The 288358-nt window shown below is 41.2% G+C and overlaps 1 protein-coding gene and 1 long non-coding RNA gene across 10 annotated transcripts; one reads left to right on the top strand and one right to left on the bottom strand.

Moving 5' to 3' along the window:
• Positions 1–128529: 128529 nt before the first annotated feature.
• LOC143982168 (uncharacterized) lies at positions 128530–171773 on the bottom strand. The gene is made up of 2 exons (XR_013274409.1): positions 171495–171773; positions 128530–128726 (listed from the first exon to the last, which is right to left on the bottom strand). It is a non-coding gene; the product is annotated as an uncharacterized LOC143982168 (long non-coding RNA).
• ELN (elastin) lies at positions 167638–285283 on the top strand. Of its 9 annotated transcripts, XM_077480641.1 has the most exons (45): positions 167638–167783; positions 198776–198847; positions 199295–199351; positions 203245–203277; positions 203816–204031; positions 204850–204891; positions 207169–207216; positions 209693–209740; positions 211599–211646; positions 214629–214721; positions 215157–215198; positions 215755–215805; positions 217945–217983; positions 220535–220564; positions 221325–221387; positions 222613–222663; positions 226581–226652; positions 227871–227900; positions 231896–231967; positions 237679–237717; positions 242248–242310; positions 244627–244683; positions 247685–247834; positions 247933–247968; positions 252351–252473; positions 254732–254761; positions 254999–255031; positions 257301–257327; positions 260256–260291; positions 261642–261677; positions 264464–264502; positions 264601–264633; positions 265916–266062; positions 268345–268377; positions 269086–269274; positions 272052–272162; positions 273332–273379; positions 273970–274155; positions 276356–276388; positions 276481–276714; positions 278321–278347; positions 279070–279126; positions 280033–280059; positions 280152–280181; positions 283497–285283. In XM_077480641.1, exons 1-45 carry the CDS (start codon positions 167705–167707, stop codon positions 283544–283546), a joined length of 3060 nt encoding a protein of 1019 aa, XP_077336767.1. In that variant the 5' UTR covers positions 167638–167704; the 3' UTR covers positions 283547–285283. The 9 variants fall into 9 exon arrangements, with proteins under 9 accessions (XP_077336767.1, XP_077336771.1, XP_077336770.1 ...); XM_077480645.1 differs by lacking the exon at positions 207169–207216; XM_077480644.1 differs by lacking the exon at positions 209693–209740.
• The last annotated feature ends 3075 nt before the right edge of the window (positions 285284–288358 follow it).

The following is a 288358-nucleotide window of genomic DNA, read 5'->3' as shown; positions in this document are numbered from 1 at the left end:
GGTACCAAGAGCAACAAGCTGTTACACATCGGAAATTTTCATGAAGTAGAAAATAGGAACCACTGACCAAAGAGGACATTTGGAAATTTCTGGGGCTAATAATTCTTCAGGGAGTGGTGGGGAAACCCCTGCAGAAGTGGTATTGGACAACCAATAAATTACTTAACATTCCATTCTTTGGCACGGTCATGTCAGAGTACAAATTTTCCCTGATAATGAAGTATTTGCACTTTGAAAACAATGAAAAATTTGATGAAACTACTCATCCAGCACCAAAACTCAAGGAATTTTGGGAAGTATATCAAATGATTCTGAAGAATTTCCAACAGAGCTATGTGCCAGAGACATCAGCATAACTGGTTTCATTTGGAATTCTGTCCTATACACTGAGAAAGGAACCAAATTCGACCCAAAATACAGTAATTATGGAATGGCAATATCTTCTGTTCTTTCACTGATTGAGCTATTGCTAAATCATGGCTATTGTGTAACTACAGACAACTTCTCACACACATCTCCTGAACTTTATGAGTTCCTTCTGCAGAACAAAATGGATGCCTATGGAAATGTTAGGGCTAACCGGTGTGACATGCCACCAATCTTTGGAAATAAGAAGCTCAAGACTGGAAAAATGGTTGCCTGGTGGAAAAACCAAAACAATGGCACTGCGATGGCGTGACAAAAAATATGTCTGTCTAATGAGTACAATCCATAAATACTTCCACTGTCATGGTGCACATAAAAGCATCATGAAGCCACAGGTAGTGATAGACTACAACAACACCATGGGAGGTGTTGACAGAGCCGACTAAGCAATGCCGGAATGCCTGACTGGTCGTCACTTCATGGACTACATCCTACCAACTGAAAAAAAGTCAGCACCCACAAGAATGTGTCTGGTTTGATGCTAAAAGTGTGATGACAGTGGAAAGAAAATCCAAAAGGAAACCAGGTTCCATTGCCCTGATTGTGACGTCAGACTTTGTGCAGTTCCATGTTTCAAAATTTATCATACTCGGGATGTTTACTTATTTAAAGAAGGAAGGGATTCCGGCACTCCGAATATTGTAATGTCTTAGTAGAATGGTGCAATAATAGCTTTAGTAGCACATCTAGATCAATTTGTATTTTTTTATTAAAAAAAAGAGGAGACAGCCACCCTCAGAGGGTGTCCATAGCCTCTGTTAGCAAGCAATAAGAAGAAAGGGGGGTTGGAGGTGTCAACTCTAATGACACTGTCATATAATTACATGTTAGTGTAATACATACACTGACTGGTTGAGTTTAAAGGCTATATAGCGGTGTCCATTGTGTGGAAGCTCCACGCTAACCACCCTGGAACGCGGAAGCGGAAGTGACGTCAGCAGTGCACGGCAAGCATCCAGACACAATCTTCATTCTGTGTCTGGATGCTTGCTGCGCACTGCTGATGTCACTGCCGCTTGGGCGTTCCAGGGGAGTTAGCGTGGAGCTTCCACACAATGGACACTGCGGTATAGCCTTTAAACTAGGATTAAACATCTCCAGAGCCGAAGGATTGCACCTCAGCACCAGCACACCTTACAACAGGGGTGCCCAACCTTTTGAAGAGCCACGTCAGCGACTTGGTAACCAGTCGCGGGCCACAATGAGTACAGGGGACACAAGTCCATTTACATCTGCCACTCCATAGACGTGAATGGAGGGTCCCATTGAGTCATAAAAAATTGTGGAAAAGGGGCCTAAGGCTGCTTTCACACTGATGCACCGCTGCTTACCCACACTGCGGATGTAGAGCTGTGCGTCTGTGGCTTTCCTGGGTTTGCTGCACTTTGCCATAGACTTCTATTATATCATGCAGGTGTGGTACACTTTCTGAAAGCCCACCAAACCTGCAGGCAATAACAGAAGTCTGTGGCTCAGTGCAGGTAACCCGCAGGTAAGCTGCGCTGCACCTGCAGGTCAGTTTAAAATCAGCTCAGTTTAAAAATCAGCTCAGTAACCACTGCAGAACAAATATGCCCAAATATACACTGTCATTTTAGTAATAAACTTACCTTTTATAACAGTCTTCCATTCAGGTATCGCCGGCTGTTGCTGTCCCAGGCAGGGTGCATTTGGTATTACTCAACCTGTGACAGGAGGCAGCGCTTTACAAGAAGCATCGGCTTATGCAGCTCTTCTCTGCAGTCGCTTGCTTCATCTACCGCCAGCTTCATCTACCACCGGCAGAACTCTGATGCTCTAGGATGGCAACCTGTGATCTGTGCTTGCCAACCTGCTATCCCAAAACAGGAGGTCGCGGGCCACATCAGAGGGCTCCGCGGGCCACTGGTTGGGCACCCCCGCCTTAGGACATCTCAACCCTTGATGGACACCGCCACCCTGTGAACCAGTAAGTGTATGTATTACACTAACATGTAATTATATGACAGTGTCATTAGAGTTGGCGCCTCCAACCCCCCTTCCTTCTTGTTTACTTTAACAATATGACTAGTAATATTGCACCCTTGTTTGGACAAAAAAAAATTCAGTGTTTTGATTATATTATTGACTTAAATGTATTGAATACAATGTATTATTATTATATTATTATTTGTTATTATTTATAGTTATTTATTATATTATCATTCATGATTTTGTGTTTCAAACTTTATCATACCCGGGATGTCCACTAGACTCTGGTTTGGACAGATTTAAGTGAGTTATTCCTTAAGACCCATACACTCTACCAGATTTTCTGCTGATTTTTTCCTTTAGATTTACCAAAACCATATAATATGAGGTCAAACCATAGGAGTTTCAATTTGTATGCAATCACGCAGGCCCTTGTACTACATGGTTACATGGTAAATCTGAAGGAAAAAATCATCAGAAAATCTTATAGTGTGTATGGGGCTTAAGAATTACAGGCCTACAATATAAAATGACATATTTCCATGCAAAACAATTGTACCGCTGTCAGCATCAAAAATCTGACATAAACATACCGCCAGGGAGGTTAGTACTATTTGTTTTCATTTTAACTTTTTTCATTGTTTTCCTTTTTTTTCCAAATGTATTTTTTTTTATGGATAATTTTTTCTATTCTGGGTTTCAGGACAACAAACTTTTATATCCTTGCACCATTACTTTCTGATGGGTGTGAGCACAGTGGCAAAAGTGACCTAAGAAACCTGCTTGGCACTGTGGGAGGAATTACAATGCCATTATAACTCACCTAACGGAAGCGATATGGGATGAACTTGCTGATACATTTTGGGAGAAGACTCAGTTTCCCAAATGAATAGGAGCCCTGGGCAGAAAACACGTTCAAGTGAAAATGCCAGCCAACTCTGGTTCATGCTTCTTTCAGTTATAATAAATGTTTTTCCATAGTACTTGTGGGATTAATGGATGCTTACCTGCACTTCATATGCATTAAAGTGGGAGCCTACAGAAGTCAGAGGATGCAGGGATCTTCCAAGAGTCAGTAATTAACTATTTACCTCACACCGATGAAAAATACACAACTTTGCTGCAAGGGAAGAAAACCACAAAAAGTAACTTTATTCAAAGGAAAATCTATTTTGTTTTATGAAGCACTAAGAACATTCAAAGGTAACTGGTATCAAGAGAAAATAAAGTAGATAAATTTATCTTGACAGGCCGAACTACTATCTGAAAAAAGAAAAAAGAAATAAAAATCAGCAAACCGATTTCTAATTTTCATAACTTGAAAGGTAGAGTGCAGGTCCATGAACTTAATACTCTGCGCAGGGTTTGGGGGTGCAGGTTCAGTGTAGACTCTCACTTTGTCAATTAGAAAGTTATGTAGCATGCAGCAGGCCAACATTACTTTTATAGCAAGAAAGGAAGGGTAAACCCTGGAAGTCGCACATCTATGGTATCCTACTGCAATGAATGGAGTGGCAACCTCAGTTTGGACTCCAGTCAGGCCACGCCCCCAATGTCTTACACTCTGCCCCCAGAGGTTAGTTATGGGGATCATCATGACTAAGCTCTGGGGCGGAGTGAAATGTTAGGGGGCATGGCCTAGTCAGAGTCCAGGCTGAGGTTGCCACTCCATTCATTGCAGTAGGACACCATAGATGTGCGACTTCCAGGGGTTACTCTTCCTTTCTTGAACCTTTTCAGGAGCCAGGATGGACTCCATCCCCTGTCAGCAGTCTAGCAGCAGCTGCAGATGTACTGTCCACATACCCCCTCCTTATCACGCCTGAGCAGCCCACACACTTTTCCTAGATTACTTTTATAGCGTTCTCCACATCCAATTTAATGGCAAAAAAGAGTACATGCATACTCTGCAACTCGTCAGACATTGCTTTGTTTATAGTTGAATATTTTTTGCTTGTAACTAAGTCTATGCCCAAAAGAAGGCTGCATTGGCTTTCCTGCTAATCCAAAGGCTATGCCCTTCGTATAGCAAGGACATTATTCAACTTTGATCAAAGCTGCACATCCCTTAGCTGCATAAGCTGTTTTTTTGGTAAAGGTGAACTAATCCTTTAACCACCTCCCACCTGGCCAATGCACATATACGGCCGGATGGGAGCCGCCTCCTTCTGACTGGACATTCAGGAACGGGCTTCAGAAGGAGGGGGATCGCGCACGCGCATGCCCGCTCAGTGGCGCGATCCCGTTGCGCTCGTGTCACCCGGACACGGCGCATCTTGGATCAGCAGGAGGAATCTGTGATTGGCCCTCCTGATCACAGGATGGCCGTGTCCAATCACAGCCATCATGTGATTAAAACAAACAGCTGGTTTCTAGGCAATCGGCTCTCCTCTCCTCACACGGGAGTCGTCGCTAAGGAGAGGAGGGCAGATCGCTGCAGCCGGCTGGTGATCAGTGAGTATGAGCTGTTTTTACAGCTTTTTACTCACTGATCACTAGTCTAGTGTCACCACACAGTGTAAACACACATGTCCCCACACATGTCCCCAAAACACACATGTCCCCAAATAATAAAAAGACATGTCCCCAAATAAAAAAACATATGTCCCACTAAAATCACATGTCCCAATGATTATCTGCATATATATGTACATGATCATTTGCGTACATATGTCTGTGATCACACAAACCAATTATTATACACTTAACGGATTTTTTTTTACCAAAAACATGTAGCAGAATGCATTTTGGCTTAAGTTTATGACAACATTTGATTTTATTGGATTTCTTTTAAAATAGAAAAAAGAAAATATTGTTTTTTTTCCAAATTTCCGCCTTTTTTGCGCTTATATCGCAAAAAATAAAAAACGGAGTCTTGAATAAATACCACCAAAATAAAGCTCTATTTGATAAAATTTTCATTTGGGTACAGCATAGCAATGAAAATAGGTCACATTTAAATGAATCTCTTCTTGCAAAACCACGTCCCGTGGAATGTTTTTAATGTCATGAATGGCTGTTTTTAATGAAGTGAAACATAAGTTAGTTTGGAATAAAACAAGTTATAGCCACTTTAGTACTTAACATTTCTAAATGCACGGAACTTTGACAACACGTACAGTACATATATATACCCAGGCCAGCAGGACAGAAAAAACCTTGTGGTATCCTTTTCATATGCCCAAGAGGGTTAAGGCAGTGCTTGAAAATAATGGTGGCCACACAAAATATTGGTACTTTGGGCCCAATTTGGACATTTTCACTTAGGGGTGTACTCACTTTTGTTGCCAGTGGTTTAGACATTAACCCTTTCCCGCCGAGCGTACGCAGATATGCGTATTCGGCTTCCGGGGGTTATACCGGGATGATGCCCGCACCTGTAGGCATGATCCCGGTACCGTTTTTGCAGCGGGCGATTGGCTATCCAGGCATAACAACCGATGCGGCTAAAAGCCGCTCGGCTGTTATGCCGGAGGAGCAGGAGGGGACGTCCCCCCCTCCCGCCGCCTCTCGCCGCTGTTACCGGTGCTCCCGCTCGATCGGGAGCACCGATCAGTGATCCGACGCCTCCAGCTGCTGCGGAGGAACTGGAACGAAGCCGTAATCGGCTTCGTTCCAGTCTCCTCATCGTAAACACGGAAGCGACGTCATGACGTCACTTCCCGTTTACTCGGCTGTCAATGGCGCCGGTTTTAAAAAAATATCCGGTATTCAGAATCGCTGTTTTCGGCGATCTGAATACATTGAAGTGTAAAGGAGGGGTGGGGGGTCTTTTAGACCCCCGATCCCTCCATAAAGAGGACCTGTCACCACCTATTACTGTCACAAGGGATGTTTACATTCCTTGTGACAGCAATAAAAGTGATCAATTTTTTTTTTTTAAACAATTTAGTCATTTTAAAATAAATAAAATAAATCAAAAAATAAAAAAATTTTTTTTAAAGCGCCCACCGTCCCCGGGAGCTTGCGAAGCAAAGAAAACGCATACGGAAGTCGCGCCCGTGTATGTAAACGGTGTTCAAATCACACATGTGAGGTATCGCCGCGATCGTCAGAGCGAGAGCAATAATTCTAGCACTAGACCTCCTCTGTAACGCTAACCTGGTAACCGTAAAACATTTTTAAAGCGTCGCCTATTGAGATTTTTAGGTACTGTACTTTGTCGCCAATCTACAAGTGCGCGCAATTATAAAGTGTGACATGTTGGGTATCTATTTACTCGGCGTAACATTATCTTTCACATTACGCAAAAAATTGGGCGAATTTTACTGTTTTTTTTTTTTTATTCAAGAAAGTGTCCCTTTTCCCAAAAAGTTGCGTTGAAAACACCACTGCGCAAATACCGTGTGACATAAAATATTGCAACAATCGCCGTTTTATTCTCTAGAGTCTCTGCTAAAAAAATATATATAATGTTTGGGGGTTCCAAGTAATTTTCTAGCAAAAAATATGGATTTTAACTTGTAAACACCAAATTCCAAAAATAGGCTTAGTCATGAAAGGGTTAATAGCTGTGTGTTGAGTTATTTTGAGGGGGCAGCAAATTTACACTGTTATACAAGCTGTAGACTCACTACATTTCATTGTAGTAAAATGGAATTTCTTCACTGTTGTCACATAAAGAAAAAGATATAATAAAAGATAAAGAAAAGATATAATAAAATATTTACAAAAATGGGAGGGGTGTACTCACTTTTGTGAGATACTGTATCTGCAAATAAAATTAAATCAGAACTTCACTCCCGACCCCTCCCCAATCCCCACCCTTTCTTCCCCATCACATCTTACCTGTTATGCTGAGTTCTCTTCAATAACATGCTCACTTGCCCTGCAATTCCAGTGCTGTCCTGTCCAGCTCCACCCTCTGGTCACTGTCTGTATTGTCTCCTGCAGCCTCCTGAGGTATGTGAAGGGGATTTCCCAGAAGGTTGTGAGAACAGAACTCATCATTCTTGATTAGGCAAGTATGGCAACGCAGTGTCAGGGACACCAGAAAAAAAAACAAATATACAAGGAATAGCCACTGGGAGGGGTGGGGCAGGGGGCAGGGACAGGGACTTAACTATGTTGTATACTCTACATATACCGTGTAAAGTGACTGGTCTCAGGTAATATGCAGAGATTAAATAAATCCTCCTACATAAGTTCTACCTGTTTATCTGCAGACTTTTCTACATCTTTTCAAAGTGAAGAATTTATAAAGCTTGTCTGAGCAGTCAGAAAAAAGGGAAGGCGAGCTGAAATTACACTCTGCACAACCCAGTGTGGAGAGCTCTGAGAACTGATGAGAGGTATCCACATCACATCGCTCTAGATGAGATAAATACCTAATGTATATGTGTATAATTAGGCTTCTAGTAGAAGGCACATATGTACAAAGTGTTGGGATTATACATAAATATACATTGTAATTACAGACAGGAGACGTATAGAAAAATGTTGAAACATTAGAACATTGAGTCATTGAAGTATTGAAACATTAAAATATTAAGGCATTAAAAACCCTTAAAAACTATTAGAAGCTAAAAAAAAATATTTTAGAAGTATTACTAAAAAATACTTGAAAAGTATTAGAGCAGTGAACTATTAAAACCATAAGCCATTAGCTCTACTTGCTATAGTCGGTTCACTAAAATGCAGTTTAAAATTTAAAATTCAAAATTGATGGGCACTAATAGGCTGCACTGATTGGCACTGATGAGGTGGCATTTATGGGCACTGATAGGAAAAGAGGAAAGAGAGAGAGACACCGGAAGTGACGTCTGAGCTCACCACTCGTTTTATGTATTCACAGCCATTTATTTGTGCTCCAAAATGTGAGTACCCTGCTGCTACTACTAAATAAATAAATGTAAGTACAAAATTACTACACTATCAAGTATCGTTTTTATGCTCTGTGAGGTATACCCGCCCTGGGATATCACGTTTGGGGATGCAAGGAGACCCTTATCATTACTGTGATTACGCTGTAACCTTACAGCTGTAAGGTAAGGGGATACCCATTCACCCACCGAACGGAGGGAAGGAAAGGATTGCTACACCTCTATGTTTGCATGATCCATAAAGCACCAACTCTCAATCTTGGAATGATTCGTTTTTGAAGGTCGCACTTGCAGAATTTGCACATCCATCCTTATGGACTGTTTACTCTGAGGCCGCGTACACACGGGCGGACTGTTCGCCCAACTTTGTCCGCTGAACAGTGTTTCAGCGGACAGTCCGCTCGTGTGTGGGCGTTCAGCGGACAGTTTCAGCGGACAGTTTGACGAACAAAGTTTTTCGGAAATTCCGTAAAACTGTCCGCTGAAACTTTGTTTGAGCGGACAGTCCGCCCGTGTGTAGGCTTGTTCGTCAAACTAAGTTCCGCGCATGCTCAGAAAGGATTTACACGCCGAAAGTTATAATGCAGTGTATAGGACGTTGTATTTTTCGTCCCGTCGTACGTGCCGTTCACGTCATCGCGCACGGTTTCAGCAAACTGTTCGTTCGTCGTGTGTGGCCATGTCCGCCCATGCTAATTTTGAGCGGACTGTTTGCCGAAACTGTTTGACGGACAAAGTTGGGCGAACAGTCCGCCCGTGTGTACGCGGCCTCATGATTATTTAGAGCACTGGCACTTTATTCTTTGATATTTTGATGCTTGCAGTGTTTGCACAATGAATCATATGGATTGCACAGTTAAAGTGGAAGTAAACCCACTTTTTTAACTTTTACCTACAGGAAAGCCTATAATAAGGCTTACCTGTAGGTAAAAAAAATATCTCCTAAACCTGTACGGTTTAGGAGATATTCCCCTCGGTATGCGCCGCTGACTGCAGCGGCGCATGCGCACAAGGGGGTTCTCTCCGCGAAAATCCGGCAGCGCTCGTCCGGCCGGATTTAAATCTCCCGCGCGCATGCGCGGGAGTGACGATATCGCGGCTCCGGCCACTCACAGCGCCGGAGCCGCGATACCCGGAAGAGACGCCGAGGGAGCATGTCGGCTTCCTCGGCGTGGATCGGGCGAGATGTCGGGGCCTCGTTCTAAGGTAAGTATTTCATAATGAGCTAGTATGCGGTGCATACTAGCTCATTATGCCTTTTGCTTTGCAGGTTTTAAAAAAAAAAAAAAAAAAATGCGGGTTTACTACCGCTTTAATGAATTCATGCTTATTGGCTGCTATATATTTTTATGTGTTTTTCATAATACCTGCACAAATAAGTTTGGCACTTGGCACTTTCTTGTTGTTGGTTATTTTATATATACGTTTTCTTGCAATATTTGCACAAATAAGTTTTGGCACTTGGCACTTTCCTTGCAATGTTGGGGTATCACATAATTATACACTAGACAGGATAGAAAGCTTTATGGTACATAACTACCTAGTCCCTACTTTGTTTTGATTATTGTTTGGCACAATTTTGTTAAAGCACGCATGTTTTATAGTGACATTTAACATGAATGCTGGATTGAAGAGGTGGTCATTAATACAGTGTATTTGCAATATAAGTTCATTTATATATCTCTATTTATTTATTTCTTCTTTCATCCCACTGGTTGGCTACCCATTCTTGTATTCCCCTTATCTGTTTTCTATTTTCATTTCTCTCCCTTACTCTCTCTCCCTATATACTGCGCGGCACTACCACACATAGATAACAATTTATGGGCACTGATTAGGTGGCACTGAGGAGTAGGCACTAATATTCTGCACTTATGGGCACTGATAGGTGGCACTGATGAGCACTGATAGGCGGCACTGATGAATGGCGCTGGTAGGCATTGATAGGTGACACTGGTAGGCACTGATAGGTAGCACTGGTGGGCACTGAAAGGCAGCATGGATAAGTGGCACTGATGGGCACTGATGAGCGGCACTAATGGGCACTGATGGGCATTAATGGGTGGCACTGGTGGGCATTGATGGGCATCACTAATAGGCAGTACTGAAAGCCAGTACTGACTGGCATCACTAATGGGCACTGATTTCTGGCTGTGATGGGCACTGATTGTTGGCACTGGTGGGCATTGATTGCTAGTATTGGTTGGCACTGGTTGCTGTCACTGGTTGGCACTGGTGATCAGCTTTCCTTGCCACATACTCTGTCAGTGTGAGGTGAGGAGGGCAGATTACTGGCAGTTCCTTGCAAACATGTAACCGGCTGTGATTTAACACAGACGATCACATGATTAAAGAGCGTGTCAGCGGCACTTTACAGAGATCGAACTCGCGCCATGTCCTAGCAACACGATGCAACAGAAATTTCTGCGCGCCCCTTAGGGCATGCAGGAGCGGCCGTTCAGTGCGCCGTCATATGACGTCCACCCAGAACAAGAGCTGCACCATCCACCGTCATTTGACGGTAGGTGGGCTGAAAGTGGTTAAACAGCGCAGTGCTTGTGCCGTCTAATCTGCACCTCTCTAAGCTGTAAAAAATCTGGCTGATCCTGCCTGTTTTTGTGTCCCCCAATGTGTACTGACCACGGTAATCATGGCTGCTGATCCCTGATTACTGTGGTCAGTTTACATGCCTTCGTAAAGAACAGCCAGCTCCTTTGTTCTATTAATCTCTCCTACACTACAGTGGTTTGAAAAAGTGTTTGCCCCCTTCCTCATTTCCTGTTCCTTTGCATGTTTGTCACACTTAAGTGTTTTGGAACATCAAACCAATTTAAACAATAGTCAAGGACAACACAAGTAAACACAAAATGCAATTTGTAAATGAAGGTGTTTATTATTAAAGGTGAAAAAAAATCCAAACCATCATGGCCCTGTGTGAAAAAGTGATTGCCCCCCTTGTTAAAACATACTATAACTGTGGTTGTCCACACCTGAGTTCAATTCCTCTAGCCACACCCAGGCCTGATTGTTGCCACACCTGTTCACAATCAAGGCATCACTTAAATAGGAGCTGCTTGACACAGTAAGGTCCACCAGAAGATCCTTAAAAGCTACACATCATGCCGAGACCCAAAGAAATTCAGGAACAATTGAGAAAGAAAGTAATTGAGATCTATCAGTCTGGAAAGGGTTATAAAGCCATTTCCAAAGCTTTGGGAATCCAGCGAACCACAGTGAGAGCCATTATCCACAAATGGCGAAGACATGGAACAGTGGTGAACCTTCCCAGGAGTGGCCGGCCGCCCAAAATTACCCCAAGAGCACAGCGACAACTCATCCAAGAGGTCACAAAAGACCCCACAACAACGTCCAAGGAACTGCAGGCCTCAATTGCCTCAGTTAAGGTCAGCGTTCATGCCTCCACCATCAGGAAAAGACTGGGCAAAAATGGCCTGCATGGCAGAGTTCCAAGGAGAAAACCACTGCTGAGCAAAAAGAACATCAAAGCTCGTCTCAATTTCTCCACAACACATCTTGATGATCCCCAAGACTTTTGGGACAACATTCTGTGGACCGATGAGACAAAAGTGAAACTCTTTGGAAGGTGTGTGTCCAAGTATATCTGGCGTAGAAGGAACACTGCATTTCATAAAAAGAACATTATACCAACAGTAAAATATGGTGGTGGTAGTGTGATGGTCTGGGGCTGTTTTGCTGCTTCAGGACCTGGAAGACTTGCCGTGATAAAAGGAACTATGAATTCTGCTGTCTACCAAGAGATCCTGAAGGAGAATGTCCGACCATCTGTTCGTGTACTCAAGCTGAAACGAACTTGGGTTCTGCAGCAGGACAATGATCCTAAACACACCAGCAAGTCCACCACCGAATGGCTGAAGAAAAACAAAATGAAGACTTTGGAGTGGCCTAGCCAAAGTCCTCACCTGAATCCTATTGAGATGTTGTGGTATGACCTTAAAAAGGCCATTCATGCTCAAAAACCCTCTAATGTAACTGAATTAGGACAATTCTGCAAAGATGAGTGGGCCAAAATTCCTCCAGGACGCTGTAAAAGCCTCATTGCACGTTATCACAAACGCTTGGTTGCAGTTGTTGCTGCTAAGGGTGGCCCAACCAGTTATTAGGTTTAGGGGGCAATCACTTTTTCACACAGGGCCATGATGGTTTGGATTTTTTTTCACCTTTAATAATACACACCTTCATTTACAAATTGCATTTTGTGTTTACTTGTGTTGTCCTTGACTATTGTTTAAATTGGTTTGATGTTCCGAAACACTTAAGTGTGACAAACATGCAAAGGAACAGGAAATGAGGAAGGGGGCAAACACTTTTTCACACCACTGTATGTACATGTTCTTTTAAAACAATGTCTGTAAATACCTTATCTTTGATCTCTTCTGGCTGGTCATGTGACCTCCCCGGGATGGACTGAATGGCCAGCACAGCAGTCACGTGACCTCCCCGGCTGACATCAGAGAGGATCTTGGCCCCTCCCACTGTAGCCTGTAGATTGGAGGAATAGAGTGTCCGGGGGTCACATGACCAGCCAGAAGAGATCAAAGATAAGCTATTTACAGGCAGTGTTTTAAAAAAGAAATTACACAGTGTAGAAGAGGTTATTTAAACTGAGAAGCTGGCTGTAATTGTTCATTACCTTTGCAACCACTTTAATTGAACAAGTTGAAGTTAAAATCCGATTGGCTATCATGCACAGCTGCCCCAGATTTTTCAGTCTCTGGTTTTAGTAAATCAAGCACATGTGTTATTCCTTGAATCTAGGTGTGCTTTGAGTATTTCATTCACATCTGTGCAGTAATTCAGTGTGAAACATCACTGCTGTGCAAGAGCTTACTGTAAAAAAGACCAGTCACTGCTGTTCTGCCTCTTCTTGTGCATGGTGACTGGTCTTCTCTTTGCCCCCTCCTGTAGTTTTCTGCAGGCAGCCTGTAGTGGGTGGAACCTGATGGGACCCCCTCAGCTCTGTCCTCTGTGCAGGCTATATACAGCATAGTAATGGTGTCACAGCTATTTTTAAGGTAATATTTGGGTTTGCAAATGGTGCACTCAAAATGGATTTATATCTTTTGTGGTTTTTGAGGAATATATTTGAATGAAAGTTTTTGTGACCAGAGTTCAGCTTTAATGTATATACAAATGAAAGACCTTAGTTAGAAGCAAATATGTGAAACAAAAGTATATTAAAAGCGGTAATTTTGGGATAGCTGTCAATCAATATATGGCATGACCATGAGTGATAGTGATCAGTACTTTTAAGTGACGTACCTGGTGTACAAATTGCTCAGATAGTGCTATGAGTCTTTGCTGTTTATAAATGATCCTTTTACCAGTGTGCTCATTTATACAAAGGAAAGGCCAATGATGAAAGTCTCTTAGCTGCACAACACCTTGTATTCGTTAACGTTTCAATGCATTTAATGAAGATGATGTACAGTCTTCCAGAGATCTGTCTTTACAAAAGATGAAACAACTGTCTAGGCATTTTCTGTCTGTGCACTTTTAACCTACATTCTTTTTGAGTAATAGGCTATACATACAGGCATTACATTATTACTATTATGGTCACTGCTAATGTTCAAAGAAATATAGTATAAGTGACTTGAAATTATGCATGCAGCAAAATAGTATTAGACACTAAGCTACATTAAAATAATTACAAATCCAGTAGACAAATTGCAAAACGCAAGAAATTATAAAGATTAATTGTAAGTCTTGTGACCTTCCTTTAGAAAAAAAAAAAAGCCAAAATATATGCTGTTCTTTAACATGCCTACTGTATATGTCTTGCTTTGACTTTCTGTAAGGGTAGACAGTTTGCCGGCCCTGAAGTGGCAACAGCAGTGATAATGCTGATGAGCATTATTGCCTATACATAAAAGTCTGGTTAGGCATGATTGAATGTACTAGAAAAAGGTTCTCCTTCTTCTGTACTAACTTTTGACTTTATGCTACGAGGAGACACGAGATGGCTGCCAGACATTCAGGTATAACCCAATTAACAAACATGCCTTTGTTAACATGTATGCATAGATCAAATGGACACATATTTTAATAGCTAAAGAATACATAGAGAGAAGAATGCCCTGACATTTCCAGGCACCTTACTCATCCTGAGTGAAACAAGAAAATCCAACCAGGGGTGGAATGACAACTCATGGGACCCCCGGGCAATAGGAGATTATGGGGCCCCCAGGCAATCCGAGATTATGGGGTCACACAGTATACGCACACAGTATACAATCACACAGTATACACACACATGTACACACAATATACACAGACATGTTTCTATTGGCTGAGAAGGTACTGGAGAGGTGGGGCAGCTATAATCTCAGGATTTTTAGACCAAAAGGATGTCGGTAAGGAACATTTCAGAGACAGATCTAAAAAAAACACAGATTTTTACATACTGTTCCTGGTTTTACTGAGGCTGGCAACCCTGATGGGGCCCTCTTGTGGCTCGGGGCCCTCGGGCAGTGCCCGAGTGGCCCAATGGTCAGTCTGCCCCTGAATCCAACCCATCTGGTAAATTGGCAAGAATTTCACCACTGAGAGTGTGCTTCTATCCTTAGACTTGATATGGGTCATTGTCATATCTATTGGTGCCATTACATTGGCTGACCTGAAACATAGATTAGGCTATGGAATGGGCCTCGGCCATTTAACCACTGCAGATTGTAAAAACACAAAAAGATGCTACCAAAGATATGACAATTTTCTGTAGAAAAAATTGTTGAACTACAGTAAGCAGATAATGTCAAAAATGTTTTAGTCATCGAGACACAAAATGTTCTACAGAGACACAATTTGATATAAAATAGTAATAGTAATACTTTACAAACTCATTCATCATAAAATCTTTAGTTTGACTAATGTAGCATAAACACCTAGGCCCCTTTCACGTAGGGTGGACGAATGACAGGTCGGTGTTTGCTTAGGTCCGCCTGAAAAACTGACAAACTTATCTCATCAGACCCTTCATGTGCAAGGAGCCTTACAGTTTTTTTAATTGATGCATTCCAAGCAACCTTGTAAACATTACTCAGGACATATTTTGATTGATATTTATACTTAATACTTAAAGAGCTTTCTATTTACCACCTTTGGCTCGAGATCACACAGCGTCACTCCTACTGACTTCCAGATAAGGGCACCTGCACCTTGAGTACTTTAAAATACACAGTGCATTAAGGATAGTGTAGACTTCAACAGCCGTCAATTACTCACTTGAAGGAGGATTGAGGGGGAGCAGGGGAGTGGCTTGCCACTGGGATTGATATCATTTTGTGGACAAAGGGGGACTCTTCTGTAGTATCAGCCAGGAGTATGCATGCAAAGTGGATCCATGAGACTTTGTAAGTGGACAAAGTCAACCAAGAACAGAAAGCAAGGAAGTAGGCATGTGGAGAGAATAAATTAAAAGCAACATGACACTTAAAAAGTAGAAAAAAGGAGTGGGTTGCGCTACAAAAAATAACTGAACTAAAAAAATTAAAAAAATATACCCATGTGAAACAACTCACAAAAAAGTTTGAACTTAGTGGTGTATTTGTCGCATGCCAGAAAGGGATTAGAATGCGACAAAAAAGGACTATCTAAGAAAGATAGAAAATACTAAGTCAGTGAAAATAGCAGATACTTCTTAGTGTGGTTATACAAAGAATACCCTTAATAGGAGTGAATAATTCAATAAATGTGGAATAATGCAAGCAAAAACTCTGCTAACAAAACCCAAACGTATAAAAAGAATATATTACACCAATGATACCTAAAGATTGAAATCGTATTGGGTCTCAGAAAGTGTATGTGATGAAAATAAAAAATACCTTAAGTAATATTCATATAAGGTGAACCTGCAAAAAAACAATATAACATCCAAAAATCTGTTGTCTTAAAACAATAATGAAACAATGTGACATCCAATGGTCCGTTATCTCATAACATTAGTGAAACATGAATATGGAAATTGTTTGAGAACGTAATGAGAATGGAACAATGTTCAAAAAGTCCATATACAGTCTCTATTTGCAAGGTTTCCCACAGTGAAGTAGTGACAGTAGAAATATCCAACACGAACGTGACTTGTGCTCAGCCTCCACCAATGATATTATTGCCGCTTACCAGAAACGAATGGTTCCTTATTACAGAGAACCATATAAAGCAGTTGACTGATTCCCCAGTCCAGGGTCTACACGGATGAAATGTAAGGGACTTCAGAGCCCGCTCGTCTCTCGATACACTCCCGTTCGTGGATTTACATAAAAGGCAATGAGACTCACAATAGTGTAAAACCCAAATATAACTTTAATCGAACGTAAGAGACAAAATGCGCACTTACAGAAATGAAGATTAAAACGATCGTTACAGCAAAACCGAGCCGGCCGGTCTCGGTTAGCGCCCGTTACACCGAAAACATACAACACGAGATGGTGGCGTCAGGACGTCGCTCCTCCTCCCTACGCGTTTCGTCACGATAGGACGTGGTCACGGGGTACGGGCGGCGTCCTGACGCACCGCTTATATAATACAAACATTAAACCATGCCTCGGTTTGACCCCGAGGCCGAGACAGAAAACGCCATATTGGTTTAGGGAAATTAACAATGACTAGTGCTGCCAGAAGCGGCCACCACATGAATTACATGGATTTAGCACGCCAAGGTTAGGGAAAAATAAATAAAATATAAGTTGAGACTCCATAATTCTACTGAAGAGAATGTAACCCAAAATATACATTTAATAAAAGATATAAAAATATAAAGATAATTTTTGCCCATAGATATATGGCAAAAACAAAATTACTATAGTATAAATGTGGCCGCCCCGGGAAGGATTTCATAAGGAAAAACCCAAAGGGGGCAACATTTAAACTAAATACAACAAGTGAGCAGATAATTTAACCACATGTGTATTCTGCTCAATTCCAAGGGCCAAACCATACCTGTACAGCTCTTATAAAACAGTTTTGAGCTACAAACAACTCTAATGCCCATGTAGAAAAAATAATAAATAAAAAATAAAATATAAAAAAGAGAAAAATTATTTGTATGTATTACATCCATAATTACGTCCTAGTCACGGAACCATAAATATATGTATAGACAATACTAACGTACATAACATCAGGATATAAAGACCTGAAAGGGCCCCTTAAATAAATTTGGCCACATAAAAATATCCAACCTGAAAATCAGACTGTAAATATATCTTATATTGAATAAGTGGCCATAACAAAATTAAAATTAAGTTGCACTATGTCAGTAATTACAACAAGGTAAACTGGACGATAAACCAAATTCCGCCCGAGGGCTAAGAACTATATGCAACATAGAGCCATACATGACTCCCAAAATTGATACCTAAGTTCAAAAATTCAAAAAACAAAAATATAAAAATTAAATTGGAATGACGGAATCATCTTTAATAAACAGGGGGGGGTAAAAAGGTACACAATATTTAAGAGTTGTCAATAAAACAATTGACGTCGACATCAATATTTAACCCAAAAGGGGTGTAGCTCTTTAATTTGTGTACCCAGGCCATCTCCAACCTGGAGATACTACGGACCAAGCAACTACCTCTCCAGTTTGGCCTGTATTTGTCTATGCCAAGAAAAAGAGTATCTGAAGGATCCCTATTATGAACAGATAGATAATGCTTGGAGACTGAATGTTTAGTAAACCCTTTCCTGATGTTGCTTATGTGCTCATTAATCCGGACCTGAAGAGGTCTTTTGGTCCGGCCCACATATTGTAGGCCGCACGGACATTGGAGCAAATAAACAACACCTGTAGTGGAACAGGTGATAAAGGAATCTATAGAGAAAGTTTTGGAGGTACAGGTAGACGAAAAACTAGTAGTTCTTCTCGTAGTACATTTGTTAAGCTGGCACACCTGACATCTTCTACATTGATAGTACCCCTTTAGCTCCGAGAACAGATTTGTTTTCTCCCTCGGGGGGTTTACAACGTTAGGGGCCAGTTTGTCTCTAAGGTTAGGTACACCTTTAAAGACAACCTTTGGTTTGTCAGGTAAGATGGCACCTAAAACCCTATCATTCTTTAAGATGTGCCAATATTTATTCATAATGTTCTTTACGCTAAAATGTTGGCGCGAGAAGGTAGTAATAAAAGGACATCTGTAAGAACCAACATCCCCCTGATTGTTCTTTCTGGCCTCCAATAAGTCTCCACGGTTGGTGCCAATAACCTGGCCTAAAGCGTCCTTAAGGAATTCAGGACTATACCCCTTATCCAGAAACCTCTTAGTGAGGACATCCGCTTGTGTCAAAAAGGTACTATCCTCTGAACAATTGCATTTAATTCTGAGGTATTGGCTTTTTGGAACTGAGTTAAGCCATGATTTGTGATGGCAGCTGTCTCGGGGTATGTAAGCATTTCTGTCTGTAGGTTTAAAGTAGGTGGAGGTGATAAACCTATCTTCTTTAGCAGAAATGACCAGATCCAAAAAATGAATTTGTTCTAAACTCGCTTCATAACTGAAATGTATCCCTCTGTCATTAGTATTCAAGAAGTCCATATACTCAGAGAGGGCAGGTAGGTCACCATCCCAAAGGAGGAGGACGTCATCTATATATCGAACCCAGAGGATAACCTCTGACCTGGGTTCAGCATAGATGACGTCCTCCTCCCACTTGGCCATGAAGAGGTTAGCCAAGCTGGGGGCATATTTAGCCCCCATTGCAACTCCCTTATCCTGACGATAAAAATGTCCGTCAAACCAAAAAAAATTATGTGTTGCTGCATAATTTAAAAGAACCATAATAAAATCAATCTGCTCCTGTGGGAGATTAGACCCCCTTTCAAGGAAACAACGAACAGCCTCTAGACCCAGATTATGAGGTATCACGGTGTAAAGTGAGGTGACGTCGGCTGTTACCAGCCACATCCCTACTTTTGGTTTATACTGAGACAAAAGATTAATGACATCCCTTGTATCCTTCAAATAGGAAGGAATAGAGCGTACTAGGGGTTGGAGATAAAAATCAATGTACTTGCCCACCCGGGACGTAACTGAGTCAATTCCACTCACGATAGGGCGACCCGGGGGGCAAGAAACATTTTTATGTATCTTTGGTAAGTAATACATAATCGGTACTCTAGGAGCACGAGGCACCAAAAAAGCTTTTTCCTTCCTATTTAAAATCGAATTGGCAAAACCCATACTAACAATATATTCCAACTCCTTCCTGTACTTTTCGTTGGGATTATAATGTAGTGGAGTATAAGTGGTGGTGTCCCCTAAAATGCGACGCATCTCTATCAAATAGTCATCCTTATTTAAAACGACAATCCCCCCTCCCTTGTCAGCTGGACGGATGACTAAGTTATGATTGGTACAGAGGGATTCAATGCCCTTGTCTATGCTCTCCTTGTTTTTCACCTGTCGAACCCGCATAGCCTCTAGATCTCTAAGAGCAAGATCCCTGAACACCTTTAGAGATGGAGCCAATTGTCCTGGCGGGTTGAATGTAGAAGCATTCGCGAGGCCAGAATGAGTAAAGGTAGATAATAGGGCTCTAGGTGGATTATATAAATTAGAGGCCATGTACCGCTGTACATTGAGTTTGCGTACATATTTTTGCAAATCCATGTAAGTTTGAAATTTGTTAATGTTATGAACAGGGGCAAATTTTAAGCCCCTATCCAAAACATCCACTTCCAAACTTGTTAATACATGGGAACTTAGATTAAAAATACCTGTGCCCGCTATGTCCTTGCTCTTTTTGGACTTCCTGCGCCTCCCCCCTCTAGTTCCTCTCGGAGCTCGACTATTCTTTTTACTCCTTGACCGGTTTTGGGAAAACCCCAATTTTGTTGTGGGTATACCATGGTATTTCTGGGATCCTGATGACCCACCTGTTCAAAACCGGAATGCCCACTATTAATGTGGGCATTGTTTTGTGGTCCCAAAGGAGGGTCGCAGAAACCCTCGTTAGAATCCACATGATCTCTCAATGGAAAATACTGGTTATATACTGGAATGTTGTAATCCGGTACCAAATTACTATCATAATGGATTACCCGTTGGTCACCAAAGTGACCGGATGGGCCATAGTTATAAACAGAAGACTGTGTTGGACCATAACCCTGATCAGAAGGATAGTTATGCCCTGATACAAAGTTATCCGCATACCTCAAATTGGGGTTGGAGACTTGTCCCCTAGGGGTACCTTGACTCCGCCCCCGACCTCGATTGTGTTGGGGACCCCTCGGTTGACCTTGTCCGAAAGGTCTACCTATCGGAGCCCCGTTATAGGGACCTGTTGGCCCCCTATTTTGATTGTAGTAAAAAGGGGGACCTCCTCCTCCTCTACCAGTGTTAGAAGAAGAAGAAGGGCGAGCCCCTCTTCCCCTCTGATTGGATGGTCGTGTAACACCATTTGGGGAGCTATTTTGGCCCCCCCCTGGAACAATTGGAAGATAAGGTGGACCCAAATATTGATTAGCCCCAAGGTTGGAACCAGATGGTGCTACTTCCATAGCGACATTGGTACCGTCCCCCTTTTCCGCCAATAGTTTCTTTTGCCATTCGAAAACCAATAACGACTCGTAGTCGCCCAAATCTCTATTATATTTCTTTTTCTTTTTGATTTTTTGATCCTTTTCTTCCTTTTCTAAAATCTTAAGTAGATTTTTAGATCTCTCTATATATTCCTCTCCAGCACTAAATGGAGTCAATTTATCCTTGATGGATTTGATCTCATCATCCAATCTAGTTAATTTGAATTGCTTCCTATCGATCAAAAATCTAAGTAAATTAACACCTGCTTCGTTAAAATACTTGTACCAACCCTCAAGGTCGGTTTCCCCTTTCTGGGGGCTCACCTCCCAACGCAAACTGCGTGGTACCATATGATTTTTTATATATGTCTCCAAAAAGACTATGTCCCATTTGGTGTGTATTTCTGAAACAATCAAATTTTTCAGTCTCACAAATAAACCACCCAAATCATTATCACCATTTTTGAAAGGTTCAAAAACGCCATCGGAGTCAAAGACTCTCGTGGCTCTAAATTCAAAAACGTCCATGTGATCCCTTTAGGGAAAAACAAAAACAGCAGCAGCAATCAGTATAAGAACAGTAATGGAAAACAGAGGAACGCCGCGCTTGACAAAAGAAATTAAACAAAAAACTAAAAAAAGGAGCAGCAACCCAAATGTTATACTACATTTGGCATAAGAGAAAAAAGGAGTGGGTTGCGCTACAAAAAATAACTGAACTAAAAAAATTAAAAAAATATACCCATGTGAAACAACTCACAAAAAAGTTTGAACTTAGTGGTGTATTTGTCGCATGCCAGAAAGGGATTAGAATGCGACAAAAAAGGACTATCTAATAAAGATAGAAAATACTAAGTCAGCCTCAGGCTGAGCACAAGTCACGTTCGTGTTGGATATTTCTACTGTCACTACTTCACTGTGGGAAACCTTGCAAATAGAGACTGTATATGGACTTTTTGAACATTGTTCCATTCTCATTACGTTCTCAAACAATTTCCATATTCATGTTTCACTAATGTTATGAGATAACGGACCATTGGATGTCACATTGTTTCATTATTGTTTTAAGACAACAGATTTTTGGATGTTATATTGTTTTTTTGCAGGTTCACCTTATATGAATATTACTTAAGGTATTTTTTATTTTCATCACATACACTTTCTGAGACCCAATACGATTTCAATCTTTAGGTATCATTGGTGTAATATATTCTTTTTATACGTTTGGGTTTTGTTAGCAGAGTTTTTGCTTGCATTATTCCACATTTATTGGATTATTCACTCCTATTAAGGGTATTCTTTGTATAACCACACTAAGAAGTATCTGCTATTTTCACTGACTTAGTATTTTCTATCTTTATTAGATAGTCCTTTTTTGTCGCATTCTAATCCCTTTCTGGCATGCGACAAATACACCACTAAGTTCAAACTTTTTTGTGAGTTGTTTCACATGGGTATATTTTTTTAATTTTTTTAGTTCAGTTATTTTTTGTAGCGCAACCCACTCCTTTTTTCTCTTATGCCAAATGTAGTATAACATTTGGGTTGCTGCTCCTTTTTTTAGTTTTTTGTTTAATTTCTTTTGTCAAGCGCGGCGTTCCTCTGTTTTCCATTACTGTTCTTATACTGATTGCTGCTGCTGTTTTTGTTTTTCCCTAAAGGGATCACATGGACGTTTTTGAATTTAGAGCCACGAGAGTCTTTGACTCCGATGGCGTTTTTGAACCTTTCAAAAATGGTGATAATGATTTGGGTGGTTTATTTGTGAGACTGAAAAATGTGATTGTTTCAGAAATACACACCAAATGGGACATAGTCTTTTTGGAGACATATATAAAAAATCATATGGTACCACGCAGTTTGCGTTGGGAGGTGAGCCCCCAGAAAGGGGAAACCGACCTTGAGGGTTGGTACAAGTATTTTAACGAAGCAGGTGTTAATTTACTTAGATTTTTGATCGATAGGAAGCAATTCAAATTAACTAGATTGGATGATGAGATCAAATCCATCAAGGATAAATTGACTCCATTTAGTGCTGGAGAGGAATATATAGAGAGATCTAAAAATCTACTTAAGATTTTAGAAAAGGAAGAAAAGGATCAAAAAATCAAAAAGAAAAAGAAATATAATAGAGATTTGGGCGACTACGAGTCGTTATTGGTTTTCGAATGGCAAAAGAAACTATTGGCGGAAAAGGGGGACGGTACCAATGTCGCTATGGAAGTAGCACCATCTGGTTCCAACCTTGGGGCTAATCAATATTTGGGTCCACCTTATCTTCCAATTGTTCCAGGGGGGGGCCAAAATAGCTCCCCAAATGGTGTTACACGACCATCCAATCAGAGGGGAAGAGGGGCTCGCCCTTCTTCTTCTTCTAACACTGGTAGAGGAGGAGGAGGTCCCCCTTTTTACTACAATCAAAATAGGGGGCCAACAGGTCCCTATAACGGGGCTCCGATGGGTAGACCTTTCGGACAAGGTCAACCGAGGGGTCCCCAACGCAATCGAGGTCGGGGGCGGAGTCAAGGTACCCCTAGGGGACAAGTCTCCAACCCCAATTTGAGGTATGCGGATAACTTTGTATCAGGGCATAACTATCCTTCTGATCAGGGTTATGGTCCAACACAGTCTTCTGTTTATAACTATGGCCCATCCGGTCACTTTGGTGACCAACGGGTAATCCATTATGATAGTAATTTGGTACCGGATTACAACATTCCAGTATATAACCAGTATTTTCCATTGAGAGATCATGTGGATTCTAACGAGGGTTTCTGCGACCCTCCTTTGGGACCACAAAACAATGCCCACATTAATAGTGGGCATTCCGGTTTTGAACAGGTGGGTCATCAGGATCCCAGAAATACCATGGTATACCCACAACAAAATTGGGGTTTTCCCAAAACCGGTCAAGGAGTAAAAAGAATAGTCGAGCTCCGAGAGGAACTAGAGGGGGGAGGCGCAGGAAGTCCAAAAAGAGCAAGGACATAGCGGGCACAGGTATTTTTAATCTAAGTTCCCATGTATTAACAAGTTTGGAAGTGGATGTTTTGGATAGGGGCTTAAAATTTGCCCCTGTTCATAACATTAACAAATTTCAAACTTACATGGATTTGCAAAAATATGTACGCAAACTCAATGTACAGCGGTACATGGCCTCTAATTTATATAATCCACCTAGAGCCCTATTATCTACCTTTACTCATTCTGGCCTCGCGAATGCTTCTACATTCAACCCGCCAGGACAATTAGCTCCATCTCTAAAGGTGTTCAGGGATCTTGCTCTTAGAGATCTAGAGGCTATGCGGGTTCGACAGGTGAAAAACAAGGAGAGCATAGACAAGGGCATTGAATCCCTCTGTACCAATCATAACTTAGTCATCCGTCCAGCTGACAAGGGAGGGGGGATTGTCGTTTTAAATAAGGATGACTATTTGATAGAGATGCGTCGCATTTTAGGGGACACCACCACTTATACTCCACTACATTATAATCCCAACGAAAAGTACAGGAAGGAGTTGGAATATATTGTTAGTATGGGTTTTGCCAATTCGATTTTAAATAGGAAGGAAAAAGCTTTTTTGGTGCCTCGTGCTCCTAGAGTACCGATTATGTATTACTTACCAAAGATACATAAAAATGTTTCTTGCCCCCCGGGTCGCCCTATCATGAGTGGAATTGACTCAGTTACGTCCCGGGTGGGCAAGTACATTGATTTTTATCTCCAACCCCTAGTACGCTCTATTCCTTCCTATTTGAAGGATACAAGGGATGTCATTAATCTTTTGTCTCAGTATAAACCAAAAGTAGGGATGTGGCTGGTAACAGCCGACGTCACCTCACTTTACACCGTGATACCTCATAATCTGGGTCTAGAGGCTGTTCGTTGTTTCCTTGAAAGGGGGTCTAATCTCCCACAGGAGCAGATTGATTTTATTATGGTTCTTTTAAATTATGCAGCAACACATAATTTTTTTTGGTTTGACGGACATTTTTATCGTCAGGATAAGGGAGTTGCAATGGGGGCTAAATATGCCCCCAGCTTGGCTAACCTCTTCATGGCCAAGTGGGAGGAGGACGTCATCTATGCTGAACCCAGGTCAGAGGTTATCCTCTGGGTTCGATATATAGATGACGTCCTCCTCCTTTGGGATGGTGACCTACCTGCCCTCTCTGAGTATATGGACTTCTTGAATACTAATGACAGAGGGATACATTTCAGTTATGAAGCGAGTTTAGAACAAATTCATTTTTTGGATCTGGTCATTTCTGCTAAAGAAGATAGGTTTATCACCTCCACCTACTTTAAACCTACAGACAGAAATGCTTACATACCCCGAGACAGCTGCCATCACAAATCATGGCTTAACTCAGTTCCAAAAAGCCAATACCTCAGAATTAAACGCAATTGTTCAGAGGATAGTACCTTTTTGACACAAGCGGATGTCCTCACTAAGAGGTTTCTGGATAAGGGGTATAGTCCTGAATTCCTTAAGGACGCTTTAGGCCAGGTTATTGGCACCAACCGTGGAGACTTATTGGAGGCCAGAAAGAACAATCAGGGGGATGTTGGTTCTTACAGATGTCCTTTTATTACTACCTTCTCGCTCCAACATTTTAGCGTAAAGAACATTATGAATAAATATTGGCACATCTTAAAGAATGATAGGGTTTTAGGTGCCATCTTTCCTGACAAACCAAAGGTTGTCTTTAAAGGTGTACCTAACCTTAGAGACAAACTGGCCCCTAACGTTGTAAACCCCCCGAGGGAGAAAACAAATCTGTTCTCGGAGCTAAAGGGGTACTATCAATGTAGAAGATGTCAGGTGTGCCAGCTTAACAAATGTACTACGAGAAGAACTACTAGTTTTTCGTCTACCTGTACCTCCAAAACTTTCTCTATAGATTCCTTTATCACCTGTTCCACTACAGGTGTTGTTTATTTGCTCCAATGTCCGTGCGGCCTACAATATGTGGGCCGGACCAAAAGACCTCTTCAGGTCCGGATTAATGAGCACATAAGCAACATCAGGAAAGGGTTTACTAAACATTCAGTCTCCAAGCATTATCTATCTGTTCATAATAGGGATCCTTCAGATACTCTTTTTCTTGGCATAGACAAATACAGGCCAAACTGGAGAGGTAGTTGCTTGGTCCGTAGTATCTCCAGGTTGGAGATGGCCTGGGTACACAAATTAAAGAGCTACACCCCTTTTGGGTTAAATATTGATGTCGACGTCAATTGTTTTATTGACAACTCTTAAATATTGTGTACCTTTTTACCCCCCCTGTTTATTAAAGATGATTCCGTCATTCCAATTTAATTTTTATATTTTTGTTTTTTGAATTTTTGAACTTAGGTATCAATTTTGGGAGTCATGTATGGCTCTATGTTGCATATAGTTCTTAGCCCTCGGGCGGAATTTGGTTTATCGTCCAGTTTACCTTGTTGTAATTACTGACATAGTGCAACTTAATTTTAATTTTGTTATGGCCACTTATTCAATATAAGATATATTTACAGTCTGATTTTCAGGTTGGATATTTTTATGTGGCCAAATTTATTTAAGGGGCCCTTTCAGGTCTTTATATCCTGATGTTATGTACGTTAGTATTGTCTATACATATATTTATGGTTCCGTGACTAGGACGTAATTATGGATGTAATACATACAAATAATTTTTCTCTTTTTTATATTTTATTTTTTATTTATTATTTTTTCTACATGGGCATTAGAGTTGTTTGTAGCTCAAAACTGTTTTATAAGAGCTGTACAGGTATGGTTTGGCCCTTGGAATTGAGCAGAATACACATGTGGTTAAATTATCTGCTCACTTGTTGTATTTAGTTTAAATGTTGCCCCCTTTGGGTTTTTCCTTATGAAATCCTTCCCGGGGCGGCCACATTTATACTATAGTAATTTTGTTTTTGCCATATATCTATGGGCAAAAATTATCTTTATATTTTTATATCTTTTATTAAATGTATATTTTGGGTTACATTCTCTTCAGTAGAATTATGGAGTCTCAACTTATATTTTATTTATTTTTCCCTAACCTTGGCGTGCTAAATCCATGTAATTCATGTGGTGGCCGCTTCTGGCAGCACTAGTCATTGTTAATTTCCCTAAACCAATATGGCGTTTTCTGTCTCGGCCTCGGGGTCAAACCGAGGCATGGTTTAATGTTTGTATTATATAAGCGGTGCGTCAGGACGCCGCCCGTACCCCGTGACCACGTCCTATCGTGACGAAACGCGTAGGGAGGAGGAGCGACGTCCTGACGCCACCATCTCGTGTTGTATGTTTTCGGTGTAACGGGCGCTAACCGAGACCGGCCGGCTCGGTTTTGCTGTAACGATCGTTTTAATCTTCATTTCTGTAAGTGCGCATTTTGTCTCTTACGTTCGATTAAAGTTATGTTTGGGTTTTACACTATTGTGAGTCTCATTGCCTTTTATGTAAATCCACGAACGGGAGTGTATCGAGAGACGAGCTGGCTCTGAAGTCCCTTACATTTCATCCGTGTAGACCCTGGACTGGGGAATCAGTCAACTGCTTTATATGGTTCTCTGTAATAAGGAACCATTCGTTTCTGGTAAGCGGCAATAATATCATTGGTGGAGGCTGAGCACAAGTCACGTTCGTGTTGGATATTTCTACTGTCACTACTTCACTGTGGGAAACCTTGCAAATAGAGACTGTATATGGACTTTTTGAACATTGTTCCATTCTCATTACGTTCTCAAACAATTTCCATATTCATGTTTCACTAATGTTATGAGATAACGGACCATTGGATGTCACATTGTTTCATTATTGTTTTAAGACAACAGATTTTTGGATGTTATATTGTTTTTTTGCAGGTTCACCTTATATGAATATTACTTAAGGTATTTTTTATTTTCATCACATACACTTTCTGAGACCCAATACGATTTCAATCTTTAGGTATCATTGGTGTAATATATTCTTTTTATACGTTTGGGTTTTGTTAGCAGAGTTTTTGCTTGCATTATTCCACATTTATTGGATTATTCACTCCTATTAAGGGTATTCTTTGTATAACCACACTAAGAAGTATCTGCTATTTTCACTGACTTAGTATTTTCTATCTTTATTAGATAGTCCTTTTTTGTCGCATTCTAATCCCTTTCTGGCATGCGACAAATACACCACTAAGTTCAAACTTTTTTGTGAGTTGTTTCACATGGGTATATTTTTTTAATTTTTTTAGTTCAGTTATTTTTTGTAGCGCAACCCACTCCTTTTTTCTCTTATGCCAAATGTAGTATAACATTTGGGTTGCTGCTCCTTTTTTTAGTTTTTTGTTTAATTTCTTTTGTCAAGCGCGGCGTTCCTCTGTTTTCCATTACTTAAAAAGTAGACATGCAAAAATAGGTAAATGTGTTTTTTTTTTATTTCAATAAATTTTTATTAATTTATAAAGGATATACAAAGGCAAGTGGTACAGGACATGTTGACTTTTACAATTGTAATTAACAGTCAATGCAATAGAGGGAGGGAAGAGGGGAGAGGGAAAGAAAGGGTGAAAAAGAAACGGATAAGTAGGTGGTTACATAAACAATAATGCAAATACTGGTTACTACACAGGATATATCTTATCAGGGTTAAGATCTAGTTCACAGAATTCTTATATTTGTTGGTCCAAATTTTCCATTGCTTATCAAATAGATCGCACTTCAATGTATTTATGGCAAGAGCACGCTCTATAGTGTGGTGTTGGTTCACTCTTCTAATCAGGTCAGAGATGTTTACCGTCATGGCAGTTTTCCAATGTTGTAATATCATGGATCTAGCAGAAAGAAGGATGTTGGAAATAACAATCCGCATATCATGCGGAAATTGTTCAATACCCATATGTAAAATTCCTAGGGATGGATTGGGGCGAGTGACAATACCCGTGAGCGATGTTATAAGTTGGAAAACTTGATTCCAGTAACTAACCAAGTTGGGACACTCCCAAAACATGTGCAGTAGATGTCCTAGCGGTCCACAATTTCTCCAACATGTATTTTGGGCAGATGGAGAAAATGTTGCCAGTCTACACGGTGTGTATTGCCACCTGTTAATTATTCTAATAGTCATTGCCCAATGATTAATAGAACGGGAGGCTTTTTGGATTTCTCGAAATGTGGTTGTCCACTGATCATCTGTAAATTATTTCCCTAAATCCGCCTCCCATTTAGCAATCGGTTTTGTTTTCACAAAAGATTGTTTAGCATGTAGAAGGGAGTAAAAAAGCAAAATGCCTTTCCTGGTGGGGCGTTCTCGAGTTAAGAAGTTCCATGCACTAGATGGCATTGTTATAATAGGGGGAGGGTTACGTTTTAGAAAATGTGCCACTTGAATACATGTAAACTGGTACTTGTTGGGGAGATTGTATTGAGCCATAATCTGTGTGCTGGAAAGAGCTGTACCATTAGACAATAGGTCTTGGATGGTATGTATACCGTGGTTGGGGAACTGTTTTAGGGACGGCATAGGGATTTTATGCTCGAGCAGGCTAAGCGGAAATTTGTATTCCACAGCATTTTGAGAGTTATGGGTATGATGTATGAAGAACCGCCATGCTTGTAGGGAGGCTATAAGGGTGGGAGCCATGGAATGGAGAGTCCAGGGTTTCCAGACATCACTCGCGAGCAATGCCACTAGATCTGGTATTGGGGCTATATGCCTTTCCAGCTCAACCCAAGGTGGTGAATCTATAGTTTTGAACCAGTGTTGGAGTTGGTCCAGTCTAGATGCCCACAAATAATCAGAAACATCAATCAGTCCTATTAGGTTATGCGGAATCAGGTTGCTAGGAGAGCAGCGAGCTTTTTTACCATTCCATATGAATTTCCACAGAGTAGTAGACAAGGTCTTAAGGAAATGGGTTGGGATAGGTATAGGTATGGATCTGAACATATACAATATGAGAGGGAGAACTAACATCTTACATGCTGCCAATCTACCCATCCAGGATAATTCGGTCTTGGCTATACATATGAGCGTTTCATCTATCTTTAGAAGCAATGACTTAATATTGACGGAGACTAGAGTTTTCGTGGAATTAGTAATTTTTATACCTAAGTAGGGTATGCCATCTTCTTTCCATACATATGGAAGTGTGGTTTGAAGTTGGAGTTTGATACGTTTGTCAATTCCTAAATCTAGAATCAATGATTTGGCGAAATTAACTTTATAGTACGAAATCTCACCAACGTTTTTTAAAGTTTCATGGACTAAGGGGAGAGATCTGGACGGGTTTGTCAGCATCAGTACAACGTCATCGGCAAACAGGTTAATAACGTGGTTACGAGATCCTAACACGTGTCCAGTAATATCGGCCTGGGATCTAATGGCCTCCGCCAGAGGCTCTATCATAAGGTTAAAAATGGTTGGAGATAATGGACACCCCTGACGAGTGCCATTAGAAATAGGGAAAGGTGTAGAAAGCATTCCAGCTGTTAAGACTTGGGCGGATGGATTGGAATATAAAGCCAACATTGCGTTAGAGATAAGACCTTGAAAGCCAAATTTTTGTAGAACTTCCTTCATATAACACCACTCCACCCTATCAAACGCCTTCTCTGCGTCTATGGAGAGCAGCAGAGAAGGAGTTTTAGTTAAATTAGCATAATGAACAATGTCAATAATACGTCTTGTAGCATCAGAAGTTTGTCTCCCCCTGATGAAGCCCAGCTGGTCGCTTTTAATTAAGGAAGGCATAAACTCTGACAGTCTAAGGGCGATAAGTTTGGCGTAGATCTTTATATCCGTGTTCAGGAGAGAAATAGGTCTAAAATTACTAGGGGTAGTGGGATCTTTGCCAGGTTTGGGTATAGTGGTCACGTATGCTTTTAACATTTCATTTGGAAAGGATGCTGAGTGTGCTGCCTGTGTGAACATCTTTTGGAGATATGTGGAAAGAATAGTGGAAAAGGTTTTAAAATATTCATTATTTAGTCCATCAGGACCTGAGGATTTCCCATGAGGGAGTGAAGTAATGACTGATGTTATTTCATGGTTTGTGAACAGTGAATTCAGCAATTCAAGCTGTGATTCGGAGAGTTTAGGGAGATCTAAATCTTTGAGGAAATGCTGTATTTTGGGAACAGTGGGTTGAGGAGTGTGGGGGTCGGTGTTAAGGTTGTAAAGCTCACTATAATATTGTGCAAATTGGTTTGCGATTTCTTGAGGATTGATTACTTTATGAAGGGATGTAGGGTGTATCAGGTGGGAAATCCTAGTTTTGGTGCGTATTGCTCTAATCCTATTGGCAAGATATTTACCTGCTCTATTCGCACAGGCATAGGTACGTAACTTCAAGCGTCTAAGGTAGAAATCATCGTTTTGGGCCAAGTGATCTCTCAATTTTTCTCTAAGAGAGGTTATTTGGGTAGTCCGCTGGTGAGAGGGAGATGCTTTGTTGAGGGTTTCTAAATTGTGGATATCGGAAGTAATGGAGTCTATGGTTGCAGTATACTTCTTTTTAGCTCTAGCTCCTAGCTGGATAAGGATGCCTCTAATAAACGCTTTGTGGGCGTTCCAGAGTGTGAAGGGACTCTCTACTGAATGTTCATTTTGTTGGAAATATGTTTTAAGGTTTTGAGAAATCAGTTCTTTGGTATCGGGGTCCTGTAGTAATCTAACACTGCAGCGCCAGATGGGTGATGAGGGAGAGACACCCTTCTCATGAATAGAAAGTGATATGGCAGAATGGTCAGACCACGTAATATCATGTATCTCAGGGGATGAAACATTTTGTAAGGTCCATTGATCTGATAAAAAAAAGTCTATTCTGGAATAAGACCCATGTACATGGGAGAAGAAGGTAAAGTCTTTCTCGTTGCCATGTGTGCATCGCCAGACGTCGTACAGTTTTTCAGAGTGCAGGACCGTATTTAGGCAGGTGTTGTTGTTGCGTTTAACATTAGAAGTGTCAAGTTGTGGGTCGACAATGAGGTTAAAATCGCCACAAATAATGAGACTACCGTATTGGATAGGTTGTATTTTATGGAGTATTCTATTCAAAAACCTAATCTGTCGGGTGTTTGGAGCATATAAAGATACAATGGTGTACGGTTTAGAATTAATATCACCCTGAAGAATAATATAGCGACCATTGTCGGCTGTGATGTATTTCTTGAGATGGAAGGAGACCGTGTCACGGATGGCAAGAAGGACACCTCCGCTTTTTTTATTCGGGTTATTTGCCAGGAATATATGTGGGTAGTTTTTATGTGTACATTTGGGATGGTTGTCCTGTTGAAAATGAGTTTCCTGTACACATAAAATATCCGCCTTTAGTTTCTGAGCTTCTGTCCACAGCGAGTAGCGTTTCACAGGGTGGTTGAGGCCTTTGGCATTAATGGAAACAAAGGTAATGGTCATTTTTCAGGTAAGAAAAAAAAGATGTGTAAGTGTACTCACAGAATCCTTCGAGAATTATTAGAGTCATCTGAGCTCCATGAGATTGACAGAAGAGATGCCGCTATGGTATTTAGAGATGTAGTAGAACAGGGGATGAAGAGTCCATCACGTGTAGGTCCAGTGCTAATGGAACAAAGGGTGTAACCACAAAAATAAACAATAACGTATAGAATAATAAAAATAGAATCATATAAGCGATCCATATGCAAACAAAGCTGCAAAAATGACAAATGTCAGGGGTAAGAACAAGGAAAGATGAAGAAATCCTTGTGCCCAGGGAGAGAACATATTTGTCAACGGTGTGTGATTATTCACTGCCATCAGTGACATTTTTGGGGGCTCTTCTGTGTGAAACTACTTGCCACTCATCCGGAATAGGGCGTAGTTGTGTTGCAGGTGGTTCCAGAGGGTTTTGTTGTGGAAGTATGCCCCATTGTCGCAGGAGTGCGATACCTTCAGCTAAAGTAGTAACTGTGTGCGTGGTACCATCATGTGAGATGGACAATTTTGCTGGGTAACGCCATTTATGTGGTATATTGTGGTTGCGTAAGGCCTTAGTGATGGTTGCTAAGTTTCGGCGCAATTGCAGAGTATGTCTTGATAGGTCAGGGAGGAGGATCAATTCAGCATATTGAGATATGTTGTTGCCTCGAGTACGAAACGCAGTCATAATTTGTTCCTTGATATGATAGTAATGCATCTTGAGCAAAACATCCCAAGGGGTACCTTCAGGTAGAAATGCTGGCTTGGGGATTCTGTGAATCCTGTCAATGGTCAGTTCCTGAGGAGATAATGTGGGGATAATGGTGGAAAATAGCGTGTGTACATACTGCATTAATTGGTTTGGAGGTATGGCTTCAGGAATACCTCTGATTTTAATATTGCACCTCCTAGAGCGGTCCTCAAGGTCTGCTACTTTACTGTTTAGCCATGTTATTTCTTCATCATGGGATTTGTGGGCCTCTACTAAAGTATTGAAGGAAGTTGTGCATTCCCCCATGTTACGTTCCATTTGGTCCACTCTATTACCTAGGGCCAATACTTCTCTATGGCAGTTAGTGATTTCTACAGTGAGGTCAGCTTGTATGGAGTCTTTGAGTGACATAAGCATCTCCTTAAGGACCGTATCTGAGACCGGTCGATCGGATGTGGGGTAGGCCGCAATCAGGTCGGATGCCGGTGGATGTATAGCGTGGCCTATGGGAGCGGATCCGCTTACCTCCATGTCCGCTCGGTTTACCTCAGGAGAAGATATCCGTTGCCTTTGTTTGGCTGGGCTTCTAGTCGTGGGGCTATTCGTTCCCGAGGAGGAATCGCTGAGGGAAGTCATTCGGAGGTGAGATTGTTGCGAGGCCTGCTCTTGAGTTTCAGTCACGCACGAACCGGCGCCATTTTGTGTGATTCCGTGCGCCTTGAAAAGGTTCGGAAGTTTCCGCGGCGGTTGTTGACTCTTTCTATTTTTTGGCATCTTCGGTAGAAGCGAAGGTGTCTACCCTGCGTTATAGATAGGTTTATGTGGAAATATGTCACCAATGGAGTCGTTATAGAGTTGTTCTCTCCGGTGGTTGAACGGAGCTCTCAGCTCAAGCGTCCATCTTAGCGCTCGGTCGCCACGCCCCGGTAAATGTGTTTTTTTCATTAGAATTTATTAAACTTTAAAGGGTAACTCGACTCTTGTGGGGGAAAAAAATAGCAAATAACAAAAATAATGATATAGCATATACAATTGTGTCATATTGTAAGTGAATATCATTAAAAATCACTTTTCCCTTTCAATCTGCAGCTCTGTAATTTTCTGTAAAGTGGAATGCAATATGGCTACCTGGAGGTGTTCTGTACACCCCACCCTTCCAGAAACATAATTTCATGCTTGTGTGATTGGCTCGCTGATTTTTCCAGAAGTCTACACTAAGATACAAGTCATATTTAAGTCATCTACTGCCACAAAAATTTCATTTTTGGTGAGATACTCCCAATAGGAAATCATGTCTAAAAGGATGCAGATCCTGCAATTTTCCTCATTAGAGCCCTGCAGGGGAAGCAGCTGATTGATAATTAAGAACCCACTCCCCTTAGATTCACTTTCCACACAGACAAACACACAGGGATTTCTTCAGAATAACAAAAGGTAGGAATCTACAACAAAGTTTGTTAAAATCCTTGTAATGTACATCGATTACTAAGAGGGGAATGTTTTTTTTCTTAACATTGGAATTACTCTTTAAGCACAAAACATTTCAATAAGTGGGTGAAAAAAGGGTCAGTTCGAGAAATAAAACATCCCAAATAATGTTTTTTGCCCATTTATTAATGGAAATGTGGCCTCATTGTGCCTTCTAAAGTGACTCTTCCGAACTTATTTAGAAGACCTATGGCTCAAGGAAAGCCCAGGGGCCCTCTTAGGTAATTATCGATCACACAGATTCCTGGTGCAAGTATTCCCACACTCTGTGTCATCGATTTGGGTGACCAATGATGATGAGCTTCACTGGCCAATAAGAAGAATAAGAAATGAATTGTGGGAAGATAAACTGGAAATTAACTGAATTCTGTATTTATTTCCAAAGGAGGGAAGGCAGACAATAGTTTTTTGTCATAAATCAGACACTGAGAATTATTCTATGTCTGAGAATTGGTAATAAAAATGTGTTGTGTCAGTGGCAACTTTCCAAGCAAAAGGAGTAACCACACACAGCTCCTAACATTGCATACGTATAACACTGCTTGGATAGCGTAAGAGTATATAATGTTTTATACATTTATTGTCCTATGGGATAACTGTATGAAGCATCAAAATATTACAATTTTAAATAATTGCTAACATTTTAGATTATATTGGAATTTTGCATGATTATTTCATATAAAATAATTTAGATATAATATAGCCTTTAAATGGTCTTCTGGTTTATATTATATAGGGGTATATTTATAAAGTATGAATGATTGATCATTTTTACACTGCAGAAAGCGAAAAATTAGCCATGTTTATAAAACATAATTGTAGTCTTCAGTCATTTGTAAGTTTGCATGATTAAGTTACATTTGTCACTGTTGCTCAAGGGAACATTATATTTATAATGGTTAGTATTAGATTATTTGCCTGCACCAATTGTATAATTGTATTGGAAACATAACTCACTTTCTTTATCTACTACCAGGAAACGTTATAACTCTGCTGAACACAAAGCGTACATCAATACTGAAGTTAAATATTTAATTTGTTACCATCCACGTAACTCAATTTAGAGTTAGCAAGACTATTAATCTTAAATCCTATCCAAATCCAAAAACAATATTTTATGTATATCGGCTTACCAATCCTTAAATGTAGTGGGGGAATTAGATTTATCTATTTTTTTTTTTTACTTTATTGTCTCCTGATGATCTGGCCAGTAACACAGTTCCTTTCTTGAGGTGGCTACAGTCATTATTTCACTGCATCTATGGAGGAGCAACATAGCCTCCCTTGGAAAGCAACATTGTTAGATGTGTTAGATGGACTGGTAAATTTAAAGTGGATGTAAACCCCCACATATACCCAGTGAAGTGAACAGCCTCAGATGATACATAGAGATGAAACAAATCTCCCTACATACGTTTTACATGTATATCTGCTGTCTTCAGCTTTATATATTCTTTAGAAAGTTCACATCATGTTACAGATTGTCTCTTCCTGTTCAGCACTGCAGTGTGAAGTCTGGGCATACAGCCAAGACAGCCAAGACAGCTGATTGGGGGAAATGCACACACCCCCTCCTCCACATAGGCAGAGACTACAGTGGTGTGAAAAAGTGTTTGCCCCCTTCCTCATTTCCTGTTCCTTTGCATGTTTGTCACACTTAAGTGTTTCGGAACATCAAACCAATTTAAACAATAGTCAAGGACAACACAAGTAAACACAAAATGCAATTTGTAAATGAAGGTGTTTATTATTAAAGGTGAAAAAAAATCCAAACCATCATGGTCCTGTGTGAAAAAGTGATTGCCCCCTAAACCTAATAACTGGTTGGGCCACCCTTAGCAGCAACAACTGCAACCAAGCGTTTGCGATAACGTGCAATGAGGCTTTTACAGCGTCCTGGAGGAATTTTGGCCCACTCATCTTTGCAGAATTGTCCTAATTCAGTTACATTAGAGGGTTTTCGAGCATGAACGGCCTTTTTAAGGTCATACCACAACATCTCAAAAGGATTCAGGTCAGGACTTTGGCTAGGCCACTCCAAAGTCTTCATTTTGTTTTTCTTCAGCCATTCGGTGGTGGACTTGCTGGTGTGTTTAGGATCATTGTCCTGCTGCAGAACCCAAGTTCGTTTCAGCTTGAGTACACGAACAGATGGTCGGACATTCTCCTTCAGGATCTCTTGGTAGACAGCAGAATTCATAGTTCCTTTTATCACGGCAAGTCTTCCAGGTCCTGAAGCAGCAAAACAGCCCCAGACCATCACACTACCACCACCATATTTTACTGTTGGTATAATGTTCTTTTTATGAAATGCAGTGTTCCTTCTACGCCAGATATACTTGGACACACACCTTCCAAAGAGTTCCACTTTTGTCTCATCGGTCCACAGAATGTTGTCCCAAAAGTCTTGGGGATCATCAAGATGTGTTGTGGAGAAATTGAGACGAGCTTTGATGTTCTTTTTGCTCAGCAGTGGTTTTCTCCTTGGAACTCTGCCATGCAGGCCATTTTTGCCCAGTCTTTTCCTGATGGTGGAGGCATGAACGCTGACCTTAACTGAGGCAAGTGAGGCCTGCAGTTCCTTGGACGTTGTTGTGGGATCTTTTGTGACCTCTTGGATGAGTCGACGCTGCGCTCTTGGGGTAATTTTGGGCGGCCGGCCACTCCTGGGAAGGTTCACCACTGTTCCATGTCTTCGCCATTTGTGGATAATGGCTCTCACTGTGGTTCGCTGGATTCCCAAAGCTTTGGAAATGGCTTTATAACCCTTTCCAGACTGATAGATCTCAATTACTTTCTTTCTCAATTGTTCCTGAATTTCTTTGGGTCTCGGCATGATGTGTAGCTTTTAAGGATCTTCTGGTGGACCTTACTGTGTCAAGCAGCTCCTATTTAAGTGATGCCTTGATTGTGAACAGGTGTGGCAATAATCAGACCTGGGTGTGGCTACAGAAATTGAACTCAGGTGTGGACAACCACAGTTATAGTATGTTTTAACAAGGGGGGCAATCACTTTTTCACACAGGGCCATGATGGTTTGGATTTTTTTTCACCTTTAATAATAAACACCTTCATTTACAAATTGCATTTTGTGTTTACTTGTGTTGTCCTTGACTATTGTTTAAATTGGTTTGATGTTCCGAAACACTTAAGTGTGACAAACATGCAAAGGAACAGGAAATGAGGAAGGGGGCAAACACTTTTTCACACCACTGTATTTAAAGCAACCTCCCCAACACAAAATTCATGCTGGTTTTATCTCAGTTAACAGAGAGTTTGTCAGAAGTTTTCATGCTGATAACAGAAGAACGGAGCATGAGAAAGCCATGGGACTTAGTGTTTTGAAGAGAGATAAGAAAACACTGCAGATATATGTGCCCAGCTCAAATTTCATGAATCGGGTTTACATTCACTTTAACCGGTGTCCCGGCAATCATGTCATGGAGCCCCAGAAAGGGGGGAGATGCCTATGTAAACAAGGCATTTCCCTGTTCTACCTAGTGACATGACAGAGATCACTGCTCCCTGTCACCAGTAGCAGTGATCGCTGTCATGTGAGTTATAGCCCACCCCCCACAGTTAGAATCACTCCCTAGGACACACGTATCCCCTTCATCGCCCCCTAGTGTTTAACCCCTTTCCTGCCAGTATCATTTCTACAGTAATCGGTGCATTTTTATAGCACTGATCACTGTATAAATGACAATGGTCCCAAAACAGTGTTAAAAGTGTCTGATGTGTCCGCCATAATGTCACAGTCATGATAAAAATTGCAGATCACCGCCATTACTAATAAAAAAATAAAATAAACATGCCTTAAAACAATCCCCTATTTTGTAGACGCGATAACTTGCGCAAACCAATCAATATACGCTTATTGCAATTTTTTTACCAAAAAATATGTAGGAGAATACATATCGGCCTAAACTGAGGGAAAAAAACGTTTTTTTTATATATTTTTGGGGGATATTATATTATAGCAAAAAGTAAAAAATATAGCTTTTTTTTCAAAATTGTTGCTAAAAGTAAAAAAAACGCAGAGGTGATCAAATACCACCAAAAGAAAGCTCTATTTGTGGGAAAAATAAGATATCAATTTTGTTTTGGTGCAACGTCACACGACCCGCAATTGTCAGTTAAAGTGACGCAGTGCCGAATCGCAAAAAGTGCTCTGGTCAGGAAGGGGGTAAAACCTTCCAGGGCTGAAGCGGTTAAACAGACTTTTTATAAATGACTAACAAATTAAAGCCTACCTCCAGCTGATAGTTTTTAATCAGTTGCAGAAACAGCCTTTTTGGATAAAGGTTTTAATTTAATTAAAAGGATAAAAGCTGACTGTTGTAAACAACCCTGTCAGTGTTAAATCGTTTTTCTCAACCTTTCAACTGCCACATTTGCTAGACAGCTTGGCCTGTAAAGAAAGAAAAATAACAGACTTACTGGCAGGATCAACTGATGAAAAAAAATATGTTATGACAGAATGGACAAAACAAAGACTGCTGTGTTAATGCTTTTTACAGACTGGATCATATACTGTATGTAATTTTTAATTTGTGTATATTCCCACTTTAAGCCTATGTTAACAGAATGATACAGTATATATCTTTTCTTGAAAAGTTCCTCCACAGGGTTTTTTGGAAAAGGATAACCTAATACTTTATATATTATCTGAAAAGTACTTCAAATTTGTTTAACTCTATGACAATCCCTGAAAAGTATTTTCTACTCTCGATCGTGCTAAATACGTCCTGTAGAGCAATGTATGTGTTATTTCCTCCCCCTTAATATTCATACTGGATTAAGCAGATGTCTAATTTTTTTTTACAGTCCTTATCTTCTAATATATCCTCAAATAGGTTACAGTATACAGTTTATGAATGGTATAATGGATAGGACCAGATGTTGTGATGGGTACATGACTGATCTAAGTAATTAACTATGTTTGCCCTTTCTGTTCTAGTTCTATAAGGAGAAAACAATGGACAGACTAAAATATTATGTGTTCGGCTCATTACAATTTTTTTCTGGGTTTAGGTAAATCAATAAATAATATTTAGGTGTCATACAGCTGCTTCATTTTGAGTAGAATTACATAACAATCAGTTTTTTTTCAGTGAATTTATGAAGGTATTGGGCAAATAGGTTGACATATTAATGTCATGCACAATCAATGGTCTGTGTGCTTTAGTTTATACAAAGAAATGAAACAGCTTGGCACAGGTTCTCCACTGCCTCTTTTTCAGCACTGTTTTGGTTCCTGGGAGCTGCCACATTTGCAAGATATAATTGATGGTATTGCTAACTTGTTGTTGAGCTAATTGACAGCTAAGCCACTTCCCCAACCATTCTGTACTCCTGGCCTCCAAATCCAACTGCCAACCACCCAGTCAGGGTACACTTTCCAGTAGAAGGTCTCTAATAAGGATGCCATGAAGTAATGTGTGGGATGTTTACACTGATAAAGTCAAATTATGTGCCATAACGAGTAGGGGGTGTTGCCCTGATGAAGTCATGTGTCGTGACGTAACATGTAGGGCATTACCGGAGTGGAAGTGATGTTGGAAGCCTGTATATTACGTTGTATCTGCATATACCAAGTGTTTTTCATCAAATTGAAAGAGTTACTATTTTTTAAATATAAAATATATTGTATAAAATATTGTGATTTTAAAGTTACTACAAAATGGGAGGTCACTTTACTTCAATAAATGCTGCATAGTTGACAGAGCCTTAACGGGACCATAACAAGGGAATATCTTGACACCTCTAAACGCATTAGAAAGACCTGGAACTAGACCAGGACTGGTGGAACATCGCCCTAAGCACCAATAGGATTAGTGGAACATTACCCTGAGATTCTTAGTAATTAAAAGCGCATTTGATTACCCATTAAGTTGAGAGTTCTGTGAACACAGAGGTGTTACAAGGAGGAAAAACACACCACAAAGTTCCCCATCAGTATAGGCACACCTCCTTAGCGCAGACCCCCATCAGTAAAGACCCCCTTAGTGCAGACCTCCTCCCCATCAGTATAAACCCCTTAGTGCAGGCCCCCTCCATCAGTATAGACCCCCTCAGTGAAGACTCCTGCATTAGTATATACCCCCTTAGTGCAGACCTCCCCCCATCAGTATAGACCTTCTTAATGCAGACCCCCTCCATCAGTATAAACACCCCCCTCAAATGCAGACCCCCCATTGGCATAAACACCCCCCCAATGCAGACCCCCCTATCAGTATAAACAGTTGTTTTTTTGCAGTCGGTTTTTCACAGAGTAGCCCTGATCCTCCGCATCATTGGATTTGATTGACCAATGGCTGTGCTGCTATCAATATATCCAATCAGGAAAAAGAGAAAGAGACCAGGTTCTGCTGAGAAAAACAGGGGCACTGGGGGGCTGCAGCATGACAGAAGGTTTTTCACCTTAATACATAGAATGCATTAAGGTGAAAAATCCACGAGGGTTTACAACCCCTTTAATACAGATTTACCGTATTTGCCGGCGTATAAGACGACCCGGCATATAAGACGACCCCCTAAAAACCTGCACAGTTAAAATGTTTTGCTCGTACTCACCGTTTAAGACGACCCCCCATTCCGAGGCTTCCGACGCTTCATATCCCTCTTCCTCGTTCTTGCTGGAGCCATTTCCTTCTTCCTTCTTGCTGGTGCTGGAGCCAATCACGGCGAGCAATGTATTCTATTAATGAATACAAAGCCTGCTGGGATTGGCGGAGGCTGTTACATCATCAGCCCGCGCCTCACTCTCAAAGCCAATCGGAGCAGGCTACTGTGTGTAGCCTGCTCGGATTGGCAGAGATTGCTACTCCAATCCGAGCAGGCTCTGTATTCATTTGAATACATCGCTCACTGGGATTGGTTCAGTGGTATATACTGTATGTAGCCGAAGCTACATACAGTATTACCGGACATCTAGAAGGCATCCCAGCAGCTGACCCGGCGTATAAGAGGACCCCTCCTTTTTGCTCAGTTTTTTTAAGTGTAAAAGGTCGTCTTATACGCCGGAAAATACGGTACCAACCTCTATTAATAAACTGGAACAGGAGATCATGCTGACAAAAAGAGACAATTATCTCAGGGACACCCAGGATTATGAGTAAGGCACAGGGTATGTCAGCAACAGATCAGGAAAGCCACGTTCAATCTTAAGAAACAAGAAAGGACACAAGCAAAATAATTAGAGACATGTGAACTTTAGATCTCCAGATGTATCGGATAGCCAATCTGAGTTTTTAGATGCAACTGATGGGAAATCGTCAACTACTTCCAGGAGCTCTGTTTCCTTGGTTTTCACTAAGGACACTTTCACCAATGTACTCCAAGAAAAACAGTCTGCAACATTGGGCCCCAAACATACAAAAAAGGCGGGGGAGCAAAAAGAACCACATTTCCATGGCAAGCGAGGAACAGGAAAGGCTGATGCCGGTGAAAAACATTATAAATTTTTCTAATGTCTCCCTGACACCCTCCAAAATTTATTTTCTTTCTAAAGGATTGTCATTTACACCCCATACACACTTTGATATCTTTTCAACTTTATTGGATGTGAACCGATTTATTCAAAATATTTTGTTGAGAAAGCATTTTTTTATTGAGACTGAGCCAGCTTCAGTCTCTCAGGAGTACTATTTGTATGAATCGGATGGCTCTAAAACGTTTCATTTTCTGGACCTCTGAGCAAAGTCCATTCTTAAGAGACTGCAAGCTGATTCTTCTGGTGGAATATATGGTGTGGAAAGGGATGATACATATAAAGGTAATAAATATTTTTATCCCATCAATACAATAAGCTCACCAGTTGAAATGTTTCAACAACTGATGGAGAGGGATCTCCTTGATGAATTGAATAGTAAATCTGTCACAAAATCCAGCCCTGTTAGAAATAACCTAAATAAATCTGAAAGGGAAGCCCTCACACATCTGAAAATGAGGAAAGATATACAGTGGTGTGAAAAAGTGTTTGCCCCCTTCCTCATTTCCTGTTCCTTTGCATGTTTGTCACACTTAAGTGTTTCGGAACATCAAACCAATTTAAACAATAGTCAAGGACAACACAAGTAAACACAAAATGCAATTTGTAAATGAAGGTGTTTATTATTAAAGGTGAAAAAAAATCCAAACCATCATGGCCCTGTGTGAAAAAGTGATTGCCCCCTAAACCTAATAACTGGTTGGGCCACCCTTAGCAGCAACAACTGCAACCAAGTGTTTGCGATAACGTGCAATGAGGCTTTTACAGCGTCCTGGAGGAATTTTGGCCCACTCATCTTTGCAGAATTGTCCTAATTCAGTTACATTAGAGGGTTTTCGAGCATGAACGGCCTTTTTAAGGTCATACCACAACATCTCAATAGGATTCAGGTCAGGACTTTGGCTAGGCCACTCCAAAGTCTTCATTTTGTTTTTCTTCAGCCATTCGGTGGCGGACTTGCTGGTGTGTTTAGGATCATTGTCCTGCTGCAGAACCCAAGTTCGTTTCAGCTTGAGTACACGAACAGATGGTCGGACATTCTCCTTCAGGATCTCTTGGTAGACAGCAGAATTCATAGTTCCTTTTATCACGGCAAGTCTTCCAGGTCCTGAAGCAGCAAAACAGCCCCAGACCATCACACTACCACCACCATATTTTACTGTTGGTATAATGTTCTTTTTATGAAATGCAGTGTTCCTTCTACGCCAGATATACTTGGACACACACCTTCCAAAGAGTTCCACTTTTGTCTCATCGGTCCACAGAATGTTGTCCCAAAAGTCTTGGGGATCATCAAGATGTGTTGTGGAGAAATTGAGACGAGCTTTGATGTTCTTTTTGCTCAGCAGTGGTTTTCTCCTTGGAACTCTGCCATGGAGGCCATTTTTGCCCAGTCTTTTCCTGATGGTGGAGGCATGAACGCTGACCTTAACTGAGGCAAGTGAGGCCTGCAGTTCCTTGGATGTTGTTGTGGGGTCTTTTGTGACCTCTTGGATGAGTCGTCGCTGCGCTCTTGGGGTAATTTTGGGCGGCCGGCCACTCCTGGGAAGGTTCACCACTGTTCCATGTCTTCGCCATTTGTGGATAATGGCTCTCACTGTGGTTCGCTGGATTCCCAAAGCTTTGGAAATGGCTTTATAACCCTTTCCAGACTGATAGATCTCAATTACTTTCTTTCTCAATTGTTCCTGAATTTCTTTGGGTCTCGGCATGATGTGTAGCTTTTAAGGATCTTCTGGTGGACCTTACTGTGTCAAGCAGCTCCTATTTAAGTGATGCCTTGATTGTGAACAGGTGTGGCAATAATCAGGCCTGGGTGTGGCTATAGAAATTGAACTCAGGTGTGGACAACCACAGTTATAGTATGTTTTAACAAGGGGGGCAATCACTTTTTCACACAGGGCCATGATGGTTTGGATTTTTTTTCACCTTTAATAATAAACACCTTCATTTACAAATTGCATTTTGTGTTTACTTGTGTTGTCCTTGACTATTGTTTAAATTGGTTTGATGTTCCGAAACACTTAAGTGTGACAAACATGCAAAGGAACAGGAAATGAGGAAGGGGGCAAACACTTTTTCACACCACTGTAGTAATACGGGAAACAAATAAGGGTGGAGCGGTGGTAATCCTCTATTCTGAGGAATATAGGGTGGAGGCCATGCGACAGTTGAGTGTCTACATACCGTGGCTTAAAGCCAGATTCCACCAAAATATTTCAACAACAATTGCCTCAACATCTAGATATGGGCAAAGAGATGGGGTTATTAACATCGAAGGTAGCTGGTTCCCTGATGGTTTTTCAGTTACTCCGTTTTTTCACCACTTACCTAAAGTCCATAAGGATGAGATCCCTATCAAGCGACAACAGATTGCTGCAGGCATCGGCTCCCTGCTTGAGAAACTTGGAGTATGGGTGAATCCCTGCAATGCTTGGTCAAAAGGCTTCCAGAATATATTAGGGATACTTCTACAGTTCTATTACACACAAATGACATCCAGTGGCAGGAGACTTTTGTCTGGGCCACTTTGGACGTCAAGTCCCTTTACTCATGTATTTCACATGACTTGGCACTTGAGGCTCTCCATTTTCACCTGCACAGCTATAGTACATATAGTGCAGAGCTAAAGGAATTTTTGGTTCTGTCTGTTTCATTTTTGTTACAACATAATTATTTTATTTTTGATTAAGTGCATTATTTGCAGTGCAGGGGAGCCTCTACTGGAGCCAATTTTCACCTTCCCTGGTCAATTTATACATAGGTTGGTGGGAGGGACTGTTCTTGTTTTCCCATTGCAATTCCTGTACAGAAGCCATCAAATGGTATGGCTGTCACCCCACACACATGATCTGATCGATTCCTGTAGGTGAATTCATTGGAGCATGGTGCAATTGCTCCAGTGCTGACAGCTTCAAAAAGGAATGAAACATTATTGCTTCCAGACTTAGAGAGAGGATACTAGGACTGCCATATTAATATAGGTATTGCTATAGCCTCTAAAAGGAGTAGAAATTCACTGCTCAATAAACAATTGCTAATAAACATCAGCATAATGGTAATAACCTAGTCACTTTTGTAACCTAATTTTCTCAGAATTATAGCCCAATTAAGAGAATCATATCTAAAACCTGCCCTCAATGCTGATGAAGCTTTGATTCCTGTCCTTTCGAATGGATGCAGGTTTTTCAGCAGGCGTGCTGGAACATTTGGATACATTCTATCCCCAGTTTATTTCAGTCATCAAACTCTAACTATACTTGGTTAAACATGTATGGCTCCTTTAAATGTGGTTTAAAAACATGCCACTATTGCAATAAACATGACAGGAATAATAAGTCTGCTATCTCTTGTTCTACAGGCAAGGAGCTCAACATTCGTGGCTTCATCAACTGCAGTACAAAATATGTAGAGTATATGGTAGAATGTACCATGTGTGCCCTACAGTACGTGTGGTATACATCTAGAGCCCTTAGGGTTAGAATAAGCAAACACTACAAGGGCGCATCATACTCCAGTGACAAAAATCTGTCAAACGTTTTTAAACATTTTAAGTATGTCCATGCAGGGAACATGGACTCTTTTATTTCCGAAGGTCTTGAGAGGGTTAAAAAATGTCCTCGAGGAGGGGATCCCCACAAAAGACTCCTAGAGAGGGAAGTCTGGTGGATTTTCTCCTTGAATACTAGAATTCCCTTTGGCATGAATTCCAGATGGGATATAGATTTCTTTTTGAAGTAATCTTCTATAGCCATAGTTTTCCGAGAATGTTTTAGTTTGAGGCATTTTTGTATCACAGAGGAATGTTGTTTAGATAATAAGATAATATAATGTTTTCTAGATGGGTGAAAACATTTCACATTTTTTGATACTACCATTCCCCAGAATGGGTCATATACCATGTGATTACTATCTAGTCCTGCTTTTTTTCTTTATCCACTGATTAGACTTAATTTTATGTAATTGATTTATTGTTTTATTACAGTATCCACCCTCAAATGAGGTATGTAGTGCCTATATATGTTTGTTTTTCCTTTGTAAAAATATACTGTAATCAAGGCTTTGTGCCAAATCGTGTAAGCTGTTTTTATCCTCCTATATGTAGCAATAAAGATTATTCATTTTACTGGATTCTGCAGTTTCTGGCTATCTTTTCTTCTGAATACTGTGTATTACACATTCCTGACCCCTACCCATTCCTGACCCCTGTGCATTACTCACTCCTGACTCTTGACCACTACCCACCCCTGACCTCTGTGCATCAACCATTACTATGCATTACTCACTCCTGACTCCTTTAAGATTATGGGATCAGGAATGGGTAATGCACAAGGGTCAGAAGTGGGTAATGCACAGATTTTAGATTTCAACAGTGAGGAACACAGAGATTACAGGGGTCAGGAGTGGGTTATAAACAGGGTGTGGCATGGGTGCCATGTTGATTTTGGGGTTACGAGTGGGTAATGCATGAAATTACAGGGACCAGGAGTAGGTAATATACAGGGGACAGGAAAGGGTAGAACACAGGTTTTAGGGGTCAAAAGTAGGAAACATCCAGGGATCTGGTGTGGGTAACACACAAGTGTCAGGAGAGGGTAACACGCAGCTGCTAGGAATGGTAGCACACAGGTGTCAGCAGTGGGCAACACACAGGGTCCAGGAGTGGTAATGTACAGGGGTAAGGAGTAGTACAGGAAATCACATTCAGGTAAATGTGCAGCTCTTTTAAGAACCCACAATTGATACATTCAGGTGAATGTGTGCGGGCATACTCTATGTGAAAGTTATGTTAAATACTTTTTGTTCGAGGGTCTGGTACTTTCCAGGAATGCAACGCTCCCTTCTGGAAAAGTAACTTTAGAGTGTAGCTCTTTTAAGAACCCACAATTGATACATTCAGGTGAATGTGTGCGGGCATACTCTATGTGAAAGTTGTGTTAAATACTTTTTGTTCGAGGGTCTGGTACTTGCCAGGAATGCAACACTCCCCTCTGGAAAAGTAACTTTAGAGTGCAGCTCTTTGAAGACCCCACAATTGATAAAGTAGTGGAGATCCACAAAAAGATCATGAAGAAGGAGCCAATCAGATGCTCTGAAACACGTCTTGTCTAATAGACGTCACTTCCAGCCCATGTGGTTCACGTTGGCTTCGGGCACACTTCCGGTGACATCACCTACGAGTCCAGCATCCTACGCTGATATACTCCAACACAGCCTTCTCTCCTGGTTTCTGATCATGCTGTTTCCCTCTGCTGGACAGACGAGACAGACAAAAACACCTACTGAAAACCTGATCATCCAAGGACCACCCCCAAGCTGGACTCTTTCACACACATGATGGGTTTTTAACTTTTACCTCTAGTTATGCCCCGTACACACGGTCGGATTTTCCGCTGGAAAATATTCGATGGGAGCTTTTTTGTTGGAAATTCCGACTGTGTGTAGGCTCCATCAGACATTTTCCATCTGTAGTCACACAAAATTTGAGATCTGGATCTGAAATTTTTCAACAGCAAAAATCCGTTCTGGGAAATTCTGATCATGTTTACACAATTCCAACGCACAAAGTTCCACGCATGCTCGGAAACAAGCAGAAGAGTCACACTGGCTATTGAACTTCATTTTTCTCGGCTTGTTGTACGTGTATTACGTCACCACATTCTTGGCGTATGCAATTTCCGACCAACTTTGAGTGACCGTGTGTATGTAAGACAAGTTTGAGCCAACATCCGTCAGAAAAAAAACATGGATTGTAAGCATACATGTTTTTAATCCTTTGGCGAATTAAAAGTCTTAATGCTGCTGCACTTAGAGGCACCTTCTTTTTTATCCTGTTTCTTTTAGAGTTGTTGCTTTACACTTGAAATGCTGCCTCAGTTACCTACACAGACATCCATCAGCCAGAACTATATTCACCCTTTAAGGATATTTTCTTTGGTCAGTTACGGCTATCCAGATGTGCCCTTCTTTCTTTTATCCTAGAGCAACCTTAACCACCTATGAAAAAATAATTAATGGGGTGTGCGCAGTGCTGTCAGAAGCAGTTGGGCTTGTGCTGTTAGTAGTGGGTGAGTAGTCGTTGGGATCAGAAGTGTGTTGGCGACCAGTGTTTTTTGTTTTTTTCAGTGTGTCAGCCGGTGTCAGGCATCACGATTGACCATAGCACCATAGTACAGTAAAAAAATCTGCCCAGCCCAAGGCCTTCAGCAATAAGGTGAAGATGCACTATAAATAAGTGTCAGAAAATTGTAAGAATTCCTAATCTGTATACTTGTTTGAGGTCATTGACTCAAGAAGTGTTGAAGCGTTGAACCCATAGTAAACATAAAAAAAAAGAGTTCAGCAACGATTGCCTACATAATTCTATCAAGTCAAATGCACTTTAAGGATTTTGATGTATTTTGCAATTTTTGATTTATCATGAGCATGCATATTAGGCCTCATGCACATAGCTGCTCCTAAACTGATGATTTTCAGGCTTTTGCCATTTTTTGCCTAAGCCCCTGAACACACCTCAATAAAAGTCTATGTTTCCATGAACACATTTTAGGAGAGTTTAGGAGCAGAAGAGTTTAGACGTAGACAAAGCTCCTTCTCCTTAAAGAAGAAGAATTGCATTCAGGAGAAGAGCTTTTGCACATAAAAAGGCCAAATGTGACTAAATGTGGCTAAACATGCCTAAGCACTAGGTGTGTTTAGCACTTGAGCATTTATTCATTTCAATGGCCAGAATAAATACACATTTTGACCAATTAAATAAATGCTGAATGCTGCTAAACTCACAAAAATGGCTTAGGTGAGTTTTTAATGCTGATTTCCTCCTGTCAGTGTGTTTGAGGCCTTATAATAAGACTGTTACCTGAACCATTGGCTTTCATATATTACCCTTTGCTCAAGTAATCCCTATTTTCTCAAAGATATTTGGTCAAGTTTCTATAAATTTTGTTTAGGCTAACCCTAAATTTAAAGTGGTGTTGTCATTTAAAAAAAACATTTAAATCAGCAGCTACAAATACTGCAGCAGCTGACTTTTAATAATCGGACACTTACTTGTCCCAGGGTCCAGCGATACGGGGGGATCGAAGCCGACATTGTAACTGTGGGTGCCTGGCTGTGGCTTCACAGCCGGGCACCCACTGTGCATGCGCGAGCAGCGCTGCGCATCGTGATTGGCCGCGCAATCATCTGGGACCTGTCACGTGTCCCAGATGATTGACAAGAGGGAGGGGGCAGAGCTGAGCCCTTCCTGCACTGAGGGGGAGTGATGTCACGAGCCCAGGCACTGAACGAGGCAAACTACGAGGGACCCCCTAGCAACAGCCAAAAAAAAAATCCATATTTTTTTTTTTTTTTAGGAACATTCATGAATTATTTTTTTTTGGGTGCAACTCCACTTTATCTAATAACTATCTGATCTGCTTATATTGGGTATATATAGAGATGGAATCCATTAAAAAAAAACGTGAATGGCGAATAAAAAATAATATATTATTTTGGGTTAAATACAAGTGATAAAATGAGTAAATATTTGCATACATATACAAAAACATGACTACTTTAATACCGTATATACTCACAATACATACATGTAAATACACATGTTTAGTTCAGTTAGATTATATGCATGCTGCATAGTCAAGGCTAATGGAGAAAAGAAGAAAAGTAGCAAGCAAGAAATATATAATTTCCTCCAATGATTGTTTCCTCCTAGGATTACAGTATTACTTTTCAATATCAATGGAAACTAAATTGACTACTTACTGCCTGAGCAGAGTGGTGGGCACTAGGCAGAGTGGGGGTAATTAATTGTCTGAGACAAATTCTGTCAACTGGTGCCATTCCCTATAGCAACCAATTAGCTTCTACATTTTATTAGTTTTCCACATAGCTCAAAAAACGTACATTTTGAAGCCAATTGACTACGTTGTTTAGACACTTTTTATTAATTCCCCCTAGCAGACCCTAAGAATTCTTTTCAAACTAACATAACATATGCCACCCAAGAGTACATTTTTTGGGGGCAGGTAGGTCATTACTGATCCAATTTAAAAAAAAAGTTACTGTAACCAATATAACAATTGATAGTGAATTGTTATTGTTTTTTAAAGGCTCGCTCTTTCCAAATGAAACTTTGTCCATTTTATGTGTATTCATAACCTTTAATTTTATTTAAATTTTTTATTTATTTTTTTAAAACCTTTAATTTTATATAAAATAAAAAATATATATATTTATATAAAATAAAAAAATATAAAATAATTAAAAGTTTAGAAGTTTTTTTATTTTAAAGCAGAACTAAAGTATGCAGTACTTACCTCTGCTCCAATGGTCTTGTGCCAACAAGGTCCCTTGCCAATGCCCCTCTTCCTGGTGTCTTTCAGGTGTTGGCCTTTGGCTGTCTTGATTGGCCATTGTATGATGACGTAATGTATCTTCCACACATGTGCAGGAATTCAGTCATCCCAGCACACAGGCACTGCACAAAATAAACTAAGCTAAGTGTACATTTTAAAGATGACAACAAGCAGACAGCTAAGTTTATTCTATTGCAGAAGATACATTGCTTGTATTTTCTACAAGGAGTCTGCTTGCTCGCATTTTTTTTTAAAATTTAGACTTTAGTTTAAAATGATTGTAAACTAATGATTTTTTTTCAAAATAGCAAAAATGTCATACTTACATGCTCTCTGCAGTTGTTTTGAACAGATCAGCCCTGATTCTCCTCTTCTCGGGTCCCCCGCTGGCATTTCTGGCCTCTTCCCCCTAATGCCCTCATAACAAGCTGCTTGCAATGCAGGCAATCATGTGAGCTTACTTCCAAGCCGGTGTTCTGGCAGATAGTGTCCTGCCATCATATAGTGTCCGCCCCGTGCTGCGCATGTGCAGTACGGGGCCTACGAAGCTTCGGAAAATCTCCGAAGATGAACGTGGTCCTCGGCTGTGTGTGCTGTGTACTGCACAAGCGCAGTACACAGCGGACACTATCCGATGGGGGACCATATTTGATAGGACACCGGCTCTGGGTGTTCGCAGACACACAGAGTGTGACTCGGCCCCACCCCCCACACTGGCCGTGATTGACCTCAGCCAATGGCTCCCACTGCTGTGTTTGAGCCTACAAGGAGGGAGAGAGCAGAGAGAGAAGCTGCTCATGTGCACATTGCTGGATCAAGATTGGGCTCAGATACGTATTGGGGGTGGGAGCTGGGTGAGTGAGAGAACTGCATATTTAAGGTTTTTTTTACCTTAACGCAGAGAAAAACCTTCAGCCTTTAGAACCACCTAACTTAACCACATGAACTGTATTTTTTTTTAATATCTGTTGTTGATTATAAATCCCTGAATCATTTTAAAGTCTGTGTTATGCCATGCATGGTATTCCAAAAAAAAAAAAAGTAAAATGTAATTTTAATTATTTAAATGCATGTGCTATTATATAATTTTAGCATAATTGTGAACTACAGCTGTAACATGAAGATCTAATCTAAGAGGGTAGATATATGCTATTTACCATATTTCCTGTAAATCCTTAATTCCTTGTGGATATTATGAACATTGTGAAAGAATGTACAATAAATCTATGATCTGGTATTAGGTGACAGGGGATAGTCACTCGTTGACATCACCTCAGTATAATGTACTCAATGAAAACACAATACTGTAGGAGTTACCAATAGGGATAAGGTTTAGGTTTGCACCTACCATGGATTTTTGTCAAATCCTGAGGAATCAAAATTCTTGCTAGTAGCAGATTTACTGTATGTGCAAATTCACCCAGGTGAATTTCTTTTCAGCTATAATGCACTGTGTGGCCTTTGAACCATGGCCAACAGAGTTAAAAGGGTCAATAAGGTTTTTTTTGTAAACGCTAACTCCTTCACTATAAAAGAGAAGGTTCAGAGCAGCCATAGTGTCCATATGTTGAAGGCTACTGCAGGAGGAAATAGTTAGGACAATTAGGAAACTTTGCTCTTCGGCAGTCACTCCCTTCTTACCCACCTCCCCCCTCCTTTCCTTTTGATCCTTTTTTCATTTTTATCACTGGGGCCCTTTTGTTTTTAGTTTGTGGTTGATTTAACTTTTTCACTATCACTTTTTCACTATCACCACTGTATGCCCTATGATAGTGGCAGCAGGGGGTTTTACACTCACTCCCAGTTTTTTGAGAAAAGCGATCAGGTGACTGTAAAGCCACCCAATTGCTTTCCTTGACCACCGAAGTCTGCCCTCTTCCACAGCCAGGGTTAAAGCTTGAGAGCGATCTGGGCTCCATTACCTTCAGTGCAAGACAGATAAAATATTAAATGGCCAATAGATTAATATTTTATACCACATAGGGCATTATTTGTCCTCAATGTGATTTTAATAAAGTTTAAGTGAAAGTACCAAAAAAATTAAAAAAGCCAAAGTTACACCCAAGCACATAACCTTCCCCAAACAAAATTTTAGCCTACCCTGCCCCCACGTATGCATACACATGAACATAAGTGCACTTGCCGGGGTGCCTGTGTGTATATATCGTGCCTGCATGTTATATATCCTTTTATATGTTGGAGTGAGAGCAATATTCCTAGTGCCATTATTCAAATTTAAATTTGAACTGATGTCCTATAGGTAGGACCTCATAACGTGTCACCTATAAAAAATATAGGTACAGAAGTTGGTTGTTGTTCTCTGGCTCAAACGCGTTTAAAGCTTGACATATGGGGCATCTATTTAACTGGTATAACCTCATATTTTATAGTTTAGTGCAATGATCAGTGATGTGTGCCAGGTCATCTGGGTTTTTTTTCATTGAGTTATTGGACAGCAGGCATTGTGATTGATACTGGATTTATGAGTGACATTTTTGTGGGATTTTTAATTTATTAATAAAGGACTTGTCAAACATTTGGGTGTTATTTTTTTTTAAATGAATGAGTAGATGTATTTATGCCATGATATGTACATATGACCTGGTATTGTTCAGCAGGGTGGTGCCCATTCAACTGAAATTTAAAGCTGAAATTGAGCTAAAATTCTGTGGCTGATCAGATTATCCCATATTTATAGATCATGTTACAAGCAGTGTAATCAATGAAAGAACTTTTTTCAATAGACGACAAGGAAGGGCATGTCCCCATCATGACTAAGGCATAGCAGAGGTAGTGCCTAATCTGCTACAGGTCCACGAACCCCAACTGCCAATTATAACTAAAATGATAAGACCGACATAATTTTGGATTGAAAATGTTTATTAACAATAAACAACATATAAACATTCCTTAGAACAGAAATATAATAACAATAATGACCAAGGTTGCCGGTCCTTGGAGGCACTACTGAGCCAACAACACAATTTGTATCTGCAAAACCCCTTAAAGGTTCTCAGACACAGCACACTGGCTCGAGGACAATACCAAATTTCCCGCTGGCAACTCACTTTCCACGAATTCCAGGTAACTGGGATTTAGCAGAAGACAGGTCCTTACTCTGATATTACACAGTGAAATCTGGACGCCTCCAAGGACCCTAACCGCCATACCTCTACAACAACCAGCAAGTCCACCATCCAGAGGGTGGGAGGGTGGGTAGTTTCCTCGTCATCCATTGCCTCGAAGTGCCCTCAGAATTTTTCGACCCCCACTTCAACATTGTTGTTGCCACTCTCTAGTCATTACTTCTACCAATCAATGCATCTGCCACTTCTACTAACTCCTGACCATGTTGCTTATTTACTCTCTGATTCCTGGACTACCCTGCTAGCCCAGTCAAGCTCTTCTCTTATATATTTTTTTGCTTTAAGCCTATTTGTCCATCTTTACTGATGTTCCGCCTGAAGGACAACAAGGGCTCTTTGAACAATCTTATGCAGGGGGCCATGGATTTCTGGTAAGCCTGTAATTTGCTGTGGTTATGTGGAGGTGGCATGGAGAGCTCATTGGAAGATTTTTATAGCATTGCACCTTTCTATATGGTGAACTTTTATATGGACTTAGTCTATTTACTGATACTCTTTTTACTTTATGCTCATGTTGTTTATATGTCCTAAAACCATTGAAAGATAACACATTTTCTTTTTCATTTTCTTTTGTTTGTTTGATTAGCGCTACGCTTAATTCTATCTGTTTAAAGGATTTATATGGGATAATAAATAGTGTGTTAGGTACTTTTCACTATAGTTTTTATTTCCCACTAGTAACCATAAGTATGGCCCAATTTTCTTTGTTCTGTCTGAAGCTATTGACCATTGCAGCCCAGGAATTTCAGAGAACTGCTAAAGGACAGGGCATCCCTGCAGTGAAAGTTTCTCCAAGATCCAACTGCCTGCATAACATGGGACATCCTTCATTACTAGTAAGCAATGTGACTAAATCTGTAGAGATACTTTTACTACCTAAACTTCATCTTTAAGCTACCTATTTAACAAAGTAGGGCCAATTTAGTCAGGAGACGACCAACCTACCAGCATGTTTTTGGAGTGTGGGAGGAAACCCACTGACGCACAAGGAGAACATGCAAACTCCATGCATGTACTGTAGTATCCTGGTTGGGATTCAAAGCAAGGAACCCCAGCATTGCATGACAAAAGTGCTAACCACTAAGCCACCATGCTGCCCTATACAGTATATAGAAATCATTCCTTCTAGAGCTTTCAGAAGTGTGTATCGTAGGGATATATTTCCTAATAATGTATTTTTGTCATACTGAGGAGACGCAATTCTATAAAATATATTTTTTTTCTCTCCTGTTACTCATAGTTGGCAACAGTTAACTTCAGGGCTGATTTTTAGGTAGTGATATGTAATGTTTTGGTATCTGGAGACATGCAGGTACTTGTTTTTTTGCCCAGTATGATTCCTTCATGAGGTAATCTGTTAAGTGCTGTTAGTTGTTTGGAGTGTTATGTAAGCCTCTAGGACTGTCAATAGCATTTTTCTATGTGTGGCAAAGTGTGGTTTGGAGGGGAGCAGGTCTGCGGCTTCTCCTGTGGTTGCGGTAAAAAGAGTCTCTATGCTCAGAGGAGTCATTAGTGGTTTGTGGATTTGGCAGGAGTTTCATTAGGTTACATGAACCTTTTCTTGCCAGAAAGTTGAAGAATCCTGCTGCAGCATAATCAAATCCTTGAACAAATCATATTAGCACAAAGCCATATTGATCTCATAATCTAACAACCTGAAATAATAATAAGTGAATCTCTGCTATTCCGTTTTGTGGTCAGAATAGCTATATCATGAACCAAACAAGCATGTTTATGATATATATATATATATATATATATATATATATATATATATATATATATATATATATATATATATTTTTTTTTTTTTTTTTTTTTTATATATATATATATACACATCGTATTTATCGGCGTATAACACGCACCCCAAGTTTAGGAGGGAATTTAAAAGAAAAAACCTTTAGGAGGGAAGTTTAAGGAAAAAAAATTACATTTAAATGCCCATCAATGCAGCCTTGTCAGTGTCATTTGCAGCCTTGCTTTGCAGCCTCGTCAGTCATTTGCAGCCTTCCATTGCAGCCTTGTCAGTCATTTGCAGCCTTCCATTGCAGCATTGTCAATCATTTGCAGCCTTGTCAGTCATTTGCAGTCTTGTCAGTGTCTTTGCCGTTTAAAAATGGCGCCACCGAGATACAGAGCAGATGTCCTGTGTATCTTGGCAGCGCTCGGTAGTTCTCGGCCGGTCTCGGCGGCTTTACGGCCAAGTGTGGCTGCAAATAGCCAAGAACAGACGAAAATAGCCGAAAACAGCTAAAGATAGCCGAGAACGGCCGAATGCAGCCCACAAATAGCCGACAACGGCCGAAAATAGCCGAGAACAGCTGAAGATAGCCGAGAACGGCCGAATGCTGCCAAAAATACCCGGAAGCCGCAGAGAACAGCAAGAAAGGGTTATAAACAGCTGGGGATCGGCGTATAACACGTACCCCCGGGGAAAAAAGTGTTTGTTATTGTCACGTACCTTCTAGTAGCGAGCCCGGATTGCGGAGAGAGGCCTCCCTTACGACTCCCACTACCGGTTTCCTGGCAATGTAACAGGGAACACAGGAGTAAGGAGGGGTACAGGTGCCTGGCAGGATCAACAGATGGGTAGGATGGGTAGGTGAAGTTCAGTGGAGCAGGTAATCACAGTGAATGGATCAGCAGGTAGTTTATAGTAGATAACACAGTTCAATGGAGCAGGTAACTTGGTGATAAGCAGTGCAGGGAAGTAGGCCACTTGTAGCAGGTGAACAGTGCAATATACACAAGTACTTGCAGCAGATAAACAGTTCAATATGAGCAGGCACTTGCAGCAGGTGAACAGTTCAATAAGACAGGTGACTTGAAGCAGATGAACAGTGCAATATGACAAGTGGCTTGAAGCAGACAAACAGCGCAATATAAGCAGGTACTTGCAGCAGATAAGCAGTTCAATATGAGCAGGCACTTACAGCAGGTGAACAGTTCAATACAAGCAGGTTACTTGCAGCAGATGACACAGTTCAGTATAAGCAGGTTACTTGCAGCAGATGACACAGTTCAGTATAAGCAGGTTACTTGCAGCAGATGACACAGTTCAGTATAAGCAGGTTACTTGCAGCAGATGACACAGTTCAGTATAAGCAGGTTCACCTTTAGCAGACGGATGGTCAAAGCAAGCCGGATCGGATATCAGACAGGAACGAAGTACAAGGGAACAGGCAGGAGAATTGTCACAACAAGCCGGGGTCGGGTGCAGGCGGATAGCAGATGGGTCACAGGCAGGCCGGGACAAACAGGAACAAACAATACGGATCAGGTCTCACAGGTATAACGCTGTAGAGCAGACAGCAAAGACTATTGGCAAGAGGCTAGTTTAAATAGGCCGTTTGGCGCCAACACAGATGCACGCACGCGACCGTGCACGTGCCCGCGCACGCGCACCTGTGTGCGAACGTAAGGGCGTTCGTACAATCGTGCGTACCCGCGACGATCGTAAATCAGAAGACCTGGAGGACAATCTCTTCATGCGATTTTCATGACATTGCCCCCTCCCAAGGGGCAGCCTCCGGATGCCCTTTCGGGCAAACTTTTCCGGATGGGCCCTTTTAAAGGATTGAATCAAGTTTTTCGCATGAATGTTGTCCTCGGGCTCCCAGGAGTTCTCTTCAGGGCCATATCCTTTCCATTTGATTGAGAACTGGTTCTGGTTTCCTCTTCTTCTGAATTTTAGGATGGCTTCTATTTCAAATTCTTCTTCACCATCAACCAAGATCGGATCAGGTGGTTTTTCAGTTAGGAAATGGATTGGGGGTGAAAGGTTTCAATAAGGATACATGGAATACCGGATGAACCTTTAGTGAGTCTGGAAGTTCTAGTTCAAAAGCAACTTCGTTAATCTTCCTTTTGACTGTGAAAGGTCCTAAAAACTTGGGACCTAGTTTCCTTGAAGGACACGCCATCTTCAAGTTTACTGTGGATAGCCACACCAAATCACCAGGTACCAGTACTAACTCCCCTCGTCTCTTCTTGTCAAAGGTTGCCTTGTTGTGCTCTTGAGTTCTAGTCATTGTTTCTTGCAGAAGTTTGTTGTTGGTTGAAAAAAAGCTCATCTTTTCCTGGACCGCTGGTACTGAACATTCAGGAAGGGAGTTGGGTAAAAATGAAGGGTGGAAGCCATAATTGGCAAAAAAGGGTGTCTGTTTGGTGGCGGAATGGAGAGAATTATTATACGCAAATTCAGCTACTGGAAGCAGGGATATCCAATCATCTTGTGCAAAAGAGGAAAAACAGCGTAAATATTGTTCGAGAGTTTGGTTCATCCTCTCAGTCTGCCCATTGGACTGAGGATGATAGGCGGATGAGAAAGATAGCTCAATATTCAAGGCCTTGCAGAGGGACTTCCAGAATCGAGAGGTGAACTGTACTCCTCGATCCGAAACTATATTGGCTGGTACCCCATGGAGCCTAATTATTTCCTTGATAAACACTTGTGCAGTTTCAGAGGCTGAAGGGGTACCCTTCATGGGAATAAAATGTGCCATCTTTGACAGACGATCGACCACCACAAAGATAGTGGTATGATCGTCTGCCGGAGGCAATTCAACAATGAAGTCTAGAGACAGCATTTTCCATGGCCTGTCCGGAACAGACAACGGTTTAAGGAGGCCCCAGGCCTTAGTTTTACAGTTCTTACTTCTAATGCACGTAGTGCAGGTGTTCACGTATTTCCTGCAATCCTCCCATAACTGAGGCCACCAAAAAGTACACTGTACCAAATCAATGGTTCTAGTGATACCAAAATGTCCGGCGAGTGCGTGGTAATGACAAAGCTCTAGAACAGATACCCGCAGAGTTTCGGGGATGTAGATCTTGTCTTTATACCACAGTAACCCACCTCTGGTTTGTAGTTCTGGTTCTGAAAAAGGTCTTTGTCCCATGGAGGCTTGTCTAAGCCGGGAGAGAAGATCTTCCTGAAGCAGAAGGAAATTCCCAGGAGCAAGAATGGTATCTGGAGGAGAATTTTCCTGGGACTTGTGGAACATCCGTGACAAGGCATCTGGTTTTATATTCTTAGACCCTGGGCGATACGTCACATGGAAAGAGAACCGGGAGAAGAAGAGTGCCCACCTGGCTTGTCTTGGTTTTAGTCTTTTTGCAGATCTTAAGTACTCCAGGTTTTTGTGATCGGTAAATATTAGAATAGGATGAGAAGTTCCTTCCAACAAATACCGCCATTCTTCTAATGCAGATTTAATCGCCAACAGCTCCCGGTCTCCAACATCGTAATTTTTCTCGGCTGCTGATAACTTACGCGAAAAGAAAGCCACAGGATGAAGCAGGGCCTTAGTTCCTTGTCTTTGGGATAATATAGCTCCTACGGCGATTTCGGATGCATCCACTTCTAAAACAAATGGCAGGGAGGAATCTGGATGTCTTAAAATAGGAGCGGAGGTGAAAAGTCCCTTGAGAGTCTCGAATGCTTTTTGAGCTTCAGAGGTCCAATGAAAACTGGTTCCTTGTCTAGTTAGTTGTGTGATGGGTGCAACAATAGCTGAGAAACCTTTAATAAATTTGCGATAGAAGTTGGCGAATCCAATAAAACGTTGGATTCCTTTCCTGTCTACAGGAGTCGGCCAGTCCAAAATCGCAGCAATCTTCTGGGGGTCCATTTTTATACCCTTACTAGAGATGATCAGCCCCAAGAATGGTATACTTTCCTGTTCGAACAAACACTTGTCTGCTTTTGCATATAGTCTGTGTTGGCGGAGCCGACCCAACACGCTTTTGACGTGCTTGCGATGGGCTTCAAGGGAGGAAGAAAAAAATCAAAATATCATCTAAGTAAACGACAGCGAATAAGTCCAGAAAGTCCCGGAGCACATCATTGATAAAGTATTGGAAAGTGGCGGGGGCATTACACAAACCGAAGGGCATCACCAAATACTCGAAGTGTCCGAATCGGGTACGGAAAGCAGTCTTCCACTCATCTCCGGCCTTGATACGGATCAAGTTGTAAGCCCCGCGGAGATCGAGTTTAGTGAACACCGTAGCAATTCCCAGTCTTTGGAATAACTCTGGAAATAGAGGGAGAGGGTACCGGTTCTTTATAGTGATGTTGTTTAATTCACGGTAGTCCACGCAGGGTCGGAGAGTGTGGTCCTTTTTCTCGACAAAGAAAATACCTGCACCTGCTGGGGACGTAGACGGGCGAATGAACCCCTTCTTTAAATTTTCTTCGAGGTATTCTTTGAGTTTCTCCTGCTCTACCTCTGTTAAGGGGAAAACCCTTCCAAACGGAATTTTGGCTCCAGGAAGTAACTCAATGGGGCAGTCATAAGCTCGGTGGGGCGGGAGCACCTCTGCCTTTTGTTTACTGAACACGTCCAGAAATTCATGGTAGACTTTGGGAATGGCTTGACGTAAATCGATCTCTGAGTCAATAGATAATAAAGTTGCTGGTCTCAGAGAACCGGATGAACCACAGAACTTCTGGCAATAAGGTGAAGAAAAGGTAATTTCTCCTGTAGCCCAATTTATGGTTGGATTGTGGGCCTGTAGCCAGGGATAATGTCCATCCGGAGAAGTTCTCGATGCGAACCAGAGATAACAGTAGGTAGAGGTGCAGTTTCTCGAGTTACAGGACCAGATTTAATAGCGGAGCCATCGGCCAAATGAATAGAGAGTCCACGGGTCTTAGGTAGGAGAGGAATCTGATGTTGGGCAGCAAAGGATGAATCCATAAAACAGCTGCATGCCCCGGAATCAATAATGGCGGATGTCTGTAAAGTCTTTCCTGGGAACTGAAAGGAGACAGAAATGATAAGGTGAGATGAAAACTTTATTAAAGAGTCTGGGAGATCAGGAGGCATGGATGGACACTTACGAAGTTTAATAGGACAGTTCCTGACGTAATGTCCAGATTCCCCGCAATAGAGACATAAATTGTTATTCTGCCGACGTTGACGTTCTTCGGGGGTAAGAGATGGCCGCAAGACTCCAAGTTGCATAGGCTCAGGTGTGTCAGACGTGGGTCGGGCGACAGGTGCTGGATGTAAATGGCTTGGGGCCTTTGGAAGCATCCAGGTTGGACGAGAGAAACCAGTGGCCCTCTCAGCTCTCCTCTCTCTCAGACGACGATCGATCTGTATCGCCAAGTCAATTAGTGCGTTTAAGGTCTGTGGAACACCGACTCTAGCAAGCTCATCCTTCAAAGAATCAGAGAGTCCCATGCGGAACTGATGACGAAGGGCAGCATCATTCCAGTTCGTATCCACGCCCCATCGCCTGAACTCGGCCACATAATCTTCCACCGCCCTTCGTCCCTGCTGGAGGGTCCGCAAGGTGGTTTCTGCAGTTGCTGAAAGTTGGGGATCTTCGTATAATTGAGCCATTGCATCAAAAAAGGTAGTAAGGTTAGCCAACGCTGCGTCCTTGTGTTCTAACAGGCGGTGGGCCCAGGTCTGGGGGTCTCCAGAGAGTAAAGATACCACAAAACCCACCTTGGTAGCCTCTAAAGAGAAGGTCCGTGGTTAGAGGGCGAAATATAATTCGCAGGAGTTGCAGAAGGCCCTGAAGCCACTGCGATTCCCAGAAAATCGCTCGGGTGTGGGAACTTTAGGTTTTGGTGGTAACATCACAACTGTAGGTGTTGGACCTGCTTCAGCTGAAGAAACTGATGGTTGAGGGGCCCCCAAGGATCCGGAGGGGTTGGAAAGAGCAATTACCCGTTCTTCCAGCCGGGTGTAGCCTTGTTGAAGGCCCTTAACTGCCTCAGACAGTCCTGCCAGGTGTTGACAAAGTTCTTCCATGGCGGAGGCTCCCCGCTCGGGCTCAGACATTGGCTGTCTGCTACTGTCGCGTACCTTCTAGTAGCGAGCCCAGATTGTGGAGAGAGGCCTCCCTTACGACTCCCACTACCGGTTTCCTGGCAATGTAACAGGGAACACAGGAGTAAGGAGGGGTACAGGTGCCTGGCAGGATCAACAGATGGGTAGGATGGGTAGGTGAAGTTCAGTGGAGCAGGTAATCACAGTGAATGGATCAGCAGGTAGTTTATAGCAGATAACACAGTTCAATGGAGCAGGTAACTTGGTGATAAGCAGTGCAGGGAAGCAGGCCACTTGTAGCAGGTGAACAGTGCAATATACACAAGTACTTGCAGCAGATAAACAGTTCAATATGAGCAGGCACTTGCAGCAGGTGAACAGTTCAATAAGACAGGTGACTTGAAGCAGATGAACAGTGCAACATGACAAGTGGCTTGAAGCAGACAAACAGCGCAATATAAGCAGGTACTTGCAGCAGATAAGCAGTTCAATATGAGCAGGCACTTACAGCAGGTGAACAGTTCAATACAAGCAGGTTACTTGCAGCAGATGACACAGTTCAGTATAAGCAGGTTACTTGCAGCAGATGACACAGTTCAGTATAAGCAGGTTACTTGCAGCAGATGACACAGTTCAGTATAAGCAGGTTCACCTTTAGCAGACGGATGGTCAAAGCAAGCCGGATCGGATATCAGACAGGAACGAAGTACAAGGGAACAGGCAGGAGAATTGTCACAACAAGCCGGGGTCGGGTGCAGGAAGGTAGCCGATGGGTCACAGGCAGGCCGGGACAAACAGGAACAAACAATACGGATCAGGTCTCACAGGTATAACGCTGTAGAGCAGACAGCAAAGACTATTGGCAAGAGGCTAGTTTAAATAGGCCGTTTGGCGCCAACACGGACGCACGCACGCGACCGCGCACGTGCCTGCGCACGCGCACCTGTGTACGAACATAAGGGGGTTCGTACGATCGTGCGTACCCGCGACGATCGTAAATCAGAAGACCTGGGGGACAATCTCTTCATGCGATTTTCATGACAGTTATACACCGATAAATATGGTATATATATATATATATATTTATATATATACATATATATATATATATATAGAGAGAGAGAGAGGGGGAGGGGGAGAGGGAGGGGGAGGGGGGGAGAGAGGGGGGAGAGAGAGGGATAAATATATATACCTACACACACTATATTACCAAAAGTATTGGGGGCCTGACTTTACACGCATATGACCTAAGAGGTGACCCAGTCTTAGGCTGTAGGGCTCAATACTGTATTGAGTTGGCCCAACTTTTGCTGGTATACCAGCTTCAACTCTTCTGGGAAGGCTGTACACAAGGTTTAGGAGTGTGTCTATGGGAATGTTTGACCATTCTTCCAGAAACGCATTTTTGAGGTCAGGCATTGGTATGGATGAGAAAGCCTGGCTCGGCGGTCTCCGCTCTAACCATTCCAAAGGTGTTCTATTGGCTTGAGGTCAGGACTCTGTGTAGGCCAGTCAAGTTCCTCCAGCCCAAATGCACTCAGGTCTTTATGGACCTTGCTTTGTGAATTTTGTTGATGAATTACATGGAAAACTGCGAGCTAGGCCTTCTCATCCACATTAGTGCCTGACCTCACAAATGTGCTTCTGGAAGAATGATATACTAACCAGACCAAAACAGAGCAAATAAGAGAAGTTCATTGTTTGCTTTTGCATACACTTCAAAGTAGTTTTAAAAGCCAAAGGTTTTTTTTTCATCTTAATGCATTGTATGCATTAAGGTGAATGGCCTTCTGTATGCATTGGCCCCCCTCAGCCCCCTAATATTTACCGGAGCCCCATCAAGATCCAGAAATGTTACACAAGAGTCTCGGCTGTCCGGGACTCTCCCTCCTCATTGGCTGAGAGAGCAGGGGGCGCCATTGGCCCCCGCTGCTGTCATTCAAAGTCAGTGAGCCAATGAGGTGAGAGAGGGGGTGGGGCTGAGGCATGGCTCTGTGTCTGAATAGAAACACAGAGCAGTGGCTCGGCTCGGGTGCATCCATAGCAAGCAGCTTGCTGTGGGGGCACTCAACAGAAGGGAAGGGCCAGGAGCTCTGAACCGCGGGGCCAGGAGCAGGGAACTGAGAAAAGGAGGATCTGGGCTGGTCTGTGTAAAACTACTGCACAGAGCAGGTAAGTATAACATGTTTGTTGTTTTTAAACAAAAAAAAAACAAGACTTTAACCACACATCGGCACAATGACACGGCTGTGTAAATGGGTGTACAGGTACATCCCCTTTAAATTGCGGCATTGTGGGCACACCTGCCGCGTACTCCATGACCATGCCCGCGGGTCCCATTAACTTGTTGTCCGACGGGGGCCCACGTTTGTGTCACAGAGTGGCAGAACGGGGAGATGCCTTTGTAAACAAGGCATTTCCTTGTTCTGCCTAACAACATGACAGAGATCTACTGCTCCTTGTCATCAGGAGTGGTAATCTCTGTCATGTTCTAGTGAGGCAATCCTCCCACACAGTTAGAATCACTCCCTAGGACACACTTAACCCCTTGATCGCTCTCTAGTGTTTAACCTCTTCCCTACCAGTGCCATTTACACTGTAATCAGCGCATTTTTTTTTAACTTCAAATTTTATTATGAAAGGAAAAGTCAGAAGAAAGGTACATAGCCAAATGGGCATACCCTGGCAGTAAACTTGGCGAGGAAGTAAGGTACATACAGATACAGGTATGCAGGTATGGTGTACAATACAGTAACATGTCAAAATGTTATCAGGATACACGACTTTATAGGGAGGGGAGGTTTGCAATGGGGAGGAGTGAGGATATATAAGAGTACAAATAAAAAGCAGGTATAACCTGAGTTCGACTTGCACGCTCGATATAGGCAATAACTGAGTGGAGGAGAAATATCAGAAAAGAAATGCATGGGTAAGTTTAGTATAGGTACATTGGGTTTACTCTGAGTACAGGTAACATTAACCCTTGGGAACAGATAGAAAATAAATATGATAGCCAGGGAAGTTCAGTGTAGTGGGCTACTCCTGGGGTCCGCTATCCAAAGTTTCCAGGCATTCAGGAATTTATCAGTTGTAAGGTTAGCTTTAGCAAAGGCGTATTCCAATCGAAAGTGGGCATTTAGCAATATCAGGACTTGTTTCAGGGTCAGGGAATGTACCGATTTCCAATTTTTTGCAATAGCTAGCCGGGCAGCAATAAGGATGTGGGTCATTAGGGCGTGTAGGTGGTACGGCCACGAGAGGACAGATATACCTAGTAGTAAGTCGGTGGGCGAGAGCGGGATAGTTATTCTACAAGTGTGATGCATTAGGTTTTTAATTTTTTTCCAGAATGGTTGTATATGAGGGCAACCCCACCAAATATGTAGTAATGTACCTCTGTCACCGCAGTTCCTCCAGCAGTTAGGCGAGGAAGAGGGAAAGATTTTAGCCAGTCTGGTCGGGGTGTAGTACCAGCCGTGGTAAAGTTTCATCAGAGATTCCCAATGGGAGATGCAGTGAGAGAAGTGTGTAGGAGCATTCAGAGCTTTCTGCCATGTTTCTGGTGGGACAGCGTGTTGCAGTTTGGATGACCAGTATTCGGTGCGTGCAGGATCGACTTCAGGGTCTGGTGAAGTGAGTATTCTGTAGATGAGAGAAATGCCTCCTTTCTTTTGAGTTTTATTCCCAAAGAACTGTATTAGGGGATCCTTGAGTGGGTTCTTGGTGGAAAGAGGGAGATTTGCTAGGATGGATCTGATCCGGAGATATAAGAATGTTGTGGAGGGGACATGAAATTTGTGTTGTAATTGGGAGAAAGATAGGAGAGTTGTGGAGGAAAATAATGCGCTTACATTAGTAATCCCAGCTGCAACCCAGTCCCCGATGGGGAGATCAGGGGAGAAGACTTGGAGGGCTTCTAGGGGGACCAGTGGGAGGAGTGCCAGGGAGATTTGATCAGTGTTGTGAAAGTATGTTTGCCATACTCTAAGGGATGCGTTAATTGAGTCAAGTGGGTAACGAGATGGTTTAAAGCGCAACCAGATAGCTGTCAAAATTTTCGCTGGGTCCGTCGTTAAGATAGCGAGTTCTATTTGTTTCCAGGTAGGTTGTAGGTCTGAGGACCACCACGTTTTGAGTTGGTCTAGTAAGACAGCTCGGTAATATGCTTTGAGATTAGGGGCCCCAAGCTACCAAAGCGAGTGGGTGTCAGGAGGATATTATTTCTAATCCTCGGGTGTTTGTGCTGCCAAATAAAAGCATTGAGTATCCCCTGGAGCTTTTTAACATGGGCTTGAAGGGGCGGGAGGGGGATGGAACGAAAGAAGTAAAGGATATGGGGGAGTAGATACATTTTGGTTTGGGCAATTCTGCCTGCCCAGGAAGCCGGTGTGGTCAATAGGTCTTTGGAGAGGTGGTTGAGTTTGCCCAGTAGGATTTCAAGATTGGATCTTACTAATATGTTGCTGGGGTATGTCAGTTGTACACCTAAATACGGGAGGAAAGAGTTGGTGGCCCACGTGAAAGAGGTCTTTGCTGAAATCTGGGACACGGTATGTGGGTCTAGGCCAAGGTTTAGCATTAGGGATTTGGAATGGTTGACTTTGTACATTGAAACAGCACTGAAGGAGTCCAATGTACGTTGAACCGCAGGGAGTGAGGTAAGTGGGTCTGTGAGGGCAATAATGACATCGCCGGCGTAGAGGCCAATTTTGTGTTCTGTGTCTGCTACCGTAATGCCTTTGATTTGGGGGTTCTGTCTGATAGTCTGAGCTAAGGGCTCCATTACCAGGGCAAATATCAGTGGGGACAAGGGGCATCCTTGCCGTGTGCCATTGGTGATTTGGAAAGGGTTCGATATTATGCCCGAGGTCCATACGCGTGCACTAGGGTGTGTATACAATCCCAGAACGGCTGACAGGAAGGTGCCTGAAATCCCCACCTTACGGAGGACTGCCTCCATATATGGCCAGGAGACTCTATCGAACGCCTTCTCTGCGTCCAGAGAGAGGAAGAGAGAAGGCGTTCACTTACATTCGACCCACTGAATCAGGTCGATAAACCGTCTGGTTCCGTCTGCTGTCTGTCTTCCTGGGACGAAGCCCACTTGGTCTCGATGTATTAGGTCCGGGAGTATTATGGCCAATCGTTGGGCGAGAAGTTTGGCATAAAGTTTGGTGTCAGTGTTAAGGAGTGATATGGGACGGTAGTTTGCTGGGCTATCAGGAGGTTTCCCTGGTTTGGGGATAGTAACTACAAGTGCTTCTAGGGATTCCTTGGGGATCTGTCCAGTGGTCGCGAATTGATTATAGGTTTTGCAGAGATAGGGTACGATGATATCAGCATATCTCTTATAGTACTCGTTGGTGATGCCATCTGGGCCCGGGGCTTTATGTAGGGGAAGCTTCTTAATGAGTGTGTGGATAAGGAGTCTAGTTGTTCAGGGGTGATAGTAGGGAGCGATATGGACGCCAGGAAACTAGCTATATCGGCTTGGGAAGGTTGGGGGGAGGGGTCGGTGGCATTGAGGTTGTAGAGAGTATGATAGAAGCTGCTAAATTCGTTGGCAATATCGAGGGGATTAGTAATGCGTGTCTTATTGGAGGTTGTCAGAAAGGAGATCTTTTTGTTAGTCAGTTGTCGTTTCAGTTGTTTGGCCATAAATGCGGTCGGTTTGTTTGCTGAGGAATATGATTGTAGCTTAAGGCGTTTTATATAGTATTCAAATTTCATATGAAGGTGTTCGCTAAGTTTAGACCTAAGATTTTTTAAGTCCGCGTAGATCGTGTCTGAAGGGGAGGATTTGTTAATGGCTTCCAAGGTTCGAAATTTGCTGGAGCATGGAGGCCGTCGTGGCTGCACGAGCCTTTTTTTGCTGCGCTCCCAGCTTGATAAAAAGGCCGCGTAGGCAGGCTTTATGGGCATTCCAGATAACAGCGTGGTCATCAACAGAATTTTCATTAGATTGGAAGTAGGAGAGGATTTCTGATTGTATTTGGGAGGCAAGGTTAGGGTCATTAAGGAGGCATGAGTTTAATCTCCAGAGAGTGTGTCTGGGTGACTGTGATAGTGGGGCTAGTTTGACAGTGACAAGGGTGTGGTCGGACCACGAGATAGTACCTATACTTGAATTAGATATTGACTGTAATAAGTGTTTATCTGTGATAATCAGGTCTATTCTGGAATAGGACTGATGGGGGGGAAGGTGTAATCTCTTTCTGAGCCGTGCGTACACCTCCATGAGTCATAAAGGTCTTCGCGGGCAAGCATAGCTGCCAGGGCAGAGGGTTTATGCTTGGTGTGGGAAGTTGAGTCCAGTGCGGGGTCAGAGAGACTGTTGAAGTCTCCACACATGATTAATGGTGACGATCTGTAAGGGGCTAGTCTGGACATGAGGGTGGTAAAGAATTTCTTTTGTGCGGCATGAGGAGCATATACATTGACAATGGTTAGAGGACGGGTATTGACTGTGGCCGATAGAATTATATATCTCCCCTCTGCATCCTTCTCGAAATGGTGTAGCTCAAAGTCAACCGAGGCGCTGACAGCTACCATCACCCCCCTTTGTTTCCGTGAGGCATTCGCGAAGAAGGTGTAAGGGTAGCGTTTGTTAGAACATTTGGGGGGGTCAGTCTGTGGGAAATGAGTCTCTTGAACACAGAGGATGTCAGAGCGGAGATTATACGCCTCTCTCGAGAGGAGGCTGCGTTTAAATGGGGAGTTTAGTCCCTTGGCATTAATAGTGGAGATTGTGAGGGCCATGCCTACCGGGAGGACAATGGAAAAGGGAGGCTCAGAAAGAGATTACTGTAGCAAACACAAATAAAAAAAAAAAGGCGATACAGTAATTGTCAAATGCGTTCTGTGAAAACAAGGTATGCAAACCTATAACAAAAAAAAAAAAAACAGGTGAACACAAAACAAGAGATCAGGGGTGTTAAGGGGGTAAACCGTAACAGTACGGGTATCTGTTCGTGTGCCTAGCACACTCTAACCTGGGGGGTGTAAAGAGGAAGGGTGCACCAATAAACAAACAATAACGTCGTTTAAGTTCAAAGAAACTAAAGCAAACAGTGGTAAGTACATATACTTGCAAAGGTCAGTCCGTCCGTAGCGGGGAGATCCTAGTTCGGGCCGGGGTGTACTGCGGAGCTAGGTTTCGCGTTCTCTTCGCGAGGTTGTGTCCTTTCCAGCAGGGAGCGAAGAAATATGCTCATTAGTGCGGCCGGCGTCTCTCGGGGGCAGCGGGAGGAAGCCCCAGTTGGTTAACTTCTTATATCCATCTTTGGGGTTGAGGATGGGAATCACTTGCTGTTGGTAGTTCACCAGAAGTTTCGTGGGGAAACCCCACCTGTAGGCGATCTTCTTTTGTTGCAGGATGGATGTGACTGGAGAGAAAGCTCTGCGTAGTTCCATCGTCGCTGGGGAGAGGTCCGTGATTAGCTTGACATTGTTGTAGGGGGAAGGTAGAGACTTTGACAGTCTGGTAGTGGCAAGGATTTGCTCCTTAATATGAAAGAAATGGATTCGGGCTAGAATGTCTCTGGGGACGTCATCAGGCAGGTGAGCGGGTTTAGAAATCCTGTGGGCCCGGTCAATTAAAATGTCAGTGCTACTCAAGTGAGGCACCAGTGCGGTGAATAGTTGCTGAAGGTATGGAATAATGTCCGGTGGCTTGATGGATTCCGGAATCCCTCTGAATTTAATATTATTGCGCCTGGCGCGGTCTTCCAAGTCCGCCATTTTTAACTTTAGGCGATGAATTTCTGCGGAGTGATGGTCATGTCCAACAGCTCATTGTGAGCTTTGGAGTAGTCTTGTAACCTCTCCTCTATGGTGTCTGTTCTCTCTTCCAGACAATCCACTCTGTCGTGTATCTGGGACATCGAGAATTGCAATTCTCTGTGGAGATCCTTCTGAAGGGTGAGCAGCTTGGTTTTTAGCATGGCTTCAGATACTGGATTGTCTGATACTGGGACTGCTGCAAGAGAAGGGGTCTGGTCTGCATTTTGTCCACCAGCTACAACTGCAGACCAAAGCTGCTTTTTTGCATGTGGTTCCTTGCCTGGGGATTGTGCAGGGGATGAGGCTAATCTCTTACCTCTATCTGAGTGAGGTGTACCCTGCGGCATAGGTAGCGGTGGTAGGGTGTTCATCTCAGCCCCTTGGAGAGTGGAGCTTTCCTCTTCTGCGCGCTGAGGACGCGGTTGCCCGGAGGAGCGTTGAGGGCTGGGGGAGGACCTGCGAGAGCTCTCTGAGCCGGCGCCATCTTGGGCCTCCTGCATGGCGGCGGACGAATAGTAGTGAGTGAGGCGGTGCGGCGCAGGGGGTTTCTGTCATTTCTTCGACATGCCCCGGAGTCCGGATGTGTTTCCCAGTCAAGGCTGTATGCCTATTCGGGGTGTGCGGTAGCTGTGAGTAGCTCGTCTTCCCGCTATGGAACGGAGCTGCTGACTCAGGTGGCCATCTCGATCAGGGGCTAGCCAGGCCCCCGGGTTGTTTTTGGTTCACCCCCTACACCCTGTGGAGCTGTGGCAATGGTAGCTGTGAAAGACTGGGTGTAGCAGGGTGTAGCAAGATGGCCACCAGGCTCCAGTGTAGGCCGAAGCCAGGGCCTTGCCCGGAGAGTTCTGCCAGAGAGGATTGTTGCCCGGTGCAGTAGGATAGGGGTAGCAATGAACCAGTCCTCAGAAACCTTCGGGGTTATCTCAGCAAGGAATTCTACTGACGATGTGGGGAGAGGGGGAGAGAATAGGAGGGGAGCAGGCAGACGAAAGTTCAATTATCCCCACAGGGGACTCACCAGGCCAGAGGGGTGCGGGGCTGGGGATCCCAGGAGCCTTCTGCGTGCAGCGGGTGTAGCGAATCGGCGGCTGAGAATGCTTCTTCCGGGATGCCCGGACCCGCCGCCGGACAGCTCCGTAGGAAAGTCCGGGGATTTTGGAGGCCTAGTAGGCCGCAAGATGGCGTCCGGCAAGGCGGCCCCCAGCGGCCGGACGGACTGAATCCTGTGGTTCCCGAGCGGAGAAAATCGTTTAAAAGCTTCCAGACTCGTGAAGAGGTGTCCGAGGAGCAGAGTGAGGTAGTTTGTGGGCACCTAGGGCAGTCTGGAGCAGAGGATGGCTTCAGATCGTTGGAGGCCTGGCGGAGCTCTGCTGAAAAGCGTCCGTCCTCGGTTCCGGCCGGCCACGCCCCCCGTAATCAGCGCATTTTTATAGCACTGATCGCTGTATAAATGACATTAGTCCAAAAATAGTTGCAAAAGTGTCCGATGTGTCCGACATAATGTCGCAGTCACCATAAAAATTACAGATCTCTACCATTACTAATAAAAAAATAATAATAATAAAAATGCCATAATTCTATCCCCTATTTATGTAGACGCTATAACTTTTGCGCAAACCAATCAATATACGCTTATTGGGATTTTTTTTTACCAAAAATATGTAGAAGAATACATATCAGCCTAAACAGAGAAAGAAATTTGTTTTTTTTATATCTTTTTTGGGGATATTTATTATAGCAAAAAGTTAATAAAAAATTGTCGGTCTTTTTTTGTTTATAGCGTAAAAAATAAAAACCGCAGAGGTGATCAAATACCACCAAAAGAAAGCTCTATTTGTGGGGAAAAAAAGTCAATTTTGTTTGGGTGCAACATCGCATGACCGCACAATTTTCAGTTAAAGTGATGCAGTGCCGTTTCTCAAAAACTGCTCTGGTCAAGAAGGGAGTAAATCCTTCCGGGGCTGAAGTGGTTAATATCGCTTTAATATCGCTTTAAAGCTGAACTAGAATAAAATGTGCAGAGATTTTTGACAGAAGAGACTATGGGGTCTAGTTATAAAAAAAATCACTTTCTGAACGTCTCAACGTAAATTAAAGCATAACAAACAATACCCATAATGTAATGTACCGTATTTATGGGCGTATAACACGCACCCCAAGTTTAGGAGGGAATTTTAAGGAAAAAAACTTTTAGGAGGGAAATTTAAGGAAAAAAACCTTACATTTAAATGCCCATCAACGCAGCCTTATCAGTGTCCATCTGAAGCCTTGTCAGCGTCATTTGCAGCCTTGTCATGTAACCTGTCCATCATTGTAGCCTTGTCATTGCAGCCTTGTCCATCATGGCACCGCCGAGATGTCCTTCGTATCTCGGTGGCGTCCGGAAGTTCTCGGCGGCTTTCGGCCGTCTCGGCCGCCTCGGCCGTACTTGGCAGCTTTCGGCCGCCTCGACCGTACTCGGAGGCTTTTCGGCCGCCTCGGCCGTACTCGGCAGCTTTCGGCCGCCTCAGCCGTACTCAGAGGCTTTTCGGCTGCCTCGACTGTACTCGGCAGCTTTCGGCCGCTTCGGCTGTACTCGGAGGCTTTCGGCCGCTCTCGCCGCTTCTCGACAGCTTTCGGCCGCCTCGACCGTACTCGGAGGCTTTTCAGCCGCCTCGGCCGTACTCGGCAGCTTTCGGCCGCCTCAGCCGTACTCAGAGGCTTTTCGGCTGCCTCGACCGTACTCGGCAGCTTTCGGCCGCTTCGGCTGTACTCGGAGGCTTTCGGCCGCTCTCGCCGCTTCTCTGTGGTTTTTGGCCGCCCCGGCTGTACTCAGAGGCTTTTGGCCGCCTCGGCCGTACTCGGAGGCTTTCGGCCACTCTCAAAAACCGCAGATAAAGGCCGAAGGCGGGCAAAAGCAGTGAGAAGGGCCGAAGGCGGGTGAAAGCCGCCCAGAGCCCGAAAATCGCAAGGAAAGCGCGGCGGAGCGGCGTATAACACGCACCCGTGATTTCCCCCTGATTTTAAGGGGAAAAAGTGCGTGTTATACGCCGATAAATACGGTAATATTTGTATTATAGCTTTTTTGTTATGTGAAGTAAGATTCCGTCATAAGATAAATATCACTATAAGAACATTCAACCATAAGAGTTAAAAGCCTTTTTTTCCCCTCTGTTTTCACCTGCTGATCTGGTAACACACATCCTGTATTAGTGTCTCTACTCTGGATAAATGAGCACAGGGGGCACATTTGGACAGTAGCATTGTCAGTCTGGGGGGAGGGGAGTTTTAGATTTAAATAGACTAACAAATGTAAGCCAAACCCCAGTTAACACTTTCTAAGAAGTTGCACCAAACTGTTTTTTTTTTCTTTTGGGATAAGGGTTTTACATAAATAAATAAAGCTGTTCATTGTAAGACCCCCCTCCCACCTATACACACACACACACATACACACACTTATACTTACCTTGACATGACTCACTTACCACTCCTTACTCCATCACATCCGGTGCTAAAATCACTGGTGCCTGCAACTATGGGGAGCGGTGATGATGTCAGTGATATAACTCCCATGTTAGATTGTTTACTAGACCTGAGTACTTTTACAGGAAAGTAGGTCACATGCTCCCCCATATGCAAAAGCATTGTGTATTGTTGCGAGCCACAAACAATGACTGAAGCACACATGGCTTAAAGCAGGGTTCCACCCTAAAGTGGAACTTCCGCTGATCGGAACCCTCCCCCCCCCGGTGTCACAATTGGCACCTTTCAGGGGGGAGGGGGGTTGAGATACCTGCCAAAGACAGGTATTTACACCCACTTCCGGGCATAGACTCCCGTGGGAGTCTATGCCTCTTCCTGTCCTGCCGCGCTGTCTGCTGGGACACACACGGGTCCCAGAGACAGCGCGGACAATTCCTATTGCGCTACGCGACTCACACATGCGCAGTAGGGAACCGGGAAGTGAAGCCGATTCGCTTCACTTCCTGATTCCCTCACCTAGAATGGTGGCGGCAGCAGCCGAGAGCTGAGCGATCGATCGGCCTCGGATGCCGGCATCGCTGGACCCCGGGACAGGTGAGTGTCCATTTATTAAAAGTCAACAGCTGTAGTATTTATAGCTGCTGGCTTTTAATATTTTTTTCCCCAGTACAGTCCCGCTTTAAGGCCCGTACACACTATCAAAAAATCATACGGAAAACACTGCTATTGAAGCAAACATCCGATAATCTGATTTCTAGTACAGCTTTCTTTTTTTTTTTTTTTTAAACAGCACAAGTTTATTGAACAACTCAGTTATAACCAGGCATTACAGTAGGTACAGACATTAGCCTCTTCATAGGTGACGGACAGTAATACATCTTACATTAAGGAAAGTTCCTGACAATGATAATATAGACTCCAACACAGCTCACTCCACACATGTATGTAAATTTTCCACCCACCTATCCCATATTTTGTGGTATTTGGCTGGACACCCACGATGTCTATATACCAGTTTAATCAAGGGTAGCTTACTATTAATGACCATAACCCATTCCCGCATGGTAGGCATGGTTGGACGCATCCAGTATTTAGCCACTAGCTTTCGTGCAGTAAACAGCGTAGAGTGCAAAAATGTAGCCAAGTATTTATCAACAGAGGTATCAGGAAATATGCTAAGTAGGCAACTCTTAGGGTCAAGTTGAAGGGGTGAACCCATGTGGTCATGTAGAAACTTGACAATCTGCCCCCAGTACTCCTGGACCAATGGGCATTGCCAGAGAAGATGGTAGAAAGTACCAGTCATACAAGAGCATCTGGGACACTTCGGGTCATAGTCAGGATGATTCTTAGCTATCCGGATAGGGGTGAAATAGGACTTGTGCATCACATAGTACTGCGTTAGTCGGTCAGGTAGGTTAAGCGAAGCCTGTTTAATGTTCTCAAGGGAATCCTCCCATTCCTCCCCATCAAAGGGACCTATATCCTCTTCCCATCTCAACCTAGCCCGTTCAGTGATTTGCGCCACCAAGCGGGCCCGGAGTAGGCTGTATAGAGACGAGATCTATTTACGCCTGTTCGTCTCCCATAATTACATCTGTCAAAGCCAACTACTGTACATTCGGGAAGTCCTGAGTAAATTGCGCACGGAGCGCATGTCGCAATTGCAAGTAGCGAAAGTGCATATGAGGGGGTATGTTAAATTCCACTTGTAGGGAGGGAAAATCCCTTACGCCCATAGGAGTCACCACCTGGTGCAGATAAAGTATCCCCCTAGAAGCCCACAAGTCTACATCTGGTAAGCCAAATAACTCACGAAGTAGGGGGTTGCGCCATAACGGTGTACGTGAGTGGTGATAGTCAGCTCCCAGTAATCTAAGGGCTAGCTTCCAAATACTTCGGTGGTGTGGCAGGATCCGGGACCGGGCATCCCTAACCCCACCACCCCAAAAAATCATCTGAAGGGGAGTATCAACAAGGGATTCAGCCCTCCCGCCCACCAAGGCCTGGTATCTGTGACTATCCGCTCTATGGAGGTGATAAAAATGGAAAATCTGGGCTGCTATGTAGTATGTGTGGAAATCAGGGAGAGCCAATCCCCCCATAGAGGTCGGGTTTTTAAGTGTGTTCCATGCCAACTTATGTCTAGATGGGCCCCAGATAAAGGTGTTTAAGACACTGTCTAATGTTTTAAAGAACGCCACAGGGACCATGACAGGGGAATGCCAAAGTACATAAAAGAGTTTCGGCAGGAGGATCATTTTAGTAATATTGATCCGTCCCATAACCCCAATGGGGAGACGGGACCATGCCTTAGTCTTCTCCCGCACATACAGAAGCAGTGGTTCAAGATTGAGATGAATATACTCCCTAGGCTCCCTCGTAACCTGCACTCCCAGATACTGGATGGAGGATACCCTGGAGAGCGGGAGAGAAGCTGCACCCCAGTCCGGGGGGAACAAGTCAATGGGTAGAACCTGTGACTTGGTCCAATTAATACGCAGACCGGAATAACCACCAAACTCCTCTATGACACCCAGGGCAGCTCCCAACGACTGACCCGAGTCCTCTAAATACAGTAAAGTATCATCCGCATACATACTCACCGATTCCACCAGAGAGCCGCGTCGGAGGCCTACTACAGCCGGGTGTGCCCGAAGTGCAGCAGCCAACGGTTCTGCCGCCAAAGCAGGTGTGCCACGGCCCAACTGAAAGGGGTCCGACACCCATCCATTAACCGCTACTCTAGCCATTGGGCGATAGTATAGGAGAGTAATCCATTTAACAAAATTGGGGCCAAACCCAAATTTACCCAAGCATTCCCAAAGATAATTCCACTCAATGGAATCAAACGCCTTAGCGGCATCCAATGACACCACCACCCTCGAGCCTACTCTGTCATGCTCAGCCTGGATATTCATATACAACCGATATTAATGATTTTATTTTTTCCCCGGGCATAAATCCCGTTTGATCAGGGTGAATAAGTGATAGGATGACGCCACTCAAACGGGTGGCAAGTACTTTAGCCAAAATTTTAATATCTGCTTGGAGCAGCGAGATGGGGCGGTAGGAATCCGGGGAGTGGGGAACCTTTCCTGGCTTGGGTATCACTATAATAACTGCCTGCCTTAGAGTAGCAGGTAGGGACTCGGAGTCAAATATGTGTGTATATAATCTCAACAATTCTGGCACTAGTATCTCAGAGTAGTGGGCATAGAAATCCAGAGGAATACCATCCAGTCCAGGGGCCTTAGCCGTTGCAAGGGATGCCACCGCTAGCCTAATCTCATCTGCCGATATCGGGGCCTCAAGAGACTCAACCTGAGCCTCGGACAGGTGGGGAAGAGAGACATCTCGGAGGTATGCCCCAGTCTCAGTCCTTCGGCCTATGTACCTGCGACTCATAGAGGGCAGCATAGTAAGCACGAAACATGGTGGCCACTGTTGGCGGATCAGTCACCTCCTCACCCCCATTGTCAGTCAACGAAACCACCACCGGGGGCTTGGAGTCCCGATGCGCCAAGTAGGCCAGCAACTTTCCCGCCCTCTCTCCCTGCCCAAACACCCGTTGCTTAACAAAAAACAACTTCTGCTTAGCCTGTTCAGTGTGGAGGTGATCTACTAGCCTTGTGTGGTGTCTTAATATCTGGGCCTTAGCAGGTGTGGGGTCAGTGGTGAAGTCAGTGGTCACCGAGTCCAGCTCCCGTAGGGCATTAGATAGCAAAGTCTTGGAGGTACTCTTCAACCAGTTAATCCGGTGTGTTAAACTGGAGCGTACATGCAGTTTAAAAGCCTCCCAGGTACAATCAACCGGAGCCGTTCCCTGATTAGTAGTAAAGAAAAACCCCCATTCATCCCCTAAGTCTTCGCTGTCACTCAAGGCGGTTAACCAGAAGGGGTGAAGCCACCATGGTTTCGGTCCAGTAGGCCGGGTCAAGGAAAAAGTTGCCCAGCAAGGGGCGTGGTCTGACAATGATCTAGCATAATAGCCCGTGTCTACTAGCCTGGGTAACAACTGGGCAGACACAGCAATATAATCTATGCGTGACATGATGGAGTGAGTTGCAGAGAAACAGGAGTAAACACGTTTAGCCTGATATTTAAATCGCCATAAATCTGTAAGAGAGAATTCCTGAAACGTGCAACCTAGGCCAGTATCCCCCTGTGGATGGTCCCCTCGAGTAGAGCTCATTCTATCCACCCCTGGATTCAAAACCATATTAAAATCTCCCAGCCAAATTGCTGGGACATTAGGGTGTTGAGCCATAAAAAATAATCCCTCTGTAATTAGTCTATGATCGTAGGGCGGGGGTACATAATAGGCGAGAATAATGTACTGTTCTCCGTGCAATAAGCAGTGTATAAATATATATCTGCCCTGTGGGTCTGTCTGTAAAGAAACCAAGGAAAACTGTGCCATTTTAGATATCAATACAGACACCCCGCGAGAATAGGACGTATGGGTAGGCCCATCCAATCCACGGGCGACGCAAAGCTATTTGCAATCTCCCAGTTACATGCGTCTCCACCAGAACTGTGATATCCGCTCTATAAGTTTTAAGACACCCAAACACTGCCGTCCTCTTAATTTTATCCCGAATTCCCCTGACATTCCACGTCAGTAACTTCAGGGTACCCATTGCATGGTCTCAGCCAATATCACAAGGAGAAAAATAGTACCCATACCACCCGTCAAAACAGTATCCATTCCCATATTTATCAGAGTAGACATGAAAAAGAGACATTTGTCTGTTCCATAACCAAATAAAGCTTGTGTCATAAACTAAGCATAGAACATAACATACTATAACATAACAACTACAACCCATCCCCATCCTCCCTGCTCTCAGCCACCCCAACTTGGCTGGAGTTCCCTTCCCAAAACAAACCATATAACACTAGGCAATGTCAGTAACAATAAGCCACGGGGGTGGACTTTGCCAGGTATGCACCCAGTGACAAGACCAAGTCTTCTACCGTCATAACCTGGCTTGTAGGCCGGAGCCGGACCATGCGTCCATTTCCCACCCCACTCCCATTGGTGCGGTGCCCAGTTCAGCAGCGGGACATAGCAGTCCAGTAAAGGGCACGTATCAGGAGAGAGTCAAAGTTCTGCAGTCCCATGCAGCAAGTCCAGATGACCCGCGACCCCCCCACCCACCCAGGGAAAGGGCCCAATAAAGCCCGCCAAGCGGGCCCCCCAAACTAACAGGGAGGGGGAAGGGGTACTGTGTATCGAACCAGGGGGATGCCCGCAGAGCGTGGCCATAGGCAGCAGCAAATGTTCAGTCCACAAGAGTAACGGCCATCCATGATAGAGAGGGGGAACAGAAGTATCTATTCAGGGACTGAGGATAGTGAACCACGCATAGGCAGTCCAACAGCGATCTGCTTGCACACGGGCAAACAGAAAGGGTGGAGCAGATAGAGTACTCACAAATCCTCCAACGATTTTAGTCTCGAGGTGGCCGATTTCGAGCCGCGTCTCTCTGGTCCAACCAGGATACCGCCATCTCAGGATCTTCAAAAAAGTAGGCCCTATCTTCCCCCACAACGCGGAGTCTGGCCGGGTACAACATGGCGTATTTGAGGTGATGTGCCCTGAGGCGCCTCTTGACTTCCACGAATCTGGAATGACGTTTTTGAACTTCTGCGGAGAAGTCGGGAAACACCGATATATGTCCGTTCTGAAACGGGATGTTGCCTTTTTCTCGAGTAAGGCGAAGGATGGCATCTCTATCTCTGTAATTTAGCAGCTTAGCAATGCACGTGCGAGGAGGTGCCCCCTCCGGCGGCGGGCGGGCAGGCATTCTGTGGGCCCTTTCAATAATAAAGGAGGTAGAGAACGCCTCCCTACCATAGGCCTTAATCGGGAGAGATTCCAAAAATGTCGCCGGGTCAGCCCCCTCGGAGCCTTCCGGTAGGCCGATAAATCGGAGGTTAGATCTGCGGGCCCTATTCTCAAGGTCGTCCTGTTTCTGGGCCAGCTGCTGGAGTTGCCTTTGACAATCCTCCAGGGCATGCTGCAGAGGGAACAGGACATCTTCGGCCTGACTGATCCGGGTTTCAGTTTCCTTCACTCTGTCACGCAGTTTAGCCATGTCCTGTCGGATAAGTGAGACGTCCACCTTAACCTCCTCAAGCTTAGTTGTCAGTGTAGCCTGGCAGGTAGAAATCACCTCAAGCACCTTCACCATGTCTGAGGTAGCAGGTTCTGCAGCCGGAGTGGACTGTCCGCCATGGTGGCCCTCATGGTCCCGCCGGAATTTTTCAAGAGATGCCGCCGCTGCAGACTGCTTCTTCGTCAGAGACATCGTCCCAAGGTATACACGAGAAAGTAGCAGGTATTACACCGGTAAAATCGTGGGTAAAACAGTCAGTGGGCACCCAGGATTACTACAGGAGATCGCGGTAGGAGCGGAGCTTAGGTCACAAGCGTCCTACTCCATTGCTGTCCAGGCCACGCCCCCTAGTACAGCTTTCAAGAGCCGATCCCAACAATTCATGCAAAATGATCCAATGGGACAAGCACAAAAAATGTTCTCGTACGATACCAGACTGTACAATTTTAGTTTAATCAGTACAGTTTTCGTCCAAAATACAATGCAGATTCTATACAACACATTGCATCACTTCTTATTCTGTTTATGAGAATTTTTTAATTTTTGTAACTTTAGTAACCTCTACATTTCCGATGTGAAACTAGCATGCAAAGAAAAAGATGATCATTCATCTGATAATCTCATTGTGTTAACCAGGCATTAGACGGTCTATAAGTATTAGTGATCATTCTCCACAAGCTTGTGAAAATTAGCTGTACGGCAAATAGAAAGAAATCAGATGCTCGTCTCTGAGATTTTTTACTCTTTTTTTATAATTAAAATAATAGTAGAAATCTAGTTAGTTCACACAAAAAAAGACTTTGTTATGTTTAAAATGTTTTGAATTTTTGTTAAATTTGTCCAAGTTTGTGTAATATTTTATAATAATTTACAATAAAATTTGAATTAACAAAAATGTTTTAAATTGAAATCAATTGCCACTAAAGACAATATACTGGGCTTTTTCTGTAAAAAGAAATGAACCATAATTAATATCACAGGATGTCCTAACTTTTTAACAATTAAATGAAGGGAACTTGTCTTCTTGATGCCCTCCATTCTGACTATGAATGTAACATGCACCAATTTTACATCACATAAAACATTGGCTGTAATATTAACCCTAACTCTGATGTATGATTTGGTTTCGAGACATGAGCTCAGCATCTTGGGATGGGGTTGGCAATAACTAAACTGAATAACTATAACTAAAACACATCTATTCTGCCCAGCGTCACATCTGACCAACATTGCTTCTAATTCCCCGTCTGGCACTCGCTGCCCATTTGCTCATTCTACTTTTTTTATTCCCTGTGATCACTCGCACTGAAAAAGGGTTTGAAGTCATTTTATTGAGGCTATTCCAGATATAGCACAGGACTATAACATTTTTGTTTTAAAATATCAGTATTATTGTCTTGTTTTAAGCAGAAAATTATAATAGAAAAAAACTCAACAACTCATTGCCATTGCCACTTACAAACCGCAATGGATTATGGAAACTTAATTTCAAAACCAATAATGAACAACAAATGTCCCCAAGTTGTTACTAACCCATTTCAAACAATAAAGCAAACCATAACTATGCACAAAATATGACATTTAAACTGTAAAGAGAGTACCTAACATCCAAAATGTAATATTTTACCCTTAACCTACTCCTAAATTAAGCTTGTGACTTTGACCAACACTTAGCCCTTGCATCAAAACAACTCCTAAACTGATGACTTAATATTTTAACAGAATTAATAATCAAATGAATGATCAGACAGAGAGTAACTGTGACTTGGAGTTTACTAAACAGGTCCAAAGTTAGAAGCAATAATGCAAAAATGTCAGAAATATAACTGTCACATTGGTCACATTGGTTGTGCTCTCAACTAAACTGTTAAACCATCCAATGGCTGGTGTCATAACTGATCACATGTGTAACAACATGGCAGTTGAAGATTAAACAGAGGTCAAGATGGCAGCTTCCTTGGCTGAAAAATGATAGGAGGGTTTACTTCCACTTTAAGCTGGCAAGGAGCATGCCATACACTGCAGAATAACATAAAACAGATTGTGAAAGCTGCACAAACATGGAGCCTTCAAAGCATTTGCTAGATTTGCTAATTATAGTTGTTTATTGATTTCTACTGTGCAATATTTATTCATTAAATATACAGAACAAGCTTCATTTCTTAACCACTTTCAGACCGGACCATTTTGCTGGTAAATGACCAGAGGTCTTTTTACAATTTGGCACTGCGCTGCTTTAACCGGTAATTGCGCGGTCATGCAATGTTGTACCCAAACAAAATTTGCGTCCTTTTCTTCCCACAAATAGAGCTTTCTTTTGATGGTATTTGATTGCCTCTGCGATTTTTATTTTTTGCGATATAAACGTAAAAAGACCGCAAATTTTGAAAAAAAATGATATTTTCTACTTTTTGTTATTAGAAAAATCCAATAAACTCAATTTTAGTCATACATTTAGGCCAAAATGTATTCAGCCACATGTCTTTGGTAAAAAAAAAGTCAATAATTGTATATTTATTGGTTTGCGCAAAAGTTGTCACATCTACAAACTAAGGTACGTTTTCTGGAATTTACGCAGCTTTTAGTTTACGACTGCCTATCTCATTTCTTGAGGTGCTAAAATGGCAGGGCAGTACAAAACCCCCCCAAATGACCCCATTTTGGAAAGTAGACCCCCTAAGGAAATTGATAAGTGGCATGTTGAGCCCATTGAATATTTTATTTTTTTGCCTCAAGCGATTGAATAATGACAAAAAAAAATGTTTTTATTTTTTTTTACACAAAGTTGTCACTAAATGATATATTGCTCACGCATGCCATGGGCATATGTGAAATGACACCCCAAAATAAATTCTGCTGCTTCTCCTGAGTACGGGGATACCACATATGTGGGACTTTTTGGGAGCCTAGCTGCGTACGGGGCCCCGAAAACCAAGCACCGCCTTCAGGCTTTCTAAGGGCGTAAATTTTTGATTTCACTTCTCACTACCTATTACAGTTTTGAAGGCCATAAAATGCCAAGATGGCACAAAACCCCCACAAATGACCCCATTTTAGAAAGTAGACACCCCAAGCTATTTGCTGAGAGGCATGTTGAGTCCATGGAATATTTTATATTTTGCCACAAGTTGCGGAAAAATTACAAACTTTAATTTTTTTTTATTTTTTTTTCACAAAGTTGTCACTAAATGATATATTGCTCACACATGCTATTGGCATATGTGAAATGACACCCCAAAATAAATTCTGCTGCTTCTCCTGAGTATGAGGATACCACATGTGTGGGATTTTTTGGGAGCTTAGCCGTGTACGGGGCCCCCGAAAACCAAGAACCGCCTTCAGGTTTTCTAAGGGCGTAAATATTTGACTTCACTCCTCACTACCTATTACAGTTTTGAAGGCCATAAAATGCCAAGATGGCACAAAACCCCCACAAATGACCCCATTTTAGAAAGTAGACACCCCAAGCTATGTGCTGAGAGGCATGTTGAGTCCATGGAATATTTTATATTTTGCCACAAGTTGCGGGAAAATTACAAACTTTTTTTTTTTTTTTTTTCACAAAGTTGTCACTAAATGATATATTGCTCACGCATGCCATGGGCATATGTGAAATGACACCCCAAAATAAATTCTGCTGCTTCTCCTGAGTACGGGGATACCACATATGTGGGACTTTTTGGGAGCCTAGCCGCGTACGGGGCCCCGAAAACCAAGCACCGCCTTCAGGCTTTCTAAGGGCGTTACAGTTTTAAAGGCCATAAAATGCCAAGATGGCACAAACCCCCCCCAAATGACCCCATTTTGGAAAGTAGACACCCCTAAATTTAGGGGTACACTAGTGAGACTAGGTAATAAATGGCGGGTGCCCTGAAACTATAAAAAAAATAACTAACCAACCAGCGTCACCTGTAACAGTTATATGGTGATCACTGGTGAAAGGGTTAACTAGGGGGCAATCAGGGGGCTTTATGCGGTAGTATATGGGGGTCCCTGGCGCTATAAAAAGCTGCGGCGAACCTAAATACCTACCTGCCTAACTAGCGTCACCTGTGACACTAATACAGCGATCAGAAAAATTATCGCTTATTAGGCTGGGTTCACACTGGAGCGATGTGGGAACGCCACGAATGCGCGGCGGGTTCCCGCATCGCATGCCTCCCGGCGGCAGTTCACACTGCCCTATGCGAACTGCTGGGAGGGTCAGTGAAATGTTAATGACACCCCCAGATCAGTTCGCATATCGCAGTGCGATCTGCAAACTCGGATCGCATGGTGTGAACACCCATGCGATCCGATTCTGCTGCGGACCAAAAAAAGGGTCCCGTGCGAGTTTGCGGCGGGTGCGGCGGGTGCGACACGAATTCAGCCATACTATCTGTATGGCTGAACTCGAATCGCACAGAGATCGGATGTGATTTGCACTGCAGTGCGGTGCGAATCACATCCGTTCTCATAAACCGCTGCAATGTGAACCCAGCCTTAGTGACACTGGCGACGGGGGGTGATCACGGGGTTAAACCTTTATTGGGGGGGTTAGGGGGGTACCTTAGAACTAAAGGGGGCTAACCCTAACTGCCCTAATAGTTATTACAGTCACAAATGACACCCGCTGGGTGATCAGGGGGTTAAACCTTTATTAGGTAATAAATGGCGGGTGCCCTGAAACTATTAAAAAATAACTAACCAACCAGCGTCACCTGTAACAGTTATATGGTGATCACTGGTGAAAGGGTTAACTAGGGGGCAATCAGGGGGCTTTATGCGGTAGTATATGGGGGTCCCTGGCGCTATAAAAAGCTGCAGCGAACCTAAATACCTACCTGCCTAACTAGCGTCACCTGTGACACTAATACAGCGATCAGAAAAACGATCGCTTATTAGGCTGGGTTCACACTGGAGTGATGCGGGAACGCCACAAATCCGCGGCGGGTTCCCGCATCGCATGCCTCCCGGCGGCAGTTCACACTGCCCTATGCGAACTGCTGGGAGTGTCAGTGAAATGTTAATGACACCCCCAGATCAGTTCGCATATCGCAGTGCGATCTGCAAACTCGGATCGCATGGTGTGAACACCCATGCGATCCGATTCTGCTGCGGACCAAAAAAAGGGTCCCGTGCGAATTTGCGGCAGGTGCGGCGGGTGCGGCGAATGGCTGAACTCGAATCGCACAGAGATCGGATGTGATTTGCACTGCAGTGCGGTGCGAATCACATTCGTTCTCATAAACCGCTGCAATGTGAACCCAGCCTTAGTGACACTGGCGACGGGGGGTGATCACGGGGTTAAACCTTTATTGGGGGGTTAGGGGGGTACATTAGAACTAAAGGGGGCTAACCCTAACTGCCCTAACAGTTATTACAGTAACAAATGACACCAATGCAAAAAAAAAAAAAAAAAAAAAATGACATTGGTGTCACTGTGACTGGGGGGCAGGGGTAATTGGGGGGGTGATCGGGGGGGGGGGTGTGAGTGTGCCTGGCATGTTCTACTGTGTAGTGTCGTGTTGGTGCAACTCACCGATCCTCTCTCCTCGGTGTCGGAACGAAAAATACCGACACGGAGGAGAGATTACATCACTTCCTCTCCTGTGTTTACATTACAGGAGAGGAAGTGATGTCACGGAGCATTTTCATTCGTCGGGAGCGATCGCGAGGGGGTGGCCATGAATGAATGGCCGTCCCCTCGTCCGGGATCGCTCCCGAACGAATGCCGACCGCCGCGGGCACCGGCAGGGATGTACATGTACGCCAATATGCCTGCCCGTGCCATTCTGTCGACGTACATCGTCGTGCGGCGGTCGGCAAGTGGTTAAACACCTCAAATTGTTAAATTAAATAACATGCTTTGTCAGAGACACAAGCATTTTTAACCACTTCCCACCCAGCCAATGTACATATATACGGCCGGGTGGGAGCCGCCTCCTTCTGACTGGACGTTCAGGAACATCCATCAGAAGGAGGGAGATCGCGTGAGCGCGTGCCCGCGCAGCGGCGTGATCCCGATGCGCTCATGTCACCCGGACATGGCGCATCTCGGATCGGCAGGAGGGCTCTGCGATTGGCCCTCCTGATCACATGATGGCCGTGTCTAATCACAGCCGTCATGTGATGTAAACAAACAGCCCGTTGCTAGGCAATCGGCTCTCCTCTCCTCACGTGGCAGTCGTCGCTGAGGAGAGGAGAGCAGATCGCTGCAGCCGGCTGGTGATCAGTGAGTATGAGCTGTTTTTACAGCTTTTTACTCACTGATCACTAGTCCAGTAATACACACATGTCCCCACACATGTCCCCAAAACACATGTCCCCAAAACACACATGTCTCCAAATAATAAACATGTCCCCAATTAGACATGTCCCCCACATATGTCCCACTAAAATCACATGTCCCAATGGTTATCTGCACACATATGTCCGTGATCACCTGCACACATATGTACATGATCATTTGCGTACATATGTCCGTGATCACACAAACCAATTATTATACACTTAACAGAATTTTTTTTACCAAAAACATGTAGCAGAATACATTTTGGCTTAAATGTATGACAAAATTTGATTTAATTGTATTTCTTTTAAAATAGAAAGAAGAAAATATAGTTTTTTTCCAAATTTCCGCTTTTTTTGCGCTTATATCACAAAAAATAAAAAACGGAGTCATGAATAAATACCACCAAAATAAAGCTCTATTTGTGTGAACAAAATTATAAAAATTTCATTTGGGTACAGTGCAGCATGACCGCGCAATTGTCATTGAAAGTGCGAGAGCGATGAAAGCATAAAATTGGGCTGGGAAGGAAGGGGGTGAAAGTGCCTGATATTGTAGTGGTTAAATGACCATTCTAACAATTGCTAGAAACAGGGACACAGTTATACAAAGACACTAGGGATGAGCTTAAAGAGGGAGTCCACCTAAAAAAAAAATGACTAAAAGCCAGCAGCTACAAATACTGCAGCTGCTGACTTTTAATAAATGGACACTTACCTGTCCTGGAGTCCAGCGATGTCGGCAGCCGATGCCGAGCAATCGCTCGGCTCTAGGGTGCTGCCGGCACCATTCTCGATGAGGGAATCAGGAAGCGAAGCATATCGGCTTCACTTCCCGATTCCCTACTGCACATGAGCAAGTCGTGCAGCACAATGAGAATGGTCTGTGCTGTCTCTGGGACCCGTGTGTGTCCCAGCAGACAGTGCGGCGGGACAGGAAGAGGCATAGATTCCCATGGGAAGTGGGTGCAAATACCTGTCTTAGACAGGTATCTGCACCCCCCTCCCCCATGAAAGGTGTCAAATGTGACACCGAAGGGAGGATGGTTCCGAAAAGGGGAGGTTCAATTTTTGTGTGAACCTCCGCTTTAAGTGTGTTTGGATCGTAGTCTGAACCCACATGAGCAAGCCCTCCAGGAAGTTGTCACTATACTGAGACAATCATCTGCCGCTGTGCTTCTGGAAAAATTATATAGTTCATTGTTAGCTTTTGCATACATTTTAAAGTGCTTTTAAAAGCCAAAGGTTTTTTATTTCAATGCATTGTAGGCATTACCACTTCAGCCCCGGAAGATTTGGCTGCTGAATGACTGAGCCATTTTTTGCGATTCGGCACTGGGTACATTTAACTGACAATTGCGTGGACGTGCGATGATGCACCAAAACAAAATACCATCCTTTTTTTCCCCACAAATAGAGCTTTCTTTTTGGTGGTATTTGATCGCCTCTGCGTTTTTTATTTTTTGCGCTATAAACAAAAAAAGAGCGACAATTTAAAAAAAAAAATTATATTTTTTTCTCATTTTAGGCTGATATGTATTCTTCTACATATTTTTGGTTAAAAAAACACAATAAGCATATATTGATTGGTTTGCGCAAAAGTTATAGCATTTACAAAATAGGGGATAGCTTTATAGCATTTTTATTATTATTATTTTTTTTTACTAGTAATGGCGGCGATCTGTAATTTTTATTGGGACTGTGACATTATGGTGCACACATTGGAATTTTTTGACACATTTTTGGGACCATTGGCATTTATATAGCAATCAGTGCTATAAAAATGCACTGATTACTGTATAAATGTCACTGCTAGGGAAAAGGGTTAACATTAGGGGCCGATCAAGGGGTTAACTGTGTTCCCTAGTGTGTGTTTCTAACTGAAGGGGGAGGGGACTGACTAGGGGATGGGACGGATCGTGGTTCCTAGCTAATAGGACACACGATCTGTCACTCCTGACAGAACTTCTGTCAGAACACTCGTTCCTGTTCTGTCTCTCCTGCTCACGATTGCTCATGGCTGGCGGTCATCGCAATCATTGGCCACGAGCACCGGCACCCCCGTTGTGCAGCGGGTGCACAGGCCTGCTATCCTGATCCTGCTATCCCGGTCCTGCTATCCCAATCCTGCGAGCCGACGTATAGCTACAATGATTCATGGGATCGTGCCGACCTGCCGCTGTAAAATTATGGCGGCTGGTCGGCAAGCAGTTAAGATGAAGGGCCTTCTGTGTGCCACACTAATTCTTATCTAAGCCCCATCTCGATCCAGCAATGTTGCACAAGAGTCTCGGCTCTCAGGGACTCTCCCTCCTCATTGGCTGAGACAGCAGGGGATGCCATTGGCTCCCGCTGCTGTTAATCAAAGTCAGTGAGCTAATGAGTAGAGAGATGGGGTGGGGCTGAGGCAAGGCTCTGTGTCCGAATAGAAACACAGAGCAATGGCTCGGGTGCACCCATAGCAAGCTGCTTGCTGTGGGGGCACTCAACAGGAGGGAAGGGCCAGGAGCCCGGCTAGGGAACAGAGAAGGGGAGGATCTGGGCTGGTCCGTGCAAAACCACCACACAGAGCATGTGAGTATAACATGCTTGTTATTTTAAACAAAAAAAATAAGACTTTAATATCACTTTAAAGCAGAACTAAAATAAAAGTTGTAGAGTTTTTGGCAGAAGAGACTATGGGGTCTAGTTGTAAACAATTCACTTTGTGAATGTCTCAACGTAAAAGAAAGGGTAACAAATAATACCCATAATGTTTGTAATATGTGTATTATAGCTTTTTTGTTGCCTTTTTTTGCTATGTGAATATAACATTCAGTCCTAAAAGAAAAAGCGCTATAAGAACATTCAACCATAAGAGTTAAAGGTTTTTTTTCACCTGTTTTCACCTGCTGATCTGGTAACGCGCATCCTGTATTAGTGTCTTCACTCTGGATAAATGAGCACATGGTGCACATTTGGACAGTAGCATGGTGAGTCTGGGGGGAGGGGAGTGTTAGATGTACTAGCAGATTTAAATAGACTAACAAATTTAAGCCAAACCCCAGTTAACACTTTATAAGCAGGGAGGTAGGTCACATGCTCCCCCATATGCAAAAGCATTGTATATTGTGGCCAGCTGCAAAAGAGGAAGGAACAGCAGGGGAGTACTGTCAAGATGAATATAATTAGATTGAGGGAGTCACTTTTCATTTTTCCCCGCATGGACCCTAGAGGCAGCATAGGAGAGCTCTACCCAATGACTGAAGCACACATGGCTTAAGACCCGTACACACGATCAGAAAATCATACGGAAAACACTGCTTTCTAAGCATTCATACAATAATCTGGTTGTTAGTACAGCTTTCGAGAGCCGATCCCAACAATTCATGTAAAATTATCCAATGGGACAAGCACAAAAATGTTCTCATACGATACCAGACTGTACGATTTTCATTTAATCAGTACAGTTTTTATCCAAAAATACAATACAGATTCAATACAACACATTACATCACTTTTTATTCTGTTTGAGAAAATTTTTTGTATCTTTAGTAACCTCTATATTTTTTTCACCGAGACTAGCATGCAAAGAAACGGATGATCATTCGTCTGATAATCTCATTGTGTGTACCAGGCATTCGACTGTCTATAAGTAGGGATGAGCCGAACACCCCCTGGTTCAGTTCACGGCAGAACATGCGAACGGACCAAAAGTTCACAAGAACATTCGAACACCGTTAGGCCGCGTACACACGGGCGGACTGTTCGCCCAACCCCTCGCTGAACAGTGTTTGGGCGGACAGTCCGCCCGTGTGTGGGCTTTCAGCGGACAGTTTCAGCGGACAGTTGGACGGACAAAGTCTTTCGGAAATTCCGAAAAACTGTCCGCTGAAACTGTGTTTGAGCGAACAGTCCGCCCGTGTGTGGGCCTGTCCGCTGTACTTTCGAAATGAGCGGACTGTTCCCGCTCGGAAAGTCCGCCCATTTCGAGCGTGTACAGGTAGGCGGGGCCCGCGAAGGAGACGTCGCGGGCTCCGCCGCCTGGAATGGGCTTAAAGGGTAACCCCAACGCCGAAAAAAATCGGCGTGGGGGTTCCCCCAAAGTCCACACCAGACCCTTGTCCGAGCACGCTACCCGGCCGGCCAGGAAAGGGGGGCGAGCGAGCGCGCCCCCCCTCCTGAGCCGTACCAGGCCGCGTGCCCTCAACATGGGGGGTGCCTTGGGGAAGGGGGGGCCGCGCGGCCCCCCCACCCCAAAGCACCTTGTCCCCATGTTGATGAGGACAAGGGCCTCTTCCCGACAACCCTGGCCGTTGGTTGTCGGGGTCTGCGGGCGGGGGGCTTATCGGAATCCGGGAGCCCCCTTTAAGAAGGGGGCCCCCGGATACCGGCCCCCCACCCTATGTGAATGAGTATGGGGTACAATGTACCCCTACCCATTCACCTGTAAAATAAAGTACAAAAAAAAACACAACACAGGGAAAAAATATTTTATTGCACAGCTCCGGGGGGTCTTCCGTCTTCGGGGGTCTTCTCGCCGGACTCCTCCGCTATGTGTGTGTAGCTCTTTTACTAGCGGAGGAGTCCGGCTTTCTTCCTCCCCGCCGCCGGCCTCTTCTCCCGACTTCGGGGGTCTTGTCCCCCTCTTCGGTTCTTCTGCCGGGCCACCGCGCCTTCTTGTAGCTCTTTTACAGGCGGTGGCCCGGTCTTCTGTCGCCGCTGCCTTCCGTTCTTCTGTCGCCGCCTTCGGTTCTTCTGCCGGGCCACCGCGCCTTCTTGTAGCTCTTTTACAGGCGGTGGCCCGGTCTTCTGTCGCCGCTGTCGTCGCCGCCGCCTTCCGTTCTTGTTCTTCTTCTTGTTCTTCTTCTTCTCCTGGAGATGTTGACTCGACGAGCTCTCCGGCCGGAATGCCAGAGCCGCGCTGTGCGGTCACTTATATAGTGACAATGGGGCGGTGTCACATGGTATATGTCACATGGGTTGGTCACATGGGTTGATGTCACATGGGGACTATGACATCGTAAGGGGGCGGGGTCACCATGTGACCAACCCATGTGACATATACCATGTGACACCGCCCCATTGTCACTATATAAGTGGCAGCGGAGCGTGTCCCTGGCATTCCGGCCGGAGAGCTCGTCGAGTCAACATCTCCAGGAGAAGAAGAAGAAGAACAAGAAGAAGAACAAGAACGGAAGGCGGCGGCGGCGACGACAGCGGCGACAGAAGACCGGGCCACCGCCTGTAAAAGAGCTACAAGAAGGCGCGGTGGCCCGGCAGAAGAACCGAAGAGGGGGACAAGACTTCCGAAGTCGGGAGAAGAGGCCGGCGGCGGGGAGGAAGAAAGCCGGACTCCTCCGCTAGTAAAAGAGCTACACACACATAGCGGAGGAGTCCGGCGAGAAGACCCCCGAAGACGGAAGACCCCCGGAGCTGTGCAATAAACTATTTTATCTTGTGTGTTGTGTTTTTTTTGTACTTTATTTTACAGGTGAATGGGTAGGGGTACATTGTACCCCATACTCATTCACATAGGGTGGGGGGCCGGTATCCGGGGGCCCCCTTCTTAAAGGGGGCTCCCGGATTCCGATAAGCCCCCCGCCCGCAGACCCCGACAACCAATGGCCAGGGTTGTCGGGAAGAGGCCCTTGTCCTCATCAACATGGGGACAAGGTGCTTTGGCGTGGGGGGGCCGCGCGGCCCCCCCTTCCCCAAGGCACCCCCCCATGTTGAGGGCACGCGGCCTGGTACGGCTCAGGAGGGGGGGCGCGCTCGCTCGCCCCCCTTTCCTGGCCGGCCGGGTAGCGTGCTCGGACAAGGGTCTGGTGTGGACTTTGGGGGAACCCCCACGCCGATTTTTTTCGGCGTTGGGGTTCCCCTTTAAGCCCATTCCAGGCGGCGGAGCCCGCGACGTCTCCTTCGCGGGCCCCGCCTACCTGTACACGCGCTCGAAATGGGCGGATTTGCCTCCTCCTTACGTGGGCGAGTCAGTTCATTTCAAAAGTTGAGCGAACTGTTTGCCCAACCTTGTTCGTCAAACAGTCCGCTCGTGTGTGGGCAAGTCCGCTCATGCAAATTTTGAGCGGACTGTTTGCCGAAACTGTTTGACGAACAAGGTTGGGCAAACAGTCCGTGCGTGTGTACGCGGCCTTAAAGTTTATGGGACCCGAACGTGAAAAATCAAAAGTGCGAATTTTAAAGGCTAATATGCAAGTTATTGTCCTAAAAAGTGTTTGAGGACCTGGGTCCTGCTCCAGGGAACATGTATCAATCCAAGAAAAATTAAAAAAAATTTTTTTTTTGGGGAGCAGTGATTTTAATAATGCTTAAAGTGAAAAAATAAAAATGAACTATTCCTTTAAATATAGTACCTGGGGGGTGACTATAGTATGCCTGCAAAGTGGCATGTTTTTCCCGTGTTTAGAATAGTCCCTTCACAAAATGACATTTCTAAAGGAATAAAAGTAATTTAAAACTGCTTGCTGCTGTAATGTAATGTCGGGTCCCAGCAAAATGGATGAAAATTATTGAGAAAAACGGCATGGGTACCCCCCCACCCCATTACCAGGCCCTTTGGGTCTTGTATGAATATTAAGGGGAACCCTGCACCCAAATTAAAAAAAGAAAAGGCGTGGGGCCCCCAGGCCCTATATACTCTGAACAGCAGTATACAGGCGGTCCAAACAAGACAGGGACTGTAGGTTTGTTCTTGAGTTGTATTTGGAACAGGTACATTTTGTAAGTGTAGCTCCAGCCAAAAAATTATTTTTTAAGCTTTTTGGATAACATAGGGAAGGGTTATAAGGGTTGCTCTTTGTGCCCTTATTCAGAAGATTTCACTTCACTTTCTGTTCCAATAACAATTGGATTTTGAAAATTTGCGGTGATTAGGGAAACAAGGATTGGTGATAAAGCATCAGTAGAGACACCTTTTTCCCATATTAACTCTTACAGGAGAGAATTTCCCTTCCTAGGGGTAGATTTCCTCTCACTTACTGTTGTCTCCCTCTGTTTGTAAGTAGGAGTAATTTGTAAGTTGGATGTTTTAAAATAGGGGACCGCCTGTATATACTATACGGCCTGCCCTATATACTCTGCAGAAAATTAGGCCTTAGGTGTTAGTGATACCAGAACACTGTAAGCCCTCACAGTTACTCTTGGTGGGCTCTGGAACGAGCCCTGCTGTGAAATATTACAACAAGAATTGTAATTACATGCCCCTGTTGAACAGGGGCAGAAAAATTGAGCATTTAAAGGTGGTGGGATGGTGGGGCCACAACACTGTGAGTCCTCACGGTTACTCTTGGTGGGCACAGGAACAGGCCCTGCTGTGAAATATTCGATCAAAAATTGTAATTACACGCCCCTGTTAAACAGGGGCAGAAAAATTGGGTCTTAGGCAATGGTGGTGGTGTCACAACACTGTAACCCCTCACAGATTCTTTTGTTGAGCGCAGGAACGAGCCCTGCTGTGCAATATTACAGCAAATATTGTAATTACATGCCCCTGTTAAACAGGGGCAGAGAAATTGGGCCTTAGGTGGTGGTGGTGCTGGTGGCACAGCACAGCACTGTAAAGCCTCACAGATACTCTTGTTGAGCGCAGGAACAGGCCCTGCTGTGAAATATTAGAGCAAATATTGTAATTACATGCCCCTGTTAAACAGGAGCAGAAAAATTGGGTCTTAGGCACTGGTGGTGGTGCCACAACACTGGAACCCCTCAGAGATACAATTTTTGAGCACAGGAATGAGCCCTGCTGTGAAAAATATTAGAGCAAATATTGTAATTACATGACCCCCATTAAACAGGGGCAGAAAAATTGGGTCTTAGGCAGGTGTGGTAGTGCCACAACACTGTAACCCCTCACAGATTCTGTTGTTGAGTGCAGGAACGAGCCCTGCTATCAAATATTAGAGCAAATATTGTAATTACATGCCCCTGTTAAACAGGGGCGGCAAAATTGGGCCTTAGGAACTGGTGGCGGTGCCCTGAAACAAACATTTTCTTAGAAGCTATCAACATAGAGGAGGAATAGGATAGTCACTCAGCATAACAGGATAGTCATTCAGCATAGACAGTCTTCAAGGGATCTCACATTCATAGAAAAAATAATTGGTTACATCAGCATTAGGTGATTGGTAGCTGGTGATCCAAGACTGAGTCATTTTTATGAAGGTGAGCCGATCAACTGAGTCTGTGGACAGGCGCACTCTGTGATCGGTTACAAAGCCTCCAGCAGCACTGAATGTGCGTTCAGAAATAATGCTGGATGCAGGACAGGCCAGTAGCTAAATTGCATATTGTGCAAGCTCTGGCCAGTGATCCATCCTCAAGAACCAGTAATCCAGTGGATTTTTGGTTGGAAAGGTCTCCAAGTCTGATCTTGCCCCTATGTTTCCTGCACCATGTAAATCAGATGATGGCAATGGTTTGAACTGATCAGACCTTGGGGCTGTGGACTAAAGAATTGTCTGAACGCATCGGTCAGACGGCCACCTTCTCCATCGCTCCTTCTGTGACTGACCGAAGCCTCAGCAAAACGTTGTCCAAGAGGACCAGGAAATTATGACCTCCCAAGCTCTGGAAACTCATTGCACAAACCTTTCTGCAAGGCCTCCCGAAGATGTTTCACCCTCTGTTCCCTCTGCGAAGGCTGGATAATTTCTGCAACCTTACCCTTGTAACGTGGATCAAAAAGGGTTGGCAACCAGTAATGATCCTTCTCCTTGATACCACAAATCTGAGGGTTCTTTTGCAGGCTTTGCAGGATCAGAGAGGCCATGCAGTGAAGGTTTGCTAAGGCATTCGATTCGGAGTTCTCTGGGTCCCTAAGGATAACATGATCCACAGCCACCTCCTCCCAGCCACGCACAAGTGGGGACTGAAAACGATCTGCTGCTGATGCTGAGTGCTAGGCTCCACCTCCATGCTGACACAATCCTCCTCCTCTTCCTGTGTGATCGGCGGGCCTGCAGGAATACTGTCTGGATAAAGGGGGGCTCTTACTCCATCTGTTCTGCCTCAAGTGCCCTGTCTATTATTACATGAAACGTGTGCTCCAACAGGAAGACAAGAGGGACAGTATCACTGATGCATGCACTGTCACTGCTCACCATCCTCGTGGCCTCCTCAAATGGTGACAGGACAGTGCATGCATCCTTGATCAGTAGTCACTGGCATTGGTGAAAAAAAGACAAGCTCCACTGACCCTGTGCGGGTGCCATACTCACACAGGAACTCATTGATGGCCCTCTGCTTCATGTGCAGCCGCTGCAGCATTGCCAATGTTGAGTTCCACCTAGTAGGCATATCACAAATGAGGCGGGTTCTTGGGCAGGTTCCATTCCTTTTGAAGGTCAGTTCGCCGAGCACTGCCATTATATGACCAGTGGAAATGCTTACAGACTTTCCTGGCTTGCCTCAGGAGATCCTGTAAGCCCAGGTACCTGCAAAAGAACCGCTGCACCACCAAATTAAGGACATAACCAAACAGGGAACATGGGCCAAGTGTCCCTGTCGGAGGGTGGAGAGGAGGTTGGTGCCATTGTCGCAAACCACCATTCCTGGCTGAAGCTGGCGTGGCATCAACCACCTCTGAGTCTGCCCCTGCAGAGCTGACAGAATCTCTGTCCCAGTGTGTCTCCTGTCCCCTAAGCAGACCAATTCAAGCACTGCATGGCATCTTTTTTCCTGAGTGCTTGCGTAGCCCCTTGAACGCCTACAGAGCACCACTGGTTCAGAGGACAAATCTGCAGAGGAAGAGGCCATAGAGGAAGAAGAAGAGGAGGGAGTGGAGGAGAGAGGTGTGGAAGAATCACCACTAATAGAATTTTGGAGGCATGGGGGCGGAACAAGCTCCAACAATTCTGCACCCTGTCCTGCATCCTTCCGAGCTGCCAGCAGAGTTACCCAGTGCGCCGTGAAAGAAAGGTAACGTCCCTGTCCATGCCTGCTGGACCCTAAATCAGCAGTAACATGCACCTTACCACTGACCGCCCTGTCCATTGAGGCCAAGACATTGCCATCCACATCCCGGTAGAGAGCCGGAATGGCCTTCTGTGAAAAGAAATGCCGTTTGGGAACCTGCCACTGAGGTACTGCACATTCGACAAATTCACGAAAGGGGGCAGAGTCTACCAGCTGAAATGGCAGCAGTTGGAGTGCTATCAATTTAGCCAAGCTAATATTCAACTGCTGAGCATGTGGATGGCTGGGACTGAATTTCTTTCGATGGCTTAGAAACTGGGGTAGGGAAATTGTCTTGCTACAATTGGATGTTGGTATAGCAATAGCAGATTGCCCGCAAGTACTTGGTACACCTAATTCTACACCTTCATTCTTCTCAGTACAGGTTTCTGAGAGGACTGAAGGTATAGTGGGGTTGGAGATCCCAGCGGACGAGGAGCAAGGGGAGGTCCACCTTGTTCTGTGGTGTGAGTCTTTTAAGTACTGTTGCCAATAGACTGCATGGGAGGTCGACATATTGCTGGTCAAGCATGTGGTGCCCAAGCGGTTACTGTTTTGGCCACACTTGATATGCTTCAGACTTATGTTGCAAACAGCAATGGTGCGATCTGCTGCACACGTATCAAAAAAGGCCCACACCAAAGAACTTTTCAAAATACACAGGGAGTCAGCAATGCCCTGCACATGCGGAGCTCTGCGGTGTGATTCATTCGAGTTGTCGCCCTTATGCTGCCCCTGGAGGGCATGCTGCCTCCTTGGAGATGTGCCATCTCCTCCTCCTCCTAATCATCCCCTCCCTCCTCGTCCCTGGAGCAAACCTGGAAGTATGCTGCAGCTGGGGGAACATGACTGCTAATTTCTTGTCATTCTTGGGCACCCCATCTCTCTCGGCTCATGTTACTGCCTTCCTCAACCTGGGTACCATCATCGGAGCCTTCAAAATGCTGTGCATCCTCCTGCAGCATGTACCCAACACTGTGGTCGAACAGTTCAGGGGACTTCTCCATGCATGATGGTGGGGCTAGGGAAGGAGTGAATGATGACATTAAGCCAATGGAATAGGCAGCTTTGGCAGCTGCATTAGCAGGCAAACTACTCTGAGCCTGGGTGACAGAGGATGAGGAGGATGAGGATGGCTTAGTTATCCACTCTACCAGGGGAGGGCTGGCAGCCTTAGGCTTGGGGGGCAAGTCCAGTCAAGTGGCCCATTGACACCTTGCCAACCAGCCGCTGTCGTTATACGGCGGCAGATTGGCTCCCCTGCTAAGTGGTGATGCCGGAGCTGATGCATGTGGCTGCGATATCCGCCGGCAACCCATGATTGCTCCTGAGAGAGCCAGTCAATGTAAACAGACAGATCCCCGTTCTGACAGGGGAGTTAGAGAGAGATCTGCTGTTCCTAGTGATCAGGAACAGCGATCTCTCTCTACTCCCAATCAGTACACCCCCCACAGTTAGAAACACCTCCCAGGGAACACAATTGACCCCTTGATCGCCCCCTAGTGTTAACCCTTTCCCATCTAGTTATATTTATACAGTAGTCAGTGGCTATTTTTAGCACTGATCACTGTATAAATGTCAATGGTCCCAAAAAAAGTGTCAAAAGTGTCCGATCTGCCCACTAAATACCGCTGATCACAGCCATTACTAGAAAAAAAATGCCATAAATATATCCCCTATTTTGTAGATGCTATAAGTTTTTCGAAAATAAATCAATATATGCTTATTGCAATTTATTTTGTTACCAAAAACATGTAGAATAAATATTGGCCTAAACAGGAGTCTCCAAAATTTCACACAAAGGGCCAGTTTACTGTCCTTCAGGGCTAGGGGGGGGCCGGACGGCGGTCAGTGTGAGTAGAAAACTGATGAAGAAATGTATTTTTTGGGGATATTTATTATAGCAAAAAGTAAAAAAAAAACATTTATTTTTCAAAATTGTCGCTCTTTTTTTGTTTATAGCACAAAAATAAAGACCGCAGAGGTGATCAAATACCAACAAAAGAAAGCTCTATTTGTGGGGGAAAAAGGCATACATTTTATTTGGGTACAGTGTCACACCACCGCACAATTGTCAGTTAAAGAGAGGCAGTGCTGTATTGCAAAAAATGGCCTGGTCAGGAAGTTACTAAATCCTTCAGGGGCTGAAGTGGTTAAACCACAGAATCAGCTCACCATCACCAGTGCCCATCAATTCAGTCTCACCAGTGCAGCCTGATCAGTGCTATCTCACCAGTGCAGACAGTGCTCATCAGTGAAGCCTGATCAGTGCCCATCAGTGAAGCCTGATCAGTGCCGTCTCACCAGTGCAGACAGTGCCCAGGCATCAGTGCAGCCTGATCAGTGCCAATCAATGCAGCCTCACCAGTAAAGACAGTGCCCATCAGTGCAGCCTGATCAGTGCCCATCAGTGCTACCTCACCAGTGCAGACAGTGACCAGGCATCAGTGCAGCCTGATCAGTGCTAACTCACCAGTGCAGACAGTGCCCAGGCATTAGTGCAGCTTGATCAGTGCCCATCAATGCAGCCTAACCAGTGCAGTGCCCATCATCAGTGCAGCTTGATTAGTACCCATCATTGCAGCCTGGACTGTGCCTGTCAGTACAGCCTGATCAGTGCTGTCTCACCAGTGCTTACAGTGCCCAGGCATCAGTGCAACCTGATCAGTGCCCATCAATGCAGCCTCACCAGTGCAGACAGTGCCCGTCAGTGCAGACAGTGACCAGGTATCAGTGCATCCTGATCAGTGCAGCCTCACCGGTGCAGACTGTACATATTAGTGCAGCCTGATCATTGCCGCCTCATCAGTGCAGACAGTGCCCAGGCACCAGTGCAGCCTGATCAGTGCTGATCAATGCAGCCTCACCAGTGAAGTGACCATCATCAGTGCAGCTTGATCAATGCAGCCTCACCAGTGCAGACAGCGCCCAGGCATCAGTGCAGCAGAATCAGTGCCCATCAAAGCAGGATCACCAGTGCAGTGCCCATCATCAGTGCAGTTTAAATGCCCATCAACAGTGCAGTTTAAATGCCCATCATCAGTGCAGTTTGATAAGTGCCCATCATCAGTGCAATTTAAATGCCCATCATCAGTGCAGTTTGATAAGTGCCCATCATCAGTGCAGTTTAAATGCCCATCCTCGGTGCAGTCTGATAAGTGCCCATCAATTCAGCCTCACCAGTGCAGTGCCCATCATCAGTGCAGGTTGATCAGTGCCCATGGAATGTGGGGGGGGGGTCAGCTGGGGGTGTGTCTGGGTCTATCTCACAGCCAGGTCCTTGCCTTGCACGGTCTCTTCGAGGTGGGGTGAAGAATCTGTCACCTCTTCTCTGCCACTCCTCAATCCAGAGCTCGGCCCCAGTCCACAACCGATCAGGTCACGTGTGACGTGACGCACCTTCTCCCCTGGCATGTCATATGCCCTGACGACTGCCTCTGAGACTCCTGGGAGGTGGGAGTTGTAGTTTGCTGCATTGCCGTGTTCCTCCCACCACCAGGAACTCGAGCGCGGCCGGACTAAAACTCCCAGAGTGCAGTGCAGAAGGTGCCATACAGCCAATCGGCGGCCGCTGTTCTGTCATAAGGTTCAGAATTTGATAAGTTGGAATTTATGACAGAGCACTGCCACGGCCGTTTTAATGTCAAGGTAGGCGGCCTGGGGGGAAATTTCCACCCTGCCCCCCGGTCCAGCCCACCCCTGCACTCTACCAACTCTTCTGCATGTTGTGGATCAACACAGTCAGCTGCCGAAAAAAAGGACATGGCCACATGCTGAGGATGCACCATGTCCACGACCAGCACTGTTGTCTGTAGACACAGAGCCTGCTTGCCCTCTTTTAGTGGCCTGTGAGCGTCTGCCTCTCCTTGGTGGCCTTCCAGATATGCTGTAAAATTTTATTCGCAAAACACCACCTGAAAGTGTATTTGAAAACGTATACCAGGAATGGCCTGCAGTCAGATATAGGCTTGACTAGACTAGAATGCAGTGGATATATATATATGTAGGAGACTGTATATATATATTTAATGCACTGCAGATCACTGAATCACCTGCCTGCCTGCCTGAAAGCATATTTAAAAATGTACACCAGGAATGGCCTGTAGTCAGATATAGGCTTGGCTAGACAAGCATGCAGTGGATATATATGCAGGAGATTGTATATATATTTTATGCACTGCAGATCACTGAATCGCCTGCCTGCCTGAAAGTATATTTGAAAACGAATACCAGGAATGGCCTGCAGTCAGACATAGTTAAACTGTATGCAGTGGATATATATATATATATATATATATATATATATATATATATATATATATATATATTTATATATATATATATATTAAATACACTGCAGCTAACTGAATCACCTGTCTGCCTGAAGTATATTAGAAACAGTACACCAGGAGCAGACTGCAGTCAGATACAGTGTATATATATATATATATATATATATATATATATACAAGTCTGGATGTATATTTATACTAAATACACTGCAGCTAACTGAATCCCCTGCCTGCTCAATCTAAATGAAATGACACTTCCTCTCGGTCAATGCCAGCAACACACTACACAGGGCTGACATGCAGGCGGCCTTATATAGTGTGGGGCATGGACTTAACCCCCTGAACCATAATTGGCCAAAAGCACCCTGCCTTTGGCCAGTTATGGCTCTCTTTGCTGATGGCACTGTGCTTGGCCAAGGCATGAGGGTTATAGTGCATGCTTGGCCAATCATCAGATAGCAATGCACTGCGATGTCACAGTGCATTATGGGGCGTGCCTTGCCACACAAATTTGGAGCGAACACCCCATAATGTTCGTATTTCGACAAACGATCGAACAGCCAATGTTAAAGTTGAACTCATGTTCGACCCGAACATAAAGCTCATCCCTATCTATAAGTATTAGTGATCATTCTCCATAAGCTTGTTAACTAGAATTTTAGCTGTACTGCAAATAAAAAAGCAATCAGATGCTTGTCTCCATTTTTGACTCTTTTTATAAGAAAAGTAATGGTAGAAATCTAGTAAGTTCACACAGAAACAGACTTTGTTATGTATAAAATGTTGTAAATTGAAACCAATTGCCAGTAAAGACAATATATTAGGCTTTTTCTGGAAAAAAAATTAGCCATAATTAATATCACAGGCTGTCCTGACGTTTTGTCGATTAAATGAAGGGAACTTGTCTTCTTGATGCCCTCCATTCTGACTATGAATTTAACATGCACCCATTTTACATCACATAAAACATTGGCTGTAAAATTAACCCTAGCTCTGATGTATGATTTGGTTTCGAGACATGAGCTCAACATCTTGGGATAGGGTTGGCAATAACTAAACTGAATAACTATAACTAAAACAGAAAAGCGTCACATCTGACCAACATTGCTTCCAATTCCCCGTCTGGCACTCGCTGCCCATTCGCTCATTCTACTTTTTTTTTTCCCTACGATGACTCGAACTGAAAAAGGGTTTGAAGTAATTTATTGAGGCTATTCCAGATTTAGCACAGGACAATAACATTTTATTTTTAAATATCAGTATTATTGTCTTGTTGTTTTATAAAATTATAATAGCAAAACAACTCGTTGCCATTGCCACTTACAAACCGCAATGGATTATGGAAACTTAATTTCAACACCAATAATGAACAACAAATGTCCCCAAGTTGTTACTAACCCATTCCAAACAACAAAGCAAATCATAACTATGCAAAATTATGACAAAATATGACATTTAAAATTGAATAAGAACCTCCAAAATGTAATAGTTTACCTTTAATCTACTAATCTACCCCTAAATTAAGCTCTTAACTGGACCCCAACACAAAATATAACTCCTAAACTGATGGCTTAACATTTTAACAGAATAAAAAATTAACTGAATGACCAGACAGAGAGTAACTGTGACTTGCAGTTTAGTAAACAGGTCCAAAGTTAGAAGCAATAATGCAAAAAAAGGTTTAGGTTGGCAAGGAGCATGCATACACTGCAGATTAACATAAAACAGATTGTGAAAGCTGCACAAACATGAAGCCGTTACAGCAATGTGGCTCAATCCAGGCTGCATAGCATAGTCCCTATAAGGCGGTTTAAGACTCTACCACAACAGAAAGTCTAGCTGAGGATCACTATTTCAATAAAACAGTTTAGGATACAAACAGCTATTTTTTATTGTTCTTATAAACAGCATCCATTTAAGTGAAGTTCAAGGTGTCTCTGGTAACACAGGTGAGAAGCTGGAGGGATCCAAGAATAAATGGCCACCCCTTGATCTTAACAATTAACCCTTACCCTAACACATAACTCATAAAATTATGCTTTAACAATTAATTGTTTTCTCCAACATCCCTAACACTAAAACAGACCCTAATATTTTACCTTCACCCAAATCCCTGAAACCAACTTTAACTTATCCTAGCCCTATCGCTGAAATAACCTCTGCAGTGCCATTCTTACCTTTTTTGTGACTTGAGCTTCTGCGCTGGAATTAAATAACATCTCAGCAAAATCTAGCAGTACCAATACTCCAGCAGTGTGTTGCAAGAATGAGCAAGTATGCACACCTACTAGCTAATCATAAATGTGGAAGCCTACGTATGTTCAACTGTGTGTAGCGATAATACACACCAAACGTATGGAAATGTCTTACCAGCAGAAGATGGTATGTGTGGAATATCTATTGCTGCTCCAAAACAGCGCTCAAAATGTTTGTGTAGCCACCTTGCCTTAAGCAAACTCTCTTCCTCAAGGCTCTGACCTGGGGAGGGTGCATGTGCTGGAGCTGCTTCTTTAGGCCTGTCTGCCTGAAGGGCCCTGGATGTGCTTACTCCTGGAGCTGAGGTTTGTGACTGTTCCTTCCTGGATACAGGATTAAGTCCCAGAGGATGATGCTACTGGAGGTGTCTGTAGGGCTTTTATGCTGGAATTTCGTGTGTAGGAGTTGGTTGACTCTCCTGGAGAAAAATAATGTTGTTGCTACTGGTCTGCTAGAGAATTCTAACACAGGAGTGTCGGTCTTCACTCAAAGGTCCTGTAACTGTGCAGTGATGTGTAAAGTACTGAAGCTCTGCTTTAATCTGAAGCATTTCCAACAATAACCCTGTCTACGATGAACTGTTAGTAATAAAATCCCTTTTTGTTTCATCTAAAAGTGACTGGTGCCCACCTGGCTACATGTCCTACAATGTCTAAGTGATCTACCCTGAGGTAAAATGTCAATCCATCCTTCATTTCTTGCACACCTCAAATTGTTGAATTAAATAACATGCTTTGTCAGAGAAACAAGCATTTTTAAATTACCATGCTAACACTTGCTAGAAGGAGGGACATAGTTATACCAAGACCAATAATGAACAACAAATGCCCCCAGGTTGCTACTAACCCATTCCAAACCATAAAGCAAATCATAACCATGCAAAAAATATAATATTTAAACTGTAATAAGTACCTAACCTCCAAAATGTAATAATTTACTCTTGTTCTGGTTTCACAGCTAATTGACAAAGTAGTTGTTCAGCGTTTCAGTCAGTTTTTGATCAGGATCAGGTCAGGACTGCATCAGTATCAGGTCAGGTTTACATCAGGATCAGGTCAGGATTTTATCTTGTTCACAATGGCATCTGCAAATCAGATGCGTTCCCATAGAAGATACTGTGCTTGCAATTCACACTGCAATTTCCAGAAAATGCACACTTTTTTTGGGCAATGCGGAGTGCGAATGCAACGCACATACGTGAACCAGCCTCATTCAAATTAACCGTACTTGTACGTCAGCAGAATGGCACGGCTGGGCAAAGTAACGTACCCGTACGGTATTTTGAATTTCCCGCCGCGTGCGCGTGCCTGCAGCGAGCTCCATGACCATGACTCGATGTCCTACGGGAGACCACGATCGTGTCACGGAGCTGAAGAACGGGGAGATGCTGATGTAAACACAGCATCTTCCCGTTCTGCCTAGTGACAGGACACTGATCGTCTGCTCCTTGTCATTGGGAGCAGCGATCAGTGTCGTGTCACTGCTAGCCCATCCCCCCACAGTTAACCCCTCCCCCACCCCCTAGTGGTTAACCCCTTCACTGCCAGTGACATTTTTACAGTAATAAATGCAATTTTATATAATGCCAATATATATAATTATATATAATGCCAATGGTCCAAACTTGTCCAATGTGTCCGCCATAATGTCACAGTCATGTTAAAAATTGCTAATCGCCGCCATTACTAGTAAAAAAAATAATTATTAATAAAAATGCCATAAAACTATCCCCTATTTTGTAGACGCTATAACTTTTGCGCAAACCAATCAATAAACACTTATTGCAATTTTTTTTTACCAAAAATATGTTGAAGAATATGTATTGGCCTAAACTGCGGGAAAAAAATTTTTTAAATATTTTTTTCAAAATTGTCGCACTTTTTTGGTTTATAGTGCAAAAAATAAAAACGGCAGAGGTGATCAAATACCACCAAAAGAAAGCTCTATTTGTGGGAAAAAAAGGACGTCAATTTTGTTTGGGAGCCACGTCGCATGACTGCGCAATTGTCAGTTAAAATGACGCAGCGCCGAATCGCAAAAAGTGCTCTGCTAGCAAAATGGTCCGCGGCTTAAATGGTTAAAATATCATGCGAATTGGATGCGGCGTAAGCCTACTCTGGAGCCTATACCTACTCCATTTTAACCCTTTTTTGGTCGCTAGCGGGGGGTTAAAAGCACCCCGCTAGCATCCAAAAACCTCAGCGAAAACGACAGTAAAGAAAACTTTGCCGCCGACACCCCAATGTGAAAGCAGCCTAAGGTAAGTTTACTTGTGGAGGAAACAAATAAAACAAAAGTTAACATGCACTACACTTCAGACACAAATATAGAGTTTTTTGCTGGTATTAGCTACAGACAGTAAGGGGGAGATTAAGAGCCCTTTCACACTGAGGCGCTTGAAAACCGCCCATAAAATGCTGAACGCTGTTTCAGCGCTTTTGTGGTGCTTTACAGGAGCTTTTCAAGCACTTTTGAGGCCTTAGTTGTGCGCTTTTTAGAAGGTCACATGACTCAAAAACGACTTTGAGAACCATTTTCAAGTGCTTTTGTAGTGATTTTCAGGCGTTTTTAAGGCACTTCTCGTTCATTTCAATGGAGAGGGGCGCTTTTGAGGAATTTTTTTAGCACTCCAAACAGTCTCCAAAGATGCTGCTTGCAGGAGATTTTTTACCTCCCACCAGTGCACTGCCCCAGTGTGAAAGTGTTAATTGATTTAAATTGAAATAGTTTTTCGTGAGCTTTTCAGGTGATTTTTTAGCACCAAAGCGCTTGAAAAGTGCCTCAGTGTGAAAGAGCTCTAAGGCCCCTTTTACACTGGGGAGCTTTGCAGGCGCTACAACGCTAAAAATAGCACCTGTGAAGCGTCCTGAAATAGCCGCTGCTGTGTCTTTAGTGTGAAAGCCCAAGAGCTTTCACATTGGAACGGTGTGCTTGCAGGACGGGAAAAAAACTCCTGCAAGCAATATCTTTGGAGTGGTGAAGGAGCGGTGTATACACTGCTCCTGCCCATTGAGATCAATGGGGCATCGCGGCTATACCGCCGGCAAAGCGCCGCTGTAGCAGCGCTTTGCCGGTGGTTTTAACCCTTTTCCGGCCACTAGCAGGGGTTTAAAATGCCCTGCTAGTGGCGATGCCGCTCCTGCCCCAGTGTGAAAGGGGCCTTACTAAAACTGGGGAAAACAGAATCTGGTGCAGCTGGGCATAGTAATCAATCAGCTTCTAGGTGTTATTAGCAAAGATTAATTGAACAAGCTGAAGTTAGATGCTGATTGGTTACTATGCCCAACTGCACCAGATTCTGTGTGCACCAATTGTAGTAAAACTCTCCCTAAAAGTCATAATCGGCACAATATACATTAGACTCAATTCACAATTCAGACTAAAACACCAGGATAGGTATACCTATTTTTTTAAGTGATAGTTCTGTTAAGATTTGTTCAATGAGCCATTACAATCGCAAGACAAAATTCTAGAGCATTACCTTTGTTCAAGCTTGGTGAATGACGTTATAGGATTGGCCAGGTCTCAGAATGCAGTAGTTCTTTGCTGCATTGCACAATGTAAAGCTTACAATCCACATTCTGATGACGTCTAGTGTTGCCATGCTTTATCTGAGTGTTCAACTCACAGGCCAAAGATGGCAAAAACCCCCAAACCCAAATTTGAACGCCATCAAAGTTATTGGTGATAGAATTCAGGAATAAACAGCATGGGGTTCCCCTTAGTATTTCAACCAGATCCTTATCCATATAGCCTGAATGGTCAGGAGAGGAGGGGCAGATAAAGTTTGGCCCCCTTCCAGTACCATACCAGGTCACATACCTTTCAGCATTTGGGGGGTACCTTGCAGAGTAAGGGCATGGCAAAGTACTGGCATCATAACAGGAAGTTTAGCTGTGCTTGGCCCTCCAGACTGAGCAGTGCTGGATATCCAGTGCATGTACAATGAAACAAGCATCCAAGCTCTTATATAGACAGTGGAACTCAGGACCTTACAGGTACTTACAACACCAGAGGAAGAAACCATTTGTATAGAGGCTATATAGTGCTGGCAGAACCAAGCTGGATCTAGATCCATATACAGAAAAACATCATACTAGTAAAACTAGAATGAGTGGGTAAGTCTGTACAGCTACTGTATATCCAATGACTGACATAACCTCTACTCTGCTCCTGCTAGCAAGTAACAATGGGATTCAGCTTTAACTCAGCACTAGAGATTTTTGAATTACTGAACCAGGTTTGAGATCCACTGCAGGTAGAGATAAAAACAAATGTCTACTCATGGCTACTGATCTCAATCCTACTGAGCTAAGAAAGTATGGCCTCTGACCGTCTCCTATACAATCCGGGGGACCTCTCTACAGCAAGAACTTTGTGCAGCTCAAACAACTACACAGTGTGGCCTGATTTACAGGAATTATGCCTTCAACAAGGAGTAGAGAATACATATTTTATCTGCTCGCTATTAGAAATCAGCCCCCTGTGTAGTAGCCAAGGAATTTGGAAAATCACAATCATGAACTAACATGTCTATATGTATTTATTATTTACAGAAAAAGTAAAGCATCTGGACAATCTGGCAATAATTTGGGGTATAAGGCAAAGTTGAACTACTCAAGATTGTTGATATATGTGTGAAAGTTCACTTGCTGTAATTGTTTAGAAAGAAAAATATAAAACCTAATGAAATGTCCACAATTGTACCGTGCCAACTAACACTGAGTGTTATCAGAGAAGTATGGGTGCTGCCATTGCTTGTCACCTTCTGAAAATTCTATATACCAATCTGTATACAAGCTACTCTCAATGTACTTCACATGGATAAATGGTTGATCTCTCATACAAACAGCCTCTCTCCTTAGACTTTCCTCCTCTCCTAAGTACTCGTTTCCAGTGTCATGTAATTACAAACACAGCAGATAAATTGCTTTCTGTTTTTTTCAAATGTATTAAAAAAAAACACTTAAAAAGAGGACACTTACAAGATAAAAAACAAACACTTGCATGTGTGTATAAAGAGCTTCTGCTCATTCACCACCATGGCTGTGTGACGTCACCGGCTCGGTTCCTGCCCTCTACACGCATATTGACCTTTGATTGGTCTTCATCGACAAATTTTTATCTTGTAAGTGTCCTCTTTTTGAGAAGGGTTTTTTAATCAATTTGAAAAAACAGACAGCGCTATGTCTGCTGTGTTTGTAATTACATGACACTGGAAACGAGTACTTAGGAGAGGAGGAGAGTCTAAGGAGAGAGGTTGTTTGTATGAGAGATCAACCACTGATCTGTGTGAAGCACATTGAGAGTAGCTGGAACTACAAGAGGGCAGAAGGTGAACAGCTGATCCATAATAGAAGGGAGAGATCATTGAAAAGTCAAAGACAAGGCGTTATGTGTGAGGTGTGGAGGTGCACAAGTATACAGTGTTGAAAGAAAAGCTCGGCGGTGATAGAATATCCAGGGCTTTTTTCAGTGGGAACGCGGGGGAATGCAGTTCCGGCACCTCCAGCACTGACTTTATGTAATGACAAGAAAAGCTGAGGTGTGTTGCCAGGTCTATTGATTGGGGTAACTATTCTGGTTGGAGGGGGTCTATTTTTGCAGGGGGGTCTATTGTTGCTGAGGAGGTCTAATGTTGCTGGTGGGGGACCTATTGTTGCTGAGGGTTGGTCTTATATTGCTGGGGGGATCAGATGTTGCTGGGAGAGATCTACTGTTAAGGCAAGGATCTATTGTTATTGGCTGATAGAGAGTCTATTGATGCTGGCTATGGGGAGATCTGTTGTTGCTGCCGATAGTCTATTGTTAGTAGAGGGGAAATGTTGTTGCGTATGATCCATTGTTGTTAGGGGGGGTCTATTGTTCCTGGCTGCAGGAGATCCATTTTACTGCTTTTCTTGCTATCATTACCAAATTCCATACAAATTACTGAGCACCACAAAATGATATGTTGTATTCTTTAAAAGGTGCAGTACTGGGAGGTGGGTAGGGGGTGTTAACAAGGAATAGGGCTTGGAGATGGGTAGGGGCAGAGACAAGGGGTGACTTGGAACCTATAGTTCTTGCACCTATTCTTGGAGAAAAAAAGCCCTGAGAATATCACAGAAAATCACAGCAATCAGGAATTGTGTTTATAATAAGGACTTTTTATTATTATTATTAATTGTATTATTTGCACAAGTGGTTTAGAGTTACCATTATATTAGAGCTGTACTATATATGCTTATATACACAATTTTATTCAAAGTGAAGGGGACCCACTTAGAGTGTACAGCAGCTGCGATATTTGATTACATATACGGAGTTATACTATTTTTGCACTTAGCACTTTAGTAAGAATTAGGCTGATTGTCATACACATATAATATCAATCTGAATACGTTTACATTCACACGGGGGTTCATGTATGACCAGTGGAGGCCACTGGTAAGAATCTGTAGATTTTTGCCCGCTACTGTAAATCAAATCAACAGCAGGTGTCACTGCTGTTTGCATGTAACCATTGCAAGGAGGGGCACAGGGGGATCGGAGCTGCAAAAAGGGAAGGGGGTCAGATTGTAGAGGGGGGTGATCAGAGCAGCAGGGGAGGGTTACTGGAACTGATCACCCCGTGGCTCCCCCTGCAGCAGTTGAAAGTCAATGAGAGGGAGAGGAGACGTCCTCATTCTACTGCATTATCAGCATCCCTGACTCTAACTTGCTCTCCTGGGTTTATTATGCTGAATAAACCTCCTTAGGCAGCCCATAGATAAGTCACCTTTTTCATTAAACCAGTGGGTTGAACGGAAAAAAAATGACTTAATTCCTCTATCCATTCTCCCCAATGAGTTATTGTATTCTGACAGTGGGGAGGCTTCTCCGCCATCAAAATACACTAATCGGTGCTGCAGAGTGCTGCACAGAGGTCAGGACTGGACAGGGACAGAAATTTAGCCCTGGACTTCATCCAGACTGGCCCACTTTAATTTTGCAAACACACACAAAAACTGTATCCTGTAGGATATGAGTGACGTCATCACGACCCGACTATCCACACAGCAGGAGCACGGAAACCCATAAGGTATTTTGCTGAAAATATTTCTATGCACTTATTTTTTGCACATTTCAAAGTTTTTATTAAATATTAATTTACACTTTTGATGAACTTTTAGCTAAGTTGGATTTTGCATATTGTTTGAATTATTATTTGCATCGAATGGATTTTTGATATTATTTTAGCACCACATCCTTTGCTATATTTTCAGTGGCTCTGCATTATTTGGCTGTGCCAGGCCGACTGGTTACCTGGATGGGTTCCTACAGCACTGTCATCCTACGGCCTTCCTCGTCTGCTCCATGGACCTCTCTGCCTGCTGCTCTCAGGACTAGTGATGGCCGAACGGTTCGCCCGGCGGTCGTTTCGCGGCGAATTTCCGACATTCGCGGTCCGCACGTTCGAACGCCTTTTTCCGTCGTTCGCCGCGGCGGACTTACGTGTTTAATGTATACAAGAACTTTAACCTTTGGTGACACGTTTATCATGTGATACAGGACAGCCAATTGAGACATGACAGCACATGGACACTTGTACATTCCCCCTAACCTATAAATACACCCGATCCGGTGGCCATTTTACATTCTTTCTTCTGTTAAGATAGGGACAGGTTCCTGTGTGGAGTAGGGAGAGATAAACCACTAGCTATTTGGTACACAAAAGTTCTTTTCAGGACTGGTATAGGTGTTAGGTGTTGATAGGTTTGCTGTGCTGCTGATTCTTGCAGCAGCCTGAGTGTCTTTTGTTAGTTTAGAGAAAGGGAAAGGACGGTGTATGCTACAGGGACAGCCAGATTAGTCTTTCATCATCATCATCATCATCATCATCATTAGCTGTTACTATCAAGGTCCACAAAAGAGCTGTTCCAGTAACCACTAATCGTTCTCTTTTTTTGCCAATTTGTATAGGGACAGGAAGGAAGCAGTGTTGTCAGGCAGTGAGGGTAATTTTAAAGACTTGCTGTTATTATTAGTTCCACAAAGGTTCTTTTCAGGACTGGTATCAGTGGTACAGTAATAGGCTTGTACATGTATAATATTCTTTCTTCCAAATATAGAAAGGATATTATACTTGACTGCTGCCCTTCTGCTGCAGTCTGCTAAACATTCACAACTCACTTGTTCCACAAAAGTTCTTATAAGGACTGGTAACTTGGTATAGGGTGCTACGGTACATAGGCTTGAGTGCGGTACAGTCTGCTGTTCTGTAAGGACCGCTATCGGTCCACAATAGATAGGGTTGACGTGCACCACTGCTGACCGCTGCCCTATACTGCAGCAGTCCTTCAGCGGTATAGGGACTGACGTACAGTCTGCTAATCACTAACACACAACCTGCTTGTTCCACAAAAGTTCTTATAAGGACTGGTAACTTGGTATAGGGTGCTACGGTACATAGGCTTGAGTGCGGTACAGTCTGCTGTTCTGTAAGGACCGCTATCGGTCCACAATAGATAGGGTTGACGTGCACCACTGCTGACCGCTGCCCTATACTGCAGCAGTCCTTCAGCGGTATAGGGACTGACGTACAGTCTGCTAAACACTAATACACAACCTGCTTGGTCCACAAAAGTTCTTATAAGGACTGGTAACTTGGTATAGGGTGCTACGGTACATAGGCTTGAGTGCGGTACAGTCTGCTGTTCTGTAAGGACCGCTATCGGTCCACAATAGATAGGGTTGACGTGCACCACTGCTGACCGCTGCCCTATACTGCAGCAGTCCTTCAGCGGTATAGGGACTGACGTACAGTCTGCTAAACACTAATACACAACCTGCTTGGTCCACAAAAGTTCTTATAAGGACTGGTAACTTGGTATAGGGTGCTACGGTACATAGGCTTGAGTGCGGTACAGTCTGCTGTTCTGTAAGGACCGCTATCGGTCCACAATAGATAGGGTTGACGTGCACCACTGCTGACCGCTGCCCTATACTGCAGCAGTCCTTCAGCGGTATAGGGACTGACGTACAGTCTGCTAATCACTAACACACAACCTGCTTGTTCCACAAAAGTTCTTATAAGGACTGGTAACTTGGTATAGGGTGCTACGGTACATAGGCTTGAGTGCGGTACAGTCTGCTGTTCTGTAAGGACCGCTATCGGTCCACAATAGATAGGGTTGACGTGCACCACTGCTGACCGCTGCCCTATACTGCAGCAGTCCTTCAGCGGTATAGGGACTGACGTACAGTCTGCTAAACACTAATACACAACCTGCTTGGTCCACAAAAGTTCTTATAAGGACTGGTAACTTGGTATAGGGTGCTACGGTACATAGGCTTGAGTGCGGTACAGTCTGCTGTTCTGTAAGGACCGCTATCGGTCCACAATAGATAGGGTTGACGTGCACCACTGCTGACCGCTGCCCTATACTGCAGCAGTCCTTCAGCGGTATAGGGACTGACGTACAGTCTGCTAAACACTAATACACAACCTGCTTGGTCCACAAAAGTTCTTATAAGGACTGGTAACTTGGTATAGGGTGCTACGGTACATAGGCTTGAGTGCGGTACAGTCTGCTGTTCTGTAAGGACCGCTATCGGTCCACAATAGATAGGGTTGACGTGCACCACTGCTGACCGCTGCCCTATACTGCAGCAGTCCTTCAGCGGTATAGGGACTGACGTACAGTCTGCTAATCACTAACACACAACCTGCTTGTTCCACAAAAGTTCTTATAAGGACTGGTAACTTGGTATAGGGTGCTACGGTACATAGGCTTGAGTGCGGTACAGTCTGCTGTTCTGTAAGGACCGCTATCGGTCCACAATAGATAGGGTTGACGTGCACCACTGCTGACCGCTGCCCTATACTGCAGCAGTCCTTCAGCGGTATAGGGACTGACGTACAGTCTGCTAAACACTAATACACAACCTGCTTGGTCCACAAAAGTTCTTATAAGGACTGGTAACTTGGTATAGGGTGCTACGGTACATAGGCTTGAGTGCGGTACAGTCTGCTGTTCTGTAAGGACCGCTATCGGTCCACAATAGATAGGGTTGACGTGCACCACTGCTGACCGCTGCCCTATACTGCAGCAGTCCTTCAGCGGTATAGGGACTGACGTACAGTCTGCTAAACACTAATACACAACCTGCTTGGTCCACAAAAGTTCTTATAAGGACTGGTAACTTGGTATAGGGTGCTACGGTACATAGGCTTGAGTGCGGTACAGTCTGCTGTTCTGTAAGGACCGCTATCGGTCCACAATAGATAGGGTTGACGTGCACCACTGCTGACCGCTGCCCTATACTGCAGCAGTCCTTCAGCGGTATAGGGACTGACGTACAGTCTGCTAATCACTAACACACAACCTGCTTGTTCCACAAAAGTTCTTATAAGGACTGGTAACTTGGTATAGGGTGCTACGGTACATAGGCTTGAGTGCGGTACAGTCTGCTGTTCTGTAAGGACCGCTATCGGTCCACAATAGATAGGGTTGACGTGCACCACTGCTGACCGCTGCCCTATACTGCAGCAGTCCTTCAGCGGTATAGGGACTGACGTACAGTCTGCTAAACACTAACACACAACCTGCTTGGTCCACAAAAGTTCTTATAAGGACTGGTAACTTGGTATAGGGTGCTACGGTACATAGGCTTGAGTGCGGTACAGTCTGCTGTTCTGTAAGGACCGCTATCGGTCCACAATAGATAGGGTTGACGTGCACCACTGCTGACCGCTGCCCTATACTGCAGCAGTCCTTCAGCGGTATAGGGACTGACGTACAGTCTGCTAAACACTAATACACAACCTGCTTGGTCCACAAAAGTTCTTATAAGGACTGGTAACTTGGTATAGGGTGCTACGGTACATAGGCTTGAGTGCGGTACAGTCTGCTGTTCTGTAAGGACCGCTATCGGTCCACAATAGATAGGGTTGACGTGCACCACTGCTGACCGCTGCCCTATACTGCAGCAGTCCTTCAGCGGTATAGGGACTGACGTACAGTCTGCTAATCACTAACACACAACCTGCTTGTTCCACAAAAGTTCTTATAAGGACTGGTAACTTGGTATAGGGTGCTACGGTACATAGGCTTGAGTGCGGTACAGTCTGCTGTTCTGTAAGGACCGCTATCGGTCCACAATAGATAGGGTTGACGTGCACCACTGCTGACCGCTGCCCTATACTGCAGCAGTCCTTCAGCGGTATAGGGACTGACGTACAGTCTGCTAAACACTAATACACAACCTGCTTGGTCCACAAAAGTTCTTATAAGGACTGGTAACTTGGTATAGGGTGCTACGGTACATAGGCTTGAGTGCGGTACAGTCTGCTGTTCTGTAAGGACCGCTATCGGTCCACAATAGATAGGGTTGACGTGCACCACTGCTGACCGCTGCCCTATACTGCAGCAGTCCTTCAGCGGTATAGGGACTGACGTACAGTCTGCTAAACACTAATACACAACCTGCTTGGTCCACAAAAGTTCTTATAAGGACTGGTAACTTGGTATAGGGTGCTACGGTACATAGGCTTGAGTGCGGTACAGTCTGCTGTTCTGTAAGGACCGCTATAGGTCCACAATAGATAGGGTTGACGTGCACCACTGCTGACCGCTCACCTATACTGCAGCAGTCCTTCAGCGGTATAGGGACTAAGAGTTTTGTCACAGGGTCATTTAAAAAATGACATGCAGAGGAAGAGGCAGGCCCTTCCGCAGGGGTGGTAGGGGTAGGGCAGGAGCAACAGGCTTGAGCCAAAGTGGGAAGTTGCAGAAGGTGCGTTCAATTACTTTAAAGGATGCACCAGACTTGGTTGAGTGGCTCGCTCAGCCTTACTCTTCTGCACCCTCCTCATCCTCTCGATCTGCACCCTCTTCTTCACTCTCTGCTATGTGCACCCCCAAAGACACTACCACCAACAACACGACCACCACCACCACCACCACATACCTTCCGCTTGAGTCACTGGAATTATTTTCCGATCCATATCAAGAGGACATTTCTGATGCGCAGCCACTCTTGGTATTGGATCAGGAAGAGGAGGTAGCAACAAGCGCTACTCAGCAGTCTGACGCCAGTACCCAGATCAGCCCAAGGAGGAGGTTGGTCCCCGGTGTTGCTGCCTACTCCGAGATCTCTACTTATAGCGGTGGGGAAGGTGACGTTGATGATGACGTGTCTAGTGATGTCACGTGGGTGCCCACAAGAGAGGAAGAGGAGGGGAGTTCAGAGGGAGATATGGACCAGCAGATAGGGAGGAGAAGCAGCAATGACTTACATTGCACAGCAGGGACAAAGCAGACTGCAAATGTATCAGGAGCGAGTCATCGACCATGTACGGTCACATCTGGCGCTCCCAGGACACCGGCACATGGCTCCGCAGTGTGGGCTTTTTTTAACGTGTCCGCTGCTGACAATAGCGTTGCCATCTGCAATCTTTGCAGTCAACGCGTTAGTCGCGGTAAGCCCAATACTCACCTAGGGACGACCGCCTTAAGAAGGCACATGAGCAGCCATCACCGAGCCCAGTGGGAGCAACGGAACACACAAAGCCACACTGCAGGCTCTCACCGTCCAGCCTCGTCTTCTACTTCTCCTTCTCCTCTCTCCTCACAATTGTCCTCCACTCCACCTTCCATCACGCCAAGCTCACATTTTTCTGCAAAAAGGCAGGCTTCCGTGGGCCTAATGTTTGAGCGTAAAAAAATGATGACGCCGGATAACCCTCTTGCCCAACGGTTGGCGGCTGGCTTGTCAGAACTCATAGCCCGCCAACTACTGCCATATAAACTGGTGGACTCGGAGGCCTTTCGCAAATTTGTGGCCATTGGAACACCACAATGGAAGGTCCCAGGAAGGAAGTATTTCTCAGAGAAGGGCATCCCAGAGCTATATGGCCATGTTCAGCGGCAAGTGAATGTATCTCTGGCACACAGTGTCGGTGCCAAGATACATCTGACCACAGACACGTGGTCTAGCAAACACGGGCAGGGAAGGTATATCAGTTTTACTGCCCACTGGGTGAACCTTCTGACGGCCGTCAAGCATGTAACCCGTGGCACCCGTGTAGATTTGGTTTTACCGCCACGGATTGCATGCAGGCCTGACTCTTCTTCTCCTCCTCCTACTCCATCCTCCTCCCTCTCCTCCTCAGCTGCCTCCTCCTTTTCCGCTGCTAGCGTCTCTTCCACTGCACCGCCCAAGCTCCCCAGAACCTATTCCACATGCCAGGTGAGACGTTGCCATGCCGTGCTGCGTCTGTTGTGCCTGGAAGCAAAGAGCCACACTGGCCCGGCACTCCTTTCAGCTTTGCGTTCACAGGCAGATGAGTGGCTAACACCGCTCAATTTGACAGTTGGTAAAGTGGTGTGTGACAACGGTGCCAATCTGCTTAGCGCATTGAAACAGGGCAAAATCACGCACGTGCCGTGCATGGCACACGTCTTAAACTTGGTCGTGCAGCGATTCCTTGTCAAATACCCTGGGGTCCAGGACATCTTGCGGCAGGCAAGGAAAATCTCGGCCCATTTCAGAAGATCTTACACGGCCATGGCTCGCCTTGCTGACATTCAGCGGCGACACCATCTGCCGGTCAGACGTCTTATTTGCGATTGCCCGACGCGATGGAACTCAACCTTCTATATGCTTGATAGGCTGCTCCAGCAGAAACGTGCAGTTAACGTCTACCTGTATGAACTCTGCGAAAGAAACGGTTCTGGGGAGCTGGGTTTTTTTTCACCGCGCCAGTGGCTGCTCATGCGCGACACATGCAGACTTCTGCGGCCATTTGAGGAGATCACCAAACTGGTCAGTCGCAGCCATGGCGCCATCAGTGACATGGTACCTTATGCCTTCTTTCTGGAGCGTGCATTGCGTCGTGTCATTGATCAGGCTGTGGAGGAGCAGGAGCGGGAAGATGAGGAAGTCGCAATGCTGGATGAATTCCCAGGGGGGGCTACTCTATCTGAGACAAGTCAACAACAGGAGTCTGATGAGGAGTCAGAGGAGGATGGTGCCGGGGCGGATGAGCAGGAGCAAGAAGAGCATGCTTTAAACCTTTCTGGGATCCCTGTTGTGCGAGGATGGGGAGAGGAGAATGAAGAGGACGACATTATCCTGGATGATGAGCAGGAGCCAGGCCACCACACCGCTTCCACTTTAGTGCAAATGGGGGCCTTCATGCTCCAGTGTTTTAATAGGGACCCCCGTATAAAAAGCATGAGGGTCAAGGACCAGTACTGGGTGGCAACGTACTTAGACCCCCGGTACAAACACAAAATGGCGGAAATGTTACCGCCGTCGCAGAGGGCTGTCAGAATGCAGCACTTCCAGGCCTTGCTTCGAGAAATGCTGCATTCTGCTTTTGCGTGCGCTGGCAGAGGAGCAATTCCCACTCCCAGAGAAGGATTTGCGGGTACCAATCCAACAGCGCCTGCAAGAAGAGGCCGGTTTGAAGATGTGTTGGTGACTTCGGATATGAGGTCATTCTTTCAGCCGACCCATCGACAGGTGTCATCCGGATCCAGCATCAGGGAACGCCTAGACCGTCAGGTGTCCGACTACATTGGGTTAACGGCCGATGTGGACGCTCTGAGGAGTGATGAACCCCTAGACTACTGGGTGGGCAGGCTTGACCTCTGGCCAGAGCTTGCCCAATTTGCAATCGAACTGTTGGCTTGCCCCTCATCCAGTGTCCTGTCCGAAAGGACGTTCAGCGCAGCAGGGGGGATTGTGACCGATAAGCGTACTCGCCTAGCTCACCACAGTGTTAACTACCTCACATTTCTAAAAATGAATGAGGCATGGATCTCGGAGGAATTCAACACATGTGATCAGTAGACCATGTATATGTCTATAAACAATTTTTGGAATCAAGCACACAGACCTTCTTAATTCATTTGGCTCACTTCCCTGACCCAAAAAAGCACACCGTACTATATGCCCCTACCCTCCTCTTTGAAGAGGTTGAGCGGTGTCATATTTCTACTGGGGCTGCTTATTATGAGGGGTTCCCACCATCCCTGTGCTGTGCTGACTTCCTCCTGGGTGTTCTTATTATGAGGGGCTCCCACCATCCCTGTGCTGTGCTGACTTCCTCCTGGGGGTTCTTATTATGAGGGGATCACACCATCCCTGTGCTGTGCTGACTTCCTCCTGGGGCTGCTTACGGTGCTGCTGTCAGCGCTGTATGTCACGGAGCTGCTGTCAGCGCTGTATGTCACGGAGCTGCTGTCAGCGCTGTATGTCACGGAGCTGCTGTCAGCGCTGTATGTCACGGAGCTGCTGTCAGCGCTGTATGTCACGGAGCTGCTGTCAGCGCTGTATGTCACGGAGCTGCTGTCAGCGCTGTATGTCACGGAGCTGCTGTCAGCGCTGTATGTCACGGAGCTGCTGTCAGCGCTGTATGTCACGGAGCTGCTGTCAGCGCTGTATGTCACGGAGCTGCTGTCAGCGCTGTATGTCACGGTGCTGCTGTCAGCGCTGTATGTCACGGAGCTGCTGTCAGCGCTGTATGTCACGGAGCTGCTGTCAGTGCTGTATGTCACGGAGCTGCTGTCAGCGCTGTATGTCACGGAGCTGCTGTCAGCGCTGTATGTCACGGAGCTGCTGTCAGCGCTGTATGTCACGGTGCTGCTGTCAGCGCTGTATGTCACGGAGCTGCTGTCAGCGCTGTATGTCACGGAGCTGCTGTCAGCGCTGTATGTCACGGAGCTGCTGTCAGCGCTGTATGTCACGGAGCTGCTGTCAGCGCTGTATGTCACGGAGCTGCTGTCAGCGCTGTATGTCACGGTGCTGATGTCAGTGCTCTGTATTACGGTGCTGCTGTCAGTGCTCTGTATCTCCTGCACCCTCTTGTTTGCCTACCCTGGTCCCTGACCTTCCCTCTCCTCCATTGCCTTCATTAGCTCCATAGTCCTGAATTGTCAGAACAATTTCCCAAATAAAAAAAAAATGCTTGTAGTTATCGATCCCAAATTCACCTCATACATGTATTATGCTATTGTCCAGGTGGTGGGACTACGTGCTACCCCCTAATAATTACCCCGTGGCCGCAAATTCGACCTAAAGGTTTGCGAAATTCGCCTCCCATTGAAGTCAATGGAGCCCGCGGCGAACGGTCGTTTTCGCGAACGTTTGTGTCCGTTCGCGTTTCGCGTTCGCGAAACGTCCCGTCGGAAGTTCGTCCATCACTACTCAGGACTTCACACAGTTTGTTCCAGCTCATTTAAACTCACAGCAACCGTTACCGTGGAGGCCGCCGGAGATAGCCAAGTTTTTCCAGATGAAGTCGAAGGTCTGTCAGAGAGGAGGGTGGCTGGGAAAGTCGAGCGGTGACGGAAAAGGATGAGCGCGGGCGGAGGTGGCCGAAGATGTGTGCAGTGTCGGGAAAGAGAGGAAGTACACCGTGCTGAGTCAAGCAGTACAGTGGTGCTCAAATGAATGGCTGCGCAAGTCACACAGCCATTAATTTGACAGGCTGTCTGTCATTGAAACAGGCCCATTGAGCCATCGGCCCACCATGCCTGTCAGGGGTTGATTCATAGATTGACTACTGTACAACCTCCCTGTGACCACAAATGGATTGAAATTCAGCCAGTCCCTTTAGACACTCCAAACTAACTGCTGCATAATGTCATTCACCCCACAAGGAGTCAAGGATGCCACCCTGAAGTTTGAAATGCATAGCCCACCAGATCACCTAGGAAACCTTCTTATTTACCAAGGAACAAGGGGTTGCTACATTTTATTTCCTTCATTTTGGTTAGTTAAATCCCAAGTTCAGGAAACTTGGGATTTAAAAAAATTATCCTACAAATTATCCCTTGTAGTAGGTTCAAATTTCCCTGAGTTGGGCTTTAAATATGCATTTAAAAGAATAATTATATCTGTTCGATAGGTGCAAAAAATACCTGCTGATCCTGCCAGAAGTCCTTATTCTATAACTTCCTGTGCTCTCTGCCTCTTAAAGTGGTTGTAAAGGCTGAAAGTTTTTTATTCATTCTAGGCGTGAAGGTAAAAAAAAAGAATCCGATCTCGATCCAAAGATGTGCACGAGAGCAGAAGCTCTCCCAGGTCTCTCCCTCCTCACTGGTTGAGACACAGCAGTGGGGTGTCACTGTCTCCAGCTGCTAACAATCACAGTCAGTGAGGAGGGAGCAGGAGGCAGGGCCGAGCCATACTCTGTATGTCTTCAGGGCATTCGGCCATGTTCGTTACTTTTTTTTGTTTTAATGCTTGAGCCTTTACAAACAGTTTAACATTTATAATGTTCCCAGTTATCTCTGTAGAGCACAGAAAACTCTTTCCCATGTTATGGAAATGTGTAGAGGGGAGGTGTTCTGTAGTCCTAACACATTTCCTGTACTAAGGTGACAACCCTGCTTCTCCATGGACACATTATAGTGACTGTGTCATCCTACAACAGTCATTATGATCCTGGCAAGATTAACAGGTGCAAACAAATGAAAAATGGCCTGGAATGGAAAGAAAACGAATGCAGCCATCACAATTAAGAAAGGTAAGCTGCAATCTATTACATATGTACATTTTTGTTGTTGGTTACACTTCTTTCACTTTATCTTTATTGAAAAAGAAGACAAAACAATACTTATACATTGCATACAGTATGACACAAAAGTTAAATCACCAGTTTTATCAAGTTTTCCAAAACGCCAGATTAAGAGACATCACCCGATGGCGTGCGTCCTCGTGAAGTCATTGGCTAAAGAGAACAAACTTGAAACCACTGCAGATAGAATGAATTGAAGGGTTACACTTCAAAGCAACACAAGGAGCAGTGCAAAGTGAAATACCTCATAGTGAAGTGAAATATTAATGTTGATTGGTTGCTTTGAGATACATCATTTTGTACATTGGTATTTGCCCTTTTGAATCCTGTATATGTTGTTATGTTGTTCAAATGACTTTTAAATGCTTACTGTACATCTGACACTTACACTACTTGTCAAATGTCATATGTTAGCTACATGAATGAATGCTATGTTTTCAGCTGTGATTAGTCACTGCACATTCCCAATCAAAGTCGCGATGTATACTGTAGGCTATTTTGATGTGCTTTCCACATACAAATGATGTAAAAGCAATTTTGCTTATAAAATGCTGTCACTGCATAAGTCAACAGTACAGAAAAAGTATTTCTTTCAGGTAAAAAGCCTGCTCAGTGTACAACATTACAGATGCAACAGCCTTCTACAGAGTTCAGCGCTCCTCCATTCTCATGAAGTTCCATTACCAGTTGAACAGCTGACTTTGACTCTGCATTCTATCAAACCCACGGCACCAATTATCTGAAGAAATGTTTGTGACCCTGCTCATCTTTTTTACGTTGTACTGTCTGTATCTCGGAGTCTCACACTAAAAAGCACACAGCTGCACATCCCTGTTCCTCTTGCACAGCTGTTTGCCACTCTGCCCATCATTAAACTTTCTTGACAATTTCTTGGAATGCTAAAAACCTAATTTACATTTTTATCATCAGCTCAATCAGGTGTTGGAAGAGTTAACAATGTTCTTAGATTGAGTTATGTTTTTTAAGGAATACACAGAGCGACTGTCTGCAACTGGAACAAGATTTCCTAATCAAAATTCTTTTTACAATCCAAATGTTTCTGTTAGCACGTCATTCCCCTAACCTCATTAAATTGGGTACATTTAAGTGGATTTTTGGGTTATGAAATCCATTTTCAAAAGACAGTATTAACCCCTCCCAACTAAAGAGGCCAATGGAGAATTCCTCCCCTGCAAAGTATTGAATTATGAGATTCGCTGTGATACCCCAGGATTGAGATCAGGCAATGCTCTAGAGCTTCATATGGAGACCATCACATATTCTTTGTCACAGACAGTTGTCAGCATTACTCTTCCCAATTGAAGGGGGCTGCCAGAGTGAGCATCAGATGGGTGTAAGCCCTGTCACATGACTAGACATCAGACCAGCTGAGTTATGTCACATGACTAGGCATCAACAATTGTGTCTATGGCACGCCTAGATGCATATGTGCTGACTCATAGTCTAACTGTAAATGTGTGAAATTAAACTAGCGGCCCTAGAGATAGGATGTATATACAGTATCTCACAAAAGTGAGTACACCCTTCACATTTTATTAAATATTTTATTATATCTTTTCATGTGACAACACTGAAGAAATTACACTTTGCTACAATGTATAGTAGTGAGTGTACAGCTTATACAATAGTATAAATTTGCTGTCCCCTCAAAATAACTCCACACACAGCTATTAATGTCTAAACTGCTTGCAACAAAAATGAGTACACTCCCTAAGTGAAAATGTCCAAATTGGGCCCAAAGTGTTGATATGTTGTGTGGCCACCATTATTTTCTAACACTGCCTTAACCCTCTTGGGCATGGAGTTCACCAGAGCTTCACAGGTTGCCACTGGAGTTCTCTTCCACTCCTCCATGACGACATCATAGAGCTGGTGAATGTTAGAGACGTTGCGCTCCTCCACCTTCCATTTGGGGATGCCCCACAGATGTTCAATAGGGTTTAGGTCTGGAGACATGCTTGGCCAGTCCATCAACATTACCCTCAGCTTCTTTAGCAATGCAGTGGTCTTCCTGGAGGTGTGTTTAGGGTTGTTACCATGTTAGAATACTGCCCTGGGGCCCAGCTTCTGAAGGGAGGGGATCGTGCCCTGCTTCAATATGTCACATGTCATAGTACATGTTGGCATTCATGGTTCCCTCAATGAACTGTAGCTCCCCAGTGCTGGCAGCACTCATGCAGCCCCAGACCATCACTCCCACCACCATGCTTGACTATAGGCAAAAAACACTTGTCTTTGTACTCATCACCTGGTAGCTGCCAAACACGCTTGACACCATCTGAACCAAATGAGTTTATCTTGTTCTCACCAGAACACAGGTTCCAGTAATCCATGTCCTTAGTCTGTTTGTCTTCAGCAAACTGTTTGCAGGCTTTCTTGTGCATCATATTTAGAAGAGGCTTCCTTCTGGGACAACAGCCATGCAGACCAATTTGATGCAGTGTGCGGTGTATGGTCTGAGCACTGACAGGCTGACCCCCCCACCCCTTCAACCTCTGCAGCAATGCTGGCAGCACTCATAAGTCTATTTCTCAAAGATAACCTCTGGATGTGACCCCGAGCGCGTGCACTCAACTCCTGTTAAACCGTTGTATGGTCTTGGCCACTGCGCTACAGCTCAGTTTCAGGGTCTTGGAAATCTTCTTGTAGCCTAGGCCATCTTTATGGCCTAGACAGCTGAGCATGGGATGTGTCCTATGCCTATATACTTTTGCTACTAAGTGTCCCTCGTTCCCATCTCAAAATGTTGGGAGAGATGATTTTCCCTGGGTTGTAAAAGGATTAAAAGCAAAAGGGAGGAAGGGAAGAGTTGGTGGTAAAAAGTCTGAGCAATCCTGAGCTACGTGATCAAACAGAGGGGATGGGAGGAGCCATTTTCTACTTCAGCCGTGCAGGAACCGCTTGTGTGCACAGTGAGTTGCACAAAAGCTACAATGGCTGCTGCACATGACAGCTATTCTGCTCCAAAGTAAGGAAAATGTCTAAATTGTTAGGTCCTGCTTCCTCGCTGCCCTAGAGCAAGTGTCCAGAGAGGTAATTGTCGATGCAGGGATTCAGCTAATGCCTTGTGGGAAGTTGGCTTTTTACATCACCTAAGGATTTGAGACACTGAAGGTGATCTGCAGTTAGTACTAGGTTTTCTTCCTCCATGCATCCCTGGAGCAGGTGTCAAAGCTGTGGAGACTTGTTAATAGAAGTAGTTCCTAAATCTTTACTAGCGTAGGTGATGCAAGTGGACTGGATGCAAGGATTTGCCACAGTGAAAGTGCCAGTTCCTGCTGACACTGAGGCAAGTGTGCCCTAGCCAGTCACCTCTGATCCAGATCTGCCTGTACCTTTAGCACCAGTGGTCCCAAATACTGAAACATCTGTACCTGTTACTGCTGCTGAGGACACTGCAGTTATAACTACCAAGGGTGGCGTCTCCAAGGAGGGTTTTCAGTTATCACCTCCAGTCAGCTGCTGTGATTATTATTATTATATTAAAGGATTTATATAGCACCAACAGTTCTTGTATTGTTTTAAAATATAAAGGGAGACAATATAGCAATGATACAATCAGGGTTGGACTGACCATTTGGGCACTCGGGCACTGCCCGAGGGCCCCATGCTACTAAGGGGCCCCATCAGGGTTGCCAGCCTCAATAAAACCAGGGACAGTATGTAAAAATCAGTGTTTTTTTTTCAAATCCCAAGATTATAGCTTCCCTGCCTCTCCAGTACCTTTTCAGTGTGTGTGTGTGTGTGTGTGTGTGTGTGTGTGTGTATATATTGTGTGTCTGTGTGTGTACCCTGTGTGGCCCCATAATCTATTGTCCAGGGGCCCCATAATCTTCTTCTATTGCCCGGGGGCCCCATAATCTCCTATTGCCCAGGGGCTCCATGAGTTGTCAGTCCGCCTCTGGATACAATTCAATACAAAAGTGTTAGGAGGGCCCTGCTTCTGAGTTTACAATCTAATAGGGAGGGCCTAGGGCAGGGATATACAATTAGCAGACCTCCAGCTGTTGCAAACTACAAGTCCCATCATGCCTCTGCCTCTGGGTGTCATGCCTGTGGTTACTAGAGACTTGCTATGCCTCATGGGACTTAAAGGTCCGCTAATTGCATATCCCTGGCCTAGTGGAACAAAAGGTAATAACTGTGAGGAATGGACTGATGGGAGAAATAGAAGATGTGGTTATTAGCTGCAAGCAGGATAAGAAGAGATGAGTTTCCAGGAATCATCTAAATGTGGACAGAGTAGGAGATCGCCAGAAAGATTGGACAGATATGAGTAGGGAGTTCCAGAGGACGGCATACATAGCCAATAGAATACATAGCGACCCCTAGAGAGAGCAGGAGATCTTGGGAGGAGCGGAGAGGATGGTTTGGGTGATATTTGGAGACAAGATTGGTGATGTAGTTTGGTGCAGAGTTGTAAATGGCTTTGTATGTTTCATTTATTCTGTGGCCGCATCAGGAGTCAGTCACCCCTAGAAACTAGAAGAACTGGGTCTACAGCAACTGATAAAGACTCCCACACATGGGTCAGGACACACCCTGGACCTCATTTTCAAACAGAACATCGACGTCAACATACTCGACAACATAACTCTGCCATGGACGGATCATCACGCCATCAAATTCAAAATCACTACCAACATCACCAACGCAAAACGGAAACCTGTAACAACGCACTGGACCAGATCGCATAAAAAACTGTACTCCGAAGCCTTCAAAACCACTCTGTCCAAAAAAATATCTACAATAACCTTAAACCACTCTACGGAGGAAACACTCAACTCCCTGAACAAGGCATTACTGCAATCAGCAGACTCGGTAGCACCAAAACGCAGGGCTCTCATCAGGAAGAAAAATGCTGGATGGTTTAATAGCTCCCTCTCCGTACTAAAGCAAGAACGCAGAAGAGCTGAAAGAACATGGAGAAGAAATCCCACCGAGGAAAACCTATTTAACTACAAAGGTCTGACAGAGAATTATCGGAAAGCAATCTTCAAAGCCAAAAAGGACCACTTCTCATATACAATCTCAACGGCCGCAAACCAACCACGGGAACTGTTTAAACTGGTTAATCAATCAATGAATCCGGTGTGCCTAGAACCCCCAGAAAGCGAATCCCAGGATTACTGTGACAAACTGTCGGATTTTTTCATCGATAAAGTCAAAACCATCAGGGAAACAATTTGTCAAAAGAAAACATCCAACCTCAGCCAGCAAATACATAAAGAGGATGTCCGCACCAACATACCGCAACCGCCAAAATTTTCACTATCCCCAATTACTGTAGACACCGCAAAAAACATCATTAATAAACTGCGTGACAGTACCTCACCTATTGACATCATCCCCACAAAACTACTGAAAGAATGCTCCGACATCTTGGCTCCAACCATAACCCACCTCATAAACCGATCATTCCACGAAGGGATTGTTCCCAGCATCCTCAAACAAGGCATCGTCAAACCTCTACTCAAGAAACCAAACCTGGACCCTCAGGATCCAAACAACCGTAGGCCAATTACAAGCCTCAACACCATTTCTAAGATCATGGAGAAAGCTGTAGTACATCAGCTACAACTTCACCTGGATACTCACAAACTCCTGGACCCGCTGCAATCAGGCTTCCGCCCGGGTCATGGAACAGAAACAGCTCTCCTCAAGATTTGGGATGACGCCCTCGAAGCGGCAGATGACGGAGAGCCGTGTCTCCTCGTACTGCTAGACCTAAGTGCAGCGTTTGATACAGTAGATCACAATACTCTACTCGTCCGCCTCACAGAAGTAGCCGGAGTCCAAGACATAGATCTCCAATGGTTCGCGTCCCTCCTAGGAAATCGGTCACAGACAGTGAAACTAGGAAAATTCCTCTCCGAAACTCGGGCAGTCACCTGCGGAGTCCCTCAAGGCTCTCCGTTGTCACCCGTTCTCTTCAACATTTACATTCGCCCACTCCTTCAAATCATCAGATGCTCAGATCTCTGCTTCCACTCTTACGCTGACGACACGCAACTTTATTTCCGGATCAATGGAAAAAAAGATCACCAACAACAACTTGAAAACTGCCTCAAATCAATAGAGGACTGGATGACCACCAACTCCCTCCAGCTGAACCAATCAAAGACAGAGCTTCTTATCTTACACCCAAATCATAAGCCCGCAACCAAAACCTCCTGGTCTCCACCAACCGTCTTTGGGCAGACTATCTCCCCAAAGACCAAAGCGAAGAGTCTCGGGGTTATTTTAGACGCACAAATGTCAATGGATGCGCAAATAGGAGCAGTAGTCAGTCGATCTCACCATCTGCTGCACATGCTTCGCAGACTCATCCCTTTTATCCCAAAGAATGACAAAGCAGTGGTAGTTGGAACAATCATTAATTCACGACTGGACTACGCAAACTCGCTTTACATAGGATTACCACAATATCAACTTGCGCGATTACAACTGATCCAAAACACAGCGGCAAGGCTGATAACAGGAAAAAAACCCTGGGAATCCATTTCTCCTTCACTGAGGAGCTTACATTGGCTAACCGTAAAAAATCGGATCACGTTCAAGACCCTTTGCCTCACCCACAAATGCGTGCATGGAGAAGCTCCGCAATACCTAATGGAGAAAATAAATCATTACACACCAAACCGCAGTCTTCGATCAGCCAACAAAAACCTCCTCCTCGTGCCCAAAGCCCGGTATAAATCCAAGGGGGATCGGAGATTCGCTGTCCAAGGGCCTCGGCTATGGAATGCTCTACCAATCAACATCCGCCTGGAAGAAAATCACCTGGCTTTTAGGAAAAAACTCAAGACCTTCCTCTTTTAGCAGATGATCAAAGCTCGCCACAGCGCCTAGAGGCGATTCAGTTCGCATTGTGCGCTATATAAGTATTTCATTCATTCATTCATTCACCCCTATGTACCAGTCCAGATGTGGCCTACAGAATCTGACTTTAACATCCCTTTAATCCAGCTTTCCAGTTCAACCAAGGGGTCAGTGTCTATGGGCAGGTGGTTGTCTAAATGGTTGTCTAAAGTTAAAGAGAAAATAAACCTTCCTGTATAATTTGTACCTATAGGTAAGCCTAGAATAGGGCTTACCTATAGGTACTGTAAATATCTCCTAAACGTGCACCATTTAGGAGATATTTACTGTATACTGCGCCGATGATGTCATCAGCATATGCACTCTGAAGGAACGTCCGCCCATGCCTTTTCTTCAGAAGCAGGCTATCCACGAATTCCTGAAAATCACTGCCACCGAAAAAGCTTCTATCTCGCTGAATGATCATTTTAACAGTTGCTTGATCTCATGGTGATACAGTCCTCACATTTATGCATTTATTGCTTTAGACACCTCAGCAGGCCAGTTAAAAAGAAGCATATTACTACCCTTGAACAGATGGATGGTACTGTTTATCTGCCTGACTGAGTATTACTGGTGAGTTGAATCCAGGGAGGATTCTATGCCACTGCCAAAAGGGACTCAGCCACTGTTTGTTCAAGTTGTTGCTGTGATGTCTGGCACCAATGTGGACTGTTAGCTTGTTCAAGGAAATTCACGCAGGACTTTCTCTTCTGTACCAGCAAGATAGTTCAAGTTTGAAACTGTTTACTTATGCCTTGTTTCCACTGAGCCGATCGATTCTGTTCGGTTCGGTACGGTACGGTACGCTATTTTGATTGTTTCCATTATGAAAGCGGCCCATACAACCGAACCATACCACACCATTCAGGGTCCTGCTTCATATGCGGGGCCATAGAAAATGGTACGGTACTGTTAGGGAGAAGCTACTGGCATCACACAATACATTCCACTTATTGGCAGATAGAAAAAACGTCAATGCTCATGTCAAAGGCATTTTTTCGAAACCCCTATGGCCCCCAGTGGTCCGACTTGCAGTGGAAATGCTCACCTGAATAGGCCGGACCATTCTAAACCTTCCAAACTGTACCAGCCTGAACCGTTTCACTCAGTGGAAATGAGGCATAAGTGAGTTAGTTAGGCAGGTAGGCTGTGCTCCCTGAAGATGCCTACGTGAGAAAGTCTCTGCCTGCTGCTGGAGAAGAAACATTTTTGAACTCATTTGTTCTTCTGCTACTACAAGACATGAGAATGCCAGTCTAATGTGAGCCTTGAGTCCTTAATGTCAATTGGGGTTTGCAATGTGATGTACTTTTGGGAGATTGTGTCACTCTCAAGGGAGTGGGGCCATCAACTTTGTTTATATGCTCCTGTTGTAGTTCTGTTTCCTCTACAGGTGGAAAGAACCTACACGCAAGAAAGAGTTTTAATATTTGTTGTGTGCTACTGCGTTGTTTCTTTATTTATTTTTTCTTGAACTTGTAAAAAATGTCTCTCCTCTTTTTTTTCCGCTTCCCATCCCAATGTCATTGCAGATGCTCACTCTCAGCCATGAGCGTATGGTGCACTCTATGATGTAGTCTATATCGGTGGGGGTGAGTGTAGCCACACTGCTGTAAGCAAAAGTGCCTCTAAGTTTAGCCTGCGTGAATGCAGACAGCCAATGCTAATTTATAGTCTATGGCTTATTCAGCTTCCCCTAAGCTCTGCCTGGCTGTCAGCACAGAAGTGTCAGATTTGACTTAAAGGTCCTTTCCTGTGCTGTTACATGTGAAGTACCAGAGTTCTGCTTTAACCTGGAGCATCTGTAACTCTAGCCCTCTCTCCCATGTACTGTGAATAATAAAAAAAATTTGTTTCACTTAAAGTGGAAGTAAATCCATCCGTAAAACTGTTTAATTTCCGGCAAGTGCCGGAAATTTAACACTCTCATTGGTTGTGCTCTCAACCAAACTGTCAAACCTTCCAATGGCTGGTGTCATAACTGATAACATGTGCAGCATCAGGGCAGTTGTAAATTAAATAGAGGCAAAGATGGCATCTTCCTTGGCTGAAAACGATAGGGGGGTTTACTTACACTTTAAAAGTAACTGGTGCCCATCTGTTCATATGTTCCATTGTTGTCTACATGATCTACAACCTGAAGTGACCCTGTCTTTGCAAGTACCGCCATGTCTCCAGTGTTCAGGGAGGTGCTACATTGGTAAAGATATCCCTGCACAATGTGTCATTCCTCACTGTGATTTCTGCCATTAGCATTCTTTGCTATTGTAGCGCACCCACTAAGGAGCTGCAAGTGTAAAGGGATCCCCTACCCTGCACAGGCAGGCACACCACATCTTCACAGCACACTTGAGTCAAAGAACAGACCTGTGCTTTGTTTTATGTTATTGAGTGGAAAAACTTGGATAGGGATTGGGGTACTATGGGGTACTATGGGATGCTCACTTGACTTTCAGCAAAGAACTCTTCAGGGACACAACTATTTACAGTCCATATGTCCTCTTCTTCTCTGCCTCCTGCACAAATCTTAATTGCATTTCTACAATTTCCAGGACCAGCTGGCACTGTTGGATGAGCTTACAAAAAGGATCGATAGGTAGTTACAGGCAGGGACTATGGGCCCCTTGTTTGTGTAGCAAAGTCCTAGTGCCCATGTGTCCTTCTGTGGCTACTGATCCCAGCACCACCTCCCCAGGTACTGTCAGCCCACCTGTAAAGAAGTAGAGTAAGATTAAGTGGGACTATACATGTACCCTGTAGGGTTTAATTAATACACAAATCAAGGAGTTTAGAAGGAAACAATTTGTATTTTAGCATATATGCATGTTAAGAAAACATTTAATAGTTCATGGCTAAAAACACCGTAACAGTAGTGCTGTCCAGGCTGTTGTTATTCCTGGCTGAGAAATCCGATGAGTCGGCCTACGCATTTTGCGGGATGACCACCTTCATCAGGGCCTTGGATTGTCCTTAAATTACTATATCTATTACAAAGATAACACATAGACATATTGTTAGAAAACAGCAATCTTTTTCAAATTAAGAATGCTGGTTATTAAGACCAAAGAAAATACATATATATTAGTAATGATTGCTGATATCACATTTTAATTACAATTGCAATTTTTAACAATTTAATTAATCTATCTAATATGCCTTAACCACTTCAATACAGAGCATTTTCACCCCCTTCCTGCCCATGCCAATTTTCAGTTTTCAGCGCTGTAACATTTTGAATGACAACTGTGTGGTCATGCAACACTGTCCCCAAATGAAAAATAAAAATAAAATTTTTCTAATTTTTTTTCCCCCACAAATAGAGCTGTCTTTTGGTGGTAATTAAAACAATATTTTGTACTTTTTGCTATAATAAATATCCCAACTTAAAAAAAAGAAAATAAATAAAATGTTCCTTAGTTTAGACCGATATGTATTCTTTCACATACTTGTGGCAAAACAAAATCACAATAAGCGTATATTGATTGTTTTGCACAAAAGTTATAATGTCTACAAAATAGGGGATAGATGTATAGGATTTTTATTATTATTATTTTTTTTTACTAGTAATGGCAGTGATCTGCAATTTTTATCATGACTGTGACATTGCGGTGGACATAGCGGGCAGTTTTGACACTATTTTGGGACCATTCCCATTTATACAGCGATCAGTGCTATAAAAATGCACTGATTACTGTATAAATGTCACTGGCAGGGAAGGGGTTACCACTAGGGGCCAATCAAGGGGTTAAATGTGTTACCTAGGGAGTGATTCTAACTGTAGGTGAATGGGACTGACTAGAGGAGGAGACAAATCAGTGTTCCTATATACTAGGAACACACAATCTGTCTCTTCTCCCCTAACAGAATGTGGATCTGTGTGTTTACACACACAGATCCACGTTTCTGCTCTGTAACGAGTGAGCGCGAGTGCCCGGCAGACATCGAGGATGCCAGCCATGCGCATCCGCTCCTCAATGACGTAACGCGAGCCCTTCTATCGCCGGGAGGCCAAGGACGTTATATGACGCCCACCAAAGATGGGAGATCCCATCTGCGGACGTCATATGACAATGGCCGGGTAGGGAAGTTGTTAAAGCAACCTGTTTTATGCACTGCAGAAACACATGGGTGAGGGAAAAGAACAAGAGGAGGAAGAAGAGAAGAATAATCACTTCACCTGTAAAAATCTAATTGTGGCCAGATTGATGGAGGTTGGCTGCAGCTGCCCCCTTCTCCAGCCCTCCTGGCTAATTTTCCGCAGTCCTCCCAGACTGACTCTGCATCCATCCCAGACTCCTCTCCCAGTCCTCTCAGGCCTGCTTCTCAGTCCTCTCTGACTGTAACACTCAGGGCCGCTGATAGAAATCATGGGGCCCCGTACAGCCTACCTGACGGGGCCCCCTTCAGCTCCACCCTGTTTTCTCCCCTGGTCCCTCCTCCAGCCCCACCCCTCCCCAGATGGTCAGAGACTGCAGATATAGTACAGGAGATGGTCAGAGACTGCAGACATTCCACAGGAGATGGTCAGAGACTTTAGACATGGTACAGGAGATGATCAGAGACTGCAGACATACTACAGGAGATGATCAGAGACTGCAGACATTCCACAGGAGATGATCAGAGACTGCAGACATACCACAGGAGATGGTCAGAGACTGCAGACATAGTACAGGAGATGATCAGAGACTGTAGACATAGTAGAGGAGATGGTCAGAGACTGGATACATAGTACAGGAGATGATCAGAGACTGCAGACATAGTACAGGAGAGGGTCAGAGACTGCAGACATAGTACAGGAGATGGTCAGAGACTGCATACATACTATAGGAGATGATCAGAGACTGCAGAGATAGTACAGGAGATGATCGGAGACTGCAGACATAGTACAGGAGATGATCAGAGACTGCAGACATGGTACAGGAGATGATCAGAGACTGCAGACATGGTACAGGAGATGATCAGAGACTGCAGACATGGTACAGGAGATGATCAGAGACTGCAGACATGGTACAGGAGAGGGTCAGAGACTGCAGACATAGTACAGGAGATGATCAGAGACTGCAGACATAGTACAGGAGATGATCAGAGACTGCAGACATGGTACAGAAGATGATCAGAGACTGCAGACATGGTACAGGAGATGATCAGAGACTGCAGACATGGTACAGGAGATGATCAGAGACTGCAGACATGGTACAGGAGATGATCAGAGACTGCAGACATGGTACAGGAGATGATCAGAGACTGCAGACATAGTACAGGAGATGATCAGAGACTGCAGACATAGTACAGGAGACAGTTAGGGATTGCAGACATAGTACAGGAGATGATCAGAGACTGCATACATAATACAGGAGATGATCAGAGACTGCAGACATAGTACAGGAGATGATCAGAGACTGCATACATAATACAGGAGATGATCAGAGACTGCAGACATGGTACAGGAGATGATCAGAGACTGTAGACATGGTACAGGAGATGATCAGAGACTGCAGACATACCACAGGAGATGGTCAGAGACTGCAGACATAGTACAGGAGATGATCAGAGACTGTAGACATAGTAGAGGAGATGGTCAGAGACTGGATACATAGTACAGGAGATGATCAGAGACTGCAGACATAGTACAGGAGAGGGTCAGAGACTGCAGACATAGTACAGGAGATGGTCAGAGACTGCATACATACTATAGGAGATGATCAGAGACTGCAGAGATAGTACAGGAGATGATCGGAGACTGCAGACATAGTACAGGAGATGATCAGAGACTGCAGACATGGTACAGGAGATGATCAGAGACTGCAGACATGGTACAGGAGATGATCAGAGACTGCAGACATGGTACAGGAGATGATCAGAGACTGCAGACATGGTACAGGAGAGGGTCAGAGACTGCAGACATAGTACAGGAGATGATCAGAGACTGCAGACATAGTACAGGAGATGATCAGAGACTGCAGACATGGTACAGAAGATGATCAGAGACTGCAGACATGGTACAGGAGATGATCAGAGACTGCAGACATGGTACAGGAGATGATCAGAGACTGCAGACATGGTACAGGAGATGATCAGAGACTGCAGACATGGTACAGGAGATGATCAGAGACTGCAGACATAGTACAGGAGATGATCAGAGACTGCAGACATAGTACAGGAGACAGTTAGGGATTGCAGACATAGTACAGGAGATGATCAGAGACTGCATACATAATACAGGAGATGATCAGAGACTGCAGACATGGTACAGGAGATGATCAGAGACTGCAGACATGGTACAGGAGATGATCAGAGACTGCAGACATGGTACAGGAGATGATCAGAGACTGCAGACATGGTACAGGAGATGATCAGAGACTGCAGACATGGTACAGGAGATGATCAGAGACTGCAGACATGGTACAGGAGATGGTTAGGGATCACAGACATGATTGATTCAGGAGATGGTCAGAGACTCCGTTTATGGCTGAACCCAGTGTACAAGTATATAGTATCACAGGGCTGATCCACTCTATTTAAACCACCTCTGCAAGATCAAGTCAGTGATTTTCCTTTGAAAGTACAACCAAGTGACAGAAGACAGCTTCACATACAATTTCCAAAATACTAGTTTTCTTACAAACAGTGAACTGGTCAGGATTACTGAGGACAGTAACCAGTTAATGGGTCTGTGAAGCTTCTAGCCTGATTTAGAAGTAAATCCTTCTCCAAAAAAGAATTAAAATATCAAACAATCTGTGCAGCACACACAGAGCTCTGGCTAAATAGTTGATTATAAGCTGAAATGGTTAAAAGCTGCTACAGAGTCTTCCAGGAATCTTATCAGTGTGATCAGACAATGTGCAGGTCAGGTTAGGCAGATAAAAAAAAAAAGTAACCAGCAAGACAAGAGGGAGGGGAGGCTGAACGATAACCTGTACACTGGCTAATCCCACGGAAGACACTGCAGCCAGCCAGTTACGTGTAACTGTGCTCCAGACGATCCTGTTTCCTGCAGAACTTGTATTGCTGTAGTCATACCTCCTTGTGTCTCCCTCCTGGCTCTCCCCCATTCAGCCCCACTCCAGCATTGTTTACAGTTAAAGGTGAGCGGGCTGAAGAAGGGGAGGGCTACACTTTTTTTTTTTTTAATTAGTTACTATGCATTCTTTCATCCCTGTTTATATTGCCTGGGCCCCCCCCCCCTGGTGGCCAGGCCCGGTACAACAGGGCCAGTCTTACTGGCTTATCAGCGGCCCTGGTAACACTCACCAGCCCACCTGTCTGTCTTCCTCCCTGGAGACTTGCCTGGCAGTGTTCTCCTGCTGTCCTTCTCCTGCTCCCATGCCACCAGTCAGGACACCCCCATGTGTCATGAAGAGGGTCCCTTTCGCAGCCAAGCCCAGGCCTGAGGTCACCCCCCTCCCCCAAGCAGACCAGGGGGCCACCATCAGCATAAAACTCCATCTCCAGCTTCCACCCAAACTCCACTGCCCCAGCTGGGCTGACCCAGAGTATTTGAGAGCGCCTGCCCCCTGACAACCAATCTTTTGTGGATTGGTCAGGGCCCTCAGAATACTTCAGACAGCTCCTCCTCAACTCCACTCCCATTCTTCTGGAAGTTTCCAGCAAGTTCCAGATGTAGGGGAAGGTCTCAAAGATGCTGCCTGTGAGTCATCCAGCCCCCTCCCCCCCCCCCCCCGAGTCACTCACCAGACCCACATTAGCAAACACAGGCTTGGCTGCCAGCCAAGCCTAACAATTTACCAGCACTACACCCACAAATCCTACTCTAGCACACTAGAGGCTGCTATTCTATGAAATAGCACAACCCACTAGCCACATTATTTTGCTAGTCATAGCTTAAAAAGTCCATCATTCATTTAATGTTGCTGAACTAAACTTAGAATTGAAGAGTAGGCACTACCAAGTCCTAGACTGCATGCATGATTTGTAATAAAGTGGCTGTAGGCTCTGGTGGGAACCCTGAAAAATTAGCACCTTATAGTGTACAACATAGTACAGGAGGCAATTTATTGGGGTGGTAATTTCCTGAAAGTTCAATTTTTGTACATTACAGGTGCCCAGGGTCCGGGGTGCACACAGGTACTGCCAGCTACATTTTTATAAATCTGTGGTAGTTGTACAATTCAGGAACTGATGGTGGCAACACATCAGTTTTCAGGTTAGTTTAGTAACTTTAAAATAAAATATAAGTATGGGATTTAAAAAAGAAAAACCATGTGGGCGTGCTTAGTGTGCTGAAGGGCAGGTTTTTTGGTCTTGATAAAGCCAAAATCCGCCCTGAAACTCATCCAAATTCACACCGATACTGTGGCAAATCTGCTCTGCTAGCTAGCTAAATATGCCCTGCAAATCACTGAACACCCACCCATCAATACCAAAAAACCCTTCAGCACACTAAACACACCCTGCAAGGTTCCAGGCATAATAGCAGAATAACATTCCATTTGCAGCACTGCCCATCAATAGATAAAATACCACCATTCACTAGAATAAACATTCCCCGCAAGCGCAAGGCACAATATGACAATAACATTGTCATGTTGGCTGTTGTGGATGATGATCCGTACATGCGCCGTAACGCCGTCACAACCACTGATCAAAAAACAGCCGTTCTGCCTTTCTGTACTGTGCATGCGCATTGCGGCTCAGGCACTTTTCAATAGAGGTCACTGATTGACAGAACATAGACTTTGCCCTGAGAACTGAGTGATCAAAGACTGCCAATCGCTCAGTTCTCAGCATTCTGTGAGCAGAGAGTCAGGGACTGTCAGTCTCCACATGTCTGCTCTGGCCCTCCAGCGCTCACTGGAGTGCTGGACTGTAGAGGGGGCTGGAGGGGCTGCTCAGGCTCTCAGTGGATCGCTGAGAGGCTGAGCCAGCTGTCGATACAGGCTTCTAGGCAGATCCTGATCATATGTTTGGAATCTTTTCAGAGCCTGGACGGGTTCTGTGACATCAGCTGACAGCGGGCTTCAGCCTGCTGTTGGCTGAAAAATTATTACAGGGCTGCAGAATGAACTGCACTCATGTGATCCATAGTAGAAGTATAGCCAAAATAGCTTTGGCTATACTTCTCTTTTAATGACCGGTTTACATTAGACTGGAATCTTTTCAGTTCTGAGCCAAAGAAGTCATGGCAATTTAACTAAAAGTTACACCTGCACCATTTCCAGCCATACAGAACACAATGCCTAGTCACACAGAGCTATGGCCACCCACGAAGAATGCAACAAGATAACAACGCAACCATTAATCCAGATCTGTGATCCTGACAAATGCAGAACTTTACAGAAGATGCAGTGTGTCAATGATGCCCAACGCTGGACAGGCAATGACAGTGAAATTGTAGTTTGGTCAGCACCTGGGGTTTGTTATAACATTTATAATTTTGATGAAAATGACAAGTATTATTATTATTATTATTATTGATTTATATAGCGCCAACAGTTTACGCAGCGCTTTACAATGTATAGGGGAGACAACACAATTACAGAACAATACAAAAGGTACAGGAGTATAGAGTAGAGAGTTTTTTTTTTCAAATTGCACTTACTGTTAAAAGTCTGCTTTTATAATGAATGCATATAATAAAATTAACTTGTATATTAATTATATTAATGTGCTCAGACAGTACAGTTCCATTTTGGCTTCCTATCTTCAGAGACTGACAGCTGTAATCAGGTGTAAAAAAAAATGATGAATATCACCATTTACTGTATGTTTGCATTGCAAGATTTAGCCTTTTCCCTTCTATATAGACACAGTCACTTCATGGACAGGAGAAAGAAAGCAGCTGCAGAGCAAGACTCCCTCTACATTTCAAACATGCACACTGCTCTTTCCTAAGTCAGCTCTAGCTATATTCTGTTCCCTAAATTACAATCCTAGATGTGGAACACACTAATATTTAAAGGCTACATAACGCACTGTGAGATATGAACATGTTTATTATTATTATAGACGATTTATATAGCGCCAAATTGTTGGTTCAGTGCTTTACAACGTGAGGATCGGCAGTACAGTTACAATACAATTCAATACAGGAGGAATCAGAGAGCCCTGCTTGTTAGAGCTTACAATCTATGAGGGTCAAGTGAAACAAAAGGTAATAACTGTGGGGGGGGGGGGAGATAATGTAGAACAAAAAAATAAGTTGTTAAGTGTGGGCAATATAGACTTCTCTGAAAATAAAAGTTTTCAGGGATTGCATGAAAAAGGATAGAGTAGGAGATAGTCGGACAGATTGGGGTAGGGAATTCCAAAGTGTGGGAGAGACTCGAAAGAAGTCCTTGAGGCAAGCATAGGATGAGGTGACAAGGGAACTTGACAACAGGAGGTTTTGGAAGGTACAAAGAGAATGATTTGGTTGGTATTTTTAGACTAGGCTAGTGATGTCGATGGGGGCTAAGTTGTGAGTGGCTTTGTAAGTCATTGTTAGTTTTTTTATATTTTTTTTTATTGGGAGAGGATAGCCAATGGAGGGATTGGCAGAGAGGGGTAACAGACACTGAGCGGTTTGTAAGGTGTATGAGTCTAGTAGTAGCATTAATGATGGAGTGAATAGGGGATAGCCTATTTAAAGTTAAGCCAATGAGGAGGGAGTTGCAGTAGTCCAGGCGAGAGATGACCAGGGTGTGGATTAGGAGCTTTTTTGTGTCATGGGTTAGGAAGGGACGTAGTTTGAAGATGTTGCGGAGATTGAGGCAGCAAGCTTTGGAAAGTGATTTGATGAGGGGCTGAAAGGAGAGTTCAGAGTCCAGGATTACACCTAGCACCCTGGCACGAAGGGATGAATTGATGGTTGTGCCATTGATCTTGAAAGAGAACGCAGGGGCAGGGGCACGTGTGGGAGGAAATATTATGACCTTGGTTTTGGACAGGTTGTGTTTGAGGAAGTGGTGTGACATCCAGACTGATATGTCAGTCAGTAAATTAGTGATGATCGAGGAGACTGATGTTGTGAGCTGAAGGGTAAAGAGATAGATTTGGGTGTCGTCAACGTAGAAAGGATGTTGAAAGCCATGGGAGGCTATCAGCTGACCCAGCGAGGAGGTGCAGATTGAGAATAGGAGAGGTTCAAGAACAGAACCTTGAGGGAGCCCGATAGAGAAAGGAAGAAGAGAAGAGGAGGTAGAATTGTAAGTGATACTGAAGGTGCGGTGGGATAGGTAGAATGAGAGCCAGCAAAGAAAACAATCACGGAGACCAAAGCAGTAAAGTTTTTTGAGGGAGCAGTCAAATAAAAGCTGATCATTGTTAGCTCCCCTGTCAGTGTTACATGGTTTGTCTCATCCCTCTAACATCTACATCTGCAGGACAGAGGGCAGGCTCACCCGGTGAAAACAAAGGTAAGAAAACAAATGTAGCCATCACATCTAATATCTGGTAAGTTGATATATAGTAAGATAAATGTTTGCTTTTGGGTTTAATATTGTTTTAATTTTAAGGCCCCTTTCACACGGGACGGATCAGTAATGATCCGCTTGCTCAGCGGGGATCGCTCCGTTGTCCCCGCTGAGCCAGCAGATAACAGGGCGGTCCCGTCAGCTCTCCGCTCTCCTCTATGGGGGATCGGATAAACACGGACCGTCTGTCCGTGTTCATCCGATCCGCTCTGCAGACAGAAAAATAGGATTTTCCTCCGTCTGCAGAATCGGACAATAGCGGAGGCGGATGATAGCGGGTGTCTGCGGATGTTCATCCACAGACACCCGCTATCCCATAGGGGTGCATGTATGTCCGTATTTCATCCGCAAACGGATGGATGAAATACGGACATAACGTCCGCATGTGTAAAAGGGGCCTAACTATCTACTCCATTGATCAATTACTACAAAGCTCTAATATGTATATTGTTCATGTAGCACTGACTGAAGGAGCGGCTGATTTAATTGGGCTTACCATTGCCTTCTTCACCTCTTCTATATCTAGGGGTTTCCTGAGGTAGATGGCCCAAGAACTGTAGAGACTGACGCCAGATCCGCTTAAGAGATTTTTATTTGCAATGGAATAAACAAAACACAGTCTCTCAAAGTAGGGTTAGAGGGTTTTCGGTATGAAAGTCCAGGTACTCTTAAACTAAATCGAACAGACAAAAGAGTCTCTCACATTAGGATAATGTGCCGATATAAAACAAAGTCTCTGCCACAGACTTGCTGTAAAACACTTGAATGAAGTCTCTGCCACAGACTTGTTGTAGAACACTTGAATAGAACTGAAAGATGTAGATAACTCAGAGAACCCTCATATGGTACCAGTATCTTGCAGCCCATCCGGCGATACCACACGACACTAGATTCGCTTGGGGTCTTCCAACTTAGCCTCCAGGATCCTGCTGAGAAGCCAACCCTTGCGTGGCCTTCTCCCGAAGAGTCCTCCCCTGGATGCTTTCACAGTTGCTGGGCCTCTCTACAAACTGAGACGGCACTGGACCACCTTAGAATCCTTCTTTTAGTTACTTTGCCTCGGGCTAGCTAGCCCAAGACTTGGAGTCGGGTGGATCCGCACCCCCAGGCCATGAGAGTCCTGGGGGCTGGTCAGGAAGACCAGGACCAAACAGCCAGATCACACTTCTGGACCGGAACCCCGAAGCACATGACGTCAGCACCTTAAGTACCCTCTCCCAGAATGCACAGCAAGAGTGACACTCGCACTGGGCTGGTTCCGAAAGAGAACTGGCACCTAATGCACTAAACTGGACTAGCACCTGCCAGGGATGACAGCGCCACCTATGGTCAAGCAGAACGCAATGCAATCCAGCCAGACTGGTACGGAGGCCTAAAGTTAGAGTAATTAAACCCAAAACCAAACTGCAGTTTCAGGAATTTTAAATGCAAAAAACACATAGCACGTGCTCTTTAGGAGTCGGCACTACATTAAAAACGTTATTTTTATTTTTTTAACTTAACGTAACTAGTAATAAACTGCAGGCAGCTCTTGATTGTAGAAGAGGTATATTTCTTATGCAATAGCAAACTCCTGCCTGCTAGCAGTCTTCTATTGAATGTACACTGAGCTGTGCATGTGCAGCTCAGTAGGCATTCCCAAGACACTGTACTGGAATGACAGACTCCCATATGCATGTGTGGGGTGACAGCATTCCCCCACTGGTCAATCAAGAAGCAGAAATCCTGGCACCCTGGAAGTGAAAGACAACAGCCAGTGAGGGATGTTCTTGCTGCATCACTAGAAGGTAAAGGTGAGTATTTCTGGAGGTGTAGTTCAGCTTAAGCACTAAATCCTCTCTTTAAAGTTTAATTCTGGGGAGAATAAAACCCCCCTTGAATAAAAATCCCCCTGCTAGAGCTAAATGGTAATTTACATCTAGAGGGCTGGGAAAAAAAGTTTTACGTATCTGACCCTCCTCTCTCACAGGCTCCTAAAATCTGCAAGACCAGTTCTTGTGGCCTCTTTTTCCCTATGCCGTGATGTCATAAAGATAGATGCATACATGTGGCATACTCTGAATGTCCCTGAAAAGGCCATTTTGAAAAACCGTTGCATGTTTGGATGGTGAGCTTATTGCTATGAAAACCAAGCCCTTCCACAGGACCTGGCTGGAGTAAGGCAAGTTGCCTGGTAAGAGGGAGAGAGCCCATGTTCCATCCAAATGTGTAGTGAGCCACAATAAATTGGACCTTACATAAAAACACAAATCTGCTTGATGCAGATCGCAAAATTAACAAATTAAAATAAAAAACACAAATTAATAATTAGGAAAATGGACTCGGGCAGTGGAACAGTCTATGTGGGACACTGGACAATGATGAGCTCGATATCTTATATGCTTTGTGAGTAAACATCTGTTTTATTACTTCAATAAAAGAATGTATAAAAGGTAATGCACAAGGTTGGTGTGCCCTCTATTTTTGCTCTTTCTACATTTCCCTTACACTAGATATTTAAGGCACCCGTATGAGCCACAATATTGTCATACAGCCTTCTCACAGGATCCTGGAAAACTTCTTTCTCCTAATGATTAAAGTGGTTCTAATGCCGCGTACACACATCCGACAGAAAAAGTCAGACGGAATCATTTCATCGGATATTGTGTGTGGGCTTCATTTGACTTTTTTGTCAAAATTCTGACGAACATAGAAATAGAACATGTTTTAACTCTTTCCGACTGAATCAATTCCTATCGGGAAAAACTTTAGTCTGTATGCTATTCCGATGGACCAAAAACAACGCAAGGGCAGCTATTGGCTACTGGCTATTGAACTTCCTTTTTCTAGTCCCGTTGTATGTCATCATCTTCTAAACAAACGGACTTTGGTGTGATCCTGTGTAGGCAAGTCGGAATACGTTTTTTTTTTACCTGAATTAAATTACCTGCTCTGCAATAAGATAAAAAAAAACAGTATCAGCTCCCCTCTGCCCCCCTCCCAATACTTACCTGGTTCCACTTTCGATCCAGCACTGTGCCTGAGAGCAGTCTCTCTCTTTAATCACAGGCACAGAAGCAGCAGAGGGAGCCATTGGCTCCTGCTGCTGTCAGTCAAATCCTGTAAGGAGGGAGCAGGGGGTGGGGTTGAGCCATACTGTGTGTGTGTCTATGGGCACACATAGCCTAGCTTGGGAGGGAGCCCACACATCTGCCCCCTAGCAAGTGGCTTGCTATGGGGGCAGACACAGAAGATGAGGAGCCTAGAGCACCAGTGGGGGAGCCGAGAAAAAGAGTTTACCATTATATTAACACCATATGTGTTTTATTTTATTTAAAAAAAAAAAAGCTAAGCCTTTATAATCACTTTAACTCTTTGGTGGCTGGAACATGGTGCGAGAAAGGCGCACTCAGATCACATGAAAGTGCTGCCCTTGAAAGACATGCATGGGCGCCATTAATTGTTAGTGCATCTGCCTAATGCACTGTGTTTGTGGCCACCAAACCACATGGTAACGTAGTACCATGTGCTTTGGTTTGGCACGATTTGTAAAACTAGTGCTTGTACTATTTTTGCATGTCCCTGTGCTTTTGTCAGTCCATTCCAGTCCATTCAAATGAATGGGCTATCAAAACTGGAACCGAAGGGAACATGCACATTCTTACACAAGTATTTCATTGTGAACTGGCCATAAATCTTTTTAATTTTTTGTTTGAGAAAAATGTTTAGGTGACCCATTATGACAGTCAGGCAACTAATATTTTCATGAGGGGGCAGAAATTGCTTTAGAGGTTCCCTTTAATAATGTTTGAGCATCCAAAACAGGGCAATTAAAAACCCCAGCATTTAAGCTCATGAACTTCATGTGCCCACAGATGCTTGCACTTTCATGGTTATCAAAGCAAAAAGAAAATTAAATCTCATCTCACCCATAGGGTCATCTTATGAGAACTCAGTGTAAATCAGATCCTGGATTTTACCCGAATTTCTAGATGCTGTCCACACCAGGAAACAGTAATGGTAGATTATAAGTCCTCCTTCCATAGAGTTATTAATGTAATATGCTCCAAAATCATATATATATATATATATATATATATATATATATATATATATATATATATATATACCTCCTGCTCTCTAGCTCCCTTGTTACCTCCTCCCATGCTCGCCTTCAAGACTTCTCCAGAGCCTCTCCCATCCTCTGGAACTCCCTGCCCCAGTCTTTCCGATCAGCCCCTATCCTGTCCACCTTTAGGAGATCCCTGAAAACTCATTTATTCAGGGAAGCCTATTCATATATATATATATATATATTGCCAGCAGTTTAGACATTAATGGCCGTGTGTTGAGTTATTTTGAGAGGACAAATTTACACTGTTATACAAGCTGTACACTCACTACTTTACATTGTAGCAAAGTGTCACTTCTTCAGTGTTTCACATGAAAAGATATAATAAAAACATTTACAAAAATGTGAGGGGTGTACTCACTTTTGTGAGATACTATATATATATATATATATATATATATATATATATATATATATATATATATGTGTGTGTATATTTATATTAGTATATACATACAGGCTAACTTATGATGAAAATCTGGACAGTATTCATTGGTGCCTATGATACTTCATAAGTTGATGATGATGCATGAATTAGCTTTGATGATTAAGTAATCTATTGTGGCATCACATGGTCAAACTGTGCCCTAAACTGATATAAACTAACATACAATATGATTATGTGTGGGCAGTATTAATAAAACTTGCACAAGACAAGGAATGGAATAGACGAGACTGTGTTGAATCTTTCCTCACTAGGTCCAGATTGTCTTCCAAGTGAGATAATCCATTCTGTCTAATAAATGTCAGCACATGGAGAGAACTATTTGATACAAGTGGAAGGCAAAAAACAAGAGGAATATCAATCTTCTTAGCAAAAAAATGCTATCCACATGACCGATAATAGTGGTGGAAACTAAAACAGTACAGGCTACATGGTATCGTAATAGGTTATGAGTGGACAACAAATAACACTGTCATATTTAAAGTCTTTTAAGGAAGTGGCCAAGTGGTCTGCAAGTTGAGCCAAGGATAAGCTGGGAGAAAGTGTGCAGGGTCACATTTCCTCTGCACTGTGGTGTGGTTTTTCCCTCTTGGCTTATCTATAGCCTTTGGGATTTCTATGGATAAACAGAGATGTATATTCTGTAATTTTTGCAAACTGGAAATTTTGACACATCATTGTCAAATTCCCTCACGCTGTACTACGGTTTCATCTTTGATAAATATTGTGTGGTCTTCTTCCACAGCTAGGCTGTCTGAATATTTTAACACATTATTGTTGAATTCCCTCCATGAGATAATTTTTTTTCAGTGGGGAATGTTCTCAATGGGGCTTCTCTGTGCTATGTTGTTCCTATAGATCCCATAAGCAAACAGATGTGTAGGGCAAATCTGCCATGTTCTTTTTATGTAAGTAGTCATAGCAACCAATGACACCATAATAATGTAAGCAGTAGATGCCCTAAAGTGGCCCTATAAATATATTTATCTGAGGGGTCAAGTCGGGCACAGCTATGACCCTGAATCATGTGCAGCTATCAGACTGTCCTACCAAAGCATATGTCCTAAATTCATTATCCACTCACACTAGCTGATCTTCTTCAGTACTTTGTAATGAAATATTTGTGGATATTATAACTGGCTGTCATCTTACATTGCCACAGATACACAATTGCATTATATAGAATGTATCATGGGCTATATCATTAAATTAGAGTACCATTTTACATTTTTTATGCTTACACAGTATCTTCAATTTTGCTTCTGCCTCTTAGAGATGGTTCCTTCATATCAACGCAACACTTTAGGTAAAAGGAGATTCAGTTCTATGACTGCAATAACACTTAGAGAATATGCTGGTGGGCAGACATATACAATACATGGAATGGCTGTGCACATTTTTTTTGATTTGATGGTAAGATTTATTATTAAATTTATATATTTATATTTACAATTTATTAAACCATTGGGGCCAGTCTGGAAAATGGCAATATAATTGCAGCAAAAAAAAAAAAACATTTTTGATTAAGGCATTTCAGTTAAATATTGTATATGTTGTTTAACCTCCCTGGCGGTATGATTCAGTCTTGGAATTAGGTGCTGAAAGCAGTAAAATTATTTTGCATGGAAATCTGTCGTTTTATTTTGTAGTCCTGTAAATTTTAGGAATAACGCTCTTAAATCTCTTCAAACCAGAGTCTAGCAGACATCCCAGGTATGATAAAGTTTATAATATAATAAAGAATAATAAAAAATATTCAATAATATATGTAATCAAATCAAATCCTAAAACACTGAAAAAGGGACACTTCTCCAAATTCCATGCAGAAAAAACAGTATTTATAATATAAAAGTGAATGCAGGGCACTGCACAGACCACTAGGGACAAAGGGGTGTGTAATTTTTTAATACAGTACTGTAATCTGTAAGATTACAGTGCTGTGTGTGTTTTGTGTGTTTTTACTTTTTTGAATTTGCCGCCTTTCTCCGCTCCCGTGCGCCGTAACGTCGCAGGGAACGGAGCTCGGCGGCATTCGGCACTGTGAATCGAGCGGAGGACAGCTCGATCACACAGCGCGGAGGACATCGCTGGATCCAGGGGACAAGGTAAGTAAGTCTCACTGCGTCCTCCCCTGCATCCAGCGAAGTGATCCCGAGTCTGGCTCGGGGTTACCGCTCCTGCTATTAAATTCCCAACCCGAGCCAGACTCGGGACTACCGCTAGGGGATTTAACAGACATAGTAAACATAACCCACCTGCCTGGGTAGAGCCAAAGATCTGTGCTTAGTATTCAGTGAAAAGCTCTCACAAGGACCCTATGGTCCTTTAAACCCCTTACTTAGCTTATCTGTAACCTTAAGCCCTTGTACACACGGTCGGAGATTCCGACGGAATGTGTCCTATTGGACCGTTTTGTCGGATAATCCGACTGTGTGTGGTCTCCATCGGACTGTTTCCGTCGGAGTATCCGACAGACCAAGTTTTCCAACTTGTCCGTAAAATTTTCCAACAAAATGCTCCGATCGGACATACTCCGATCATGTGTAGCCTACTCCAACAGACAAAGTGCCACGCATGCTCAGATCAAATTCCTAGACCAAAGCTATTGGCTACTAGCCTGAATGTAGTCCTGTCGTAATGAAATAACGTCATCACGTTAGGTACAATCGGATGTTCCAACAACTTTGTCCGACCGTGTGTATGCAACAGTTTTGGACAAAATCCATCGGACAAAATCCGTCCGACAAAATACAATGGATTTGGTTGTCTGAATGTCCGACCGTGTGTACAAGGGCTAAAACTAAACTTTCCCAAAGTGAAAATAACCCAATGTATGCATACTCCCTACCTTTTTACCAACAGAAAGAAAAGGGGGTAACTGGCGCAAAACACAGTCTGATCATGAATACACTGTTTACCCTCAGGATGAACACATGCATACATGGGAAACGTAAAATAAAAACAGTCTATTGACTGAAATAAGAACATAAGTCCAATGTATGATAATCTGGTACAGGGGGGAGGGGCGCTCTACTCCATCCCACGGATGTAACATATAGACAGGCCTGTCTATCCCAGTGCTCTTTTTGTGTGTATCCTGGCCACCTTCCCACCACCAGCGACATCACATCCGCCCTGCAGCCCACAATGGTTCTTCCAGCTTCTCTGAGACTATAGAATGCCATCCAGCCTCTCCACTGCACCAGTGCCTTCTGTTTCCTCTGTGCGCATCGTGATGCCCGTGGTATTGAGTAGAACTCCCCCCTGCACCAGATGAGCCTGTTTGTACTTCTGTTCCTGTGAATGTTTTTAACCTTGTGGTTAAACTGTTGTTTTAATATTACACTCTTGTGGCGCTTCCTGCTTTGTCTTTCCTACTTCCTTTTTACCAGGATGTTAGTTAAGGGTGAATTTAGTAGACTTTTTTAATTAGTGGCAATGTTTTCTGGATGCCATTTGTAGTTCTTTTCTATTGACTACTCTTCTTATAAGACACAAAGTGATTACTATGTAATTACATCTTACATGTGCTACTGGAGGAGGTACATTGAGACCAAGAAATAATGTGAGATTGTTTCCTTTGTCTTTAGTAATTCTTCTGATTTTTCCAATCATTTGTACAATTCACCCTCAAGTTCATATACTGAATAAGGCCATATGTGGCCATAAGAAAAGCAACTTATCACATTTTTACACGTAGTTCTGGTGTTGTCAGCTCCAGCATTGCTGCATTATGGTAAATACAAGCATGATCAAATAATATATCTTGTTGCTTGGCTTTGGTTGTTAAAGCAGACTATATGGAATGTCTGCCCATGCTTTTACAATGCAATCTAATTAATTTAAATAAGATCTGTGCTCTGAGAGTTGTGCCCAAAAAGAAAGGCAGAAGATATATGGGACTAGTCAGCTGTATTACATGTGGTCTCTTGTAGTTGATCTCTATTACTGGCATACTGTGTAATGTTCTGCACAGTGTCTCTGTGTGGACTCATCCATCTTAATAAAGGCAAAACTTTGCTTAATTACAGTACATTAGAACCTCCAGCAAAGGAAAAAAGTGAGCATCACAGCAGTGACATCACCAAATCTCACTCCAAATCTCCTGAGACTAGCAGTCAGAGGCAGCAGTGCCTTAGGCCTCAATTACAGATATATAACTATGGGGCTGTAGGCACAGGAGTGTCTAGGCACACTCACATACCAAGTGCGCTGCTGTTTTACAGGAGAAATTTAAGACAAAAGGTACGTTTTTAAGGGTACTGCTCAGACATAATTAACATTTCTATATGTTCTTTTTAATATTATGAACCTTCACCTTTTGAATTTAGTTCCACACAAAAATGGAACTTTCGCTTTTCAGAATACCTGTCTAATACGATCCATTAGTGGTATTCCAACAGAAAGGTGTCTTATTTTCTATAACACATATGTAAGCTTTCTTGCTACAAAAAACTTTTCTACAAAAAGGAAGAAATTCATTAAGGCTCACTAAAAACAAAGATATTCTGGTTACCTTTCAATTTAGCTAATTATTTAATGTGCCATTCTACAATTGAAATGCAATTGAAATAATATTTTTTGTGTAAGATACATATAATATATAGGGAACCAAATTTCTGCCGCAGGAGTATCCCTATTCTAAATTTGGTACTGCTGGGCTGTAGTCAGTCTGGATTGCTAGTTCCTTCTACAGGTTTTCTCCTGAGTTCATCATAGCTCCCAACTCCTCAGTTGGTGAAGTAAAATTAGAAAAATATATACATAAAACTATTTTTCATAAATAAAAAACTGATCATTGGCATGTGTGTATGTATTCACCTCCTTTGTTATGAAGCCCATAAAAATCTCTGGTGCAACCAATTACCTTCAGAAGTCACATAATTCGTGAAATGATGTCCACCTGTGTGCAATCTAAGTGTCACATGATCTGTTATTACATATACACACCTTTTTGAAAGGCCCCAGAGGCTGCAACACCTAAGCACTCTCTAAGGAACTCTCCAAGAAAAGTAAGGGACAATGTTGTGGAGAAGTACAAGTCAGGGTTAGGTTATAAAATAAATAGAAATCTTTGATGATCCCTAGGAGCACCACCAAATCTATCATAACCAAATGGAAAGAACATGGCACAACAGCAAATCTGCCAAGAGACGGCCACACAATAAAAATTGCGGACCGGGCAAGGAGGGCATTAATCAGAGAGGCAGCACAGAGACCTAAATTAACCCTGGTGGAGCTGCAGAGTTCCACAGCAGAAACTAGAGTATCTGTACATAGGACAACAATAAGCCATACACTCCAGAGAGTTGGGCTATATGGGCAGAAGAAAGCCATTACTTTCAGCAAAAAACAAAATGGCACATTTAGACTTTGCGAAAAGGCATGTGGGAGACTCCCAAAAATGTATTGTGGAAGGTGCTCTGGTCTGATGGGACTAAAATTTAACTTTTTGGCCATCAGTGAAAACGCTATGTCTGGCACAAACCCAACACATCACATCACCCAAAGAACACCATCTCCACAGAGAAAAATGGTGGTGGCAGCATCATGCTGTGGGGATGTTTTCCAGCAGTCGGGATTGGGAAACAGAGTTGAGGGAAAGATGTATGGTGCTAAATACAGGGATATTCTTGAGAAAAACATGTACCAATCTGTGTGTGATTTGAGACTAGGACGGAGGTTCACCTTCCAGCAGGACAATGACCCCAAACACACTGCTAAATTAACACTTGAGTAGTTTAATTGGAAACATGTAAATGTGCTGGAATTTCCTAGTCAAGGCCCAGACCTCAATTCAGTAGAAAATCTGTGGTCAGACTTAAAGATTGCCGTTCACAAGAGCAAACCATCCAACTTGAAGGAGCCAGAGCAGTTTTGCAAGGAGGAATGGACAAAAATCCCAGTGGAAAGATGTGGCAAGCTCATAGAGACTTATTCAAAGCGACTTGGAGCTGTGATAGCCACAAAAGGTGGCTCTACAAAGTATTAACTTTAGGGGGGTGAATAGATATGCACATTTACTTTTTCTGCTATTTTGTCCTATTTGTTGTTTGCTTTACAATAAAAAAAAAAAATCTTCAAAGTTGTGGGCATGTTCTGTAAATTAAATGATGCAAATCCTCAAACAATCCATGTTAATTCCAGGTTTTGAGGGAACAGAACACGAAAAATGCCAAGGTGGGTGAATACTTTTGCAAGCACTGTAGTTGTATACTTTTTATCCAAGTTCTAAATTGCTGCATTTGTAAATGCCAAAAGCCAGCATAAGGAAAATAGTGGTAAAAATAGCACCTGTGAGTTTAACTTATTTTTTTTTTTTTGTATATTTCCCCTTTAAGGGGGCATGGCAGGGGTTTGTGTCCTATGCCTACATACTCGTTCCCATCTCAAAAAGTTGGGAAGTATGCTTCAGGTTATTGTTTCCTTCTGCCTGCTGCTGGGGAGTTTCACTTGCAATAGTGTGGGAAGATCCAATAGCCTGGGTTATACATATTTATATCTCCCTGGCCAAACACTAGCATGTTTATTGCCCCAATTGTGCATGCAGGGGAACAATATAAGTATTTGGAGGCTCAGCCTTGGAATGCCATTTGCTTAAAGTGATTGTAAAGCTGTTTTTTGTTTTTTTTTAAACAACAAACATATCATACACACCTCGACTGTGCAGTTCGTGTTGCACAGAGTGGCCCGATCCTCAACTTCTGGGGTCCCCCGGTGGTGCTGGTAGCTCCTCCCTATATCGTATAACCCCCTAGGAGAAGCGGGGGGTTACCTTGGGGGTGCGCTCCTGAATCCAGTATTTGCGACCATAGACGCAGGATGCCAGACCCGCCCCCCGTGCCCGCATCATTAGATTTGATTGACAGGAACCAATGGCTGTGCTGCTATCAATCTATCCAATCAAGAACCAAGACAATGGGCAGAGGGGAAGCACGCATCTCCAGCGAGGGAAATACAGGACTCAGGTGAGTAAAACAGGGGGGGGGGGGGGAATCAGTGACGGAAGTTTTTTCACCTTAAAGCATAGGATGCATTAAGGTGAAAAAACATGAGGGTTTACAACCCCTTTAACTTTCCTTTGACTTCCCATGCCTACTGCCCGGGGAGGCACATGTGCTTGAGAAAAGTAGGCCCAAGGCTTGAGCCTGAAGCCTGTACTTAGGTGTTGCTCGGGAGCAGTGATGCTAAATCTGGAATAGGAGCACCAGGGATGAACTTCTGCTACAGCAGGAGTGTCTGAAGAAGCTTGGTACAAGCTGAGACTTTGCAGTAACTCTTGTGGTGCGTCAAGTAAATGTAATGGGGGTAATGGGGGGTCTACAAATATAACTTTTTTTTATATAGCACAAAGTAACAGGCATTTTTTTGGGGTCATTAAATATTGAAAGAATTACTGTACAATGCCTTGTTTTCAAACAGGTATTCTAGTTTCTACCACTTTGTTTTCTATCAACATAGGCACACTCAATAAAGCACCATCTCTTTCAGGACGGAATTTGATATGTTTATAAATAAGTGGAATATACTTGATTTTGCAATATTTAAGTAGCGTTTTAATGGATGTTGCAAAATGCAACGCAAGGCTTTAATGAGAGAAAGGAAGAGAAGAGAAAAAACACAACTTGGCAGTAAAGCTATGTTGCCAGTGGTACACAATTGCTCTTCACAGTCTGTCCAGCTGATTTCAGAAGGACAATGTTAGCCCAGTCTTTGGAGACATGACGTATTCACAGAACTACAGCTAAAGTGACACTGGTTGACTGACTTTGACAGGACCTGTTGAGTATCATTAAGTCTGTTGAACATCAAGGGGGTTGTATATTATGCTCAGAACATTTATGCAATTCTGAGTGAATATCACTTATGTTTGCTTTTGTGCACCAGCTAAAACCAACAAGAGTTTTTCTGTTTTAGGAAAATCTGTTTTGACATACTTTCCAATAAAACCAATTAATTGTACTTTCTTTTTACAGCCTCCATATTTTGTTCCAACCTTACAGGAAGCATACAATACAAAAACCTTATAATTTGTACCATTACCGTTTTAATGATCTGAAAAATTGATCGTTAAGCTGCATGGCGTGAAATTACATTGCGTCCTAAAGAGAAAAAAGGCTGCATTTAACAAATATTCAATCATAACAGAGCACTAGAACCTCTGTGATTTACATCCATTATTGGATGGCTTAATCTCCTATGTGATTAAACACTCAAGATGCAAGGGGGGTGTGACTACTCTCAAGTGTGTTGCCTGTGGGCTTGGTTCCCACATGGAGCTCTAGCACCTGTTTTGGAGGTTACCTAGAATGCCAAATATGTAATAAAGTGTATTGGGAACAGTGACATTTAATCCCAGAACAAATTAAAAACGTTAGGATCCCCAGAACACTGCCAAACCAAGCCTATGAATCCCAGCTTTAAAAAGGCAGACCACCTCTGGGCTAGATAGAACATGCAACCTTATCCCCATGTCTGTATTAATGTTGCAGTTATTTAGCTCCATGTTGGGAATGTAAACCAAATGCTTTACAAAGTCATGATCCAACAATCCAATGTTTTCCAAAAAAACATATTTTTTTCTGATGTACTAAATATATTCTCAAGGGCCACACCATGTGCTGCATTCCCACAGGATTAATAAAAAAAAGAAATATAGCAAAGAGATGGGATTTTTAAGGTGCAAATCTCAGGAAAGGACACAACTTAAAGCGGGGTTCCACCGCCGTTTTTTTTTTTCAGCATTAATCTGTAAAATTAACTATTCTAAATACTTTACTTACTTCTAAGTGCTGTCCGAGTATCTTGCAGCTGTTTTTCTTTCTTCTAAACTTGTTAGGAAAACGTCTCCAGGCGTTTTCCATTTTGCCTGTGGGCATGTGAAGCCCACAGGCATTGACTTCCGGGGCACAGTCCTCCTAAACTCCCATCATGCACCGCCCGTAAGATCTGCGATCTCGCGCATGTGCAGATCAATCCGCTCGAGTGCTGACAACTACTCAGGTCGCGCGAGATCTCGAGCCTGGGCACCGCACAGACTCCTGGGAAATAAAAACAACGATCCCAGGAGCCCCTGCGGCTGACAAGAAGAAGTGACCTGCCGCTGAAGCCCTGCCCATTTCCGCAGCGGCTCCGCCCCTTTCCGGAATCTCCAGAGGCAGAAAATTTGAAAGAAGAAGAAAACAGAAGAAGACAGCAGAAAGGTAAGGGGGTTACCTAGCGATTAGGGAAGGGGGGATCACATAGACCTAGGACTGTTAATTAGGGTGGACCTCCGCTTTAAAGCATAAAAACAACATTGTATTGAATACAAATGTTAAAAGTAATATAAAATGAGCATAACTGTGTCAAAATCCACATACAGTAACAATTATCAGACATCATATCACATCCAATAGTTGGTCATAAATGGGTTGTATATTAGAGACTTTCATTTTGAGAGTGTAATGATGAATTCTAGACATAATGTATTAATCCGGATGTGAGTGCTCAAAGCATTTTGCAGTAAAGCTTCATCAGGAGAGGTTGTAGTGCTCATAATATAAAAGGTATACACAAATTAGCACATAACATTAAGGGGATTATTTTCTAAAGGAAAATCCACTTTGCGCTGCAAGTGCACTTGGAAGTAAAGTCGCTGTAGATCCGAGGGGGACATGTAAGGAAAATAAAAAAAACACAATTTTAGCTTGCATATGATTGGATGATAAAATCAGCAGAGCTTCTACTCATTTCAGATCTACCCCTTAGATTTAGAGCGACTGCACTTTCAAGTGCACTTGCAGTGAAAAGTGGATTTGCCTTTCGTAAATAACCCCCTTTAAGTTTGTTTTGCTGGAAAAAACTGGGGTCTTGTAGAGATTGAAAGACTACACCATATCCCAAAAATATATATGTCAAACAAAACAAAATTAGTAGCGGAACCCTCTCAACAAATCACACAAAAAATAGGTTAAAAAAGTTTCTTTATTACTATCGATAGTCCAATACTCATATATATTTTTTTAAATGGCAAAATATAGCATCAAGTATAAGCCATTATCACACCCTTATCACCAGCACTAGTAATATGCCTGTAGTAACAGCAGCAAGATACATAGCATAACAGTTCCAAACAGTGTATGGTATCAGCATCTGCATAGAGGGTGGCTGTTAGGCAGGATGACAGTGCAAGAGGCACTTAGAAGAAGACGTATGTTACTGCATTGGAGGCTGAAGGGAAGCAGAGCAGACAGCGGCCGGTGTCCTTAATCTGTCCCTCCTCGAATAGGAGCCTTAAAGCTGAATCCCTGTCCTTGACAAGCATATTTTAGCCACTCGTAAATGTGGCCCAAATACAGCAGGGCTCTGGTATTTGTTAGCATTGCCCACACCAAAGATAGCTGCCAAGGTCACCCAGTGGTGCAGCATTCAATCAGACTACTGCTCCCTTGGTGACACCTATAGAGTCTGCACTGTTCCTCTCATCCTCCATTCCCTCTGTACAGAGGCCAACAGCACAGCACCACCTACAGAGGAGAGGGTAAACTCCACCTATTTATATGTATATATCTTACCTGCCCAATGCCACTGGAAGGTGGAAATCACTAAAGTAGCCAATGCTACCCCAGTTATCTGCACCTACTTCTGGGTCCTGTGCTGAGTGCGTGGCCTGCTGCATTTTAAACACAAGGGGTCAGCTGCTCAGCACTGACAATATTCAGAGAATGCTTTGCATTTTCTAAATAAATGTGAAGTGTTCTCAGATTGGAGGAGGTGGAGAAGTGGGGCAGTTTTGTCACCTCCCTTAGCATGGCATAAAACAGTTGGAGGGCTCAAAGTTCAGGTACCAGCTACAACATAGCAGAGTACAATGCAGCAGGCAGTATTCTCGAGTGAGGTTGGGGTGGATAGTGTGTGAAGATGATCATATTTTCAATCATGCTGCCAGATTAATCTACCCTACTAATCGTTCAGTGTCCACCCCCCCCCTCTCTGCCAATCCCTCCACTGGCTTCTGAATTAAATGAAAAATATTAACAACAACATACAAAACCATCTACAACTTTGCCCTCAGCTACATCACCAAGTTCATCTCAAAAATCAACCAAAAACCATCCTCTTTTGCTCCTCCTAAGACCTTCTGCTCTAGAACAGTTCACATCTCTGCAGGTACACGTGGATGTGGCGCACTACTGCCTACAACAGCTTGGATGCACCTAACACTAAAGGGAATTATACATGTCCTCCTTATCTCTAACACCCAAACCACAATTTGAACACCACCAGTTTTCAGCCCAGCCATCTAGTCCATGTCTTAACAATAACATACCTAACCCTGAATGGTTTCATTAAATACAACTGTAATTTATTTTGTTGTTGCTCTGTAATGGACTAATCAACGCTGCTTAAACATGTTATGATCCAGCCCCGTGCTCCATGCTTATCTCAATTTTTTATAGTGAAATTACTTCTGACAGTTGTCTAACAAAAATCAAACATTGTACTGCCTGGGAGAAGGAGCCATTTCCATAGAGGAGGGTGTTTAGATTTAAAGAATAGTAAAGTGTCTAGATCAGTTTCCATCAATTAAACTGCCTTGAAAGTAATGTTTAAATTGTGATTTTATCCAGAAAGGAGGAATCAATCTGATCCATCAAGTTCTTCTAATTACTTCCAGAACTGCTCATAAGGTTCATTTATTTTTGGTAGAGGTGTCCTGTCATCGAGTAGTTTTGGAAGCAGGTATATACAAATATTTCAGTTGTTCAGCTGCAATGGGACCCAGATTCTGCACTTCTGAATTTTCCCTATTGATCTGTTGAAGCTGAATTCCAAGTATGGATATTTTTGCATAGTTAGGATGTTGATACAGCTTGGACCAATGTAAGTATGTATGTGTCATACCTATGGGAACCCTGTGGAAGCTTAAATCGCTGTAGTAGGCACCACTACCACAGTGACCTCCACTAACTTCCGGGTCTATTTTCACAATGAATGCAATTCTCTGGTTTGACGAGGTACAGAGGCAGGATGCTGCTGTCACAATTTCCACCTCATCCAACCAGAAAATGTCTTGTATTCATTGAGAAAAACACAAGGCATTCTGTGAATGGTGCCCGCACTGTGTGAGTGACCTTCTGTGTTCAGTCTATAGCAGGACAGCCACTTGATGACCTGGAAGCTAGCAACGATCACTGTAGTAGTGGTGGCTACTACAGTGATTTCCAGCTTCCACAGGGCTCGGCCAGGTATGGAACATGCATACTTCCATTCTCCAAGCTGGGCCAATGCTTGAACTATACTATTGAAAGTGTTTTATCAAATCTGTTCAGCAAATGCAAAAATACCTGTTGATGATGCCAGAAAAAAAAAACATCTTAAAAGTTGTGGGCAAGTTCTATAAATTAAATGATGCAAATTGTCAAACAATCCATGTTAATTCCAGGTTGTGAAGCAACAAAACATGAAAAATGCCAAGGGGGGTGAATACTTTTGCAAGGCACTGTATATACATAGAATCTCAAAAAAGTGAGTACATCCCTCACATTTTTGTAAATATTTTATTATATCTTTTCATGTGATGACACTGAAGAAATTACACTTTGCTACAATATAAAGTAGTGAGTGTAAAGCTTGTATAACAGTAGAAATTTGTTGTCCCCTCAAAATAACTCATCACACAGCCATTAATGTCTATTGCGTCTAAGTGTCATTTCATCAGTGTTGTCACATGAAAAGATATAATAAAATATTTACAAAAATTTGAGGGGTGTACTCACTTTTGTGAGATACTATATATACAGTGCTCAGCATAAATAATTACACCCCTTTTGAATAGTAATATTGTAGTCAATATCTTAAAGAACACAAGAACAATTTCTGAAATTTTGGCAATACTGAGTTTTATAGAACATTTGTTTAGCTCATTACATAAATGTAAGATTAATAATATAACTTAGATTACAAAATCTTCAATTAAATTAGATGATGCAAAAATGAATACACTCCACAACTAAAACTACCACATCTAGTATTTTACTCCACAACTAAAACTACCACATCTAGTATTTTGTAAGGACAGTACCAAGTCTTCTAGGCATGGAATGAACAATATATAAAAAATAAAAATAAAAAAACCTGCGCTCAGTGAGTCCTGTGTGAAAAAATATAAAAAAAAATGAAAAAATATGTAAAAAGGAAAATATATGTGAACAACAGCAGCACTCACAATATTGTACACAGCAATTTATTTGCATTTCATTATTGATCTTGTTGTCGCTTAATATGTCATTTATAGTGATTTATAGATAAGGATATAACAGCGCAACACATTTTTATTTTATTTATGGAATGAAACAGTTGGTTACATATTACAACATCTGTCTTTTTCTATTCTTCAAGAACGACCTCTTTTAGAGCCTGGATGCTAGATGGAGAGTAATGCTTAACTTGTCTCTTCAGAATTCCCCATTGGGTTCAGATCAGAAGACAAAGAAATGCAACAGATTTGTGTTTTGGATCACTGAAAAGTGCACGACGACTAAGGGCATGGAGTGATAATAGCATCTTCTCTTTTAATATAGAGCAGTACATCTGTGAATTCATGATACCATCAATGAAATGCAGCTCCCCAACACCAGCAGCACTCATGCAGCCCCACAGAAGGACACTGCCACCACCATGTTTTGCTGTAGGCATCATGCATTTTTCTTTGTTCTTCTCCCCTTTGCGATGCCATACAGTTTTGAAGCCATCAGTTCCAAAAACACTTATCTTGGTCTCATCACTCCAGAGTACAGAGTCCCAGTAGTCTTCTTGCATTTCTGCATGGGCCATGGCAAATTCTAGGCACTCATTTTTGTGAATGAGCTTTAAGAGAGGATTCCTTCATGGATAACACCCATGCATTCCATTCCTCTGCAGTGTACACTGTATTGTGTCACAGGAAACAATCACCCCAGTTTGGCTTTCTACTTCTTTAGATAACTGCAGTGAACTTGCATGGCGATTTTCTTCAACCCTTCTCATCAGAAGAGGCTCCTGTCAAGGTGATAACTTCTGTGGACGACCTGGACTTCTCTGTGAGATGGCTGCAGTTCCAGCTTTGTAAATATTTGTATCACTTTTGCTACAGTATTCTGACTGATAAGTAAAGCTTTGATGATCTTCTTGTAGCCTTCACTTTTCTTGTGTAAAGAAATTATTTTCTTTCTCAGGCCTTGTGACATTTGCCTTTCATGGGGTGCCATTGTTGACAGCATGAAATGGGAAGGGGTTTTCTTTGTTAAGTAACGCCCTTTTATAATCAACTGTCTGCTGGACACCTTTTTAATGAATAATTAGACTCCCTTGTAGTTGGATTCTTGTTAATTAGGATTTTGTTGTCTAAAATTTAGCTTTGCTCCTAAAGCCTCGTACACACAATCAGATTGTTGGCCAACAAAATCATGGAATTTTTTCCGAAGGGCGTTGGCCCAAACTTGTCTTGCATACACACGGCCACACAATTGTTGGCCAACAATTATGAACATAGTGACGTACTATACGTACTACGTGGTTTCTCAGCTCTTTAGCGCCACCCTTTGGGCTTGTTCTGCTAATTTCGTATTAGTAGAAGTTTGGTGAGTGTTGACTCGCTCTTTTAATTTTTCGTTTTTCATTTAGTGATTTTGATTTTGTGCTTTTCAGTTCATGCTATTCATTTCATTTCTGAATGGCCGTTCGTCAATCAGACATGTTGCGGAATCGGAGTAGATAACGTGTTATTTATTATTGGCCTTGGAGTTATTGCTTTGACATTATTTTTTTGTTTGAATAATGATTTGATTTGGTATATTTTCTATATTTTTGGATGCATATAATGCACTTTTTGGTTAAGTTCTATTGGCAGATAGCATGTCTAATTTTATTTGTTTCCTTTTTTTAATGCACAATAAAAAATTGTGTAGAATAATACTTGGCTATGTGTTTTACGTTAAATGACAGTTTGCGAGTAGGCAATTACATAAAAAAAAATACAATGTAAAATTGACAAGGGACACCAACATAGTTGTGTCTTTGATCTTAAAAACCACGGGATAATAGTATTGTGGTAACTTGCCCAAATAAGAAAAATAAGCATAATAATATTATTCTTGGTATCACTAGAAAAAAAAAGCCTTTGAAAATTAGTTTGCAATAACTCCATCAGTATCACCAGTACAGCAGCTTCATTATTATCCCATTAAAAAAGAAGAGAATGTGCACTGCATTTCGAGATTTCATAAAATGTCGCAAATGTTAATTCTCCATTACGAACGCTAGTTTACAAGGCCGACCTCTTCTGGCTCGTTCTTGCTTGCGAGCATGCGTGTTTGTACTTTGGACTTTTGTACGACGCACTTGTGTACACACGCTCGGAAAATCCAACAAAAGACATTTGTCTGCAGAAAATTTTAAAACCTGCTAGCCAACATTTGTCTGCGGAAAATCCGACAACAATTGTCCGATGGAGCATACACACTGTTGATTTACCGCCAACAGCCTGTCATTGGACATTTCCCGTTGGAAACTCTGATCGTGTGTATGGGGCTTAAAACTTTCAATGGGGTGTATTCATTTTTGCAACATGGTCTTGAATGAATTTGTTAGGAAAAATACTTTATGTGTGCAAATTAACAAATCTTGGTTGCAATCAATGGCCCGCATTTGTGGGAGTATTTTGTAGTATAATGTCCCATAGAAAATGTTGATTCTGAAAGGAAAGTAAAGGTTTTCTGACAAATCTGTTGGGGTGCACAACAGTATATTGATATATATATATAAAACATAAAATCTTAGACTCTGTTCTGATTAACAATATATGTGTGGTATGTAATTATATTTCCTCTTATTTAATAGAACTGCAAAAATTTTGTAAGTAAGTAGTATTTTTCACAGATGTATGCCTGCTTCCATACAGATGGCTTCATTAAAATGAATAGGCTGGTGATGGTCTTATTTAAGTTTACTTAAGAAAGTTGTGAAAATTCACCTTTATGTAAATATAGCATATTAAATACAATTACATGGCACCAAACCAAGTACTTTTCAAGAAAACTTTTGGATCTACAGGGTTTGGGAGAGGGAGAATGCTTCAAATGATAGGACTGACCCCGAAAGTCAGCCTGTAACAAACCTAGGTATTTCAAACTGAGCATAAATTAGAAAATGGATAAACAGAGGTTACCTTCAGTGAAAACTGCATGTAGGAGCAATCATTGAGTACAGAGATGTAGGCAACTGATGCTGCATACAAATCTTGCATTTTTTTTGTAAAAAGCAAGCTTGTCCTTTGCATACGATTTCAGCCTATATTTGTGAATCTACTGATAATTTCAGTATGCGGTTTTCACAGCAGCTAAACATGTTATTGTCTCTAAAGATCTGTATTTATCAAGGACCCGATATAGCTAGTAGTAGTTGGTATAGTAGTATAATAGCAGTTAGTCATATTGTACTGTACCAATTACAGGCATACCCCACTTTTAAGTAAACAATGGGGTTTATTTACTAAAGCTGGAAAGTGCAAAATCAGGCTAATTTCTGCATAGAAACCAATAAGCTTCTAATCCCAGCTTGTTCAATTGAGCTTTGGTAATAAAACCTGGAAGCTCATTGGTTTCTATGGAGAAGTGAGCCTGATTTTGCACTTTCCAGCTTTAGTAAATAAACCCCATTGCATACTTAAAAGTGGGGTATGCCTGTATATGTGTTGTATTGAACAGTATCAGGTTGCCTTTAATGTTTGCTGGCATCTGGTGGTGGTTTTGGGTCATTACAATGTATTTACTTACCTGAATTGGTATCTCCCTCTGCCCTCATCTCCTATTTAGTGCTAGTTAGTTTAGTCCTAGCTAGAACCTTCCTGTTTCTTCCATGCTCCATTAGTCAGTGTTAGTACTCACAGAGACAGGACTTAGGAAAGTCATTGTTTTCTTGCATTTCTAAACACTGCAAAATCATCATCTGTATTGCAATTGTCTGAAGTAAAATTGCATTGGATTCAACCTTTGTGAGTAAAAGTGGAAGTAAATTTAACAAAAAAAAATTAAAATCTTCTCCTTGCAAGGTTAATTCATAATGTGCTAGTATGCATCGCATACTAGCACATTATAAAATACTTACCTTGAAGCAAAGCCTTCCAGCGGTGCACTGTCACCACTAACAGGGCTTCCATCTTCACCCAGTCTTCCTTCCGGGTTTGCAGGCTACGGTCCTTTGAATGGTTGAGCTACGATAACGTCACCCCCGCTCATGACATGTGCAAGAGAGTCACTGTTTTTGGCACAGGGCTCTGAAGGAGTGGCATTTGCCATTCCTTCAGAGCCCTGTGCCATATGCAGGGACTCCCGCGCATGCACCAGTGATGTCACTGGCTGCAGAGACACTAAATATCTCCTAAATGGTGCACGTTTAGGAGATATTCCTTGTACTTATAGGTAAGCTTTATGATAAGCTTACCTGTAGATAGAAGTGTTGAATGGGACTTTACTACCACTTTAAGCTGCCTTTGGATGGTGAAACTTCAGCAGGTGACAATACAATCTGGGCAAACTGCATCTACGGAGGTATGTCACTTTATGAAGAGCCATTTGAAACAGAACAAACATTGAACTGGACTTATTTTGTATTTTGTTTAGGGTATGTTCAGTTTGAGGTGCCCATGTTTGTGGAAGGTTATTGCTGAATGCTTCAAATGTTACTGTATTGTTGAAGGCCTAATATGATTCTTTGGCAATTCAGTATGTGCAATGATATCAGATGGTGGAAACTAGAATCCTCATAATCATAACAACAATGCGTAAGGATTTTTATTAGTAGTATTAACATTATGACAGTTCTGCTGTATTGTACAGTAAGTAGACAAATATGCATTAACCGCTTCCCAATCGGCAGTCGCCATTATATTGCGGCAAGTCGGCGCAATCCCGCGAGCCGTTGTAGCTACATATCTAAAACTTTAAGCGGCATAGCAGCATGCCTGCTGCCGTAGGTGCACACACGCGCCCGCTGCACTGCAGGGGTGCCGATGCTTGTGGCCGACGGTCGCGATCGATCGATTGCGGGCACAAGAGACAGAACAGGGACGTGTGTGTTTGTAAATACATACAGTAAATCCCTGTTCGGTTCTGTAAAGAGAGACAGATCGTGAATTCCTAATAGCTAAGAATCAGGATCTGTCATTTCCTCTAGGTCAATCTCCTCCACCCACAGTTAGAAACACACACAGGGAACACATTAACCCCTTGATCGCCCCCTAGTGTTAATCCCTTCCCTGCCAGTGACATTTTTACAGTAATCAATGCATTTTTATAGCACTGATCACTGTATAAATGCCAATGGTCCCAAAAATATGTCAAAAGTGTCCGATGTGTTTGCTATAATGTCGCAGTCCCGATAAAATTGCAGATCGCCGCCATTACTAGTAAAAAATAATAATAATAATAATAAAAATTCTATAAATCTATCCACGATTTTGTAGACGCTATAAGTTATTGCGATTTTCCCAAAAATATGTAGAAGAATACATATCAGCCTAAATTTAGAAAAAATTAGCTTTTTAAAAAAAAAAATTGGGATACTTATTATAGCATAAAGTACAAAATATTGCATTTTTTCAAAATTGTTGCTCTTTTTTTGTTTATAGCGCAAAAAATAAAAACCACAGAGATGATCAAATGGCACCAAAAAAAAATGCCCTATTTGTGGGAAAAAAGGACGCCAATTTTGTTTGGGTGCAGAGTTGCATGACCGTGCAATTGTCAGTTAAAGCGACGCAGTGGCAAATCACAAAAAATGGCCTGGTCATTCAGCAGCCAAATCTTCCGGGGCTGAAGCGGTTAAATATACAGTTAATATAACACAATACAGAACCTAAGGTTCTTAAGGAAACACTTAGACTTTTTCAAAGTACTTGGAAACCAAGCTGTTCCTTGATTTGTAACAGGTAGCTTATTAGAGTTCATGGGAGCACTGAGACTTGTTTGCTTTTATCTTAAAACAGGAGTGCTGAAACAAGCTGGCTGTTAGGGGAAATGACTGCCAAGCTTATTCAATTTATTGACTAGCTAGGGAGCACCTCCCTTAGCAACCAATCTGTCTGAGGTCTTATTGGTTACAAACTAGACCTCAGATTTCACACAGCCCTCAACTCTTCAATTAAAGTTAGTGAGATGAGAGATGTAAAAAAAAACACGAAAAAACTGAACAGCCCCTTATGGGATATATGGAAGGCCTCTGCATGCAAGAGCGTACAGCTTGTTAGACTACAGGGGAGGAATAAAGAAGGTATAACTGCTGAGAGGTGAACCAGCCACATGGGCTCCTAGTGCCTTGTTAGAGCCAGCATATAGGGTTCTGAGTAGTTTAATGCCTGCGTTTTCTTCTTATACTTGAACGTGACCCAAGTTGTTTTTGCAGGTAAGATAGGTATGAGATTTCTCTTCTCTTTTGGAAGAGAAGCGATGGACGAGAATTAAAGAAAATAGTTATGCTATGTGTATTGGTTTGCCATGCTGTTGTAATGCCTACCAGCTTCATGCCATTATTGCCGTGTGGTTGTGGTGCCCGAAAAGTGGTGGCTGCTGAGCCGCCACTTTTGGGGCACCACGACCACACTGCAATAATTGTCTCAGCAGGAGCAGGGAGAGCAAGCTCTTGCACATGCATAACTTGAACAGCCAGGATCAGCTACTAGGGGGTGCATTACTCTAATGTTCAGACTGTCCTGCAAAGGATGGGATAAGTGGCCAGCAGTTTTGGGACCCCCCCCCCCCCCCCAAATAGTTACATCTGTAATTTGAGGAGCTTAACAATGTACAAAACAAGTTGTATGCACTATTCAGGGATATAGAATTGCATAGGGGGATTTTGGAAAAATGTTCCTATGGGTAAGTTTACATTTTAGGTCAGGGTCAGGAAGCATGAAAGGGCTTAAAAAGGGAGGGGAGTGCTGTTACTTGTTTTTCTGGTGCCAACATGGCAGCATATGTGTGGTTAGTATGCTGCCATGGATTGGCGCCACGAAAGGAATTACAGTTAGTATTTGACACAATTTTCCATTTTCCTGGCACCAAAATGGCAACATACTAACCGCATGTAAGCTGCCAAGGATTGGTGCCAGGAAAGGAACATCAATAAGTAGTTGATATCATTTTCTGTTTTCAATGAGAAGGCTGGGATTGTACAACAAGCAAAGAAAACGGCAAAAAATAAAATCCTTTCTGGCTGTCTTCTCAGTGCAGAGGCAAAACAAAGCACCCCCCGGCCCCAGGTTCCACTCCCAGCAATCTCCCATACAGATACGTTATTCTGTTTAGTCAATCTTTTTCATTTGCACTATTCTGCCTTGTTACATAGCCTGTGGTTTGTAATCACTTATCGGACAATAAATGGGAATCATCAATTGCTGTTTCCGTGTGTAATGAGCAGACACATTATACAGGAATGTGCTATGCTATACATTGTGGGAATAAAAAGATTTGCGATACAGAATTACAAATCTGTTGTTGGATTAAACAATTCAGCTCTTTGCCTGTAGCTGTGCTTTAAATCCCCTACAGCACTCTAAAATGATTTGCTTTACCTTTGGCTACCCACAGAGCCAACTGCTAACAAGAATACAGAAGAAGCAACAGCGCCACCAGCCAGTCCTTCAGGAAATCTTTATGCCTTAATGAGAAAAAGTCACTTGACCAAAATTGCTGTCGCTTCGTCATTTGTGAACTTGAGAAAGGGCGGGGACCAGCAAAACAGTCGTTCTATTTTTTCCATGTGTTTAATAAAAGAAGGAGCAAGAGTACCTGTGATTTATCCCCTCATTTTGGAATTATATAAAATGAAATACAAGAAGGGTACAAAACAGAGAACGTGTTCTATTAAAGAATAATTCCCAGATATGTGTTCAGATCCTGAATGGCTTACATATATACAACATGGTACAATATATGAGATTTTAAAGGAATGTAACCACATTTTTAACACTGGAAGTTAACTCCCTGCACACTACCATATACCCTTTTATATATTCCTAGCAAACATTTGCTTAAAAAACAGGGATTCGTAGTTTGTATAATATATATTGCTATACATGTTCAAGCTGGGCAAGTGCATCATAGTGATCCCACTCTGGCCAGTACCTACCCTACTTTTCAGATTGCCAAACTCTTATGCCCCATACACACGGTCGGACATTCCGACCACAAAATCCGTCTGATTTTTTCCAACGGATTTTGGCCAAAATGTGTCTTGCATACACACGGTCGCACTAAGTTGTCAGAAAATCCGATCGTTCCTAACGAAGTGACATATAAAATGTACGACGTGACTACGAAGAGGTCAGTAGCCAATAGCTTTCATCCCCAAATTTATTCTGAGCATGCGTGGCACTTTGTGCATCAGAATTCTATACACACGATCGGAAAAAGTCCAATCGGATTCTGTTGTCGGAAAATTTTAGGTCATGCTCTCAAAATTTTTCCGTCAGAAATTCCGACAGAAAAAGTCCACACACAATCGGATTTTCTGACATAATCCGATCTGACTATTTGCGTCGGAATTTCCGACCGTGTATGTATGGGGCATAACTTGCTAATAGCATAATTTAATGCCCCATACACGCGGTCGGACATTCCGACCACAAAATGCGCCAGATTTTTTCCGACGGATTTTGGCCGAAACTTGTGTTGTATACACACGGTCGCACAAAGTTGTCTGAAAATCCGATCGTTTTGAACGTGGTGACATCAAACATATACGTCGGGGCTATAGACGGGCCAGTAGCCAATAGTTTTCGTCTCTTAGTTTATTCTGAGCGTGCGTGGCACTTTGTCCGTCAGAATTGTCTACACACGATCGGAATTTATGCGATCGGATTTTGTTGTTGGAAAATTTTAGATCCTGCTCTCAAACTTTGTGCATCGGAAAATCCGATGGAGCCCACACACGGTCGGATTTTCCGACAACATGATCCGATCGCACATTTTCTGTCTGAAAATTTGACCTTGCACTATACTTCTGCTGATTTTTGTCTTCAGATTTACCAAAACCATGTAGTACAAGGGCCTGCCTGATTGCATACACATTGAAACTCCTAAGGTTTGACCTCATATTATATGATTTTGGTAAATCTGAAGGAAATAATCAGCAGAAAATTTGATAGTGTGTATGGGGCTTACATATAAGCTGAATTATTTACTGCTAATTTGAAAAGCGATCCACTTTTCAAAGAGTGGTAATAAGAGGTTAACAGGTATTCTGGAGGCAATACTTTCACCTACTGATGCCTGTTTTTTATTTTTTATTTTTTTTGTGCTAAATGACAATTTTTTTTTTTTTTTTGCAGGACCACACCGCAATGCAAACTAAGCGCTGCCCACAATCACTTACAAGGGAGAGTATGACAGCTGGTGCCACTTGTCAAATTCTGCATGTAGCATTAAAATTGCATTGCGGCCATAAAAATGTACTGGTCAGATTTCTAGCTGTGCTGTGAACGTAACCTGCTCTCCTCCAATGATCAGACCTGTGCTGACAAGCCTCCCCCCCCCCCGCACAGCCATTCACTGGGAAAATCAGAGTCCTTCTGTTTCTCCACCCTCACCTCTCTGGGCGCCTTATGCAGCTAAAAACAGAGATTTTGTGATAAAGGGGAAAAAAAGAGTATTTACAATGGGGGTTATTTACGAAAGGCAGCTCCACTTTGCACTTCAAGGGCACTTGGAAGTGCAGTTGCTCTAAATCTAAAGCCCCGTACACACGACCGGACTTTTCAACATCCAAAGTCTGACGGAATGATTCCGGTAGACTATTCGATCGTGTGTGGGCTGCAACGGACTTTTGATTCGCAAAAGTCTGACAGACTTTAGAAATGGAACATGCTTCAAATTTTTCCGCAAGAACTCTGCCGGACCCAGTTCCTACCGAGAAATTCGCTCGTGTGTATGCTATTCCGACGGACTAAAACCGACGCTAGTGCAGCTATTGGCTACTGGCTATGAACTTCCTTATTCGAGTCGAGTCGTACGTCATCACGTTCGAATCCGTCTGAGTTTGGTGTGATTGTGTGTGGCCAAGTCCGCTTATTCGGAAAGTCCGTCAGAACTCTGCCGGAACTCCGTCAGAACTCCTTCGAAAGTCTGTCGGACATAAGTCTGGTCGTGTGTACGCGGCATTAGAGGTAGATCTGAAATGAGTGGAAGCTCTGCTGAATTTATCATCCAATCATGTGCAAGCTAAAATTATGTTTTTTATTTTCCATGTCCCCCTCGGATCTACAGCGACTTTACTTCCAAGTGCACTTTCAGTGCAAAGTGGATTTCCTTTAGTAAATAACCTCCAATATGTTTTATATGTATACACAAATGTTTTTCCTTTCCTTTCATTTCTATTCTAAACTGAATGGACTGTTTTACAAGGTGAGGGTGTACATATATTTGAATGTGTTACCAAAGCCACAACAGTCAAATAAGTCTGTATATGCAGTAAAGCATGCTTGTTATACTAACTGTGGAACCTAAGGGATAATGCTGCATATTGTGTAAAAAGGCTGTTTGATCCTGTCTTCTATGATCCTCCCCTTCTTTTACTGTCCTCAATCCATCTGCTGATAGTACAGAGCCTTGGAGGCACACTTCACATGCTCAGCTTGATGTGTATTGCTAGAGTGTTTTTTTTTTTTTTTTTGGGAGGGCGCATGTGATCAGCACAGGGCAAGTCAGCTCTTTCCAGACAGAGGATCAGAGGTCCTGCAGCCTCATAGGACAGTCAGAGAAGAATGAAAATTCCTCCTACAGTCTTTAACCATTGCTTGGCCAGACACTGAAGTTTGTGTGTATTGCTAGAGAGTTTTTGTTGGGGGGGAGAGTGCATGTGATCAGCACGGGGCTAATCAGGACAATTGGGGGAGAATGAAAACTCCTCCTTCAAGCTTTAACCAGGCACTGATACAAGACTGCTCTAACTGCTGATGAGAAAAGATATTTAGCAGTTTATATTTACTAAAATAATTGCATTTCCATGTTCTGTGTACTGTGGGAGACCAGATATAGTGAATGTAGGGTCCTGGGTTTAGTAACACTTTTATGCCTCGTACACAGGATCGGACTTTCTGACAACAAAAACGTGGACTTTTGTTTGAAGGGTATTGGCTCCAACTTGTCTTGCATACACACGGTCAAACAAATGTTGGCCAACAATTACGATCATAGTGACGTACAAGAAGTATGTGATATCTCCGTTATGAACGCTAGTTTTACAAGACCGAGCGTTTCCGGCTCGTCCTTGCTTCGCAGCATGCGTGTTTGTACTCTGGACTTGTGTCCGACGGACTTGTGAACACACGATCGGAAAGTCAGATAACAAACATTAGTTGGTGGAAAATTTGAGAACATGCTAGCCAACATTTGTTGGCGGAAAGTCCAACAACAAATGTCCGATGGAGCATACACATGGTCGGTCTTTCAGCCAACAAGCTCACATCCAACATTTCCCAGAAAATCCGATCGTGTGTACGCGGCATAAGTCTGTAGGAGCCTGTAGTTTTTGAACAAGCACCTAAATGCAATGGCTTAAATAGGACAGGCATAAGTCTGTAGGAGCCTGTAGTTTTTGAACAAGCACCTAAATGCAATGGCTTAAATAGGACAATAATGGCTTTCTGTTAGCACTTTGTGCCACTGCACACATTGTGAAGAAACATGTCCCTTTAAAATGAGGAAAGACTTTGCACTTTGCATCATCTAGGCCTTGTAGCAGCCATATGTGTTGTTATGGCAATAGCAAGCCTCTGATTTTTATTCAAGGCCCCGTGATGGGAAGAGTAGGTCATTTATTCCTCTTTCATCCAGCCATAAATCTGCTCATAACTCGTATGTAACATTACAAGACTAAGCATTTTATCCCACATGTGGCCGCCTAAGCTAGACATATAAAACAATTTGAAACATAACGGAGCTGTTGAACTTGTGTGATAATGGGATGTTGAATATTATGAGATTCTTGCTATATCTGCATTCCCTTTTGCCTGTATTATTAGAGACAAGCAGAGTTGGCAATATACCATGTCTGTCTAATACGGTACATTCAACCCATGAACAAACATTACACATTTGTAAAACATTAAGGAAAAAAAAAAAAAAAAGCTCTGCATCTATTTTTCCATATATAGAAAGCACTAATTGAATTTTTTTTTTTTTTATTGAAAGCGATCATCATGGATACTAAGTCAAGTCTGATAGAGAACTTTGTACCTGATCTCATCTAACTGCTTGAAGTCATTATCAATAACCTACACAACATGTAACAGGTCTTGGAGACTTTTTATTATTTAAAGTCCCAAATTGAATTTTTCAGTAGGAAAGTCCTATAACTTGGAACCTCAGTGCCGAGATTTATAGTTTCACAACTTGATATTCTCAGATCATGAAAGTGAAGGGTTTTTCGTTTCCCATAACCGCAGACGTTCATACATGCTGGAAACAATCTGCTTAACACACAGTCTTCTCATCGTTCCCCCCAAAGCACGTCTTGCACCTGCACTCCAAAGTAACGGGATGAGTTCATTGATAAAACTGGATGCCTTTTTGCCCAGGCACAGAGCTAGCAAATGAACTTGATAAATCCTCTGTGAAGCCAGTGGAGGGACAGACAGACAAACAGAGAATGAGAGAGACAGATAAACACAGAAAGGAGAATTCTACACCCCCCTCTCCCTGGCTCGGCTCCCATGTCTATTTCAGCCAGAATTGCAGAACGTCAGCCAAGAAAAATGAGAAAAAAAAAAACGAAAAAAAGAAAAAGGAAAAAAGGAAACAAAACAAAATAAAATATTCCCCCTCCTCTCCCAATATCAAGGGGGGGGGGGTTGGGGATGGGGCTGTTGGCACTGTTAGAATGACGTCGTGTCTCTTGCTGCCCCTCCCTCATTGGGGATGTGAGCTGAGCGGCGGGATAAAACCCAGCATGTGTGAGGGGACGGGGGCATTGTGAGACATGGAGAGCATACGGCCTGCCGCTCCACTGCGGAGCATCGTCCTGCTGCTCGCCTTCTGCCAAATTACTCTGCAAGGAGGTGAGTTGTTTTGCACTGCAGTGCACTTTATTCTACTTCTCTACATATCCACCTAATGCTCTGCATTTCACTTTCTTATGTACACCAAGCTTTTCCTTGAGTTATACCTAAAAGTAAGTTTTGCTAATATGCAGGACATCTTTAGCACTGACTTAGCAGACACTAAACAAAATGTCTAACATTGCTCAGGTTATTCTTCCATATGCAAACACCTGTTACACGTATTCTTTATTTTCCATAGCAAGGCATATTAAAATTTATTGAAATCTGCACAGGTTTATAAGAGAGTAATAACCCAAACCAAAGAATCAGAATTCATTAAACCGTAGACATGGTTGCTCCTAGAACACACTGTAGAATAGGTAAGTACACATCCTAGGTGAAATGACATATACATGACCCATAGCAACCACCAAGTCATCTTTTACTGAAATCTGACAGGTAGCTGTAAGCTAATGGGCTTTGCACATATAGGTATAAGTCTATTAGCCTTTCTAAATGAGGGGTATGATCAGCATCACTAAGCAGCAGTAAAATCTTCTAGCCTATAGATATTCTATTCTACAAATATTCTATTAGCATTCTCAGTGCAATCTAACACATCAAACCTTATAGAAATCATGGGGGGTTATTTACTAAAGGTAAATCCACTTTGCACTACAAGTACAAACTACAAGGGCAAAGTGCACTTGAAATTGCACTGAAAGTGCACTTGGAAGTGCAGTCGCTGTAGATCCGGCATGGGGGACATGCAAGGAACATAAAAAACAGCATTTTAGCTTGCACATAATTGGATAATAAAATCAGCAGAGCTTCCCCTCATTTCAGATCTACCCCTTAGATTTACAGTGACTGCACTTCCAAGTGCACTTTCAGTGCAATTTCAAGTGCACTTTGCACTTGTACTTTGCACTTGTAGTGCAAAGTGGATTTGCCTTTTCGTAAATAACCCCCAATGTCCTGGCCTCTGCAGACTGCTATGACATGTTCCAACCAGCCCTGCAGGTAATCCCCACTCTACTTAGAAGCATCCTGCTCTCTCACATTGGTCCTCTCGATATCCTCCTGTGTCTCCCACTTCAGCTATTCATGCACACAACAGGATCTTACAACTGAGGACGGGGATAAGCCAGAGCTTGACTCTTGGAGTAACTAATGTTTTTATCAACACATGTGAAAACACTCAGTTTACACATGAAATTGATATTCCCAAGCAGTGTAAAGAATCCTGAACAGTACGGGGGCCCTGAGAGCAGAACGCAGTACCTGTGTGAGATGAAAGGCTTGCAGTCAGATATACTTGCAGACACATAGCAGGTATATTTATGGCTTTTAACCTCTGGACCTATTTACTGTCAGAGGCTTAGAGATAGAAAGTAACTATAAATGAAATGTGGCCAGTTATTTGCAAAGCCAACTAGATAACACCAAGCTAATCAACAAAAGTGTCAACAGATGTTTTAGTTTTATTCTTTATGTAGCTGTGCCTATATAGTAACCCATGCCTATTAATGACTGGCATGTCCAAGCGTGGTGTAACACTCCATATGAGCTTATTCTCTTTTATAATGATATAAAAACTGTTCTGTAACACCCAACCGGTATCACCAAGCTGATCAAGAAAAGTGTCAATAGATGTCTTAGTTTTATCCTTTCCATAATTGTGATTATCTACTACACACTTGCCAATAATGACCGGTATGTCCATGTATGGTGTGAAAACCTATATGAGCTTATACACCTTTCCAATGATATACAGACAGTATTCTGTAACACCCACTAGGTGACACCAAATTGATGAAGAAAAGTGTTCATTGATGACTTCATTTTATCCTTTCCATTAATGTGACTTCCTATGGCACCCTTGCCAGTTTATAACCAGTCTGTCCATACCTGGTGTGACAACCTATATGAGCTTATACAACTTTCTAGTGACATACAGACACTATTCTATGACACCCAATAGGTAACACCAAACTAATCAAGAAAGGTTCCACAAATGTCTTAGTTTTATCCTTCACATACTCTACTGCACCCTTGCCAATGAGCTTATACACCTTTCTAGTGATATACAGACAAACTTCTGTAAGACCCAACAGGTAACACCAAGCTGATCAAGAAAAGTGCCAACAGACACTTTAGTTTTATCCTTTACCTAATTGTGATTTTATACTACACAATTTCCAATACTAATGACTGGTATGTCCATGCATGCAGTGACAATCTATATGAGCCTATACATTTTTGTAATGATATACAGACAGTATTCTGTAGCACCTTAGGTAACACTAAGCTGATCAAGAAATGTGCCTCAGTTTTAAGTGCTATGTCGTTTTTGACATCTAACATACACACTCACCAATTAATGACAGGTATGTTCATGCATGGTGTGACAACCTATATGAGCTTATACACCTTTCTAAATTATATGCAGACAGCATTCTGTATTATCCAATATGTAACACCAAACTGATCAAGAAGAGTGTCAACAGATGTCTCAATTTGAACTTTTATGGTGTTTTTGACTATCTAACAAACCTTTGCCAATTATTGACTGGTATGTCCATGCACATGAGCTTATACAACTTTCTAGATGATATGCAGACAGTATTCTGTAACATTGAATAGGTAACACCAAGCTGATAAAGAAAAGTGTCCACAGATGTCTTAAGCCCCATACACACTATCAGATTTTCTGATTTTTTCCTGCAGATTTACCAAAACCATATAATATGAGGTCAAACCTTAGGAGTTTCAATTTGTATGCAATCAGGCAGGCCCTTGTACTACATGGTTTTGGTAAATCTGAAGGAAAAAATCATCAGAAAATCTGATAGTGTGTATGGGGTTTTAGTTTTATCCTTTCCATGATTGTGACTATCTACTGCACCCTTGCCAATTAATGACTGGTATGTCCATGCATTGTGTGACAACCTATATACAATCCAAAATCAGTCTCACTTCTACATAGAAACCAATGAGCTTCTAACTCCAGTTTGTTCAATTTTCAAGCTTTGGTAATAAAACATGGAATCTCATTGGTTTCTATGAAGAAGTGAACCTGATTTTGCACTTTCCAGCTTTATTAAATAAACCTCATTGTGTACTTAAAAGTGGGGTATGCCTGTAAGCTTATACACCTTTTTTAATGATATACAGACAGTATTCTGTAACACGAATTAGGTAACACCAAGCTGATGAAGAAAAGTGTTCACAGATATCTTAGTTTTATCCCTTCCATAATTATGACTACCTACTGCACTCTTTCCAGTTGACAATGACTGGTAAGTCCATGCATGATGGGACAACCTATATGGGCTTATACACCTATCTGTGATATACATACAGTATTCCATAACACCAAGCTGATCAGGAAAAGTTTCACAAATTTCTTAGTTTTATCCTTTCCATAATTGTGACTATCTACTGCACCCTTGCCAATGAATGACTGGTATGTCCACCCATGGTTTGGCAACCTATATAATAATGATATATAGAAGACAATGATAGATAGATAATAATTATTGATTTACGACACAACAAATAGAAACTATTCCTCAGTACACAAACAACTCAAAAATGCACATACTTGTAAATCTGAATCACCATCATTCCTTCTTGATATTTTAGTCTTGTCCATAAAACAGATTAAATGTACATGAGAAACCAAAAGTTTAGACTTTAGTAGAAAAACATACAGATTACACATACCTGTTACCTCTAGCACTGCACGTCTTCTTGGATACCAGTTTAAAATAAGCAAATTATATATTTTATGTCCAAAAAACACGTCTGATGAATCAGGAATGTTGGCAGTTCACTTAGCAGAGTTTAGGCACAGCTTTAAGTCAGTTGATGAAGTTGTACAATGAGTTGAATGCTAAGGCACGCATACAGGGCTGGATCTAGTCACTAGAGGAAGCAAGTGTATGAATCACTGCCAAGTTTACATGGATAGAAAGTGCATTTGAAAGTGAATTTCACAGTGATTTACAATGTATGTCTTGTTTATTGGACAAAGCTGTGCAGGCTGGAGGGGTTGAAATGTACATTTCACACTAATTAAGGATGATGTCATTTCGTAGATATGTATTTCTTACATGTAAACATATTTCACACTACAGGGAAGTCTTGATATTGTAGAATTCTAGATATTTCAAACAAACGTGTTATATAACACAGGCACGTTTAACCTTCGCAGTTTATTTTTAGAATCCTATTTCTTTTATGATATATGATGCCTCTGACTACTAGTTTAAGAAATTGATGTAAGCACATGAGATACGGTCATATGGGTGCAAACAACCATTATGATAAGCTTATAACATGCTTTATTGTACAGCAGACAGACCATGAAAGCTGATTTTTGATTGCTATGGGTTGCTGTGGGTTAGTTCAATGCGATGGGTTGATTTACTAAAAGAAATACGCTGTTCACTTTGCAAAGGAATCTTCCCTTAGCTTAGTGAATGAGGTTCTGGGTGAAGCTCTGCTGACTTCCATCATCGAATCATGTGCAAACAAGTTTTTTATATTTTCCTTGAATAGGATTGGGTACTCTTTGCAAAGTGGATTTTCACCACATTCATGCTGAGAGAATTCCCCTGCCCAGGCCAATTTTCAGCTTTCAGCACTGTCACACTTGCGTGGTCATGCAACGCTTTACCCAAATGAATTTTTTATAAATTTTTTCCCACAAATATAGCTTTCTTTTTGTGGTATTTCATCTGCACTGGGGTTTTTTTTTCCGCTAAAAAAAACGAAAAAAGACTAAAAATTTTAAAAAGAAAAGGTTTTCTTAGTTTCTGTCAGAAAATTTAAATAAGAAAATTTTTCTCCTTCAACGATGTGCGCTGATGAGGCTGCACTGATGGGCACTGATAGGCTGCACTGATGGGTACTGATAGGGTGGCACTGATCAGTACTGATGAGACAGCACTGAAGGGCACTGATGAGTTGGCACTGATGAGGAGGCACTAATTTGCAGCACTGATATATGCAGCACTGATAGGGGGCACTGATGGGCACTGATAGGTAGCACTGATGGGCACTCATAGGCAGTACTTATGGGCAATGATGGATGGCACGAATAGGTGGCTCTGATGGGCACTAATGGGCAGCACTAATGGGTACTGATGAGTGGCACTGATGGGCAGTACTGATGAGCAGGCCCTGAAGGGCAGCACTGACTTACATCACTGATGGGCACAGAATGGCCTCACTGATGGGCACAAATTGGCATCACTGATGCGCACAAATTGGTGTCACTGCTGGGCACTGTTGGGGCTGCACTGATAATTGGGCACTGATAATTGGGCACTGATTATCTATACATGTCTCTCCTGGGAGGAGATGCCACTGATCAGCTCTCCCCTCCTCACACACTGTCAGTGTGAGGCGAGGAAAGCCGATTACCGGCACTTTCGTGCGTGCATGTGATTGGCTGTAATTGGGCACAGCCGATCACATGGACAAAGTGCCGGGTCATTGGCTCTTTACCGAGATTGGTCATATGACATTGAGCCCAGAACGAGAGGGGAAATTTGTCTATATGGTGGGCAGGGAGGTGGTTAAAGTGATATTAAAGGAAAGTTTAAAAAAAAAAAAATAATGTCATGCTTACTGTAATGGTTTTGCACAAAGCAGCCCTGATCCTCCTCTTCTCAGGTTCCGTGCTGGCACTTCTGGCCACTCCCTCCTGCCAAATGCTCCCAGAGCAAACAGCTTGCTATGGGGGCACCCAAACAGCCTCACACCCGAGCCTCTGCTCCGCATGTTCATTCAGGCACAGAGCCACAGTTTGGCCCCGCCCCCACTCTCTCTTCTCATTTTCTCACTGGCTGTGATTGACAGGCAATGGCTCCCGATGCTGTTTCAGCCAATGAGAAGGGAGAATCCCCAGAGAGCTGAGGCTCTTGTGCACAATTCTGGATCGCATTGTGGCTCTGGTAAGTATTAGGGGGGCTGGGGGGCTGCTTTTCACACAAGGTTTAAACCTTGAGCCTTTAGAACCATTTTACGTGAATCAACCCCAAAGTGTTTCAAGTCATATCAAACTACTGTACAGACTGGGCTGTACTGAATATGTGCATTCTATCTATAACAGTGTGTGAACTAGATACAAGTGCAAAGGCACAGGAAAAGTGCAATTCAAGTCAAATTCTAACTAAGACTAAATCTACACCCACCCCTATTCTAAGACTATTCTATCTACCCTGTAAAAGAAAAGATGTCTGCACTTACCTTTTCTGTAGCCGCTCTGGTCACATGATTGGGTCCCAGCGCCAGGGGAGAGGCGACGACAATGGCTGCCAAGTCTGGATGATGATGTCACCCATAGGCTTACCATGGGGCAGTCCCTTCCCTACACTGAAGCCGGGGCTGGAAGCTGATCATGTGACGGGACCGGAGCTCTTCAGAGTAGGTAAGTAGAGACATCTTTTCTTTTACAGGGTATATAGGATAGTCTTAGAATGGAAGTCGGAATAGATTTCATCTTAGTTAGAATTTGACTGGAATTACACTTTAAGCCATTTGTTTTTCCATCCACCTAATCCAGTGCATTGCCTTAGCCTTTCCCACCAGCAAAAATCAAATGTTTTAAATTAAGCATTAACCATATAAACATTTCCCCTTTGTTAGGTTTTCAGCAAAGTGTTTGCGTACAAAGAGCATAATAATTACTGAATTGCTTATCTTTGGTAATCTTTAATAATGAGAAAGCTTAACATTATATAAATGTATAGTCAAAGTTTTGTTTGGACACACTATTGGCCTCTTTTCTAACAATGTGTAAACTGTCATCATTTTTTTCTAGAACTATCCAGCTAGCAGTAAAAAGGAAATACAGTATATATATATATATATATATATATATATATATATATATATTTACCTACTGTTTTTGAATATTCTTTTGTATACCATGCCAATGTGTATTTAGGCTTACCTTTCATGGCAGAATTTTTTTATGTTACGGTAAGGCTTTGTTTAATCGTGCAGCTAGGGGGTAGTAAAACCAGGCAGCTGAGCTGTGGTTTTACCTCCCCCAACTGCCCGCTTGAACAAGGGCTTATAGCTGCTCATGGCTGTACACATGCAGTGGCAGCGAGTGATGCTAATCCACTTGATGCATTGCTGCCACCCAATACAACCAGTGCCAAGTCTATGGGGCTGCGCTGTAACTGTCCCACAACCACGTGCCATGCATGTGATTGCAGCGTAGAAATACATCTTTTATAGAGTTAAATAAGGAATTGAGAATGCAACATATCCTCTGAGAAGTGATGCATCGTGGATCACTTTTCAGAGGGATGGCAAGGGCTGCTGCATGTGTGAACAAACCCTAACTGAGTTACTTCTAAATATTCCAAACATTCTGCCTTGCTGTCATGATGATCCTCTGCTTTGACCAGTTTCTGAGTCACTGACCCAAGACAAACATTCAGCAAGTGAAGTCAGAATACTTTTTTTTCAGGATAGCCCTGAGGCAACTGGATCAACCCAACAGCCAGGCAATCAGCATTTCCTGAAAGAGAAGTTAAAAAATTCTCCTAAGACAGAATTCCTTTCTTCCGTTTCTTGTTAGTGTAATATAATATAAATGGGCATATGGGGTGATTTACTAATGGCAACATGTTGTTAATTTTGCAGGGGAATTAGCGATGTGCAAGGGAATGTTTCCTTTCATTTAGTGATTTTGGTGAAAATGTATGTGTAAGAAACATAAAAAAGCTATATTTGTATTCTGTACACATGATTGGATGATGGAAGTTAGCAGAGATTCACCTTATTCAGTAATTAAGGCTAACTTCATTTGTAAAAGGGGCAGCCTATTTGCCTTTAATAAATCAATCCTTATGATTCCAGCCAAGTAATGATGCTTGGTGATTGTATTTTACTGTTCCTCTTCCTCCTCAATTCACATCTGTAAGGCAGCTCATGTACTCAAAACAATGCTAAAACTGATATGCCACTCTATTTTCTTAGCAGTCCTTCAGCAAGGATGCTAACTGCATTGGTTTGACATATAGAAATAGATTATAATTTCTACTAAACTAATGATGTGCACAGAATGATGTTAGGGCCCGTTCATAGCAGAACGTGGTTCAGGTGTAAATTTTAGGTTAACAACACCCTAAATGCAGGTTGCAAATGCAGTGCATTTGCCCACCCTGGATTGCATGGTACAGAAGTACCATGTGATGCAGTTGCAGTGAGTTTCTAAAAGTAGTGCATACAGTACTTTTGGTGGGGTGCAGCGTGATTTAAGCCCATTCAAAATGAATGGGCTCAAATGGCACCACACTGAGTCATATGTAAATCACACAGGAATGGGCACTGGGTTCCTGTGTGATTTTCGGTCTAAACCGGCCCTTATTTGATAAATAATAAAGCCCATAATACAGTAGCAATGCATGATCTATGCATATATTAAAAGTGTTACTGAAGCCTCTTTTTTTTTTTCTTTAAAAATAACAAACATTTAATACTCACCTGCTCTCTGCAGTGGTTTTGCACAGAGCCTTCCAGATCCTCCTCTTCTAAGGTCCCATGCCAGTGCTCCTGGCCCCTCCCTCCTGTTAAGTGCCCCGACAGCAAGCGGCTTGCTATGGGGGGGCACCTGAGCCAAAACACAGCTATGTGTGTCCATTCAGATATGGAGCCAGGGTTTGGCCCTGTCCCCTCTCTCTCCTCATTGGCTAACTGACTTTGATCAACAGCAGCGAGAGCCATTGGCACAGCTGCTGTGTCTCAGACAATCAGAAGGGAGAGTCCTGGATGGCCAAGTCACCTGTACACATTGCTGGATTGAGATGGGGCTCGGGTAAGTATTAGGGGGCTGCTGCACACTGAAGGTTTTTTATCTTAATGCATAGAATACATCTTTTGCTATTACTGTTTTTTTTTTAACCACTATGTCCTATAGAACAGAGTAATGTTTAAAGTGAACTTCCGCTTTGCCTATGTCCATTTGGCCTTGGTTGCCCTGTTGTGAGAGTGGGACAGGGAGTCCAGTGTAAGCCACAAGTCACAACCTGGAGCTTACACAGGGCTCTTCACTCTCATGTGACAGTACTGGGTGCCTAAGAAGCCAATCACCATGCACCTCTTCTAGCACATGGGAGAAAGGAGAGTGAGTCAAATGCTTCCCCATACCCAGACGTACTCGTCTCTCATATTCAAGGATTTGTGTGAAAGTTAGGTAAATTAGATGGCCAGTATGGTGGCCTGAATTTATGGGAGGAGCCTGGGGGGGTATTTAAGCAGCCCAATCACCTGTGTTCCTTGTCGATTCCAGTGCATGATACCCTCCCTCCCATCCCCTGTACAGGGCACTTCCTTCACATCCCTCTTCTACAATCAACCATTACTTATCTGGGGTATGTCCCCTTTTTGGTGTACCAACCAGCTGACCGGCACACGTCAGGTCTATGTTAGTTGTGAGTCGTGTGGCGTCTTTATGTGGTTTCACATCTATCTCAGTTGGAGGGCTCTGACCAAAAACATGTGCTACTGGAGGGGCCATCATTGAACTGAACCGGTTGAATTGGCCAAGCACAGATCCTCTTTAGGCTATAGACCAAGGATATGTTCACACAAGCTTCAATTTGTCTTTTTCAAACCTGCCAAGTCTGAAAGAGTACTAACAGCTCAGTACACATTTCCATGGCCAATGGGTGTTGCATAGCCCTGACTGAAATGTTATATGCAATGTTCTGATCAGACTATCCGATAGCTAACAGACTAAACAAAGTTTAAAAAATGGGTACTGAATGTTGTTCTGTGGTAACATAACCTTATTCAATGCCTGATAAGTGTTCATTATACAGGCTTTTTTTAGGAATTGATGTTATTTGTAACTGTTTACTATACAGATTCAAATCTAGTTTATGTAAACTTGTTATATGACAGTGACCGATGTCCACAATAAAGCTCATGGTCAGATAAAGATCTTAGTCGGTGATAGTATACTGCCCTAGTGTATTTTTGGCATTCCCCGGAAGTATTAAAAGTGACAGGTCCTCCATAGAATTTTCTGTACATCTGACAATTTGAGGAGGTAGGGTCCGCACCCAAGGCCAAAATTCACAAACTGCACAACCCTGTTGTATACCAAAAAGGTTTTTCTGTTAGAACAAATTCAATTGTAAATTCGACACCACTGATAAAGAAAATAAAGTCATTTTCAAAGGTGAATTAAAATTCACTATTGTGACAGCTTTTAGAGTGCTGAAATGTCAAATCCAGATGTCCGCTGTCACTAAAATATATATGTCACATTTTCTCTATGCACTTTCCTTTAAATGAATCATGCCTCTATTATAGGTTACCTTATCCTATTGTTTGGATATCAAAGTGGAAGTAATGTGGAAAGTAATGCCCGTGACAAACTCAAGTACAGCACGCTCTATATAAAATGACTTTCACTGCCCATGCTTTAGGCTATATCTGCTGAACTTGTTCTAGTAAGGGAATCACAATCTAAGTTATTGTAAGATTTCAGGGAACGCCAAGCTCAAAGAGCACTATACAAGAGATCTGTTTCTGCAGAAATTCCAGATGTTTTCTGTCAAGGGAAGCAAAAGCTTTAACTCACAAGTGAAAGCTGACACATTCCCATCTGACACGAAGGCAAAGGCTTTAGCTGTTAACGCCTTCTTGCCAGTGAGGACCTTCATACCTACGGAGATCGGTGTCGTTGCCTCAATTACTCAGTTGCCCGTGCTAGACATTTAAAAATCACCTCTGCTGAAAAATTGTTCATTACTTTAATGTAGCGAAACAAAATCTGCCTAGTTATGACCGTACAAATGTTTCTGCTTAGACTATTGAGCTATTTTTTTTTTTATTTCTGGCAAAATCTGAGTTAATAAAGCAATAATGTCCGCCAAGCATGGGGTTGATTACAAAAGCCACAATCCTCTAGGTACCTCACTTGTGGATGAAGTTAAGCAATGATATGCACTATGGGTTAGTCAAGGGGACATGCATAATGTTAACTAAGCCCTGTTAAGCAGATGTGTCCACTCTGGACAGGCTCATGCCTCTCTCCTATAATTGACTTCTCTTTATTTAGATTTTCTGCATACTTGATGTTTGCAGATTATTACCCTGTTCCAAGTCCTCTCAGATAAGTGAGATCAATGCAGAAAGAAACACTTTGTACGTTTGTAAACCTCCAGCATGGAAGATGAGTCCAGATTTGTTTTTAGAGGATGTACTTATGTGTTGGTGTAAAGTTTTTGCAAATAGCAACATAAAAGCAGTAACAGATGTTCTGCCATAGATCTGATGCAATCTCACCACAGTTGTTTACAATTTTAGGATCACTCGTTATTCTGCGGTTATATGATTACGGCAGACATGATAGAATAAGGGCAATGTGCATGCAAGTGAATTTCCAAAAGGTTTTTTGTTTTTTTTCATACAAATGTAATGCCGATGTAATGCCGGACCCTATGCACAATTATCAAATGTTCCATAAATGTGTCAAACTATGCAAAAAATGAAATTCAATGTCATTGTTACACATAAATTATACAGCCAAAAGGTTGTGGACATCTGATCATCACCCCTACCTATATGGGCAAAAGAATGCAAACACCTTCCAAATTATTGAGTTGAGCTGGTTCCGGTGAAGGTTACTGATAATTTAAGGGAACTGTTTGCTTCCAACTTTATGGCAAGAGTTTAGGTAAGGCCCTTTTCTTTTCCAGCATGATTGTTCCTCTGTGCATAATGCTAGACATAGCTTGACGAGTTTGGTACAAAAGAACTGCAGTTTCCTGCACAGAGCCTTGACCTCAGCCTTATTTAACTCCAATTGTGAGCGAGGTCTTCTTGCCCAACATCAGTACCTGTCCTTACAAATGCTGTTCTGGCTAAATGCCACTCATTTCCACAGAAACACTCCACAATCTTGTACAAAACCTTCCCAGAAAAAGTGAAGGCTGTAGTAGTCACAAAGAGAAGGGGGACACTTTGGAATGTGATTTCCAACAAACGTATGGTGTGATGGTCAGGTGTGCTCAACCTTTTGGCCATGCAGGCAGTCCTCGGGTTACAAACAAGGTTCTGTAGGTTTGTTCTCAAGTTGAATTTGTATGTAAGTTGGAACAGGTACATTTTTTAAGTGTAACTCCAGCCAAAAAAATATTTTAAAGTTTTGGCTAGCATAGTGAAAGGTTTGCCATTCTGTGATGTGGGATTTCTGACAGGTCCACTAGATAGTAGATGGCAGCATGCTATGAGCAGCAAGATAGCCGCCCAGTGGTTTCCAGGACCAGCATGGCGTCACACACTGCCTCCATTCCTAGGTACAAATCGTATGTAAGTCGGATGGTTGTACCTCAGGGACTGCCTGTATAGTATACTTTTTATTAGAAATATTGTGCTGTGACAAGCAAACATATACAAAGTTAAACAAGCTATTTAAGTTCTCATGCATAATTATCAATATATACTGTATACCAGGTAAGATGATGGTAACTTTATATGGACCTGTAGGAAGAAGATTTTATATTTAAAAAAAGTATTAGGGCCTGTATCGATGTTCTTTGGGCTTGTGTCGATGGAACCAGTTTGACATTGGTTTGAGGTGCTTCTGAGATCACTCAGACCTCATTGACAAGTGCATTTCACCAGTAGTTGGTCTCCTTCTAACCTACATTTGATTTGCTTCAAGTGAGTTTTACAATCATATAGGCTTATATGGAATTGTACCCCCCCCCCCCCCCCGCCATGAGCAAAATCATGGTGGACCCCCCTTAAACACTTTACTAAGAAAGTTTGTTTGATCCAAAATGGCTATATAACATAATTTCTGTTCTTAACTGTTACACCATCCAGTTACTGTGTGTGTATACACAGGTCATTCTTATCTGGTGCATGAGTACAGCACCTTTGCCCACTTATCATATCACCGCTAAGTAAATCTGAACCAGGAAAAAAAAGCACACTTCCTATTTTGCACTGGCAACTGTTTAGATCCTGCATCATTAGTGCTATCAGTCAGCACAATGGAGCGGATGCTTGGTACACACATATTTGTACAAGTTTTAAAAAAAAAATTGGACTAGACTGCTTTAAGAATTATGTAACACATAATTAGTTATAATTAATGCTGTGCCTGTGCCTGTGCAGAGCTTGTGATTTTGTGTACTATAAGTGACAGGCCACCTTTAACAAAATAAATTATACAGAGACAATGCAAACCAAATAGCAGCATTGTATATCAAAATACAAGTGAAGTATAGGCAAATTCCCTGAAATATCAAACATGCTGCCCAGATTTTGCTTTTTTATTAATGTCCTAGACTCCCTGGCGACTATTTATTATACTGTTCTTTAGCTGGAAAACTGTTCTGGTAATGTACCAGAATTATTAAATTTATCCTCACAGAAATCAGTGCAATTTTATACTTTGACAGGTCTGGTCCATGCTTGCACTAGATTTGGATCCAGCAGACTTTGATACATGATACTTTTCCCAGTTGTACGTTTAAAAGGTTTTAGGCAATTCCTTTCCAGGAGATAGAATATGTCTTGGCAACGTGTTGACTATTTTCTTATTTCTTGCTTTAAAAAAAAAAAAAGACAAATACTTTTTAAATAAAAATACAATTTAAAGAAGAAAGCGTGTATACATAAAACAAAGGCTGCTAAGCAAATTACCCTGATTTCCATATGCTTGAACCTTCACTGGTAACTCCCATAATTATCAAATCCTAACACCTTTCACAGCTGTTTTTATTTACTTGGGTGTCACATATTTCCCTATAGGGTTGCATGAGGCATGTTGTATTGGTACATGTAAGAGCTACAGTACAGTAAGTTCATAAAGCTGACTGCAAACAGTGGCCTGGGGTATGTAGAACAGAATGGAGAGTGTATTCATAACCCATATTCCCTAGCTCCGCTTACTGGACTTTGAAGTGAAAATTAGCTTTTTCTAATACAATTCTTAACACCCCTATACAGTCTTAAAGGATTCCTTATATAGTAGGTGGGAACCAACATGTGGCACTGTATAGCCAGGAATTGTAGAATTAAACAGTGAAAAGGGGAAGGTGAACTGATTAACAGTCTTGGAATGGGAATAAATAAAATTTAAACTCATATTTATATTTTTTGTAGTCTTGCACTCTGATATCATTATAAGAATAAAACTGGCTCATTCATTTGTTTGGTAAAAGTTTCATCTAGCTTCCTTGAACTTGGGAAAAGTTAGCAGCCCTACTGTAGACAATTTAAAGAAGAAAGAGTTTGGAGACATTGCACTTTTGCTAGTAATCTCTTTGTTTACATGATAGACCGTAGGGTCTTCTCATATGAGCCTGAAGGCATTCTTATTCAAGCACCATTGTGTTCCTTTATTTGCAATGCAAATTGTGGTGGTGAAACTACTAATTGGCTTTTTTTCATATTTGCATGCTGCATTTTCAGCTTTTCTGCCCATGACATACACTAAATTGTCAAAAGTATTGGGATGCCTGCCTTTACCAGCACATGATCATAAACTTTAATGGCATACCAGTCTTAGTCCATAGGGTTCAATATTGAGTTGGCCCACCCTTTGCAGCTATCTTCCACCCCAAACTCGTTCATCCATGTCTTTATGGACCTTGCTTTATGCACTGGTGTGCAGTCATGTTGGAACAGGAAGGGGCCATCCCCAAACTGTTCCCACAAAGTTGGAACCATTAAATTGTCCAAAATGTATGCTGATGCCTGAAGAGTTCCCTTCACTGGAACTAAGGGGCCAAGCCCAACTCCTGAAAAACAACCCCACATCATAATCCCCACTCCACCAAATTATTTGGAGGGTGGTCCAATACTTTTGGCAATATAGTGTGGGTGAGTGAGTTTGGGGTGGAGGAACTTGACTGGCCTGCACAGAGTCCTGACCTCAACCCGATAGAACACCTTTGGGATGAATTAGAGTGGAGAATGCAAGCCAGGCCATCTCGTCCAACATCAGTGCCTGACCTCACAAATGCGCTTCTGGAAGAATGGTTAAACATTCCCATAGACACATTCCTAAACCTTGTTGACAGCCTTCCCAGAAGAGTTTAAGCTATTATAGCTGCAAATGGTGGGTCAACTCAATATTGAACCCTACATACTAAGACTGGGATGCCATAAAAGTTCATGTGCGTGTAAAGACAGGTATCCCAATACTTTATCCCAATACTTTTTACAATATAGTGTATGTAGCCCTTAGACACTGAATGACATTCTCCTAATCTGTTTTTCTGTTGGACAATATAATACAAATTGAGCACCAACATCACCAGCTGATGTACATTGGAAGAAGTAGACATGGTGTCCTTCCCCCTCTCTCCCCAATAAACTGGCACAAGAAGTATCTTCAGCATGCCTTATCCCCCATAGTACAGGGCCTAGAACTGGCAATACAATGATTTAAACAATAGCAACAGCAAGGGACGGACACATTCAGATAAACAGAACCTATATTTAGTTTAGGACCCTACAATTGCACAATTGCTGTGAAATCCATTATTATACTTTACCATTAAAATAACTGCTTTTGAGATGAAAATTAGAAAGATGAGGGGTAGGGTCGAATACATTTTTTATTGGGTCCCATTACACATAGTTATGGCAATCACCAATATGTAATATACATTACAATTCTAAGAAACAGTTTGTGCCCCCTCACTATGGAAATTAAAAAGATGAGGGGTAGGGACTAATGATTTTTCTATTTGGACCCATTATACATAGTTATGGCAATCACCAATGTGTAATATAAATGACATTTCTTAACAACTGTTGGTGGCCCTTCACAATGGCCCAAGGGGAATAGTTTAACTACTGAGTCCATATAAGATATAAGAATCTTTTCAATGGGCTAACTGATTACACATGCATGCACATGAAAATAGTTCTTTGATAAAGATGAGTGTCATTATAGGCATGTCCAGAATAGTATCATGGGTCCTAGGGCTGATATCATCATCTGGCTAGGTTTTATAACTATTACACATTACTCATGTTATCAGTTAGCTAATACTTTCACTGTGTAAAGGAAATAATTGTTATTACTACTTTCTAGGACATTTTTAGATCCCTTTCTGTCCGTATCTTCAATTTAATTTATTTCTTTGACTGCCAAGTCTGTGGCAGCATTAAAACTTCCAGACATTTCCTTTCCTTGTACATAATACCAACATAAAAGGACATGCAAGAAAATGTGCTATGGTAACTGGAATTACTTCAACCTTCTGTAACCATTAGACCTGCTGATGTTTTCAACACGTTTAGGTGCTAATATAATGTGTATGCCATTGATCAGAGTAACAGGGCATTTCATTATAACAAGAAGAGAAGACATTCTCTGACAAATATGTAATAAAATTGTGAAATATATATTTATAAACTAAACCTAAATAAGAGTTCTAACATGATGTTTAGTGTTCTTTGTAGTGGTATTGTTTTATAATTTTAATGAAGGTCCATTCAAGGTTAGTCAAAAGAAGATTCTGTAACACTCAAAATGTTATGTCAGTGGATTAAAAGTCACCAAAATCAGATTGATTCCAAAGCATGTGTCCAAAATGGCAACATTTCTGCAAAATCTGTTGGAGAAATGTAAGCTTTAAATTTTGCTTATCCCATTTCTTACACTATTTAGTTAATCACTCCCATATTATGCTCTAGTGCACTATACTCTAATTATGCAATTTCTTGGGAACAATTTTGAAAGTATAATTTCTGTAATATTGGAAATGATTTGGGATTTTAGTCAATGGATTAAGAAAACCTTAACTGATTAGTGTACATTTTTACAAGGTCAGCTTAATTACAGCATTGTTTTTCTTCCCTCATTTCATACACATTCAGAAAACAGACACTAATCTTTAAATTCAAGTTCAGAAGAAGTGGAAAGATTTGCCAATGTTCGTCAAATTGCCTACACATGTTCCACTACTCAGTATTTGACTATACTTGATGATTATTTGGATGTGACTGAACATTTTCTGGTACTGACATTTTTGCTGAAATGTTAAAAAAAAATCACAAAACTGTTAATCCCAATAACAATTGTTGAGTGCCCATATTTAAAAAAAATGTTTCAATTATGTTGAAAGGATTTTTTCATTTTCTCAACAAAAATAAATGCTAACGCCATTTTGGCTGGACAGTTAGCCACTAGAATTACTGTGAACAAAGCCTGTTATTGGCCATTAGGTAAAGCCTACATCAACATTTGACAAATACCATGAGCCAAATAACCTAACCAATGCACCAAAAATGTAACAGCTCAAAACAACATAAAACCATTTTATGTTCTTTTCAAGTGAAGAACATATTCCTCCAACTGAACTCAAAATGGCTTGATACTGAATTCAACTTGAATTTGTATATGACCATCTGACATTACCCAATTAGTTACCAGATCTGTTGCAATTCTACTACATATATGGCCATCTTCAATTATGTTACCTTCAATTTATTAACAGCTTGCCAATTCAAGTTTGAGCATTTACAGACATGGTCAAAATAGCCTATGAAAGCAGGATGTTTATTGAGACTTGAGTGTCCATGTGTATGTAATATTGAAAAGAATATACATTCCCTTTAAACAGACACATGTCTCTCTCTTTTTGCATTTGTTTCTTAACATGCTGTAGACTTCTAATTCCATTCATTATTCATTTAGCAGTGGTGTCCAAACTTTCATTAAGTTTAGGTTTACAATAATGATTAATGTAAGCCTTTATTAGCCTCCATTGACTTTATTTATGAGACTCCATTGGTTAACATTTATTCCTATATTTTTATTAACACATGATTTAAGATCACTTTGTTTTAATCACCTCTTTCCTTTTCTTGTTGCCACCTTCCTTGAGCTTCTACTAATTCTCAATTAACGTTTGCTACATTTCACTCAATCTCTTTCCGGTGTTTATGTTTCTATTCTACTTGCATCCAGATTATGGCTAATAATCTTCTCCAATATATCTATCTTTTCTCTGTAGACAACTAAAAAGTCATTAGGGTTCACCAAAACTCACTCTGGTAGTATTTCAGAAAAGATTGCATTGTAAGTTCTAGATTTTCACCTAACTTCCTAAAATAATAATAACGTTTTTACTCTAATTTTCACACCAGTGTTCATAGATTTACTGACGTCTGGGCCATTGCCAGTCCAATACAATGCCACTTACTACTAGAGAAGTGTATATCAGATTTACCATTGATCCATCTGATTACAGTAGCCCTTGGGTCTATTCAAATTCATATTCAATTTGGATCTTTTTATAGGATTGATTTGCAAGCAATACAACATATCTTAGACTCTTTCATCTTTTGGTTTGGTTCCCTTTTCTATACGTCTGTACTTTGAGCCACACGACCTGTCTGTCTGATCTACTATGTCCCTTAACATGAACACTTGGGACCTGGGTTACCGTTATTCCCATTTTTTCTGCATCTGTTGCATTGGCTGTCAGCTGGTCACATTCTATGTTGCCAATTGGTACCATGATGACCATTGGGTTGTATACAGCCAAACAAACCCCACAAGATCTGTTTACCTGATATTCCACTGAATTGTAAAACCCAAGCACCTAAAAAGGCATTTAACATGAACTTACATCCTCAGTATTAGCCAGGACTAGCTTAACTCCCTGACCTTCCAAATGAACCCAGTTAACTACCTTTGCATCCTGATTTCTTAATCTCCACTCACAGCTTCACTGACCCCAGCCAGTGCCTGCTCAGTGATTAACAAATCCCTTCCACAATTTTACTGCTTTATAATGATACATAAGATTTTGAGGTCAGATACTGATATTGGTCAAGAAGACCAACGATCAATGTTTTAATTATTTGCAAAAGTATTCAATAGGGTTGAGATCAGGGCTGTATACAAGCCACTTGCATATCTCCATGCCAAACAAATTAAACCATTGGGGTTGGTTTGCAAGGAAATTGTTCCTTAGCTTAGTGAATGCAGTGAAAACTCACTTTACGAAGAATACCCAATCACTTGTAAGAAAAAAAGTTGTGTTTGTTTTTGCTTGCACATGATTGGATGGTGGAAGTCAGCAGAGCTTTTCATCATTCTCCAAGCTATGGAAAAATTTTCTTCCAAAGGGATCAACCTTTTTTCCTTTAGTATATCAACCCCTATGTCTTTACAGACCTAGCTTTGTTCATAGTAGCACAGTCATCCTGGAACTAAAAACTGACTTTCCAAACTGCTGCCACAAGCTTGGCAACACAATTGTCTAAAATGTATTTGTGCTGTGTGTGGTAGCGCTAACAGTACTCTTCACTGGAAACATTTGAACTCAATAATGTGGAAGATTGTCCACATACCTTGACCATATAATGCATTCCTCTCTATTTTTAATGGTTAAACTGCCCTTTTACAGACATATTAAAATTGATTTGTTCAGCAGACATGGTGCAGAAATTTGTAGAGATCCATTTGTATATATTTGTCAGTGTAGTACATGTTTTAGTTAAAACCTTTCAGTTTCATTGTGTTCCATCATTACCAGCAAAGCATAAAGAACATATTAAATGAGGACACAAAAGTTGACTAAAGTATTTGTTTAAATCCTTCAGTCTGAAGAGGCTTGTTAAGTAACGCTATATTTAGAAAGTCTGGCCAGACATTTCTATTAAATAATTTTCCTTGGACAGTCATTGTGAGGCATTTTTTAAACCTAATTTATTATTTGAAAGTAAATAGACTCAAGTTTAGTCTACATGGCTTTCTTAACCAATATAAAAATAAATAGCTTCAAACAATTATATAGCTGAGCAAGTAATTTTTTTATTTAGATTATTAAAGGTACACTTCAACCAAAATTGAAAATTAGCCATTGAGATATATGCAGGGAGCATAATCTACCTGCTCACATTCCAGTTTTCATCCAGACACTGGTGTAATACAAATGTCTAAGCCTTTGTTTGTATTCTGGTGAGCAAGAAATATCTCTGTGATGTCGGGACACTCAACCTTCTGCTTTTAACATATCAGAATGTTTCTCACAGCCTACATTAACAACCTGCTGTAGAAGTTTGAATGTGTTCAGTGATGCTGGAAGCAAGTTAAACATGCAAAGGCTTCATGAAATATACTACTCTTATTCTCCCATTGACCCTGTCAGGTTGTGTTTGTGTGCTGGGATGGTAGCCCACTAGTTTGTTTCACTTGTCGCCTGGACTTGCTCTTTAAAAGTGTTACTAAACTTAATTCAGTTTAATGAAGGAAACCTAAGGAAATACTAAGGCAGTATGGAAGATGCAACTACTGGCCTTCTGAAAAAAATAGCTGCCCATCTTTCATTCTAATCCAAGTTCATCAGAGTTCTCACTACAGTCTGATCTTCCCGGTCTGCTTACTTGTCAGTGACCTAAAGAGTAAAAGCCGGAGACTCCCAAGCAAGTAGCATTTTTAGAAGGAGGCCAACAATGGGAGCCTCATATATCTTTAAAGGCTTCTTTTAAAAAAAACTAAATTAAAATCTACAACAAAAAATTGCAACAACACAAAACTGTGTTATAGCAGTTGCAGTGTTTGGCCTTTTAGAGTACAGCCTATTGATTTGAATCATGTCTTGCTTTTTATGTTTCTTAGACCTTAGACATAATGCAGTTGCTAGTAAAATTCCTTGAGCTGACCAGTCACAAAGATGTGAGCCATATGGTGGATTAACCAATATTACCATATATTAACCAATGCTGTATAATAGACAGAATGAGAAAAAGACCTTGTATGTATAAAGTCCTGGAAGAGCATGGCGTGTCAAGAAGTTTGTCCATGGTTCTCACTGTAAGTTGCAGCTCTGCATCCCTGTTCTACACTGCTGACCTAGTTGGGTCCTTCTTTTATTTTCTGTCAGAGAGCACATTGGGTTATGGGATGAGATTCTCTGTCTCCTATGGCATTCCTACCCTACTAAGGAAGTATTTTATGTCTTTATGAGTACAAAGATGTTACAGGGGTTGTGACTGTCACTGAATCTCCTTATGAGTGTAAATAAAAGTAGGATTTCCATTGGGGATCCTCATAAATATCAACCTGCAGAGGTAAAAAAAGGACCCCTTTATGAAAAGAGCAGTTTGCCTCGATAAACTGGTGATTTACAGCCACCATTTACTCATGTGAATTGGCTCCATCTAGTGTAAATATAAGTTCAGGTAAATACATCCATTATGCCTGTTTATTGCAGCATGATCAGATTCCCCACTATTTTGTATAAATGTCCATCTTTTATGCATAGCACCCAGTTTAAAACAAGATTGAGTACACTGGATGATGCAGGTACTTGCAGATTTGTGTTAAGAAAAGCTGACCAATAAGGAATACACTGTTGCATACTTAACAGACTTGGATGGTACTAACATCCTTTTGTTAGCTTTCCCAAAGTTAATCTGATTCATAAGTTTGAGCAGACATTCTAAATAAGTTATAATAATAGTAGTGACCTCACATAATCTAAATTAACAGTGGGAATTGGTTAATAAAAAAGTCTTAGCAAATTCAGACAGACTATTCTCTGTACTGAATTGGGTGTGTTATTTAAAGCTCTTCTGCTGGTTCCTGTCTAATGAAGATTTTGGCATATGAACTGCTGGGACATACTGTTTAAATCCAATTTACCCTTTTAAAAAGACAAATACTGTAATTCCCATTTGCATCTTTCCCACTTGTTCGATGTTCATGATGGGCTATTTGTACAATGCTCAGGACTTCTTTTGAAAATGATATGCTGTATTATTTCACAGGGGATTGGTTAATTGGCATCACCTGGAGTCCACGCTGTTGCCTGCTGTTCATTCTAAGTAGAAATGCCTGCTTTTAGTTTCAGCAAGTATTATGTATGACAGATAGGGAAAACCGGCCAAGGTCAGTCTCTTAGGAGAAGGATCTGCTTTATTTCCTATCTTTACCGGTATAATCTCTGCCCTCTATGCATTTATTCAATTTAATGGACACTGCGGTATGTCTGTTTTCAGATAAAACTGCTGCAAATCTAAAACCCTTGCTCTCCGTAAGAAAAAGAATATCAGCATGCGCTGTCAAATTTCCAAGAATGGGTCAAAATAAGCACTTTTAATTGTCAATATCTCTATCACAGAAACAATATCCTTCCTAAACCTTGAACCTTAAACAGTGCTGGGCTTATCTGTGTGCTCACACTGGATAACATTAGGAAGCTTGGTGCAAATTTACAATCCCATCATTTAACATGTCTGACCATATCTGGTGTCATAATGGGATTCATGACTGAAACGAACTGAGATAAGTGACTGTTTACCAATGGCAGCCAATCAGCTTCTCCACTCATGCTGTCAGGTCAGGCTACAAATTGAAAGGGGGTAAATTATTGGTTTCTGTGGATAAAATAAGCATTTTTTTGCATCTGCACATTGGAACACAAGGCTCTAAATTCTTGGGCAAAAAGGGAACTTTCCTGTTTTTTTCCCAGACTCTCCCTAAGCTCACACATGCACGTTACGCAATAAACAGCATATTGAAAAATGAAATAGCATAAATACTCACTCATTCCTTATTTTCACCCAACAAAACCTTTAAACTAGTGACAAAAATGATCTGAAGCATACTCATTTACAGTTATTTATAATCTTGTAATTTTAGGAGCTCCATGGGGGTTACTTACTAAAACCAGAGCAAAATCTAGTGCTACTGTGCATAGAAACCAATGAACTTCCAGGTTTTATTGCCAAAGCTTAATTGAAAAAGCTGAAGTTAGAAGCTGATTGGCTACCATGCACAGCTGCACCAGTTTTAGTAAATCCCCAACCATGTCTCTCTTTTCAGATGTTGTCAATGCAAGTCTGTGTTTTTGTTAGCAACTTGAATAAAAATCAAAATGAAAATACACATGGTGCCACTGGTAATATTACTATCCCTGATCTCTGTCTTAGAAATTATAAGTGAAATACATACCAGATAGACAAGCCTCATGATATGTACAAGGAATGGATTCATTTGGACAGATATTTTTTTTTAAGTTATAAATTCAGAAAAGTCATAAATTCAGAAAAGTCATAAATTCAGAAAAGTAAGTCATGCTAAAATGTCCAATGGACATTCCACACAGATTACATCCATAGGAAGCTTACATAATTGTTATGCTGATAAAAAACAGCATGGCTTTTTTAGACAGATGTACAATGCCCTGTTGAGTGATGTATTTGACAGCATGTTCTATAGATTTCCTTTATTGCACCAGTCACAGGCATGGAACTGTTTGTCTTATTGGAACGGAGATTTAAATGACCTTGGTTGGTACATTAAATCACTAGTTCTTGTATTAAAGGAATACAACAGCTGTGTTCCCTAATCTGTAAATTGTCAGAACCCTGGACAGCTGCCCTTGAGACCGCAGCTTAACTTGATTACAGGGGGGGGGGGGGGGGGACCCAATGCTGTCCCCTGTAAATCTTATATATTTCATGATGGAGTTGACTTGTGACATCAGGCAATAGCAGCCATAATACTATTAAAACCCATTTGGTTGTGTGGCAACTAAAGTTAAATATTAATGTGATTCTTTAAAACTCTTAAAACTCTGACTTTTTAAGTTACAGTATGTCTTATAGGCAATCCTTTGACAAACATTATATAATGTTTGTAAGCATTGTGATTGGATATTTACCTTACAAAAATTAAGACTTATAAAACTATGAGGAAATCAATTGGCAGGGTACTATAGGCTCCAATGAGAGGCCATCAAACTGGGGTCTATATGTAATCATTACCTGTTGTAAAATTGATAGTAAATTCCTATAACTACAACAATCGTCCTCAGCTCTGGAAAGGATCAACCATTATGCTGAAAATTGAATACTCTACTGGAAATTTCCTGGCATTGTATTTTTGGATATATTTTTGTATCTTCCTTCTCCCTTTGTTACTATGTATGTATGTACTCAAAGTAATAATTTAATTGTCACTTTATAGCAGGGTGTCCAGGTGATTTGCCACACTGGACTATAATATGTGCTGCAGCACTTACAGTTTTCTCTTAGTTCCCCACAAAGAACCACAAATAGAGCCTGCCAGTGGCGACCATCTAATGCATGGCGTCACAATGATGCTGCACTGCTCATGAATTCAAAGCAGCATTTCCACCTTAATGTAGGCTGTGCCTGCTTGTACTACAGTGGGATAAAAAAAGTTACAGTATTTGTAGCTGCTGACTTTTATTTTTTTCAATGGAAACTCCTCTTTAATGTCTCTCTCTCTCTCTCTCTCTCTCTCTCCCCCTCTCTCTCTCTCTCTCGCTCTCTAAAAGTGAAGCAAATTCAAAATTTTGATTATTTACCAAAACATGAACAGAGGAATCTTCCAGTGAAGACACTTGTTGCAGTGATTAATATCTAAGATGGCATCCCCCTCACTTTTGAGAGATTTGCTCTTGGGAAGTGAAATCTGCCCAACTGGACACAGCTGACCAAAAACAAAATTTGGCAGGGGTTCTAACTATTTCCTACTCTATCAAAAAAAAAAAAAAGTTTAAACTTGAACTTCTATGTGGACCCTCAGCTAGGCATTCATACATCTTGCACTGTTGTACAAGTAAGCAGTTCCAAAATTTGCAAATCACCATTCACCCTTTCTTAGTGGCAGACGCTTTTGAGTTACTTGGATATTTTTTTAGGCATTGCAGAAAAACTAAAAGTTGCCATCCATGCCAGCCATTTCAATGAACCAACTGACTACACTTATAAAGATCCCCTGCTGCATTCTGTTTACTAAACTGCCCTTAGGCTAGTATTGTTGCAGTGCTCCCCCACGGCCGGCACTCGTACGCTGAGATCTGGCACTAGTGTATCAGATACTGTGTGCTTCAAATTCCTCTCAAGCTGAGATCAACAATTCTGGAATTCTTAATTCCTCCAGGGCGCTAGTAATCAAACACACACCTCTCATGTGGGGTTGTGGTTATTTGTTTTAACCCCGTTAGTGCACAGCAACCTGCCAGGCATTCTTGCATTAACTACTACATTGCCAAGAGGCCCATCTAAGTAAAGGTATTTTTTAACTAGAGTACTGCCAGATAAAACTGTACAGCTTTAGCATGCAGTTATGCAAGAGAAAGCCTGGACAGACTTCCAAAATCCTGGGAACAGAAAATGCTGTGGAAGTGGACCAGTAATCATTCATACTTAAGGATCAAGACAGAGCTAGATTTACTCAGCCACTAATCACACACTTCCAAGTTATCTGTATGCTGCTCCAAAGGAATGTATTTCTTAGGCAAGAGAAACATTTTAGAGCTTCTCTCAGTAAAAAGAAAGAGATGCAGATAGCAGAGGTATGGTTCATTTATTTTTGGTGTTATGGTTTCAAGAGGCTTCAAATTGATGACCATTGTGGTTCACCATCATTTACGGACAACGGAGTAAATTGATTATGTTGTACTTTTAATTAATGCATAACTCTAACCAAACATAAGTTTAAAAAAATGAATAAAAGCATAAATAAAATCAGATTTTTGCTACAAAATGTATCATCAATACATATACTTCCTCTGGAGTAATTACTTTATGCTGCTAGATGCCCTCAGTCTGATAGGCAGTATCATAAACCCTATTTATTCACCCTATTTAATTTAGAGGCTAGGTTGTCCTGGATCAATCCAACCCAGGCCTGATATTGCACAGTAAAATAAGATGCACAGTAATGAATTTATCACTCTGTCCCTTTGCTCTTTCCCCCAATCGGTATGTCTCTTGTCAGCAAATGAACTGATTGGCTCATTGTCTAACTTTTTACTTTCGCACTTCAGTCCTGCTGAACAGGAACTACAAGAGGCTGATACCAGGTCAAAATCAGGTACTAAAGCCCAGTACACATGGGTTAAATGCCGGATGACATTGGCCCATTCAATAAAAAACAGCCGACATTTGGCCTGTGTAAGGCAGCCAGTCAGACAAGCATGTTGGAAAACCAGCAGCCAACCGGGTCCCGATCACTGTTCCCAGCTAATGGCAGAGAGTGCCGATCGGAGTGTTCTGGCAGGTGGGCCTTCCCCCTGTTAGAACACAACAGCTCAGTGGGGGAGATAGATTTACTAACATCTGATCATTAGTACAGCGGCTCTGACCGGAGCTGACAGGTTTTTTAGTTCAACCCGCTGGGTTGAACGGAAAAAAACTCTTAAGCCCCATACACACTATGAGATTTTCTGCTGATTTTTGTCTTCAGATTTACCAAAACCATGTAGTGCAAGGGCCTGCCTGATTGCATACAAATTAAAATTCCTAAGGTTTGACCTCATATTATATGGTTTTGGTAAACCTGAAGGAAAAAATCTGCAGAAAATCGGATAGTGTGTATGGGGCTTTAATGTGTACCAGGCTTTACACTGCTTGCATTAAAAAAAAACAATTTCTAGAGATGTTTGAATGAATACAGATATGCATTAATTGGTGTCTTTTATATCAGCCTAAAGTTCAGCTTTACCTTATTTGCACTGTAATTTTCTTTTTTTTGTTACCACACAAATCAGTCTACTAAACACTTACCAAAACCTTCCTGAATATTAACTGTATCTGTTTCTTGGTAGAGTAACATATGGATTATATCTATTTAAATCCCTTACACTGGGCGAACAATTCACCAATAATCCTACTATACGTGAAATAACCTGCAGCAAACTTCTGCATTCGAGATCTGCTCTGATATCATAAAACCATATGTAGAAAATGTTGAAGAAGCAATTTTTTTTAGGACATTTTGTCAATACTAAAAGTTTGGAGCAAAAAGGCAATCTTTTATACTGCATCAAGATATGTCTCTATAAAGAGTGTCCTGTGCACAAATAGGTATACGCCATAGGTTAAGGTGCTCAAGGGATTTGTTTCCCACCATGAACATAAAGCGGTTGATTTACTAGAGGCAAATAGACAGTGCACTTTGCAAAGTGCAGGTACTCCAGAGCTTAGTAAATGAGGCAAAGCTTCATTTTGCAAAGAATACCCAATCATGTGCAAGGAAAATGTAAAAAAATGCTTTTTTGCTTGCACGTGATTGGATGAGGGAAGTGAGCAGAGCTTCTGCACATTTACTAAGCTCTGGAGCAAGTGTTCTTTCAGAGTGCAACTGCACTTTGCAACATGCACAGTCTATTTGCCTTTAGTAAATCAACCCCAAACTGAAATTTGTGAGTATAGTGTGCTTGTATAGGATTACAGATATGCTCTCCATTAAAAATGCATGAATAGTCAAAATGAATTTTTCTAGGCTTTGCCAGAATAAGAGAAGATCAGAACATTTGTCCATTTTTTTTATAGCTGCCTCTGTTCCCAATGGGTAGATTCACACTTTCTATTTGTCAGAAAGTGATGAGTAATTCAACATTTTAGCTTCGTCATCAGAGCAGGAGGTGAGGGGAAATCTTCCAAAAGGGAAAATTTACAACATTTGTACGTGTTAAACAAGTGAATGAATACTTGCAGATACATATGTATCACCACCTACGAATGATCCTAATACCTAAATTGACCATGTATCTATGCCGAAATATTCTACAGCTATAACTATTGTCACTAAAGTGTGCTCCTGGCTGTCCTTGGAGAAGAGGAACTGGTAGATGTTTCTAGTACCAGATTATCCAAGGGAAAACAACAGGAATTGTTCAAACAGTAAGGCAACTAAGAAAGTGATTTGACTTGCACAGGGAATGTACAGAGAGACAAGGGAGATAGAACCCTCATAAAAGGAAGAATATTTCCACAAAGAGGATTGGTTAGTCGGGGGTATTTACTGCCCATATACATGTGATTATTAGCTACTATACAATACTTATAGATAGATATTACAGTTAAAACAGGATAGGAAGATAGCATTTTAAAGTAAAGGTGATATGACTTGTATATGAGAACTAAAAATGATTAGTGTGAGAAGAGTCTGAATGATATACAGTGGAACCTTCGATTACGAGCATAATCCGTTCCAGGAGAATGCTTGCAATCCAAAGCACTCACATATCAAAGCGAGTTTCTCCATAGAATTCAGTAGAAATGAAGATAATTTGTTCTGCATCAACTTCTATTGCGTGCAATACCGCATGTGGCCAGAGGTGGGGGGGCGCCGGAGAGTCTTAGAAATCGGAGACAGCTCGGCTGAACTCAGAGACCCCCGGAAAGGCTCGGAAACACTCGGTAACGTAGTATTTCCAAGTGTTTCCGAGTATTTCCAAGTGATTCTGAGTATTTCCGAACGGCTCCGAACCGTTTCGAGTGTCACCAGCACCCCCACACCTCTGGCCAAATGCGGTAGTGCACACCATATTAGTTTGAATTCTACAACACTCGCAAACCGAGTCAGAATTTTTGTTAAAAAGTTACTCATCTTTCAAAACACTCGTTAACTGCATTAGTTATTAACCAAGGTACCACTGTATAGTGGGAACATGACAGTCTGGTGGTTTAATTATGAGGGGAGAAACCATCGTTTTATACAGACAGCCTCCCCTTTGGGCATACTATTATGTGATGTTTGCGCCTTAACTTGTTGTGTTGTTGTGTGGTTTAATGATGACCCTGGAGTCACTCATGCATTTTCATCAAAGTGGGACATTTATGAAAGTCAAAGGGGGACATTTATGAGAGTCAAGGGGGAGATTTTATTTACTAAAACTGGTGCACACAGAATCTTGCACAGCTTTAGTTTTAGTAAATCTTCCCCATAGGGTACTTAAGGAACATGGGAACAAAACAATTAATTAAATTGCTCTGAACATCTAGTCTTACAGATACAATTGGCCCTTTGAGTGCAACCATAATGCTGATTTGGCCCACAATAAAATTAAGTTTGCCACCCCTGCTTTAGTCCTGCTTCATCCCACTTCTACCACCCACATTCTCTTTTTACAATCATTGTGCCATTACATCATAAACAATAGAAGAGAACTCAACTGACAGGAAGATTGCGCATGATGTTATATCAGAAACAGCTTGATTAGCCATGTCAAATACTAATTAAATAAGCATGCAAAACTTCGCAGCATCCATGAAAGGAAAACAAACAAAAGTGAATACAAAGGCCTACAAAGCATGAGCAGAGTTACAAAGCAAATAATCTCTAGAGTTGGGGATGTGTGCTGTTACTCTGACCACATCCACTGCTTGGCTAGCGTTGACTCTGCTTAAACTGTATTAATTATCTGCACATATGGTAAATCAATTTTTCAAAGTTGAGAAAAACATATATAACATATGTTTATTTACATGATGTCTTTATAGGTTTCTTTATTGGTTGCTCTTTAAGTTTTGTGCCTATGATGGGTAATTGTAAAGGTACCTTCATGCATCATTCATTAAATGGTACTCCAACATTTATACCCCATTTCTTTTAAAGGGGAACTGAAATCTTGAAGCTCTAAACCAAAAAAAGACAGGCAGAGGACAAAGGACCAGCCACTAGTATTGCCTGTGGCCCCGCTGCAGCTGATGTTTCCCCATTACTAGCTTGCCATGCCTTGTCCTTCACTGTGTTTTAGTTTGGTGGCAAACAACTTCGTAGAGGGTTTGCTTTCTCATGTCAGAGCTTCCAGCAAAGGGAACAGTGAACAGTGCAGTAGCAACATCACCAATTCTTACTCTCAGTTTCCTGAGAGTAGCAGTCCGAGATAGCAATGTTTTAGAGCTCACACTGCAGATGTAGCAAGGGTCTAGGACAGAGGTACCCAACCTGTGAAAGATCACACACATAGTCCTGGATTTCAAATTGTATTTTGTATACTGTAATAAAGTTAGTAAAAGGTGAATACAGACAGTTTCTCTGTGGACAGTTTCTCTAGGTGCTAGTACTCAAGTAACAAATGGTGTTCATATAGTTGATAATATAACACTTATTAATGGCACAGTATTGCAAGGTGGCAGTAGCACCAGTTTTAGCCCTTTTTCCACTGGAGGGTTGGCAAACTGCAGTATACTGAAATAACACTTTATGCTGCTCAAGAGAACCCCACTTCACTGGTCCTGATACTGTAATGTCCACTGTGAACAAGAGATGTCCCTGCATTGACCCTACTCTATCAGGCACCTCCACCTGTGACAAGCAGGGTCTTTGTCCCTCACCTACCATACCCAAATGGAGCAGACACCTTATAGAGTTCCACACCAAGATGGCCCGCCAGTGGTCATCAGAAGTTGCAGCCACCAATCAGACAGCTGCAACCTCCCTGACAACTACAGTCTCCAAAGGAACAATTTTCCTCGTAAGACTTCTCTCCATCTGTACAGTGGCACAGCGCCACCTGCTGGATGGAAGCCAAATTGCACCTGCCTACACAGATATACAGATATGAGCCTCCGGTCATCCTCACATAACAGAAGGTGCCCTGCTATGTTTCAGGAGGGGTTCAAGACTAAAATAATATATTCATGGTAGAGTTTGGACACAATTAAAGAAGACTTCCAGGTATAGCATTTTTGTACCAATGTAACTATATATATATACTATACTATGCTGGAAATCACTATAGTAGACACCACTGAGCAGCTGCCCTGCTGCATTCTGAACACCAGAGGTTAGCTACTCAGCAGGATCATATTTCAGAGAATGCTTTGCAGAATGTGTAACAAACCAAGGCAAAAAAAATTATTATTTTTATATCCCAATAGTATCCTTAACCCTGAAAATTTTGTATTGTGTTATAGAATTACCAACCACAAACTTCATGATTTGGAGAACGATATAATTTTATAATATATATCTATATATCTCTATCTCTCTCTCTCTCTCTCTCTCTCTTTATATATATATATATATATATAGATATAGATATAGATATAGATATATATAGATAGATAGATAGATATAGATATAGATATATAGATATAGATATATATTAAAGGGATAACAGGTAATACATAAAATTAAGCTGTATTTGATCATCTGGACTGCATATAACAATATGTTTTAAGTTTTATGGAATTATAGAAGTCTATCTTTATATCCACAGGTGTTCCTGGTGCAGGAGTAGCTGGTGTAGGCGGTCAATATTATCCAGCAGGAGGTGCTGGGGCATATCCAGGTAACAAACTGAAATACTTCAACCTATAATAGAACACTGTAGTGTCACAATATTGTCTTCAATGTGTTTAAAATTGCCATAAAGTGACGTGTGAACTGCATTGGGACATTTACCCTTGATTTGGCAACAGCTATTTTCGGAAGGCTGCAGTGTATTACAATATTTTGTGTGACAGAACATGGCCTGGCATTTTTTTTATATACAACAAGCACAGAAAAATATTAAAATTGATTTTTTCCTGAAGGCTTTATAGCATGTGTTATGGGGAAAGTGTAATACATCTGTTTTATCTCTTAGTAAAGAAAAATGTTCTTACAAACCTATTAATATTGGTGTTATGAAGACTGTGTTGTATATCTATCTGTCTATCAATGCTTTATAATGCACAGTTTGGCAATACATTAGACCTAATTTTGACATTTTTATCCTTTTTTCTTTCAAAATCAGGAGCTGGAATTGGAACAGGAGGATTAGGACCAGGAGGAGTTGGAGGACAAGGAGCAGGTTAGTATTTTTATCCAATAAATCATACTAACATATATAATCACCTGCAGCTATCATGAGAGTTTAATGGAATAGAATAAACCTATGATAACAGCACATAGTCTTTTTGTCTTCCTTCAGCATCCGTCATAGCATCCTATATAGGCAAGTATATGAAGCTCATATTGTGCAGAAGAACGTTGTCCTCTTCTGTACAGACAGCTGGGCAATGAACGAAGAGCTTGGCAAGGTTTTCCCAATACAATTAAAAATGGTTGCAGATGCAAACCCCCAAAGGGACCTTAGTCTCTTAGAATTTTTTTTATACAGAATGATACATTACACAAACCTATAAAAAACCAAGCATTTGTAATAAGAGTGATTGCCTAGCTTAAAGCTTAACTCCAGGCAAGTTTCATTAGTTGTGGAGACAATCGGGAATTTCTTCAGGATTTTTTTCTCTCCTTGACCTCATTGGGGTGATTTTTTCTTGATTTCTGTGTTTGTGATGTCTCTACAATAAATGGGGTTGTGGGATATATGGACAGGAAGGCAGAAACAGCTATGAAAACAAGTTCTAACCCTCCCTTGCTCTACTATAAATTTGGTTTATTGCATATTTGGAGAGATTTTTTTATCACTTTCTGTCCTAAAATTCTCCCCAGTAGGAGCCCACATGGCACTAGAGAGCCTTTAACTCTTTTTTTGCTCTATCTTTTTTGTTCTATTTGTAGTTGGGTTTTAAACCTTTAACCACACTTACAAATATCTTGTTGTCACAGATTAGGAGCAGGGACCAAACCAGTAACTTTTCCAACTCTCTGTGCCCACAACTTTACCTCAATTGTTAAAGTAAAAACACATTTGAATACATGGGAGGCTTGGATCAAGTATCAAAATTCTCAGTTGTATCACAAACTACTACAGGATAGCACCTGATCTGTTCTTATGGTACAATATTATTTGTGGTGTTGAAATCTGAGGGTGTTGTGGGCCCACTACAACGTATATAGTTACCAGAATTAGATGGAGAGGGTAGTTGGTGATTCTCCCACCCCCTCTCCTTTCATTATCTTTTGTGTTCACCTCCCCCCATTCTCTTTCTTTCCTTAGTCTCCCTCTAACTTAGTCTTAATACATGAAGGCTGGGGGGCTGGGGGTTGACTTGAATGGTCGGCTCCTACTCCCATGCTTTTCATTACCTGCTGAACAATCAGATTACCAGTACTTTTAAAGGCCCTGCATTCTCGGTTAGTTCTGACGGGTTTCTAGATAGGTAGTTTGCCATCAACAAGAGTGGTTATGCATGGAGAGGTTTTTGTAATTTTCATTTCATGAATATTGGCTAGAATTTGTGCCTTGTAACACACATTGCTTTCTATTCTATGTATGTGACTACATAATGTGCTGTGATTGGAAACATCTTCTTTTTTGCTGTTCTTTTCTGTAATGTTTCTTCAAATCCTTAATAAAATCATTATGCAAAAAGAAAAAAAGAAATGCATTAGTGGATTAAAAAAAATAGAAAAACCGATATGTGCTTACAGTTTTACCTGTCCAAAGATTTAATTGGAATGGGCATATACATATGATTCATCAAACTCTACAGTGCTACATGATTGCCTAGAAAAACATAGGTGACAATACTATACACTGCTTGTAGTCAGTGGTGGAAAGAGTTTAAGACCAATTTCTGCCTTCATCCAACTACTGGCCAAATAAAAGCACTTACTCATTATGAATTAGTTGACAGTAAGATAGAAGTCAGCCATGTCTAGGTCTACGTGATGGTGTGTGTGTGCGCATGAAGGGGGGTTCCAAAACCCCTCTGACCCACATCTAGTATACAGGGTCTTTTATGTACCGTTTGTGCCATTTGTGTCTTTTGTAGCTGCGAAAAAAGTATCCTTGCCCTTGCTTTCAGCTCTGCAAACTTGATGACCCTGCACAGTCTCTGATCTATTGCCCAAATTATTGATTACACATTGTCAAACAAATTAAATTACATTCCTTTTGAGCTTTTACGTTCAGTTGCACACTCCAGTAAAAGCCCCTAGTTTTGACTACAACCCCTAGATTAATCAATCATGAAATAAGTATGTGAAATATATATTTTCCCAGTGACTTTCCCTATTTGATTATATTTAATTACAATTATATTATATTTGGACCTTGAATTGTTTTTTATTGATTTTAGCTTTCAGTTGGCATGTGGCAGCTTAAAGTACAATTCATCGCATTCTAAAAAAAAAGTACCAAATACAGCTACTATGAGATGCTCAATCTTTACAAAACCAAACCAAAAGTAATTTACCTTCCCTGACTCAACCAAATCCTCATTGGTTTGTGTCTCACACTTTCCCCTTCCCAGACATTGCAGCTCACAGTGGGAAGGTCTCAGTAACAGAGGCAGCGCTGTCATCACAAAAAGCAGTGGACAGGACTAGGTGTGGCCAGGTGCTGATGAATAAGCTACAGGCTTGTTAATCTACAGTGACCATGTTGTTAGCCATGGCCCCACAACAATTTTGCATCCCATTCTAGTGCAGGCAACCATAGTCTTAAGGAGAATGGCAACTCGATTCTGAATTCATGAGCAGTGCTGCATTGTTGCCACACTGTCACAAGAAAACTGCATTAGGTGTATTAACCTCCCTGGCGGTATGATTATTTCGGATTTTAGGTGCTAAAAGCGGTACCATTATTTTGCATGAAAATTTGGCGTTTTATATTGTAGTCCTGCAATTCTTAGGAATAACTCTCTTAAATCTGTCCAAACCAGAGTCTAGCAGACATCCCGGGTATGATAAAGTTTGAAAAATTAAATCATAAATTATAATATAATAAATAATTATAAATAATTGTACCAAATAATAATATAACAATAATAAAAAATATTCAATCATGTAATCAAATCAAAAACACTGAAATTTGCTCAGTTGCAGAATTGTCACTGTCATTACTTTTCAGTATTTGATGACGGATCTCCCCACAAATCGCTATCGCTCAATTCTGCGAGTGATTCTAATTTATTATCGCTGTTTTCTAGCTGGTCTAAAATCATTTTTGATGTAAAGGGACAGTTTTGGTTGCTGTGGGCAATCTCCAGTTTCCAGGCATAAAGAACAGTTTTTATTATATAAAACTGCATGCAGGACACTGGGCAGACCACTAGGGACAACGGGGATGTGAAATATTTACATACAGCAATGTAATCTGTAAGATTACATTATACTGTATGTTTACTGTTTGTTTCACTTTTTGAATTTGGCGCCGATCTCCGTGCCCGTGCGTCGCAACGCTCGCAGGGCACGGAGATCGGCGATGTAATGCATCGAGCGAGACACGGCTCGCTCGTACAGCGGGGATACAACGCTGGATCCGAAGGAGAAGGTAAGTAAACCTCCTCCTGGATCCAGCGACGCTGTCCCGAGTCTGACTCGGGGATACCGCTTTTGGTATGAAAAATCCACCCCGAGTCAGACTCGGGAATACCGTCAGGGGGGTTAATAATTAAGTGTTGCAGCACATTTATTTTTTAACGGGAGGCCGTAGTTCCACTTTACTATAAAGACAGATTATAGGCACAAAGGGAATTAAAACATGCTTTATTTGATAACTTTTTAGAAAATAAAAAAGGACTAAAGAGAGTGTTAATAATTTAATATTAATTTGCATGGATCTCCAATGTTAACTACACCCATTCTCCATACCCTGATGTTCTTGGGATGTTCTAAACTACTGACTGACCCTTCATTATGTAAGAATAGTTGGGAAAAAAACTTTACTTTTAAGACTTTTAAACTATGGTAAAGGGAATATAATCTGACAAACCATGACGTGCTAGCAAATATGTTTCCTATATGTTTCATTTGATAAATATTAACAAATAGTTTTTTTTTTTTTTTACCTAGGAGTATATCCTGGCGGAAAACCCCCCAAACCCGGTAAGTAAAGGTATCTCGATTTCTACTGGGGGTTGTAGGCATGTTGTAAGTGTGTGGTTTTCAACTCAGCTCTCACCATGGTGACGTAATAAACAAGGCATGGTAAACTGTGCTGTTACATGTTTCATAGAGAGTACAAGAACCTTTTCATAACATTACAAGTCCAATGTTTAACTCATAGTATATTGATACATTGCTTTATTCCCAAATGTAAGTAACTAGAGAGCTCTGTAATAACTTTCTCTCCGCATGGAAAGCCAAGCAAAACATAGCTATTTGGACTTCAAATAATAATGAATATGTAATTATCTTAGTATTTTCATTACTGTCAATGAATTAATGGCACAAGGGAACTATAATTACCTTCTTACATTCTAAGTCTCAGGACGTATACTATATCCATTAAATAAGTCAGATTTAATAAAGATGTTTTTAGTGTTCTTTTTTTTAACCCCATATTATTTCTATGGCATGACCAGAGCCAGAAATACAGAGAAAGCTTTGCAATATTACTTATACCAATGTTTCCATGTGACAGGATTTGGAGCCCTTGGAGCAGGAGGAGTTGGAGCTGGTGGCTTTGGAACTGGTGGCCTAGGAGCTGGTGGTCTTGGTGGCCTAGGAGCTGGTGGTCTTGGTGCTGGTGGACTTGGAGCTGGTGGTCTAGGAGCTGGTGGCCTTGGAGCTGGTGGTCTAGGAGCTGGTGGCCTTGGAGCTGGTGGTCTAGGAGCTGGTGGCAAGCCACCAAAACCAGGTTGGTTGTAAAATGAACTACCATACAGCTGCAACACACAGTTGGATCCTAAAGGCATCAACAAATAATAATATATATATTTATTATAAATGCAGAACAATTCAGAAAACATATTGTAGAAAACTATCCACAGTATGTTTAGTAAAAAGGGCAAAATTATATGTACATATATACACTGTAATTGTTTTCTGGGAAATATACAAAGCAGCAATTGCATCCATATGTTTCTACTTCATGTTTCTAAGTAAATCAAAAAACAAACATTTCAATACAGAGCCTTAATAGGATAGGCTGTTCTTAATTAGCAGCACTAGTTGTCATTTCAACATATAATAAATAATTTGCCTAATGCAAAAATCAAAGTGTATTAAAATATGGTATACAAATGGCAACCAGATTTTATTTTGACAACTGTCCTAATCTACATGATTACTATAGCTGTGTTACTTTGCTTTACATATAATCTCTGCTCTTTTTGTTACCTAACTACATATCCCTTATGGTGGCATAGAGCAATTTTTATTTTAAGCCTGTAAGTTTATGTATTCATATTTTTATTATACACCATCTGGCTTCCTATGATATTATTCTAGTCAAAGCATTGACAAAGGGTTGACACAGGGCTGCAAGAAAATCCTGTATCAAATACTGTTTAAAATTTGTGGTTAGCATATAAATATGCAATGTATATTTTTTGCAGCCTTTGGTATATATCAAGTAAATGAAACACATCATAACAATGCATTTAAGCAGCTCAGAGATTTAATAATACTTTAATAAAATAAAGCAATAACACCATTGCCTTTTTCTCCCTCCAGGTTATGGACCAGGAGGCATTGGAACTGGTGCAGGTGGGCTTGGTGAGTAGACTTTCCCTGAGAGGCTCACTTCAGATTGTGCTAGGATATTCAAGGTTTAAATATTAGATCCATAAATATAATAAATCCGAACTACAGTCAGGTATAAAAGACACATATGAAGGCAGCTCTGTACTGATTATAAAAATCTTTACATTTATTTTTTACTACTCATGTAAATGCTTGAACTTGACTTGATATCACCCTCTTGCAATCCCCATTATAGCAGTGCTCAGACTGGTAGAGGGAGGATTGGGTATGTTGCAGGTAAATCCACTAACATGAAAAAAGCTGATAGAAAAAGACAGCAGTATGAGCAGAGAGATGCCCTCGTCAGTCTGCTACTGCTCTTTCTCTGTCCAATGGATGAGATGGTATCAGCAGTGTTATCATCCTTTTAGCTGTGCTGTCTTGCAGACTGTATAAATCACAGGAATGGCTGTATTGAAACATAAATCCTTTGACAGGTGAAATAGACACCATATATGACTGGAGTTCAGTTATAAATACATGCTTTCATTTTTCTACTGTACAGTGTAGATACTAGTTTTAATTCTATATATAGCTTTTATTTCTTTTTTTTTTCTTTCTTTTTTTATATAAAGGGCTTTCTTTCACATATTTACCTGTCTATTCTATGATTTTGTTGTTTATAAGGCTCAAGTGCTCAAGTGCTGATTTACAAATAGGCATGACTTTTGTCCTTCTCTCTCTTCTGTGTTCAGACTAGCTGTATAGGGTTTCCGTTAGAAAGAGTCAGAAAGAAATCAGCTCCTGGTATGCTCTGGCTTTAAAAAAAAACAAAATGTTCAGTGAATCCTGTGCTACTGATACATTATATATATATATATATATATATATATATATATATATATATATATATAAACAGTATATGTATATAATGTAAAAGAAATTGACATAAACCCATTACAGTTTCTCTTTAAGGCCCCCATTCACACAGCCAGATTGACCTTGGTGTAGCAAGTATATTGTGAAATGTGCACAGGAGCCATGGGGTTTCTAGACAGCAATGACAGGCTGACAAGGCCACAGCTAACCACCATTGTTCAGACCTAATCGCACAGCCATTGATTACCTGTGGTTAAGGACAGATGTTCATCCCTGGGCACAAATAGTTTGCATCTAGGGACTTCCCTAGCCCCACAGGTAAGTCCTCCCTGTGCAATTTCTTCCAAACACTGAGAGACAGCTGTGACCACTGTCAGTCTGTCATTGTGGTGCTGAATTTCAAAAGATGGCAGCTTAAAGATAGGCTTGTTTTTTCTGTATGAGGAAGCACAAGCTCCAATCTGACTGTATTAAGTACGGTAATTTAATACAGGTAATAATATTGGTACTCACAAGGATAAACCATCAAAAGGCATTGAGCACTGTAATGCAAGAGCGTCTGTAAGCTGGACATCAGGACAGTTTCTGCGTTATGGCATTTGGCATGAACACGCCAGTGGGTTCCAATGCTTCCTGGAGTCCTGGGAAAACACAGAGGGAGCTGATAATCACTTCTGGGTGCAATGTGGAGAAAAGGTGACGCTTTTGTGGAGCACACGCTCCTTCTTCAGGCATTGCTTTTTCTCCACATTGCATCCTGGAAGTGACATCCCTTTGCGTTCCAGGACTCCAGGAAATGTCGGAACCCACCGACACGGCCCTGCCGAGTGCAATACCGTTGAAGCCATCCTGATATTCAGCTTTACAGACGTTCTTGCGTTACAGTACTTAATGCCTTTTGATGGTTTATCCATGTGAGTACCTGTATTCTTACCTGCATTAAATCACCATACTTACTACCTCAGTTGTTCCAGAGCTGCTTCTTGCTTCTCACTGAACTGCCTTCTAAGGTTTACTTATGTATGGACATTATGGACTATTTCTATGCTTCATTTTTATGTTTTTTAATGCCATTTAATGTTAATTCCATTACACCATATTGCTGACCTCTATATTATGTTTTTTGTCCTGTGGGCTGACAACAGGCTTGGTGCGTATGTGCCAATTCTTCATAGGTGTTGTTACAGTTTTTTCTGTATTAAATGAAAATAGCTGTCAAACAGCTTGCAATTTATTTAAAACAAAGAATAAAACAACAGTAAATATAAATTAGCAAAATGTAGTCCAGGAACAACAGGTCATGCTGTGTAAAATATATAGGGAGTCTGGTGTCTGGTGGATACAAAAAAGGAAGCAATGCATACAAAAATAAATAGTACTTAATGCAACTGCTTACTGACCAGCAGTGTACAACCACTGGTGCTTTTCTAGGTGCTCCAGGGTGTCAAAAGGGAGAAGCAAAGTCAGAAAAAGGCTCAGGTATGAAGACTATCTGCACATGGGAGCATAATGTGCAGATGACTACTGCAAAATACTCAATAGATGTGAAATATTTCTCTTGAAATCTTTCACTGTTGGCAAATTCTAACCAGATGGTTAAGACAAGATCCTACGTCTTTCCCCATACTAAATTTTGAAATATGAATGCATATTTCAATACTTACATAGCACTATACTTCACTCCTGATGGCCTTGGCCCCTGCACAATTTTAATTTCTCCATTGGAATACTTAGTAATGTGCTGTAATAGGAATCATGTAGTTCACTGACCAAAATTTTTGTGCCAGTCATAATTAAAAGCTGTTTGTGGCCCTCAAGATCTGAAGTTGTGCAATCTTAATATCACCACCCAACTGCTTTGTACTTATTGAATTCGTCCTAACTTTTCTATGTGTTAATTTTTGTTTATACTGTAAATTGTTATTTTGCCTATCAGTTTTACATGATAAATCCTAAACTATATGTATATTTAAAAAAAAAAAATATATATATATATATATATATATATATATATATATATATATATATATATATATATATATATATATATATATATATATATATATATATATCTTTAATGTCTCCTTAACATGGCTAGATTGGCTGTGTTGTGGCAAGTATGTTGCAAACAGCTGTTTCCTGGAGTCCATTGGTGTGGCCGGGAAGTCTGTACAAAGCAATGACAGGCTGACAACTGCCACATGTGTCTGCCAGTGATTGAATATAATCGCACAGCCAGCAATTTTTTTTGGACACAAATAGCTTAGGCACAGGGACAATCATCAGTCATAAATCACACTTAATCCCTCCTTGAGCTATTACTTCTAAACGCCTACAGACAGCTGCAGTCACTGTCAGCCTATCATTGCTTTGCACAGTCATGCCAGCCATGTATGTCCATATACACCTGGACAAAATCATTCGCAACATACTTGCCGCACCACAGCTGATTTGACCATATGAATGAGGCCTATGGTTTTAGAAATGCTGAGCATTGAATTTCAAAAGGTGACAACACAAAGATAGGTTTGTTTATAATATCTGATAATGCGGGCTGTAATAAATGAAAAAGGCCATCAAAGAGCTTGCAACTTCTATTAACAAAGAATAAAACAATAGTAAAAAGTAGAAAAATTTAGTCCATTAATGCCAGGTCATGTTGTGTATAATAGATAGGGCGTCTGGTGGATATTTTAAAAAGTGGAAACAATGCATACAAATAAAATAATTAGTTATTAATGCACCAGCTTACTGACCAGCAGTGTAAGTCCACTGGTGCTTTTTTAGGTGTTCCAAGGGCTCAAAAGGGAGAAGTAAAGCCAGGAAAAGCCCCAGGTATGAAGACACTCTGCACATGGGAGCATAATGCTACAGCAAAATGCCCAATTGATGTGAAACATTTCTCATGAAATATTTCACTCTTGGCAAATTCTAACCAGATAGTCAAGTCAAGATTTCACATCTGTTCCTATACTACATTTATGCACCAAGAATGTGCATTTGAAGACTTAGTTTAACACTTCACTCCTTAAGGGCCATGATCCTTACACAGTTTTAATTTCTCCAGTGGAATACTTAATGATGTGTTGTATTAGGTATGATGTAGTTCATTGATCAAAATTATTGTGCCAGCCATAAGTCAGAACTGTATGTGGCACTCAAGATCTGGAGTCATGAAATTCTGATATCCTTATTGCTTTGTGCTTAGTGAATCCCCCTTAACTTTTCTTTCTAATTTGTTGTTGACATTGTCAGTAGTTTTTTTTCATCAATTGTTCTTTTGCTGTTTTACATGATGAAGCATAAATGATATGCTTAGTAAACATAAAAAGAAAAATATATATGTTTGCGTGTGAATAAAATAAAATTTACATAGACCCATTTTAGTTTCTCATTAAAAGAGAAGTTTGGGATTTTTTTTAAGAATCATACTTACCTTGGTGGATGCAGCATTGGACCCCCATCGGTGAGAACCACTGATCATTCAGTTCGCAGAGCTCCATGAGGTGACTGTCATTAATGGCTGTTTTCTCTGCCCCCCATGCTCACTGGACCGCTGGGCTGTGGAGGGGACAGGAGTGGACAGCTCAGGCTCTTAGCGGCATGCTGAGAGGCTGAGCCAGGTGCAGGTCCAGAGTTGCGGGCTTATCCCAACCATATTGTCACAATCTTTCCTCAGCCTGGATCGGCTATGTGATGTCAACTGATGGTGGGCTTCAGCTTGCTCTCTGACAAAAATGCCTCACAGGAGAGTAGAACTAACTGCAGTCCTGTGATCCACAGGAGAAGTACAGCCAAACAAAAACTATAGTCCAGTAATAACAGGCCATGTTTTGTAAAATATATAGGGAGTCTGGTGGATATTTAAAAAAAATGGTAAAAATGCATACAAAAAAAATAGTTATTAATGCAACAGCTTACTGACCAGAAGTGTATGACCACTGGTGCTTTTTAGGTGATCCAGGGGCTGAAAAGGCAGAAGCAAAGTCAGCGAAAGCCCCAGGTATGAAAACTATCTGTACATGGGAGCCTAATGTGCAGATGACTACTACAAAATGCCCAATTGATGTGAAACATTTTTCATAAAATATTTCACTCTTGGCAAATTATAACCATATAGTTATAACTAGATATTATACTTGTTCCCATACTATATTTATGAAGTATAAATGTATATTTTTATACTTATATAGTGCAATGCTTTACTTCTTGAGGGCCATGATACTTTCACAGCTTTAGTTTGTCCACTGAAATAGTTATTTGTATTAGGTATGGTGTAGCTTACTGACCAAAAGTGTTGTGCCAGTCACAATCCAAACCTGTATGTGGCCCTCTGTTCAATCTAGATAACCCTACCTAACTGCTTTGCACCTAGTGAATTCCTTGTAACTTTTCCTGGTATAATTTCATGTTGATTCTCTCAGCAGCTTTCTTCATCAGTTGTACTTTACTTTTGTCTACCTGTTTTAAATGATAAAGCCTATGTATATGTATGTGTATATATATATATATATATATATATATATATATATATATACAGTGAACCGGTAAACATGCTGGGCATGTCTTTTTATAGTTTATTTGCTGGATTAACTTGGTTGGGGTAGGGCTGAGCTTCTTCACCATCTTGAATTCATTATTTAGAGAACTACATGCAGGGACCACTTGGCAGAGGTATAACCTGAGTGAAAACTGTAGTGAGCTCTCCCAAAGGCCGTAAATACATTTTCTAGGATCCTAATGACTAGTAGTCACTGTGCCCTGGTTACTGTAGTGTGTCTTGCAGTGCCAGTCAGTCTTTTTATTAAGTGCCTCATAATTGGATCCTCTGCAACTTTCCTGCATTGCTTCAGGAGGCTCCAAATGGAGGCTAGCTGGAACTGGGACCCCAAAAAAGGACCAGACAAGACAAGACAAGATCTTACATCTGTTCCCATACTGTATTTTTGAAGTATGAATGCATATTTTAATACCTATATAGTGCAATACTTCACTCCTTGAGGGTCATGAGCCTTACACCGTTTTAGTTTCTTCAGTGGAAGACTTGGTAATGTGCTGGCTTTGGTATGATGTAGTTCATGGACCAAAAGTTTTGTGGCAGTCATAATCTAGACTTGTATGGGGCCCTCAAGATCTGGAGTTATGCAATACTGATATCCCTATCTAACTTTGTTGTGCTTGTTGAATTCCCCCTAACCCTTCCATGAAAAAAATTTTGTTGATATTGTCAGTTGCTTTCTTTGCCAATTGTTCTTTTGCCAATCAGTTTTATATAATAAAGCCTAAATTGTATGCATAGTAAAAACACAAAGGAAAATTGTGACGTGGTAAGTATGCTGTATACATCTGTGGCAAGGAGTCCAGGGGTGTGCGGACAGCTGCAGCAGGGACACCTGTACAAAGGAATAACAGGCTGACAATGGCCACAGTGTTCAGATGTAATCACACAGCCAATGATTATCTGCAGCTAAGGACAGATGGTAATCCCTGAACACAAGTAGTTTAGGTCCAGGGACAATCATCAGTCCCTGACCGCAGGTAACCCCTTCCGAACACCAGTAGAACAGCTGTGGCCACTGTTAACCTGTCATTGCTGTTCACCCAGCCATGGCTGTCCATACACACATTCGATCCTGGATGCTCCTGGATGCAGTTGTTTGTGACCTGCTTATCACACCACAGCGGATTAGACGAAGTGAATGAGACCTAAAGTTTTAGAAATGCTGCGTGTTGGATTTCAAAAGATGTTACCACTAAGATTAAAAATTGAAAAAGTGAAAAGAATGTTTACAAATAAAATAATTAGTAATTAATGCAACAGTTTACTGACCAGCAGTATATGACCACTGGTGATTTTCTAGGTAATCCAGAGGCTCAAAAGGTAGAAGCAAAGCCAGCAAAAGCCCCAGGTATGAAGACTATCTGCACATGGGAGCATAATGTGCAGATGACATTGGCAAAATGCCCAATGGATGTGAAACATTTCTCATAAAATCTTTCACTCTTGGCAAATTCTAACGAAATAGTCAAGCCAAGATCTTACATCTATTCCTATACTACATTTATGAAGTATAAATGTATATTTGAATACTTGTATAGTGGAATACTTGTATATTTGAATACTTGTATAGTGGAATACTTCACTACTTGAGGGCCATTATCCTTACACAGTTTTAATTCCTCCAATGGAATACCTAATAGTAATCTGCAGTATTAGGTAGGGTATAGTTTATTGACAAAAAGTTTTGTGCCAGTCTAATTCAGACCCGTATATGGCCCTCAAGATTTGGAGTTGTAAATTCTCCCTACCTGCCTGCTTTGTGCTTATTGAATTCCTCCTAACATTTTCATGCATAATTTTTTGTTGATACTAGCAGTAACTTTCTTCTTCAATTGTTCTTTTTCCCATCTGATTTACAATTGTATATTTTATCTCATTTTAATTCTACCACTTTGTCTTCCATGAACCTAAGTATCAGTAATGTTTTTAGGCATATTATTGCCTTAAGGAAGGGAAATCATTTCAGAAGCATTAATAAACTGATAATATGTTTTATCATGCTTATTTTTTCAGTGAGCCTTGAATACTTAGCATCAGATAACCATACACTTGTACTGTACTTGGGACTACTACATAAAAACTGGCTAATTTTTCTGAAATGTGGGCTATCAAGAGTAAAAAAATTATCAGAATGATCTTTATAGATCAACATTGTTAACATCTAGCCAAATGAATGAATGATCTTCTGTATCATTCATTCATATCAACAATGTTCATAAAGCTGGCTACACATTATACAATTTTTTTGTTCAATTTCCTTTAAATTTATCTTCAACTATGAAGTGCAAGGGCCTACCCAATTGCATACAATTTGAAAGTGTTTAGCTTTGATCTTATATTATATGGTTTTGGTAAATCTAAAAAAAATTGTACAAGAAAATTGATTAGTGTGTAGCCAGTTTTACACTGTAATAGACATCAGACTGAAGCAATTAGGGAGTCATTGTGGTACCGACGTTGCCGCGGACCCCTGGTGCCCGTGCATGAATACCATTATCCTATCTAATATTTGCATGATGCAGTAGGAAGGAATATCCTACAGTATGTAGCTTTTACCACATCCAGCAGATAGGCCCAAAAATAAACAAAAATCTAAGGCTTTTAGGCAATTGTTTTAGGTCAGAGACAAGAATATCTGTCACCTAGAATGAAAGGTCTGCTTCTCATTTACAAATACTTGGAACCCCATAAGACTTTTTCCATAAGCTCAGGGGATGTTCAGCAAGAATAAACACCCAGATAAAGGATCTTTTGCTTGACCTTGGAAAAAGGACTGACTCCAAATCAAATGAATATTTATCTTGTTAAAACATATCTGTAAATGGTAATGAATATTGTTGTAACTCACAGATTCTACAATCAGTTTTATCATTGGACAATATCAAATCAACAATAAAAGGTCTAACACACATTATTAGGTCAATTTTATGTGTTTTACAATCTGGAGTAATACACATATCTGCATTCTATGTTCTATTATTGTAAGATCTCACATAAAAATGCAGTTACCTATATTGCAAGAAGACATAAATAGCAACAAATATATATAACATGGGGTAGATTGTTGGAGTAAAAATGAGTAGTGCCGATTTTTTTTATCACTAAATCAATATACTTTTTGGAAGATAAAGAGAAAAGATGCATTCCTAATCTCTCTGATCAACTTCAGGTTACAAAGCAGTCATAAACTGTTAAGTGTTCATGATTTTTATAGCTCAATATGAATATTTCAATATCCCAGAAGTAATGTCTACAGGGGATTTGATAAAAAAAAGTTGGCCATAATGGTTGAGAGTTTGAAAAGTGATGTAATATTACAGTACATTTTGACTGATTCAAGAAAGGAGACAAGGCTATATAACATGATTTCATTCAGGCAGTTGTTTAGATTACACAATCACTAAATAATTCTGAGATTCTTAAATTTAATCTGATAAACCTTAATAAAACAACCGGATACAGGAGAAAATGAAAATGAGTGTTTATCCAGCACAATAATAAAAATATCACTGGAAATGATTAGTCAGTTCATGTTGACATCAGACCGTACCATTGTGGTTTGTTTAACTTGGCTAGTTCCTGTTTCCTGGCCTTTATCTTGCATTTATTTGAGCACATTAGTGTAAACCTGCAGTCATGATTGGGCGAAAGCAGCCCAGTACACTTCTTCTGTGCATTACAAATGTTTTCTGATAAAGAATTCCGCATTACAAGCAGTGGATGGAATTTAAACTAAACTTCAAACCTCAGCCATTTATGTTTGTTTCCAAGAAATTCACAATTACTTTGGAAATTATAATTTCCTTCGCTTTAACAGACATGGCAACCATTTTCCCTGATTAGCCCCTAGAGGAAGATAGCTCTAATGCCTATGTGACTTAATGGTATTAATGTAAATTTAGTTAAAAATACATCACTAAATAAAATGAAACTTAAGGTTGGTAATCAAAAAATGTAATGAGACTAGACTAAAAAAATTCTAAAATGCATTTTAGGTTTAGCATTAGTGATAAGTGTGACTTGACAAAGGGATCTTCACCAAGTCTTAGATGTAATTTAAGCCTTGAGTAAAAGTTTTGGATGCCATTCACTACATATGGACTTGGATATGTTTTTGTTCCACAATATAAAGACAACTCTTTTTACACACATAAAAAAAGTGGACAACATGGAGATGGACTTTACATGGTCCACCAACTGCAAGACATGGAGACATATTGGAGGCTACAGCAGAAACACTGGTTAGATAGGATATAAGTCAGTAGATGCAAATACAGGAGTTTAAACATCCCTTAGGTATATTCTTACTTTTAACATTTTTATTTGATAGGTGGAGTTGGCGGTGTTGGTGGAGTTGGCGGTGTTGGTGGCGTTGGTGGTGTTGGTGGAGTTGGTGGTGTGGGAGCTGGTGGACTGCTACCAGGTAAATAAGTTCATTTAAAATAAATGGCTGCCATGTTTCTTTACTTACTGACCACTTTATCCCTGACATGTGGAGTGGTTTGAAACTGGTTTGAAACTACCACCTAACTCACAATTAACATGATCCATTAGTCTTATTCAGTGGGGCATAGATCAGAATCTAAAATATAGTAAACCATTGCAACCAATCAGGAATAACTCTGTAAACTAGAGTATGTGTTCAAATATTGTGCACATGATCACAAATCTGTGATAAGCATTAGTAAATAAATGCAGGTACATGTGTTTTAGTTCATTTGGAGTTTGGGTGCTCATTTCCACCTTTAAATATCCAAAATGATAAATTATTTAATCTTTCCCTGATATAAATGTGGGTTGGCATCCTTTAAATTTAATGTTATCACTTGAGAAAGTGTGCTTAATATTTTGTCTTTAGGAGGAGGTCTTGGTGCCGGTGCTAAACCAGGAAAAGGACCAGGTAATACATAGTGCTGTTTCATATACATATCACTAGTTGTATTCATTTCATGCACAGCATATAAAGGGGCCATATTCATTATAATACACTGCCAAAATTTCTGTTATGCAAATTCTGACGTGTTTTAAAGTTTCAAGCTTCAGGGCTGTCAACCTGTTTTTGATTTCGATACTTGGTCAGTTTCTGACCTGAATTATACAGCTATGAACCCACCACCCTCAAAAACAAGTCAGCAATGGCAGCTTCCCTATTTCTGCCCTGACATATTCTCTTTAAGTATATTCATTACAGCCTTTCTATTTTCTTTACCTGGGACTAGAGCTGGCCATAATTTCTCAAAGAAAATTGCTGCCTCTGTCTTTCTATAGTTACCTAAAATGCAAACGTAATAAAGACAAACTGTGATAGGTGATTTTGATCCATTGTTTAGATATTCAGCTAGTAAAAAGTTTATTTGTATATTTAGGAAATCCTACAGTAAATGCTGTTATACTAAATTTAATGTCTGTGAATGTGTCATACGGATCACTAATGTCTGACTTTGACATCCTGGCAGGTGCAGGGATCCCTGGCTTGTACCCCGGGGGAGTGGTACAAGGAGGTGCAGGTCAGTGTCTTTGCTTCCCTTTCCTCTTTTCCCACCCTGTACTGCCAGCTGCTCTCATGATATCATCTTATGAAACTTATAACATTCCCAGGTGTTTTCTGCATATCATCAGAAAAGATTTATGTAAAATAGAATGATGTAATATCAGTTCCTGTCCATTGTGGGAGTATGCAGCAAAACCAGTTAACTGGGATTAAATTACATACATCTACAATGCACAAAAACTACCTTTAAAAGGTATTTCCATCCTGTCCTCAACATAACGCACAATATGCATTAAACTACCAATAGCCTTTAGGGATATATTTATACCATACCTTAGTTTGTCAGATAAAAAAAGATGCTTGCATTGCAGGTTGAGACTGCTGACCTCGCGGCACCCAGTAAACATGATTCATACACTGCAGTCCCATTTGCAGTACGCACATCACTAAGTGCCCAATTATGGCTATTTTGTGCCTTACATGCAGATATGTGGCTTAAGTAATGAACAACTTAAAATACTACTTGAAGTGGTTGTAGAGGCTGGACAGATTTTTGGTAAAAAATGTCCCTGTATATGTATTGCCTCCTCACCCCCATTTATACTTACCTGAGCCCTATCTTGATCCAGTTCTGTGCCTGTCTGCAGTGGCTCTCTCTCCTCTCTCTGATCACAGAGGCAGCAGCAGTAGACATTTGCTCCTGCTGCTGTCAATCAAATGTTGTGAGCAGAGAGCAGGGGGCGGGGCTAAGCTGTGCTGTGTGTGTTCATAGACACAGACAGTGCATGTCAGGATGGAGCCTGCAGGTGGGGCCCCTGTAGGAAGTGACTTTCTATGGGGGAGCACCAAGAAGAGAAAGAGCAGAAAGTAAAGGCGGGGGACCCAAGAAGAGGAGGTCTTGGACCACACTATGCAAACCCATTCCACAAAACAGGTAAGTATAACATGTTTCTTTTTTTCCTTTTTTTAATTTGAAGCTTTACCGTCACTATAGAAAAAACATAAAAAATCTAATTTGACAAGCACTGCTATTGCTCACACATGTGTGAAAAGTACATGTTCTAAACAAAGAAGCAACTCCAAAAACCAGAGTAGGAACATATTAAATCAGGTTTGTGTGCTAGCCATGGCTAGCATGTATGCCCATGTACACAGTCTTACTTTTGAAAAACGCGCTCAATGGGGTAAATTTAGCAATGTTTTCATCCAAGATTCACATAGCTTTAAGCACATTTTTCTAATGTTAAATATTTTTAATCATGGGTAAAAGCTGTTTGAATCTTGGGAAAATATAAATAAAAGGTTAAAATAAATAAGTGGAAAAAGATCAAATATAATGTGGTTATTCACAAAGGCTGATTCACTGATTACAGTTAATATTCACTTTAGTAACTGTATGTTCTCTTTGCAAAGTTAACAGTATGGTTAATAAGGTAAACCTGATCCCATCTTGTACGAGGGAAACCAAAAAATACATTTTGCTAAGACGTGATTGGTTGATTGAAGAAGTGAACGTAGCTTCACCTTATTGATTAGGTCTCTACTCCTTAAAGTGGTTCTAAGGGCCTAAAGTTTTTTTTATTTTAATGCATTCTATTTCAATCCGGCACTGTGCCTAAGGGCAGCACTGATGCTCTCTCCTCATAGGCACATAGGCAGCAACGGGAGCCATTAACCCCTGCTACTGTTAATCAAAGAAGAAAGTGGGGGGGTGGGGCCGAGCCACACTGTGTGTTTCTATGGACACACAGAGCCCAGCTCATGAATGAGCCCACACATCTGCCCCATAGCACATACTTGCTATGGGGACAGACACAGAAGATGAGGAGCCAAGAGCACCAGAAAGAGACCCCAGAAGAGGACGTTTGGGGCTTCTCTGTGCAATGCCACTGCACAGAGCAGGTGAGTATAACATGTCTTTAATTTATTTATTTTTTTAATGCCTTTAGTAATGCTTTAATGACCCCACTTGTTTCTTTTATCTGTGGGTTTAATGTACACTTTACTGAAGGAAAACCATAACCTCTCCTATGTATTTTTTATTTATTTACTGTTTCTTTCAAGTAGCATGCAAATGTCTGTTTATTCCTAATGCCCAGCATTGTATTGTTTCTGCATAAATTCTTCTGTGTATTCAGCTATGTTTCTGTTACAGGGGGAGTACCTGGTGCATATCCAGGCGGCCTTATCCCAGGTCAGTTTTATTTCTGACCTCCTTGATTGTTTACAGGCTTTATGACCTATATAATCCAATGATTCTGTCATCAGCTCACTTGAGAGGGGAAGTTATGTGCATGGTCATTAATGCTGACTCAGGCTCTCCCAGCAACATGTGCATAGCTGGAGGGAAGTATTTTTTTCCAGGATTGGAAAGGCTAAAGCTGGCCCTGCCTTCTTCTCATAAAAACTCATGGGAGGTTATCTGAATTCACAGTGCTGTCAAATACTATGTCCAAGTCAAGAGATTACATAATAAAACCTGCAGAACACGGTCTAGTGTATAGATGCCAGACTGATACACACTCCTACGGGAAAATAAAAAAATAAATGTGCCCAGCAGAAATGTGTCAAGTTCCGTTAGTTTTAAGCAGAATTTATTGACTTATAACTAGACATATGCTATTATAATTTTTGTTAGCCATATAACAACTATAATCCTGACATTCATAATGCAGAATAGAGTCTTTGTAGGCCCCACATACCCAAACTGTGTCATCTAAGGTATATGGCTGCTAATGCTACCTACGACTTAAGTGCTTGCAAAGTCTGTTCTCCCTGTCTCTTATATAGATCCCTATCCTACTGTACGTACACCTACCCTCCCTTCAAGGTGACATGTGGGCAACAGTAAAGAACTCATCTGATTTGTGGTTTAAATCACCATTCTTCCTCTGGTGCTTGGTAGCTGTGACTAGAGTTTGTGTATTCTTGAATAATTCTCCTTTTTGATGCTGATTCTTGGCATTTACTACCAACATAGAAGAAGTATGCTCCTAATGAGACACATCCCACACTATGAAAAAGCACCGCTTCAGTTGTTATTTTTAAAGCAACTATCAATAATATGTCCTCTAAGCTATCTGAGCCATGTTTTGGATCTCAGAAGCAGCAGAGAGTGCAGTAGCTTCTTTAGCTAAGTTCTTCTGGTCCCTGCTATTTTTCTGAATGAATTTGTTGCTGCATAGGCCTCTAACTTGTAAGAAGGGGTTAGTGTGCCATTTGGGGTGGAACTCCACTTTGGCCCCTGCCAGTTTGGGCTGGCCTTCCTTTCCCTTTGCAGAATATACACAATATTACCAAAAGTATTGGGATGCCTGCCTTTAATGGGCATGAATTTTAGTGGCATCCCAGTCTTAGTCTGTAGGGTTTAATATTGGGTTGGCTCACTCTTTGGAGTTATAACAGCTTCAACTCTCCCCCGGGAAGGCTGTCCACAAGGTTTAGGAGTGTGCCTATGGGAATGCTTGACCATTCTTCCAGAGTCACATTTGAAAGGTCAGGCACTAATGTGGACGAGACGGCTTGGCTCATAGTCTCTGCTCTAATTTATCCCAAAGGTGTTCTATCAGGTTGCAGGCCAGTCAAGTTCCTCCACCCCAAACTGCTCATCCATGTCTTTATAGACCTTGCTTTGTGCACTGGTCCACATCATTTGGTAGAAGAGCTTGGCCCCTTAGTTCCAGTGAAGGGAACTCTTAAGGCATCAGCATACTAAGACATGTAGGACAATGTCATGTTCCCAACTTTGTCCGAACAGTTTGGGGATGGCCCCATCCTGTTCCAACATGACTGTACACCAGTGCACAAACATGGCCCATTAAGACATGGATGAGCAAGTTTGGGGTGGAGATGCTTGACACTGCACAGTCCTGAGTCCTGACCTCAACCCGACATAACACATTTGATGAATTAGAGCAGAGACTTGTCCACATCAGTGCCTGACTTCACAAATGCGCTACTGGAAGAATGGTCAAACATTCCCATAGACACACTCCTAAACCTTATGGACAGGCTACCCAGAAGAGTTAAAGCTGTTATAGCTGCAAAGGGTGGGTCAACTCAATATTGAACCCTACGGACTATAACTGGGATGCCATTAAATTTAATGTGCATGTAAAGGCAGGCATCCCAATACTTTTGGTAATATAGTGTATAGTGTGTATATATATATAATAAAGCCGCTAGTGTTGTGGTGTATGGGAAGAGTAGAACCATGCAGAGCTCCAGCAGATTTCAAATCAATTTGCACCTTTTCTTTGACAATGTGTAAAACTGGTATCTATAATTAAAGTAATAAAGTAAATTATAAATAGATGTTGCTTGATTATACCTGCCATTCTTGCCCATTGTGCTCATAAGGTGATTGTCTGTCGCTTGTCATGTGCAAAGGTGAAATGCATGTAATTATGTCATTTTTCAATCTAAAAAAATGTTATTCATGTTTTAAGACAAGGTATTAGCTCCTTGTACAGCGGTCGACTTATTATTTACAGATGCATCTTTCAGCTCTAGGGTATCAAGCCTGTAATCATGCAGAGCAGGTAATAGCAGTAGCATGCTAGGTGCTACAATACATGGTCTTCATGTACATAAAGCCATCTATACAGCACTAGGAATAATATGTGTTTAAAAAAGATACATTTATAAGAAGACAGCGTAGCATAGCATAGAATAGCCCCTTTAATGTATTCAGGCAAATTATGAGAGCTACTTTGATAACTATACATCACTTTATCTTGGTACAGGAGCTGGTGGTGTACCAGGATTGACTTCAGGTAAGTCTTGATTCTTGTCCTGTGCAAAAGTATACTTTACTAATAAGCTATTGAGAGAAAGTTAATTACATGTGTATTTGTTGGGAGATGGAGTTGCAGGGTGAGTGCCTGGCAATTGTGAAGGTTTTCAGATATTGAAGAAAACTATTTTATTCTGGTTACTTGCTGTTGAGCATTTTCAACCATTCTGTTTGTTAATTTAGAGAAGATAAAACTATCAAATTGTAGTACTGATTTTACTTATTCTACCTCTCCCTTAACTTTTGTATTGTAAGAATTGCTGGCAATGGTTCTTATTTTTAAGGCTTTTTCACACTTTCCATTGCAACAAACATTCCCTAATGCAACACGTTATCATGTGTTAAGGCACAATGCATTAAGGCAGCCCATTTACTTTTATGAGCTTAAAGCTCCCCTTAAAGAAGCATGAAAAGTTGATAGGATCTTTTTTTTTTTTGTACCACTACTGATATACCGTGCATATGTAATCATACTTTGGAAATGGCAAAATGACACTACAATGCACTACTGAATGGGCATTACTGTGCATCGTGGTAGTGTGTGATAACAAGCAGCTTACTCAAATGCACTTTTTTTTTGAATGGGCTCTTCATGTTTTAAATACATTTTTTTTGCATGTTGTAATGTTGTTGATAATACTGGGTCTGTATTTCATCACTTGGTAAAGTCCTGTTAAAATAACTGGGCAGTGGGCACTATGTATAGTAATAATAATATTAATTTCTATATTACCCTATAGGAGCTGTCATACCACAAACTGGTTACCAGCCAGGAGCTGGAGGAAAGCCTGGAAAAGTTCCAGGTGGGAAGAACTCACCTTTTTTATAATCTTATTGTGTATATTATGTCCCAGTATTTTACTGAATGATACACTGGTAACTGACCAAAACGAACACATTAAAAGATGTATTTCAGCTTTGGATGTACCCATTGGTTTCTCATATTTCTTAGAGAGTCCATCATTAAGACCAGCCCCAAGAGAGTTACTGTTATGTACTAGCATTGCTATCACAAAGCCAGGCAAGCTAACACTCATCCATCTGCATTCTTCATAAAATAGTATACAATTAGGCAATTCGAGTGAAACTTCCTCATGACACCCAAAGGAGCCATAGGTGGACAGATATTCCCTAAGCATTCAACAAAAGGGAAGGGAACATAGCTTTTTCAAAATTCCTAAGCTATATTAACATAGACTTTGAAAAGTGAGTATGTTCTACTTTTATAGTAACTGAACTGAACTAGTAACTAATTAACTGAACTCCAGGGCAAAATTAAAACCACCCTTGCGGTTGGGCTCCATCCATACTGCAAGATAAAATGCACATTTTTGACTAGGGTACAGTTTAATGTAGTTTTTAATATAATAGCTGCTATATTAGCTGCTGGTGATAATCGCAAGAGAATCTGGAAGGCTGGTTGTACCCAAGTTGATGGATTGATTAACTTGGTACATTCAGCTTGCCCATTAGCTTTGTCAAGTAAAGTAAGGGTAGGTTCACACTGCTGCAATACGATTTTGTTCTGACTTTCAGTGTGATTATGTAGTGCTACTTGGATGCAACTTTGATAAGGTTTGTATATTCTATGGGGGCAAAATTACACTGGAATTGCACTAAAGTAGTATAGGACCCTTTTCCAAAATCACTCCATGCATTGAGTCACAGTGATGTGAACAGGTACCATTGAAAATGTGATTTCCTTTGTCATGTGATTCTGCGAGACTCAAGTTACATCTTAAATTGCACTAGTGTGGATCAGGCTTGAGTAAAGTAAAGTAGATGCTAAGTAAAGTGTGCTACACTGATCTGGAGAACCTCTAGTAAATTAACCACAAACAAAACGTTGTCATATTTATGAAATGGCAGTGATGAGAGTAACAAATGAAGGGGCTGTTAAACTAATGTTTCCATCGATATTGTTATCTTAGATGTTCTTAAAAAAAGCCACAAAGCAACACAGTTTGTTTTTAATCATTTACAAGAACAAATATATTAACAGTAGTATTATTCTATTGAAAATACCAGGTGCTGGAATTCCCGGGACCTTCCCTGGAGGAGGAGTGCTGCCTGGATCAGGTGAGCATAATAGATATGGTCATCTTAGCTGTGGAGTGCATTAGGATATAGATAACTCAACAGTCAAAGCTAAGCAATTTATTACACCACAAATTTAGGAGAAAAAAAAAATATATAGATAGGTATATATAGATATCTATATATATCTATATAGCTATATATGGATATATATATCTATATCTATCTATCTATCTATCTATCTATCTATCTATCTATATATATATATATATATATATATATATACATATATATATATATATATATATATATATATATACATATATATATATATATATATATATATATATATTTATTAATTTTTTCCTAAATTTCTCATATGACCTGCCTTCACTGAGAACTGACTGTTATATGTTGCATGACAGAGAAAGTTTATAATCCGTCCCCAATATCACTGAATTTGTATGTGGGGACAATTACCCTTACACTTGTGAACCAAAAGTGAGTCTCAAAGATAAAACCTATACAAAATCTTAGGTTTTAAAATTAAACTTTGGGCACAAGATTTTTAATAAATGATTAGAACTTAACTGTATCTGAGAACCTTAAACCGAAAACTCTATTTAATTCCTTTTATTATTCAAGGCAAACTCAGCCATCCATCCATGTCCCCATGCTTTATTTTGTTAAGAAATCACTTTGAAAAGCACCCCCAACATTTCTAGCCACAGCTATTTTGAGTAAAGGCAGATGCTTTGTATAGTATTTCTTTCCCAGAATCCACTTGCCCTTATCTCAGGCATGCAGGTAGGAGGGTGTGCTTAGCTAAGAAAGTCCCTCCACTCTGGGATATATGACATAATTTTGGCCTAGGCCAGAAACCAGGAAGCAACTGAAGAAATAAAAAAAATGTTTCAAACAAGTAAATTTAATGTCAGACAGCACAGTGGTGTAGTGGGTAGCAGGTAGCACTCTTGCCTAGCAGTAAAAAGGGTCACTTATTCAAGTCCCAACCACAACACCATCTGCCTGGAGTTTGCATGTTCTCCCTGTGCCTGTGTGGGTTTCCTCCAGGTACTCTGGTTTCCTCTCACACTCCAAAGACATGCTGGTAGGTTAATTGGTTTCTGTCTAAATTGTCCCTAGTATATGAATGTGAGTTAGGGACCTTAGATTGTAAGCTCCTTGAGGGTAGGGACTGATGTGAATGTACAATGTATATGTAAAGTGCTGTGTAAATTGACAGCGCTATATAAGTATCTTAAATAATAATAATATACCTTCCTATCTATTTATTAATGCTAGTAGCTTAAGGATTAAAAATAGGTAATGTTGAAGGATAGAGTTTGGGTCTGCTTTATCTATTAGTGCATCTACAATTACAGTTTTCTCTTACTTCCCCCAAAAAGTCCCACAAACACCTGTCGACCCTGCCAGTGAAGACCACCCAATACAGCTGCCTGTGTTGGTGTAGCAACAATACTGCACTGCTCCTGAATTCAGAGCAGCCTTTTCCCTCATAAAGGCTGTGCCTGGTTGCATTACAGTTGAAAGAAAACATGTTGCAGGGGGTGTATTAGCATTGCCACTGCTGAATTACAAACCTATAGCCTGTCAATCAGACACACCAAGTCTACTAATTTCTGAAATGAAAGCACTGTGAGCTGCACAGTGGTATATTGGATAGCACTGTCGCCTAGCAGTAAAAAGGCTTGCTGGATCAAACCCCAACCATGAAACTACCTGTGCCTGTGTGGGTTTCCTCTGGGTACTCTGGTTTCCTCCCACACTCCAAAGACATGTTGGTAGGTTAATTGGCATCTGTCCAAAAATCAGCCCTAGTATACGTGAGTTGGGGACCATGGATTGTGGGCTCCTTGAGGGTAGGGACCGATGTATATGTGGAGTGCTGTGTAAATTGACAGTGCTATATGGGTACCTTAAATAAATAATAGATAAGCATCTTAATGTAGACACAATCTACAGGTATAGGGACAATTGGGTAGACGACTCACTCATGATGGACTGGTGTCTTTATGTAACTATGTGAGCTGCAGTGTCTGGGAGGGCAAGTGTTTGAGACACAAGTGAAGGGGGATTCGACTCAGTCAAGAAAGTTTTTGGTTTACTTTATAAGTCTTTGCAATACAGTGTAACTGAATTTGGTACTTGTTTAGACCATCATATTGGAGTTTTAAGTGGTATGGTGCCACATATACAGGTGTGCGATTCTCAAAAAATATTTGTAGAGAAATAAAAGTCTCATACAGAAATAATTATAATATAGAAAAAAAATAATATATCATCATCTAGAAGGCTTACATCCTCATTTGTGGATGTTTTGTTGCAATATACTGTTAGCCGCTTAGAGCCTTAGAAGACAATTGTAGAAATGAGAACGACCTGCCTGTGAAGGGAACAATGGGACATAATCTCACTGGAATGAAATGCGAGTTGTTTGTGTGAAAATTGAGTTTGCACTGCATTATGCAAAAGGAGGTACCAGAAGAAAATGGTTTGGGAGATTAAACTTTAAAATTTTAAACATATCCTAAATAGATTTTCTGGCTGCACATAAGAAAGATACCGTAAACCATTATTTCTCCAGATGTGCAAGTCTGTCAGACTCTTATGTTCTTATAGCCTGAGGATTTGCTGTTATTAGCATAACCATCTTTTTAGTTTCATTTAAAGACAGTTCTTCAGCCAGCCATTTATACATGAGGCCCTCTGTTAGTTTGGAATTATGCCAGAAATGTGGTACTTCTACAAACAGGGACACTAAATTCTAAATGAAATGTGCTGTTTACTGGAGTTTGCTATATAAATTAGACAAAACCCCATACTTTTATAACAGGGAGACAAGAAAATGGCAAACCCTGGGCAAGTCCAATAGATCATAACATGCAATATTGCATAAGCAGAAGTTACCTTCAGTGAAAACAACATCAAACCCATCAACAGCTCCAGAGATATAGGCAGATGAAGTTATGTGCAGCTCTCTACCATCCTTTACACACAAATCCTCTTAACTTTCATAAAGTTCCTTTAATATAATAAGCAACCTCGTGAACCAATAAAGAGGCTATAGAGCTGGAAGAAGTTGGGTCAAGCTCACCATTTACAGGCAATGTCAGGATGTTCATACAACTTCAAATGCCTATATCTTTAGATCTATTGATCATTTTGGCAGGGGTCTTTCACTGGCAACCCCTGCTTATCTATTTGTTTCTGCATTTGTTTAGTTTGAATCAACCAACTTCATAAAAAATGTACTTTAGGGTCATTCATCATTGAAATTAGAATATCGTTGGCCTTACCAAATCTTTCTACAGTTCCTATTAAGTAGAACTGAAGGCAAAACATTTTTTTTCCTTGGATCGAGTACAATGTTTTTGCACCATCTCTTGCTTCCTGTCCCATAACCACAACAGAAAGTAAGAGAAAATCCCTACAAAATGATGGATTCCCTGGTTGTCACCAAGGACACCAGAACTAGTGTCCACATTGAAAGATTTTCCTATTGATGTTCTGGAGATAACCCCAAAATTTGGGATTTCATTTCATATTCACATTTGGTAATAATGGTAAACGTGGCCAAAGGAGAGGGTGAATCTCCTTAATGGGAACACAACCAGCAATAAAAACCTGGCAAGTGTTCCCTCCACTCCATCCAGACTCTATCTCCAGAGGTTCTCCCTCTCCACTCTAGCCAAAACAAAAAAAAAAGGAAAAAAAAAAGTGTTGTCTTTAGTTATACTTTAAATACTGACCAAGTAACTTTACCCTTGAGTACCTAAGATTTTTTTAAAAAACAATAAAACTAAAGAGAAACATATTCTCTAGATGTAAATGGGCTTATGAAGACAAATTACATTTTATATTTTACTTCCGGAGAAAATTGCACATATATGTATGAGCATATAATTCAGTGGCTTGTTAATACCTTTTGAATTTAGGTGTGAGATACCCAGGAGTTGGTGTTCTTCCTGGAGTGGCAACGGGGAGTGGTGTGAAACAGAAAGCTCAAGGTAAGTCTAGCAAATGCTATTGTTCCTTACATAAATTGTTTTGGGGCTGTAATCATTATTTTGTGGAAACTTTTCTATAGCCTTCTTAGCAAAAGAGAAATACATGTTAATTATCTACCAATTAGAAGAACGAATAATATGGATGTGTTACTAAAAACATTGAGCTTCTTTTCAGACCAATAAGCAATACTGTACTCTATGGCAGGGGTCTCCATACATTTTAAAGGACCAGTTTATTATCCTTCGAGTGTTATGTGGGCTGAACTTTGGCCAGCGAGAGTAGAAAATGCCTCAGCAGCATCAGTGGGAGTAAACTATGCCTCAGGCTTGGTGGTCAGAGAAAGTAAAAATGATTGCATAATGCTGGTTGTCAGCAATAAGAGGAATAGTGCCCAATCACAAGTATTAGTGGGAGAAAAACTGCCCTATTGTTGGATAGTGGGAGGAATAGTGCCCCATCGTTGGTGTCGGTGGAAGGAATAATGCTCATTCATTAGTGTCAGGGGGAGGAATATTGCCCCATTGTTGGCATCAGTGTTTAAATAAATGATTAGGACTACATCAAAATCCACATTTAGAATTTAAGTTATCATAGCTATTGTATCCACATAAACCATTTGTAGACAGAATGTTGTCTTTTGAAGAAAGAACCCTTAGATAGAGAACATTTAGGTAATTTATAGTGTAGCTAAAGGCAAAGCTTTTATTTTTATCTGGATAGAGTAAAGGAGGGTTATAACCCCTGCCAGTTTTTTTTTTTACCATCTGTGTCCAATTGGGGAGATTTCCCTTCACTTACTGTCCCATAGTCAAAACAGGAAGTGAGAGAAAATCCTTCCAAAGTGAAGGAATCCCAGTGTGTCACCTGAGTCAACAAGACTAGTGTCCACATTTGAAGATTTCACCTCTATTAGTGTTCTGATGTCGGCCCAAAATGTTCAATTTTCTTTTACTTTTGATGAAAACACTAAACAGGACAATTAGGAAGGGTGAATATCCATAACCAGGGCACAAATAGCAATAAAACCAGGGGTTCTAATCCATCTTCACTCCATCCAAAACAAAAACAAAAGTGTTTCCTTTAGTTGCACTTTAAGCTGGGTTAGCCAGGATACTTGGTACTTTTTGATATATTCCTTTTAATTTTACTCAACCAATGCATTTATAAAAATGATGGCATTTTGAGATAATTAATCTTTTGTTTGCTCTTCTTTGTAGCTGGTGGTGGAGTTTTGGGTGGGATACCTGGTAAGTCTAAAGATAAGATTTTTAACACACCATACATATTTTGTGTATTCATAAAACAATTTGCATAGCAATTCGCTCAGTAAAAGTGGCTGTATATTTTTTCTTTGTGAATGAGGCAAAATATAATGTTATTAGACTATTTCCTGTGCTGGTAAAATCTTTTTTATTTACTGAAAATTAAAAATACTACATTTGGCCACTAGATGACTCAAATTATTATAGGACATTCCTATGGTACTTAGCACCATCTAGTGGTCAAATGCACTATTTTTCTTTTTTAAATCAATGAAAAACATTGGACCAGCATTTAATTAATGTAGGTGAACATTGAATTTAAGGTTGAGATTTTGTAACAGTTGTTGAGCTACAGTGAGGGGAAAAAAGTATTTGATCCCCTGCTGATTTTGGCCATTTGCCCACTGACAAATAAATAATCAGTCTATATTTTTAACGGTAGGTTTATTGAAAACTGAAAAACCCATTTCAAAAAAGTTATAAATTGATTTGCAAGGTAATAAGTGAAATAAGTATTTGACCCCTTCGCAAAACATGCCTTAGTACTTGGTGGCAAAACCCTTGTTGGCAATGACAAAGGTTTGCACAGATTGAGGTGATTAAGGTTTCAAGACTGGTGTTTGGTAACTTTAACCTTCAGCTCCCTCCACATATTTTCTATGGGATTAGGGTCTGGAGACTGGCTAAGCCACTTCTTCATGAGCCACTCATTTGATGCCTTGGCCGTGTGTTTTGGGTCATTGTCATGCTGGAATACCCATCCATGAACCATTTTCAATGCCCTGGTGGAGGGAAGGCAGTTCTCACCCAAGATTTGTCGTTGATCGTCCCTTTGATGAGGTGAAGTTGACCTGCCATCCTAGCAGCAAAACACCCCCAAAGCATAATTTTTCCACCTCCATGTTTGATGGTGGGGATGGTATTCTTGGGGTCATAGGCAGCATTCCTCCTCCTCCAAACACAGCGAGTTGAGTTGATGCCAAACAGCTCAATTTTGGTCCCATCTGACCACAACACTTTCCCCCAGTTCTCCTCTGAATCATTCAGATGTTCATTAGCAAACTTTGGAGGGGCCTGTACTTGTGCTTTCTTGAGCAGGGGGACCTTGTGGGTGCTGCAGGATTTCAGTCCTTCAAAGCGTATGGTCCCAGCTACCTTGAGATCATTGACAAGGTTTTCTCGTGTAGTTCTGGGCTTATTCCTCACCGTTGTCATGATCATTGCACCTCCACAAGTAAGATCTTGCATGGAGCCCCAGACTGAGAGAGGTTGACAGTTATTTTGTGTTTTTTCCATTTGCGAACACCCTCTCACCAAGCTGCTTGGCAATGGTCTTGTAGCCCATTCCAGCCTTGTGTAAGTCTACAATTTTGTCCCTGACTGACATCTTTAGACAGCTCTTTTGTCTTGGCCATGATGGAGAGATTGGAATCTGATTGCTTCTGTGGACAGTTGTCTTTTATACAGGTAACAAGCTGAGTTTAGGAGCACTCCCTTTAAGACATTGCTCCTAATCTCAGCTTGTTACCTGTATAGAAGACACCTGGGAGCCAGAAATCATGCTGATTGATAGAGGATCAAATACTTATTTCACTCACTAAAATGCAAATCAATTCATAACTTTTTTTTTAAATGTGTTTTCCTGAATATTGTTCTTGTTTTTTCTCTCTCACTGTTAAAATAAACCTACCATTACAATTATAGACTGATCTTGTATTTGTCAGTGGTCAAACATACAAAATCAGCAGGGGATTAAATACTTTTTTCCCTCACTGTACATAACATTCAAAAGGGAACACTTTTTGCTAGCTCAAACAGCTAATCAGATTACAGACATACCCCACTTTTAAGTACACAATGGGGTTTATTTACTAAAGCTGGAAAGTGCAAAATCAGGCTCACTTCTGCATAGAAACCAATGAGTTTCCAGGTTGTATTCTCAAAGCTTAATTGAACAAGCTGAGCTTAGAAGCTCATTGGTTTCTATGCAGCAGTGAGCCTGATTTTGCACTATCCATCTTTAGTAAATAAACCCCATTGTGTACTTAAAAGTGGGGTATGCCTGTATTACTTTATTATGGTGCACTTCAAATTATTTGATAAACCAAAGGACTATGTCCCCCAAAGTTTTTCCAAAAGTAACTTTACATGCAGCAAAATATTTGGAATATGATCTAATTACTGATTCTTTTTACACATTTTTATAATGTTTCAGTCATTTTGGAAAGTAATGCCAAAATCGAAATCCTGATATCTGCAAGCCAGTGTTAAAGAAATAATTGCACTGTTAACATTTTTTGAATGAGGAAGCGGGTGCTGAGAGCATGTTTTTCCTTTACCGCACCCTGTCCTCAATCCAGAGCCAATACAGATAAAGGGCTAGGGAAGAGATGGAGCTATTGCTGTATGTTGTCCAGCATATAACACTATCAGAAAAGGGAGCTGAAGAAGGAAACAAACCCTATGCAGTTTCTGCTCACCATGTTGTTTTATTCTTTTTAGACTATCTTTACAGAAATAGCTATATCCCAATGTGAGCCTCACACATATAACAACCAGTTCAGTTCTGGCCCCTAACCTTTTACAATGATGTAATGTGTCATTATGAGATACAGTCAGGATCATCATAACATAGCAAGAATACATTACTGCAGATGACAAATAAACTGTATTCTTGACAATTGGAATGTTGATTCTGCTAGCATAACTATTTATGAATGTAATATAGAAAATATTTCCATCGGCTGTATTTTGATTGTTATCCTCTGTCTCCTTATATAGAATAATAGAATTCAATGCTGAAGAAACTATGTATAAATGTAATATAGAAAGTATTCTCATTGTCCATACTTTTATTTGTTACTGTCTGTCGCCTTATATAGAATAACATGATCCAAAGCTAAAGTAAGCAAGCAATAGTCTGCTTTTGTTTCTTTGGCTGTTGCAGAATGCAGCCCCCCTGATGCTTATTTATTGATCAGGGCTCATTGTGGATCAAAGAAATCGAGAGCGATTCAAATGTTTTTGAAATAAAGATACAAACCTTAAAGTAGTCGTAAACCCTTACTCTAAACCCAGTGAAGTGACCCGCCTTAGGTGATACACAGAGATTAAATAAATTCTCCCACATAGTTTGTACCTGTTTATCTACAGTGGTCTCTTCTCTACAGCCATGCAAATTGCAGACTTTAAACAGCTTGCCTGAGCTTTCAGAAAGCAGGATAAACAGATCTAAAGAATAACTCTGCAGGCTCAGTGAGAGCTGATTGGAGGTAAGGGGTCCCCTCCCCTTCACATAGCAGCCAAGAACAGAGCTGAGGCTGTCAATCACAGGATGTGTGCTAGTGCTCTGCCCTTTGCTATTTTTTTACCTCTTGGGGTCAGGAAAATGTGTCACAAGTGATTCATGCTGATAGCAGAGGAATGAGGCAGCAGATAGAAATTACACTTAATGCTTTCAATTGAGATAAGTACACACTATAGAGGGATATTCTCTGTCCATATTACTTGTCTGAGGCTTACAACCACCTTAAAAGTCTACATATCTGTCACTCACTTTTTAACTATGTTGTGCAGCAAATATCTAATCTGAGATTGAAAAGAGATTAAAGAGCACCCCTTGGCAAAATGCTTTATTTTTAACAGAGTAAAGGAGAGTTATACCTTTTTTTTAGGTTTTCTTTGCTGCCTGTGTCCTCATTGGGAGAGTTCTCCTTGATTCCTGTTTTGGGGTCCAAACAGGAAATGAGAAGATCTCCCCATAAAAGAAACCGATAGCAATGAGGACTCAATAGAGGTTCTCACCTGTATGACTCTACTTTTAAAAACATTTTATTACTGTCTGTACCTCCATTGGAAAGGTTCTCCTGAGGCTTCAATCTTTTCCCACTATGTCCAAAACTAAAGAAAAGTTTTTGCTGGAATTACATTTTAAAATATTAACAACTTTTGATGTAGTGGTTACATTTTTTTATTTCTAGGCTTTGGCGGATATGGTGGACAGCAGCCTGGTGTACCTCTAGGATATCCTATTAAAGCACCTAAGCTACCGGGTATGTAGAGTATATTTCAATAAGCGGGTCTCTATAGATGCACAAACTTTTCTTTGGTCAGTGAAGCAGTACTGAAAATGCCACCCACCGCTTTTGATATGTTTCTTCTAGTGAGACAAGGAGATTGATTTACTAAAGGCAAATAAACTGCACTTTGCAAAGTGAAATTTTACTCTGAAAGTGCAGTTGCTCCAGAGCTTAGTAAATGAGGTAAAGCTTTACTTTGCAATGCGCACCCAATCACGTGCAAGGAAATAAAAAAAAACAGCATTTTTGCTTGCACATGATTGGATGATGGAAGTCAGCAGAGCCTTTGCTCATTTACTAAGCTCTGGAGCAACTGCGCTTGCAGAGTGCAACTGCACTTTGAAAATACACAGTCTTTAAACATAGAGAATGGACAAAAAAAATTAGAAGTGTTGACTAGTAAATTAAATTCAGTTTTGTTAAAGCTAAACACTGGCAAAATACATATAAAAGAGCTGTTTTACCAGCGAAAGGTTTTGTGTGCATTGAATCCTGAGATTTACATATCTGTGGAATACAGCATAGCCCTGTCTGGCAGAGGATACCTGATTTTCTCTGCTGGAGTTAACTAACACTTACACGTCTTGTCCTTCCTAAAGTCTGTGATTTGCTAGTGAATGGATATACAGCAGAATAATAAGTCATCTCTCATCACCCTGCTCTCTCTTCCAGCTAGCATGCTCCTTGTTAGCACATTAGCACTGAAGGTCAACTGACTGGCTCCTTGTACTGCTTTGACCCTTCTAAGTCTGAGTTCTGCTGTATGGGGATATTGGTAATTGTATGATGCAGTAGCCTCAATTTAACTAAAAGAGGAAGTCAACATGGGTTATGGGACTTTAGGGGGTTTGTTTACACTTGTGGTTAGGGGGGCATTAAAAATAGGAGCTTGAGGTTTTCTATTGTCCCTTAACCCTACCACTCCTCTTATGCTGCAAAGGCAGCCCTATGAGGAAGTTCACGTTTCAAGAATGACAAAAATTGTCCTCCATCAGTTTTCATGGGCAGTACCACCACTGAATGCATTCCATTCATGTAAATGGGGCCGCGCTGCAACTTCCCTGCAACTGTACACAATGCACTGGGTTGTGCTACAGTGATTCTGCATTTACAGGGTTAAAACAAGTGATGAGTGGAAGACATAATTCTTTCACTGTCTATAAAACTCCTCTGTCTTGTCATACGCTGCAGATCGTTTTTCAGGCAGGTGGCCAGGGCAGCAACACCTCCTAAATAAGTCTAACAAGTCAAATGACCAACCTTTGTCCCCAGCTTTTCTTTTTTTACAGAATTGTCATTAAAGCGGTTGTATGCCCGACCACAAAAAAAAAAACCTGTAAGGCAAAGGCATAATGAGCTAGTATGCACTGCATATTAGCTCATTATGAAACACTTACCTTAGAACGAAGCCCCCGTACCACCTCCAGGTCACCACTGAGGGAGCTGACATGTTCCCTATGCATTTCTTGCAGGTGAGCGGTAGTCCTCTTTCCAGCAAGGAGCTCTGATTGTCCGGCAGCATCCACCGGACCTTCAGAACGCATGCACCACTGATGTCAGCAGCTGCATGCAAGGTAAATATCTCCTAAAACGTACAGGTTTAGGAGAGATTTATTTTACCTATAGGTAAGCCTTATTATAGGCTTGCTTGTAAGTAAAAATCACAAAGCGGAGTATACAACCGCTTTAAGTTATGTTACTCTCCACTGGAATCAGAGGCCGAATGCTGGTAGAGAGCAGAGCGCATTTGTAAATCGCATCAGTGGGCTTTGTAATTGCGCTTCAATTGTTTCTTTTTTAGAAACAGTATGGATTTTTAAATGAGCCCCTAAGTTATAGAAGACAAAAGGAATAACTTTGCCAATCAGTTTTTTTACAACGGCTCTTATGTGTATATGGGCAATTTTTAAAACCACACATTAGGCTCAAATCGCAAAGCTAACACACCAGGATAAGTATTCTTATTTTCAAAAAAGTTACAACTTGCATAGTTATGATAAAATAGACTTTTTTCTTGTTCAAACATTTTATTAAGGTTTATCAAAATATGATACATAGATATCGAACAGAATGGGACTAAAAAAATTAGGAACCTTTTCCCAAATACAATTCATCAATTAATTGCAAGTTATAACAAAAAACACATTGGGTAACAACTGTACAATAAACAGAGCAGAATAACTATGACCAAAGAGGGTAGGCCTCAGTTGAAGCAGGCTATAGCAGGTACATTGTTTACAAATGATGACAATTAAAATAGGCATTTTTAATCTCTTAGCCCTTGTACACACAGTCGGACATTCCGACAACAAAATTTGTCGGATTGTTGCATACACACGGTCAGACAAAGTTGTCGGAAAATCCAATCGTTCGTAACGTGATGACGTAATTTAGTTACGATGGGACTACGATCAGGCTAGTAGCCGATAGCTTAGGTCTAGGAATTTGATCTGAGCATGCGTGGCACTTTGTCCGATCTGAATTCTCTACACATGATCGGACAAGGTCCGATCGGATCATGTTGTTGGAAAATTTTACCGACAAGTTGGAAAACTTGGTCCGTCGGATACTCTGACGGAAACAGTCCGATGAAGACCACACACAGTCGGATTATCCGACAAAACGGTCCGATCGGACATTTTCCGCCGGAATGTCCAACTGTGTGTACAAGGGCTAAAATTGGAGTCACACTTAAAAATTCTACTATGTGAAGTTGCTGCCTTATTCTTCCTGCCTAGAGACCCGAGACTAGTCATTTATGTGTGGAATTCTGACTTGCAATCCATCTTATCATGGATATGCTCATCTTTTACTAAGTGATTCCCGCTGTCTAAAAAAAAGGAAAGTAGTATGAGTGATGGTGAAGACGAACATTGTGCAGGGCTGTTTTGACAGCTGTGTGAGGAAGTCATTCAGGTGAAAAAAGGACAGAAGAGAAGCAGAATCACCTCCGAACATTCCTTTTGGGATACCAGTGATAGGAATGTATTCCAACACACCGATAACAGGAAAAAGAACACGCCATTCAGGCCAAATGATACAAGTAACACATCCGACACCAGCTAATAATTGCATTCCTAGTTCTGATAACAGCATCAATAAAATGCAGAGGGTTGGATTTGTTTTCTACATAATGACTTATTTAAAGTGTTACTCTGGTGAGATTTATTATTTATTTATTATAGATACTTATATAGCGACATCAATTTACACAGTTTTAGATATATTATACATTTACATCAGTCCCTGCCTTCAAGGAGCTTACATTCCAAGGTCCCTAACTTCCATTCATAAATATACATACATGTGCCAATTAACTTACCAGCATGTGTTTGAAGTGTGGAAAGAAACCAGAGTAAACACACACAGGCACAGGGAGATATGGAAACCTTGTGCGGGTAGTGCCATGGCTGGGATTTGAACCAATGACCCCAGTGCTGCTAGGGGAAGGGAAGAAGATCACCGCTCCTGGTGGAAATGTGGCTATAGAACTCTCCTCAGAACTGGAACACCAGGTGCCGGCTAAGTATATAGCAACATGAGGCAAAAGGGAAGTTCTGGACAGCTGCACTACGGAATATAGCCTTTATTTGTAAAAAGTCCAACAGATGCCAATGCTGCTAGGCATACATAAGCGATATCCACTTAGCCACTGCTCTGCCACTCTACATTTAAATATGTAATGCAGTCTGTCACTATCACTAACACAGCAATTTTTGTTTTCCCAAGCTCCCCTTAACATTGTTTTATTACTTGATGATTCTGCCAGTAGGTCTGTTCATTTTCACTTCCTGTAACAAGCCAAGCTATCCAATAAAAGTGACAGTTACAGTTTAAATAAACTATATAACACTGCCAAGGGTGCTAACAATGATCAAATTCTGCTGCATTAATGCTAGTGACAGGCAGTGATATTGATTTTTCATTTCTGGAAACTGTTAGCTTCATGCGCCCCCCAACAGTGATGAGTGATGTAAGCTCCTAAAACTGACAGTTGGGGCTGGAGCACAGTGATCACAGTAAATAACTCACTCTGTAGCTCCTCCACTCATAAAACATCTTGCACTCTTTTCAAAGAATATAAGGTACTCAGCTCTTAGTTGCGTTGTGGCGAAATTGTGACGTTTATACACCCTTGTCCAATCATAGAATGCAAACTCGCTGTGCTCCAGCCCAGAATGCCAGTCTCAGTGGTGGCATGGAAGTTCAGGGCTCACATCAATCTAAGGAGGTGCATGAATCTAACTATTTTCAGGGACGAAGCAGCAGCCACAAGTGGGACACACTTTTTTAGAGGTACCTAACGAATGCTCCAATATAAGTTTAGCTTTAACAAGATCAGTTTCAAGTGTTACTAAACACAACAGTAAAATCAGTTTGTATATGAAATAAAGCAGGGATCTGTAATTAGCGGACTTCCAGCTGTTGTAAAACTACAAATCCCATCATGCCCCTGCCTCTGGGTGTCATGCTTGTGGCTGTCAGAGTCTTGCTATGCCTCATGGGAATTGTAGTTCTGCAACAGCTGGAGGTCCGCTAATTGCATATCCCTGCAATAAAGCATACTTGTTATACTCACTGTGAAACCTAAGGGGTTAATCCTCTTCATTGTGTAAAAAGGCTGTTTGATCCTGTCTTCTCTTAACCTCCCCTTCCTCCACTGTCCCCAATCTATCTGCTGATAGAACAGAACCTTGGAGATAAGCTGCACATGCTTAGTTTCGTGTGTTTTTTTCTTGGTAGAGTGCATGTGATCAGCACGGGGCTAATCCGCACTGTCCAGACAGAGGCTCAGGGGTCCTGCAGCCTCATCGGACAATCAGTGGAGAATGAAAACTCTTAACCAGATACTGATAAAATTCATGAGATTGCTACATGCGGCAGATGGGAAAAGTATTTAGCAGCTTATATTTACTAAAATAATTGCATTTCCATGTTCTGTGTATTGTGGGAGATCAGATATGGTGAATGCAGGGTTCTGGGTTTAGTAGCACTTTAAAGTCATCAGAACAAAATCAGAGGAAATAAATGAAACACAAAAATGCGTTGTGGCCAATAGTAAGCTGTCTTTTGGTGGGAAAAACTGGCATCTATATGCAATCTTATCCATAGCGCTTATCCGTATACAGATTTATGCATTGGTATCAAATAGGACAGGTATTTAAAGAGCTCACAAACTTCAGATAGCATTTGATAACACTGACCTGGTTGAACAGTAAAGGTTTCTTTGGGTAGGGTCTTTCAGTGGTGTGTCTAGTTAAATTACCCCTTTTTAAAATGTTGCATTGAAGGTTTCCCTGAATACTGGGCCACACGAGGTAAATGTCCAGGTGCTCACCCACAAAGAAATATCCATACAAATCCAAAACAGGTATAGAGGCACTCACATGTCCTGCAACAGAGATAAATAAATCAAAGCAATGGCATTTTACTATCAATGTTTCAATGGAGTTCAGTCCGGCTTTGTCAAAATTCAGTGTCTTGAGAAAGATGGAGTGACTGGGCTCCATCAAAACGTTGCTTTGATTTATCTCCACTGCAAGACCCGTAAGTGCCGCCTCTAGCTGTATATATATATATATATATATATATATATATATATATATATATATATATATATATATATATATATATATATATTGCTCCTCTGTTCCTCATAATTTAAACTTTTCTCTTCTTCCTAGGAGGATATGGGGTTCCCTATACATCAGGAGGACCTGGAGGTATGTATGTCAAGCCATTATTTGCCTCCCTGGGGGTATTTAAAAAAAGGCTACAATAGCCTTCCAATTGTACTCAGCCTGGAACAAAACCTAATGGCCAACAAAACATTTGGAAAAAAAAATGTTATGTCAACGTATTGAAGCACACTGTTCTGCTTTGCCATTAATGAGAAGGAAACATTGTGCAGGCTTAGGCTGAAGCCTGTGAAAAAGAAGAAATAAATAAACATGTTCTCCTATTATTATTTCACTATATTTCCTGGCATGCACAACTTCTCCTTCTCTGTAAAATTAGTTTCTATACAAGCATATGCCGCAACATTTAAAATATGTAGGAGAAACGAGTCTGCAGTGTGTCTGGCCAATATGAAAATAATTTATAACTTGCTGTGACATGTAATGAGTGTGGCTGACATTAATAGCCTTCTAATCTACAGCATTCTCCTAGCAGAAAGATGAGAGGTCTGACCCAGGAGCTTGAGGCTTTGACTCTTACTGAAGCACATAATTGTGCTTGTTTGTATATAAGATACTGCCTATGTATAACAGAATGACTGTCTATATTTACACCACAGATTATCGTTACTTCTGACAGTTTTCGTACGTTAATATATAACATATGATGGGGATGTATTAAGTAAAGGGATAAAACTAGCAGTGATGGAATGCAGTACTTTCCAAGTCATGACACACCCATAAGACATCAAATTTTGTCACACTTACGAGAACACTGTGTAAAGGCAAACTATAGTGAGGGAGATTTATGAAGCAAATTAGTGACAAATTTATACAGGCATTTATTGCAAAGTAGGCTCGTTTAGTAAATTATCTAATTTGCAAGCCCTTCGTCCACAATCCTGAACAACAAACTGCTACAGTTTTGCAAAGCTCTCCGACAGATTTACAAAGGAAGTTAACTCCTTAATACTGCCTACTGGTTGCCCTTTAAGTGAGCCCTATTAGGGGCCCATCTCGCTGGCTCCCAGAAGTCTTGACCAAGGGCTGTCAGTGACATCTCACTCGGTGCACTCAGCACACAAACCTCATCTTACCATGGACGCATATGTGTGGTGCCTGGGCGTTAACACCTTTCTTGTCCTCTTGGTGAGAGGTGAAAGTGGTATTAAAGGTTCAGCTTTTAAAAAAAGAGCAGCCCCAATACTATTGTTCTCGAGTTCCCTCCCCCTTGAACAGTGCCCCCAAAAGCAAGCTGCTCGCTATGGGAGCACTGGTGCGTGCTCTCTCCCAATCCCTGCTCTACGTGTCCATAAGACACATAGAGCCGTGGTTCGGCCCTGCCTCCCCCCCCCCCCCCTCTCTCCTCATTGAGTTACTGGCTGTGATTGACAGCAGTGGGAACCATTGGCTCCTGCTGCTGTCTCAGCCAATGAAGAGAGGGAGTCCCAGGACAGCTGAGGCTCCCATTCACATTTCTGGATTAAGAGGGGGCTCCAGTGAGTATTAGGTGGGGCTATGGGGGACCAGCACACAGAATGTTTTCTACCTTCATGCATAAAATGCATGAAGGTTAAAAAAAAAACCTTTATCCTTTACAACCCCTTTAAGATACATTTCCACTGGATCCACACATACACGGCTAATATGTGGCCAGGATGAAGGTTTATATTGTCCCAAGGCTACTCTCCATGTGCTTTTGAGTTCATTTGGGAACACCAATGCAACTTACAATTTCTAAAACAGAACACTAAAAGAAACCCAAGTTATTTTCACTTTCAAGTTTCTCTACCAAGTCTGAACCAATGCACTATCTATGCCCTACCAAAGCCAACTAAATCAAACCTCTTAACAAGCTTTAACCACTTCAGCCCTGAAGATTTTACCCCCTTCTCGACCAGAGCACCTTTTACAATTTGGTACTGCATCGCTTTAACTGACAATTGTGCATTCATGCTGTACCCAAACAAAATGTGTGTCCTTTTTGTTTACCACAAATAGAGCTTTCTTTTGATGGTATTTGATCACCTCTGAGGTTTTTTGCTTTATATTAAAAAAAAAGTGACAATTTTGAAAAAAAAACTATATGTTTTACTTTGTGCTATAATAAATTTTTCCAAAAAATGTTTTAAGAAACAAATTTCTTCATCAGTTTAGGCCAATATACATTCTTCTACATATTTTTGGTAAAAAAAAATCACAAGAAGCGTCTATTGATTGCTTTTTCAAAAGTTATAGCATCTACAAACTATGGGGAAAATGTATGGCATTTTTATTATTTATTTATTTTTTACTAGTAATGGCAGTGATCTGCAATTTTTAGCGGTACTGCAACATTGCAACAAACAGATCAGACACTTTTGACACTTTTTTGGGACCATTGACAATTATACAGCGATCAGTGCTATAAAAATGCACTGATTACTGTGTAAATGTCACTGGCAGGAAAAGGGTTAACACTAGGGGGCAATCAAGGAGTTAATTGTGTGTTCCCTCAGTGTGTTCTAACTGTGTGGGGATGGGAGTGACTAGGAGAGGAGACATATCGTTTTTCCTACTTAGCAGGAGCAAACTATATGTTTCCTCTTCCCTGATAGCACAATGATTTGTGTGTTTACACACACAAATCCCTGTGCTGGCGCTTGTGCACGTGATTGCGCGTGTCCGGTGGCGATCGTGCCTGCATGCCACGCGCCGCCTGGAAAAAGGGTAGGACGTACCCATATGGGATTTCGCCAATGGGAGCCATTCTGCTGCAGTATATGTGCGTAAACCGGTCAGGATCCACTTAAACATTTACAGTATGTACAAGCAGCTATATAGATACCTACACATATTTTTGTTAAATGGAATATATTTGATTTATTAACGATTTTTAAAAACAAACTTTGGCACCCCATACATGTCTCCTGTTCATTGCAGGCCAACCTGAAGGGAGAACAGACTATATATAAAGGATTGCTTGTGACTTAGCCAGGATCTAGCAATATCCCTATGCAGAATCAGTTGTCAGTGAGTGAGTGTGAAGACCGGATGCCCCCCCCCCCCCCCCCCCCGGCTTGGTACAAACCCAAAAGTCTGACAGGGAGATAACTTGGGGGACAGGGCCAATATTTAATAGCTTTTTTTTTATTGTGACAACAAAAAATGTATACAAGCATTTGTTTTGTGCAGCTTTAAACCATTTTGTATTTGAATGGGAAAATCTGAATAGGCAAGGCTTGTTTTATTGTGCCCTAAATAAGCACAACAAAATTGTCACTTTTATAAATGAATAGCATTACGTATTGTTTATGTTTGGCACTGGCTGGCAAATTGCAGATGGTGTGTATGCGTCACCTAGGTTTCTCACATACACATGGTAATGGGAGTAATGACAGATGTCAAGAAAACAAACTTTTTGTTGTCTTGGATCTTATTAAGTTATATTCTATGCCCCAGAGCCCAGAGGTTATGTAGAGGTTTTCCATAGGTATATAGTTAGTCAGGTTGAAAAAAAAGACACCATGCCCAAACAACAGAGAACTAAATGAATAAATGGAAATCCTCCAGAAACAGAATCTTATCCCCACAATTGATCCAGAGGAAGGCAAACAAAGCCTGTATAAAGCTTGGTCCAATTTTCTCCAACAAGGGGAAAAAATCCTCCCTCATCTCCTAAAAAACATCAGATTGTCCATGGATTAACAAATTGATGTTATTAGTTTGAAATGTTACTATCCAGTTATATTCTATGAATTTAGGGATGCGTCCAACTTTATTTTAAAACAATCAACCAAGCTGGCTCAAATTAGTTCTTGAGGGAGACTTTCGCCCATTTTCTACCGCCTTTCCATATGTGTAGGTTAAACCTCTTTTTCTCAATATGTAAGAGAGTGTCCCCTTTTCCTTTTAATGACCATAACGTAAATTAACTTTGCACCTAGTTCACTATATGAACCATTAATTATACATGGTGAGTATATCCCCGTAATCGCCCCTTCTCTTGGGGGAAAAAAATTCAGCACAGGTAATCTTGCCTCATAGCTGAGCTCCTCCATGCCTCTTAAAGGTTTTGGATGGAGCAAAGCCTCCACTCCTGGGTTCACCTCCTTCCTGGTAGCCAGACCTCATTATTACTCAAGTCCACAAGCCTTTTTTATATGGGAGCTGACTGATGCTCAGGGCTCTCTCTCTTTCTCACTCCCACTCTCTCGCTCTGCTGTGGAAGCCTGCTGTGTGAAAAGGCTGACTGCTAACAAAACACTAAAAAGGTACCTGTGCTTCTGATTTGTTTTGGGGAACCCATTAGGGAGCGTCCTGTTAGTCAGGAGCTGACCTGAGTTTAGTAAGTGATTTAGACATGCAGATGTTTTGTTTTGCTTATGCAATGGCCCTGATGTAAAAATCCCTCCTGAACTGTGCTTATTTATGGCCTTGCTGAATAAAAGTGCAGGACAAACCTGCTTAGACATGGGTGTCATGGTTTACCACCTGCTATACCAGTTGAGCCTTTCCCCTCTACAAGAAATACAAAATTTCATGTTAAGTGTTTTGTGATATTTTCACTAACAAAATGTTCATCCTGCACTGTAGGTTTTGGTACTGGTGCTTTGGGAGCTGGAGCTGGTGGCAAAGCTGGATATCCTACAGGAACTGGTATGTACTAGACAAGATGTCTATTTGTTATGCCACAACTTCTCAAAGAGTGCCCTGTGTATAGCTGAGACATTCAAATTACCTGGGAACTAAAGGTAATCTGTACTTATAGAATATGTAGGTTACCATTGTTGACCTCATCTTCAGAAACTGCTTGCTGCCTGACTGTCAGTCATGCTGATCCAGTGGCTTCAATAGCTCCTGTGCAAAAACAACAAGTATTGAGAATAAGCATTTGAACTTGATTTCGATTTAATAATTTACATAGTTGTTCAGTTGAATGAATGAATGAATGAAATACTTGTATAGCGCACAATGCGAACTGAATCGCCTCTAGTTGTTCTAGATCAGTGTATCAGGGAGTCTGAGACAACCAGGCAACTAACATTCTAAAAAGAAGATCTACAAATCTCTCATAGTACAAGTTTCCTTTAAACTCAAAATAAGAATCTCACATGTACTTGTTGACATTCTAAAAATATTAAACTGTCTTTTAAGTGCCTCGTGACTCCCACATGTTTTCCTTTTCAATAACCTTATGTGCTCTATAGTGAAAACTGCAACCATAGCCTGCATAGACATCATGTAGCCCGCCCTTTCCCTCCAGCTATGCTTTTATTATTGCCCAATGGGGCCATCCATCCCATTTACACGCCAATAGGAAAATGCAGGTGGAGGGAGAGTCACAAAGGAACCATGCAGCCTGTATTCTTAGTTTAGCATTACAGATCAGGTTGGGATTTCAGGATTCCACAGCTAAATAGCAGGATACCCAAGCTGATTTCTGGATCAACAGAAGGTTAAAGGCAGTGAGATCAACTGTATTTTCAAATAATACATTTTAAATAAAAGAACATGCCAATATATTTTTACACTTTTTTTTAAAAACCTACATATATTATAAAGGAAAGGATTTAACATACAGTCCCCAACCAGGATATACTTATTGATCACAGAGCTGTTTATTTTCCATGTCGTGAGTTCAGACTACATTGCAGATTTAGAAATATACACATACATGTCCATTTGCAGGGTAAATGCAATAAAAGGAACAGCATTTTGGGGTTACTAGCATGCAACGATACCACAGGGGATACTATAGACCTAATAAAAGGATACAAAAGTGACGTATGGCTCCCTGTACATGGTTTTAATTCAGCGTCTCCAGTCAAAAAAACAGAACATGCTCACACTCCAAAACCTTTTCACTGCAATTCCTATCAAGTACAATGTCTTGGAGTGTGGAAGTCCTCCCCGACCACCAGTGTACTTTTTCCTTTTTATAGTGTTTTTATTATATACGGTATCAACTTACATGGCAGCAAGGAGGCTTTAACAAGACAGTGAAGATAGTGAGAGGAAGACATGAGGGTGGGAGGGAAGGGAGCAGGCATCTCAGCTCGTAATAGTGGGGTGTTACTAGCTTTAGCTCATAATGCATTCATTATTTATAGCTTTTAAATATAGTTAAGGGATGAAAATTCTGAAATGGGTACCTCAAACTAGACTGTGCCCACACAGGCAGCTCATATCTAATGTACTAGGCTATGTCATATTTGAAAACTAATATATATATATATATATATATATATATATATATATATATATATATATATATATATATATATATATATATATATATATATATATACATATACATATATATATATATATATATATATATATCTACAGATAGATATATATCTATCTCTCTCTCTCTCTCTATATATATATATATATATATATATATATATATAAAACGTATATACAATATGTGACATACCAGGAATGATCTGATTGTAACAAAGTACAGCGTATTTCCTGACAGCGTTCTGTTTTTGTTTAAAATCTAGTAACCATAGTAAGTACTCCCAAGTTAATTCGCAGTCATTTATATCATTTTGAGAGGCTCACTAACAGGTTTTCTTTATGCATGCAAATAAAGTAAACATATAGCATCTGTTTTGAATATTGCATGGGCCTTATGCTGATCAGCTAGGTTAAGAAAGTACATTTATCAGAGAAGGAAGGGGCTGCAGAGAAACAGCAGGATAAGTCAAGCATGGTGTATTTGTAGACAGGCTATAACTTCTATTACTCTGTGTCCATCTTGGCTTACAGACATTTTGGTGACCTGCATGATCCCAAATGTGTTCTTTTTAATGTGAATTAATTTCCTTTGCTCAGCTTCATCCTGTTATGGCAGGATCCCGCTGTTAATGTGCAGAGTGACGTAATAAGAAACAGGTGTTGTTCTGATGGCTGTAGAGCGTTGCCAGGACTAATCATTTCCCTCTCTGTCTTTCCTGTGCTCAGGAGTAGGCGCTCAGGCAGCAGCCGCCAAAGCTGCAGCCAAGGCTGGAAGATATGGTGGTGAGTGCCTCCATTTTATATTGTTTTTATTTCTATATCATCTTTACCTGCAATAGGTTATACTTAAAACTGGATTCCAGGCAAATATAAAAGACACAAAATCATTAAATGTATTTTTTGTGCAAGTAGTGGAAGTTGTTATCAGCCCTTTCGCGGTCCCCTATACAGCAACATTCGGGATGGGAGAGGCAAGACTGGAACCTATTTAGGTGCACTGAATGTGTTGACAAAGAATATGTTTATAGAAGAGACAGTAGAGTGAGCAGAGGATGACCTCATTAGTTTGTATCTCTTCTTTCACTGTCCAGTCAGAAGGCTAGGGTTGGGAAGTAGACACCACCATACTTAATAAAAGAAAATTGTAAACAGAAGGAGTTATTATTATACAATAGACATACTATGCAAGTAAACAAACGCACCTGCCTGTTTGCAATCTTCTTTAATATGTACAATGAGCCGTGCATGCACAGCTCAGTGGATATTATCAGAACACCACAGTGCAGGAATAAATAAACTCCCATATTCATGTGCTCTGGTCAATCAAGCTGGCTGAAGATCCTGAATGCTGAAGGAAAATTACAATGATGGTAAGAGGAGGTTAGTTTACTTCCACTTCAACTGTAAAGTGGTTTCTTTACCTAGCTGTGCTGAACTATAGGGCTGTATAAATCTTAGGAATGGATAGACAGAAATATAAATCTATTAGCAAGTAAAACAGTCCAAACTCGAATATACACTATCTACACATATCATCTGTGGATTTAGCTGTTTGTTGGGACTTCGGCTTGAGCCATGGAAGCAAAAGTCATTATCACTTGTTTTTAGGATCTCATACTGATTCCTTATATTAAGTTTTTATCTAAACAAAGCTTATTTTAAATTAGATTTTCATTCAAAACGTTTATTTTAATTTTTGGGGATTGGGGAAGAACTAGAACTTCTCTTGGGTTTTTATTGGGCTTTCTATACTTCTCTTCCAAATCCAGGACAGGAAATGAGAAAAATGGCTTAAATTTGAACACAGATAGGAATACAATTGTGTATAACAAGAGTGAGGCCGGTTTAGAACCTCCGTTGTTGCTTCTAGCCGCTAATTTTGGAGATTTTCCTTTTATTTTTATTATGTCTCCAGGACAGGAAATTATTAGAATAACTTCTATTTGAGCACAGATTGGAATAACAATAATAAGTGAGGCAAGTTTAGAACCCCTGTCAAGTTGTTTTTGGACATTATTTCTCTTCCTATTGTGTCACTAGGATATGAAATGAGAATGTCCCAACAAAGACAGGCAGGAATAAAATAATTTTTATAAGTAAAGTGAGAAAGGGAACCTGTGTCAGATTTTGTTGCTCATGGGGCCTTCCACAGGAGATTTCCGTACTTCTTGTTGTGTTAGTGGGACTGGAAGCACTGAGAAGTATTGCCAATGAGGACACCGGTGACAATAGGAACTTAACCCTAAACTAAAAGTGTTAGATAATTTCCAATTCCAATTCAAATTTCTAATTACAAATTTCTTGGAGAGCAGCAGATATCTTGCAGGTTTATGTGGGAGACCGATAACTAAAATGTTAAAAGTGAAAAGACCAAGGGCATGAAACCAAACATTAGAAAATAGATCTGTAAAATAATACAACTTAAGTACTGTAAGCGGTGCCTTTACCAAGCCCTTTTAAGCCACCGGTCTGTTGAAGATCTTCCACTTGCTACTTGCACTTCCACTTTCCACAAATTTAAGCTGTGCAATAGACTTCTGATTTAGATTGGCTTGATGCAAACATTACCTAAAGTACAGTACTTCATTTGTCTTAAGCCCCATACACACTATCAGTTTTTATGCTGACTTTTTCCTTCAGATTTACCAAAACCATGTAGTGCAAGGGCCTGCCTGATTGCATACAAATTGAAACGCTAAAGGTTTGACCTCATATTATATGGTTTTGGTAAATCTGAAGAAAAAAATTATAGTGTGTATGGGGCATAAGGCTTTTTTTTGTATGTCCTTGTGTCTACAAAAGATATATCTACATCCATATTTATTTCATCATCCAAGAACATCATGCTGATTATCTACATTGTAGTTATACAGTTCTGAGATTGCAAAGGCCTCTGTACTTAAAAAAATAAAGAAAACTGGTTCATCAATGGCAAGTCAACTTTATGACGTAATGATTACAGGCATATTTTATAAAACTGGTGGAAACAGAATAAAGGGGTGTTTATTATAGCAACCAAACACACATTTGAAATTACTGACCAGCCTGATCTAGAAAACAGAGTATTTAAATGTGATTGGTTGCTTTGGGCACCATCAGCAAGTCTTTTCCTCCAGTGAGCCCCTGTTAGTGAATGTTTACTTGAAAATAAACAGGTGTTTTACAGCTCTGTCATCGTAGCCTTACCTGTACTGTTTTGTATCAAGGTCATGTATAATAGCCCCATTATCCAAATCTATTGAAGGACGGGGCTGTTTTTGTACCACATGTGCAAATTAACACCAGGCAGCTAACTCTTTGAACAATCACAGCTAATACACAACATCTCTGATGTACAGATAATATAATCCTGTTTATGGATTTTTTAAGAACTATGTAATAATATCTTGCAGGCAAAATAACAAAAATATGGAAGTACTCTTAAATGTAGCACAAACCAAGCTTATAAAATAACATATCAGTTATGATCTAGTTTGTTTATTTAGGCACACATAAAAACTAATAAGACCAGCTTTTAGCACATCTGGCTGTTTGATTTGCTTGGTTACATGGTTTTCATTGAATTTCTAAAACTATACAAGGGAAAGTGCTGGTCCAGTAATTTGGCTCTTGCTTTAAAAGGTCTAAAAACCAGACACATTTCATATTAGATAATATCATTTTCAATTTTGTTCTGCTATTATTTATCTGCTTTGCCTAAACATGTTAACTGTATACAGTTGACCAATTCTTATTTTAAATATATATCGTGAACATGTCTTCTTGATCATGTCATCTCATACAGTAGCTGGAGTTGGCGGTATACCTGGTGTTGGACCTGGAGTTGGTGGCATCCCTGGTGCTGTGCCAGGTTTAGGCCCTGGAGGTGGAGCTGTTCCCGGAGTCGTGCCTGGCCTTTATCCTGGAGCTGGGGGTGGAGCACTGCCAGGAGCTGGTAAGGCTTAATTAAAACCATACAATTTTTAAAACTGAAATGTTTGGTTTTTAGAAAAATTATTATATTGTTTTTTTTTTTTGTTTGTTTTTTTACAGGAATTCCCCAATATGGTGGCAAACCTCCTAAATATGGTAAGCCATTAGTACTATTTTCTACAAATGGCATGGCTGTTGAAGTTGGTATTTCACCAGTGTCTGAGTAGTCTTCAATTCTGCTAAAGGAGTCATTTGTTCTCGGAATCCAAGTCGGCCCCTGTATCATGTGGCCATACATATATTCCTTACATACTTTACAGATTTTATTTTAAAAGAGAAGCATGGACGAAAAAAAAAAAAACATTTATACTCACCTAGGTGGATGCAGCGATGATCTGATGCTGCATCTGTCCCCTGCTACCTCTGCAGTGAGATCTGGGTGATCAAACACCGCTGAGAACACTCTCTGCTTTGCTCCTCCAGTGCTCACTGGAGCACTGGGCTGTGGAGGGGGTGGAAGTGGCTGAATCAGCCTCTCAGCAGGAATCTTTATGGACTGGTTGAGTGAAATTAGCTGACAGCAACTTTAGCCCTCTGCCAGCTGAAAATGGGTCAAAGGAGTGCAGAACAAACTGCACTCCTGTGACCTACAGGAAAAGTGTAGCCAAAATAGCTTTGTAAATTTACATTTATTTTCATTATTTTCTTTAATTCAATTGTGGTCAGTTTTAACATTATTCATTTGAGAGCTCTACTTTCTTCACCTGTCTCTAACATATTATCATTACCATCCTAGGTATAATTCATTACAATATCTAGACCAGCCTTTCTCAACCAGGGTTCCACCAGAGGTTGTTATGGTTTCCTTGAGCAATGAGCACATTCTGTCTCTAATAATAATAATAATAATAATACACCACTAACAATGATCTTTTTAGCAATCTGTGAGGGGGTGGGTGGAATCTTTCCAATAACCAAAAAAGTAAGGGCCATTCTTCCCAGTGTCCAGCACAGTAATTTACAATGAGGTATAGATATAGTAGTTATCATCAGTAGGGGTTGCCTGAGCCTGGAAAGTTTCTTTTTAAGGGTCCCTCCATGTTAAAAAGTTTGAGAATGGCTGATCTAGACTGTATAAATGAAGGGTACTAGTGCGCTTCACCTTGCTAATCAATGTGTAAGATAAAAAATGAAATACTATAAGTGTGTGAAAGCAGCCTACAAAAATAGTGATCTCGGCACTAATAGTGATACAATAAAAGTGAATAAATTGCGGCGCTAACCACGAAAAACAACTAAATGAAATAAATACTTATCTAAAAAATGTAAAGTGCAACCAGTGTGAATCACCTCACAAAGTGCAAAATGTGCGATACAAAAAATACAAATAAAATAATTACTACAATATTATATGTGCTTGCATAACATATTCATGCCAAAATATATAAAATCCAAAAACATTACTGAGAAGAAAATGTGCAAAAAAATTCAAAAATCAAAAAATATATTGATAAATAATTAATGCTCATTAATTCCAGTTCATGCAAATGCTTCGTGAACAAAAAACAAAGTCCATGCACAAAGGTGACTTCCAAAGTGTGTGCTAATCCAGTGACTGAATTCAGTGCCAAGCCAGTGCACCACCAGTTTCCCCCAGCCTCTCACCTCAATTACTTGGTATAGAAACACAATTTAAAAGCCAAAGCTAATCCATCCACATTCGTCCAGCGGCTAGTATCCACCTGTATCTTTCTTTCCCAGGTTCTTCACATCTCACTCGTTAAGGTGTGCGATACATACAGTGTGGAACAAAAGGACAGGGGGGCTCTCATGTGTAGTATGTAAATATGATGTTTTAATAACGAAAGTAGCAACTTACATTTAAGTAGAAATCAGCAAGTAACTGTATTACAATCCGAACTTCCGGTCTCGGCCGCGACCGGAAGTGACAAGTGCAACACCACAGCTCCTTCCCTGACGCGTTGCGTCACGATCACATGACTTTTTCAAAGGGTGAAAAAGTCATGTGATCGTGACGCAACGCGTCAGGGAAGGAGCTGTGGTGTTGCACTTGTCACTTCCGGTCGCGGCCGAGACCGGAAGTTCGGATTGTAATACAGTTACTTGCTGATTTCTACTTAAATGTAAGTTGCTACTTTCGTTATTAAAACATCATATTTACATACTACACATGAGAGCCCCCCTGTCCTTTTGTTCCACACTGTATGTATCGCACACCTTAACGAGTGAGATGTGAAGAACCTGGGAAAGAAAGATACAGGTGGATACTAGCCGCTGGACGAATGTGGATGGATTAGCTTTGGCTTTTAAATTGTGTTTCTATACCAAGTAATTGAGGTGAGAGGCTGGGGGAAACTGGTGGTGCACTGGCTTGGCACTGAATTCAGTCACTGGATTAGCACACACTTTGGAAGTCACCTTTGTGCATGGACTTTGTTTTTTGTTCACGAAGCATTTGCATGAACTGGAATTAATGAGCATTAATTATTTATCAATATATTTTTTGATTTTTGAATTTTTTTGCACATTTTCTTCTCAGTAATGTTTTTGGATTTTATATATTTTGGCATGAATATGTTATGCAAGCACATATAATATTGTAGTAATTATTTTATTTGTATTTTTTGTATCGCACATTTTGCACTTTGTGAGGTGATTCACACTGGTTGCACTTTACATTTTTTAGATAAGTATTTATTTCATTTAGTTGTTTTTCGTGGTTAGCGCCGCAATTTATTCACTTTTATTGATCTAGACTGTAAACTTCTATTATTCTCTCCTATTATAGCTTGATGACTGTGTTTACTATTTTTGTGTATAGATATATCAATCCACAGTATATGTATAATATAAATGATAAACATGTTATAAAGTTATATTTTCTCTATTACCCACCATTGTATGTATTTCTAATTCTGAAGAGCTACACTGTAGTTTATGGGGCATTTTTTAAAATTAGTGATGATAATAATAGTATTTTTTTTTTATGTATTTATATTTTTATCTGGATAAATTGCTTTTTAATATCTCATTCTATGAGATCTTTTTTACTGCACAAGCAGAAAATGTAAATATATTTTTATACATTTGTGACTGAGCTTTGCATAAATTACCCTAGCTTATTGAGAAGTTTTATCCATCCTTTGCGGTTTTATTGTACTTTTTATAACAGTAGGAGGGAGTGTGAAGGAAACTCATAAACATATAACCATACCATACAATAAAGCAATACTTGGACTGTGCCTAAAAAAAAAATAAGAACTACTTTTTTCAGTTTCATTCAGGACAGAACATAAAAATTTGATCTGTTTGCTTGTACAGTACTGTGGAGACCCCTTTCTCTCCTCCTTTTGTAATATATAAGTATGGCTCATGTATAAAATACAGATTTAGCTGATTACCCCTAGCTATCATATTTCCATTATCAACATTGACTTTTCCACTTTAGTGCCATTCAATGTTTACTTCTAGAGAAAACTCAAGTTTGCAGACTTTCTAAAATCTATGGATCAGAGTGACATCTATGGGAGAAAAACATGTAATGCAGATTGGTCTCACTAAATCCCAGAAACAAAGCAAAATAAATGAATAACCTAACGTAAAAAAAAAAATACTTTCCTTTTTACAGGTGTTTTTTTAAAAAATTTTTTGGCAGAATCAGATGGTAAAAAAAAAAAAATCATATATTGCTGCTTACCAGTGGTATCTACATTAGTTTAATTTTTACAGGTGTTTTTTTCTTTTCTTTTTACCATCTGATTTTGCCAAAAACACATTTCCAGTTCTAGGATGCTCTCCCAATTTAGACTAAAAGCACCTCCTCCTGTCTATTACATAAAGAGGCGTTGCTGTGTAGTTCACGGAAGGTAGCTGAGAATTCTGATTTCAGTTCAGAACTTGGGAAATTACAAGTACAGGATCAATAGGTATTTTTCTGCACTTGTAAAAAAAAAGTACTAAGCCCTAAAAGAAGACTAATGCTGGTCTATAAGGAATTGTAAGTTGGGATAGCTTACATGTGCGTTCTTTGGTTTATTTTGGTTATATTTTATAGAAGAATTTGACTAAGAGTTTAAAAAAATTAAAAGTCAGCAGCTACAAATACTATACGTAGCTGCTGGCTTTTAAAAATCAGGTGCTTACCAGGGATTCTCAACTAGGATTGTAGGAATGGGGGAATCAGCAGTGCTTCACTTTTCGAGTTAAGTTCCACTTTAAACTGCAACTACAAAGCTCAGTAGTTCAAGTCACCAAGCACCTTTAAAACTTAAAAAAGGCTTGAGAGGACTTCAGTAGACACACAATTAGAAACAAATAGGAATGTAAATCACAATGGTTAGAGAATTATATGGAAACTATGTCTCAGTAAAATAAAAACAAAGAATTTACAGCAGAAATTATATGCAGACATTTTTCTGTAATACGTGTTCCTTGCAAATCTACCTAAACCATATTTTTTATTTTATTCTGGATTTTTTTTATACAGTGATCATGCATAATGCTGTATGTTTCCATAGGTGTTCCTGGTGTTGGTGGTGTACCAGGAGTTGGTGGTGTACCAGGAGTTGGTGGCGTTCCTGGAGTTGGTGGCGTTCCTGGAGTTGGTGGCATCCCTGGAGTTGGTGGTTACCCTGGAGCCGGTAAGTAATTAAATAGTAATACTAGTCTTTTTTCCTTGCTTTTTCAGTTTGTACAGAAAGCAAATATAGACTTTTAGATAAAAATGCCACTCTAACTATGATGTGAGGATCTTGTCTTAGGTGATACTAAGGTGTGACAAAGATAATACTTTTACCTTACCTGCTGGCCCCCCTCGGCTTACTGGGGTTGATTTACTAAAGGAGTAGAGCCTGTTAACTAAGCAAAGTAAATATCTACTTTAAAAGGAAATAATAATATATAAAGCAAACCAGTGTTCAATCATGCATGAGAAAAATAAAAAAAATTCTAAAACACCTGATTGGTTGATTAAAGTTTCATCCTATTTATTAGGCTCCCTGAAAATTTCACTTTACTAAATTAATAGTCTCATGGTGGTGCGTCCATAAAGGGCACAGGAGTGCCGCCCCCTCTCTCCTGTCACCTCTCTCTCACCATAGATAGATTTATGCACCCTATTCAGCTGTCTGGCCCCTTGTTGGGCGCCGAGCACCTGAACTACAGCGGCGTTTTTTTTTGGAAGCACCTAATTGGAGCCGTGGACACTAATAGGCATCCTGATTAGAGCCATAGGCTCTAATAGGCTTCCAAAATGTAGCCGTGGGCTCTCATAGGCATCCTGATTAGAGCTGTAGGCTCTAATAGGCTTCCAAAATGGTAAACAGCGGGCGCAATGTGGTGCGTTCGCTGTTTACTCAATGTTGTGTTAGGAAAGCGAATAAATCGCTTTCCTAACATCGACCTGCCACTCAGCCAATCAGGTGATCAGGTCTGGTTACCTGTCACCTGATTGGCTGAAACAACAGGTGCTGTGATTGAACGCCTGATAGAGAGGACCAGAGACATCAAAGAGCATGGACATGGAGGACGCCACCGTGACCCGCTGCAAGACAGGTAAATCCCAAGTCCCAACACAATGGCACTATTTGATGGGGCACAGTAGCGGCAATTGATGGGGCACACTGGCAGCAATTGATGGGGCACACTGGCAGCAATTGATGGGGCACAGCAGCGGCAATTGATGGGCACAGTGGCAGCAATTGATGGGCAAACTGGCAGCAATTGATGGGTACAGTAGCTGTGTTTGATGGCACAGTGGTGGCAATTTATGGGTATAGTGGCTGCATTTGATGGCACAGTGGCTGTGTTTGATGGCACAGTGGCTGCGCTTGATGGGCACAGTGGCTGCGTTTGATGGGCACAGTGGCTGCACTTGATGGGCACAGTGGCTGCGTTTGATGGCACAGTGGCTGCAATTGATGGGCACAGTGGCTGCATTTGATAGGCACAGTGGCTGCAATTGATGTTTTTTTTCAGTTTGTTTGCGCCCCCCCCCCCCCAAAAAAAAAAAAAAATTGAGCACCAGCCACCATTGGTCTCTATTACTATGTCAATAGTTTTTATTCCTCTGTGTTAATAAGGAAGTTGCTTCTGGCATTTGTGTCAACGATTTAGCATATTGGTCAAAAGAACTTGAACCATCTAACTTGTGCTGAAAAGTTTTGTTACTAAAGACAATATTGCTCAGCATAATCATGGAATTTTTCGTAACAATCAGTATTTCAGTAACTTGCATTTTTGTTGCCTTTCTGGACAAAACTTACTTTGCTGCAGCAATATAATGGCTTTTCATGTGTCGGGGAGCCCAGACACATGTGTATGATGTTCAGTGCCACAATTCCACCCCACACTCCTTGGAAATCTTTAGTTTGGGCATTTCAGAAAGAGATGACAATGTACATTGCTGCAGCACAATAGTGTGAACCCAGACTAAGGAACACCCTGCATACTGTCATGCATTAAATTCATATAATTATTATTCTATTTAGTTTAAGGCGGTGGTTCTTAACTCCTGTCTGCAGGACCCATTAACAGGCCAAATGATATCACCTGTGATGTATTTCAGTTATCTTGCCAACCTGGCCTGTTAGTGGGTTCTGAGGACGGGGTTGATGACCACTGGTAAGGTATACTAAGAGCAATTTTCTGAACTGAAATAATGAACATCATATTTACTTCTGACTGTAATATCCTGCTTAGGAATTTTGATTACATCTTAATAATTTTTCCACAAACTGGTCAACATTTAAACAGATTAAAATCATTGAACATAGTAATAGTAATTATAATGTTTAAGCCATATTTTTTATGTAAGTGTTGATTATTAATATTTCTCCTACAACTGTTGCTTTTGTTTTGCTTGAAATGCTAAACCTTTGTTGCATATTTTGTTATACAGGTATTGGTGCTAAACCACCTAAAACTGGAGGTGAGTTTCAATTATAGAAATGCATATTCAAAAGCTGAATCCAAGTATATATGTAGATAAAAATAACTGAAACATGTATTTGATGAGTAAAACCAAGATTCTAGGGAAAACATTTGAAGAAATGCATTGTAGAAATGTAACCAGAGAGAATGGTCTCTAGGACAGCTATATTTCATTCTATAAGAAATGTTCACGGAACCAAACTGGAGTTTCATTTTGATCTCTTGTCTTCTGCAGCTGGAATAGGCGTTGGTGGGCTTCCAGGTGGAGGTAAGTTTACCCCTATGTTTCCAAACATTTTACCTATAGTTTATTATGTAACTACATTTATTTAAGTCATATTACAAACATAACATACTTGTAGCTGGAGACATGTCACAATTAAAAATGACATGTACTTGAAAACCCTTGTGAATTTTTTTTCAATCAGTCTGTATTTATTAAATGGTATAGGGAGGTACTGGTGCTTGCTCCCCCATTTGTGGGTCACTGTGCTCTTCATCTTTTTTATCACATAGGTAAAAGCATATATAGGTAATTGCGTGTTTTAAATCCTTTCTGCCTGATGTCTTAAATTCTTACGTCATAAATGAGTCGATTTCTCCTTGATTATGATGGGTAGAATGATATCCAACCATCATTGAGCAAGTCTCCAGAATGTTGAGGCCTTCTTTAATACAAGCCTGACAATACTTTAATCCCTCTATCTTCTACAAATATTGTTTAAGAACAAGGTGCAAGTGGGCAAATGTCCCTATGGGATGGATTTATTAAAACTGAGTGTGCAAAATTTAGTGGTTCATGGTAACCAATCAGCTTCTAACTTCAGCTTGTTCAATAAAAAAAAAAAAAATTGAAGCTGATTGGTTTCTATGCAGAGCTTCACCAGATTTTACACTTTCCAGTATTAATAAATCAACCCCTATATGACAAAACTACTCTGTTTGACTACGATTTTGCTTTTTGTATACGTGATAACATAATCACTGTTCTCAGCTACATAAGGGGGTTAGAGAGGTGGAAGATTGATAAACAGACCAAGCAGAGGTGGATGTGATCTCATGCCTCTCATACTTATCATGGTCAGTCTGCAATAGGAAAGCAGAGGGACTGGCAGGATCACCAGGGATTTCACACAAAGAAAGCAAAACAAATGCACAGGATACTTTCTGACACAAGTACATGGTAAAGCACGCACAGATCAGGAATATGAAATGTTCGTGTAGCACACCCCCGAAGGAGCTGCTGGTTTTTGTTGGGCTTACCGTTAACTCACCTGTTCACTGTGTCCGTCTTAGGGGTCCCATTGTAGAGTGGATTAAAGAATGTTAACTCTGACACTTTTTTCCAAAGATTTATTTGAAAGAACATGAAGTTTTGCTATAGAAGGATAGAGGGTAAAGGGGGATTCAGGTACCTTGTAATTGCAGGTTAGAGGTATTTCCTTGATCCAGAGGACAAACAGCTTCCCCAGGCTGGATCTGGAAACCACCGGGTAGGCCTCTCTCACTGACCTAGCAGCCGGTGAGATGCTCGAACAAAGTCTCTGCCACAGTCTTGTCAATTCAACGGAATCGTTGTGCAATCCTCTGCTACAGGAAAGCACAATTAGCAACTTGTTGTAAGGTTGAAGAGCTGTCACACAGTACCAGTTTCTTTCAGCCGATCCAGCGATACTGTGTGATAGGTGACCCGGGATGCGTCCTCCACCTGAGTCTCCAGGCTCTTCCAGAGATACCAGCCTCGTTGCTCGGTCCTCTCCTGAAAAATTCCTCCCCTGGATCCTCCAGCTTCTCCCCACAGGCAAGACAGCACAGGACCACCCCTGCATCCGTAGGCCCCAAGACTTTGGGCCCACCCTTTCAGTTGCAATGCCTCGAGCCAGCCAGCCCCGAGACATAGAGAAAGGCAGCACACACCTCAGGCCAGGAGGGTCATGAGGTCGGGATGACAAACCCCAAAAAATATGGTGCCTGTAACTTAAGTACCCTTACCCAGAATGCACAGTGGGTGAACCACTCCCACCGGGCTATTTCTGAGTAAAAGGGGTACCCAATGTATTCAGCCTGTTGCATTTCCAACACTTCCCAGTGGTGAGAGCGACACCCATGGCCAAGTAGAAACTACAACAACCCAGCTGAACTGGTAAAGAAACCAGAACCTTGACATAATTAGTCTGAGCCAAACTGCAGCTTCAGAAAATCTTCTTCACTGCTCTTCACTGCTGGGTTCTCTTACTACGAATGGCAAGGGCAGCACCCAAGAGCCGATAAAAACATCGGCTGGGGTGCTGACATCGTTGTATTCCAGGACAGGTAAGTGTCCTAATATTAAAAATCAGCAGCTACCATATGTGTAGCTGCTGACTTTTAATTTTTTGCTGGGGGGGGGGGGGCAGAACTCCTCTTTAAACTATATAATTATACATTATATTTGCTACAACAGCTAAATTCCCAGTTTCACCACGCATACTTTACTCAGTGTACACAAATAGATTTTCTTGTAATGTCATCCTTTTTTACTTGTTTTTGTCTTCCAGTTGGAGCTGGTGGTCTTCCCATAGGAGGTAGGCATTACGCTATGTGCTCTGCTGATTGTGAAATAAAATCAGCCATATGCATTGTACAATAACAGCAGCAATCTCATAGAGGAAAAATATTGTCTATCACTCTGTGTTGGTATTTGTTAGTTTAAGTGATTACGTGGTTACATACACAATACTGATATGAGGATCCCGATCGGTAGGATTTTTCTCCAATTTAGACAAATTAGACATTGATTACCTTGCAGTTTGGCTGTGGTGTTAAGAGTCTGAATGTAAGATTTTTATAATACAGTGGGATTACAGATGTAAAAGAAAGGTTTATCTTTGTCAACCTCTGATATCACTGTTCACTCACACAAAAGCATTCTTCATTATATCATGGGGTATCATATAACACGGTTTCTGAAATGAAAACTGTATATAATGTCTGAAAGTAGCCCATGAGTGCAAGTTTGAGTTGAATGTAACTAAAATACCAAAAAGAACCTTAATAAATGTATTAGCCAGTCAATTCACTGGCATGAATAATTCCAGCCCCTGCTATCACCCAGATCTTTCTTTAAGCAGCAGCCCATAACAAAAGTCTATCTATTCGAATATGCTTGTGACAGGCTAACACTTTTTTTCTAACAAAGAATAAACATCAAAAACACATGCACAATTAATTTCCCCCTACCAATCAGGGTTTATCCCCCACCGCCTTATAACAGACAATATCCGCCTAGCCACCGATATTATTCAGGTTGCAAACCCTTTCTCAAGGAAACTGTTTATGTTAAGCTTAGACATTCATGAAGCTTTCGACAGTGTGTCTTGGAGCTATATGTCTCTCCTATTACAGCACTATGGCTTTCAGGGAGATTTCTTACAGGCCTTCCAAGCTCTATATCAAAACCCCAGAAGGCATGTCAAAATCCCTGGATGTAGCTCAGTACGGGTACTAGGCAAGGGTGCCCACAGTCCCCACTCATTTTCACTTCATTTTCATTTCAGTGACTATCGAGCCACTAGCCATTACTATACTGCAACACCCGGATATTTCTGGTTACAACAAAGCTTCCTCTACTTTTATTTCTCACCAACCCCTGGATTACTTTGCCAAATCTTCTTCAAACCCTCTCAGTATTTGTCAATATTTCTGGCCTTTTGGTGAATGTGTCCAAATCGCTGGCTCTCCCAGTAGGGTTATATCCTGCCAAGCTGGAGAAAAAATCTTTTTCATTTATATGGGCTAGATCTTCCCTCTCCTATTTAGGTGTAAAGCTGCCTGGAGATTACAATTGTTTATTTGACCATAACTTCCCTCCCATGATTTCTAATCTTAAACAGTTACTTAAAACTTGGCCCCCCTATACAATCTTCTTCCTAGGGAAAATAACAGCAATCAAGATGCCGATCCTCCCTAAATTGTTATACTTGTTCCGCGCCCTGCTCGTTAAAATATCTAAGTCCTAGCTTCTCAAACTTCAAGCACATTTTAGCAGGTTCATATGGAAGGACAAGCCCCCAAAATTCTCTAAGGAAGTACTGTATCACCCTTACAGACTAAGGGGCCTGGGAGTTCCTCAGGTATGGCTGTATTATTTAGCTAGTAGATTCTCGCAACAGGCATAATGGAATATTAAGAATTCAAGAATCCCCTGGGTCAGATTTGAGCAAGATGCAATAGTCCTAGTGGTAGCTCAAGGGTTGAAACTATGGGATCTTTATAAATCAAAATTTGCACTTATATTGAAAGTCCCCCCCTGCACCTCATTCCTTGGTGACCCTAGGCTCCCTTTGACCTTTGAAAACCCATATGCTTTTGGGTGGTGGACAGACCAAGGTTCGATAACACTGGAGGATTTCATGCAGGATGTAAAGTTTGTCTCTTTCTCACAGCTACAGGCCCAAAAAAAATCCCAGCAGGAGAATTTTATCGATACCTGCATAACCATCATTTTTATCAGACACACTACACAATTATCCCCTCTGATTTGCACACCTCTTTTGAGTCTCTATGCCAAACTGCCATTAGACAGAAATGCCCTTTACACATGATTGGTCATTCCAACAATAAGCTCACATCGAATATTTCCCATCAGAAATTCCGACTATGTGTACAGGGCAAAAGGCTTCATCTCCGGACTGTATAAATCTATGGAGATGGTAAAAGATTGTCCCAAATGAAAACATATGACCCAGTGGGAACGCAAATTAAATTTGGAATATGATCCCAGAGACTGCGAAGCTAACTGCACCAAATATCTTACTATTAGGGAAACAGCAATTCAATTATTTACTCGCTGGTACTTGGGAAAGATCTACCCACAGACTTATTCGTCTTGTTTCCGAGACTGTGCTCTTCCAGGTTCTTTTTTGCACGTGTTCTGGGAATATGAAGCTCTGCAACCTACTTGGAGAGGGACTCTGGAGCTAATGGACAAGTTGGAGTGGAGACACATGGCTCTGACACATACTCACTGTCTGCTATTTGAAAAATCTCTGATATCCCGAAACCCCTAATGAAACTATTACACACTATTTGTATTGCGTTGCATTTGGCAATCACCCTTAAGTGGAAGTCTAACACAGTCCCATTCTCGCAGGGTATCTCTCGAGTTGATCAAATAATGTTATCAGAAAAAATATTTCACACACTGCATGACTCCATCCCTATCTATGACGCTAAATGGAACCCTTGGTTCACTTTCCCTCTTCAAGAATGACCTTGTTTTCTTTTTCTTTTTGTTGTATTTGACTTTCTGGCTTCAGTCTTGTTTGACATACCATATCATTTTGTACTGCAAACTTCTCTCTCTCAATGAAAAAATGCTTAGTATAAAAAAAAAAAAAAAAAAAAAAAAAAAAACGCATGCACAATATTAATAGTTACCTACATAAACATATGTATATTTAGAAACTAGAAATGAAATAAAATGTGACTTATTTATAATTTTTCTCACATAGTTGGAGGAGTTGGAGCAGGTGGCCTGCCAGTTGGAGGTATGTAATCATTTTAAATGTTATATTTAAATATTTAGTTAGTAAGTGTTGTTTAACATTAAACTTTGAGTTTAGGTGAATTAGTCATAACATTTTAGAATATGCCTGCAATATAAATTTCTTAGTAGATGGAAAATGACATTATTAAAGGGTAACTCCACTTTCATGGGAAAAAAATAGCAAATAAAAAAAAATGATATAATATAATATTAATATTAATACAAATATAAAATATTAATATAGTATATACAATTGCAACATACCTTTTCAATCTAGAGGCACTGTAATTTTCTATAAAATGCAATACAATATGCCTACCTAGAGGTGTTCTGTACCCCCAGAAACATAATTTCCTTCTTGTTTGATTGGCTCACTGATTTTACCAGAAGTCTACACTAAGATACAAGTTAGATTTTTGGCATCCTCTGCAACAAAAATTTGATTTTTGGTAAGATACTCCCAATTGGAAATGACGTCTAAAGGGATGCAGACCCAGCAGATTTCCTCATTAGAGCTTTGCAGGTGCAGCAGCTGGTTGATAATTAGGAAACCACTCCCGTTAGACTCACTCAGCACAGTGGCACTTAGGAACAAACAGTCATTTCTTCAGAATAACAAAAGGTAGGAATTTGAAACAAACTTTGTGAAAATCCCTGCAATATACATAGATCACCCAGAGGAAAATGTTTTTTTTTTGTCAACAAAAGTGGAGTTGCACTTTAAATAAATCCTAACTTGTTATGCATTCATATATTAATACCTCTATTAAGACCTGCTATGGTTTGTTTAATAATTCGGTCTTTCCTGACATCTTAGACTGCTGGAGCCCTGGATAGTGGTGAGGGGGTTAGACCCCCTCCAGTCTTTTATTGCTCCCTTGGCTCCTGCTTGATAGATTTACCCTCTCAATTGTCAAGGTGACCATTATTACTGGGAAAAGTGGAGGAAAATCCAAACAATGACTAGAACAGGTGTAGATGGGTAGTGTTCCAATGGGAATACTTGTTCCAGGGGGAGCATGTTTTCTTCAATTTGGAGAAATTTATCCTTACTCCCTGCTGTGTATACAAAACAGGAGGCAAAGGGAAATCTCTTCAAGGGGACACAGATGGCAATCCAGAATGAGAAAAAAAAAGATTTGGCTTTAAATATTATGTTAACTTTGTTATGCATGTTATTACACTAACACTTTACCATATATAGAACTACATCATTTTAAGCATTTAGCTAACAAGTAAATAATACATAAATAACTATTCATATTCTCATATTGTAAAGCGCTGCACAAACTGTTGGCGCTACATAAATCCTGAATAATAATAATAATAATGATAATATTCTGCCACTTAGTTGGAGGAGTTGGACCGGGTGGTTGGCCATTTGGAGGTCTGTAATACTTTTAAAAGGTTATATTTATGTATTTTGTTACTAAGTGTTGTTTAACTTTAACCTTTAAGTTTAGGTGTGTCAATCATAGCATTTGCATAATTTTAACCAATTCCTGCAATATACCTTTCTTAGTAGATGAAAAAAAAATTATCATGCATTAATATACTAATATCTCTGACCTGCTATGATTTGTCTAATAGCCTGGTCTTCTCTATCAGGAATGACATCTTGGACTGAGGGGACACCCCTCAGTCTTTTATTGCTGTCTATGATCCCGCGAGATAGATTTACCCTCTCTATATGTCTAGATGATTGCTATTAATAGTATCAAACGTGGAGGAAAATCCACAACTTTGAATGGTTAGAACAGGAAAAGGGAGGAAGTGTTCCAGTGGGAGTACTTTCTTCAAATGACAACTGTCTAGTATAATATTTCCTTCCCTTTGGAGAGATTTATCCTTATTTCCTGCTGTGTCTACAAAACAGGAGGCAATGGGAAACCTTTACCATAGATGGCAAAAACCAGAGTGGGGTTTTAGCCATTCCCTACTCTATTCAAAATTAAACTATAACTAACGGCAATTTTTTAATTTTTTTCCGTTTTGGATAGAGCGGAGAAGGATTAGAGCACCTGTCAGTTTTTATTGCTGTCTGTGCCCCCTTTAAGGAGATTCTCCCTCTCTATTTGTCCTGTTTACCATTTTCGTTGAAAGTGAAAGTAAAAGAAAATCCCAAACTTTGGGTTGTCCCCAGAAAAGTAACAGAGGGGAAATGTTCCAATGGGGACACTAGTTCTGGTGACCTGCGGGTCCCCAAGGAATTCCCTTAATTTTCAGGGATTTCCTCTCACTTCCTGTTTGACAATGGGACAGGAAGTGAAAGAAAATCTCCATAGCAGATGGTGAAAAATAAAGTCCATCCAAGGGAAATCCCAAAACTCCCAGTGAGTTCCACCACCACTGTCACACAGAGCTTCTTACCGACTGCAAAGGTCTCAAGTTATAGGTGGTCTTAATGTGCTCACATCCATGTAGGTCTGTTGCCACAAAATATCTCTTAAGCTTGGGAACTGCAGGGCACATCACCAGGGACTGTGGTAGCAAAGTGTCTTTAAGGACCTGGCAACTATAGGGCACACCAGCAGGGACTCTGATCAAATCTCTCGCATCACTGACATCTGTTGTGCAAAAGAAATAGACAGCATCCCATAGTGTAAAACTGATGGCTTTAATAATGTATATTGTCTATCTACTTGCATTCCAAACGCATGTAATAGGCTTAACACAATCTCCACGTGATTTCTGTTATGCCTATTACGTGCCTTTGGAGTGTGAGTATACAATACACAGATCACTAAAACCATCAGTTTTACACTATGGGATGCTGTCTATTTCTCTTGCCGGACAAATGTGAGTTATCCGACAGCGGTGATTGTACAGATTTAATCTTCAGATATAGAATCAAGGAAAAGGATCTTAGACCAGGTCCTAGGGCAAAAGAAATGCCAAGAGGTAGCAGAGGGTCAGTTTTTTCACATAACTTTTGTTGAATGCCTGCAGGAAATCTGAGAAAATTAACATTTTTCCAAGTGTAGGATATACTTATTTATATTTTTTAGATGCTTAAGTATACATAAATATCAGGGCCAGAACAACCAAATCAGCCAACAGAGACCAATTTCTAAATGGAAGCTCTGCTAATAATATATGTCACTATATGGTCTTAAAGAGACATTGTCATCATGTACATTCAGCTCAAAGGGACAATGTCCCCATTAAAGCAACCCAAAACACAGATACTTTTCCAACAATTCCCCACGACTCTTTCTGTCATCACAGTCAGCACTCAGCAATTGGTGAGCATGTGACCTCCCTTTATGATTCGGTGCTTATACCTAGCAGCCATTTCTTAGGCCTGAGCACTGACAGAGAAGGTGATGTCACAGCTCCCTCTAGGCTCTGCCACCACCCAACATAGGGTATTATGCTGTGTCTGAGGGTGGCAGAGGCAATTACCAGAGAAGGGAGTGTCTGTGGGTCAGGGGAGGGAGGTGAGCTTGACCTATTTCTACATTAGAAGTAGCTTTGCAACCAATTTCATAATTTTCAACAGCTGCCACTTGTAGTTATAACTTCACCTTCTGGTAAAATCATCTTTATAATCTTACTAATGTAATACAATAAAGAAAACAATATGATTGATGCACACTGTTATTCTGTTACTAAATGATTTCTTGCACCCACCATTGGCAGCGTTGGCCCTGGTGGACTCCCAGTAGGAGGTTTGTAACTACCTAAAAAAATCCACAATGCATTATAATGTTAGTATACAAATATGTGCACACATAATATACAGTATATAATAGTATTGTATATAGTATACACTGTGTATATAAATGAGGCAATCCATCAATTGTATGTAAAATACAGTAAAAAGTCAGACACTTACTTATTGGGGTTGATTTACAAAACCAATATTTGCTAATTGCGTTTTTTTTTTCTTTTTGTGTGTTGCTTAGTTAGTAATTCAACATTCATTTAGCTATGTGAACCATCTCTACTTCTTTAGCGAATTAAAATAGTGTTTATAACACTGGTGACCTTTGTTGCAGCTTTTTACAACAATCTTTGGGCTCATGAAGTTAAAGTGATAACAGAAAGTAATGTGATTTTCATTGTGTTATGGAAATATATAAAGCTGTCCTTCATATACCAGGAGCTCAGAAAGTGTTACAAGGCAATTTAACCACTGTTAAGATAATTATGTATTGATCGCTTTGGCAGGTGTTGGTGGTCTTGGAGCTAAGCCCCCTAAGACTGGAGGTGGGTAACAATCTGATGGTGGTTAACAAGATGTGATGTGTATAAGTAAGTCAACACCTAATAGAACTAACAAACAATTGTTGTCTATCTTCCTACAGCTGGATTGGGTGCTGGTGGTGTACCAACAGGAGGTGAGTGCACAGAAGCATACAATACATAAGTTCATATCTTTGTACCTATAACAGAAAATAAAGTAAGATAGCAGAGAGGTCTAAATCCTTTTGTAAAAGCACAGCCAGACTCTGTCAATTTAACCCAGCCCTTTGCTTCCTGTAGGATGAGCAGTGACCATGCAATATTGTTGACCGACAGCCTGATCTTAAGGTTTAAGCAGTCATTGCAGGGGCTTAGTCTTAGTCAGAACCAACTTGTGGGTTTCCACATTGCCTTAAAAAATAGTTTATTTTTATTTTTTTCTAACTTCTGTTTTCCTGATACAATCAAGCTGTCTGGCTTAGAAGATGAATGTCTGGCCTTTTAGATTTGGCCATATGTTGGTTGAATTGCTAAATTGCTGGTCACATTGTTATAGATCTGGCTATGCCTGCAACAAAACAAGATCATATTGTTGTGTAAGGTGATATCTTGTAGAGAAGCCTTATATAGGATACTCATCATCTCTCTTTCAGCTACCTTGTCTAGTTATGGGCTCTAAAGCATACTGCAGAATTTTTTATTAGAATAACTTTTTTTGAATTTTACATGTGCTACAATGATAATTGGGTAGCTTTTATGGCAACACTTCTAAAGAAAATAAGCCAATAATAGTGTAGAATGTGGGCATTCCTCAGCTGAATTTATTGGCCAACAAAATATATATTCTGATATTGAAGGAATGAAAGAAAGATGAGGTCATACAAAGTCTGTGCCAGGACATATGGCCAAGTCTACAACCTATTCACAACCCTCATAACTTGACAGGTTACTGATAACTATTGTTAAAAGTACTGCCCCTCCCCCATCCTTAGGACTCTTCCCCACTTCTTCCTTTTTCTGTCCCCTTTACAGCCCTCCAGTACCTCCCTCTCCCCTTTCCTTCTTCCCTTCTTTAACCCCATCTCTCTACTTCCTAGCCTTCCTTTTTCTTCCCCCTCCTTCCTTCTTCATCTCTTTTTCCCTTGACCCAACACTTTTCTGAGAACATTCTACCGACCCCCTGGACATCTTCTGTAAAAGGCCCCACATTTCGCACCCCTTGTTCATTGCAATATTTCTGTGACTGTCAACTTTTTGGGGTACATTCTTCACCATTTCCTACATTCTTCTGCTTTTCATTTTACCCATTATCCTTACTTGTAGTGGATGTTTACATTTTAGGACTGGTCTTTTGTTATCTCTTTTTCCTTGTAGGTGTTTTTATGTAGAATCATACTGTAAAAGACTATATTACTTTATTTTTCTCTGTTTGGTTAGTTGGAGTTGGTGGTGTACCAGGAGCTGGAATTGGAGGAGTACCAGGAGCTGGAATTGGAGGAGTACCAGGAGCTGGAATTGGAGGAGTACCAGGAGCTGGAGTTGGAGGAGTACCAGGAGTTGGAGCTGGTGGACTACCAGGAGGAGGTCAGTAATGTGTCTGCTCTTTTGTACAATTACTTAAATGTTTCTTTTAATCAGGCTTTACCTAGAACTCCATGGGATTGCAGAAGTCTCCACACAGAATGCTATCCTGGTGTGGGGGACTGTTGGAGTCAGTGTACATCAAGGGGTTGGCATGGCCTGAATATTGCCCCTATTGTTCAGACCATCATGAAGCAATCTAAGGTTCAGTGCATATACCTGACTTAATCATTGGGGGAGCTTAGCAGGTTAATAAATGTCCAATAGTATCCCATTTTGAAGTCAAGCATATATTTTTTAATCGCCTAGTTACTTTGTCCATTTCTTTTTTTCTGTGCCGTACTTGTTATGGTCCATTACGGATTCTAAGCTTGTAAAGACTAATGTTGGCCATGCATGAATGAATTCTTTTTAGACATAACACATGTGCTTTATTCTTTGATTGAACCCCCGCTACAATTAGGACTACAGCTAAAATTATAATTGTTTACTTATAACTTTATTTGATCTTTTACTTACTAATGGCATTCTTCTGTTTATAAAATCTTCATTCTGTACAGACACTTTCTTTTTTTGATTTAACCTAAAAAAAAAATTGAAAATGCTTAAAAAAAACACACACTCAAATGGTTTTATTTTTTTATCGATCTAATTGAAATAGGGAATTATTGAACAATGTGATTGAAACTCCAGAGAGTGTCAAAAAAGCATGACCATGAGCATCAAAAAATTACTAGCTTATCAAAACAGTGGATTATGACAGGTCAATTTCCTTGTGTCTACTCAGATTAAAGTGGTACTAAAGGCTAAATCAAATATGGCATATACTGTATGATGCAGTCTGTCACATATACTGTATGATGCAGTCTGTCACATATACTGTATGATGGAGTCTGTCACATATACTGTATGATGCAGTCTTGGTTCTTCCTGTAACTTATTATTTTTCATTGGTTGATCCAGCTATTTTTTAAAACTCCATTTAACAGACCGAAGTGTGCAGAAAAAAATTCCTAACCTCGTCATTATTCTTCTTTTTTACTAAGAGCATTCAGGAAAATTCTTTTAAAAATGTTTGCGTGAAATGTATTTATGTGATGGTAGGGACATTTATATTCTAGTTATGATTATGCCTAGTGTCTTTTCAAAACAGTGTCATCATACTATATTATTTGTGTCATCTACCTACCTATTTATATACAAGCATTGACATAGTGCTATGCATCATTGTTTAAGCTAAATTCACAAAAGTGTTTTCACTTGCTTGGCCATTATTTCTTGAAACTATGCCTTACATAACACATACTGTATATGCCTTATATACTGTAGCCTTCTCTGTAAATATTGGTGTTTTGCCACTATCAGTGCTAATAATTACTGGTACAGTAAAAAACAGTGTAAAAGTAATTTTGCAAACATACCTAAATAAGTAATTCTGCAAGCAACTCTTGCTCTTCAAACAAAAATGCAATTAGAGCTCACTGTAATTTAAGCTTGTGAGTCCTTATGGTTTTAGGTGTTAAAGCCTCTGACAGATTTTTTTTTTCTGGCACACTTTTGGGTGTAGTGAATGCCTGGTCCCCTGCTGCACTTGATCTCATCAGCCCCTACATCAATACTGTGTCCTGTAATGATGCAGGGATAGCAGATGAACCCTATAGCAAGGCAGTATTATCAGACACTCCCGGACGTGCAGAATGCTAACGCCTGTAGTACTTTTTATAGACAGTTTTCTTGACAGGTTTAACATAACACACATTTCAGAATGGTGATTACTGTGATTGGTCTATTAACGTGGTTGTAAACCCTTACATATACCCAGCGAAGTGACTAGCCTTCAGATAATACCTGTGAGAAACAACTAGCCTCAGAGATTAACCACATTTTCCTACATAGGTTGTACATGTTTATTTGCATCCCTCTGTTCTCTGGAGCTTTTCAAAGTGCACAATTTAAACAGCATTAATGAGCTTCCAGAGGCAAAGGGCAGAGATCTGATAGCACACACTGCACAGCATAAAGCAGGGAGCTGAGTGTAATCTGAAACCTGATTGAAGGGAAAGGACACTTCCCCCTACATAGTGTTATAGGGAAACATGCATTGCCGAGGCCGTCAGTCACGAGCTGTGTGCTGTAGCTCCCCTTACCTGTCGCTGGGGATTGCTTGGAGTCCTTTGCTTTGTTCATTTTTAATTTCAGAGGTTTACAACCACTTTAAATGTCATTGTTTTTTGTATTGCTATACTCAGTAAAATACTGAATAGCATTGTTTTATATAATTTTAGGAGCGTACCCAGGAGGCAAGCCACCTAAGCCTGGTGAGTACACTGACCCTTATAATTGCAGTTTAAGCCTCATATTTGTTTTAAAGTAGAACCTGCTGCAGCAGATAAATATAAGTGCATCTGCACCTACAGTGTTTTCGTCTCTCTGTGCCACAAATACTACACCCAGTGCAGCTTTCTGTGATGTTATGACAACAGTGCTGCACAGCTACTAAATTCAGAACAGAGTTGTCACCCTCATATAGGTTGTGCCTGTTTGCACTACAGTTTAATGGAGAAAAATGTTGCAGGGGACGTGTAAAGAATGTAACATGTCAGTCGGCACCCGGCCACACCTAGTCCTGCCCATTGCTTTCTGAATCAACAGCATTGCCTATGTGAGCTGCTTTATTTGCAAGGGGGAGCATGTAAGATACAAATGAAATTATTAATTTTGGCCAAAGAAGGGAGCTTTTTGTTTACTTGCATCACATGGTACCTAGAATAGGTCCTTGTTTGGACTGGCATACAGTTTTGTACTTTAATTTGGCTTGCCCCATCTTGTATTAAAGGTTTTATGGCAACACTAAGTGATTAAGCTGAAGCAGAATTATGATGATTACACCAGTGTAAGATATTGGGATAAAAGAAGAGAAAGCTGTAACAGCCTGAGCAATGAAAATAAATTCAAGATAAATATATGGGAGGCGTGGCAAAAATGTGTATAAAAATGATGGTATTTTTGTGTGGCCATGTTTTTAGGTTATGGAGCTGGAGCAGGATATGGAACTGGATTATTAGGTGGAGGCGGTGTAGGACCTGGAGGTGCATTATTACCTGGTGGTGGACTTGGAGCTGGTGGTGGACTGCAGCCTGGAACCGGCTATGGTCCTGGTGGTATAGGTGGTGTAGGAGCAGGAGCAGGTGCAGGCGGCAAACCCCCCAAACCAGGTAAAAATTATACTATACAATTCAGAGAACTGCTGTTTACGTCTTTAATAATAGCGCCTTTGTGATAATATATCATTGTGCTTAAATTATTGTTTACTCTAGTATATTCTAATAATGTCTAGGATGCCATTAGGTGAGTGAGTATTTATTCTTTATATCAGACATGTCTGGAAGGTTTACGTTTAACAAGTGTTAGCAGACAAATAGTTACTCAATGTGATTACTATGCTGTAACATATTAAGAGATTAGCTTTAAGATACTGTATGAGTGGTAGATATTAATTTCATAGTTGCCAACATTTAAAAAAAAAATTTAGGGACACCTTTTTTTCTGTGTGTTCAGAGAGCAGCTGCAGGTGGAGCATGCACTTTAATCAAGGGTGGGTCAATAATTTAATATAAGCGTGCTTCCATCAGGGATCTGACGACAATGAAATAGTTAAAGATGTCTAGCCACCAGGGATCTGCTAGCAATGAAAAGGTTCATTATGTACAGCTAGCAAGCATCTGCTAGCAATAAAAGGGTTAATCATGTCTCTAGCCACCAGGCTTCCTAGGCTAGTAGGTTCCCTGGTGGCTAGAGACACGATTAACCCTTTTATTGCTAGCAGATTCTTGCCGGATGTACATTCTTGTCAACTATGCAATAGGCTAGTAAGATCCATGTGGTGGCTAGAAACGTGATAATCATATCTTTAGCCACCACAGGGATCTTATTAGCCTATTGCATAATTGCTAGGAATGTACAGTCAGCAATAATCTTCTAGCAGTAAAAGGGTTATTAATTAACCCTTTTATTGCTACCAGGTCCTTGCTGGCTGCACATTATTGGCAACTATGCAGGCTAGTAAGATCCCTGTGGCTAGAGACATGATTGAGATCTTCCTTGCTGCCCATGCAGACCTTACCATTACGCTCTCACTGCAGTCTCACCAAGCAATCTGAGCCACCGCATTGGGCCCATGAAAATTTGTATGCAGCAGCTATGTTGATCAGGTTCCAAGTCCCCCGTGAAATATTGTCATAAGAAGAAACATAGCTGCAGTGACCCCCCCACTCCTCCTTCAGGATATACAATCACAAACTTTAGATTGCATACCAGAATATCAGGTCCTTGCGAGAACACAAGCAGACCCTCTATTATCTGAAACCACGCTTCAGTATAGATATCCCCCCATAAAACTATCAAATTCGCAAGTTTGAGGAACTCGGAAAACAAACAGATATTCTAGATGATGCTAGATGAAACGTAATTGCCCTCTGGGCCATAATATACAAGTTAGCAGACTGTAATATGTAGGTATTCAAAAATATCAATACCTTTAAGACTGGAACTGTGGCATGATCGCATGAGACATCCCATGGCCACCCCTCAGCTATCTGATTGTCATTTCTGACAACATCCCTCTCACGGACAAGGAAAGAAGGCTGCACTGCAAGCAAGTTGACACCTCATGTTTTACCATTAACAAGAAGGAATATCTGCAAAGACTACTTTGCTTGTTACTTGGACTCTGCTGAATGAACAGAACCAGGAGTTCCACCCAAAAATGTATCTTCCACTTATCTAGTCCCCCCCCAGGTGTCACATTTGGCACCTTTCAGGGGGGAAGGAGCAGTTACCTGTCTAATACTAAGTCTAAGAATCCGCAGCGATCTACGCCATGTCCAGCCCCTCCTCTCTCCCCCGCTGTCTTCTTGGAGACACACAAGTTCCAGAAGACAGCAGGGATAAGTCAGGATGTGTATCGTGACTCGCACATGTGCAGTAGGGAACCAGGCTGTGAAGCCACAAGGCTTCACTTCCTGATTCCCTTACTGAAGATGGTGGTGCCTCTACCTGAGAGCCGAAGGACAAGTTGGCTTCGGGTGAGGACATTGTGGGTGCCCTGAACAGGTAAGTGTCCTTTTTTTAAAAGTCAGCAGCTGCAATATTAGTAGCTGCTGACTTTTATTTTTATTTTTTTTATATTTAAACCGGAACTCCGCTTTAAGTACTTTCAGAACTCCTTTTTATTTCTCTGTTCCATTATTGTCTCTGGTTTCTTTGTAATACCATTTTTCTGTAAATATTTGATTTAATGTTTTACCTTTTCGTTATTAAACAATATTTTGAAAACTGGTAAAATTGTCTCTAATGCACTACTACGCAAAACTTAAAGCATCCCTGTCTCTTGAAGAGCACTACTACATGGCGAATCTTTGGATTTACCTGTCTGACTTACAGTGTGTGTGTGCAGAAATTTTTTTAAATGATAATTGCTATTGCTAATATTGGGAACGTTTACTATTTTACAATAAAAGTAGTTGATGGCAGTTTAAAGGGTTAAAAACTTGGTTAACTAAATTCAGTGACAATCGCTCTCAGTCTATTGGCACTTAGAATGTGGTCCAGTACGCTGGAAAATATTTGTGCAGGGTGAGGCTGAGAGTGTTATTGTTGTGAATTAGTGACAGCGGTGTGTGAGGTTGACCAGCCATTTGTCATGTATGTGGATGTATGGGTGCCCAGCAGCATGGTCCTGTTGAATGTGAAGACCCTGTCCAGCAGCAGCACTGAGTATTTAAGCGAGTTGTGAATGTCAGACTGTCATGTTTCTGACTGTCCATGACCGGCCTTGATTCCCGGGATGGAGCCCAGGACAAGGTTGGGTTGGGACAAATCTGTGAGTGTTGCTGACATATCAGGACAGTTGTTACTATGTAATTCTTAACTGATTGTAAAAACAGAGAATAGTTTCCTAATATTAAGACAAATATAATTTTCTTCTTTTTAGGTTATGGCCTTGGAGCTGGCCTAGGAACTGGTGCTGGACTTGGTGGTCTTGGAGCTGGTGGCGGACTAGGAGGAGGTCTTGGAACTGGTGTTGGGGGTGTTGGTGCTGGAGGTAAGCTTTGAATACTATTCCCATAAATAATCCCTTTCTTTCATAAATATATTTTGATTGTGCTTTATCAGCCAAGTACACAAGCAATCCTTCCTATTTTTCTTTAAATTCACAATACCATATATTGTTTTTATTTATTAAAACTATGCAAATTAGTTGGAAAAATCTGCAAAAGGCTAAATTTCAGTATCCTGAACCACAACAGTACCAAGTGGCTAAAACATTCTTATGCAAAACTGGCAGTTTTTTTTTTTTTTTTTTTACAAGTGGATATGTTAAAAGCATGTATGCATCCAACATAAGCAGAATAAGCGTCAAAGTCTTGGAAAACTGGGACTAGACCATGATCTCACAGCTGACCTGAGATTAGTTGACGTCTTTATAAGGGCAGTAATATGCAGTTGGCTGTTTGAAAATCTAATGTTCCCTGGAGCTACATTACTAAAGTCCATAGAAACACCCTAAGCTGGCAAACCATCTAAAAAGGAAAACCTTTTAATTCTAAAATGAGGAGCATAGATTACAATGAGTCACCAGATATGCAGCTGTAATGTCACCCTGTGATGGCTGTTTACTGGCCTGAGTGAAGACGTTAAGCATGTGCCTGAGTGTTCACTGAGCTCTCCAACCAACTCCAGTCTCCAAGGGCCATTGACAGAAATCCAGGAATACTAAATTACTGCATATAAATAAATGTTATGTTTAGTTAATTGGTTAACTACATGCTAATTTGAGAAACCTTAGCACTTTGGCCAGTCAGTGTCCTCATGGGACTGAGATTTACAGCTGTTGTAGGAAAATAAATAATCTGTATTCCTCAGGCATAAAGTTACTACAACTTGTAAAAAGTGAACCTATATTCTAAACTGAACTGATTGTGAAAGCACTGATATGCTAATCAGATAAAAAGGATATGTTTATTAGCTGTCAAACGATATCTACAGACATGTTCAGCAATAAAGCACAAGGTACAATCAGGACATTTATGCTGCAGTAACCCATATCAACTAATTCTATTACAGTTTACTGGGGTCAGATTTATTAAAATATTTCTCCTAAATGTCCATTTTAACTTTTTCTCCAAGTTGCACATACAGTACTCATTGCTTTTTGCCATGCGCTATTAAAAAAAGTGGTTACAATCATTCATTGTATTATGTTTTTTCAAGGTATTCCTGGAGCAGGAGTAGGAGCAGGAGGAAAACCACCTAAGCCTGGTAAGAATGAAGTCTTTTTCACCAATGTAAAACTATGAGACTTTTACCTTCATATATATCAAACCAGTGGCAGCATGTCACCTACATACAGTAGTTATATAGTTAATAAGGTTGAAAAAAGAATGTCTATCAAATTCCATTTTTTCTTCTGCAAGTTCGTTCAGCTTTGGCACAGAAGAAATCGAAACAAAACCTGTTGGTAATTTTGACACACAGTAGGAGAAAGAAATTCTAATCGTTGATTCCAGTTGCTGATTATAATTATAATATGATTATATTATATTCCAGTTTTTGGGATTGAAAAGTAGTCTGCCAAATCTCTATCCTGTGCTTGGATATATCTGAATATGTTAAACAAAAGTTGCCCCTCAGATGTTTTCTTTTCAAAACAGTATTGTGACTCAATACTACTAATAGATTCATTTCAAAATATAAAAAACAAACAAAAAAAAAACTTAATTTTTTGGATGACAGATCTGAGAGGTGACGAAAGTATTGCCTGCCTAAATGCAAACTTTTATAACTGTATAACAGAATTATAAGAAACAGTAGAGCAGAGCAGATTAACATTTGAGATGTAATTTATTTAGGTTACGGACCTGGAACTGGTGCAATAACTGGAGGCGGCATTGGGGGTGGATATGGACCAGGAGCTGGAATTGGACCTGGTGGTGGATATGGACCAGGAGCTGGAATTGGAACTGGAGGTGGATACGGACCTGGAGGTGGATATGGACCTGGAGCTGGCTTTGGACCAGGTGGAATCGGAGGTGCAGGTGAGGTCTTTATAGCAAGTGTTTCAGAAACTCAGAGAGTTATCTATCTAAAACTAATAGTGATTTATGCACAGAAGGCAGACACTGTGCAGTGAAAAAGCAGTAATCTTTGTTGCTGTCTATACGAAGGCACTTAGCGATTGGGCTAAGTGTACAATTTTTGGTAGTACAACTTTGGTACCTTTGGGAGGGTGAGGTGGCAGGTAACAGTCAAGATCTGCATACAATATCAACTACCTGTAACTTTGTATTCATTAAACACTTGTATCCACGAACCAACTTTGGGTCACTGGACGTTGGGCAAATCCAACAGAAAGTTTGTGAACCCCATACATAGCACTGATCCCTAATGAAGCCTATGGTAGACCAACCCTCTAGTTTTTTTCTGGTCTTTTTTTAAAGTTAATTTGCAATTTTTTGTTAAAAAGGGCATGGGTAGCTGGTATAAGGTACATGTATCAATGTAAACACATTAAAAACATTGTCTGTTCATATTTAATTTGAATTGGTTAAAATATATGCATGGGGATGCCTTAAAGCTGCATATGACATTATAGAACAGTATGCCTTAAGGCTTTAAAAATTTCTTTTAAAAAAACATTTTTTAAATGTTTTGGGTTCTCCCTTTAAAATTCATAACAGAACCTTATTCTGTGTGGCCAGAAAAGAAAGGGCAGCGAGTGTGTGGATCCTCCCTCCTGAAGGCCTTATCCATTTCAACATTGGAAGGATAACTTGCAGGTGGCACAGTGGTGTAGTGGGTAGCACTCTCGCCTAGCAGTAAAAATGGTAGCTGGTTTGAATCCCAACCACGTGGGTCTCCTCGGGGTACTCCCGTTCTCTCCTACACTCCAAAGACATGCTGGTAGGTTAATTGGCTTCTGTCTAAATTGGCCCTAGTAGTATATGAATGTGAGTTAGCTTGTAAGCTCCTTGAGGGTAGGGACTGATGTGAATGTATAATGTATATGTAAAGCGCTGCATAAATTGACAGTGCTATATAAGTACCTTAAATAATAACTTGCAAGAGGGTGGTGTCAAAAGCTCCCCCATTGAAAGGCACCTTGTACCCATGCTGAGGGAACAGCGGTGTTTCCCTGTTACATTACTACCAAAAAAAAGCATATTTTCAGTTGGCTACTATTTGTAAACCATCCAGGAATCCTAGGTGATGTATTTGACCAAATATGGTTATAACCATATTTAGACAATAACATCATCCAGGATTTATGCCTGGTATGATTGCAAACAACAGATTGACAGATCTCTAGTTGACAAGTTTACAAACAGCCGACAGGGATAAATGCAGGTGAACTGGCCACACTTGGACAGTTTGCTCAGCACTCCACCTAACTGAAAACAGGCTGGATTTGCAACAAACTTAAGCCCATCCCTATTCCTATATCCCAGTTTTTTCATATGCTTACTTGGAATTGCCAAAATTTTTCCCATGTTTACCCTAACAAGTGCTGACCATAAGGGGACAGTTGCGTAATATTTAAAATGTGCATTGCTTGCTTAAAACAAAGTAAGGTTATTATGTATTTGCTAGATAAGCCTCAGTTGTCGTCATATAGTAGCTGAACAACATTCAAACTACACATGCCACAAACATGTGAAGAGTAAGAGGTGTTGTATATACAAACAAAGTTTGCTGATTTGTTTCCTTTTCTAAGAGACTAAGCACCTGTTTTCTCACTGCAGTTTGCAGCACAGAACCACAGATGTGGTACCCTGGAAAGAATTCTGGGAACTTGGGCCATCGCTGTATAGCCAGAATCTTCTGTTAAGAACAAATGGGGCCATAAAAGCAATAAGTCACTCAGTATCATTGGCATCTTTAACAGGCTGCGTCACAAAAATCAAAACAATAATGAAAACAGACTGGGGATAGTCAGTATTTTAATGGAATCAGGCAATTATCTGGGAGAATGAGTGGAGAAACTATGTTTATTCTTTGTTTAATCTCACTGGAACATTGTGGTCAGAAAACAAACTGCAGACATCTGGAGAAGAACAAGTGAAGTGTAGACTGCATGTAAGCTGCCCAATAAAAGGAGATAGAAATAAATATTCAGTGTTACTAAGAGATGATCACAGAACAGCTGTATTATAAGCTGTATCATCCAAGATTTTGAGATTTCTTAAGACATGTCAGAAAAAGTATATATGATCACTCAATGTTTTCTTTTCCTGGCAGGCCAGTACCCAGGAGGCAAGCCACCTAAGCCAGGTAACGTAAAATCAAAAAGCATTGACATTGTCACAATGCTTTATATTGTTGTGTTGTGATGGTAAACTATTTTGTTTTCTTTTATTATTCAGGATATGGTGCTGGTCAGGTAGCAGGCGTTGGTGGTGCTGGTTATGGACCTGGTGCTGGAGCTGGTTATGGACCTGGTGCTGGAGCTGGTTATGGCCCTGGTGCTGGAGCTGGTTATGGCCCTGGTGCTGGAGCTGGTTATGGACCTGGTGCTGGAGCTGGTTATGGACCTGGTGCTGGAGCTGGTTATGGCCCTGGTGCTGGAGCTGGTTTTGGGCCTGGAGGAATAGGAGCAGGTGAGAGTAAGCTGCTGTTCTTCACTGCAAAATACTGATAGTAATAGTAGGTAAGGTCGAATAAAGACAGTAGTCCATCCAGTTCAACCTGTGTAGGTGTCAGTGTTGTTACTTATTTCCCATATCCCTGTATGTTGTGTTCCTTAAGATGCGCATCTAAGAGTCTCTTAAAACTATCAATACTCCCTGTAGCCACCATCAGTTGTGGAAGAGAGTTTCACATCCTTATTGCCCTGAAAGTGAAAAACCCCCTGCCCAGTTTAAGATTAAACCACTTCTCCTCCAATATCAATGTGTGGCCCCTTGTCCTGTTACACTCCTTGAGACTATATAGTTACACTCCTTGAGACTAAATCGTTTTTTTCCTATGCTGTGATCGCCATTGAGGTATTTGTAAATCTCTATCATATCTCCTCTCAAGCGTCTTTTCTCCAGCGAGAATACATTTAGTGTTTGCAGTCTTTCCTCATAATTGAGGTCCTCCAGTCCTCTTAGTTTTGTTGCCCTTCTTTGGACTCTCTCTAGTTCCAGCACATCCCTTCTGAGAACTGGTGACCAAAACTGGACAGAATATTCCAGATGTGGTCTAACCAGAGTTTTATAAAGTGGTAGAATTATTGATCTATCTCTGGAGTAGCTCCCTTTTTTTATGCATGCTAATATTCTGCCGGCTTTGGTAGCTGCAGCTTGACATTGCATTCTATTGCTCAATCTGTCATCTACTAGGACCCCCAGAACTTTCTCCATCCTTGATTCCCCCATCGGTTCTCCCCCAGTGAGTAGTTAACATTTATGTTTTTTGCCCCCAAGTACATTACTTTACATTTCTCCACATTAAACCTCATTTGCCATGTATTTGCTCACTCCTTTATTTTGCCCGGGTCTTGCTGTAAAATCTCTTTATCTTGATGTGAAGTTATTGCCCTGCTTAATTATGTGTCGTCCGCAAAACCTGAGATTGAGCTATTTATCCCATCCTCTATATCATTTATCAATAAATTTAATAGAATTGGTCCCAAAACAGGAGCCTGGGGTACTCCACTTACAACTCCGGACCAGTCTGAGTACACAATATTTAAACTAATAGACTAATTAAATATGGCTGCCAAAAAGCATTGTCATAATGACATGTAATAAATCAAAGCTTTATTGAATAAAAATTTCCCTTTTTACCCCCAACAAAAAACACTAAAACTGTTTAAAGCTAAAGAACAGGGCCACAGCTTTCTTGATTTTACAAAGTGTACGTATCACAAACTTAATGACAAATGACAATTTTTTTTCTGCTGATCACAAAAGTCTGTACCAATCACTGTTGTACTGTGAGCACTCAAATAACACAAAAAAAACCTAAAGACCTGTCCTAACCATAAGTTTGGGGCAGACCAATGACCTACATTTCATTACATATTCTTATATTAAAGTCCAGGAAGCATCTTCTAACTCGCTAGTCAGGAGACACTTTTACCATGAAAAACAAAGCAGTATGAAAGATAATAAAGAAAAATAGCCAATCTATTTAAAAAAATGTAATTCTATTGGTGAATATGGAGTGGACATGAGTTAAAATAAAGTATTGTTTTTTTTTTTTCATGTGTATATCCAGGGGCTGGAGGAAAACCACCTAAGCCAGGTAAGGATACACAGATTACAATTCCCTCTTGTAATATACACTGTAATTCAGGCTCACACTGACATACTCAAACTGCGGCATTTGTCAGAGTAAATGAATTAATGGCCGTGACCCTGTTTTAATAATGTATAACATTTTAATTTCACATATGTGTGATATGTTTTTAGTTCTCCACATTGAACTGAATTATTCTCCATGGTAGCCTATTCATATTGTTGGGTCAAATTTAAAAGTCTGCAGTCACAAACATTAATAGGGGCTGATATATTTAAAGAATACCTGTAGCATAAGCCAATTTTTACACTATTCCCCACAAATGACAAATGATGTTTAAAATGATATGAGTAAAAATACCTGTTTGTATAATTCCCAAATAAGGGACTGCATTCTGAGCTGCAGCATTGGCCATGTTTTTTTTTTATTACATAGGGGCTTAAGGGTATTTAGTGAGGCAATGGCAACCAATCAGGGGCTTTGCCTAAAGACCTATCCTCCTTGGATTGGTCATATGACCCAGTAGACTCACTTAAGTAAAGTTATGTTATTTATCAACTTTTACTGATATACTGCTCCCTTTATGTAAATTCTATTAAATTCTAACCATAGATCTACTTAAATAAATGAGGGTTTCTTCTTGTAACATTTATGCTTGTCAAGCGTGGCTGATTTTTAACATTTGGTGTAAAAATGCAATAATCAACAAGCCTTTATTGCATTATCAGGTTATGGAGCTGGTGCTAGTTTAGGTCCAGGAGGATTAGGGGGAGCTGGACTTGGAGGTAAGCTTACTTATATATTTACAAAGAAGTTAATTTACTTAGACCATAAACCAGGTCCTGTATATGCAAACTATTAAGATGAATATAGAGACTAATTTTATGTAACTAATTTCATTGGTTTTATAAATTACTTGTAATAACAAGGGGATACATCATATTATCTATCCCACAACATTTTACAAGAGCAAGGTACATCTTCTTAGAAATTCACCAACTACTGCCTCTTTATAAAACACATTTATTGTATGACAGACATTAAATAGCTTACCTACTATAGCTAAAGCTATACATGAAATTAAGGAAAAGTTACTACATATTTTAGTATCTAAATGTAAGTCATCATGTGCTAAGAGTTTATATGCTTTTATCATTTTCCAGTGCTAAATAGTAGGCTAAATATTTAACATACAAGGTTTAGCACTGAAAAGATTTTTGGTTAGGGTATCTTTTCTTAGTGTTCTTTCGGGCATATCAGCATTAATAAAAGATATAGAAAGGCTCATGCTTTAAATCGGTAAAAACTTAAAAAAAATCATTTCTAGTTGTCCTAAATCTACAGCAGGTTATAAAATAAAATAGACTGATATCTTACTGTAGGCAATAGAGGCACTTCTTTTTTCTTTCCTTATATACGCGATGACCATTGTGGCCATGGGGAGGCAAATATTTTGTTTACATAGCCATACAATTATGTTGTTCACTGTTTTCAGTCACACAAAATAAATAACAAGGTATTATTATTTGCAAATTATGTATTATATTTTGGAAAACTTATTGGTATTCATAAAAGATAAAGATAGAAACTTAGCCTGCATTCTATATTCTGAACACTAGAGGGCAAACACGCATAAGTTTAAAACATTGTGTATATGTATATTTATTTATTGTGTTAAAACTGTTTTACAGGCTATGGAGCTGGACAGCCATTAGGAGGTAAATAATTATTTCTTATTTCAAATATTTTATTTTTTTTTTTAATTGTGGAAACACATACATATAATTAATTAAAATATTTCTGTTTGCAGCCCAAAAACCGGCCAAATCCTACTACAGAGGTAAAAAAATACATATAATTTTTATGCTTTGAAATATAGTTAATGTAAAATAAAAAAAGATCAGTATACTCCTGAAAAAACATATCCCATGGGATCAATTTATATTGCCAGATGTTACTTTTAATAGTTAGTTTCACGTTAAAAAAATGTATATATTTGTTTTGCTTGCAAAACTTTTGGTAATTACATTTTAATAAAAATTAGCTTACTGGCCTTATCTGTAGCCAGCTATGATTTTTGAAAACTACAGGCATGGCATCCCCATATAAGGACATTTAGAACATTCCTCCAGTATGTAATTTCCGGCTCATTGCTCTACCCAGCACCAGCAGCATTTCATGTGTAGTGCTTACCATGAAGGAGCCACTGATGTATAAGTCCCCTGGTTCCATGTGACAACAACCCTTCTGGCAGTACCACACCCTCTGACACACTAAAGCCCCTTTCATATAAGAGCTCTGATTGGATCCAGCTGTACATTTTTCATCAGTACCCACTCGGACCCTCGATTATCCATTATGGGCAGTTGGATGTGAACGGACTTGTGTCCATTTACACCTGGCTACCTTTGCATCCAATCCAGCAAAGAAAAATGGAAGGGGATCCTTTTTTGGGGTTCCCTGAATCAAGGTAGGGTCCAAAGTGAAGGGGATGGTACTGAAGGATAAAAGGTCCTTCAGTCTTTCCAAATTCAAACTAAGACACTTGGCCAGTGTATTTTTAATTGTTGGGGGCCAGGCTTTTTGTGTTGGAGACCTTAGTTCTAGTTGTACCCCACAGTAAAGGATGTTAGTCCCCAAACTATGTCCCAAGTTAGAGTGGTGCCTTGCCTTTAAAAGGTCTCTTTCCTCCAGCCCATGGGATCTCTGATAGCTGCAACCTCTACTTAAATGCAGCAACACTGCTGTGAACTCTGGCAACAGCTGCATCTCCAACTTAGCGGCACCCTCCAAAAGTTACCTTTCCCTTCCCATGTAAGACCACCTCAGGTCTTCACTTTCCTTTTCCTACTTCTGCTGCATCCTTGTTCTCCTGGGGCTTGTAGTCCCATCCTGTACTAGGCTCCCAGCAGTCTTTCCCTACTCCATTGCCAAGCCTCCTTTAACCAATCACTGCTCTCCTGCTGTCCCTAGCAGTAGCCAGGGCTTTATGCAAAAACTCTCATTTCCTTTCCTAAGGATCTTAGTTGGCCTAGAGATTTCAATATACCTGGGCAGTTTTTCTACGATAGAGATACCTTTGCAATATAATTCTACCCTCTACAAGCTTTTGCTAAGCTTATAGTACACTGTGTTCCCTAGATTTCTAATGGAATGCAAAAGCAAGTTACATTTAAAGGTTTCAAATGTCCAATGATACATAAGTTCATATCTGGAAGTAGCTCAGCAACAATAGACTGAAATTACAAACATTTGGTTACTCATACTTCACCCAATTTGGTCCCACCATTGTCCTATGTGTTGGAGAGGCAGTAATTTACCCATTTCCTTCCAAAATATTTTTGGGATTTTGTTATAATAATTGTTTTTAAATTATTCTTGGTTTTGTCAAACAAATTATTGGTGTTGATTCTCATTTGGTCCACTAGAATTTAGGTTTTCATCATACAAATCACATTGGTTGGTACAAAACATTACTTATTTTACTAAAGCAAATATTTCAAATAGTCCATTTCCTCTTCCAATAGAGAATGGCTTTTCAGAGTAGATCACTGCAGGTTGTTATAAAATTGTGATTTTGAATTGCCATCTACAAATATAAAGCTAGCTATAGTTTAAATGCTGTTTCTTGTCTCTTGGCCTACTCGTAGTTTAGCTGATACAATTGTAAAATTTGAAAGGCCCATACACACGATCAGACTTTTTGATAACAACGGTCCGGCGGACCTGTTTTATCGGACAATCCGACCGTCTGTATGCTCCATCGGACAGTTATTGTTGCTTTTTCAACAGACAAATATTCGCTGTGCATGCTCTCAAACTTTTTGACAACAAATATCCGATGGAGGATAATTCAATCGTGTGTACACAAGACCATCAGACTAAAGTCACCAAAGTGCTAACACAAAGCACCAAGTACAAACACGCATGCTCAGAACCAATGCTAAACATCAGCCAACAATAGCAGAAGTTACCCAAAGGGTGGCGGTAAAGAGCTGAAAAACCATGTGATTTGGTGAAAGTTGGCTGAAAATGTTCTGCTTTGTGTATGCAGAACAAGTTCACGGCCAACGTCCATTCGGACAAAAATCCACGGAAAAGTCCGATGGAAGTTTGATCGTGTGTATGAGGCTTTAGACTGTACAACTGTTTTACTAATATAATCTCTTGGATTATTTGTTAGACCCTACAGTTTAAAGATGTTGCTGGCTAAACTGTTCCCAAATTGATCTCCTTTGGGCCCCCCCCTTCCCATTACCTTTCTTATGTGTCTTGTCCAGTCTTGGCTGCCTTCCCCTGAATTTGTTTACAAGGAAGCATCCAGCTGGTTTATGCTTCCCAAGATTTAATGGTTCTACAAGTCTTGTAAAGGCAATTTTCATTAAATAAAAATATTCAAAAAGCATAAAACTTTATAAATTAATAAAAAAACATATTATAAGTGGCATATACAGTAAATTACCCCTTTCTACCAATTCCATAAGATGTTTGGTCTGTTGTATACAATATTTGAGCAACAATTCATTAAAATACAATGCAACTTGTTCCAGTGATCTGAACAATATCTCTTTGTCAGGGTGATATATAGAGCTAGGTAAAGGGCAAACAGGATCTGCTAATGCTTCTTTAGAGAAAGAAAATATGTTTCATGTTTTTTCCTGCACTGCTGTTCCTTCGTGGATATTCATTTCTTTCTAGTGCTGGGCTATGTTATCTGTAATTTTGTTATATACAGTAGTTGTGGTACTACTATCTATGTTTTAGATAATAAGATTGGTGACTTACCAGAAGCTAACTAATGACCAGGTAGTGAGCGACTCACAACAACACACGTTTTAGCTTCTTTAGCTGAACTCTCCAGATCTTTGTTCCTTTTACATTTATTAAAAATGTAAATTTTAAGATTGTGACACAATAGTTAAACTTTGAAATAGCAATAGAAAATTGCAGTGAGCATATTCCCCCAATGTAGCCCTTAAAAAATGTGAGACGCCAGCATGCAATTCAACTAATACTTGTAACCACAAAAAAATCCACAGTGAACCTAGAGAAACCTTTTCAATCACAGCAAAGTTTGCACTTTTACATTTGCTGTACCGAAATTCCACATTTACACTATCCTGTTGATAAGTGGATTATCTCTGTTTTTTTGTAGGTGGTGGCCTCTGTGGTCAAGGAAAGTACTGTGGCAGGCGGAGAAAATAACCAGTCAGAGAGCTACGAGTAACCTCATCAACTATGGTGCTACTGCATGGTGTGAATGTAAAAGGATTCAAGTATCCCCCCTGATTTTTCTAACCCCCCCCCGATCCCTCTGTTCAATTCCTTCCCCATCCTTCCATCCTCCTGTTTCTTGAACTTACACCTGTAAACAACGAGTCAGGCAGCTACACTTTATGTAATGAGCCTGCAGTCTGACATTAATAAAATGGCAGGCAGACATATACACATGTTAATGCTGTATGAATATGTCTGTAATGTGTGTATGTGCCAATAAATCAGAACACAGTCTATGAATGCACATAGAGAACTCTATGGAATTGTGCATACTTGTATACAGTACAATACAGACATTAACAAGTATGGACATACATGCACTATATATATATATATATATATAAATATATGTAAAGTATACAAACATGCACGTCTATACATAGCAGTAGGTTGGCATTCATCTGGGCCACCATGAGACTACATAGGTCCACTTCAGAGGCTGGTGAAGTGAAACCTGCAAAGTAGGGCTGGCAGATACTACCATGACTTGATCCTAAACAGATAAGCACTGTAAGGCTGGATTCACACCTATGCCGTTTTAGTGCTTTTTGTATTTTGCACTACAGTCCATTTAACATGGTTTCCTATGGAACATGTTCTGTAGTGCAAATCTGCAAAATGCAAAAAAGCACTAAAAATGCATAGGTGTGAATCCACCTTAAACACACCCCCACACAAACTTAATTGTGTCACCTTGTAGGTTTTTTTTTTTGTTTGTTTTTTCCGCCTCTGATAAGATAAATAGTGGAAATACAAGGACTACTGGTGGCCTGGTACTAGGCCAGTAAATAATTTGCCCACCCTTTTATGGAGCTGCAAATCAACCCTTTCTTCTGTCCCTTTGTCTTATTCCTGTCTCTCACACCATGGCCCCAATAAGTTGTTGTTGCTGTAACTTATACTTGGAATGAAATCCGTTGTTATGCAATTGCCCTGCAACTGTACAGGATATTGTTTTTATATATGTTATTTGTCTTAATGAAGTGTGTGACTTCTCCCTCTCCCAGGGGGGAGCGTGATGGAAGTGATTTCCGAAGTATCATCCTTGAAATTTACATATTTTCTACCTTTTTGCAATAAAATGCAGAGCGTAACTTTTTTTTTTTTTTTTTTTTTTTTAATGAACTGGTGCCATTCTCTGCAGATCTGTTAAAAGTGGGAGGCATTACCCTTTTTTTCCAGAGGGGCATACTAAAGCTTCTCTGAAGTTAGGGAGAGAGGCAATGTCAAGAGAGCAGGGAACAAGAACTGATATACTTGTAATTATTATTTTTATTTGTTGCCAAAGACATGTGTAACATATTTAAACTTTGAGGCATGGAAGAAATTAAAAGTAATAAAAAGGTTGTGAGATTAGGTAGAGTGAAGTCTTCTCCCCCTCAGGCTTTGTTCCCTCTTTTGTCTTCGCTCTGTCTTCCCCGCAAACCAAAAAGCTGCAGGAAGCTCTAGAGTCTTCCACTACATGTCTCTGGTTGTGAGGGGTGTGTTTGATGTGTGAATGCCTTAGTTTACTGACCACCCCCCTCATCTTCCAACTCTCAATGTATTCCCTTCTTTTACCGCCTCCATTGGAAAAAAAAAACACTTTTTTGTAAAAATAATACTGAAAAAAGTTATTAAAAGTAATTTTGCTTGAATAAAAATAAAGAAATCTTTTTAAATGAATTAATGTTTGCTTGTATTTTTTTTTCACTTTGATTACTGGAATGCAAGGTTATAATAATTTTTTATGTACAGATTCATGGATCAAGAAAGTAAAATGTCTGTCTTAGAAAAGTTTTTATTACCATTTTAAACAATGAAAGACAAGAGGTTTTTTTTTTTTCTTCTTTCCGAGGGAGGGGGATATAAAGAGTTGAGAATGATTAAAACTCTTTTCATGTATTTTTTTTAAATTAGCCTTCATTCCCTATGCCAGAAACCCAATAGGAATTGAAGAGAAATCCACAATTTTTCTAAAAGTAATACTAAAAAAAGTTATTAAAAATTGTTTTACGTAAAGGGTAACTCCACTTTTGTGGGGAAAAAAATAGCAAATAAAAAAAATATACACGTCATATTGTAATTAAATGTTATTAAAAATTACCTTTTCTTTTCAATCTGAAGCCCTCTAATTTTCTGTAAAATGCAATGTAATATGTCTACCATGAGGTGTTCTGTACACAGATGGTATACAGAACATCCCCTGAAAATGCTTGAGTGATTGGCTCACTGATTTTCCCAGAATTTTGAACTAAGATACAAATTCGAATTTGAGCATCCCCTACAACAAAAATTGCATTTTTTATTAGATACTCCCAAAGGGAAATCACATCTAAAGGGATGCAGACTCATTAGAGTCCTGTAGGTGCAGCAGCTGACTGAAAATTATAAAACCACTCCCGTAGAGATTCACACTGCCCATGGACACAGACAAACAAACAGCTGTTTATTCAGAACAGCAAAAGGTAGGAATCTGCAAGTTTGTAAAAATCCCTGCAATGTACATAGATCACCCAGAGGGGAATGTTTTTTCCTAAAAAAGTGAAGTTACTCTTTAAATAAAAATAAATAAATCTCCTTAAGTGAAATATTGTTTGATGCTTCTTTTTTCTTTACTTTGGTTATTGGAAATGAATTGTATAATAAATCCTAATGCCCCACAACTGTAGGAAAAAAGTTTTAGTACAGTTTTTTAAAATGAAAGTCCTAAGTTTATTTTTTTGAAGTGAGGAATAAATAGAGTAGAGAATGGATAAAACCCCTATCAGACTTTTTTTTTTTTTGCTGCCTGTGTCCCATTAGGCATATTACCCTGCCAGAGACACAACAAGGAATAAATATAAGTCACCTCTTAAGCCTTATTCACACCTAAGTATTTTTAGTGCTTTTTGCATTTTGCTGATTTACACCATAGTTTCCTAAGGAATACGTTCTGTAGTGTAAATCTGCAAAATGCAAAAAGCACTAACATGCATAGATGTGAACCAGGCCTTAGACAGTTTTCATAGATACAGATTTCTCTAATTAAAGATAAACTCTTTATTTCTGCTGAAGTGACAACTTTAAGGCTTTGTTTACATGGGCTTCAGTTTGTATAAGAGCAGAGTGTAAAGCAATTGGGAAGATGCAGCCTGTAGCATTGAAGTTACATATTGGGGGTTTTAAAGCTAATCTCCAACTTTTAGGTAAAGTCTAAGTAGTTTGTTTGGACCAAGCTGATCCAAACAAACTATCAACTTCATTAAGAGATGCCGCAGCTGGGAGCACTGTATAAACTGTAAGTAGCCTCAGGTACATACAGTATACAGCGTTGTGTTCAGGCAATGGGATTCCCACTCTCAGAACAAAATCGTATCAGGCTGAGCATTGCTCAACCTTTTATAGAGAGCTTTGTATTCTATGAATGAATGCAAGGCATCCTCCGATTGGCTGATTCAGAGAGACAGGTGGATGACAGCTCTGACTCAGGAAAGCTTTGTATTTATTCATAGAATACCAAGCTCCTGGAGAAAGGCTTCCTCTACCTAATGCTCTTATACAAGCTGAGGCCCTTGTGAACAAGGCCTAAACATTTGCCATTTCCATAACTTTGTGTGTTCTAGTGGTCATCACGGTCAATAAAGACGGTGAACCTCTCCAGTAGGGCCAGAGACAGCAATGGAAACTTCTAAACTCTGAAAAAGGTTTTTGGTCTTGAGAAATACGGTACTTCAATCTCTTGCCATCAGCATAATACATGTCTGTGATGGTGTGGCAGGTGAGTCACCAAGCTGGCACACATATGTGTCCAAGGGGCTTCCAGGTTCTTGCCAAGAGTGTGCTTACTGCGCACTCCCATCATACTGACCGAACATTCTCAGTAATCACATAAACACTCACTTAAAGGGCCACCGGGAGACAGCAACATAAGGGAAAAAAATTGGAGAGGTAAATAGGTGACAATGGATTAAAGACAGCTCCTTAAATCCATGCATGGTAGTTTATAAAAAATGTTTAAAGTGAAGCGTGGGCAACCTCCCTTTTGGTAGCTCATAGGATGCAACTATTACCAAAGAAAGTGTGTGCCTTGCTACATTAAAGGTATGGTAATACAAATCTGTGCAGAGTCTGAACTCAACAACGTGGATTAAGAATACTGCTATGGTGTGTTGCACAGTCCACCCCATTTACTCTATTTAATAATTTGGTAATCTGGGAACCCCTTCTGTATACCTGTTGGTAATGAAAAAAATATATTTTCGAAACCACCTACAAAACCTCTTTGTTGTTGCAGAAAGTATGATGATTCAAGACATTTCCATGCAGAGAGATAAGAGGTTACACAGCATAGATTCAGGAAAAGAACCCTTACCCATAATATGTTCTCTGTAGTAGACTTGCTGTGATTACACAGAATTCATAATAGGGTTAATGTTTTGGTATTAGTTATTAGCACAAAATTAGATTGGTATTAGAATTATTACAAAACTGTGGATATCAGGTTTTGCATTGTTCATTTTACTAAAGGGCATTCATTTGAGATTAGGGGCCCACAATCTAAATCTAAACTAGATTTCACCTTGTCCATCATGCAGCAAAACAGTAGTGTATTGTTTGCAAAAGAGCTAAGGAGATTTTGTTGAGATCTGTGTATTTTAGCCATGATGTAATGGCAAATAGTGACCTTGCACTGATCTAGCTTAACTTGTTTTGTTTTTTTCAATGGCAGCAAGAATGTTGTATTCCCACATTAGAGGATATGGGTGAGAGCAAAAGTAC

This window comes from Lithobates pipiens, unplaced genomic scaffold (assembly GCF_037356315.1).
Source record: "Lithobates pipiens isolate NorthernLeopardFrog02 unplaced genomic scaffold, aLitPip1_a1.2 Scaffold_16, whole genome shotgun sequence".
Taxonomy (NCBI): domain Eukaryota; kingdom Metazoa; phylum Chordata; class Amphibia; order Anura; family Ranidae; genus Lithobates; species Lithobates pipiens.
The sequence above is the reverse complement of the archived record's forward strand: the minus strand, read 5'-3'. Positions and strand labels throughout refer to the sequence as shown.

Coding starts and splice junctions, on each gene's coding strand:
- ELN (XM_077480641.1), top strand. CDS start 167,705: ATGGAGAGCATACGGCCTGCCGCTCCACTGCGGAGCATCGTCCTGCTG. Junction 203,278..203,815: donor CGGAAAACCCCCCAAACCCG/GTAAGTAAAGGT, acceptor TCCATGTGACAG/GATTTGGAGCCCTTGGAGCA. Junction 260,292..261,641: donor AGGTGGCCTGCCAGTTGGAG/GTATGTAATCAT, acceptor TCTGCCACTTAG/TTGGAGGAGTTGGACCGGGT.